The sequence below is a fragment of the Epinephelus moara genome, chromosome 15, assembly GCF_006386435.1.
Source record: "Epinephelus moara isolate mb chromosome 15, YSFRI_EMoa_1.0, whole genome shotgun sequence".
Taxonomy (NCBI): domain Eukaryota; kingdom Metazoa; phylum Chordata; class Actinopteri; order Perciformes; family Serranidae; genus Epinephelus; species Epinephelus moara.
The window spans coordinates 13,546,326-13,766,090 of record NC_065520.1 but is presented as its reverse complement, the minus strand read 5'-3'; the positions used below and the strand labels follow the sequence as shown (position 1 = coordinate 13,766,090).

Sequence of the window (219,765 nt, the reverse complement as noted above, 5' to 3'; positions counted from 1 at the left end):
GGAGCTTGCTGTTTCTGTAGGTACACATTTCCTGGGGACACCTGCACGTCTCGGCCACGCCCCCTCCATTGTGATTGGCTAAAGCGCAGCATCGTTCAAACTCAAAGCCCCGCCCTCCCCCCCTCTCTCGTCGTCTTTCACACAGGGCTGCCGACAGATTCTACAATGTAAATTGTAGAATCTGTTGATTCTACAATTAATTGAGAGATTAATACTCAAGTAATCCCTGTGTGCAAAAACCTGAGGTGTCCTAATGTTCTAAACACTCTGTTTCCGACAGTTTTTTCTACTCTGGCTTCCCTGGCTGCAAGTACACTGCTACATGTAGCTAGTTGCTAACATCATGCAAGCATGTGATCTTTGTTGCTGTTGTTTATTTCTCCCTGACTTTGGATCAGATTACTGCTTGAACACGTCTGCTTGTGTTTGGAAGCTTTTATTGGTGATTTTTCACATTAGAAAGCGACACTATTCTCCATTACAGTCATTCCTCGGCTGCAAATACACTGCTACATGTAGCTACGTGCTGTCATCAGGGAAACATGTTATCTTTTGCTTGTTGATGCAAATTTCGGACTGATTTTGGAACATATTCCTGCTGAGCAGTTGTGTTTAGAAGCTTTTATTGGTTATTTTTCACAGTAGAAAGTGCCTTTATTCTCCATTACAGTCATTCCCTGGCTGTACGTACACTGCTACATGTAGCTAGTTGCTAACATCACGGAAGCACGTAACTTTGTCGCTGATGTTGTTTATTTCTCTCTGACTGCAGATCAGATTACTGCTTGAACATGTCTGCTTGTGTTTGGAAGCTTTTATTGGTTATCTCTCAGATTAGAAAGTGCATCTATTCTCCATTACAGTCATTATTCGGCTGCAAATACACTGCTACATGTAGCTACGTGCTGTCATCAGGGAAACGTGTTGTCTTTTGATTGTTGATGCAAATTTCGGACTGATTTTTGGAACATACTCCTGCTGAGCAGTTGCGTCCAGGTGCGTTTAGAAGCTTTTATTGGTGATATTTCATGGTACAAAGTGCCGCTGTACTCCGTGGCTGCAATTATGAAGCAGAGACGCTGTGATTCGGAAAACCTGGAAACGCTGTCCACTGGCAGACTGGACTTTTTTCAGGAGGGGAACTTAAATAGACAGGCACTAAAATAAAGCCTTCTCAGCACAGACAGTATGAGGAAAATAAAGTGAACATAAAAGCAGAAACTTCAAATGCAAGTATAAACCTGAAAATGAGCGTGGTATGTCAATAACATGCATGAAGATGGCGACCATTCATTCCAGTTATCCCAACCAATGCAGGCCCCTGTGTTGCTGTAACACAGTGTTATTTCCAGCCTGAATGTCCACTAACCTTTGACTCATTAACTTATTTCCACAGTAACTTATCTCCTCCAGGCCACAGTGTTATGGATAGATAAGTACATCCAAATGTATCAATACTAACTTTAATGTCTGGCAGTTAGATATGACACTACAACAAACAAAACACTAAGCAGCCTCTCTTCATTCCTGCTTGAAACAGAGTTGTGGATATGGGTGGAGATGGATGTAGTTCCTCATCAGTGCACACATACTGTGTATGAACTTTTCAGATAATTCAATTGACTGCAAATAATGAGTGTTGAAATAATTGAATTCCGCGCTGAATTTCTCACCGTTTTTTGAAGTGTTGGAAATCCATTACCATGACAGCCCCAGTGAAGGTGCTTAATTTATTTGCCTCTTTAACCTCCAAACTAGACAAAAAGGAATACCGAAGACAAATCAAACCTAATTTATGCAAAGACCTGGCACAATGCTGTGGTAGATCATGAATACATCAGCGAGAAAAGGCTCTCAAACAAAGTTTGACAGAATGAAAGGGGGAGGTTTTACGAGTCCAAGGCTTGCACTTAGTGCGACAGCGCCTGTGCATTATGAAACACTCTCCCAAGTAGCTTCACTGCTATTTACCTCATCACTTTAAACGGCGAATAACGATGAGCAATTGCCAAAAGCATGTGTCACTCACAGGGTATAGATGAACTGAATATCGAGCAAAAGGGGAGTTAATGGCTTCACTCTGCGTCCACATAAGTGACAAAGTGCGTGGTGAGGGTCTGTGGCGGTGTGTGTGTTTGAGTGTGTCGTGTGCATGCATCTATTTGTGTCCGTCTATGTCTGTGATCTCTGTAGGGCGCGGTGGCGATGCTGTGCTTCCCTGCAGACTCAGTTTGGGATGCCGTCCAGAGCTCAGCTTCAGCACCAGCTCCCTCACACACACACAGTCACACCCGCCCACGCAGTTTCTCCTGCAAACACACATGCACTCTTACACCTGCCTACGCATTCTCTCTCGTGGATGCAGATACACAAGACACACATACACTTTTGCAAGCGTCTGTGGCGGTGCATAAGGCTCCAATTAGTTTTGACACGTCTGGGGTTTTTGGTTGCGGGGTTCAGTGCTAACATTATTCCTCTGGTCTGGGCAGGGCGTAACAGAAGTGTGCGTGTGTCTGTGTGTAGCAGTGTGTTTATCGATGCATATTTTTGCCAGTGTGTGTAGGCGATGCTTGTTGTGATTGTGTGAATTTAGTATGCATACGTGTGGGCAGGTGTGATTTTGTGCATGTGAACCCTTGGGTGCCTGGGGGGGGGGGGTTCAGTGGCTCGCTGCAGCTCTAACGTCAGGGTGTGGAGGCCAGCTCCATCTCACACGTGACTCTCATGGCTACAGAGCTGCTCCAGGGTGTCTCTGTGAATGTCAAACCTGCTATCTGACACTTGTGCTGCCGGGGTATGTGTATCACAAGCACAACACCTTAATTCATATCTTTGTGTTTATTAATGTGAAAATAAAAATTACACAGATGCCTATAGTGTCCGCAGACTTCATATCCTTTGTGGCAGCTTCAAATCAGTTGAAAGAAAATAATTGTAACAGTGCCAATAGTGTGTTTGATGCTCTGTAGGGTGTCTTTAATATCTGTCAGGAAGAAAAGAATAGCCAGGTTTTATTAGTTTTTGCTTTGATGAGACTTGAAGATTATTGGTTATTTACACTGGGAGCCAGGCTTGATTAAAAGTTCTCTCTGTTTGTCTGCCCACCTAACGCAGAAAAACAAAGCTCTCACTGTGGCTATATAGACTTAAACAGGTTCAGGAGCTACTTCAAATCCCTGTAGCACTGTGAGTGACACTCAGGGCTTTCAAGCCTTTGTGTTAACAGAAATAATGCATATCATGCCTTTATTCATTTGCATCCCAGCCCACGGGATGTGTTCCAGATACGTGCTTTACTAAGAATAGTGTAAGAAAAAGAATAATGTATTATTTTATAGATTTCAGAGCTCAGGCTTTGCTGCCTATACTGACTTTATGTGCTTTCGAAACATATTCACATATAATAAAAGCAAATATGAAGAAATAGAAGTAGCATGACTGTGGTGACCAAAAATCCCACAATAACCTTAAAGTATATTGTAATTAAAGAAAGAACACTAGATTTCTACACTTCCTCTTGGATCTGTTTTTAGTAGGGATGAATGGGAATATCGGTACATCGTCGGCATCGGCTGATATCGACTTTAAAATGAGCTATCAGAATCGGCCAACGTGCTTTTTCTTAATTTGCACAATGAATAAATATCACATAAACTGAAAAGTATTGTATTTCATGTCTCCATCTGCTGGTGGGCTATCATGATAAGAACATAATATGATGTTAATGCCACCACAGAAGAGACAGTTGTCAGTCAAATGAGTTGTTATATCGGCATATTTGATATCGGCAAAAAGATCCAATATCGTGCATCCCTAGTGTGGACCTTGAACTAATGACTACAGGGAAATCTGCACTTGTTGGGAACCACTGTATTTGGAGACTTGGATGTGGGAGGTGGGGTTCTGTTAATTTCTATGAAAGTTGCTCAGTGGCGCATGGAGCCAGAACCTCTGTTTCCACGGTATGAAATTACCTGGATGATTGGCACTGCTTCCGCTACATTGGGCCCATAGAGCAAGCACTCTAGACATGTCTGCCACCCGAGCCGCTTACTTCCGATTTCGCACTCCACTAACTTAAATAGGAATACAATGATTTAATCTTGTGGCTCTTCCTTATCAGATTGAATGGATTAAATTCTGATATTGAAATAAGTCATTTCATGAGGGTTATGATGCTAAAAAAAAATGCATCCTCTCTTTCCCAATTAAAGTCAATCATGTGACGAACCCTGGAAATTGCAGTGCCACTGTTTCGCCACTGTGAAATTGGTTTCAAAGCTTGGCGCGCTTCCTTGGGGCCTGGAATTTCCCAAAATGTGAAACCGTTCCTGGTTAATTGTTACATATTGACATATAGGATATCTGCAAAAAATCCAATAAAAAAAATCTAGCCAGTGATGAGTCTTTGGTCAATCACAGCTCATTTCAGAGAGCAGGTGTTCCCATTGGCTGTTCCACAAATGCCGATGTGAAAGCCTGATTCAATGTTGAAGAATCCCACAGAGAAAGTTGCTATTCCAGCATTGGCAACAACTGCCCACACTGCAAAGCAACTCGAAAAAAGAAGACGGACGAATCAAAGACAGTCTAAAAGAAAGTCTGGCAATTAAAAGAATAAAACATTTGTCAATATCGCCCATAGACTGTAAAAATAATGGACGAAGCCACCATGACGTCGCCCATTGGTTTGTGGACGGCCGTTTTGAGGCCTCAAGACATGCAAATGTATGCGAATTTTTGGACTGTATCGGTAAAAGTGTTAAAGAGATGGAGAGAAAATGTTGCTAATAGTTTAGCCTCTGCTAACCGGAGCCTAAGAGTGTCGGCTTCGGCTCAAAGTTCACATTTGTCTAGCTAACATTAGCTAGAGCTTGAATTACAGTGTGTCATCAGCCTCGTTCCCTTATTCCACAATTAAAGCGGAAAATAAGAAAACGACCGTTTTCACAGTTCAGACTATTCTCACATTAGATATATTACTATGTTGTAGGAAAGAGAATACAGGTATAATCAGTATCATTAGTGGTGGCTCTGTTTCCCAATAAATCATGCAGCTCAAACAGCATGAGCAATACCAGGACCCTGAAGTGCCACGTCTAAATTTAATGCAGTCGATATTATTGTTATTTATTCCACCTGTGCTCTTCCTGTTATGACAGCAGAAGAGCCAAAGCACATTGCACATCATCGCTCAGAGGCATCATGTTAGCTAAATGCAGCTTCACCGTCTTTGGTTATGATTCAATAATCTACGAATGAGTTTGATAAGTGAGTCATGTCAGGATATTGTGTGGTGACTTGTTGTCGTTTTGTACGTTTGACTCAGAACCTAAATTGCTGTTTGAGTACAGCACTTGAGTAATTAGACAGAGCTCATCACTGCGTGGACAGAGCTGTCTGGGATGGCCTTGCTAATCAGGCCACTGTGTCTCTGTCATTTCAGGAAGTAAAGGGGTTTTTCGGACGTCCTCTTGCTTCTAATTTAGCTTCACCTCCCTCTGCTCTCCTTCAAATCCACCACGTCGTGTCCTCTCCTTTTGTCTTCTTGGCCCTTCACTGTTATCTTGCCTTTCCCCTCTGTACTAATTTATATCACTTCACTCGGCCCACGTCTTTTTCACCGCTCCTCTCCTCACCTTTACTTTCCATCTTCCCCACAGTCTCTTTTCCAACTACCGTCGTCTCCCCTTCACTGTGTCGCTCCCTCCTGACCTCTCTCCTCTCTTCCTCCCACTCTCCTCGCAATAAGCACTGCAACGAGGATCCATATTGGATTATTGTGTTTGCCATTAGCCTCTGGGTTGACAGTGTAATTGCCTTCATCCACCAGGGTCTCTGTAAGCCCGACCCCGCCAGACCTGCATTTGCATTTCCACAGAGGATACTGGATGACCTGTCCATCAGAGAGCCACAGAGATTTAGTCATGATGGTGAGAATCAGAACATGAGCCCTCGCCTTTGTCCACCTTTCCACATCTCCGTGTCTGCACCGAACACTGGCAAGTCACTGTGTCCAAGGTGCAGGCAGGACCGAGACCTGAGAGTTAACAAGTCAGAATCTGTTAATCATCTTCCAGGACAATTTTTCTCCATAGCGCCAAGAGCTACCTGCTACCCCCGCCGGATAACCACAAACATTCCTCAATGCGTGGCTCTTATGATTTTATATGTTTCACACTTTCCAAGTATGAATATTTATGCTGCCTTCAAGCACTCAGTGTTTTCGAGTCTGTGTCAAAATCAATGCCCGCAAATCTGCCACGTCCTCAGGCGCACACACAACCTGTTCTTCATCAGGTTTATAATCAAAAGATGGCTGCCTTTCACTCAGTTGATCAGAGACTTGAAGTTTTCAGACTGTTAATGACCTTGTTTTTCTCTCTCTCTTTCTCTCCCTCCCCGTCTCTTTTGTATCCTCTTTGTTTTTCCTGCTCAGGGCCGCTGCACGCGAGAGAACTGCAAATACCTCCACCCGCCCGCTCACCTGAAGACCCAGCTGGAGATCAACGGGCGAAATAACCTGATCCAGCAGAAGACAGCGGCCGCCATGTTGGCTCAACAGATGCAGTTCATGATCCCTGGCACCACCATGCAACCTGTGGTTAGTCCTGGCCTCTGCTGCTGTGGGAAATGACTCACTGTGAAAATAGCAACTCTGTTGTTGTGCTACGCTGTAAAAAAAGACTGGATTTGTTCCTGTTAAAACATGGAAATTTTCTTTAAGTGTCATGGGCTTGGCATTAGGGCAGGGCGTCATTTAAAGAGATACAGGTACCTCATCCAATGGCCATAATGAAAATGGGGTGGTGTTGACATACTTTTGTTGGCAGCTCGGCCACCCAGCCACACGCACCCAGTGACAGGGCTAACTGTTAGCATCACACGGCTAACGTTACCTGCCTAATGACAAGAGTCGAGCTGTGTCGGTGTCTGTGTGAGTTTATTGGGGCCGTTTAGTGGCTCGGTGTCTTGTGTGACCCCTGCTGCTGTGTTAGCTCGTGCTAACCGGGCAAGCATTGAACTGATGGTTTCGCGGGAGGAAAGCGTTGATAAATGAGGTGAAAGAAAGTAAAACATCTGTCCTGTCAGCATGAGCTAAGTACCACAAGTAATACAAGTACCAACACCCAGATTTTCAGATTATATTTCAGGCTAAAAGATCATGTATTTGTCCTCACAGTAGTTATTGAGATGGCCTTGAGCAAAGCACAAACCTCTCCCAGCTCCTTTCTGCTCTGCAGTCAGGGGTAGACTGTGGTTGCGCTGGGCAGCTGCCAGGTGTGAGCGTGTTTTAACTGCATCAACGTAAGGCTGGGTGTTGCTGAAAAAGAACACGCTTGATCAGCAAAATATCTTCCCGGGATACATAGAGGTTAAAAAAAACCCTTCTTCTCTTGTTTCTACCCTCGCTACGTTCTCTCTGAAACCTATTCCTCTCTGTTTTCATGGCTCCCCCTCTCTACCTGTCTGTCTCACCCAGCACTCTGCACAGCTGTGCCCTCTGTTCGTTTGTCTCTAGTGTAGTGTTACCCTCCACTTAACGCCATCCCTCCCTACATCCATCATTTTACATCTCGTCCCCGACTAATTAAGAACACAAAAATAGCCGGAACAAGACAATAAAAACAGGCGGGAGATCTTAACGAGCAGTCATGACACTGACACTGACAACTTTCTCTCCATCTGCAGCAGACGTTCCCGGTCAGCCAGGGCCTGGGCTCCAGCGCGGGTCTGAGCTACACCCCCTACCTGACTCCCATGTCCCACAGCATGGGCCTGGTGCCCACAGACATCCTGCCCAGCTCGCCTGTCATCGTCCCCGGCAGCCCGCCTGTCTCCGTCACCGCCGGTTCCTCCTCCAACCAGAAACTGCTGCGTACCGACAAGCTGGAGGTGACCCGCCCGATCACACACAACAAAAGCATACACATGTGATGTAATGACTTTCTACATAACAAAAAACACTATAAAATACTATCTGTCTCCCTGGTTACCACAATAGTTGGCATAGCAACAACTAAAACACACACATACGCACATCTTTAACCTTTAAATGAACTTTCTGAATGCAGCTACTCATATAAATTGCCCTAGATTCAAAAGGATCAGCACATTTTCAGCAATCTGTTTCATAAGCAACTAATTAATGATCTGAATAAAGAGATTTTGAAGTCGCCTTTTGAATAAACTCCAAATAAGCAATTCAGGCTTGTAAAAATTAAAAGAAGTTTTGTGTAGCTGCGGTATTTATTTCTAAGATTCGAGCTCAAGGGCTGAAAGGCACATGAGATGTATCTTTTCATCTGAACAACACTATCAGATGGTTCTTTACCCCTGCGTTATCCTTGAGCACGAGTTAAGGAATGTGTGATTGTGGTATCCCTTTAAGAAATAATTTAAGAAACTAGATGTGGAGAAAAAAAAAAGGTGTAAGATTACAGTAATTTAAATTGGAAATCGCTCACTGGTACCTGCCAGACAGACACAGTTAGACCGGGACAATTACGACAACTTCATAATCTCCATCTGCCCCCTGGCAAACAGCGCTGAATGAGAATAGATTGGTGATTGAGGAGAGTTTTTTTTTCCTCCACTCCATTTTTAAAGATAAACAATCTCCCCAAGACCTGAAGGTGATGCGTAGGTGTGTGGCTGTATGTGTTTTTCTGCGGGAGTGCTATCACTTAGCAACTGAATGAAGTTGGCTCTAATGAAACAGTATCCCTGCGAGACATGTATACACTCCCACACATGAGCAGCATGTGTGTGCACACGTGTTAGTGTGTGTTGGTCAAAAGCTGGTCTGTCTTTTCCAGGGGGGGCAGGGGATCTTTAGAGGGAGATATCAGTGGTATACATCATCTGAAAGATTCATTTTAGCTGCTGCTCAGCATTGTGTCAAGTTTTTCTAGTCATAGATATGTAATGAACATTGTGCTTTGATTAGGTGCCAATTCAAATTTTAGAAGTTTAGAGTGTATAGAGGCTTGGAATATCGTGATGGAAGAATATGATGGCCATTCTCATGCGCAATAGGGCTGCAACTAACAATTATTTTCATTGTCGACTAATCTGTCGATTATTTCTTCGATTAGTCGACGAATCATTTTATCGAAAAATGTGTTAAAATGTTGAAAAATGTCGGTCTGTCTCTCCCAAACCCCAAAATTATGTCATCTAATGTCTTGTTTCGTACTCACACCAAAGGGTTTTAGTTCACCATCATGGGAGAGTGTGTAAAGCTGCCAATATTTGATCGTAACAAGCTGCAGTAAGAGTATTTTGGGGCACTTTTATAGTCCTTCTCTATGAAAAATGACTCAAACCGATTAGTCGACTACTAAAATAGTCACCGATTATTTTAATAGTCGATTAGTCATCGATTAGTCGACTAAACATTGCAGGCCTCATGCTCAGATATGTCTCATGAGTTGTTTTTGACCACCTGAGAACTGATAAAAATGGTCAGAAATCCCCCACAAAATACCACGTTAAGACACCAAGAACTTGAGGAACACCACGGAAAAATACATGCTGTGATTTGGCATCAAAAACTTTTGATATTTGGAGATTTCTTGAAGAACTGGACTTTTACGTGGTTGAATGGCGAGCCCCTCTGTTATGGAAACTGCTGACAAACCCCCCTGTTGTCAATATACCTATGAAAGCCATCCATCGTCTGAATGCTCGAGGTCTTTAGAAGGGCTGTAGTCAACTAAAGAAAATGTTCGGCAACTGAATTTCTACCACCTTTTCGACCAAATGATTGACTTACTATTTTTAGCCCATTAGCTAACGTTAAAGTTTCTTTATGCTTCTGCGTACACTTGATGCGACGTGCATGCAGTTGCTCCGCAGTTGCTGTGTGCCTATCATAGTTCTGCGTCCTGTTGGTCTATGTTGCTATGCAATTCCCCGCCAAAGCGCTTGGGGGGCGCGGTGTTCTTTTATATACCTACCTAGACTCTGTGACGTCTATGGTCGTTGCTTGTTCATTGGTCATTTCCGCACCAAACGCTCTTCAACTTGATCCAACCGATCACAATGGAGACTTTTGAAAATGGCAATGCTGTGGTACTGCAGCAGGAAGTGACACCTTGCGAAATGCCGGACATGATGTAGTTTGGAGGACCAATCGTAGCTCTTGCGGTCTGCGTTTCCTCGACGCGTGGTTACAATTTTTTGGAGGCGCACGTCGCATCTCTGCGTAAGTTGCAGAGGGATGCAGTGCTGTTGCAAAGTCCTCTGTGTCGTAGGTACGCAGAAGCATAAACCTTGCTTTAGTCATCGTTCTGCTCCAGCAAGGACTCCGGTGTGATCGCATCCTTTTCATAAGCTTTACAGTCTTTTTGTAAAACCTACTAAAATTAATCAACAGTGACAGAATCCGACACTGTCACCAGCCAGCCAATCACAGTTGAGAAGGGGCGGGACAAGCACAGCATAGACCAACCGTCACAGAGGACAGATACAAGCGCTGAGCAACAGCTGGCATTTTTCAGCTGGGGAAAGAAACGCTTTGGTGGACACTTAAAGTGACACCAGCGATTGTTCAACCTAGCATAACAACCAACCAATTGACCAACAGACGGACCCCAGTCTCCACTGTGTGGCTGTAAGCTTACTGAGTCTACAAGAGTCACAGCTTTCCAGTCATATCCAAATTTATGCAACTCCAAGCCTGTCTAGGGACCCAGTATGCAGAAATATTCAAATACAGTAGGTGATGTTAACACATTTGTACTGCATGAGAGAAATGGCACATTTGTTGCCCCAACAGCCTGGGACCAGCATAAAGTGAGCATGTCTGTAAAGCAGAGACATGTCGGTACCCATGGAAACTATTGTCACTATTTAGCCCAACTTGGGAGCGTTGTTTAGGCCGCTTCCGTCAAAGTTAGAATGATAAAACTCAGCCTGAATTTTTTTGTTATTTTGTACAAAGATATGTATCAGGATTCTCATTTTCAAAAAGAGTCACACACCAAAATGTCAAATACTTTTAAAAAAATCTAATACTGTCATCAGGATGTTGATGGCTGCTTGAGCTCCTGTTCTGGGTGGTTGATCATGCGCTGCAGTCAGAGGATGACAGGAAATACAAATAGAGTTGAACGCAGCCGATGATTATTAAGATGTTTCTGTTGTGTTATTGTTTCCTGACATTTTCTGGACGCTCAGATATTCACAGTGTGTCTGTGTGTATTTCTGTGCTCTCTCTTTTCGCATACATCGCTCTGTCTGTCCACATCTGTGTGCGTGTGTCCGCCTGCCTCTCCCGCTCCCAGGTGTGCCGCGAGTTCCAGCGGGGCAACTGCGCCCGCGGCGAGACCGACTGCCGCTTCGCCCACCCGAGCGACAGCCCCATGATCGACACCAGCGACAACACGGTCACCGTCTGCATGGACTACATCAAGAGCCGCTGCTCCCGCGAGAAGTGCAAGTACTTCCACCCCCCGGCCCACCTGCAGGCCAAGATTAAGGCCGCCCAACACCAGGCCAACCAGACGGCTGTGGCTGCGCAAGCTGCCGCCACAGCTGCAGCCATGGTGAGAGCGCAGCACCACAGCCTGCCTATTGTACCCTATGCCTACGGACACACACACACAGTTGTCCTTGTAGTAGCAAAACAAATCTCACAATTTCGAGTACATATAGAGCTTGTAAGGTCTGCACGGGACAATAAAGGTATTTTATGGCGCCTATACACAGTTTACCCTGAACTTTCTAACAAGAGCTTTCATTGTAACACCCAGGGAGGCTTTACAGGGCACAAACAAGTTATTATTGGAGCTTTTATAGTTGTGGAAGAGCAGGTACATACAGTATTATTCACACGTAAAATAGCAAGTCATATAAGCTGCCTGTTTTAACACAAAGCACAGATTGTGTAAAGTGGAGATCCAGGAATACACACTGTAACCGTCAGCTGATCGAACCCAGCCCGACAACAAGTGCTTTGTTAGTTTCTGTCCATCCCTCTTGAGCAACTTAAAAGCACACGTACTGTAGGCCCACTGATCGCTATCATGTCATCACGGCTTCTATGTAAACACGTGCTGCCGATGATGATGATGATGATGATGACACCCGCGGTAACATAAAATGTGGAGCGCTGCTTTATTGCTGTATAAAAACACACCCACCTCTGCTGGCTGATTCTAGTGGACTCCGGTGTACAATAGTCGTCCCAAAGTGAGGCCGTTGTATACAATAAACAGGGTTTAGCGAGACCTAAATGCACCGGTATAATGCCGCAAGAACAATCTGTTATTATCTCACCGCAGTCCGCTTTTATTTTCCAATGCCCTTGGTTCATACAGAGACAATGTGCTGGCTCACCCCCCCTTCCATCCCACCTCCCCCCCTCCTGCTCTCAATGATAAGTGCGGCTCTCTGCAGATCAGTGTAAATTGAATCGGGGATGGATGAGGATGTAGCCTCGCGGGTGGGGGGTTAACCCTCCTCTGCCTTTAGTCGGAAAAATCCCCCAACAGGCTGACGACAGACAGATGGAAATGCAGACACACAGACAGTGGGAAGGGTTTGGCAGTGTGTCTTTGGCTGTGCCCCACCCTCCCCCAGGCTCCTGAGCTGAGTGGCTTCTTTTTGAATGGTCTTTTTGGCTGCTGCACTCCTGCACACCTTGTCCTGCGCCAGTGTGCTGACTGACGCTCTCCTCCTCCATGGCATGGGCATGCTTTTACGCGTCGCACACACCTTTCTCTCATTGGCTGGCTCCATCGCTGCTTGCTCTCTTTGTCCTTCCTGCACACGTCCACAGCGTGAAGTCGACTGCGGGCGCAGGTTAGTTTTGTGCATTTCGTAGCAGGTGCATGGAAGCAGGGGAACCGGCAAGGGATTGACGCATGCATGAATAAAAAAAGAGCCTGAGACCTGATGTTGACCCTGAGACACACTGAGTACTTCAGCTTCCCCTTCAGGTACACAAAGCTTCATCAGACAAGAACCCGTGTTCTTCATTTATCAACTTTATGGCCCAATTCCCAATTTACAGCAGTTGAAGCTGCGCTAGAGGTGAGCAGGGTTAACTTTAGGACAATGACTTGTTTAGTCAGCACCTTTAATCCAATTTCCTTGTAGCCCTTAGCCTAAGCTGAAGCACTTTTATTGAAGCAGAGACCCATAAAACCTGTTTTGCTGCACTGCTGCAAATAGCTAATATCATTACCCATAACTCACGTTTTTTTTGTTTTTTTTTTGTTTTAAATCTAGCAAACAGTCTACTGTAGATAAGGTTACACACGAACTGATACAGTTACAGTAAGACAATCCTATTACTGAGATTATGTTGTTTTACTGTGCCACATTATGTGCTGCTTGCCACGCTGTAATCTCCTCCCTCATTGCCAGGCGAATGCAGTCATCTTTGCTTTTCATATCACTTTAATAGACCATCTTCCATTTGAACTAACCACGGTGATTAACGCTACGGCGCATCAGCTTGTCGCTCTCTAATAGGGACACATATTGTCACACGCCAGTAGGAAATCCACATACATGAAGCAAGAGGCTTGTGCATGGACCCCCTTTAAGTGCTGTGCTCATCACATCCATGTCATTTTTTTTTCTTCCCCTCTCAGCGTGACATTTATAATAAATTAAAAGATCTGTAAACACATATTTGTATGTAGGAGGAATGTAGGAATAAACAGAGCTCCACATTCTGTGATTTAACTTTAACTCACACGCCACCTCCCCATTGATCGCACTAACAAGCCACACGATGTAGTTTGAGGGTTTGTCACTTACGTCGAGCGCTAGACGTGAGATGACACCCGTACAAAGACAGGATGTTATCGCTAAACGACTTCTAGGATTGTGAGGACTACTTATTGTCGCTGCCACACGGGTGACAGCGTTTCAACAGCCTCTCGCAAGTCATAGTGTTTTTCCCAGCTCTTGCGGGCAGCTGTGAGGGCAGAGTTCAGTAATTCGAGGGGCTTTGACCACTCACATCCCAATCTGCCGTGGGTGTTTTAGGCCCAAAACAACTTCCAGGAGCACTGTAATTACTGTGTGTAGCACTTCTCTGAAATCTGTAGAGAACCTGTGTTCAGATCTCACACCAAGTGCCAGTATTTCTAGCCTCAGTTGTGTTTACTGCATTTTCTTCTTGCGTAGATATTAAACAAAAAAGTTGATTTACTTGTTGACAAGTAGCTGACGTTACTAAATGCTTTCCCAGTAGTTTTGAAATACATCATAGACTCTTGCTTTTTTTAACCAAAGGTTAATGTAGATGCTTTTTTTTTGCTTTTTGTACTAATTCAAAAAGTAGCAATGTTTCCTTTAAAGTAAACAAAACAGTTTTTTGTTTATGTGCATGCCTATTGTTTTGTATGTGGTATACTTGCATTCAGATTATTTTTGTTTTTGTTTTTTTCCTTCTCACCTATCCACAATGCAATGCTGTCCCCCATGACGCACCTCTGCTTGCTGTTACCTGTATGTTAATACGCTTGAATCCCATTGGCCCACTGCCATCATGTGCTCGCTGCCTGCTAATTAAAGACTCAGTCGACTGCCAAAGCAATGAAGCGACCCCTCGAGGCAACTGTAGACCTGGTACTTTGACCTTTCACCTTTTGCTTTGCATGTAGCTTCTTTAATTGTACTGTAGCCACTCACAAAATTTAAGTTGGCTCTTTTGTTTTTTGTGAAACCCTGTAAGACACTTTAAAGTATAAATATTTATCATTTATGATCGCCAGTGGCAACTCTAGACTGTACTGTACATTTATGAAACTACACTGTAATGTTAAAGTAATTCACACTGTTTGATTTAATGTGTTGTTGATGCCTTGCTATGGTGTAGTTTCTCATTGTCCTTGTGATAGTTACAGCAAGTTTCCATGTTTGCCTTGTTGTGCTGTGCATAGACAAATAACAGATTCACAAATATCAGTGTTGACTTGTGTAAGTACACAGATCAAATCTACTGTGCTTCTGTTGTGCGTGTGTGTGCGTGTGTGTTTTTGGTGGTGCAGGCGTTCCCCCACGGCGTCCTCCAGCCCCTACCAAAGAGACAAGCACTTGAGAAGAGCAACGGAGCGAGCTCCCTGTTCAACCCCAGTGTTTTGCACTACCAGCAGGCGCTGGCCAACGCACAGCTCCAGCAGCCAGCTTTCTTTCCCACAGGTAAGAGCTCCCGATCGATACACACGGCACACACACGCACTCTCAGGTATGCGGAGCATGCAGGCATACACACACAGACGCAGGTACACTCACTGAATGTGCTCGGCTAACCTTCTGTCCATCATAAATGTGTCTTTTTGGAGTTTTTAGTGATAAAGTGAGAGCGCTAGTTGTTGTTTATTTAGATTTTGCTGTTATTTATACCCCCTTTTGTGCCAGAAACAAAGAAATCTTCATTATAAGAAATAACTGTTTTAAAGTCAATTGGCCCTTCATTGCACTACATTTAAATTAGCACAAAGTCAGCCATGCATTTATTACCCAGCTGGCCGCCAACATCTTTAGCTGTTGATATGTGGTTGAATTTAGGTTGTGACCAAAATTAAGGCCTTGTTTACACGGATACCCATCTTGTATAAAAAAAATTCCGGGTTTACACGATCAGCTGTGAAAACGATATCACTGTTTCCACGAAAACGCAGAAACTGCAGCTTTTTGCTGCAATTAGCATGCCAGGCCAGAAGAACGTTGTGCGCACGCACAGTGATTTGCTATCCTCTTTGCGATAGTGATAAAAACAATGATAAACTACATTTTAACCTTATGTAGCATAGTTAGCTGCTATGCACTTACTAATATTGGACACAGCAGACGTCTTCGTGCGCCGATGTAGCTGTGATGTTGATGCAGCAGTGCTAAGTGCATTTGTAAGCTCGTAAGTAGTCCCTCAAGTGCTAACAAAACGTAAACAACCCGGCATGTATCCGCCATTGTCGTTGTGGTTCCTGGGCATCTAACGGGCATGTGCGAACTGGGTTGCAACGTCGTCGTTTTCCAAAATATCCGTCTATCCTGTTAACACGTCTCCGTAGGAACAAATATTTTTAAAAACTTTCGCTTTGAAAATCTCCTTTTTCGTCGAGAAAAACGCAGGTTACGTGTAAATGATAGGTGCAAACGCGAAGATAAATACCCGTTTTCAGAAATATCCGGAACCGTATAAACAGGACCTGAATGTCAGCACTGTCAGTGTGATGTAGGATACTCAGGAGTCGTCCAAACATGTCATGCCAACCTCATCTTGACGTAGAATAACAAAATTTAGTCATACGATATGAAAAAACAAGATTCACATTTAAACAAATCATGAGAATGTTATAGTTTTTCTTCACCCAGCACTCATTTTTACTGAAGAGAGCTTGAATGCATCATAATGTAACTCAACTCAGCCTCCAGTAGCTGTTCGTTCCAACCACTAGCCGCTAACTGCTACAAGCTAACGTTAACTAGCTCTCCTGCACATTTCAACTGGGATTTATTGTTGACAATGTAGCATCAATAGTGAGTTTAGTGCGTCCTTTTGTCCTGAAAGCGTCCTAGGGAAGATCTCTGCTTGTCCCAAACACATTTTCTATTAACCCAAGACGATGGGGTGTCGTTAATCTGCCGAATATCGGCTGATAAATCAGTGCATTCCTTTTCTTTTGAAAGGTATTAATTGCTCTGACGCATGTAAGGAGCCCTGCTGTGATGTGTGTGCTAATATCTCAACTGCTTCCCTAAACTTTGATCTGATGCCTGCCAATATAAACACATAATGGCAGCCAGGTTGAAGGGCAGTGCGCGCTTTGATCAGAGCAGTAAAAGACCAGTTGTTTCTAACACAAAGGCTCTGTAACTATGTTGAGGCACCAAAACTTTAGGCCTTTAAAAGGACATACTGATTTATAATTTTGAGCAAACGCAGCCTTTTTATTGTGTATTTAACGTTGATATTATGATATAATTTCCCCACATTAATTCAAGTCTGCTCCTCTATTCCTCTTCACTTCTTCCCCCCCACATTAAAAGCACTCTCTGTCAACTCCTCACAGAAGCTAACAGTAGCTTAAGCCCCCTCGGGTCACCCGCTAAATGAGTTAACCGCAGCTAAAGTATTAGCCTGTAGCCATGATGAGTCATAAGGATGAGACTCTCATCCCTCACTCATCTCTTTACCTGCTCCCTTTGTTTCCCCGGTGGTGTGAGATGCCTGACAGCCCCTCAGTCCTCCCTCCCTCCGTCTGTATCCGTGTGTGGGAAGTAGCCCTGGGTGAAAGTCGTGTTCGCAAATTATGTTGTTGCAGATCTGCTAAGTTTCAGATGGGTGGGGGTTCTCCACCCATCTGAAACTTAGCAGATCTGAGTGGAGGCCTGTGCATATTGTTGTACTGATGCTGCTCGGAGTTTTGTGGCCTAGAAGACTACAGGAAAGTATTGCGATGAGCTGCTTGTCGACCAGTAGAAAAATGTTTAACGTTAGCTGTTAGCTCGACAGTCATAAAATAAAACCCACCAAAACCATCTTAATCAGTCTTGTCAGTCGCCTACTCCTTTAACAATCACCAACTCCAACTCCATATCCCACAATGCACCTATAATCGCTAGTGTTTCCTCACTAATGCTGTCACTGCGTACGGGAGCTCCTCTGCTTGCTACTGTTACCTGCATTCACACCTGGCTGACAGCACCACTGTAGCAGTAGCATCTGAGTTTTGTTTTGTCTTGTCTAACCTTGTTGTTCTCCTCCCTCTTAATTAACCCATTTATTTCCACTCTCTCTCTCTCCCTCCCCCTCTCTCCCTCTCTCTCTCTCTCTGTCTCTCTCTCTCTGCATGAACACAACAGGGTCAGTCTTGTGCATGACTCCTGCTAGCAGTCTTGGTAGGTCCTGACCTTCCCTTTGCTCTCTCACACACACTGTTTGATGTATACGAGTGGGGAGGGCGGGTGGGAGGGGGGCGGTATCTGCAGCCCTTGCAGGTGAGACAAAAGGTCATCGCTGCGGCGGCGATGAAGCTTTAAAATGTGCTCGAGGTATTTGTCATGAAACTGATATGAAATATGTCCGATTTGTGTCACCTGAAAGAGTTGTGACTTCCTTGTCTCCCTGCTGACTTACTCGCTAATGACTGTGTGTTCATGATGAAAGTCGTAGATCAAATACTGCAGACTGATCTGTTCTTGAGCCGTAGGATAGCGACTGTCTGTTTGCTGTGCTTTGTTGATCAGGAAATTTAAATCAGGTTCCCAGAGAAGTTATTTCAGCCACACAGCTGGAGCGTTTGTCTCCGCTAAAAGGGGGATGGGAATCACAAAAAAAGTCCCAGTCGGCCACATTAATAAACAGGAACATGATGGTTTTAACATCGATCTATCAGAGATGCATGTTTCTGGCATGAAGTAGCCGCCTGGGTTTTTGCCATCTTCTTGCTGTTGTCAGCGCACATGAATAAGAAGAATCAGATTCCCATCCCCGCTGCCAAAAATGTCATCGATTCATTGTAATTGGTGTCTTGTGCCCCGCAACTTCTCTGGGAAAAAACAGCAAACTGATTTTCCGTATAAATTTCCTTACTTGTGATTGTAATCAGCTTCTCTCCTCTTGTTTTTTTGTTTTTGTTTTTTTTTCTCCCATGCTCTCTTTTTTTTTCTTTCTTTCTTCCTTTCTTCCTTTCTTTCTTTCTTTCTTTCTTTCTTTCTGTCCTCCTTGCTTTGCATTGTGAATGGTTGCATGCCATCTGCCGGTGTAACCCTAACGATGGCTTGCTGGCTCTCTGTAACATCCGCCACCACCACCATCAACAACAACTCCAACAACAACAACAAACGATACTGTCCACACACACACACACACACACACACACACACACACACACACACACACACACACTTCACAACTGTTGCCATGGTTACCATAATGCTCCACCTACCTGTCCATTGCTACCACCTCCTTCCCTCTCCCCCCCATTCCTCCTCCTCCTCCCTTTCCCACCCTGAAAACAAAGTCCCAATGATGTACAGTGCTACGCCTGCTACTGTCTCTGCAGCAACAACTCCTGCCACAAGTGTCCCCTACGCAGCAACAGCACCAGCCAATCAGGTTTGCTCCTTTTAAAGCTTTCTTTCATCAGTCCCCGGAGCTCTGAATAAGTACTGCCTTCTAATAGTGAGCTGCAATAACCTGCAGCTGAGCCTGAGCCCACGCCCAGCCCCTCCCCATCCATCCACCCGCCTGCACTGGGCGAGCTGAGTGGGTATTTTCCAGAGAATTCATAAGCGGAGGGGCTACCTGAGCCGGTGCCGGTGCTCATGCAAAACACCAGCCCCACGAGGCGCTCCCAAACAAGCACTTCTTCAGAGCTCCCACATTTGCAAAGTAGTAGTTGTGTTGTGTTGCACTACTTCCTGGTTTTGTTTTGCATGTTCTGTTTTTTAAGTTTTATTTTCCACTTTTCTCGTTGTTGTCAAATAAGCCTCTCCATCTGCAATAGGGGGCATCATCTGTACTGCTTGTGTGCTACGCAAACACACACATCCGAGCAAATACACACAGGCTATTTCTGCAGCACTGGTTCGTAACAGCTGCCGTGTTGTTGTTGTTTTTTCTGTTTCCACCCTTCCCAGTTTCACCTTTTTACCTTCTCCTGATCGCGGGGATAAAAGGGGGGAATTAATCATAAGAGGAAACAGTTACGGGGCGAGCTTGTCAGGGTGAGACAGACACGGGAGAAATGATCACAGAAGCTGTCTAAAAATGGCCTCTGATCGGCGGCTCTCCTGTTGCTGCGTGTCAGCAGGAGCCAGGGAAGCGGGGCCAGGTTTTTGAATGCCAGAGTGACGCATGTGTGCCCCATTTTAAACCTGGAAATTTCAGCACAATGCTGGCACTCTGGCTCCACGCAGCCGGTAATCATTTACTGGTAGTTCTGTATAGAGGTGCCTTGAGGACAAACAGATGAACAGATTAGACGTGTTCTGCAGGTAGGAATGTGGCGTTACTGGAAAAATAATCACGTCATTTACTGGATGCAATATTGTCCACATTATCACTGTTAGTCCTGACTAGTACCAGTTGCAGGGACCAGTACCCTAACCTCTTTGTGTACCACTTCTTCTCACTATTCTTTCTTTGGTCTTCCTATCTGGAATTAAAAAAGAGAGGCAGTGTAAAAAACACAATCACAGGTTCATTTTCAAATTAAAAGACATCTCTGAGATGTCCCCTCGATCATCAGCCGAGGATCCGGCCCCACCACCTTGTGCTTTATTGCCCCTCATAGGCCAGCAGTGCGTGCACTTCCTGTGAGTCACCGTCTCTTCCTGTAATTGGCATGCAGCAGCAGTAGCGGCAGGAAGCAGAGCTGCTCTTTAAAGATGCATGTGGGACAAGGAGCCGGAGAAACACTGACGTCAGCCCTTGCTGTCTGTCTCCGTCTGCCCCCCACCCTCGCCTCTCTTTCTCCCCCCCCCCCTCCCCGCCCTGCATAAAGATCCCTCCAGCTAGGACACGGTTAATACCTCTGATCACCAGCTGTACTGCAAACAGTACATGCCTCGGTCACTACAGTTGTCCCCATTGTGATATTTTTCACAGTAAACACCCAGATTATAATTTTTATTTTAAGTTTGTGCTAATGCTAGCTGGTTACCATCAGTTATTAGCATATCCTTTATTGTTACATGGCCTCTTTGAGACAATTTGGACAGAACTTAGTGAGAAGAATGAAATGATCATAGTGGTATTAACAAAGATTTGCCTTTGTCGTGTAATAACACCCCAATAAAATGAGACGAACACATGCAGAGAGGGAGAGGATGCTGTAGACGTGTCGAAAGGTTCAGAGTCTGGTCAATTCATGACCGTCTGAACTGTCACTGTGACACGACAAGCAGGAACCAATCACGTCATTCCATGTTCCAGCTCATAGAAACCATGTGCGAGCAGTGCTGGGGTCTCTGGCAACTGCGAGATGCTGGAGATTGTGAAGTCACAGCGCCCTCAGCTGTCTGAATACAGCATTACATCAAAGCTTTTCTATGTGAGCTGCCTGCTGAACTAATAGGGAGATAAGTTAGAATTAAATGGAATAGCTCTTCAGCTAGAGGAGCAGGGTTCAGTCTTTCACCTCCCTGTGGAGAGAACCTGTCGTTATTCTTATCACATTTATTAAAATGAACAGCCCAGGTCACTCAGATCCGAAGCAATTAGAAGAATAATCTGATATTAATCTGTACAAAAAAGTCACAACAGTTCAAACCTCCATCATAAGTCTGTAACGCACACTTTATCATATTTATTTATCATCTGCCAGTGTGAAACATGCTTACTGCAAAATAGGCCCTTGTTTTTACCCACCTGCGGTACCAGACGGGTGGGGTGTACCCTCCTATACGTGGCTGATCCCACCCATCTGGTAGCCAGTAATATCTGCACCGCACTGTGGAGCGGGCTCTCCTCTTTGCCCGTGCACATCACACACTCTCCACCTGTGGTGACCTTCTGTGATGTGTGATGTGACCAGTGGCTTCTGTCCTTCTCTGGCTGTCTATTGTATATTAACAAGCACCATGCTGCTTTGTACTGTGTTGGCTTGCTGCCAGTGGCAACACATGATGGCGGCCAGCAGCTCTTCTACCTGTCTCCTCCCCTACAGACAGTCTCTCTCTCTCTCTCTTCCTCTCCCTCTCTTTCTCTTTGTTGTGTGTTGGATTAGTCTTTATCTCCTATTGAGAGAATACACGCGGAGGTGTCCAGACCTGGGTCAAATGCTATTTGCAAATAATTAGAGGCTTTGCTCTCGTCCACATGAAACACCAGGCTACCCACCTGATGCTGATATGCCTCAGGATGCTTCAACAAAGTCCAAACAGTGCGTTGTCTGACCATGTCAAAAGGCAAAAGTGTTTTTATTTGGCCATGCACATAGGTGGTCTCCTCCTCACTGCATCATACAGTCTTCCTGACGTCTCTCCAAGACCCTTTAGGACTCGGACATACTTTCTGTGGACAGCTGTGGACTTGTACCAATCACTCAGACACACACACACATGGTCCAAGTCGTACTACAACTGAGGGTCCACGTCAGTCCGGCATTCGACGCATGCGCATATCCCCATCCAGGCTCCATTCCAGCTGGTGGCGGTAATGAACCATAGCATTGTTGGCCAACTGCCATTAAAATGGAGAGGAAGAAGCACATCAGGAGAAAAAATGGCCACAAATCAAAGCACAAGATGTAATGATAGATACATAGATAGGTTGGTTGGTTGGTTGGTAGGTAGGTAGGTAGGTAGATGGATAGATGGATAGATAGGTAGATAGATAAGTAGGTAGGTAGGTACTTAGGTAGATAGATAAGTAGGTAGGTAGGTAGGTAGGTAGGTAAGTAGAAAGGTAGGTAGATAGGTAGAAAGGTAGATAGATAGGTAGAAAGGTAGATAGGTAGATAGGTAGAAAGGTAGATAGGTAGGTAAGTAGAAAGGTAGGTAGGTAAGTAGATAGATAGGTAGGTAGGTAGGTAGGTAGAAAGGTAGATAGATAGGTAAGTAGAAAGGTAGATAGATAGGTAGGTAAGTAGAAAGGTAGATAGGTAGATAGAAAGGTAGATAGAAAGGTAGGTAAGTAGAAAGGTAGATAGATAGAAAGGTAGATAGAAAGGTAGGTAAGTATAAAGGTAGATAGGTAGAAAGGTAGGCAAGTAGAAAGGTAGATAGAAAGGTAGGTAAGTATAAAGGTAGATAGGTAGAAAGGTAGATAAGATAGAAAGGTAGGTAAGTATAAAGGTAGATAGGTAGAAAGGTAGATAGAAAGGTAGGTAAGTAGAAAGGTAGATAGGTAGGTAGGTAAGTAGAAAGGTAGATAGAAAGGTAGGTAAGTATAAAGGTAGATAGNGATGGATGGATAGATAGATAGATAGATAGATAGATAGATAGATAGATAGATAGATAGATAGATAGATAGATAGATAGATAGATGTCATGCGCACCCTCGAAAGTCGGACTTGGCCTCAGAGGAAGTTGTTTCTCTCTTTGGAGTGATTTGTGTTGGGAACATGATTCCGCAACAATCTGACCCAACTACAAAACCCAACTTGATATAACAGCTCCCGTAGCTCCTTTGTGAGAAAGTAGCTACCAGCTAGCCGAAGAATGAATCAAGGCCCGACCTGCACTACCAACAATGTATGTTCCCTTGTTGGTAGTTAGGTAGACCATCTTTCTAGACAAATCAATCAAATCAAATTAATTTTTCTCTGTGTGAAAAGGAATGGACTCAACGGGAACATCGGCAAGTTTGCGAACTCATATGCTAATTAAGACAAAAGCAAACAAACTGTAGGTTTGAAAATGCCTTAAGAGACGCTCGTATACTGGTTTCTTTCACGTCTCCAAACACCTGGCCAATCAGAGCCTGGATCTTAAAGTTATTAAAAGGTTGTTCGATGATCTGACAAGCACTTTGAAGCACATTGAGGCCTCAAGTAGGCAGAAATGGCAAATAGTGTTTGACCCAGATCACACCAAACACAATAAAGGCATCGATTCTATGTACTTAAGTTGTTACGTATATTCTTATATGACATTTTACATGTGAATAAACAGTTTCTCTCTTACAGGTCCACTAAATATATCTCTCCTTGTGCTACCTCCTTCCTCCTCTTGTTTCTACCTCCCTGTCTCCGTCCTGCAGATCATCCTGAAGTAAGTGTCAGGAAGGGAACGGAGTGTCACGAAGCTGCACTAGGAAACCCAAAACAGCCCCTGTGTAAATACTACCTTGCCTCTCCCGTAGAGGTCCAGCAACCTGCATGCTAAGAGTGTAACACTTCAATTTAACCGTAAGAACTGCAGTGCCGGTGTAACACACACATAAAAAAAAAAAAAAAGATATATACTGTATGTATTGCTAGAAAAAAAAATTAACATGAAAAAGTCAAAAATATTCTTATGTATAGTACTACATACATAGCAGACACACTATAGAGGTCATTTTAACAACTGTTCTCCCAAAGTACCGTGGATCCCCTCTCTTTCATATTTATTCTAAAAGAACGCTGCACAATGTTCATCCCTTTGGTTAGTCAAAAACAAGACGCTTGATTTGCACTATACGAGACATATAGTGCGTAATGTTCGAGTGGGAAACAGGAAGAGTCACAGAAAACCCCCGTGCACAACCACACCAACACCAACGCACTCGGCGCTTTCAAGAGTGTTCTTGTCGTTTGCTTTCCTCTCTACAAAGTTGAATGTCCTTGGGGCAGACAGGCTCATGTTTTCTTAATGTGACTGTCCCTGCGAGGGTACCTTCGTGACCCTCGTCTGCCCCAGATGCTGTTAAGATGCCATGACGAAGCTTATCCTCCCCTCCCCCCCTGCCAACTCATCATCTCCGGAAACATCTTGCCAAAGTTGAAGAGGTCGGTGGAATCAACCTGCCAGAAAGCAGAGCATTTTAACACCCTGATAAAATTCTTTTTTGTTTTTCTTGCCATTGCGAAAGCTGCTCACAACGCACCCTTTATTTGTTTCGGTGCTGGGTTCAGTTCTTTGTTGAGGAGGAGTGGTGGGATAGATTGTGCACGGATCTCTGTATGCAGGCAGTCGGGACTGGGGGACGACAGTGCCCGGTGTTGACGGAAGATAGTCGTGGCCATTACCGAAAAGCCTAAAGGCTCGGGTCTGTGCCAAGGGCTTAACAAAGCTTGAGGGATCGTTCCAGACATACCAAGCCTTGTGTGTGTGTGTGCATGTGTGTTCGTATCTGGATGGTCTGCCGGCAGACTGGGACTTGAAGTGAGGTCTAGCAGGTGATGGCAACACCAGGCCCGGTAGGAGAGGTTTTCGGGGGGTGGGTGAGGGGACTTAAGTGCTAAGACTAAACAAAAAAAAAAAAATCGGTGCATTTGACGACGCTCGTCAAGCAAAAGATGACTTGAACTTCGACTGGAGGGCTATCTGTGACCGTCGGTTGTCCTGTCCAACCCTACTATCACCGATAATCCTGTTCCATTTTAGAAAACTGTAGAAGTGCCTAAAAAATGCTCATCAACAACACGTTCATCCAGAGTGTATCACTAAAAGTCACAGACACAACACACCGGCTGTCGGAGGCGGCTTGGACTTTTTCGGGAAAGACATCACATCCAATCGTTGCCGGACACAGTTACCCGGTAACCGTTCATTAACATCACAAGTGACTTTATCGAAACAAAAGAAGTTAAAGAAACGACAAATCAAAAATAGCTTTGTAGAATGTTTGGTGACTTTCACGGTGTACCATCGTTTCTTACCATGGTTTGAGTAGTTTACATGAGGAACGTGAGTGCGAAAAAAATGTATTGTAAACTGTGTAATGTATGTAAAGTGTCTCTTATTTTGAGAGTTTATATTCATGGTTCTAGAAATGTATTCAAAGTTATTTAAAAATTTGTGTTGTGTCTGCTATCAAGGTATTTTTGAACCCCAAAACCCTCCACCATCTCCACCTCCACTTCCACCCAGAACAATCATTTGTCTTTTAGCCATTGTTTTATTCTTTTAGACCAACCCTCCCATTATTTTTAACTCATACTAAATCTTATTTCAAAAATTCTGATGTAATCTCATGGTGCTTGATTAACATCGACAATCCACAATCATACCTTTGGACGGAGTGCTCCACTCTGGTTTCATCCACTCTGATTGTCTCCACACGCATTATGATTTGTATGTAATATTTGTGGAAGGTGGTGAAAGTTTTATTTTGTTGTAATTTATCTTACGTTACTCTTGGTCAAAATTTTAGTCAAAAACAATGTTGTTAACTATTCTATTTTGAAATGAATGTAATTTATTGAGCTGTGCTACGTTCTGCACGGTTGGTCATTTCAAGGTCTAACCTGTCAGGTCAGCGAATGAGAAGTCGCACACATGTCTGAGGGGTGGGGCTTTAAAAGCCGGCCCACCAATAGGAAAAAGCTACTGGATCTTTCTTGCCTTCTCATCGATTATAAAGATCACGGTGTTGCAGTAATGAGCATAGTTATAGAGTTGCTTGTGTTGTTGGAAAAAAAAATGTTTATTGTATAGATGACATTTTACCAAAAAAAGAGACGAAAATTTCAAAAAAGATGTACTTTTCACTCTAGTATAATAGTATTTCATAACAATATTAAGTTGTTGCTGTGGCAACCAAATGTTGCAATTACTAAAGTTCGGTATTTTTGTAAATGACATTGTTAAGTTGATTTTTTGTTTGTTTTTGCTAGAACACTGTACACAAGGTAGATTGTAAAGAAGATATGAACATTTCTTATTCTTCACTGAGATTATGACAATGACCTAATATTTTCATTAGCAAATAACAGCCTGTATAGTGCTGTGACTGTAACACTTCAATAGATTTAAAGTCATCAATGTTACATAGATTATATATAAATATATATATATAAGAACTAAATAATCTATAAATTAATAAGTTCAGATGTACAACTCTTCCCCTGACAAAGGACCTTTAGGTTCCACACTGAGACATTTTATTCGAGGCGTATGTATCACTAGAGTTAAGGATTGCACTTTTCATATTGTTTAAAGATGTGATCTGTTTTTTAATTTCCTTCGAGGGTTTAGCTGCGCCCTGCTCGTACAGTCAATCTGTTCATCAATCAAAAAGCAGACACCACCGGTAAATAACTTCAATTCAACATGTTGCATGACAAAACGAGTTTTTCTTTTCTTACTAAACGATAACGTACTGAATGTTTCTAGTGAAAAAAAAAAGTCCCACGACGCCCTTGTGTATGGAATCCTCTTGAGATGTAATGTTTTTTTGAAATGTGTCGGCAATGATTGACTGATGGGAAAAAAAATATGTAAGCACTTTCTGAGCAGTTGGTCAACTGAGCAGACTCAGCTTATCCAAACACTTTGCCTTATCTTGAGTCCATCGTGCTTAAGGTTTTATGTTTTTAAGAGCTCTTATGAAATTTATTAAAGAGACCTAAAGGAGTCTCGTTTTTCAAACCCCTTCTCAGTTTCATTTCAAATATCTTTATATCAAAAATCATGTTTTCTGGGGTATTAATGCACACATCACAAGGCCAAAAGGGGGCGACTGCAACAGGAAGAACAGTCATAAATCCTTTCCTCTGGTCTCCAAAATCCGTAGTGAGATTTTCTTTTGTCCCATTGCCTTACAATGGAACTGCTCAGAGTGTGTAATTCGCAGCTTTAGCCACCAGAGGGCGCTACACTGGAGACCACAGGGTATGAATTGTGACTGCTTGTGCCATCATTGTTGCAGTGTGCCCCACCAACAAAGTAAAGATGTAAAGATGAATTGACAAGATGACCCTCATTGGATTTATAGTTTCAATGTAATCATTTTTAAATGTATTCTTTTTGCATATATTTTGTGCTATTTTATGTTTCTATAGTCAAATGTTTTTTTGGTTCCAGCAAGATAGTGTAAAATCTATTGAAAGAAAGAAATAAAGAAAATCAAAAGAACGTGGTGTCTGGATCTTATTTGTGTCACGTAAAGGTCCTGGTTGTGGAGTATAAAACTGAGCCATCAGGACCTTAACTGTGAGAACGCTGAGATTTCGATGGTCCCTATTTTCCCCTCTCAAAGATCCTCTTGGTCCCTGAAGTCCACTTTGGGAACCTCTGCCATATAAGTAAATAAACAGCAGATGAGAGCCTAATTTGAACAACGTTCCTGGTTGTGGCAGCTAATTGGCTCTGAGACTTAAGGGTCTAAACGATGCTTTCATTAAAGCAGGTCTGAGCCTCCGCAATTAAGTTTTTACCACAGATGTTGAAGATAATGATAAGACCTTGGACCAGGACAAGCAAACTCTTTCATTTGTTGTTCTCTGTGTCATTTCCTGTGAACTGCAGTGGAGCATTTTTTGAGTAAAGTAAAAGAAAAAAAAAAAAGTTATATGAGGGGTCAATGATGCCACTATGTTGGTGGCTATTGTGCAATTATTGTACAGGTAGAGCGGCTGGGAGACTGATGGACTTCTGTGACCTTCAAGGTGAGTGTCACACAACTGACAGAGACAGATATGTATAGTTGCAGCCCTTTGGACACACCCTAATAAACCATGCCTCCTAACTGTACATGACAAACCCACCAACACAACCGTTGTTAGAACCTTGTTACACCATGATGCTGAAGTGAATAAATGAGGCTAAACGTTGTATATCTACGTCATTTGCCATATACGTAACAAGATGTTAGCCTTACCCCAACCTTAACTGCCTCTTTTTTAACTTAAAACTTAATTGCTAGCTAAATGCCAACTTCGCATTTTCTCTAGGGTTTCCACTTCTGGGCGAAGGGGCGAAAGGTGCCGATCGTGCCCTAGCTGCAGCCATGCCTACTTTGCTGGTTATGTCAGGAGACTAGATGTGTTAGCCTTGCTACCTTGTCCACGTGTACTGTTTGCGGAGAAACGCTAGGGTCTAGGTACCATGTCTGAAGGGTTATTTTTGGTTCCAAAGGCACTGTACTGAAAGTGTTTGGTGTAAACAGGGCGTTAGAGGAGTGAAAACACACAGCTGTTCCTTGGAAATTTTACTTTTACTTCGAAAGAAAAACTCAGTAAAGCCTCTAATCAACCTAAAGCTTTACTTTTGCAGTTCTATTTAGATCTGACAAATTGTGCTCAGGATAAAAGACTGATCATAAGAAACAAATTGAGGACTTGCAGTGAGTCTACCGTCCCTCCAAAGTACGACGTAAAATATGACGTGATAACAGTCAGCATGGCCCAGACAAGAGCTAAAGTCTGGGACATGGGACTTGCTTTCAGCTCCAACCAACTATGGTTGCAGTGCTAAATTCTCAAATGTCTATCGTACCATGAAAATCTCAAACCATTACAACCCTACTACAAACAATCAACCACGATTTTTCCTTGTTTTTGCCCCTAAATTTAAGCAAGCCTTCCCAGTTTGGACGTCAATATGACGTCAGAGAGACTTTGGTCTCTTAAGCCTGACAGATGTTAAATTTCGTTCGGAATTAAGCTCAGGTTGACAATACGTTAAACGTCTAACTATGTTAGAATCTCGTGTGGATGTAAACATTAAGACGTTTTGCAGACATTGGGTTTTGTTCTTCATACGTTACGACTGAATGTCCTTACTCTACATCAAGATGATGTTGGCACAAGATGTTTGGAAGACACTGGATTTTGGTAACTTAACAACACAACTTAAAACCTACAGAATATCAACGTCAGCTGTTGTCAGTATTTATCGTCAAATTGAAATTGGCATAGACGTCCTTTTTTACTATGACAGTTTTATTGAACTTTAAACCTCTCAAAGCTATGAACAGGCATGTAACCAACTGTTAGCTGAACACAACCCTTTCCGTTAACGTCACATTGGTGGGAAGTGGTAGCTAGTTCCTTAAATACAGCAAGAAATATTTTACTGTTATTCAGATGGTAGCCGGAGTCACTGACTGAACTTTTTTTTTTAATTCTTTATTTAAAGAACAGAATGAGAAAACAATTCATTATACGGTTGAAAGTCAACAAATACAGCTATAACAGAGAGCCAGGGACAATACCACACTACACAAGATATTATAAGATATACAAATATCAATATGTACCTTAATGTTATCCAATGTCAAGTCTTTGATCATGTGACGAGATGATATGCATCATAAAACATGCACTGGGGCCCATCATAGCAACCTGACCTCACTGGTCTTGATAGCAGTTTCATGTAGTGTTCAACATCATTCAGAAAAACACCAATATGAGGTTTATTAATTGCCAAATTTGCATTTATGGATAAATACTTTGCCAGAATCATTAACAAGTTGATTATAAGAGGTTGGCATAGATGTCTTGACATTGAATTTTGGTCACATGATATTACAACTTAAATGTATTTTTTATTTTTTTTTAATTGAGATTTATAACAAATTTGGAGGGCACTGTGCAATATAGGTGCCAAATTAGATTTTTGTTATAATAGGGTATATGTGTTCAAGCTATGATTTGTATTGCGGGTTAATTTTACCAGTGTTATCTTTATAGATTTGTTGGTGTCTCCTCTGATGATGTAATTTTCAAAATAATAGCAGCTAATTTCACAGCTTATCAAAAATAAAAATGATTTACACTTTAATCTCCTGTTTATTTCCATCATGATAAGCCTGCTTCTCTTACATGTCTTTCTTGCCCTTCTGCTTCCCCTGTCTCCATGTGACACTAATCGCCCTCCATATCTTCCAGGAAATAGTAACATCCAGTGGATGCACCGACTCCAGACTCCAGAGGCGTGGATTCCCAGCACTGTAGCCTCCTTTAGGATAAATAGGCTCTTTGCCTTTAACTGTATTGTACCCCACTGTGCCGACAAATGTAGTGCTAACCTTCTGTTTTGTCGGCACAGAAAAAGATGTGCCGTCTCGTTGCTTCTAATAATAGCCAATCTTATTTTTACCACACCGACGCCTTATTGCATTATGGATGCCTCTGGAATGGTGTCCCTGCAAGATAGCGTGGGAATATCTCAGTAGAGGCTGTGGCTCTTCATCTCAGGGCTAAATGCTCCAGCATCCCGCCTATAGCTGCATCTCGTTTACCGCAGGCTGTTACTGTGTCATGGCTGTAGTGTGAGGAAACACTACTGTTCATGGGGATGCGTCTCAGTGATCCGCTGCTGTAAGACTTTATTCTCTGCATGCCGGATTCAAGTGTTGAGGGGCGCTATGCGGGAGTATAAGGTGGTGGTGCTCGGCAGCGGCGGGGTGGGGAAGTCCGCCCTCACCGTCCAGTTTGTCACCGGGACATTTATAGAGAAGTACGACCCGACCATTGAAGATTTCTACAGGAAGGAGATCGAGGTGGACTCCTCGCCGTCGGTGCTGGAGATCCTCGACACAGCCGGCACCGAGCAGTTCGCCTCCATGAGGGACCTTTACATCAGGAACGGCCAAGGCTTCATCCTGGTCTACAGTCTGGTCAACCAGCAAAGTTTTCAGGACATCAAGCCCATGAGAGACCAGATCATCAGGGTGAAACGGTGAGACACTTTTTCATATGAAGCACCTTTGTCTTGTTCATATATTCTGATGCAGTAGGAGGTTATTCATCCTGTTTTAGGCCCTAAAATTGTCACATCACTGGGACAACAAAAGAGGAGTCATTGATTTATAGTGAAATTAAATCAAATCCTGCTGGAGTACCCCCGGGAACCTCCCAAGGGCCTCTAAAATTCCCCATATTCCACATATAGAACCACAAAAAATGCATGCTTTCTTTTCACAATTAGGCCCAGGACTCATCCCAAACTTGCATCCTCTCATCCCCCTCCTCTTCCGCCCTGTCTGGATCCCCTCCGGCGCTGCGTGAGAAGCTGCGACCAGCTCATATGTTCTTCATAAAAGGCCCAGCTGTGGCTCACCTGTCATATATCAACCCGCTGAACTCTCGCTGGGTTTGATATTCTCTGTCTCTCACACATGACTAACTCTGGATGGCTTTGATCAGCGCAGGCCATTACTCAACAAACCCACTGAGCTCATCTCACGGCTGCGAGAGAGAGACAGGGAGAGAGAGTGGAAGGAAAACTGTGATGTTTCCTTGTGGTGGTGACATATTGGTGTTTTTGGCTTCGAGCGGCCCTTAATTTGTTTAATGACACTGACAGACTGCAGCTACGACTACAGTCTGTAAGTTAAGGATCTGGTTTTTAGTTAGAAAAAGCTTAACGTTATAAGGGCTTGAATAGATTATGTCTAATAGTTTCGATGCCATGTAAATAATTCATTTAACTTAATGCTGTTAAAGGAAAAAAACAGTCAATTTGGGACACTGGTGGCCTATGTACTCACAACCCCCCCACCCCCAGCTGGGGTGCAGTTGGGGCCCCATTGGTGCATATTATCCCTGTTTTGTTCAAAGTAAAGACAACTAAACAAATATAGGCCAGGGGCGTATAACTGGGGTGACCAATGGCACCTTCCCTACTTCCCACCCCTTGCTCGGACCACGCCCATCTTCACACTTGACCTTCATTTTGATCTCAGTTACACGGTCTAGGGTTGCAACGTCTAAGCATCTCAGAAATATCGCAGTTTCATGGTATCACGGTCTCACAGAATTTATATTATTATCAATCAGACTGAGCCTTAAAGGAATGAAAATGGAAGGGTCATATTTGGTTGAACAAACTAGGGCTGTAGTCAACCAAAGAAAATCTTGGTCGACTAAAGTTGCACATAATTTTCAACTAATCGATTAGTCGTGGGGGGAAAAAAAATCTGCACGTTATTTTTACTTGTGCAGTGGTGTGTCTGTGTCACTCTGCAGTTACACCTCCAGAACACTAGTTGGCGGTGGAGGACTGTGTTAAGTTTAGTTCAAATCAAACTTTATTTATATAGTTGATTCAAAACACACATTAAACACACATTAAACATGGCTTAATAGAGACAATTTCAAACANACTAAACACGTTTTCCAAGCAAATACAACATGCTAACGTTATTAGCGCCAGCCAATGGCATTTTACATGGTATACATTAGCCTAGCGACAAGCAGAGATTTCCTCTGCTCATATGAAGCCAAGATAAATCACACACAAGACTTAAAATGTTATTTTAGCGGAGGCTTTATTGTCTTCACAATTTATTGTTTCTTATCTGTGAATCCAATCAAATACAAGCTTTGTTTCCACTGAGGGAAATGGTTTCAGCTTACAGAAACAGACAGGAGGTCTGCATCACCGCGACGCTGAGCGTGAGGGTGGGCAAGTTCAACTTTCTGTCAACAACAACATTTTCAGAAGTAACTTAGCCTGCCCCCCCCCACACACAATAATGTATTAATCTGGCAAAGCTGTTGATGTAGCACTTTTCTCCTTAAGAAAGTAACACGGCGATTATTCGATTAATGAGAATTTGGTCAGACGAGAGCACAGCAACCAAATAATTGACTAGTCGACCAGGAGACTACAGCCCTAGTTCTGATGCTATTGCGGTGACGAAATCCGTCCACAGACGGACAGTCACACTAACACCCGACAAAGTACTTCAAACTGCTTCTGTGGTAGTTCCCGCTGCAGTTGGTATCACCAGGCCTGCTTCTTGCCATGACGACACACACAGACTCGTGATGTAAAAAGAATGCTAGGGTGGCAAAAATACTTAAAATGAAAATTAAAAAGTGGTGAACTTTAAGTATCAAAGAGGCCGTTATGTTGACATATATTTCATTGGCCATCGTATTCAAGTGATGACCAGTGAGGCCTAGTAGTCCGCTCTGGACCTGGCATTGCGGGGCTACCTACAGGGTGTCTGGAATAAAATCTGTTTGGCACAACGAGATAATCAAACACAACGACTGCTTCTCTCTCCATTTGTGAAAATTTTTTATCATCAGTTTTAGCACACTGGGACTTATTTGTGTAGTTATACGCAAGTAGTAGAAAGCTGAACCAGGCTGGGAGTCGGTCGGTAAACTGTGACGGACATTTCCAACAGTTTATAAGATGAGACCTGTCTGTTTATTCTAAAGGTGCAGCTAGGTGACGGTTAGCTAGACGGTTAGAGGCAAGGGGAAAACAGCTAGCCTGGCTCTGTCTTAGCTCTGAGTTTTTCTGCATCGGCTTTTGTCATTTCTGCGTTACTTTATAATGGAAATGTCTTTAACATCGTCCTTTGCTACTTTCACATTTTGTCTTGGGGGGGAAATCGTGTTAGTGTACAAACTAGGGGTGGGAATCACCAGAGGATCCATGATACGATATTATCACAATACTTAAGTTACGATACAATAATATGTTGCGATATGCTGAGTATTGCGATAAAATACATTGTGATAAATTGCGACTTACTACATTTTTTTAACAATGATATTTTGTATATCTGTTTTATCGAATAAGATAACGTTTTCAGTCTGTTCATCTCATTTCAGTCGTTTTGTTGCAGCAGCAAAATGTATCTAGTGGACTGAAAAAGCACTTGATTATATTATTCTGGCAGGCTACCTAAAGTTTAATATGTTTTTGTAATATTAATCATTTGTACAAAACAAATCAATACTTGGCACTGTGTGACGATAAGATATTGCCACACAAGAATATGGCCCCTTATACAAAATAGAAGTTGTGTTTTAATGGGGGTGCAGTAACCTTTCATGTCATCACAGTGAGGTTGCCAGGCAACCAGCTGAGACGCAAAGAGGTCCCCCATAGTACAAAACTACGAGAAAATGTACGAGGTTGTCCTTTAACCTGCAGGTTGGCTGTCAGTGTAAAAGGGTGTGTCTGTGTCTTTTTCTTGTCTCCATGCTGTGTTCCTCCTGTTACTTCTATCTCTTGTGCAATTCACAGCCTTTCATCTGTAAAATACGCTGCGACACATTTATTTATCTAACTGCACATTGTGTAATAATAATTCATAATTTAACCTGCACAGTTTGCTGCAGTGCTTTTCACCTCCATCCCTCTGGAGTGAATCGAATGCTCAGACGTCACAGGCCAAGTGAAGGCATGAGAGCGTCACAGCTGACGAGGCGCAGCGGGGACGAGTGCATGAGGGAACTCCTTTGAAATGAAAAATATAACGATGGATAAAAACTGTGCTGTGCTGCCTCCAGCCAGCCGCCACCCCGATGCGGCTGCCTACGCTGCACCAGCCACCGCTGTCCTCAAGTGTATATCTATAAATATTTCATACTTTTTACTTCACACTGCTCTGCGTTTGAAGTCGGGATTGTTGCTGCATGTTTTATTGCATTAGGCTATATTTTGTGTCTCATTTCGGAGCATGCAGTGGGACATTTTGAGCACAGAAAATACTTTGTGGGGACATCACATTTTGTGTAGCAATATTTGTCTCGGTGCAGACACATGCAATATTATTATCAGTTCATTTAAGGAAAGGCTGAGTTGGTCATTTAAACACATGCAGACACCCACCCATTGTCCGTCCCTATTAAAACACGCAACACAATCAGCTCCTGGTCTCCATTAGCTGTCTCCAGGAGATCAGCCTCCCTCCTCCCAAACTTCTCGCTGAGCCAGCAGCAACAACAAGCACCACGCAGAGATATAGTATGTGCCCACTCACCAGAACTTAATGGGATTGTGTTGGGTTGGAAGCCAAGAAGACATCAGGCCTCCATTAGGGAGTCATATAAACCAGAATGCTTATGCAGGGGGTGGGAGCTGCGGGGGGAGCATGGGAAAGAAGTGGGATCTCATATGTTACTGCTCTGTGAGGTGCAGGTGTCATGAGGCAGTGGTCTGCAGTCCACATATCACCTCAGTGCTGACTTGTATGCACGAGGATGTGCAGGGAGAAGCAGGAAATACAATTAGAGTAATAGTTCGACATTTTGGGAAATACACTTACTGCTGTCTTGCCAAGAGTTAAATGAGAAGATTGAAACCACTCTCGTGACTGTGCTTTAAATATTTAATCAGAGCTCGTGGCCAGTTAGCTTAGCATAAAGACTTTAAATGGCTAGCCTCATTCTGTGCAAAGGTAACAATGTCTGCTTCTACCCAGCTGGCCTCCAATTTTTGGTTTAATTTAGGTTGTGATGTTAGGTGACCAAAGTTCAATGTCAGGACGATGTCTAATGCCAATGTCAATTTGACGTAGAGTACTGACAACGGTTGACAATGTTTCATTGGTTTTAAGTCGTGTTTTAAAGTAACCAAAATCCAATGTCTTCCAAATGTCTCATGCCAACGTCATATTAACGTCCACACGTCAAACTCTAACGCCACTAGACATTCAAAATATCGTCAACTCAATTTTCGTTCTAGCCAAAATTTAACGTACGTCCATCGTGAGAGTCCAGTGTCTGCCGGTTGGATAGCACCTGTAAGGCTCGCTAATTTAACACATTATATCTCATTTGTTTAATCTGTACAAAAACTGAAGTGTAAAAACAATCGACCATTTTACAAGGTGTTTCCATTTTGTGTGCTAAGCTAAGCTAACCAGATTCTAGCTCCAGCTACGTACAGTATTTGTCTTGGCAAGAAAGTAAAGACAAAAGAGATACAGCATTGGAGGCGGGGCCCTGTTCATTTCTATGAAAGTTGCTCAGTGGTGCATGGAGCCAAAAAAGCTTGAGGAAGATTTTAGTCAATTTTATTTCCATTTGCAGTATTATATTTGGCGGCATGGCTCTGTCCTGGGGCCCCTCTGCTTTTCCTCAGGCCTAAGCAGAAAGCCTTTTTCACGCGCCTTGCGTGGAAAGCATAAGGCGGAGAGAGCACACCTGTCTGCCCTTCCACGTGCAAATGAGGAAAGCCTGAGGCAGAGAGGCAACCTCCCTGCCCTTCCATGCGCCTACATGGAAAGCCTAAGGCACGGAGAGCAGCAGCAACGATCCCCTGGGAACAGAACAGAGCATCATCAATGACAACTTCCTGTTTAGCCCTCTGCTAATGTGAATTGGGATGAAATTATGTAATCATGCAGCTCTTCTAGAGTTTAAATGTTATCTGACCAAATGGATCAAATCTCAGTAGTGAAGTAATTACGCATGGGTGATGCTCAAAAAATGTAAACACTGATTTACAGATGTCTCTGTCACAATGTAAGTCTATGGGAAAAAGTCTTAATGGGTCCCATGGCATCATCTGATGGACCCAGACGTCGTAATTCCACATTTGGCAACTATGTAAAATTAGCTTCAAAGTCTGGCGCTGCTCCTGGGGGATTGGTATTTCCCAAAATGTCAGCCTATTCCTTTCACATTGTTTGCAGTTCCCTCACTTTTCTCCTGTCCTAATGGTTTAACGTAATTTGTCACAGTCATTAAAATACCACTGAAATGTTAAAATGCTAGCTAAGATAAGTTAGCATGCTAACACTGCAGCTACCCACATGGTTAATACTTTCTTCCAATCGAAAGCCTGTTTAAGGGAATCTATATGAAACACTCTGCCATGATTAAATAATGTGCTTTTCATTACATATGTGTATAATTGATGCATATTTTAGCTAGAATGCACCGTCTCTGACACACTTCAACCTCTGTAGCCCTCAGCAGCTCACAGACTAACCAAATAAACCCAGTGTCAGTTGCTATCTGTGAAAACAACATCTGGGTGTAGCCCTCCTCACAATCTAATAATCTCCTGGCTCTCATGTGAGGGTTTATTGTAGTGTCGCCCAGGAGGAGGAGGCCCGTTCAAAGCGCTCGAGCTGCGTTGTCACACTGTGCTGATGCTGTGTCTAATAGCAGGAGGTAAACATCACGCGCCACTGAGTGGGAATAGGGTGGGGAGACCAAAACTACGTATCCCAGGGGGCACTCTGTGTGGGTACAGAGCAACTTCCTGACCTCAGGCTTTTAGTGTTTACCATCAGGATGGAAAGAGTTCTTAAAGCAGCCTGCCTGGTTTAAAATGAGTTAAGCAGAGCCACAAGTAAAGTGCTCGTTGATGGTGTAAAGTGTTTTTCACCATTCTTTGCCGTTTGTCACACTCAGAGCTGACGGTCCAGTCAGGGGAGACTGGGGTTTGCTGAAGATAGTAATATTAGAATTGTGTTACTTATAGAAATCAGCTATGTTTTGAGATGACTCGAAACATAATTTCATCATAAATTTGGGTCAAATGTATGTGGGGTTGGTTAGCACGAATACACAACATGGCTTTAATCACGGATCACCTTTGAAAACATCTGTGTATATTAAAGGGATAGTTTGTTTTTTTTGAAGTGGGATCTAATGAGGTACTTTTCCATGTTTTACATACAGTAGAATCCATTTGGCACGCCTCCAGTTTTGTGAAGCAGCCTGGAGTCTGACATGGAAGCTAAGCAATGTACTGCTGTGGATGGGGGCCAGCAGCAAAACGGATTTTAGCCACGTAGAAAAAGTTCCACTTACAAAAATAAATAACAGTTGACATGTACACTATACTGGGATTATTTTCTCCATTTTACCTTTTAATCAGACAGCCTATTCAGATGAGAAAGCTTCCCATCTGTGCTCCCGTCAAAGCCACCAGACCCCATTGAGAAAAACAGTAATTTAAGCTCACTGAAAACGGAAGTTGCTGGTGTACCGCTGCCTCGATCGGTCAGTTAGTTTTGTTATTATGTGACTTTGGTGACCCTTTTCAATGCCGAAGTCACTCAGTAACACAAACAAAATAATTGATCAAAGCAGTTGTAACACAGCAGCTCCTGTTTTTTTAGCGATGTTAAATCACTGCTTTTCTCAATGGAGTCTGGCTTTGAAGAGAGCGATATAGTGTCTTCATTTTCCTGTTGGAAATCACTTTCTGACATTAAGGTAAATATATCATAATAAACATCTGTGCAGCAGAATGTTTCCGAGCTTGCTAATCATCTTGTGACCCCTTTGGAAAAAATGTATTGCTTTGATTTATAGCTGGGATTCCCCTCATTTAGATTATGATCACTTGTAGTCATAACAGAACAGGAAGTGTGTGATTCCAGATTCTAAAGAAGTGAGTTTCCTCACACTTCCATTTGGGCTTTTTTTGCACACTTCTTTCTGTTTCACTTTGAGTCATCATCTTTGCTTTACTGTACAGAACAGCAGGAATAAACTCATTAGGACTTGTCTACTCCCATACTGCCTTTGCATCTGCAGTTAGGAAAATAAGATTATCTAGTGGAGCTGGGCTGCACCATTAAAGATGGAAATGAAGCTTGGGGTTTCATCATAAAAAAAGACTCTAAAGACCTCCTCCATCTGTTGTGCAGGCCCTCTCTTTGTCTGTTTATCACAGGAATGTTTGCGGTTGTGTTATTTTGTTTCCTCGCTTTCGTCCTCATGTAGCCGGGTTACAACATGAGCTGGAAGCTTTGTTCTCCAGCTGTAACACCCTCTGGGAGTTAACACAGTGTAGGCGCTATAGGTCCTGTGATTTTCTGGTCCGGTCCTACGAGCTGATACGGCACATGCGTTGGGCTGGCTGTCACAGTGAAGCCGCTCCAACTGCTAATTAACTGCAGATGCAGAGAGCAAAGAGGCGGCTGCAGGGTTGGAGGGCTTCACGTTGGAGATGGTTGACTGTTTTGTTGTAATTTGTATGTGCGTTTGCCTGTGCTGTGGGGCTTGTGAAAATGGCTAAGTGAAGTCACTGTAGCTATTTAGCACAGCAGGTAGCCTTAATAAGGCTGTTGTACCCCGAGGCTCAGTGGAAAATGTAGAGTCCATCTTTTTTTGTGAGTTATAAACACTGTTTCTCAGTGTGTGGGTGGGTTTGTGTGTTTGCCTCTTTCCCAATAGTTGGAATAACACCCTGCAGAGGCAAATGGCTGCAACTAGTTTCTGTGTGCTGTAAAGGTCAAATGTATATCAGCAAAAGTTCCTCCACATCCATTAATGAGGATGCAGCGGGGGCATTTCACAAATGGTTGTTCAGATGATGGTTTTAAAAGAAGTGGAGCTCAGCACTTTCCTGTGTGAAAGCCCCGAGGCTGAGAACACGGGCTCTCTCTGATAGTATCATTCTGAAAGAGTGTTTTTTGCAGCAATATTGTAGAAATCAATACAGATTTTAACATCCGTATCTCCGTATAATTTCATTAGCTGTCAGCCACCTGCTGGTGCCTGTTCCACAAATCCGACGTGACTCCTCTCCCACTGCATATTGAAAACAAAAAGCTGCATATTCATAGAGCTGGTAGTTTCAGCCAAGCAATCCAAACACATTCCAACTGTGCTGATAATTCCCATAGTGCACGGCTGCCAGCTCTTGTGTTGGATCAGGGACAAGTTAGCAATGTTTGTAATTTTCCCCTGCTTTGTATTCATACAGTATGTAGAGTAAAAGCACTTCAGGCAGCACATAAACGTTGGCAACAGTACCTCAAAAGCCACCATAGGCATGAGGACAGTCTTTATTCTTATCATGGCTATAATGGGAATACATCTGTCACAAAACAGGGTAAAAATATGTAATGTTATAGAACAAGCATTTTTTTTTTTCTCCATGTCATCAATCGACGCAAATTTTTATTTATATTATTAGCATAAGCTGCAGTTTTTGATATTGTAGCCTAAACTTTTCAACAAACAGTTGCCTATTTACACATCTGGCAAATGCGATACATCAACATTCATGCTGAGTCATGTTTCTGTCTACCTGACGAATCTAAGTCCAATATTTACTCTTCTTTTAGCTCTCTTTTGGTCTCCACCAACTCCTGAGGGAGCTATCCTGATCATTAGCTGGTCCGCTTTCTTCAAAAGCTGACTGTTAACTTCTATCTGCAGTCTCGTGCTTGGCAGGTAGCATACATTGAGTTTATTATTGATCGAGGTTGATGAGAGCCGTGAGACTCAACCAAAAGTTGCAGGCCATAAAATCAAAACAATGAGCTGAAAAAAGGTGTTTTAGAGCTGCTTAACACTGTTGGTTCGTCACTATGAGTGATCCTTTTCATATTACACATAGGCATTTGTTTGATAGTTTATATAAAATTTTGATTCATGCAGCTTTAAAATTTCAAAATAAAAGCGCTAATCATAAAGAATGGCTTTTGTAGGTGTTATATTATTAGCTTACTCACACATTAACATATAAATAGTATTTTATGTTGTTACAGGTTGAAGTTGAGCTAATTTTATGAAAACTTGAAACAGCTAGGTTTGTCCAAAGATATGTTCTGCTTTCTAGTGCCTGTAAAGCTCACTAATTTAACACGTTATTCACACGCTATATTTAACGGTAATTTGTTTAATCTGTCCATGTTAATGTTGCGCTAAGATATGCTAACTTAAATGGGAATAAAATTCTTTTTTATTTTATTGATTTTATGTACAGTCGTGATATATATCAGAATCAATGTAACACTTTTTATTGTTTAGAGCAGCTAATACAAGCTAAATAAAAGTAGCAGTGATGTTTATGGTTGCTAGCTAAAATAAGTTAGCATGTTAGCACTGCGACTACCCAAATGATTAATTCTTTCTTCCAGCATGAAGGCTGTAAATTAACAGTATTTTATGTCATAGCTTGTCGAAGTGGAGCTAATTTTATTGATTTTATGTGCAGTCAATATCAGAATCAATGTCAGAATCAGTTTAACACTTTTTATCATTCAGAGCAGCTAATACAAGTTAAATGGCTAGAAATAAGTTAGCACATTAGCACTGCAACTACCCAAATTCTTTCCTCCAGCACGAAGGCTGTAAATAAACAGTATTTTATGTTGTAGCTCGTTAAGGTGAAGCTAATTTTATTTATTTTATGTACAGTCAATATATATCAGAATCAATGTCAGAATCAATAGCTATGTTTCCATCCAAAAGTGATTCAAATCACTGGGAAATGCGCATTAAAAGAAATACGAATCCTGTGTGTTTCCATTAAATGTACAGACTTTGGTGAAAACTACGAACTCGCGTGAGTTTTCCGCAGAACCGGAAACAAAACAAGTCTCGCATTCTTCTTCTTCTACGTTTTCTGGCGGTTGGCAACCAGCTTGTAAATGCATTACCACCTTCCCGACCCGGAGTGTGGATATCACCATGGAGAGAGGTGCGCTACGTCAGACTTATGAACATAACTGTTTCCATCCCCCGTTTTGCGAATCAACATTTTTTCGAATCAACCAAAACCCGGCTAAAGCGAGCGTATTTTAGTTTGTGTGAATCAGGGGATTTTAATTCGAATTTTGGCGTTTCCATCATAATTTTCCGATGCGATACTTCTAGATGCGCATCTAAACAGGCTGATGGAAACATGTCTAATGTAACACTTTTTATTTTTTTAGAGCAGCTAATACAAGCTAAATAAAACTAGCAGTTATGTTAATGGTTACTAGCTAGAATAAGTTAGCACGTTAGCACTGCAACTACCCAAATTATTCTTTCTTCCAGCATGAACGCTGTAAATAAACAGTATGTTATGTTGTAGCTCATCAAGGTGGAGCTAATTTAGTTTAATCTTTATAAATACATCACATTTTACAAGCTAATTATGGATATAGGTTTTTAAAACCTCAAACACAGTGATGTTAAAAGGAAATTACTCTCTGAAATGTAGTAAAGCAGAAATATAAAGTAGCAGTTGACATCCAAAAGGTGATAGCATGTAAAAAAAAAGAAGATGGTCATATACCATAGCATGTAGTTAAGAATTATATTTTCGCTAAAGATAGTTGTGAGATATTGAGAGGGCCAGCTAGCACAATTCTGATGTTTAACCCCAAATACTGAGAGACATTCTCTTCAATAATACATGATATCAGCCTATATATATCCCCATGGGGCAACTTTTGTTCATGCTGTGTTGAGCAGTTTCAGTTTCTCCTCATCTGGCGAGGAGGGAGCGGTAGTTTGATGCTGCAACAAACAATCTCTACACAAACTCCCCACCCAACCCACCCCACCCCAGAGAAGCTGGCTCTCCCTGTGTCTTTGTAGTTATATATAGAGTTTCTCCTGCAAGGCTGTCAGATTGCATTTGTCTGCATGGTGCTCTCCTTGTTCACACTTCACACCCTCTAGACTCCGGCTCTCCAAACACACGGGCCATGCGAGATGCTTGTCCTGCTGAGGTCAGCTGCTGTTTGCATGTGTGTGTGTTGTACAGTGCGGCGGCTGCGAGGGAAAATGTCAAGCTGCAGGGAAGTCTTTGACATTTGAATTTTTTCCCCCTGCTGGACAGTCTCAAAGCCTGTTTGTCAACCAATTAGAAGAAATTGCTGACATTATTTGCAATCATTTCCCATTTGCAGTTTTCGAGAAGCCTTTCCTCTCTTGTGAATTCCTCTACGAGGTCAGAGGTCAAGCTCAGCTCAAGGACACTTCAGCAGGTCCAGCAGGTGCTCAAGTGTCCTCTGTAGCTCTCTCCACCCTACTGCCTGCACTCATTTCTCTCCAGCTCTCTGGCCCTTCTCAGCGAGACGTTTGCCAGCTCTTTTCCACGCCTCAGCTCTTCTCCCAGCTGAGCGGCGTGGCAGCAGGCCACCAATTTGTAGATAAGAGCTCATTTCTCAATAGCACCAGCAGATCAATACGACGGGCTCTGAATGCACTTAGGGATGACTGATGGTCGAGGCTATTAGGTGGTCTGTGCCATTACCTGTTGTGAGAATATATACCCTCTGTAATTGACATTCAGTAGTTATTTCATCAGAGAAAACATGAAGGGCGTCTAACTGAGATGAAATATCTCGTACCTGAACAAAGTAACTGTCTTTGTACTGTAACATTAGTGTGCTAACAAATATGTCAGACAACTCTTGCCAAAAATTATATGTGCATGCGTTTCTTTACCTTTATCCGCACTGGCTTGGTAAAGAATTGAAAAATCATTACCCTTCGAAGTCTTGTATTTTAGTCTACACCATCAAGTTGTGTGAAATGACCCTTTAAAGGATTACTTCTTCCACAGCGTGATAATTTGTATGTCAGTTTTTCACCCTGTTACATTGAATTTGTGAAGAAAACGTTGCTTTCCTCATGCGCCTCTGCAGTGAACGAAGAATCCAAAAACAAGACGAAAATTCTTGATGAATTGGAGTAAATGGGGGCCGCGTTAAACAACAGCAAACTATACCAAAACATGTGTTTATTAACTCTCACGAGACACGTGCAGTATAATCCCATCATCATTTATCCAGTCGTATGCTCAGTACTTCCCCAAAAAGGTGCATTTTGGCTAAAACGTAACTATTTTAAACGCTTCCACATACAAGTCGTGCGTGAAGGCAGTTGCGTGCATTTGAATCAAGCCCCCGCACAAAGCACCTTCAGTTCAGACTTTCTTTAACGTCCAAGTTAAGGTTTCCTTGAAAAAAATTGCTTGCACAAAACTTCTTTGATTGTTCGCCTTAAGGTGTCCTTAAAATGTTTACTTAAGGATTCAGGGTTTACGTAAGGAATTGCAAGGACAATAAGGTAAGGACAAAAACAAAACATACCAGACTTCATCTTAACCACAACATGGCTGAGGTTATGGAGATAAATGGGAAAAATTAAGGCATCACAAGAGGAGTGTTTAGCGATTGGGAGAACCCGATTGACATGCTTCATGACGAGCAACTGATGTTGCACTTAAGTGTCATACTTAAGGCGCAACTTAAGGTGCTTTGTGCAACTGGCCTCAGGCCTTGAAGCCACTTTGATAGTGTCCTTGTAGCTACAACTTCCGGGTCCAAACGTGATGCCATATGGCCCAAAAAGACTTTTCCCATAGACTTACAATGTGAAGGACACGTCTGTAAATCAATTGATGAATTGAGTGTCACAGCAGTTTGTAATTTGATCCATTCATTGCAAAAAAACATTTTAAAGGTCCAGAAGATCCGCACATTTAAATCGTTTCACCCCTTTCAGGTTAGCATTGGGCTAATCTGGAGGTTAGCCCAACGGATGGCAGAAGTCCCTAGTGCGCCTGCTCTATGGGCCCCACGATGCGGAAGATCCAATTTATTTTACCCCCAGGAAGTCAAACTTTTTTGGCTTTGTGCGCCGCTGAGCAACTTTCATAAGGCTGTGTCCAGTTCTCTTTACACATGCATGGTTTGAAGTCTGCTCGTGTATTAGCTAAAGTGCATGTTTCGGAAGTACTGAGCATACGACTGGATAAATGAGATTTGGATTATACTGCACGAGTTGTGTGAGAGTTCGTAAAGGGATGTTTTGATATAGTTTTGCTGTCGTTAAACATGGACCCCATTTACTCCAGTTCATCAAGAATATTCTCCACATTTGAATCCTTCGTTTACGATGGAGGCATGTAAGAAAAACAAAGTTCTCTTTCAGAATTCAACGTAACTCGGGGTGAGTAATTGATATACAAGTGATCATTTAGTGGGTGTAGCGCTCCTTTAAACTGAATATATTGCAGGTACAGTCTGTGTGTGATATTTTGCTGCAAAACTCTAATGCCGATACAACAATACGCTGCAGAGTTTTAAATGAAGAGACACACAAGAGGTAAAAATAAATATTAAGTAGAAAATAGTCATTTCTAAGGTACGGGGCCAATGTTCATGTCCCCCCATGTGAGAGCAGCACATTAGCTTTATTCAATTATTCAATAACCTAAACCATTACTCTCCCCAGCCTGGTTTCCTTGTATTGATGGATGGAAGCGGACTGGGATCGTCAGCCGCACGCTGGGGGAAGAAAGCTTTTGATTCGCTAAGACATGCTTAGTGCGTGATGGAAATGATGCAAAGAGCTGAAGTGAAGAGCTAACGATCTTAAACAAGAATCGAATGCCATTAAATGTACAGCTTGCACGCCACGCTAACGCATAATGTATCCAGGAATAAATAGAGCATCACAGCGTTCTAAAGAGGCAGTTATGTTTCTCCGTGATGACAGTTTTCTAATGGGACCCGCCTCAGACACCCAGGGAGTGACGGAGGCCTCCTGGGAAGCTGGAACTGAATGTTGCTCCATTGTGCATTGTTCAAAACCCTTATTGTTTCAGCATCTAACAAATACAGTATGTAGGCCAACAATGCACACACACACACACACAAGCCGTCACTTGAGTTTAGTCTCTCTTTCCCTCCCTTAGGTATCAGGAAGTTCCTGTCTGTAGCAAAACACACCCAGCAGGGGGAGAAGGCAGCAAATTGCAGATGTACTCTCCTCTGATATTACGTTCTGTCTCATTTCCAGGTATCAGCAGGTGCCGGTGGTGCTGGTGGGTAATAAGGTGGACCTGGAGGAGGAGAGGGAAGTGTCCCCCAGCGAGGGCCAAGCGCTGGCCGAGGACTGGGGCTGCCCCTTCATGGAGACGTCAGCCAAGAGCAAGACCATGGTGGACGAGCTGTTCGCCGAGATCGTGAGGCAGATGGATTTCTGCCCTCTGCCGGACCGGAGAGAGGCGTGCTGCCCCGCCTGCAGCGTACAGTAGCAGCCTGCCGGAGGGGTGATGGATGGGGGGCTGTCAGAAACTGGGATGCGAATGAATTCATGTGAGATAGATTGAGGATGGAGGGGGGTAAAGGAAAAATCCACTCTTTCTAGGCCTCTGATCAAGAGGCGTTCTGGGAAATGTAGGAAATCCCTAACTGAAGCAAAAGAAGAAAATTTAATTTCAGCATACATCACTCCTCGGACACAGGGTGGATTTTTCCCTTGAAAGAACACAACACTCAACCTCCCACGTTCATCACCGTCCTCCTGATCAACAGGAGCAAACAACGTTCTGGGTTTCCCAAAGGCAGCACGGTGCCAAAATCATCTTAAAAGCCATCGACAAAGAGGATCATAGTGCGAAGCGCTGTTTGGGAAACCAGCCATAGGTCAAAGCAGGGATGGCAGTGTGCTCCGCGGTTCTATCGGTCCTCTTTTCTTCTGCTTGTGTTTTAATTTTTTGCACTTTTGGGACTCTTGACAGTGCGAGACCAGTCACCAAGTATCTGAACGGATGTCAAGTAACACCACTGTGAAGGAGTCATACTGGGATTTCACAGCAGGCCCGCCTAACTACGAATGAATGAATAGATGGACGAATGTTCAAAAAAAAAAAAAAAAGGAAACCGCACCTTTGGGGAAATTCGTGACGAAGATCCCAAATGCTGACATGCTGTGGATGACGTGTGCATGAAGTCGTACTGTCAAACTGACATTGAGTACAATCAATCTCACCCAAAGAGACAGTATCAATCAATCAGTCATCGAAACATATGGACACTTATCTTTACACCTTACAGACGATACAAATGCCTTGTTACATTGTATGACGTGAACATCAGTGTCAGTGTATAGTTCATTTATCTTAAATCACATCAGATATGTTAGTGGTTCAATGTGAGAAACACTTATTTTCAACAAAAAATAAACCTTTATGCACAAATGTGTCAAGCGTGTTTATTGTTTGTGTGAATGTGGTGATCAAGAACGCTTATATGTGTCTTAATGTGCAAGAGCAGCTCCAACAAACTTCGACGCTCTATCTTCTTTTATTCTCACCTCCAGAGGTCGTTAGATTTGCACCCATTGTGAAAATAGCCTTTCAGCTTCGCTATTTAGCGGTAATCTGGCTCCATCTCGGCCTGTGTCGAGATGATTTATGATGTTTTGGTCCTGCGGCTGCGTTCCCTGGCCAGGCGTCCTGCCCCTGCTGCCGCCGCCATTAGTGCCAACACTTACTGCTGATTCTGGTCCTGAGAAATCCAACGAGCATTTGTCAAATTCTGAGTGCCATTAGAGTCCATTAGAGGATGAAATTGGGGACATGTGAGACTGTAGAGCCAAGATCATAACTTTGGATTGCATCCAATCAGCATGAGAGCAACAGTCTTTCAACACTTGGGGAGCAGACACTGAGGTAACTCGGAAATTAATTGTAGAGGGACGCCATAAATATAAAACTTTAGTACAAGTGCCCAAAGAGATGTCAGAGAAGTATTACACAGAGATATATTATGTTGTGAGGGGCTGTTGATAGAGAACACTTTTCTCTCCATATCATATCTACAGTGTCTTCTGCAGTGTTTCCTCCACATAAGCTAATTGACTTGACCACCAACAGCGACACCTGCTGCCATCAAGCGGAACAGCACTTCCTCCTCTAGGTCACACGGAACCTTTTTAGCCGCTGACTTCAGTTCCTACCCGGACGTCAATAATCGTTGCACACTACACAGGCATGGCGTCCTTCACTCAGAGGCACAAGTGACACATTTATCGTTCACGTCTTGGTATCTTTTTTATGATTTTAATTTTATGTAGCTGTTGGAATAGTCAACAAAATGGCGACCAGGACCGTGTGTCAAATTCTGCAGCGCCGTGAGTATCCGTTAGCTAACGTGCGCCAGCTAGCATTAGCATGCGAGCTAGCGAGGTTGAAATGACAGTTTGTAGCTTCATGGTGCTTTACTCTGAATAAACGTCGACATTTACATACTATAGGACAATAACTAACTTTAATAAATATGTTAATAATACATTAACGATAGTTCTGTTTCAATAGGTGTCACAGTTAGCTTTTCCAGTTAGCCAGCACACAATTAAAAGTGGCGTAGCCGTTATTAATCTAAGCTAATAGTGTACACCTGTGCTTTTCTGCTGAAATGACAAAATGGCCGCTGTTTAAACGGTTATTTTCAGCTTTGACACAACACAGGCGGTGTAGAAGTTTGTTACAAGTGATAAGATGTTTTATGGTATATCTACTTGTTTTTTTATTCCCAAAATAACATATATAATTTCAGTTAGCAAGCTGCTAATGTACATACTCAAAGCAGTGTAAACTTATTGTTTAACACTGCAATAGAATTATTTAAAAGCTTTAACTTGGCTGCATGTATGATAACGAGCATGACCTTATCCATGACAGTATGTGAAGCTGCAATGGCGAAACCAGACTGTAAGGGAGTGTTCGTTACTAATGAGGGGTGCTAAACAGGGTATGCATGTTTTGAATAATTTAAAAATGACTTGGGAGGGACTTTAGTTTTTATTTTGTCTCAGGGGAAGGATTTGCAACTTTAAATGGTTGTGCTTTATATTTATTGTAAATACCCTCTGAACCCCAAAACCTGTTGGTGGGCTTGAAAGGCCTGCTTTCTTTAAAAATCGTCTAAATTACAGCCTGAAACTGTAAAAACATAAGTGTAAAATAGTGATATGCCATCAAACTCACTTCATTCTACATGTCTCATTTATAATGTAACCCAAACTAAACTATTTGCACTGACCAGACCCTGTAAATACATCAAAACCTGCGCTCCTGCATGACTCACATTTAGGGTTATTGACAAATATGGTAATTTATAGCATAGGGAGAGTCATGCATTTTTTCCCAGTCACTCAGGGAGGCTCAAGAAAGAATATTAAAGATAAAGTTAAAATAAAATTAAAAAAACAAACAAAAAAAAAAAGTCACCTTCCTCCTTCTTTGATAAATACAGAACAGTCCCTAAATATCTTTAAAATGGCTTGCGAGGATGTTTGACATGAATTATTACGTTAAATTAAATACATATCCCAACTTTTATCCAATATGGGTCAAGCTCCAGGAGTTCTAGAGCAGCAGCTATGCAACTATTTGTAGTCCTCTTAAGATGGTTAAGACTGAAGTCATCCTTTCAGTTTTGGTGCGTTCATGAGCTTTATGTGGTCACGTGGAAACAACATGGACGCTCCAAAAAGATGTGTTGTATTTTATTGCTCAGAGCATTTTGTCCTACACTTGTTGCTGCACCACTACAACCTCGATAACTACTAAAATCTTGCTTTACCTGACTTTAATGCTAATTAATAACATTTCTAGCCAATCTATGTCGCTCTGTGTGGGCAGCAACAGAAGTTACAACCTGATATCTTATTATAAATTACATATGAGCAAAAATTGACACGCAAATTATCTTTCGCCCACCATAGTTCTACAAAAATGACGCCAACTTTCCAACCCATTCGAGAGCTCATTTTTCGTATTATTCTGACACCACATAAATGTCAGCCAAGTGCTTTCTGTCTCTGTCCAGACAACCCTGGTGACATCACTACCACACCAATGACATAAACAGTACGCTGCTGTATGTAGGAATCTCCAAGTGATGAGAGAATCCTCTGCTACTCTCTTGATTCTTCTATCCATCCTCTCCCCCTCCACAGGCTTTGCATCCGCTGCAGCGGCTGCGCGGCCGCCAGCTGCTGAGGTCCGCAGCCAGCGCAGTGCCCTCTTCTCCAGAGAGCAGGCGAGGCAGAGATCTCTCTACCCCCGCATTGAGAAGATAGAGGTGTCCATGCAGGGCCCGGGGCTGGACGGTACCCTGCTCATCATGAACAAAGGAATGTCCACTCCACTGAGCTGTGCTAGACGTAAGTACAAAGAAGTGTGTGATTCCCATGACTGTATGCAGCACAGTCCACAATCTGTAAGACACTAGACCTCTTAGCTTCATTTGCGCGTATTAATAATGTATTGCGACATGTTTTGTTATGAACAAATGCTAGTTTTGGACTCAGACGAACTCCCTGTGTTTCCCTCAGATCTGACGGAGCATCACGCGACCAACTCAGCTCTGGCTCTGGTGGACGGGGAGCCCTGGTCTCTCCACCAGCCCCTCACCCACTCCTGCTCACTCACCCTGCTCACATTTAAAGACAGCGATCCAACACTGGTCAACCAGGTACTCTTACAACAAGACAATCTTTTATTTAACAGGATTTCAGATTGTTTTGGATGTTTAGAATCTCCTGTATTTTCTTATTTAGAGAAGTGAGAAATCGAGGAAGGTTCAGGACTTTCATAAATGTTCAAGAAGACAAGACAGCGAGTACAGTTTCTCCCTATGTTTACTTCATATAGTCGTGTTGACAAGATTTCCTGGCTGTCCGATAAAAAGTCAGCACGTTTACATGCACACAGTAGTCAAGCTAAGCTCATAGCTCGGCTCATCAGTCAAGTCGGACTTCTCTTCTTGTCTGAGTGTACATCAACTGATCAAGTGATATGAAAAGGGTTTGGGACCTTCACCTCTTGTCTCCCCTCAGGCCTACTGGCGTTCCTGTGCTGCCTTGCTCGGCCAGGTGCTGGAGACCGCGTTCAAAGACGACTTTACTGTGGAGCTGCTGAGCACACCAGAAGTGCCAGGTAAAGACGTTTCTCTTCACTCATCACTGACCTGTAGAATTAGGAATCTCTGCGAGAGTTAGATGCAGTGTCCGTCTTTTCCTCCTCAGATGCATCTGTTATGTTTGAGTGATATTACTGAGGCTGATTAAACATAATTCCTGGCAGCTCATTTTCTTAGTGTTTGAAACAGACATGTTGGACTCTGATGAGAGGTCGTGTGATGCTGATTTGTTTCCATGTAGTCATTTCAGGAGCTTTCTGCTGCGATGTGGTGCTTGACCCTCAGCTGGATTCATGGATTCCCTCTGAGGTAAATCAGATGCCCTTTTTAGATAGGAGTTGTGCAAATTTGCAGGAAAGCCCAATCAGTCTTTTTTCAGCATTGGCAGTATAAAAACAAAATCAGGGAGTGAAGCAAAATGCCGTCTGCCTACTTTTGTTTATACAGAATGCAGAATACAGAATATTATAGGTCAGTGCTTCGGCGATTCTCTCATAAGTATCGTAAGTTCTTCACAGTCCCCGTCATCTGATGGTTAATGGNGTCTACCCTACGAGGCGGAAAATTGGGCACCTCGGATCAACTCGCCAATCCGGCTCTGTGTGTCTAAACGCTCGCAGCTTGCCGGCAAAACGGCCCAACATTCGCCGTCCAGGCTCAAAACCTACTTTTATTCATCAGCGTTTGAGTCCCCCAATGTGGGTTTCCCAGATGCGTACCTGTGTGTGTTGTGTCTGTAAATGTGTGAGCTGTGTGTTTAGCATTTTATTCCTTTTGTGCAGCACTTTGGTCGACGTGGGTCGTTTTTAGATGTGCTTTATAAATGAATTTGAGTTGAGGTGACAGTTGAAGTTTACAGAATTCAGTCAGAGAAAGCACACACATACACACAGGTGGTGTGTATGAATTGAAATGTATTGATAGTATATTTGTTGCTCATAGGTGGCAGCATTCGCTGTGTGCATGTGCATGTTTACAGCCATTTGTAACCATCTACATGACCAACCATTAGAGGTCAGCAGAAACTGACAATTTCCAGCTGATGTGAAGTCTCTCATTGAAGAGATATTCCATCCTTTGTTGACTCCTGAGACAGCTGTGTAAAGCTGGACTGTTGTTGACAGACAAAGAAACTTCTCAAATCACTCCTTCAGTCATGATGTCATCATTTGGCTGTAATGCAGTTGTTCTTTTAGTGTTGTTTTAACACCTTTTTTTAAACTCTCCCTAATGCTGTATTTAGCCTTTTGGCAGGAATGATAGTGTCAGAGAGTCTTGTTGGGTGCTGGAAGTATCTCACATAAATGAGTCTTTATTTAAATGTTTTGTGTGAGAAAGAGAGACGAGAGTGTGACTTTTTATTGTCACCTTTAAATGAAGTTTCTATTTGTGACCAGCAGTTGCAGGGGAGGAATGATTCACAGCTTTGGTTTGTTGGATTACTGAGCTCTTATCTGTTACTGTATCGGATCATTTGTGAGTATTTGTAATCTGATCTGGCTGCGTTTTTCTGCAGGAGACGTTGCGGTCTCTGACCCGAGGGGCCCAGCAGCTGATCCACCAGGACCTGGCCTGGGAGCCTCTGGAGGTGGCGCCCTCTGTGGCGCTGGAGGTCTTCTCACACAGCAGGTAGACTGATTTCTCATAGCTGGTTTTCAGCTGTTTTGTCCTTCTTTTCCTCGTGTCTTTGTTTCCTTTCCGTGCATTTCAGTATATTCAGGAACACGTGAGCTTTTCCTCTGTGTCTCCCAGGTTCAAACAGGAGGATGTGGAACAAAAGGCGGCGCAGAATCCCAAAGGCAAAGTGATGCTCCACAGGTGACTTTTCACACACACCATCATGTACTGCCGGCATGTTTCCAGTGTTGTCTGTCACATGGATCTTAAGAAAGGTGTATATTGTAGCTCCCATCATCATTCTTTGTTTGTAGATGTGGTGACCATGTGCTCTTGAGCGCGGGCCCCCTGGTGGCCAGGACAGGCCTGTGCTCCCAGTACGAGGTCACAGCCCTCCACAGCCTGGGAGAGGGACACTGGGGCCTCCACCGTCGAGCGCAGGGCCTCTCCCTTCCTCTGCAGCTGCAGGTGCGGACGTGTGTGGAGTTTGAGTCACGTTTTTTATGTGGAAACATATCATACTTACATTTCTCTGGCACTAAAATGTCAAATTCAAAGGAGGAAATCAGTTTAAAATGGCATCGACTGGCTCCGAGCTTCAGGCAGTCACAGGTTTTAATTACAGTGGCAGGAAAAAGTCAATTTAAAAGTGATTGTTTAGCAGTCTGTGGTGGTTTCCCTTTGAGATTCTTAATAAAACCGCCGGTGCCATGGAGCAGATTATACGTGGCATTTGATTGTTCTTCTTATATCAAAGCTTGTCCTTTGTGTGGCACAGTGAAAGCACTTTATCTGCATGTGCCTCATCGTCACATTGTCTCCCTCTGTGCAGGCTCACCACACAGTCTGGAGGAAACTGAGGCAGCGGGCAGAGAAACTGGTAAGAACAGCAGTTTATTTTTATTTTTTTACCTCACACAGGCGTCCAACAGCAGCGACTTCAAAGCCGAAGCACGGGGGCCAACTCGGGGAAGGAGGGCTGCTGGTGTTTTGGGGCAGTGGTCTGGTGTAGATGACGGATACTCGTCCAAATGACTGCTTGCTCCACATCGAGCCAGCTCGCTCCCTGGCTGCAGCCTTCCTTTCCGATCTCACAAAGTAGCCAGAGGTTAGGATTTAACACAGCTATTTTTACTGCTTCACATTCGTATTTTGGCAAAAACAGAGAGGAGACGCAACGTGGGCTGCAGTGTTGAGGAAAAAGCAGGTCTCATCCTCCCAATGAAGGACAAACTGCTGCTTTCTGAACTCCACATCAAAGACACAGACACTAACTCGAGATCCAAGGAGGAAGTATTTTTAAATCTCTCCAGGTTCAAGGCTCTCATTCTAGACGTTGAACATCGTGACACTCAGATTGATGCACAGTTGAATCAGCACTGTGTGAGCATAACCAAGTTCGACTCTAAAGGAGAAGCATCAATTCTTCAAATTCAAACTAGGCTACGAGTTAATTTTGGATGGAGCCATCTAGGCGAAATATATTTTGCTCCAGCCTTTCTGGCATCCTCTGTGCATCACTGATTGCGTAATGAGAGAAAAAAAAAAGACGTACTCATTAATAGACACGCTTGATTTGGCAACTGATGACATGCAGTGCTCCGTGGCCTACATTTTATTTTCACAGAGATTTGGTCATTCAGGGATTTGATATAGCACTTTATTAAAAACAAAAGCGTGGACGTCAGAGTTGGCTCGACATTAGAAGCGGAGGATATTGGGATCATGTCTTCCTGGAGTTTTTACAAGCGCAGGATTAGCATGCAGACGTGCTACAGCTACAGGACGTCACTTTATGGTCTAAGAGGACGTTGCTCCATAGCATCACCTGACACACTGATGTTTGCCGTGTTGTGTGTGCACATGATGTGTAAAGAGAGCATGCTGTCCTGTCCTCTGTGTCCCGTGTGTTAACAGAGAATCACTACCACTAATCAGTGCAGCAGCTATAAACTATAACAGGCCTCTGAAGGACATTTATACCGCAGTATCTTCAGTATATGACGACAAACCAAGGCTAATGTGCATGATATCCTTCTCGTAACAGCTCACACTGATAGGCAAAGATCATGGAGGACCACAGGGATGTTTTCATTCTTCTTATAAAACCAGATGTCAGCCTGTCTTGTCATGCAGGAAAAAAATATTAGCTATAGATGTCAAGCTGCGGACTGGAGGTGCTTCTGTACTGCGACGTATTGCCCAGTGAAACAGAATATTTGAGTGGTGTTCAGTTAAGAGAGGGACTTAAACCTTTGCATATTATTGGACTACTAAAAAGTGGGCGGGGTTAGAGTTTAGTGCGATACAGTGCTGCAGCAAACTGCAGGCTACACACACACACCTCCCTCACCCGACCTTTAATGCACCGCCATTTGTGTTTCCAAAACGTTTTGCTACGTTTTGTCGAGGTGGAACACGCCCCTGTCGATACATCAGGAGGAGGAGGGATAGAAGAATAAGGGCCTGTCCCAATACCCCCCCTTAGCCCTACCTACATTTGCGCGTTCCCGCGAGGGGTAGAGGTGTCCCAATTCCTTTTTGCGTGTAGGGGTAGGGGGCATAACGAGGGGTAGCGGGTATGAAACTAGCCCTTCGGAGCGAGGGATTTCAGATGCTGACTTGCCAGCGAGGGGTCGACGTTGCCATGGCTACCACTGAGCAAGAGACGGGGAAAAAAGTTCATACATAGCTAACGTTACCGTCGTCAGGTTGCTTGTTAGCTAACTAGCTAGCTAGCTCGCACTATCTGGCGTCTGTCATCTGTCCTGTTCTGCAAAATTGTCGGATTTTTCACATTACGATAACACGCCAGCTAGTATAACTATGCTGCCTCGTAATGTTAGCTGGTTAGTTAGCTAGCAGAAGTCCCCTGTCGTCTGTCGTTCATCAAACGAAGCATGATGTATACAGCAAACGCGATCGGTAGGATGAACTCAACCGGAGACTCCATTGTAGATGTCGGTTGGAAATGTAGATGGCTCGCAGCTTCCTGTTTAAAATAGTTACGTATGCGGGAACGTAATCGACGCAGTTACGTAGTGAGTGGTGTCCCAATTCCTAGGGAAAGATTTCAACCCCTACCCCTCGTTGCTTCATTTTGAGGGCTAAAGGGTAGTAGACAAGGGGGGATACTGAGATTGGGCCTAAATTCAACCTCTGCCACATTGTTTGGGAAAAGGAAAAAAAGATTTTTCACACTGATTTCCAAACACACATCTCGTCCTCTTTTTCTCCATATTTCTCTGTCAGTTATTACAACCCACAAATAGTGATGTGCCCCTCTCCTACTGAACAAAATGGGTCTTACTTTTGTGGTCTGACCATCATTTTACTAAAAAAATATGAGATTCATGACACGTGCACACTGGCTGATTTTGTTCTTACCACCATGTGTACGTTAGTCAATCAGAATCATTCTAAATTGACTGGCGTGTGCCCGCTATACAGGGAAATCTTTTTGCCCTGGAAGTTTACAATAGAGAAAGTGGTGAAGTTGTTTTCACACACACATTAAGGCCTGTGAACGTCTCCGCAGTCGGAAACTGCTGATAAGCCGCTCGTCATTCTCTGCATATGTTGGTCTCTGATGCGCTGTCTCATGAAGGCACGGGCTGTGAAAGCTTCCAGGAAGGTTAGATGTGCCATCTTGCTTGGAGGTAGATCTGACAATAGACATACCCTGCATGTCTATGAACAGGTTACAGATTAACCAGTTAGCGTCAAATGAACATATGTGCAGTAAAAACTGGGACAGTCCAATTTCATAGTTGCCAAGCTTGTGTTTCACCAGGCATTGTATTTGCAGGTGAAACAGAAAGTGAGGCCTGCTGAAATGTCACTAGTGAGTCCTCACTGCATACTGTAGGAAAACTGAGTGTGTGCAAAGTATGGCAAGCATCGTAGGTCAAAATTGAACCTTTTTAAGCTGTAATAATTTAACTGTTTGTCCTTGTTTTCTCTTTAGAAGAAGTTAGGAAGAGAGAAATGCCAGACTATTTTGAAATGGTTGAAAACAGTTCAGCTGGTTTCTATTAATATGTTGGCAAGAAATGTAGACACACTTTCCCCAAATTCGAATCTTCTTTGGCGTACAAGAAAATCTTTGAGTGCTTGAATTGGATTAAATGTGCTCTGGAAAATAACAGGAACACTTTCCCATCCAGTGCAGTGCTCTACAGTCGCTCTGCAACACGTCAACTTTGTGTGGGACAGAGATGTTGATTCAGCTTTATACGACAAGGCTGTTGTGTTATTATATGTTATATTGTTGATGTTATATTGTTGTTGTATTAAGTCATGTTTTTTGTCCTCTGTATGTGCCACCATACAGAAACAGGATTTTAAAAGCAGCGATGCGTGGGCGGCGTGTCTTCTGAGCCGGCTGCAGGCGGTAGGGAAGCATGTCCCCCGTCTGCCTCCAGCTGGCGCTCAAAACACAACCGCCCACGCCACAAACAGATGCCTCCACACCTCTCCAACATCTCTGTATATATGTTCTTTTAAAGGTTTTTACTTGTACTTGATCAAACCCTTACCAAAGACGAAAAAGAGGTCAGAGAGAGGATGTTAGCGCTAATAAAAATAATTGTTAAAGTAATCATGAACATATGTGACTTTGTTGCACAGGTTGAGGTCCCGCGACCTGAAGAAGCGACTCCACCTGCTCCTCCTGTATCAACTCCACCGTCCGACCAGCCAGTAACGACCTCTGCGTAACCTTCCACACACACATACACACCTTCACATGTATCTGATGTAATATTTGTTCAATAAATGTGTAAAAATACGAGACAAATCACTTCTACTTTTCTCATTGTTGCGCTGCAAAATGAAGGGGCTCATTTCCCCATGACCCCGTTATCATACTGTACAAAACCCAAGTGTTGCGTTCTGTTTATTAAAAGAAGGATTTTAACACTCCCGCGGGAAAGGTGCTTCACTTTATAGGTGCTGAGAAGAGTGAAAATGGGATTGCGTGGATGTGCGCCTATGTGTCAGCAGTTTGCCTAACAACAAACGCGGAGTGTGTGTGTGTGCATGTCTATTAGCTGAAGGTCAGGCAGCAGTGCAGCTGTTGTGTCTATCACTCGTCAAACAGGTGGCTCTCAATCCTCAGAGGGTGTGCGGAGTCAAGTGTGAGCAAGCCCTGACGATTGGAGCCATGAGGCACTTTGTTTTTCCTTTTTTTCCCCCATGATTCCAGGCGTTTTGACACATTAGACACAACACTCCAGGTTCATGCCAGAGATAGCCGCCTTCTCATGCAACCACATCCCTGCCACTGCACTTGATCGATGTTATGTAGCTTTGAATCACTATCTAAAACAGTTTGGTACCACCTTCCAATAAGACACCTATTATAGAGCTGTAAGCTGTATTTAATAGTATTTACTGATGCTTTACTAATCATATCGAAGCCCTTAATTAGTGCAACTTATTTGGTCATCAGGACTCTTGACAAAAAGTCTTGACATTGCAGGTGTCGTGCTAAAAGAGGATGTGTCTGCACTTTATTGTGACTTTTAATACTTATTATTCAATGGGAAAGAGTTGAGTAGAGCTGAAACAATTAACGGTTTTGTCCATTGACACACTTTTCCCAAATTTGAATCTTTGGCATACAAGAAAATCTTCTTTAGTGCTTGAATTGGATTAAATGTGCTCTGGAAAATAACAGGAACTCTTTAGCTGAAGCAATTAACATTTTTGTCCATTGACAAATTGTGAACATGCGACTATTTTGGTAATCGATTAATTTGTCATTTTTCAAGCAAAAATGCCCCAAATGGTAAAGAATTGCTTAGTGGTGTCTATTTTCTGACATATTTTAGACCATATATGTTGATCTAGAAATCTGCTAACTCATTGCCAAACTAATTGATAATTAAAATAATGGTGAGTGTGAAACGAAAATATCTCAATCGCCCACTCAACTCTAGACCAGCCTTCCCATTAAAATGGAAAAGATTAGCCTGCCTGTTCACCCACAGTGCAAGTTTCTAATCAATACATAGACTGTTGCGAAGGTGATTGATTCTGCTATTAACTGTCTTCTTCCTGAAGTCCTCCCTGCTGCCTTCTCACTAGCACTCATAGTAGCTTGGACATGAAATACTAGAGAGAACACTTTAGTTAACGGCAGCTCCCTTCTAAAATGTAACAGTTGTAGTGGTTGCTGGAAATTATTTAAGCTGTAAGTATACTTGTGCTGCTAGGGAAATGTTAATTATTGAGTCTAGACCGACCGATAATAGCCTTCGTCTCTGGACCTGACTTTTACATCACAGAGGAGAGGCTGTTTGATTATTTAAGAGACCCTTAAATCCGTTATAATAAGCACAGAAAACTGCTCTTTTACTCATAAATTCCTTGGATTCTGAAGAATAAGGCTGGAGGTAAAAATGCAAAAAGTCCGAAAATCTCAAGCAGCTCGCTTAGGGGATTGAGTGCCAACAGGATAAGCTTAAACACTCTCGGTAACCCCGTCTCATCAGGCTCTGGTTCGTCTCAATCCATGGCAACAGCAGAGTTGTTCTGCTCAGTTAATATCTCGTTCTCGGATGGAAAAGCTTTGTTCAGCTCCTGTTCTTGTTCAGAGCAACAAAGTGTCCGTGGTAGAATGGGCATGTGGGGTTCTTCCTTTTCATTAGGTTCTTCTGCTGCTTCTGCGTCTCGCTCGTTTTGTGATTGCGCGGCTTCAAGGTTTCCCATAAGGCCGTCTGCATTTAGCATCAACGTCCGTTTTTCGAGCCACTTTGACACGTGTTAGCAGATGGGACATGGGCCAAACTGAAACATCAAAGTATACATCAAATACATGTTTCCCATGATGTTTTTTTTGTCATCTTAGGCAGTTCTTATCACGCTACTGTTTGTTCAGGTGTTTGTCTTTCTGAAAAGTTTGGTTTTAATTAGTTATTTAAAGCGATAAAAAGGGGGTTTGACGTTAAGATTGACAGCCGTGCGTGCCTCGATACAGCGGTTCAACGTCCGATCACTCCTTATCCATCTTTATATACAGTTTATGGTTGAGACACAAATGTCTGCTCAACAACATTGTTGATTTTGTTACAAAGCACAACCCTGAATAAGCAGGGACGTCTCTGAAAAAGACGTCTGGATGGCAGCATATGTTGCTCCAAAACCTGTGGGTACATTTCAGCATTCATGGTGTCTTCACAGTTGTGCAGACGAGCTCGGGCCCAGTCTGTGATGTTTCCAGATGTTGCTCATAAATAGCGTTCGCTTTGCATGGTAGCATCCGAACAGTGGTACTGACAATGGTTTTCGTGTTCCCGAGCCCATGTAGTAATATCCTCTATACAATCACGTTGGTTTTTAATGCAGTGCAGTCAGATTTCTCCAGATTCTCTGAATCTTTTGATGATATTATGGATTGTAGACAGTAAAATCCTAAAATTTGAAGCAACTTTGCTTTAAGAAAAGTTGTTCTTAAACTGTTGGACTAGCTGCCGATGCATTTTTTCAGTGGCGTACCTCGTCCCGTCTTTTCTTGTTATTAACTGAGCCTTTGGAGGATGCCCCTTTCATAACCAGTAGTGTAGTGGAAGGTATACTCAGGTATACGTTGTATACCCACTTCTTTTTCTATCCAGTTACAGTATACCCATTGTAATGTATAGGAGAGTACGCCCACTTCCTCATCAGTAACCTACCTATCTACCTAGTAGCACACCCACCTCATCAATTACCACTACACCACTGTTCATAACCAATGATACTTAATATGTAACCAATGAGCTGTCTACTGTTTTAGGTGGTTTTTAGGATACTCCACAAGTTTCCTCATCTTTTGTTGCCCCTACCCTAACTTTTTGGAACATTTTGCAGGTAACAAATTCAGAATAAGTGTTATGAGTTTCAGTATAGGCTGGAAAGGTAGAAAAACAGATAACTGGTTGCTCTGTGTTGTGGAGTGTAGATCCAAAAATGTATCGGGTGCTCTTGGAAAAAAAAAAAGAGGGAACTCCAAAATACTGCAAACAGGAAAAGAATCCAGGCCCTCCAAACAAAAATGAGAATGAAGAAGGAAAGATTAGATTAAAAAGGCTTTAATATAATGGCCAAGTCATTAAAAAGCCAACATGTTTTTTAATCTAATCTTTCCTTCCTCATTCTCATTTTTGTTTGGAGGGCCTGGATTCTTTTCCAATAGGCTGGAAAGGATTTGCAGACTGCTGGCACCAGAACTGCTTGTGTCCTTGACTTCCTGGTGTCTTAAGACGATCCATAAACATAATCGTGGATTCTAACTCATCTATAAAGAATTCGTCAATTTTTTATTTAAGGAATAATTCAACATTTTGGGAAATACACAGACCCTGACCTCTTTTTATAAAGCTTTACCACCAATAACATGAAGAAAATGGTGCAGCTCCACCAGACTTTCCCCCTCCCCCAGCTGTACGTTACAGATCCCTGTCTGACATTCAAGCTCTTGCTTCAAGAAACATGATCTACAGGTAGCATTAAAAGCCCCTCTACGTTCACATCATCCACATTCTCACATTCTGCTTCTCAGTGACAGAGAACCTTTTAATCACAGTCTAACTGTATCAGTCCCCATCAAGAGACGGCTGAAGATTGAGCAAAGCCTCAGGTCGGAAAACTTAGCTGCTGTGCAGCTGTTGCTCCCACTCAAGCATCCTAGCACCGCCACCACTACCCCCACCCCAACACACACTGACAACGTGTGAGACACACCCAAGGACATATGCCTCGGACTTAGAGAGCACAGTCACACCACCAGCACCAATTGAGATGTTTGAATCAGTGCCCTGAATTCCTCGCTGCCGTGGTGCTTGAGAGATGTTTAGCAATGACTGCTGTGCCGGCGACGCCGCTGCTCAAACATGATTAAATTTGAATAGCGACTAAAACACTCTGGAATAATGCATTCCTAAAGATGAATTTATGATGAGTTTCTGTTTTTCATTTCTTGCTAAAGAGCTTGCAAAGTACGTGGTCAACAGTGAAGTCACCCCAGAGATTCCCTCGGTGCATTTCATATCAGAAGGACTGATTGGAGTCAGTGAAAGTGGTTGTCAAGGCAGTCTTAGCGTTGGCTTATCTAGTGTTCAGTCTTAACACGTGTTTAGTCGATAGTAATTCACTGGGGAGTCATTGATCTGCAGGACTTGGTCTGTTTTCTCTTTCTCTTATCTCGGCACTGAACAACTGCAACAATTACCCGTCACTAATCAGTGCTGAGCTCCTCACTAAAGACAGAAACTGATCATACTGCATTTCTCTTCTCAGACGGTGCTGGTAACCTCATTTATCTCTCACTTTTTATTAATGGATAGGTCATATTTCGTCCTCCATTTGATACAAGACTTAAACTCTTTCAGGTCTAAGGATCTAAGGCTAGATTTATTTTTGTCATATTCAAGATCATAGTAGTCTAAAAACTTCTGCTATATAAAAACAAAATCTCAAATTTGAAGGGCAGGGTGTTCAAGCTGAAATTTAAATTCTGGTTTAAGTGCTTACTATTTTATAGCTTTGTCACATGGATACTCTAAAACCTTCATACACTTCAGTACACAAAATATTAATGCAAGCTCTTTGTCAATCAATATTACAGTAACACATTCTAACAGGGAATCCTTTATAAAGTTGTAATCAGTGGCTGTTAAGTGTCATTAATTATTTGTAGAGCAGTATAATCAGCTTATGCACAACTGCTTTGGGTACAACGAATGTCAAACATTGTACTGTCTTTATTTCTGCAGCTTTTTAAAATTTCAGCAGTGATCCAAAATGAAGATCTGTGGAATTGTTGAATCAGAAAATTTATTCAATCATTAATACCTCAAGAAAAAGTTGAAGCATTTGTTGGAAAAGTCAATCAACAAAATGTGGGACATGTGGCCATAACATGGAAGGTTCAATGTGGAGCAGAGAGAGCCAAAATTGCCAACTTGTTAACAGTTAATCTTATTCTTGACGTCTCCCCCGATACCATTAACTTTGATTTGGTGCGGCTTCTGCAGTGATGCAGGCGCTGCGCCGGTCCATCGTGTCCATCTCCGTCCCAACCCTCACCTATGGTCATGAGCTCTGGGGAGTGACCAAAAGAATGAGGTCGCGGATACAGGCGGCCGAAATGAGTTTCCTCTGTGGGGTGTCTGGGCTCAGCCTTAGAGATAGGGTGAGGAGCTCGGACATCTGGAGGGAGCTCGGAGTAGAGCTGCTGCTCCTTCGCGTCGAAAGGGGTCAGTTGAGGTGGTTCGGGCATCTGATCAGGATGCCTCCTGGGTGCCTCCGTTTAGAGGTGTTTCAGGCACGTCCCACTGGTAGGAGGCCCCGGGGCAGACCCAGAACACGCTGGAGGGATTACATATCTTATCTGGCCTGGGAACGCCTTGGGATCCCCCAGGAGGAGCTGGAAAGCGTTGCTGGGGAGAGGGACGTCTGGGGTGCTTTGCTCGACCTGCTGCCCCCACAACCCGGCCCCGGATAAGCGGGTGAAAATGGATGAATGGATACAACACACAGTTGTTCCACACACGCACAAGAAGGTGGAGGAAGCAGTTACGGCATTCTGAGTTTTACAAGCAGCATCTACAGTCCTAAAATCTGTGGAGTTCTGGGGGGGCACTTGGTCGTCAAAACTTTGAGAACCCCTGATCTAAGATTTTTGTTTCAAAATTTAGCTGTTAAATTTCTAAAAATTTCTCCTGGGGTAAATTCCCCCCAGGCCCCCCTGGAGGGCTGGGTCCCCCCCAGTGTTAAATTGGTGGTTACGGCCCTGCTGTGGCAGCACTTTAATTTATCTGTGTATCAAATATATCAGTTAAAGGGGTTTTTCCAAAACCTGGATACCCAAAAGCTGTTTTTAATTGATGCCTTGTTATTTGTTAACTATTAATAAAGACATTAGTTCTAAGTTATAAACCCCTCAGACTGTAGAGGATGAAAGATCAACTCTAATATTTCCCTAACTTGTAGATCAGTCCCTAAATGATTAGAAAGAGGAGCTCAGTCTGTTTAAATGTGCCATCCCGTAGGCTGATATTTTAAAAAGCCATTATGTTCACGCCGGGTCCCGCTCAGACAAAGGTATGATGCGTGCCACACCTTGTTGCCATACCCAGTTGCCTCCCGTTATGTGGTCACTTGGTAGTGCAGTGCGCGTCTTGGACACGGCGCTGCGCTCTCGGCGCTCCGCCGCTCTGCTCGTCTGAAAGCACACCCCGCCCTCCCTCCACCTCCATCTCCACCTCAACCAGCGCCGAAACCGCACCACAGGAGGAGAGAAGACATTCATCCGCGCCTTTCATAGTAACCGAGCCGCGCCGTCCCCCAGCCAGACCTCTCACCCAGGACTCCAGCTTCTCTGACCGATCCGTCCCGGAGGTGCGCCCCGCTCATCCGCCCGCCTGCCAGCAGCTCCGCTCCGATTCGCTCCGTTCCGCTCCGCGCCGGGCCGGTCCGATCGCTTCCCCCTGGAGAACAGTTTATTCCCTGGAAGCTGGATGAATTATTGGAGAGTTGTGAACAAGTGCGAGAAGACAGCTGAGGCTCGGGATCTGCCTCATCGCGCCGTCCGGGGAAGACGAGACTCAGCCAGAGTTGTGGACGATAATGGAGGGGACGTCCCTGTATCTTCCGATTGTAATTTTACTGATGCAATGTAAGTGACAACTATTTATTCAGAAGAACTATCTGTGTGTGTTTTCCTACTTGTCCCCATGAGATAAACCATAGGAACAGATGAGTAAAGTGCTGGATAGCAGCTCCAGTGTGATTTAACTGCTCTGATCACTGTTTATTTATAATGATTTTAATCCTAACTGTCCATGGAGGTGCTGGGATCAATACTCTGCAAAAAAGTCATTTAATTTGGGCTCTAGTCCAGTGGCTCTTAACATTTTTCAGTCAGGGACCCCTAAATTGATCACATTAGGGTACATGGAGGTCCTTGAAGCAAAATCATATCAAAGAGAGGTCCTATGTGATAAGATGAGGCTTCAAGGACCTCCATCTGAAAAGATTTGGTAACCTATGATCCGTACTCACACTGGGAATTAAATATTGGAAATAAACTAATCCCCATTTTTCTGGTGGCCCCCGTAACTCCATAAACGACTCCTGGTTGAGAACCACTGCTCTAGACTCAAAAAGTTCTCATTGTTTTATGTATTTTTCCTCCTAAAAAGATCCATTTGGAATTTTTCGTGGCAGAATTTAAACATTTAAAGTTAGAATATGAACGACTATTCTTTGTTTCATGTTCTTCCGCAGTCCCCCTGTTTAGTTAAAGCCCCTCTGTGGCGAATATTCGCAGCCAGGCTGGCTTCCTACAAGTTGGCCCTTAAAGTTGCACTTGGCCGGGTGCCACCGATGGGTGTGGGCGGCATGGTGGTGGCGGGTGGGCACCCGTTCTTTGGCAGAAGAGGTGGCAGATCTGTGCATGAGGTCAGCGGTTGGATTACCACCAGGAACTTCAACCTGTTTTTGCTGGTGATGAGGTGTTTTCATGGCGGAGATGTCACCGGGAGAAAAGCTGTTTCTTTAAATTACAAAAAGGCACCTAACTTTCCCTGATGGAAAAAAAAAGGAAGCAGTGTATGTGTCTTTGGGCTCCAGGGGAGCAGTAGCAGTGTGAGATAGATGTGATGAGACAGTGAGAGTGAGTGACGCAGATTTTTACTCTGTGTTGTCCACATTTTGCCACCTGTCAGGCCACCAGGTCACGAGTTCACAGAGGTGTGTGTGTTTGTGTGTCCACTCCCGCTGTGGACAACCTGACAGCAATCACTCATCGTGTGGCACAGAGATGGACGTCAACAGTTTAACAGAGCAGCTTCAAATCTGCCTCGGCTCCACTGGACGCCTGTGGAGTGTATTGTTTAAAAAATCCAGGAGGAAATGTTTTGGGTGGGTCTCTGTGGCAGGCGACCCAACCTCCTCAACCTCACACACACACACACACACACTCACACACACCGTGTCTGCCTGAGACAGCTGTTGCTCACAGGGTTACAGTCATACAGAGGGGCTTTGTTCAAATGGAGAACACACACGCTCAGTCCTCCTTGTTTCTCTCCGTACCCCCACAGCCTTGAAACGTGTGTGCCAGTCATGTTATCTATATCACACAGCAGCCGGGCAGGATGTGTACCACGGCTCCATCTCCCTTCCTCTTTCATTTGTCCTGTTAATTTGAATAAGTGCCTTAATTATTACTGCGCCATGCTTTTGACCTCGGCACAGCCCTGGCAACACCCACCCCAGTCTCTGTAACACTCTGTACGGACCACGTAATGAGAGTAAAGCTGCGTGCCAAGGAGCGAGCGTGCCATCTTTCTATTTTTGCTCAGGCGAGAGGGTGGCTGTCCCTCTGCGAGTTTAAGCTGTCGCAGTGTTTGGTTGATGTTGATGCCATGCACGAGGTGTGTGTGTGCGCGTGTGTGTTTTTGTCTGTAGCTTGTCTGTGTTGACGCCTTTGTCTAGATGTTATTTGTGCTTCAGAGCCACAATGGGCCTATCACAGACGCATTTTAATTACCTTAGTGGCCATATCTGATGCCATGTTGGAGGACCATCAGAGACCTCCTGCTGTGAGGCACATGAAAGACTTTATTCTAAAAAAAAGTCTATATAAGCATATTCCAGCACCCATTTTCAGTTTGTGATTCATACTTGTTAAAAATCTACTTAAAGACAGACCGTGCAGGATTTTCCCCAAAAAACAATGTCATACAGATGTAATGTCTCTCAATCATCACTTATAACCAGCTAGGAGTGTGAGGTGGTGTGTTTATCTGCAGAGATCTGGGCTTTATAAAAAGGTAGCGATCAAGTGCTAGACTGTGACGACAGAATCTTGGGCAAATTTCTGGTGCCAATGATGGTCCAAATCTGGATGTTGACTGCAGCTGAATTTTAGGGTAAGGTTGTACATGAGCGAAATTAACATTGGCAAATATTTGCCTACTGTTAGGGGAGTATAAAATGATCGCAACTTTGGTGAACATTGACCAGCAGAGTCAGGGCCTCAACAAATAACAAAGAAGTTTCTTTTAAGATATTTTTTTTAGAGCTTTTGCCTTTATAGAAGAGCAGCTGGGGAGTGACAGGAAAGGGGCAGAATAATAGGAATTGAAACTTGGCCTCTGCAAAGGACACACTTTCTGTTGAGCAAGAGGTTGCTCCATTTGTTGCTCTGTTTAACCAGCCGATATTCTAAGATATGTGCCATGAAAAATACAAACTGCCCAGTATGATATATGCTGCCTGGCTGGCAGTGAGTCAGGAGACATGCGTAGAACGTAAGAAAACATACCAGTAACATCTGAATTTGCAGTATTTATTAGCAAGTTAGCTAATGTTAGCTAGCAAACTAGCTTTCCATGAAACTGCCCCCCAACAGTAGTTTCAATCAATGCATTTACTGGACAATACAGCCAAAAAACTCTGAGCAACACGTGGCTAAAAACAGAGACATGACACTGAAGATACATCCAAAGTTCAGTGGGTCAACTGTGTGTTTAAAAACCTCCTTCACTTGTGCGACTGAGGGTTCAAATTAGTGACATTTTAGGCTCCATCCACAATACTACACTTAAGTTTTAAGACACATGACTATTGATACATATAGCATCCACACTACGGCGTTTTGAACCCCCTAAATGGAGACCTTCGGAAACACTGCTGACCTTGTTTAAGTTTGAAAACTCTCGAGTTGCGTTCAAGTCAGGATGGATGACGCAGAAACCCTTGTTCACTTCCTGAACAGTCACATACGGTGACGGTTACGATGCATGCATTTACTGGACAATACAGCCAAAAAACTCTGAGCGACACGTGGCTAAACACAGAGACGTGACACTGAAGGGACATCCAGAGCTCAGTGGGTCAACTTCTAGACGTTAGCACACATTTGTCTCTAAACATGAATAACATTTCCTGTTGACTTTTTCGGACAGCAGGCCTTTTTATTTAGAAAGCTGCACCGTATGAACATTACCCACCATGCACTTGTGAAATGATCCGAACAGGCCATGTGTTCATTGTCTGCCTCGACGCCTTTGTAGTTAATTGAGGCCATTGAAGCTGACAGTGCTCATAGTAGTAGAGCACAGCGAAGCACGACACAGGGGCAGCAGGACCTCACATGCAGAGACTCTTTGCTCATTTTTTGATGTGTGTGCTTTCGTGTGCGTCGGTCAGCGCGGCGGTAAAGTGCGGGCATGTTGTCAGCCCTGCTACATCTCTTTTTTCTCAAAGAGACACCCTTCAAGGTGGCGGCAGGCCTGGTCTCACACTATGTGACAAGAGCTTCTCCCATTCACAGTCCCACTGTCTGAGAGGATCTCCCTCGCCTTCAATCCCACTCTCTCTTTTATTCATGCTTCTGCGGGTCTCTGCCCCCCCCTTCCGCCAACCTCCGCCCGCCTCACTCTCCTCCACTCCACTTCATTTGTATTCTATTCTTAGGGCCGCTCATCTCTCCTTTGTCGTCCCTCCTCGTCCCTTTTTAATCTCATTGTATCTCCCTCCTTCGTCATGTTCATCCTTTAGCGAGACAATGCTCCTCAGAGGGTGTCGAGGTGCGCGAGCCAAGGCTACGATGATAATCCTGTTACACTGCCGCAAGTCAACACATGGCAAAGCAAGAGGAAGAGGGAGCGACTGGAGGGAGAGTGTGCAGTTTTAATTCACTTAGCTCAAAGTTTGAGCAAGTGGAGCTGGTGTAAATTGAGCCAACTTCAGGAAAAGCTTTTAAAAAAAACTTGCGTTATGATGCATTTGGCAGACGCCATTATTATTGTATAGCCTGTTGTTTATTTAAAGGCTAATTTAAAAATAGCTGGAAATAAGAGCGAGAGAGACCTTTGGGTGTGCTCATGAGATCCAGTTTGTATGGTCATCCAACATGGCTGCCTTCCTGTTCTTTAACACACTTCCTGCCCTTTGTCTCAACTTGCCCTCTATTCTTCCACGTCACCCTGCCTCCACAGGAGAAAACTCCTGTAACTCAGTCCACTGACAATGGGCCCACACAGGAAGTTACTGACAAACAGGAAACTGGTCACGGTAATTCCAGTATATGTTTTGAAGTTGGGAGATCTGTATGCATCATGCCATTTGCAGAGACAATGGCAGGAAAAGTAAATGTGTGTGTGAGAGAGAGAGTGTGTTTTGTGGGGAGTTATTAAAGGTCCAGTGTGTAAGATTTAGGGGAATTAAGAGGCATCTAGTGATGAGGACTGCAGATCGCAACCAGCTGAAACTTCTCCTGGTTAGAATTCCTTCAGTGTTCTTTGTTCAGGAGGTTTTTACCAGGAGCCGAATTATCCACAGAAGTCTGGTCCTCTTTGAAACAAACAGACCCGGTGATTTAAAGAGGTAAAAATGCTGAATAAACCAGTTTCACGCACAAATCTAGGTTTCTCTAATGGTGTTTGGCATGTCACCTTTTCTCTTTGATAATTTAAGATCCAGATGTTGGGACGGTTTTAACAGGGAGGTGAATTATCCGCAGAAGTCTCTTCCTCTCTGAAACAAACAGACCGGGTGATTTAAAGCGGTAAAAATGCTGAATAAAGCAGTTTCATGCACAAATCAATGTTTCTCCGATGGTGTTTGGCATGTCAGAGACGGGATGCTAGCCAAGCACCTGCTTATTTGTGCTCACCTTTTCTCTCTGATAACTTAAGATCCAGACTTTCAGGTGATTTTTAGCAGGAGTCGAATTATCCACATAAGACTCTTCCTCTCAAACAAATGGACCCAGTGATTTAAACCGGTAAAAACATTTAATAAAGTAGTTTAATGTAACTTGTATATAAACGGCTCATTGTAATGTATATTATACAGTTAAATAAAACATACTACATTCCATTTCCTGCCAATATATCCCCCTAAATCCTACCTACACACTGGACCTTTAAGCTTTTTGCTTTCAAGAGTATGTGAAGGTGACGTCTTCACTACGACAAATTAAAAGTTTGTTAAAGGTTTTTCATAGCCCTTAATGTTCTGAGTCAGTACCCCTGAGGCCCATTCAACATTTATTATGTAATTTCAAAAATGCATGGCCTTCAGTCGAAAAATCTTTTCCCATTTTCTTAAGTTGCAGACCTTTGGGAGATGTTACTGGTGCAGCACCAGAGAGTGTTTCTAACCTGCTTTTCCCCTCAGGTAACCTTCACCCACGCTGAACCTGTATTTAACAACAGGACGACCAGACAATAATCTGTCCTGTAAACCAATCAGCACACAGGAAGGGTAGCTCCTGCTTCCTCTTCCTGTTTGGATGGGTTGTATCAGTGACATACAGACTGCAGGGGAAACAAACACGGGCAGCATGCCGTCCGCCTCTTCGCTAATGCCCCTCATACATCAGGTTAATCTGGACAAGCTTCTGGTGAGATGCTTGGTGACCTTGTCCTAACCTGCGCTTAAGTAAACATACGCTGCTTAAGCCTGCTGGATTAAAGCGGAAGAGGGAGTAATCCTGCCCTTACCTCGGATCTCCTGAAGACTGTGAGACAGTTGTGTCTGTCTCAGACAGTAGACCAAAGACAGCCATTAAGCATTCTCCTCTTGCAGTTGGCGGGCAATGTGGAGCACTTTACCCAATTCACCTTGCCCCCTAATGGATGACAAGCGATATTGCCTTCTGAAAATGCTCTCACCCCTCTTTTCTTTATCTCCCACTCTCCCTCCCCTCTTCCTCTCCACCGCCACCAGGTTCCCCCTCCGCTCCTGTCACCGTGTCGACCAACAAACACAAGGTGGAGGTGCAGGAGTTCTCAGGTGAGCCAGAAAAAGCAGCATATCTCCGGGCTGCCTCGTCTCACTGTCGAGTCATTTCTCCCCTGAGGAGTTGCTGCTTTATCAGATTCTCTCTGACAGAATAAACCATGTGGCTATTAATAGACCAAGCAGTTAAAAATGCCTCTGATTGAAGGCTTCACTTTTCTGCCATAAATATCTCATTGCCTCCCTTTTTACAGACGCGGTGCTGTCCTGCACGTTCCGCACAGAGAGAGACCCGAACCCACGCATCGAGTGGAAGAAAAAGGGGAAAGATGTTTCCTTTGTGTACTTTGATGGACACTTCAAAGGTGAGAAAGCCGCCTGTTGCTGTTTATCCCCAGAGTGACAAACAGGGCATTTGTTTTAATCAGCTTGCAGCACCAGCTGGAAGCGGTTTGCCTCGTAGGATGAGTAAGAAATACCACCTGGGCACTGTGAGATAGGAGTAACGGATCGACTGTAAGAGATATGTTAGCGCCGTCTGTGCCAAAGGTGTCAAAGTGTGAAATCTGAACCTGTCTCGTATCCTTGATTCCCCTCCTTTGTGGTTTAGGATGTGGATTTAATGGGTGAAATAAATAATAAATCATACAGTCGCTTTCACCCGGTCAGTCTCTTTTATAGGCAGCGCAGTTAGCCTTCTCAAATATGTCAAGTCTCCTTTACTTCACAGCTGAATTTGCTTTAAAAGGTGGCATGAATGAAGAGTTTCTGCTCTCACAGTGTCAACAAGTATCTTGTAAATTCATGAAAAGCCCTAGTCTTCCACCCACTGGCTGGATTATCCGATTAGGGGCCCCCAGGGCACCAAATTTGCTGTTTCATGCTTGCTGATACATGTAAATGTGTCCTGTGGCCTTAAAGTTCTTGTTTTACGACAGTGTGAACTGGGGCTTTAAGGATTCCTGGAGTCCTGAAGCCACTTTGCTCAGTTGGTAATCCTCCCTTACCTTAGCCTTTTGTTGAAAGGATTTACAGATGCATGATAGTCTGTCTGTTAGCAAGGCCATTTCCTGGAAAGCTGACTTGTTAGTATATGTCCATGTTGCTTGGTTAAAACCCAGCTACTGCAGGGCTCCATATTATATTGATATCAAGGTGTTTGGTCACAAATACTATGATGTTCGATTTTCTCCATGTCACCCAGCCTTGACTACAAGGGATGAACAAGTACACCATTATCTGTTTCTGTTCAGCCAACTAAATTATCTGTACTCGGGATGGCAGTTTTACGACGGAGTATTAGGGCCATATTGAAGAAAAAAAGATTTTGAGAATAAAGTCATAATATTACGAGAAAAAACTTCTAATATTACGAGAATAAAGTCGTAATATTACGAGAATAAAATCGTAATATTACGAGAATAAAGTCGTAACTGACAAAAAGTCGTAATATTACGAGAATAAAGTCGTAATATTACGAGAATAAAGTCGTAACTGACAAAAAGTCGTAATATTACGAGAATAGACGTAACTGACAAAAAGTCGTAATATTACGGGAATAAAGTCGTAACTGAGAAAAAGTCGTAATATTGCGACTTTATTCTCGTAATATTACGACTTTTTCTCAGTTACGACTTTATTCCCAAAAAAACTTGTAATATTACTGTATATTACAAATGTGTGTGTCTGTTTGTTGTTGGTTATTTCCTTAAAAACGACGACTTTATTCTCATAATATTACAACTTTATTCTCATAATATTACGAGTTTTTTCTTGTAATATTACGACTTTATTCTCAAAATCTCAGTACAGTTTGAACCGGAAGTGGGTGCGACTTAAACAGGAAGTGGGTGGAACCTAACCAAAAGTTGTTTCGTTAGACCTCTGAGCCTATTTTGGCCATTTTTGAATACTTTTGATTTTGCCTTCACCTATATGATCTGACAATTATTTTGTCACTTTAACTTACTTTTTTAGCGTATTGGGCCCAAAAATACACCAAAATCATCAAATCCAAATTAAAAAAATATGCTATTTATTACAATAGAAACCACAAACATGTTCAAATATAAACATATAAAGGTAAAACTGAAATATAGTAAAACTATATACAAATATTTCCCTTAAAAAACATGTATATTTATAGGCGTTTTTTTTTTTTTACCTTGTCAGCTGCAACTCTTCAGTACAAACTATGCCAAATTACACTCTTTCTTCTCCCAACTAAAACATTCTCGCCACTAGCTCCCGCTGCTAACTCCTGCAGTTGACTTCAGGTGCGGCGATTTTGGCCCCGTCCCCTATCCACATCAGACCTCTTTGGTATATTCATCACGTAGATTTCCATTTTGTAAAATGACAAAAAATTACCTTCCCATCCAAATTTTACGCATGGATAAATATTTTTGTACTATCAAATTAAAACTGTCATATCTCCAGTCAAACAAAAACTTGGAGGGAGTTTCAAACCAGCACTTTCAAGTGAAGTTGACAGCAGCCCTACAAGTGACCTAGTTTGTTTGTTACGGCGCTGTGAAAACGTCTTGTGATCTGATCCGATTAGAAGACTGTTAACAGGACAGTCTCAGGATTGATCTTCAGAGTACGGATATTGGCATGTTTTTCTCAGATGATATGAAAAGGACGTTATCCGACCCAATTACTCTGCTCAACCCTACGAACTACTGCAACACCAAGCACCTACTGTATAACTGCACTTAGAAGACGTAGAAGAAGGAGAATTATGCAACACTGTGATCTGAATGTGGCACACTAATGTAATGTATGGATTAAACCCATATGGACGTCGTGGCCATAGCCTGCAGCTAGACAAGACATTTCCTCTTTGGTCTTCCTGACCTTCTGTCCTTTCTTTCAGGTCCCTTTGAGGGCCGAGCTACCATTGACGGGGCCACTGTGACGCTGAGAGGCGTGACCCAGGAGGACGCTGGGGAGTACCGCTGTGAGATCAGTGCTCCTCATGACTCCGTCAACCTGGGCGAGACCAATGTAACGCTCAAAGTCCTGGGTACGACTGAAAGAGAATCCCTGATTACAGCTTAAAGGTTTAAGAGACTGGCTTGTTTTTCCAGGTTTCGATGATGTGTCTTTAACTCCTAACTTGTCCTGTCATCCAGTGCCCCCTCAAACCCCGTCCTGTGAAATCCCCAGCGGGGCGGTGACAGGCTCAGTGGTGCAGCTGCGTTGTAGGGACCGGCACAGCATCCCGCCTGCGACATACTCCTGGTACAAGGACAACCAGCAGATCAGCCCGCCACGCAATGCCAACGCCACCTATCTAATCAACTCACGCACAGGAGTACTGGTGAGCATGTGTGGGAAATAGTTCACTGTCTCCTTGCAGTATCATGTGCTTTTAAAACAAGAAAATGATGCTGTCAGTTTTTGTTGAGCGCTCCCTGGTTGGATAGTAGGTAGTGTTTTTTTGCTCAAGGACACTTCAGTAGAACAAATGCTTCAACTGAAAGCTGAAGCCATCACCATAAAGGTTTCCTCCCTCCCTCTCTGTCTCTCATGCAGGAGTTTAAAGCAGTAGCCAAAGAGGACACCGGTCGATACAGCTGCCTGGCTTCGAACGGAGTGGGACCGCCCAAGATGTGCGAGGGCAAGCACATGACGATAGGTGTGTGTGTTTTATGTGTGTGTTTCCACACTTCTTCCTGCCTCTTCAACACACCTTTCAGCACTGGAGAAAATCAGGGATGCAGTGGAGAGGAAAAGCCTCCTAAACTTAATCCACCCTGCTTCTAAAATCTGAAACCCCCTTTAGAAATGTACTTAAAATTCGAAGGGCTACTACTGTGTCCATTTTGGGACAAATTACAGGGTGTAAAATCATGCTGCTTTGCTTGGAAATCTCATCAGCTTGTTAATAAATTATATAATGTACTCTAGGTTAATGCAAGCAGCCATTTTATGCTTTTAATAAATTATGGGAAATGTTATTGGTGTACAGGAAAAGGCATTAGATGGGAGTTAAATTAAAATACGGTCTTCCTGTTTATGCTTGGAGACTTAATGGTTACCACTGTTAGGAGTTCACATATCTCCCAGTCTTTTTGACATATATGCTTCAATAAATTGAGATTGGGAATAGCAAAATCTATTCACCACGTATGGAGTCAAAATAGGGACAAAAGTACTGTCGCTGTGTTTGACCATATTTGAAAGTGCACAACATTTTGAATGAATACATTCAAATATCACGGATCAATCATGGAGCCAGGGTGGTGAGACATTTTGCTCCGAGTCTGTGGCTTCAACCAGATCTGCTTGGGAAACAGCTAGCAATATGAGCGCTAGCTAGCTGTAGCTTAGCTATGCTACATTGTGTTGGTTGTTTCTTAACGTTAGCTGATACAGTTTTCTGCAAACTAGCTGCGTGAGTCTGGATGAAGCTGATGTTATCCACTGAAGGCAGTGTTTTGCTACGTTAGCTAGAAATTTGTCCGTGTTAGCAAGCTAATTTTAGCTAATTAGCTAAAACTACCATATCACGATGTATTGCACGTCAGTGTTTTCTGCCAGCCATATATGGCCCCCAGTTAGGTGCCTAGTGGCCCCCATCCATTTTCTAATGTACAGTGAAAATAAATTAATTCACATTGGGAATTTTTGTTGGACTTTTAATGTACACTAGGAGCCAGAGTGCACAAAAAAACATCAAATTAAAGTTTGTATATCAAATAAAGTGCCAGGGAAGCCCATAAGGAGAGAGCAAATGGCCGCTTCACAGATAGACCCTCAGTTAGCAGCTGTAGTTACTCAAAATCAGCACTTGTGTAACAGCAGCAACAGAAAGTTTGCTAATCCCGCATGGAATTGGGGTGGTCAGGCATCTGATCCTCAGCTGGGGTTTGCGCAGACTGACTGCAAACTGCTACAGCCACCACCTAAAGGTCCATCTCCAGAGCTGCCATCTGCTCTCCTTCCTGTGAAGTACTGTTAGATTAGCTGCCAGGAGTGAGGCGGAGGGATCGTGGCGTGCGCTAGCTAGCTGATTCTTCTCATTTGTAGTCTGTTAAACAGTAAATTCATCACATTCAATGTGTCAAATGTGGGACAAAAGTAAACGTAGATTTATTTCAGCTCTTCTTTTTTTTTTTATCTACAAACAGATAAGTAACTGCAAACCTTTTTTGTAAAGGTAATGTTTGTGCAAATCTTTATGCACTCACAAATCTTTATCATCTGTTCACATATTGTCATGCACAGCTACAGACATTTTCAATCTCTTAGTCTAGTTTTTTGTTTTTGTTTTTAACACATTCAGACATTTGAATTAATTTGATCAAAACGTTCTTACACATTCACACATTTGAATGCACTCATACAAAATGTTTTCACACATTCAGATAAGGACGTACACAGCTACAGTACTTCAGTACTTTGACTGACATACCATAACTCAGTCTTTATTCCCCTCTCTCCTCCAGAGGACGTCAACGTCTCGGCCGTGGTGGCAGCTGTGGTGGTGGTCTGCCTGGTCATTGTGATCTGCGGATGCGGGGGACTCGTCTTACACCGCAACGGTTTCTTCAGCCGTGAGTTTGTCTCTTTAGTCGGATGTTTGCTGTTTTTTTCCTCCAATCAAATAACCACTTTGTCTACTTGCACAATCAGTACATCAATTAATAGCTTCTTTTTTTTTGTTGAGAAAACATAAACTCTGACATTCACTGTATTTTCTCTCCTCCTGACTCATCCATCAGCAGGACACAGAGGAAGGTAAGAGCTCTGTGATTGCATTACCATCGATGTGACCAAACACAGGCTAATACCCTACACACTTAAGACTGCGGGAGGCGGGGGAGGTTGCGTGGGTTGTTGTTGCACCGAGACTGCGTGTCTGTGTGCTGAGTCAGGACTGTATACAGTGACAGCTGTGGCCACGGCAGCGCCTGTGTTGCTGCTGGTCCCGTGATTGGCACCAGCAGATGTGAAAACCATGGGAAAAGGTTGTTTTTTACAGACATATATCTGTTGAGATCATGTCAAACTGTGTAGCAAGACGTCTAAAAATGCAGACATTCAAAGGGGGAGAAATAATCAGTGCAACATAATTATGGAATAATTACCGGCTGTTAATCAGCGAGGAGGAAAATATTGGCAGTAGAAAGAATTGCAAGCAATTAAACTGATTGGTTGGGTAATTTGAAATGGATTACTTAGATATTGAAGAGATTGAAGAATGAGACTGTGGCATGACAGAGGGATGTGAGTGCGTTTACACACACGACTGGGCGAAAGGACGTTTGGATGCTCGGTCAGAAACCACAGAGACCTAAATGCATGTCCTCGTGTGACTGGCCTAATTTGCTTGACTTTATGTTATTTGATTACTGGCTTGTTACCCCGCGTCGTTTGATGGAGAGTCATTGCGGAGCTCTCCTTGTAGCTGATGCGAAAGCTCTTTGTCTAGGTTAAAGTCTGATGCTTATCCCACTGAGCTAACTGGAGCTGTCAGTGTCAACTTCCTATTTATAGAACAGGCTTCTTCACAAAGACTCAAAGACAATGTGACACCATATCTGATGCACCAATAGTAAGCACAAGTTAACAAAGCAGGAATGCAGATCTCGGCTTCAGCTCTGCCTTTTAGAGGAAAAACAGTCAAGGGGTCCTGGTTACATGGACGAACGTTACATCATCCTAGACGCTGACCACAGTCCAATTTTAGCTCGTCCTTACAGTCGATGGTTGCTGCGAAAAGGAGGCGAATTTGGGCTGTTTGTCACTGAGATTTAAGATCCTCCAAACAAGACCTGACTCTAAATAAATGTTTATCAGCTGTCTGTGTACTCTGATGGTTGCATTACATATTCATAGCTCCCCAAGCTAGTGTCTGAAATGGATATGTGAAGGAACATTCTCGTTTACTTCTTGTATTTATTTTTGTCACTCATAACAACATCTTGTAAATAGATGAGAAAATTGTCACAGATGAAACAGATGTACACATATATAGCTTTATTTAATAAATACCCAGCAAAACAACCAATCAGAGCTGAGGTGTCTCTAATGCAGCTGTCAATCACTTCTTGTGAAACTAGACAGCGCTGATCAAAAAGAAGAATCAAGATTCTGTTACTCCATTATCCTCTTCTTGCCTTAATGTTTAAGAAACATATTTTAGTGTACTGTTTAGCTGTTTCCAGGTCACAAATAGGGGTGTAAATCATCGGTTTAATCCCGATTCGATATTTGCCAAAATTACAAAGTCTGCTACGATACGATTTCGAAACGATGTGATTCAGGGGGCTACGATCGATGTGAGATGATATTAAATGCCCATTTATCATAATGTGTTACAGAAGAAGCTGCCACCCCTTTCTTTTTTGCTTTTGGCCGCAAAAGATAATTTAATTCAATTGAAATTCTGCCAGAAATGATTACATATGCGTATTAGCTTAAGCATGTTTTACGTAGCACACATTAGCCTAGCAGCTAGCGGACTTTTTCTCTCTACTCATAGCTTAAAAATGTACATGTAACTTTATTATTTTTCGTATTCACCATTGTTTTAAGTCGCTGCATCTCCCGACAGAACAGCACAGTTGAATTTCAGCCTGCATGCACGTTTTTTCAGCCGAACATTGTTGAAACAGAGCAGCTAATGTTAGCGAAGCTAGCGGAGTGAGATGCTAATCCAGGCAGGTACGACACTGCTGATTTACTCTGAAGTAAATAACGTTATCCTCATCGTGACACAGAATTTGAAAATAAAGGCATAATAAGATGGCGGTATAGAATGAAATTTTCACCTTGCATCGATGACGTTGGATCTTTGATAACTGAATCGATATATCGACTCTTATGTTACGGCGAAAGAGTAACTAAAATATGTTTCTGAAAACATCTAAGGCGTAAAATAGGGAATACAGTAACCAAATCTTGATTCATATTTGATCAGCACTGCCTAGTTTGACGTTTAAAGACTGTGTTAGAGACTCCTCGGCTCTGATTGGTTGCTTCATTCAGGCACAGCAAATATGACAGAAAGTTATTTTTATGAAGTTACCAACTGAACCTTTTATGTCTTGCTCAATGACACTTCCACAGCTGTGATACAAACTTGAAAGAGAGTCGTAGGATTTAGACGCTGTATATCAGGGTATTGGATTGCTGCATGTGATTGGCTCACCACTTGACCTGCTCACCCCAGCATTTTGTTGAGCTCTGCTACATCACGATTGGCTGCATGTCTGTACAGGTTCATCGCGGTAACACTAGTTATGTGTGCTTATGACTTGTGCATATGATTCCTGTATCATAAGGTATACGCTCACCAGCCACTTTATTAGGTACACCTTCCTAGTTCTAGGTTGGACCCCTTTTGCCTTCAGAGCTGCCTTAATTCTTGGAGTCATAGATTCAACAAGGTGCTGGAAACATTCCTCAGAGATGTTGGTCCATATTGACATGATTGCATCACATAGTTGCTGCACATCCATGATGTGAAACTCCTGTTCCACCACATACCAAAGGTAGTAAGAGGCCGAAAGTGAGCCAAGAAAATCTCCCCCACACCATTACACCACCAGCACCAGCCTGAACCGTTGATACAAGGCAGAATGGATCCATGATGCCAAATTCTGACCCTACCATCTGAATGTGGCAGCAGAAATCCAGACTCATCACACCAGGCAATGTTTTTCCAATCTTCTATTGTCCAGTTTTGGTCTGTGTGAACTGTAGCCTCAGTTTCCTGTTGTTAGCTGACAGGAGTGGCACCTGGTGTGGTCTTCTGCTGCTGTAGCCCATCTGCTTCAAGGTTGGACGTGTTGTTGGTTCAGAGATGGTCTTCTGCAGACCTTGGTTGTAACCAGTGCTTATTTGACTTCCTGTTGCCTTTCTATCATCTTGAACCAGTCTGGCCATTCTCCTCTGACCTCTGACATCAACAAGGCATTTTCACCCAGAGAACTGCTGCTCACTGGATATTTTCTCTTCTTCGGACCATCCTCTGTAAACCCTAGAGATGGTTCAAGCACACACATTATGATACAGGACTCATATGTATGAATCATAGGCACGTTACCACCACTAGGGTTACCGCAAAACACCTGTCACATCAGTGATACTAATGAATCCCCTGCCCAATCACCGATCAAAGCATGGTGTGCAGTGTGACTCCAAAATGACCCCCCCCCCCCCCCATTGTTAACCCTTTTTAAAGCCACCACGCTGACCCCCACAGGTCATTTTGGATCTCCCAGTGTCATGGTGCAGCCCACATCAGCAGCCAAACCCTGCACAGAACTGAGGACACGTGAGTGTGACCCCTAGGCTGACAGATAGATATGGAAGCAACCAATGGCCGTAATAATTTCAATCGTATACACAACGAAGGAATACTTTGACACTGTGGTGAATGTGCTTGGGTGACTGTCCTGTCAGGCAACCAGCAGAGACTCCAAGAAGTCATTTTATCTGGCTATTAGTGAGGTGTTGGAAACTTAGATAAAGCCAAGCTAACAAACAGGATGTTTTGTAGTGAAACCTGAAAATCTGCAGTTTAGTGAGAGGGTTAATGTACAAAACTATTTCTCAGTCAGGTGCAGAGCCTTCTTAGAGTCTTTGCTGGGTGCCTGGCAGGACAGTAGCCAAAGCGTTTTTATCAAAATGTCAATTTATTACTTTAAATATTCAGCAGATAATAAAATTATTTTGGCCCCCTTTTGCTTCCATAGACAGACCAGACATTGATTGACATTGATCATCTTGTTCCAGTGCAGTGTTTTGTTGGGAAATCTTTGCTCCTGGCATTCATGTTGATGCCACTTGACATGCACCACCCCTCCCAAACTCTGTTGCACCATGCCACACTACAAACTCTGCTCAGGAATGGCCCGAGGAGCGTTGACATAGAGCTCAAGGCGTCAACCTGGCCTCCTATTCCCAAGATCCCAATCCGATCGGGCATCCCTGGGTCGTGCCGATACCCCAGAGGTCCTATGTCCATGCCTCAAAAGGTCAGTGCCAAATCCGATCCACAGTGAGGCCTCTTACCTGTCGAGGCATGGACACAGGACCTCTGGGGGTGTCCCTTTGAAGTCTGGTGGGAGATCCTTTGAATCCTGTGAGGTGGGGATACTGGCATGTCCCTTGGATGCTTGATCAAACTGGGATCTGGGGAGTTCGGAGGCCAAGTCAGTGCCTTGAGGTTTTTGTCACGTTCCTCTGGACCTGCTGGGGAGGCCGATGCCATAAGGGGGGTACTTGGTCTGCATGGGTGGTGCATGTTAAGTAGTATCCACACGAATGCCAGAACCAAAGGTTTCCCAGCAGAACAATGCACTGGAACAAGACAATCACTCTTGTGGTTTTAATGTAGTGGCTGATCAGTGTATACCAACTGTTTATCACAAATCCTGAACCACGCTTTTCTCTCGCCAGCTTAATATAATCCTGCTCAGCTGGTGAGAGTTAAGAGTCAGACTTTCCTTTTTACCCGGTGGGAGGTTTGCCATGTATGATGTGCATTATTTATGCAGGGCAAGATATGACTCAGGATACAGCTGTCTGCCTCGAGTTTCTTCTCTTCTTTGTGACTGTGTCAAACTGTCCAATGTGCTTACCCGTGTCTTTATCTTTCAGGTCCAATGTCAACTACATCCCTCCGCCCCAAGAAGTAAGTGTTTCTTTTTTCCCTTTGTCCTCTTCCTCCCCACATCTGTCCCCACGTTCCTCTCCCTCTCATGTTAAGCTCCGAGTGGTGACATGAGCAAAGCGCTGACTTAAGCATGAGCAGCTCGTACTTACCTAATCAATGTTGCTGTGTTTTTGATTGAAATCACGCCACCGTCACCTTGAGAGCCATAATTCTGAAACCGGAAAACAATTCAATGCTTAAAGCATTTGTTTTTTTCTCTCTCCCCCCTGCAGCCCCAGGATTTCAAACACACCCAGTCATTCATGCTCTGAGAAGCTGGCCTTCCTTTGAGAACACATCGCCCTCATGATAAGGTGCCAAACACTGGATTTATTATCTCTCTGGACTCTGAATGAGCTCTTCATCTTCCAGTACATGCTAATTTCAATCTTGTTCCTCTACCACTCCTTTTTGGATGGCAAGGCTTCTTCTTCCTCTTTCTTTGCATTGTGTGGGTCGCCTCAGTCATTGACGTTTTCTGCTCTTATGGGATTAAGTACAGTTTTGTGGCGTTCTGCTCCCCCCTGGTGGTCAGATGAAGAAATTCCAATTGATCTTTTCTGAATGATCCAGGGACCAGTGGAGCTTTCTACACACTTTGTTTCCTCCCTCTGCGGGCCAATTGTTTAAACTACCATTGCTTTTTGTTTTCTACCAAAGACTGACTGTTTAATTTAAGGGATTCATTTGTTTTAAAAGAGGGAATTCTGCTTAAAGCCATAGAGAAAGCATTGTTTTCAATCTACTCAAACGAAAATGCAGTTTACCTCAGCATCTGCCAATGTTTTGTCTTCTGTAACACTGGGGCCCCAAGCTTCCCACGGGCCCCGCAAGATCCCCATGATCTTAGTAACAACACGACACCAGACAAAGCCAGTCCAGGACAACAGGAAGCCACTTCAGCTGATTATATTGAGACCAACCCCGTTCCATCCTAATGTGCCTGCATGGTCTTTTTATATATAAACATACACATATACACATATATATATATATATATATACCTTGTGCCTTTTTAATTTGTCTGTCATATTTATCTAAGAATCTCACTTTTTTGTAAAGAACTTGCCTTACTTTTTTCTGTCTTTATATTTTTGTGCCACTGTTTGTCAACGTTTTATCAAAATGGAGTGTCTGTTTTTAGACAGTGTGTGAATGGGTTGTTCAGAGTTTTATTTGAATGGTGTATCAGTAATAAAAGGGTTTTCTATTCAAAGCCGTACTTGCCGTTATTACTGCGATCGCAAACAAGCAAAGTGCATTTACTTGCTGTACTTGAGGTAAATATACTGGAGTATTTCTATTTTCTGCTACTACTTAACTGATTTTGATTATTAATACAAAATATAACCAACATGATGTATTATTATTATCAGGGTTCCCAAGGTCATGGAAAACCTGGACAAGCCATAGAATTTCACAGTCACATTTTCCAGGCCTGGAAAAGTCACGGAATTCGAAGAAATCTTTGAAAGTTTTGAAAAAGTCACGGAATTCGAAGAAATCTTTGAAAGTTTTGAAAAAGTCACGGAATTCCAAGAAATCTTTGAAAGTTTCGGAAAGGTCATCGAATTTTGTTGTGTGTAATGAACTTGTTGCAGTAATCTTCTGTTGATAACCTTCCACGTGATGTAACATAGAAGCAAATTTATTTTCTGTAGCTTTCAATGTAAAATGCATCAATGTGTGATGTTTCGTTTATCATCATGTACGTTTCTTTGTTTTCTCCTAGTGTTCCATCTCTCCTTCCGGTATGCTAGTTCGCTGACGTTGAGTTTATGGGTCCTTAAAAGTCTTGAAGTTTCAAAATTTTGTATGATTATATTATTATAGCTTAAAGGGACAGTTAAACCCCAAATGAAATACACATTTTTCCTCTTACCTGTAGTGCTGTTTGTCAGTCTAGATAGTTTTGGTGTGAATTGTCAAGTATCGGAGGTATCGGCCGTAGAGATGTTGTCCTTTTCTCCAATATAATCGAACAAGAGGATGCTCAGCTTGTGGTGCTCAAAGCGCCACGAACATACATTTGAAAAACTCAACAGCAATGTCTCTTTCCAGAAATCATGACCCGGTTACTCAAGATAATCCACAGACCTTGGTGTGAACTATTTTCTTTCTGCCGAACACAGTGCAGAAGGAAGTGTGCATCTACTCATGGACGAGGTTTGTGACAGTGCAAAATGTAAACATTAATGGCGTCCTCCTTGGCTGAACTGTAACGTTAGCTTGCTCAGTGGTGCTAGGAGAGCTAGCAGTAGATGCACGCTTCCTTTGGTGAATGTAGATTGGTAGAAAGAAAATAGTTCCTTCATGAAACTGCTCACAACACAGGCAAGAGGAAAAAAGTTTAGTTTTGATTTTGGGGTGAACTGTCCCTTTAAGATAAACCCCAGGAAGAAATTAACTGACAGGTTCTTATTATTATGACTTCTGTCTGCTACTGAAGCCAATGAACTGTTTGGTTTTTGTGACATACTGCATTGGTATCGCCTTACTCCTTAAACTAACCATCTTCTTCATCTGCAAATCATCACATACATGCTGAAAGCCTCCTCTGTGCGCCCACAGAGGGAAACGCTGAGGCGCACTGGCTCGGCTTGCAGGACTATACATTAATCTTTCAAGTGCATTTGCTGCTGACAGGCATGTAGAATCGGAGACAGGTTGACAGACGGCTTCAGCTCGGTGCACGGGAGCAAGGGTTCAGTCCCCAAATTACAGTTTAATATTTAAGAGTGAACACAAGAAGTAAAATGCTTTGACTTCTTCGGGTCTCCACGCTTGATTTTTTTTAAAATTCTGCCAGTATGGACTAAGTGGGATTTGACCAAACCTGTGGTGGAAAGTACATTTACTCAGTAACTGTGCTTAGGTTTAAAGTGGAGGTACTTGTACTTAACTTATGCTTCACTTATTATCCCCAACATTTCAAAGGGAAATGTACCTTTGTTTCAACATTGATGGGAACACATGAAATAGGGGTTTGGGGGTCTTGTCTCTGCCAGAAAATTTTGAGCAACTTTCATGTTTTTACTGGGGGGGACTAATGCACATGTTCTAAATACTGAGGGGGACGTGCCCTGCGACCACACCGTGATTTACTGTCACTGTTTGTACACACTTTGTCACTATTTATACCATGTTACCCGACTTTCCAGTCTTAATTCGTGACTTCTTTTCTCCTAAATTACAATTTTAATCTCGTAATACTCTGTAGATTTACGACTTTATTCTCGTAGACCTATGACTTTATTCTTGTAGATCTATGACTTTATTCTCGTAGACCTATGACTTTATTCTCGTAGACCTATGACTTTATTCTTGTAGATTAACGATTTTATTCTCGTAGATTTATGACTTCATTCTCGTAGATTAATGATTTTATTCTCAGATTTATAACTTTATTCTCATAGATTTATAACTTTATTCTCGTAGCTCTATGACTTTATTCTCGTAGATCTATGACTATTCTCGTAGATCTGACTTTATTCTCGTAGATCTGACTTTATTCTCATAGACCTATGACTTTATTCTCGTAGATCTATGACTATTCTTGTAGACCTATGACTTTATTCTCGTAGATCTATGACTTTATTCTTGTAGATTAACGATTTTATTCTCGTATATTTATGACTTCATTCTCGTAGATTGATTTTATTCTCCGATTTATAACTTTATTCTCATAGACCTATGACTTTATTCTCGTAGATCTATGGCTTTATTCTTGTAGATTAATGATTTTATTCTCGTAGATTTATGACTTCATTCTCGTAGATTAATGATTTTATTCTCAGATTTATAATTTTATTCTCATAGATTTATAACTTTATTCTCGTAGATTAACGATTTTATTCTCATAGATCGATGACTTTATTCTCATAGATTAAGGATTTTATTCTCATAGATTTATAACTTTATTCTCATAGATTTATAACTTTATTCTCATAGATTAAGGATTTTATTCTTGTAGATTAACGATTTTATTCTCGTAGATTTATAACTTTATTTTCATAGATAACGATTTTATTCTCATAGATTAACTATTTTCTCAAAGATTTACGACATTATTCTCGTTGCTTAACGATTTTATTCTTTGATTTATGACTTTATTCTCATGGATTTATAAAAAAAATTTCTTAGATTAGCGACTTTATTCCCATAGATTAACGACTTTATTCTCGTAGGTTTACGACTTAATTCTTGTGGATTTACGACTGTATTCTTGTAGATTAATGACTTTATTCTTTTGTGGATTTATGACTTTTTTCTTGTAGATTTACCACTTAATAGGTAGGTATAGGCAGATAATAAATTATCTATGGATAAGCACCCCATATAACCCCACATCAAAAAACCTGAACCACCCCTTTTAAGTGAAAATTGCTAATACTTACTTTGAACGCATGACTTACACCTGTCACTGTGGTACTGCCACTTGTAATTAACAGATCTGAGTTAAGTCTTCACCACTTAAACCACACCAACAGAAATGGTAAGATCAAGGTTTGTTAACAGAACATCCAGGGCCTCCCGGCAGACTCCACATGCAGCCACGTGCTGTTTACTTGCTCCACGTTTAAGCTTCACTGCACAATCTCTAAAACTTTAGGCATCAGGTCAGATGGAAACGTAGCCTTTCTGACGCTATTTTTAGGTTTCAAATATTAATCCTGCAGAGGCTTACATGCATTTATGACCTTTTCATAATACTGAATGCTAAAGACTGATTTAGAGTGACAGCAATGTTCACATCTAGGTCAACCAATATTTGCCCGACTGGGATTTATCATTGATGAATTTCAGATACTTGCATATAAATTCACTGTAGTTCACCTTATGTTCCCTGAATGCCACAATCCAAGCAGACTGAACGCACATCGAGCCTTAAATGTTAACACCTGCAGCTATTCACAGTGCATGGCAGCAGCAGTGCAGTCATGGCAATTAACCACATATTTTTCCATAAAATCACGTGTGCATAGTGTTGACTTTAATTAATGTCTCTCTGTTGAACTCTGTTTCTGACAGAAAGGTCACTTGTTACTTAGTTTCCTTGCAGCACACAGGACAGCACTAGTTTCACCTTGTGCCTGCACAGTGGGGCCTACTGTCTTAATTAACACTAACTGGAGCTGAGCTGTTTGGCATCACCTGAGCTGGGCATAATTGGTCGAACAAATTACATGAGCAGTGTTGAGTATAAACCCTTGGATCAGTCACAGTAGATATGTCTCTCAGAGCACTGGGCTGTATCTGAAAATATTTTGACTGATCATTAACAGAGAATCATGGCTACAAACACAGCGATGTCTTGGTGGAAAATAACTGCTCTTTGTAGCACTATTTGGTGGAAAAAACAGCCAGGTTTGGTGCCTAAAAGCTGCAAAAAAACTGCAGCACTAACTCACTAAGAAACCAGTTTTGTTGTGTGTTGGTCTTGAACGCTGCTCTGCAGCGAGGCAGGTGTCTCGCCTCGGTGTCACACCATCCACCAACCCCTCATAAAAAGTCAAGAGTATATCTATGCCACTTTAGAAACATAAATATGATGCAAACTGAAATAACTGCCTAATTTTAGCATAAAAAATTGACACCTGTCATGGTTCAACCCACTATCTTTTTATTAAATACAACATATTTGTGACATGTAGGAGATTTACAACATGGAAAGCATTCACTTGGCGCCTTCATCAAGCTTGGGCTCTGGAAAATAAAGACACAAAAGAACAATTAGTGATAGTAGCTGGTGAGCTGAGACAAACTGCAGCTATACAACATGTTTCAACAACTTGAGATTTGAAATCCAGCAACTAGCCAGAGATCAAAAATAAAAGCTCCCAGAACCATTTTCAAACACAACAAGAAAATTGTCTCGTTTGATAAATGTCACCGTCAGTGTGCTATACATAGACACAGACAGAACCCCGAATCACAGCGCGTCTCTCTTGTGGCAGAGGGAATAAATATTTATGAGGAGGAACTGTTAAATGGTGCGAAAGCAGAGAAATCTTTGAAAGTAACGTCATTAAAAACAGTCATGCTGTTCTAAGCACATCTAATTGTCATTCCAGTGCTGTTGCTGATCTGAAGTCGGGGCTTTTCTGTGGCAGAGGACAGATCTGAATGCAAACGGTCTTGTTTGGATCAGTCTGGACTACAACAATTACGATATACTGTCTGGGTCAGTTTGTCCTTCGACGGCTCCTCTGCACATCAGGTCACTGGCCTGGAGAAAAATGACGTAACTAACAATGTGTTTTCTGAGCACATGGTCTCAGTGTAGATGTAATTTTAGCTGATTATACTGATGATAGGACACAATTAGGGCAGGAGACAAACACACAATGCAGACACAAGACCAAACTGACCTGAGAATTTAACATCAGGGAACTTGGTGAGGTCTCCTCCACCGTATAGCCTCTGCAGCTTGGATACTTCTTCAGACAGGTTCTTCTGATACGCAGGTCCTGCATCCACAATGCCACCTGAGGTCCTGGGAGAGATGATGTGGAGGAGATGCCATTTAACACAAAGTAAGCATGGGGGGAACTATTGATGTGATAAGTGTTGTGCATTATCTACTGACTTGCTCTTGGTGTTGTAGTCCCGGATCTTGTCCAGGAACAGCTTCTGGACCGGGTCGAGCTCCTTGGCCCGGTTGAAGAGCACAGCAGAGAGGCCGATGTTCCTGCGCAGGGTCAGGCTCACGGCGGAGCGCAGCAGGGAAGACAGCTGGAATAACCGGTGAAGTGCCATCTGACGGGACAACATGCCTCGGGTTATGTTATTATCAGGACATAAGGCTGTGATTCTGTATCATCCTGTCAAAAACGTGTTTTGAACGTGACACAGTCCGTCCCCACTCCGTTACACAGAAAAACTGGAGCAACTGAAGTTAGCATAAGCTAGCTCAACGTTATCTGAATGACATTGAGTTAGCTACATGCTAAACACGTCTGACAGTATAAGCAACGTCGGGAAAACTAATTTACATGTCGCCTTCCATTAGTTAAGTCACAACGACGCCATATAATGTCGCTTTCTATCTGTCTTACTGCGAAATGTTAACTTCATCCACCTAGCATAACAACTGCTAAGGCTTACATGCTAACGTAGCTTGTAGCTAACGCGACGCCGCTTTGGAACACTGCTCTTCTGTCGTCTATTGTGCCGCGCAGCTCGTGCTAACAAGGCACGCGCTCAATATATTAACGTTTGTTTATGAGTATGTGCAGTAATGACAGATATAATATGGTTCAGTGTTTGGCAGCGTGTCTTATAAACCGCAGTACTCACCTTGGGTTTGACACTTTAGAGTACAAGATCCAAATGTGGAGGACCGCGGTGGATTGTGGGAATGTTGTGATGAAGTGAGGCGTTCGCGGACGTCAAAATGGCGCCCGCTGTGCGCAGCGCTGCGCATATTTAAGTTGACCTCACATGACCACTGTAGCATCAGTGAATAAATGTTAAACTGCGGTATTGTGACAATTATGAAAGATAAATGCATTTTATTTTTTATTTATTTTGCCATTTTATTTCTTCTTCTTCTTCTTCTTCTTCTTCACAGATGGTGTACACTCAGTGTCACACTGGTATTTTATTAACCCCTGGAACACTGATTATATGTATAATAATAATAATCATTGTCATGATTATTATTATTAATTGTAATGAATTAATGATAATAATAAATAATAAACACATACACACGTAGCTTTACAAATATAGCTAATTTTATTTTTTTATGGCATGTTATTTGATAATTTACTACATTTTTACGACATAATATGATGAACTTGAAAAAGTATGTATATGTATAAGTAGTAGCCTATAGTATGTGTGAAGGCATAAACTTAAAGACTGTTATTTTCTTCACATTCTTTTGTAATGATATAAATATGTAATATTACGCTATATAAGTAGCATGCAAAAAAAGGCTGTGGTGGGAGGATTAATTTAATAGGTGTTGGGACCTAAACTTCCGGTGTTACAGATGAAATTAGTGTCACCGTGCAGGTGCACGTCCTGTATTTTTCCCTTTGTTTGACCACAGAGACGCCATTGGTATGTATATCTGTATACGTTTGACACTAGTGCAAATAAGAATGATTTACAACTAGCGTGCGAGCCGCGGCGTGTAGTTTCATTCATTCATTCATTCATTCATTCACCTAGTTTAAGACGCCGCTGCATATAGATATAGGAATTTCATTTCATTCACACAATATATGAATGTGGCGTTGATTTTAAAGTTGATTGTTTATTTACTGATTTATTGACTTGACTTCGGAAATTATATTTCAAAGGCTCTGTGTGTGTTTATGAAAACAAAGTCATCATTTATGATTGTTCATGGAAGTATTTGATTTATTGAGTGAGTAATTCGTTAATGGGCCTTATGATTATCACTTGCAAGTACTTGTTGATCTTGTTTGGAATTAAAAGAGTAAAAATTATTTCACGATTATTGCAAATATTATTTAAAAGGAATATGAATATTATCTAATAGCACTGCTATTTAAAAACACATTGAGTAAGTATGTGGTATGGCATGGAATTGATTATGTTAACAATAGTATTTGACATGTAAAATATATTTTGATTTAATCATTAATAATTTGATTAAAATTCAGTGGTGGTTTATGTTATTGAAGACATGAATGTGTTGATTAAACTGACTGACATGATTTATTTTCTGTCTTTGAGGTTATCAACCTAATGCTGATCGTTTCAATCTAGAAGAAACTGAGTGGAGTTGTCCTTCGTTTCAATCTAGAAGAAACTGAGTGGAGTTGTCCTGGGTCCTCTGTTGTTTTCTATGCCTGGTCGAGTTCAGGCAGGCATTGAGGCTGAAAACAATCATTAACTCGACAGTATATAATAAAAATGTGATTTAAAAAAAGGCATAGTATAGTATGTCATAAAAATGTGATAGAAAGTCAAAGTATAGTGTGTCATAAAAATGTGATAAAAAGTCATAGTATAGTGTGTCATTAAATGTGATTAAAAAGTCAAAGTATAGTGTGTCATAAAAATGTGATAAAAAAGCATAGTATAGTGTGTCATATCATTAAATGTGATAAGTCATAGTGTAGTGTGTCATTAAATGTGATAAGTCATAGTGTAGTGTGTCATAAAAATGTGATAACAAGTCATAGTATAGTGTTATGGTGTAAGACTAGAAATTCCTCATTGGAGGGGATATCTGGATATTGCTGGAGTTTCTTAAAGCGTCTGAGGTGGAACAGTATGCAAAACCCAGGTCAGGCCGCCAGTGACGTGGACACCATGGTACTTGAAGCTATCCACCCTCCACACTGAGGACCTGTTGACATTAAGGTCCCTGCTTCTTTCCAAAGTCAACTATCTAAGTCCAAACCAGATAACTGGTAAAGGTAAACTTTTTTTCTGGATTAGATTGATCACAGTCAACACTCAGAGAAAAGACAGAAAAGCTGTCTTATTATATGGCTCACAGTGTTAGAGAACTGTTCAGAGATTCTGATGTTGTGGGTTCAATACTAGTTGATGCTTGGTGAATTTTGCATGCCTTTGTCCAAATTAAGTGTGTGCTTTTTGTCTGTATATTTCCATGTACTGTGTGGACTGCCATGAAATGTAATACTGGTATTCATGTCCCCCTCAGGACAGGTCAAGATTGAAAACATCCTCATAATGATGATGTTGACAGATTAATAGAGTTTAAGCCTATGTATTGAAAGCAGAGAGCCAGCCTTCTGAACAGCTGTCTCCAAATAACCCCCCCTGCTAGGACACCTTAACAGCTGACTTGTGTCTCCAGTTCATTAGCTCAGTTGGGTAGAAGACAGGTTTGAAGGTCAGAGGATCAGGGTTCAAGTCTCAGGTGAACAGGCACTCCCTTTTGCAAGCTGATGTCTGAAGGAGAAAGTTGAAATGTCCAAGAAACACACACAAAGTCTCTCTGGCCTGGTAGCTCAAGCTGTTAGAGGACTGGTTGGAAGTCCTTAGGTTCAAAGTTTGATCCTAGTCCATGGCAGGTGGATTTTAAAGGCCACTGTCCAGAGGAGAGAATGAAAGGCTCCGTGAAACACAACAGAAGCATGAGGTGGAATAGCTCAGGCTGATAAAGCGCTGCTTGGCTATTCTTGGCTAAGTTCGGAAGTTCGATCCTTACCCAGGGTAGCTAAATTTTAAAGGCCACTGTCCAGAGGAGAGAGTTGAAAGCCCCGTGGCACACAGTGGAAGCATGAGTGGCAATAGCTCAGGCTGTTAAAGAGCTGCTTGGGTATTCTGAGATCTGAGTTTTGATCCTTATCCAGGGTGAGTGAATTTTAAAGGCTGCTGTCCAGAGGAGACAATGAATAACTCAGGGGAAGTGTGAGGTGGAATAGCTCAGGCTGTTAAAGCACTGCTTGGGTATTCTGAAATCAGAGGTTTGATCCTTATCCAGGGCAGGTGAATTTATAAAGTCCAACACCCAAATGAAAAGGTTAAATGCGCCCGGAGAAAAGGCCATATGTGTAGCAGCAGGATAGCTCTGTGGTTAAGGCAACTGACCTTAGTGCGGGAGACTGGGGTTCAAATCTGCTCAGGTTGATGGTTTGATCCTTATCCGGGGCAGGTGAATTTATAAAGTCCAACGCCCAAATAAAAAGGTTAAATGCGCCCGGAGAAAAGGCCATATGTGTAGCAGCAGGATAGCTCAGTGGTTAAGGCAACTGACCTTAGTGCGGGAGACGGGGGTTCAAATCTGATGCTACCATATGCACGTCATGGCACGGCATGGGGGAGCCAGGACGCCGGGAAAAGTGGGGATGTCATCATCCCCCACATTGAATAAATGATTAATGCACACTTCACTACAAAAACTTTAACAGTAACCTGTAACACTAATAAACTATTGTAATCTAGGTAGACAGGACGGCAGGAAAGGTTGGTAGCTAGGCCTTGGGCGTGAACGTGGCATGAAGGTGGCTCGGACTGGGGTGACAGGGAAGATGGCAGGATAGATAGATAGATAGAAACAAAGGAAGGTAGCTAGGCCTAGGATAGGAAAGGTAGGTTACTGTTGTTTTTTTTAAATTTAAAAAAAAATTTTTAACTTAATTTCCTTTAACTTTAAGTTGTTCAAGAAAGTTGTCTAAAAATGTTGTCTTTAACTTGTTTAATTAATGTTTAAGAAACATGTTTAAGAATGTTTAAGAAAGAAAATGTCTAAAAATGTTTAAGAAAGTTAAATTTAAGTTGTCTAAAAACAAAAGAAAATGTCTAAAAATGTTTAAGAAACACAGACTGCGTCTGTGTTTCTTAAACATTTTTAGACATTTTCTTTCTTAAACATTTTTAGACATTTTCTTTTGTTTTAACTTTAAGTTAAAATGTCTAAAACATTTTAAAAAAAACATTTTAAAAATGTTAACCTACCTTTCCTATTATACCCTCCTATCCTAGGCCTAGCTACCTTCCTTGCTATCTATGCATCCTGCCATCCCAGCCACCTTCCCTGTTACCCCAGTCCTAGCCACCTTCATGCCACATTCATGCCCAAGGCCTAGCTTTCCTGCCCTCCTGTTTGTCCTAGATGTAGATTACAATAGTTTATTAGTGTTACAGGTTACTGTTAAACTTTATAAAAGTTAATCATTTACTCAATGTGGGGGATGATGACATCCCCACTTTTCCCGGCGTCCTGGCTCCCCCATGCCGTGCCATGACGTGCATATGGTAGCATCAGATTTGATCCCCCGTCTCCCGCACTAAGGCCAGTAGTCTTAACCACTGAGCTATCCTGCTGCTACACATATCACCGTTTCTCCGGGCGCATTTAGCCTTTTTATTTGGGCGTTGGGCTTCATAAATTCACCTGCCCTGGATAAGGATCAAACTATCAACCTGAGCAGATTTGAACCCCAGTCTCCCGCACTAAGGCCAGTTGCCTTAACCACTGAGCTATCCTGCTGCTACACATATGGCCTTTTCACCGGGCGCATTTAGCCTTTTTATTTGGCCGTTGGACTTTATAAATTCACCTGCCCTGGATAAGGATCAAACTATCAACCTGAGCAGATTTGAACCCCAGTCTCCCACACTAAGGTCAGTTGCCTTAACCACTGAGCTATCCTGTCTACACGTATGGCCTTTTCTCCGGGCGCATTTAACCTTTTCATTTGGGCGTTGGACTTTATAAATTCACCGGCCCTGGATAAGGATCAAACCATCAACCTGAGGAGATTTGAACCCCAGTCTCCCACACTAAGGCAAGTATCCTTAACCACTGAGTTAAACGGCTGCTGTACATACACCTTTTCTCCGGGCGCAATTAACCTTTTCATTTGGGCACTGGACTTTAAAATTCACCTGCCCCAGATAGATAGATAGATAGATAGATAGATAGATAGATAGATAGATAGATAGATAGATACACATGGCCCTCCTCAACATAATGTAGAAACAGATTAAAAAAGAGCCATCAATGCACAGAAGCAAACTCTGATTTAAAGACATACCATACTATGAGTTTTTTCAACATACTGTATGCTTCACTGTGTGTCACAGAGCCTTCAACTCTCTCCTCTGGACAGCAGCCTTTCAAAAATTCACCTGCGCCAGATAAGGATCAAACTTTCATCCTCTGGATTCCCAAGTAGTACTGTAACAGCCTGAGCTATTCCAGCTCACACTTCTATTGTGTTTCATGGAGCCTTTCATTCTCTCCTCTGGACAGTGGCCTTTAAAATTCAGCTGCCCTGGACGAGAATCGAACATTAAACCTAAGGACTCCCAACCAGTCGTCTAACTGCCTGAGCCACCAGGCCAGAGATACTTTGTCTGTGTTCCTTACAACTTTTGACTTTCTCCTTCAGACATCAGATTGAGAATTGAACGCTGATCCTCTAACATTCAAACCAGTCCTTTACCTCACTGAACGAACGAATTGGAGACACTGGAGTGTGCCCCCTTGAAGATTCTCTCTTGCTTCCTTAGACAAGAATTACAAAAATAAACAAAGATAGTCCACCTATAACTAATTTTAAAAAATTCATAGTATATGTTGAAAAAGGTTGTTGAGGGCCATGTGTGTCTATCTATCTATCTATCTATCTATCTATCTATCTATCTATCGCCACTATATGATGACTTTTTTGCTTGTTTCCTGTCTGACACTGACCTCTGACCCCCTTATATGAAGGGAAGGAAAATAAAATGCATAATCATAAAGACTTTTCACATTATCATTATTTGTCTAATATGTAACACCAAAAATCGACAAATCATTAGAATAAAAAAAAAGATGCAGGAAGAAACCAGGTGTGCATCAAACATGATAAAAATAATAAAAATAAAAACACAGACACGGCAGCTGTATGTACATTCAAAACTTTATTATGGAATACAGTGTAGAAAGCGTTTTCCCAGTCAATGCAAATGGCCTGCACAATATTACACAGTGGAAAACAAAACCAATATATAACCCACAGAAAAAAAAGATAGAAAGAAAATCCTGCTTCCTCTTCTACTCTACTGCCCTCTGTTGGGCTTCTAATGAGCACACTCTGAAAACCAAGGACCCACCCCACTGCAGCCTCCATATCGACACCACTTCCTCACAGATCTTCCTCGCCATTAACAGAGTGAGAGGTCACACTGTATTTCTTTCAGTGTTTTGAGATGGTGACAAACCTTTAACATGAGCTGACTGTATGAAGATGAACGGGAGATTCTTGCCTTTTGATGCCGAGACTAATATTTCATCCCTGCCTGTCAGCTCTCTCAATGGTGAACGCCTATCATCTATACACAGGCGACGGTGCTCTGCCTCTGAGGAGTCAAGTGTGCGTTGATGGCAGAGAGGTGAGCAGCATGCCTGAAGGGAAGGGAAGGCGAGGGAGGGAGGGGAAGGGAGGTGCTGGGGAGTGAAAATCCATTATATATATACAGGCTGCCTGCCTGGCTGGCTGTCCATCCGGAACTGCAAGTCATTTCCTCTCTACCTCGCCCTCCTTCCTCCTCCTCCTCCTCCTCCTCTCAGCACTTCACTTGTTCTATCTGCAAAATGATTACCAAAAAAATATAGACGGCGTCGGCTCACGACTGGACGAAACACCAGACTGAAAATGACAAAACACATACACGCAGAGATAATCCTAACCCATCCCCCCGCGCCGGGTTCCCGCTCCCTCTAACCTTCACACCCACAACATGCCCTTTTCAGAACATCACATGAACTGAACAAAAAGTAAAATTAAAAAGGGGTATGATTTGTGAGAGCCCCTACATATAAGGATTTTAACACAATATATTTCAATGACTGAGAACAATATACAAACAGAGATGAAGCCAGCCCCCCTCCTGTAAGCTTCAGGAACGCAGCGTGGTTTAAAAATAATAAAAAGAAACAAGGAACACACTTAAATTCCAAAATCACAGATCTCTTCTTAAATGTGTATTTTACATGATATCAAAGCAGAGCCCGTTCATCTAGATTTATATATATTTTATCATCGTTTGAAGTCACGTGATCACGAGAAGATACTAAATGTACAATCTTGCTAGAATGACAATCTATACGTGAGAAAGGTTCTCGAGAGAGAGCAGCGTTAAGATCTTGGGTTCTTTTTTTTTTTCTTCTTGTTTTTCCAAATCCCATTGTCATTGTTGTCATGCACTACATAGGAACAGCTAAGACTTCAGCATTACTTCAGTAACATTACACGCAATTTAAAAAAAGGACTTTACATCGGTTGACTTGTTTGTTTGTTTTTTTTCTCCGTTTTCACTCTTTTTTGAAAAACAAAACTGGAAACGAAAAGAGAAAGAAAAAAAATCGGAAATAAAAACAGCTCGTTCAGAATACATAATTACTACCATCGTCATCGACATGTTCGTTATCACCAGCATCTCCAGATATCCTTAAGAGCCTTGTGTGACGTAGCACAGCCCAGCTGTCGTAAGAATGCGCAAAGAAAAGAGGATGGAGGGAGGGATGGAGGAGTGGGAGGAGGAGGAGGAGGAGGAGGAGGAGGAGGGGGTACTCCAGTGTAGACTGTAGAGTGCAGTAGTGGTGCAGTTTGTGGGGAAACACCGGGCTTCATTTAGAAAAATCAGGATTCAAGCTTGTATTTCATGACAAAAACAAACGTCCGCATGTTGAAGAATGATTTGAGATGATGATTCTGCGACCGATTTTTGTAAATGACGCCCAGGGTCAGTGTGCGCCTACAACCCCACTGATCAGTGGTCAGATATGCCTCACACAACTAAAACCGTCCCACGCCAAAAAACTATACACTGGCCCTGAATCAGCGTGGAGAGAAGGCGCTTCCCAAACAGTGGGTTCGTTTCGCTGCACTGGGCGGGGCCTTTTTTTCCCCCCCATACATCAGCAGGCCCAGATGGAGCAACGTATAAAAACGCCTTTCTTTAATTAAAAGGCGTCTCGCTCCGGTAAAGTGAACAAACGTGGTGCAAACTCGGCCGCGGTGTCCGCCCAGGCAGGAATGAAAGCTGGCTACAGTCGCTCCGTATGCTTGTGACTGACTATTTCAGTCAAAGATCTAAGCCACACTGCCTCCTGGAGACGTGGGACTAGACGAAGGGAACGGGAGGGGAGGAGAGGAGGGGAGGGGGGGGGGGGGGGGTGCTTGATGTGTGGGAGGAGATGTGTGTGTGTGTGTGTCTTTTTATGTGTGTGTGTGTTTACATGTGACATTTCAGTTCTGCATCTGCTCAAAGAACTTGTAGGTTGGGTTCTCGTAACCGTTCTGCTGCATCTTGGACAGGTGGCGCTCCTCGGGGGTGACGGCGGCGTCGACCTGGAGGGGAGCCAGGGAGAGGGTTACACACACGCTCATATGGTGAGGACAATCGACATTTTAAGGCCTTTTTAATGCTTCCTGGATGTGATGTTATTCAGAGTAATTCACAAAAAGGAAGCCACAGCTACGTGTTTTTTAATTTAGCTGCTAATGAAAGTTGTGAAGTGATAAATGAGGATAATTGGAAAAAGGAAACTCTACGTTCAAGTCTTTTTCAGACACTTACGTGCTCACCATCCCCCACACACACCACACTATAGAACAGCTTGCGCACACACACACACACACACACACACACACACACAGGTCAGCTGTTTCCCACCTCGATGACTCCGTGGTGGATGGAGGTGTACTGCTTCTTCCTCAGCATCACCAGGGTGATGACGATCACGGTTGCTATGACGACGCCGCCGACCATCAGCCCGATGATGGCGCCCTTGTTGGAGCCCACATCCTCGGCGAAGAAGACCTGTGGGAGTTGAAGGGCAGATTGCAGTCAGACGACCTGTCAGTGACACGACCAATCACACCTAACGTGATGGTTTTAATATAGCCGGGGCAGAGACGCTGTCTCTGAGCGCGCCGTAGAAACGATGCGTTGTTGCTGACGCTGCTGAGTAATGAGTGTAGTTTCGGCACAGCGGGGCTCAGAGTTAATTGTGCTTAGAGATGGTTTGCATGTTACCTCGCCCAGGGATCCTCTGAGCTCTACTTTTTATCTCCGAAGTGTCTGAATATTAGTGAAGGAGGAAACGCGTGTCATGTGTGTCCATTTTCATCTCCCCAAATCATTCTGCAGTGCCTGCTGTGTGTAATTACACCTGCTCCTCACATGTACTTCTTTATGTCTTTGTAAAAATGCATCATTACAGAGTCACATTTAGCCTGTACATAACTGCTGGGGGACAAAGAATATGGAAGCCCATTAGAGCCAGTGTGCTGAAGTCATTTTAATGAAAAACGTTCTCAAAATAATGACTTAAGATAATGAAAAATGTTCTTGACATAATAATTTGCTTGTCTCAAAATAAAACAAAAATAATGACGTAGTATCGTTTCCAATTATTTCGAGATGCAAAGTCATGAGAAAGTTATTCAGTATTTTGACATACATAACTTTTTACAGATAAAAGTAATTTTTTGAGATACTACGTCATTATTTTAATAAAGTTTTACCTTATTTTGGGAAAAGTTAATCATTATTTTTAGATACCAATTATTTTTATTTAATTTTTTTTTTTTTTATGAGATACCTGCTAATTATTTAGATGATTTCTATTTTTATTTTGAGATACTACATAATTATTCTAATAAAGTTTTTTATTATTTTGGTAAAGTGAATCATTATTTTGAGATACCTGCCAATTATTTTGATATATTTTGTATTTTTTTTTTATTTTGAGATACGTCATTATTTTGAGAGTTTTTTTTTTATTATTATTGAGATACTATGTCCCTATTTTGAGATATTAAGTAATTATTTCAATAAAGTAAATCGTTATTTTGAGATACCAGCTAATTATTTTTATCTTTATTTTTCTATTTTAATTTTTAGATACGTCATTATTCTGAGTTACTAAGTATTTATTTTGAGAAAGCTTTTCATTATTTTAAGATACAACGTCATTATTTTGAGTTTTTATTTATTATTATTGAGACACTATGTCACTATTTTAAGAAAGTTATTCGAGATACGTCATTTTTTTAAAAGATAAGTCATTCGTTTTTTAATTATTTTGGGAAATGTAAATCATTATTTTGAGATACCTGCTAATTATTTTGATATATTTTTTATTTCATTTTGAGATACTAAGTCATTCTTTTAAAAAAGTTATTTCGTATTTTGAGATATGCCTTTTTTTTTTATTATTTTAATAAAATTCCTCATTATTTTGGGAAAAGTAAATGATTACTTTGACATACCTGCTAATTATTATTATTTCTTTTTTTTTTTTGAGAAACTAAGACATCATTTTGAGATTCTAAGCAATAATTTTAATAAAGTTTTTAATTATTTGGGGAAAAGAAATCATTCTTTTGAGATACCAGCTACGTGTTTTTAATAATAATGATAATAATAATTTTTTTATTATTAATTTGAGATACGTCATTATTCTGAGTTACTAAGTATTTATTTTGAGAAAGATTTTCGTTATTTTAAGTAACAACATCAATATTTTGAGATACACAGTCATTATTTTAATAAAGTCTTCCCATTATTTTGGGAAAAGCAAATCATTATTTTGAGATACCTGCTAATTTTTTTTTTTTCTTTTCTTATTTTGAGATACACAGACATTATTTTGAGAACATTTTTTTAATTATTATTGAGATACTATGTCACTATTTTAGTAAAGTTATTTAGTATTTTGAGATACATTTTTAAAAGATCATCAAGTCATTATTTTGAAATACTTAAAATAATTATTTCAATTAAGTAAATCATTATTTTGAGATACCTGATGATTATTTTTATTCTGTATTATATTTATTTTGAGATACAACATCATTATTCTGAGTTACTAAGTATTTATTTTGAGAAGATTTTATTATTACTGAGATACTAAATCATTATTTTTGAGAACGTTTTCATCATTTTCAGATACAATTTTGAGAAAGTCTTTTTATTTTTAAATACTAACTTATCATTTTTGAGATCATATTTAATTATTTTGAGAAAATTCTCAATAAAATGATTTACAGGATCTTTTTTTCTTAACACTGGCGAAAATTGTCTTCCATACAATGCAAAGACGCTGTACATTAAGGACACATAGACATTACGGACTGGACTGTGGAATGGGCAATTTTATTTTCATTTAATTTGATTTTTAATTTCTATTTATGCAATTATTAAAACTTATTTTATTTTAACGTCTATTTTAACACCACTGTGTTGTTGTCGACAGCTGAATTTCTATTCTATCCTATCAGGTGCTTTTAAGTATAATTTCCTGGTGGAGACATTAATCCAGGCCGTCAGGTAATGTACAGAAAGCGCAGCACGACATGAAGCAACACTGATGCAGTATGACTCAGCTCCAACACAATACTAAGACACGTGATTAAAAAACACAAATGCCTCAGCCTCTCTGTCACAGATCAGGCTGCTTTGTGGAGCTCAGTTTTCAAGCAGAACCCAAAATAAATAGACGCAAACGGTGTCTTCAGAGGGGAGAAAAACAAGTCCTGATTATCTACCTGTGCTGACACCAGCGGGGATAATGGGACAGAAGCCTCGGCGCTAACTTCGCACCGCCACTAAACTGCAGATAATCTAACGGAAACACATCTTGACATCCCATCGCCGCTACCCATGCTTGTGTCAAACGCTGCGGCGAGTGGGGACTTAATTTCGGGCTGCTGAGCCTCTGTCTGAATAATCCTGCAGAGCGCTGATTGGGGTTACGACAAATATCAAATTAAGGCGTTGACTCAAGGAGGCAGCCTGACACACTGACTGCTCATTGTGAATGCAAGAAATGTGATATGTAATAAAATGTAGGGATTAAGAGATTAAAGTCTTTAGGTGAGAGGAATAAGGTGCACGGATTTGGGTTTGACTGAGGATGGATTGAGGTTTTTGTGCAGGTATTACAATACTGGATGAGATTAATGAATGAATGCACAATCGGGTTAGCGCATAATATGACCAGGAGTGTTCTTACACATATAGACGCAACTCTGATCAGAGGACAGTGGGTTTTACACAGTGTGACGCATGCATTATCGCGGTTGTCTCCATGGACACCTGTCTCCATGGTGACAACCTTGGGAGTTTACCATGAGGACAAAGCGGAGACACGGATCTGACAGTGTGTGTGTACTTATGGAAAAGAGAGGGCAGCGTGCCAGCTTGAGTGTGTCGGTAAATACATTTCACGTGTGTTGTATCTGCCGCTCTGGTTATTAATGAGTCTGTGTGTATAAATGGATCTGTGAATATCAAATGAGTCTGCGTGTGTGTGTTTGTTTACCAGTTTCTGGTGGTGAACTTCATATTCAGTGCTCTGTCTGTCCTCCGTCTCCATCCGCAGCTCGGGAATAGCCTCCATCTTCATTCCAGTCACTGGCAAGGGAAGGAAAAGTACTATCTATTATGGATGGTGACACTCAGCCGCTTTCTCCTGCTCACACACACATACACACACTTGCTGAGATCAAACTCACTCGCTAAAGCGGGAAGGACAGCCGAGTGTTGGGTGTAACGGCAGGATGAATTGAATGCAGCACGTATATAGGGCTGCGTATACAGTATGGTACACATAGTCCCTGCAGCTGCATCACAAATCTCCTGACAGCCACAGCTGGTGCTTTAATGGAGGTCAAGTGGAGCTTGCTGTGCGCAAATAATGGCTGAGGGAAGGAGAGACGGTGGAAAAATACTGTCCTGACTTTACTCTGAGCCTCGACTTCACAACTGTCCTGTGACGTACTTTAAGAGGTGACGTTGCCTCACCTGAACACACAGGTCGCGTTAGCCTGGAGGCTGCGAAAGGCAATGTAGATACATTCTCTACAGTGTGTGTTCCCATGGCAACCATTGCAAGCAAACCAGATGACATCATATACTGCTAAATGTTATGTTAGGACCACTTTTAAATCTGGCACCTTTTCTTTTAGGTATTAAATTAAAAGGGCTCTATGAAATTCTGAGCTAGCAGCTAGCAGCTAACAGTGCTAACTCCATAAATAGCACTAAACAACAGTGCTAACAGAGCTAACAATGTTAACCAAGGGAAAATGGAGGGTGGGTGCTATGCTTCTGCACTGCCACTGTCCCGTTATCAGTGCTAGCCACCATATGAGCCCATGTTTTAACTTTTCATTGGCGGTGGTTTGTCTCAACTTTCGCTAGCTTGACTAGCTGTAAATTTGAAATCCAAAAAAGGAAAAGTCTCGGAGGATAATAGAGAATCTATGGGCGCATTCACACTAGGATAGTCCGGGAGACTCGGTTTGATCGTGCGGGGAATGCCAAAAAAATTTCACACCTTCATTTGGTTCGGTTCACTTTCACACTGCACTTTTTAAAGTGGACCAAACCGCCTGGACAACGTCACGCAGTTACAACAGCTGCTTGTTTGAGGGCAGTATTGCCCGAAATGACCACTGACCAGGAAGAAAAAAAGTGCTTGGAAGAAGAAAACCTGGCTCATCGATTGGCCATCTTTGGTTCACTTCCTTTCTTTGGTTCGCTGGATAGTCTGTTTGCATTTCCCACTGTAAGCGAACCGCACCAGGGTTCACTTGCAAGTGAACCGAGAACCCCAGTTTTCAAGCAGACCAGGGTTCGCTTGTTTGGTGTTCGAATGAGCGTTCACACCACTCCAAACGAACCGAACTATCCGTGGAAGCGGACCAGGGCTCGTTTAAAGCGGACCAAATAGCGCCAGTGTGAATGCGTCCTAATAGTGCGTGGACAGAGTCGATCTGCGGAGTAGTTCTTCAGTGTTTCCAATACACGGGGCACAGGGGCACCTCACTCCAGCTCCCAGTCCATGCTCCATGCTTGAACTGGTAACCTCTGGTTCCCAATCCTAAGTGCCTAGGACTGAGCTACATTCCCACAACAAACAGATTACCACACACACAGAGGCAGTGCTCAGGATGCCATTACTCCACCATATCTTTACATAGCATGCAGTGATTTGCTGCTGTATTAATGCTCTGAATGTTGCACACAGAACCTTTAATGTCATTATTAATGATTAATAAATAACTGACTAATGCTTTATGGAGCAGTTATCAGCCACTTTTAAGAGCAATATGGGTTGCCAGATTGTGAAAAACACCTTTTGCTAAGGCTCTAGTCACTAATTAACGGGAGATGAGTCATCAATTTAGCAGTTAAACGTGCTAATAAAGTAATTTATCACTTCATTATGAGCCATCAGCTGAAGTTAGTAAGTCATCGGCAATTATGAACTGATGTTTTTCACAGCCTGGCAACTCAAGAGTTCTTATATGTGGTTTATAAGTGCTCTATAAAGCATCAGTGAAAGATTTATTCACGACTAATTCATCTTGATTTTTAAAATCACATTATTGGGATAACTTTTAGGACAATAGTACCAACCTGGCCGTGTGGGAATGCCTCTGTCGAGACTGGGGCGAGAGTCCACTGGCTCAACTACAGAGAGGAAAAAATTTATATTGTTTTGTAATACAACATTTTTCCATTCTTAACAATCCTACAAAGCCCAGTGATTCACTAAGTAAGTACCTTGGTTCTCAGTGTTGGGCTGGTTGAAGCTCTCAGGGTGGATGAATCCGACTCCCCCCATGCCCAGTGTGTCCTCCTGAGGCAACAGGTCGGTCTGGCCGTCTCCCAGCTCCTGGTCGGGCATCAGGGCGTCGTTGCCGTAGCTCACCCTCACGTCCGTCTGCAGGTTGGCCAGCTGCTGGGCCATCTCCGCCTGCTCCCTCTGCAGAAGCTCTGGATGGAGGAAGGAGAGGTTTATATTTAAGTTTATATATCTGCTTAAAGAAAATGTTTTCCCATGCAATGACCCCACAAATGTGTCTCGGCCTCCAAGAAATATTGTTATAGACCTGGTGCTTTTTCCTCTGTCTATGTTTGCTCCTCTGTGTGTGTGTGTGTGTGTGTGTGTGTGTGTTTTGTCGAGCAGTACAGACTGTGACAGTCTCCGAGACAGAGACACAGATGGCTGCGTGACGCACGCAACTCCAATAAACCCAAAAACCCACAGAAACCTAGTGAACGCAGGGGCGGGGAGTGAGGGAGGGGAAAGGGGATTTATCTTCCCGGCAAACAGTTTCATTTGACTCTGAACAGAAGAATTAGGCCAAATCGCTGCTATGCCCTTATCAACACAACAAAACACAACTGAATTTTTTTTGGAGGGGGCGGGGTAGAATTTGGAGCATTCAATCTCTCTGTTACATGTCGTACAATCAGGACAGGGCATTTTCTACTGTATCTTTCTCACGCCAGGGTCAGCTCAGTTTGAGTTACCAATAGTGCCAGATAAAGGTAATGTTTCAGTGTATTAAAGGGGTAGTTTGGATTTTTTTGAAGTGGAGTTGTATGAGGTATTTACCCTTAGCTGTGTATTACCTATAGTAGATGTCAGTCAGCACGCCCCCAGTTTGGAGAAGCAGGCTGGAGTCAAGACGCAGAAGCTAAGCAATGTGCTGCTGTGGATGGGGGCCAGCAACAAAACCAAATTCCATCTTTAAAAACCCACATCAGTTTAAGTGTATACCTTATTTAGAGTATTTCCACTGCTTTACCTTGATGTCAGACCCTGACTTCTGAAAGGAAAATGAAGCCATTACATTGTTCTCTTCACAGCCAGACTCCATTGAGAAAACCAGTAATTTAACATCACTGAACACAGGAGCTGCTGGTGTACCGCTGCCTCCAGTAGTTAGTTAGTTTGTGTTACTGGGTGACTTTCGGTTAGTTCGGATTCACCAAAGTCACACAATAACACAAAATAACTAACTGATCGAAGCAGCAGTCAACCAGCAGCTCCTGTGTTCAGGGAGCTAAAATGACTCTTTTTGTCAATGGAGTCTGGTGGCTTGACAAGATGCAAAGATGGAAAAGGTAAAGCAGTGAAAATACTCTCAATATAGCGCACACTTAAATTAATATAGATTTTAAAGGTTGGACTTTGTTTTTTTGGTTGGCTAAAATAGATTTTGCTGTTGCCCCCTCCACAGCTGTCAAATGCTTAACTTCCATGTTGGCACTCCTGCTGCTCAACAATCTACAGTACAACTTCAAAAAATCCAAACTCTCCCTTTAAGTTTCAAGATGTCAAACTCACCAACTTGGTCCTGGATGTCATCAGCCACACCTGGCACCTTGTAGAGAAGTCCCAGAGACTGGTTCATACGCTCCTCAATGACACGCAGGTGGGTGAGCACCTATTACAGATGTGCAAGTACATATAAAACTGCGTGAGCTTCTTGAGAAAAAAAAAAGCACAATATATTTAGTTAAAGTGACACTATGGCTTCATTTACGAGTAAAATGATGGTGCTACCTGAGGTCTGATCTGCGCAGCCTTCTTGGGATCCACCATGCGGACGTGTTCGAAGTGTTTGAGGGTGTGCTGCCTGTCCTTCTGCTCGGCACGCACGTACTTCTTCAACAGGCTGAAGACGTGGCGAGGCTACAAAGACGATGACAGATGGTTAAGAGCCTTAGGAAGGACAGGCTGATCAAAGACAAACCTTTGTTCTTGCAACCAAAATCAAAACTAAAGCTCAAAGGGTGTAAAACATAATGTTGTTGTTTTCTTTCAATTGTGTTCTACAAATCAGAATATCATAAAGGTAATCAGTACGAGATATGCCTTTAAATCATTTAAACTTTTAGGGAGTTGAGGAAAAACTGATTTTATAGACTGTATCCAGTGCATTTATCTGATTCTACAAAGCATACACTGTATAAAGGGCTTCATTTTTAGTGTAGTGATAAAACAGAAGCAAAGGACAAACAAAACAAAACACTAACAGGAGAATTATTCCTGTTTTACAGAAGGTCAGATTCAAGGAAAATATCTCACTTCAAATAAAAAAGGAGCAAGAAATATCTTGATGAATAGCCGAGAATCTTAAAAGCAACAACAAGGAGGAGGGAACAGGAACAGTAAGCTCTGCGAGAATCTTAAAAAGTACTGTAAATCACAGGGGAAGTGACTTTGATACTGATATCGCTGTCAATCATCTGCACCAGTGACAGGAAAGGAGATCGGCGCTACACATCGTACCTTGGGTGGGTCCTGCTGCAGTGCAGTCAGGTAGCTCTCCAGAGCCAGGCGGCGGCGGTCGTTGAGCAGAGCCTCCACCCGGGCCATGTGGGTCTCCACCAGCTGCTGCCTCTCACTGGCTGCCTCCTGCTCCAGGGCCTCCACCTTCTCCTGGAAACGCTGCCAACATTGCAACACATAGATAAAAAAGGACGCCAAAAACGTCAGGTGGTTATGTTATATCTCCGGTTTGTACATGTCTTACCTGGATGACGGCCTTCTTGTCAGCACGTGGGAGATTCTTAGCTTCCCTCTCTGCCTCCTCCCACTCTCTCATCACCTGAGTAGAAAAACAGAAACAAGAATTACCACCTTGCAGTTGTATGCCTCCGCAAACCAGTCTAGTTGCACTTACAATTTATATCCATGTCTGTGAAAACATGAAAGCTTCACACAAGCTTCACACAAGTGTCTCTCCTTCCGTCCCTGAGTTATGACGTTGAGTGAAGCCAGAGAGGTGTTTCAAGTACTTAAACATTTGTGACATTTCATATTTGTGTGAAATTTTGTCAGAAGTACCACATAAGTTCTTGATCTTGACCTTCACCCAACAAATTCTAATCATCCATCCATCTATTTTCACCTGCTTATCCGAAGCAGGGTTGTGGGGGCAGCAGGCTGAGCAAAGTATTCTAGACATGCCTCTCCCCAGCAACGCTTTCCAGCTCCTCCTTGGGGATCCCAAAGCGTTCTAGAGCCAGACGAGATATATAATCCTTCCAGCATGTTCTGACTCTACCTCAGGGCCTCCTACCAGTTGGACGTGCCCGGAACACCTCTAGCAGGAGGCGCCCAGGAAGCATCCTGATCAGATGTCCGAATCACCTCAACTGACCCCTTTTGACGCGAAGGAGCTCCCTCTGGATGTCAGAACTCCTTACCCTACCTCTTTGGCTGAGCCTAGCCATCCTTCTGAGGAAGCTGATTTCGGCTGCTTGTATTCATGATCTCATTCTTTCGGTCACTACCCAGAGCTCGTGACCATACGTGAGGGTTGGGACGTAGATGGACCAGTTAATCGAAAGCCAAACGGCCAATCCATCTCATGTGCCATTCTACCCTCACTCATGATCAAGACCCTGAGATACTTGAACTCCCTTGCTTGGGGCCGTAACTCTCTCCCAATTCTAATCAGTTCATTCTTAGGTCCAAGTGGACGTCTGTGCCAGATTTGACTGAATTCCCTCAAAGCGTTCTCGAGACACTGAGTTCACGAGAATGGGACATACAGACAGACAACCTGAAACCATAATGCCTCTGGCCACAACTATCGCCAGCACGGAGGCATAAAAACAAAACTACAATTGGTGAGAGTTATGGGGACAAAATGTGTTTTGTGAGGTCACAGACACCAAATTCTAATTACTTCATCCTTGAGCCCAAGGGGACGTTTGTGCTAAATTTAAAGCAATTCCCTCCAGGCATTCCTGAGATATCGCAGTCACAAGAATGGATGTACAGGTGTAGAGATGGGTGGTAGGACAACCTAAAAACATAACGCCTGCAGCCACGTCTGTTGTCAGCATGAGAGTATAAAAAGGTTAATGTAACTTGTCAATCCACTTTATCTTCCCATGTTCTGTCACAGTTTGATTTTACACCTGAGTGAAACATCTTGTTGCTCTTTGTTGCGTGGATCTGCTCTTTTCACGGCTGTCTAAATAGAAGAAACCCGACATTTTACGCGGCTATGAAAAGATAACATCTGGGCTGCAGAGGGTAAATACCAGATGCTTCCAGTCTATGTTAATAATCCCTTCAGATTGAGAATGTTGAAATGAGGGAGTTTCTGCTTTTTAAATCACGAGGGGATTTATGTGTTAGGTCAAAGTGCAGTATGATGAAGACACTGAAAGTCCCACAGACAGTTTCTGTTCCCTTTTCGGTCGTCCTCTCTGACTCAGAGGAAACTTAAATTCATGGCAGGCATTTACCATGGCAATGACCTCACAGTATCTGTAAGGATGAAGTCAACTGTGCGAAATCGGGTGACGCTGTGCCTGCAGCGACCCACACAAAACAAACTATATAAAAAGAAGGAAGAAAAACAATGCTTTTCGAGGCACAAGGTTGTCTTTAGTGTTCTTGTCTGGAGCTTTAAAAACTGTGGCATTGCCGTGGACCATCTGGATCCCTGCCGGAGCGCGAGCTGGTTGATTAAAGAATACAATTAAAGTTGAATTGGCTCGGTCAGCCTACCCAGAGGGGATTAATAAAACGCACCTATTCGTTTTTACTTGCCACACCTTTTCTCCTTCCATTTTCTATTCATAGAAAAATCTTTGCCTCTCCCTACTGCAAAGAAAATCCTGCTGCGCTCTGCCTGCTTGGCTACCGATACTCATTCACATGTACGCAGGGACTGCTGATCAGCTTTCAGTCTACTGAGTAAAGAAAAAGGTATTTATTCCCTTTGCTTTCTCCCTCTCTGTCAATACCTGGGACATCCTCTCACGGTGTTTGGCCTCCAGGCTCTCTTTGGCCTTCTGGAAGTGGGCATGTTCGTTCTCATCGGCAGGCGTCTCCAGGTAGTGGTCCACTGCGTCGGGAGAGCTGGGTGTGGCTGTGGGCACTGCATAAAGTGAAAGTAGAGGGAGAGGAAAAACAAGGACGCGGGAGGGTGAAAAGACTTTCGGTGAAGCATCTTTTTAATTGCACAGTTTTATTTGGTTGATCTGGGGACTGGCGGCGTTCCCTCAGCACACACAAACACAAAACACAGAGCCTGAAATGGGTTAATAGGGTTAGTGTGAGATTGGGAGAGAAAGGAAACAAGATAGTAGCTGGAAGCCAGCACCCTACGAAAGCAAACAAGCGAGCGCCTCAGATGACCCGTACTCTTTTGTAGGAGAGAAACAAAACCCCTCTCTCATTTATATAACTTCTTTCAGAGCGTGATGCGGCTCTCTTGCCAAAACACTGATGCTGGAATATCACCTGGGGGCTCGAAAGCACTGACTGCAGTTGGGTCGACTTCGAACAAGAAATATAAATGGACCACATATTGCGTGAAAGCTGGATTTAATCAGTGGAGAGTTGATTATCTTTCACAAGTGTGCTCTTAAAAGTGGTTGGTGGTACGTGTGTGAATATGTGTGTGTGTGCGAGCGTGAAGGTCGCACGTCATGTATAATTGGTTATGTCTGAGGCTAGCGCATGACTGCACCAGACACAGAAACAACAGAGATATTCACTTTGACCTGAGCCAAGTGTTTTGTTGGCCATTTAAAGGATCAGTTTTCCCAAATTACGATTTCTCACCTACCTATACTGGTATCATGCAGATAGTTTAGAGATGTCTGTCCCCACCCCAACACAATGGACGTGAATAGACTTTAGTTTGTGGTGCTAACAGCGACATCTACTTTCAGATTTAGCTCAATTAACTACAACTTGTGCCTTTGTTACTCTGGATAATCCACATAACACGGCGTCAACAGTTCATTGGGAATATCTATTTGGTAGAAAGTACTTCAAATTGAAACTGAGGGGTTTTTTTTGGAAATGAATGAACTGAACCTTTGAATACTACTACTACGTTTTATTCTTTGGGCTTTGGGAAAGTTATCAAGTATTTTCAATTTAAAGCGCTCAAGTCCGAATGAATGGAGTCACTGATGTTAAGTTGCAAGTCTTTTTTGGTTTTGCCAAGTCTAAACTCATCAAATTTGTCTCTTGAGTCTGACTCGAGTCCAAGTCATGTGACCCAAGTTTTTGATAAATGTCCAAATTACAGTTATGAGCAGTGGTGCCGAAGTATCTCGATCCTTTGCTTAAGCAAAACATAGAATACCTTGATCTTAATATACTCCAATACAAGTAAAGGTCCTGAGTTCATGTTACTTACGTATAAGGTAGAGACCTGAACTGAAGAAGCCTCTTGGATGAGAGGTGAAACGTCTTCAAGACAGTTGCCTACAATATCGTGGATGACTCATCACCAACACGGTAGAGAAGTATTATCAGAGGATATGCAGAAGCTTCTTAAAAGTGTTACATTATGATAGAATATTATACTATTCTGTTTTTATCACTAACTAATATATTAAAGAGCATTTTAGGTAGTTTGTCACTAGTTTTTATACTCGTCGTATCGTACTGCATCATATATTTTTTTTTTTTATGTAAAAGGACATAGTGTCAAATGCCCCCTAGAATTCAACCACCAAATTCTTATCAGTTCAGTGTTCAGTCGAGGTGGATGTTTGTGCCAAATTTGAGGAAATTCCCTAAAGGTGTTCTTGAGATACTGCGTTCGCGAAAATGCCATGGATGCAAGGTCAGTGACCTTGACCTTTAACCTATGACCACCGAAATCTAATTAGTTTATCACTGAGTCTAGGTGGATGTTTGTGCCAAATTTGAGGAAATTCCCTCATGTTTTATTTTTTTTTGAGGTATCGCGTTCATGAAAACGAGATGGATGCAAGGTCACAGTGACCTTGACCTTTTACCTATGACCACTAAAATGTAATTAGTTTATTGCTGAGTCCAAGTGGACGTTTGTGCCAAATTTTAGGAAGTTCCTGAAAGGCGTTCTTGAGATATCACGTTTAAAAGAATGGGATGGACGTATGTAAGGCCACAGCTAGCGCCTGTACATTATTGGTGCTTGAGTAAATGTACTTAGCTACGTTCCCCCACTAGTTATGAGACGCTACACTAGTTCATGATCATAATTATCCAAAATATCAATTCATTAGTGAGTGTTAATTGCTTTGGGAACAGCGAACGACTAAACAATAGAATGATTTTGGGCACAGCTTTGGGGTTTTTTGGAGGCAAACAGCTCTTGTTGTTGACCAAAATAGAGAATGCTCGTAAGTGCTGCGTGACTTTCCAAATCACGGCCTTTAGAAAGGGCGAAAGCTTTCATTAACTGAACAAACGCTCAGAAAATAAAGACAAAAGTGTCATTTGCTGTGTGATAATTACTCGGATTATTCCTGTAAATATCAAGCGCTTTATATTGACAAAAAGCTGCTATGTGACTAAATACTGGTTGCACTGACACTGACTGTTAATGGACCACCCATGCAAGTGGTGTGTGTGTGTCTGTGGGTTTGTGTGCTGCCGTGGGGGAAATAAGACACTGCAGCACTTTCTCACCTCCACTATGCTCAGCAGAGCAGAAATCCCACACCATAACACACTTGCACACACACTGGTTGCCCAAACAACACACACACACACACACACACAGTAGATAAAATTAGATCAAAATATAGGGAGATGGAGATAGCATGACTCCATTTTGCTGCAGGGCAGATCATGCACTGTGCGACTGAGACACACACACACACACACACACGTATCAAGCAAGGTCACTGAACCTTACACAACACTGGAATCAGCATCAGAGCCAAACACTTAAACCGCCTTCCGCTTCCCATCTATAACACACAACCCCTCTCTGCAGACACACACACACACACAGTCTCCTGGCAATGAAAAAAAAAAAAAAGCGCCAGATGAAAAATAGGTTTGCAATCCAAGACTGAGCAACTATTTGAAATCCAATCAATTCACTTTGTGACCGAATGATCACGTCTGGCTCAACAGGAAGTGGCGAGAAATACTCTGTCTTTTAAAGCCATTGTTATTAAGAAACTCTGATAGCCAAACATCGTAACAAGGTGCGAAAACCATCAAGCAATCGTCCTCATTTCCAGCATTGCCCCCCGATGATCTATCACCACAATGTGATATGGAAGGCAGGTATGCTCTGAGAGTGTGTAACGATGTATTGATGAGTTTTTCCTTACTGCTACCCAGGAAACGTTTCACATTTTCAAAAACAGCAGCGGGGTAATTTGACATCCGATTTAAGTGAATGTAATGAATTAACCAGAGCCTATTTCCTCAGTGGCGAGGATGGAATAATGTAAGCAAGCCTGCAACGTGTCAGGGACGTAAGGGGTAATGTGCGGCGAGGGGAGGATTATTGCTGAAAAAGTCCTGCCTGGATGACTTTACAGCTCGTGCTCGTGTTAAAGTAATATATAAGATGATGCCAGCGAAACGACTGTAATCATAGGAATTACAGTAGTTATCATTGATGCTGTGTCGGGGAACAGCACTGTAACTATAGCAATTTAAAGAAAAATCTACAGAATGTCATCCCGCCTCCAAAGCAAATTGTCCATGAAAATGAATCCTATGTATGTAAGCGTTGTTTGGCAGAATGTTTCACTGCTTAAAGGGTAACTTCAGTCATTTTTAACCTGGACCATTTCCCCCACATTGTTGTGTGTAAGTGAGTAATGGAGGCAACAATTTTTGAAATTGTTATAGAATTGAGCAAAAGCACTGCAGCCGAAGCTGCAAAACATGTTGCAATGTCACCAATTGGGGCATTTGTGCATCGTCAATTTACGTCCACTAAGTTTTTATGTCACGGACAGGCTGAGATTGTTGTTTAAAGTGTCTGATAATAATATGAAAAGGACCAGACAGAGGTTGACCTTGTAATTAAAGAGTAAGATCCTTTTTGTTTAACCAGAAAAGCGCACCAGTCATTAAAGCATGTATAGCGCATATATACACATCTGACTGGGTGAATGAGGGGTTTATTTCAACCAAACCAGAGTTGGTGATTGTTGGAACAGTGAAAAGATGATCCCAGACACATTTTATGAGTTCTGCTTTGTTTCTGTTGACTTTGAATAAAGTGTGTTTTACACTGAGTGCGTATACATGGACAGTTTAATTCCCTTTTCTTTCAGAATGAAAGTTCATTCCTATTAAAAGTGATCTTGTAAACACCTAATTCAGAATGAAAATGGCCAATGCGATTGAAAATTCATTCCGATGTAAGGGGCTGGAATATTCTGTTTCTAATTCCGAATTAAAGAATTTCTCGCACTTGTATACACTCATTCCTCTTTAAGTTCATTCGGGTCTTCCTGCGCATGCTTGTTTCCTTGCCCTTCTGGCGCGATGACGTATATAGCGCGCGCGACTCGTTGCACTAACCGGTTTCCATTCGCCAAAGCACGGTCTTCTGTCTCCCTTCTTCGACTTTCTACCTCCCTTCTCTTCCTCAACAGACGAAGCATTAGCAGAACAAGGTTGTTGTCGTACTGCTGCTTCAAGAATAGAAGCAAAACAAGCCAGAAAAAGGCACTAAGAACGGCGTCGTCAAGCATCTTGTTATCCGGAGCGAGGACTACAGTGTTTTCTTCCGGTAAACATAAACACGTAACATCCGCCCCGCCCCCTATCCAATCAGAAACCTTCCCTGCCCCAAACTTTGCACGGACCCGAATAAAGGCGATTAAAAGGCTTCCTCTATTTGATTCATTTCCTCTCTTTGATTCGCTGGATAGTCCGTTTGCATTTCCCACTGTAAGCAAACCGCACCAGGGTTCACTTGCACTTGAACTGAGACCCGCTAGTTTTCAAGCAGACTAGGGTTCGCTCATTTGATCTGCACCAGAGTTCGAATGAACGTTCATACCACTCCAAATGAACCAAACTATCCGTGGAAGCGGACCAGGGTTCATTTGAAGCGGACCAAATAGCTCCAGTGTTTTAAATAAAGGTCTATCTCTGTAGGGATCCCTTCCATAATGTTGTCAGACACCTAAAATAACAATCTGAGCCTGTCAGTGTCAAAAACAAGCTCTTCTGTTGGACGTGTATTGAAGATGCACAATTGCCCTTTGACATTACACTGCAGCCTGTTTTGCGGCTGCTGGCTGCAGTGGTTTTGCTTAATACTGGACCAATTTCAAAAATAGTTGTCTCCATTGGTCACTTAGAAACACACAAAAACAGGAAAATAGAGTCCAGTTTGAAAAATATGGAGAGCCCCTTTAACTTGATCTAGTATTCTGAAATACTAAACATCTTCACAGAGGATTTCGGAGAAGCCATACAGGATTTCTTTTTATCGCTGTAGCTTGAATTTAACTCCTGAAACACCTCTTCAGCTTTTAAGAGCTTTCGAAACAGAACAAGGGCCAATGTGGCTTAAAGTAAATGCTTCCCAAAACATCTTACACACTGAAAGAAGTGTTAAAATAAAGAGAAGAGTGAGCGACACACGGTCAGGTTGGTGGCTTCAAGAATCCACAGGGGATTACAGGAAAAGGTAAAGTCTGTTTTTAGTGCAAACACATTGATATTTTATATTTATTTACACACACAGACGGCGAGGAAAAGGTTAGCCAGGAATGGAGCCGACAGGTAGGCTACATCTAGAAGAGAAGCACACCAAGCGAGGAACTCTTGGGATAGACAGCGTGTAAAAATCAAGGGGTTAGAGACAAACAACTGGCGCTCAAACCAGTGAGCTGCTGGTCGGGGTTAGCTGCTGTCGGGGCAGGACTTACTGACGCTGCTGCAGACAGACAGGCAGTACTCCTCAGAGTCAAAGTTATTCCTGTTGCCTCCGCAGCCGCCGTAGATAAACTGAGCACAGCGGCCCTCCTGGCGGTCAAAGTACCAGCGGGGCAGCATGGCCCGGCACGGACCTGTCTCTGCATTGGCCCAGCACACATCTTGGAGGACACATATACACACTTATCATTTGTATGTTCTCTACCTCGACTTAAACTCAAGGATATATTGAAATAAAAGACTTGATGTCAGTAGCATGTGAAGAAAGCGAGGTGTAAGCGTTATTAATGCTACTCGGAATTGACTTGAGGACCAATTTAATACTAAAATGAAGAAACAAAGCTGGAACAAGCAGTTCTGATTCTAATGGAACGTGGCTAATGAAAGCTCTAATGTGACAAATGAGCACAATAAGAAAAAATGACAGCAGGAAATTAATTGTCGAGGAACATGAAGTTCAATTGTGTCTAGCAAAGCATAAAAAATGGAGGGATAAACACGTTTTGTATGTTGTGCTGCTAAGCTTGTTCCACATTAATCTAAATGAGAAGAAACCTGTCGCCTGGTTACTGTATTTAAGATGTAAGCATTTCTATAGCAGCCTTGAATGTAAGGTATTTCCAAGGCTTTTCAAGGACCTTCCTGATAATGACGACTATTTATAACAGGAGATGAAAAACGGCCACGTAAGAAATGCTCCTCACCCCTGACAACCTCCTCCACAGACTCGGTGGTGGTGGTCGTGGTGGTTGTCGTCATGGCAACGTTGGTGGTGGGCTCATCGGCGTCATCGCTGTCGTCGAGAGTGTCCACGATGTCATCGTCTCCCTCATCCTCCTCCTCCTCTTCTTCTTCCTCCGCCGCCTCTTCGTCCTCCTCTCCGTCTCCGTCCTGGTCGTTGTCCAGCACGTCCTCCTCCTCCTCCTCTTCCTCGTCATTTTCCTCCGCTACCTCCTCCTCTTCCTCGTCCTCCTCGACCACAGATGGCCTGGTTTCCTCTTGCTGCTCTGCTGGCTCTGGCTCCCGCACCATACTGGGAGGGAAGGAGGGATGAAGGGAGAGAGGAGAAGGAGAAAAATGAAGGTAGGGAGGACATATGGAGAGACAATTTGGGGAAGGAGGTGATGAGGAAATGAAGACAAGGAGGATGAATGTGAAGGATAGAAGGACAAATACTCTAAATTATAACCGACTGGCAGTTTGTGTCCAAGGAGAGAAATTTATCCTGGTGGCAATGTTAAAAGTGAAAGTGGCGGTATCTCTGATCATCTAGAGCGCTGATGTATTACTCCACTGCCGCCTTGCCCTCATTTATCTGCGTATGTGTGTGTGTGTACCTGGTGTCAGAGTAATCAGTCTCCGCTCCACCCCACCAGACATCGGAATCATCAGCGTCCTGCTCGGCGCTGTCGGCGTCACGCTCCGCCTCCGCGGGGCAGCACACAAACTCCACGCCTCTGAAGCGGTCGATGCCGCATGGCAACAGCATCCCGTAGTCGTGGAGATTCATGGTGCGGTCTCCACAGGACTAAAGGTGCAAAGTATGACGACACACACAGATAAAGAACAGATCAGTAGCTGCTCCTGGTAGTTGTTACAGTAGTGTGTGTCCATGTGTGTGTGTACTCACCTCCTTGGCGACAGTGTGCCAGTGCAAGTGGCTCTCGCACTGGTCCATGCGCTCCTGGTGCAGGAACTTGCACTTGTCAGGAACGAGCAGGGCGTCGCTCACAAACTCTCCCACTGCAGCAAAAACAATATGCATATTCATTATTCATACACAATGGGCAGCTGAAGACACATTTTCAACACTGATGACTCCCATAAAGCATAGCTGACTCCAACCCCTCAGTTGCTATGGCAACTTTTGTCTTGTAGTAACCAGAGCAAGATAGTGATCTTCTCTTTGTTTCTGGAAATGCCTTCACACACTGAAAGCACTGGAAACTGTGAATTGGTAAAAACAGATATGGGACTCACCCAGGCAGCGGTAGGGCACCACGATGTGCATATGACTGCGACACTGCTTGCGGCCCTTCTTGCACCAGTTCTGGATGCTGACTGGCTGGTTGGCCTCCACCACGTTGGTAATCTGGAGCTCTGGGTACACCTACACACACAGAAGCGGAGTAAAAAAAATATCTTGTATCAAATCTCAAAAACACAATCAATTTCTGATGAATAGTTAACATGCAAAGATTTATGTTAGTGGTTCATTTCATGTTGCGACCACTAGATGGCAGTGTTGTAATCTCTTTTCAGCATTGACTTTTCCGCTCTGATGTAACATGTTGCTAGCGTAAACACAAAAAATACAGGCCTATGAAACAGGCAGGGCTGTAAAGAGTGCACCGCTATGTGACTGTTTCCTAAAACCAGGTTTTAAAAATCGTAATATATGGCCTTGCTTACATTATCGCAATACATGGCAATGCATTTATTTTATGTATCGTATCGGCAGATTCTTGACAAGCCAATTGAGCATGTTGAATCTGCTTCGGTGAAGGCAGAGCCTGTTGAGGAGTGACATCATTCTGATTTGCAGTTCAGCTCAGCGCACGATTAGAGAAATTAAAGTGAGGAAAGTAAACAAACAGCTAACGTCAAGAGGGAGAGAGACCACAACAATCTTGTTCCATAAGGTAAGATTATGTCTCTTCAGCCGCAGAGCTCTCTAGTAGAAACATTTCCTGATGGTTTGCGCTATTGTTCACTGGATTGTGTTGTTCAAGTGCTAACTGGCATCAAGACGCTCATCCAGTTTCCCTGATTAAATGCCAATTACAGACGACTGCCATGCAAGTGTGGAGAGTTATTTCCTCCCACACATGCCTAGAATGTGCGTGCTGGTTGGCCATCGGCAGTCGTCTTTGCGGGGTGTTCATGTGTGACATTTTGGCCGAGACACAGGCAACCTGAGGCGATGAAACAGTTGATTTTCACTGCCACTAGTTCGGTTTGATGTGACTGGGCCTTTACACACAGCGGTATACATTATAGAGACATCATAACTAGAGATGGGCATTTTAAGTAACTTTCATATTCTAGCACTCACATTAAATTACTATAGAGTACTTGAGTACTTGCAATAAAAAAAATTCTAACTTCATAAATGGGCCAACAACAAGTGCAAATTTAAATTAATTTATTGAGCAATAAGGCTTCAGTTGTCGTAATTATCATCAGGTAGCACGAGAAAAATCAGCAAACCTTCTGTTGCTGCAGTTACATAGGTAGGACTCGGTGCTAAAGGACTGTCTCCGGAATCCGGAGCCGCTCTCCTCCTGGCCAGTTCAATATCTGTCCAATTAGCACAAGTTAACAGCAGTAACGGCTAACATCTGACAACAAGCCTTTTAACGATCCCAACAAACTCATACTGACACTGAAATAGCTTGGTAAACCTGTTGATAACGCACTATAATGGTCCTGCCCTACTGTGCTGTGACTGTCTGGTAGTCTTCAGGTCGAAGTCTCGCAATTAGAAGTGGTTAGAGTTACGGAAAGAGGTCATGGTTAGGGCTGGTAGTCGTCCATGCCATCACAGTAGGGTGGGACTCTCCAGGAAAAGCAGTGGGATCCATTATAATGCATTAAGAACCCTTAGGTAACGTCAATTAAATTGGGTACTCGAGTACTCACGCCCATCCCCATCAGGACAAAGCTGAAATAGGTGCTATTCTAAATAATAATTTTCCATCTTTGTTAGCTGCGTCTGCTCCCTTACTTTGGGAAATCTGCTGTTTTTCCAAGATATTTCAAATCTTTGCATTACTGCAGTGTTCCCCGACACTGCCTCTGCTTGGCAGACTCTGCCGTGTTTACCTCTGTGTTCCTCTCAGCCATGCATGACATCTGCCTCTGCACAATATTCTTAGTCGACGTGTCATCCCTCTCCAAATACATCTCCCCTCGTTCTTTATCACGACACCCCCCCTCCTCTCACGCCTCTCCAGATGCAAAGGAAAATAATAATAATTCCGTCACCTTTTTGGGTTCCTCTCACATTTGCAAGTCAGGGTAGGAAAAAAAATTCTATACTCTGGATATCTGTATTTTTCCTTTTGATATTTGAGGTTCAAAATGTTGAATATGTTTAAACCTGTGCCTGAGGCTGATTTGTTTGTTATCACAGGATTTGTTATCAGTGGTAACAAAGGGAAACTTATCTTCTTTCAGTCTGTCCTACAAGCTTTTTGGATAAATCTCATTATGCGTCACCTCTGCTTATCAGACAACTTCCTTTTATTATTTCCTCTTACACAGTGCCTTCATGCAGTGATAGCCTGCTGGAATATTCCCCAAACTACAAGACTACAGTTTTCAACAACACAGAGGTACACTGTGTTGTTGTATTTCTGCATTTGGTCTATGCTGCCTAATTAAAAGCCACCCAGAGCTTTTAAAGTAAAGTCACATGGACTTAAGCAGCTTGTTTACTGAGCTGAGTTTCGGCATCGTGTCATGCTGCCAAATTGGGATTTTAGTGAATAAAAACAAATCTGCTTGTCGTCTCTGTAACCCACTCGTGACGGACTTCTGCGCCCTTATGTCCTCTCAGACCAGCAAGCGCAAAACACCCTCATCTACCCTCTAATATCCAAAATACTTTGAGTTAGTTGTGTTCAGTTGGTTCAGATTATGAAGAGAACAGAAACTCATATGTTCATTTTATTGGTACCATCTACATTCATCTTTGTTGCCCAAAAAATACTTAAATAAAATGTAAATCCACAAGAAAACTAAAAATGAGACGACTCAATCTTGCTTGTTGTGAAGTCCCCCAAAAGTATTCTGCACTGCTTCCTGCTCCATCATTCTAATTTGCTCTAAGAGAGTCGTCTTAACGGCTAAAAAGTAAATTATTCGAGGCAAAAACCCGACTAAAATGTCACGACTATAAAAATTCATCATCTGGGCTTATTGCTCACTCCAAACAAAATAAACACTGGGTAATTATAGTTTAAGTATTCCATATATCATAGCGTACGTGGCCAAATGAGAGCCATTTTCAAGGCATGACAGGTACTGAAAATGATGATTACAAATGGCCTGGGAGGAAACGACCTCTTTAACCCTGCTGCTACCAAAAAGAAATTTTACCGTCACACTGCTATTATTTTTTCATGCTACCCTGACATTCTGGATCTATATCTGTCACCTTTTCCATACCCCTTTAGGGCTTTTACCACAGTGCATACAATAAAGATTCATATCAGCTTTAATGGGTGGATTAATATGATCATGTAATATCAGACTTAATTGATTCCACGGGGGAAATACACAATTGTACATATTAACTACAATCACAGCCTTGCGGGTTTAATACTCTGCAAACCAGTCGAGTTGCAGTTACAGTTTAAATCCATGTCTGTGAAAACATGGATGCTTCACACACATCTTCCCCCGGCAGCACAGATGAAAAAATGTCAGCACTTCATAATTTTATCCTATTTGTGAAATTTGTCATAATAAGCGTATGAATTCTTGAGTAATGGCTCAAGACATGTTTTGTGAGGTCACAGTGACCTTTGAGCTCAACCACCAAATTCTAATCCGCTAATTCTTGAGTCCAAGTGAGTGTTTGTGCCAAATATGAGGAAACTTGAGACATCACGTTTATGAGAATGAGACAGGTGAAAGGGCAAAGTGACCTTGACCTTTGACCACCAAAATCTAATCAGTTCATCCTTAACTCAAGGTGGACATTTGTGCCAAATTTGAAGAAATCTCCAAAAGATGAGATACTGCATTCACAAGAATGCGACAAATGAGGTCACAATAACCTTGACCTTTCACCTTTGACCACCAAATTGTAATAAGATCATCTTTGACTCAAGGTAGACATTTGTGCCAAATTTGAAGTAATCTCCACAAGATGGGATACCATGTTCACAAGAATGCGACAAATGAGGTCACAATAACCTTGACCTTTCACCTTTGACCACCAAATTGTAATAAGATCATCTTTGACTCAAGGTAGACATTTGTGCCAAATTTGAAGTAATCTCCAAAAGATGGGATACCATGTTCACAAGAATGCGACAAATGAGGTCACAATAACCTTGACCTTTCACCTTTGACCACCAAATTGTAATAAGATCATCCTTGACTCAAGGTGGACGTTTGTGTCAAATTTGAAGAAACCTCCACAAGATGAGATACCACGTTCACAAGAATGTGACAAATTAGGTCACAATAACCTTGTTCTTTCATTTCTGACAACCAAACTGTAATCAGTTCATCCTTGACTCAAGGTGGACGTTTGTGCCAAATTTTAAGTAATCTCCACAAGATGAGATACCACGTTCACAAGAATGCGACAAATTAGGTCACAATAACCTTGTTCTTTCACCTTTGACCACCAAATTGTAATAAGTTTATCCTTGATTCAAGGTGGACGTTTGTGCCAAATTTGAAGTAATCTCCAAAAGATGAGATACCATGTTCACAAGAATGCAACAAGTGGAGTCACAATAACATTGATGTTTCACCTTTGACCACCAAATTGTAATCAGTTCATCCTTGACTCAAGGTGGACGTTTGTGCCAAATTTTAAGTAATCTCCACAAGATGAGATACCACGTTCACAAGAATGCGACAAATTAGGTCACAGTAACCTTGTTCTTTCACCTTTGACCACCAAATTGTAATAAGTTTATCCTTGACTCAAGGTGGACGTTTGTGCCAAATTTGAAGTAATCTCCAAAAGATGAGATACCACGTTCACAAGAATGCAACAAGTGGAGTCACAATAACATTGATGTTTCACCTTTGACCACCAAATTGTAATCAGTTCATCCTTGACTCAAGGTGGACATTTGTGCCAAATTTGAAGTAATCTCCAAAAGATGAGATACCATGTTCACAAGAATGCGACAAATGAGGTCACAATAACCTTGACCTTTCACCTTTGACCACCAAATTGTAATAAGATCATCCTTGACTCAAGGTGGACGTTTGTGCCAAATTTGAAGTAGTCTCCACAAGATGAGATACCATGTTCACAAGAATGCGACAAATGAGGTCACAATAACCTTGTTCTTTCACCTCTGACCACCAAATTGTAATCAGTTCATCCTTAACTCAAGGTGGACGTTTGTGCCAAATTTGAAGTAATCTCCAAAAGATGAGATACCACGTTCACAAGAATGCTACAAATGGGGTCACAATAAAATTGACGTGTCACTTTTGATCATCAAATTGTAATCAGTTTATCCTCGTCTCAAAGTGGACGTTTGTGCCAAATTTGAGGAAATTCCCTCAAGGTGTTCTTGAGATGTCTTGTTCACAAGAATGAAGCGGATGGACTCAGACTAGAACCCACACCCTCCCCACACTTTACCTCCTGGCAGTACTGCAGGATGCCCTCCTTGGTGCTGATGCAGCTCTTGGTACCCGAGGGGTCCGGCTCCCACTTGCCGCTCTGCACGTTGATGTGCATGTTGAGTTTACCGCAAAACATGGCCACCTGGGGCTCTGCCAACAGACCCATGGAAACATCTGTGGGCACCTAGGGGTGGGGGGAGACAGGCGAGAGAGAGACAGAGAGAGAGATTTAATGAGATATACCACTCATGTTAAACTCCTTGAGCACTTGCGCTGAAAAATGCAAGATGAGTGCAATTAAATTTCATTACTCAGATAGAAGGGGGGGGAGAGGAGATTAGCGTGCGAGATGAAAAGTAAGATGAGGTGAGCTGGTTTAAGATGAGAGGAGCTGGGAGAGAGAGGAGGGAAAGAAGCAGAGGAGAGCCAAAGATGAGGCGTTAGGAGCAAATTTTCCTCTCCCAATTCCATTTTGGGTTTCATTTCTGCGTTCCTATAATCAAACTCTTAACCGTGGCAGTGCGAGCATCGTGCTCGGTGCCTCTGTGTTTATTTGCTACTGGCTGTTTTCAAGTGTTCAAAAGAGATCTTGCTGAAAAATGCTGGAAAAACAGAGCAAAAAAGTGATGGACATCAAAAATCAATAGCTTTTGAGGAATAAATTGCCTCAAACAACAGGCCTGGAGCAATCCAATACACCCTCTGTTTATGGTGTTCATGCACAGGCACACACACACCCACTCAGCTGCCCTTTGCAACACCATTTATGGGAAGAGTGTACATCTCTGTGCCCATGCTGGCTCTTTTTCGTGGACAGTATAGTGTTTATATAACCCTCTGTTGATTCATTTTGGTGCAGCACACAGTGAGCAGGTTGGCTAGAGGCAAGGGGAGTGTGTGTGAGCAAACATGTGTGACAGAGAAAGTCCGCCTTTGGCATGAATGTATTAATTTTTGCGTTAATTTCTGTGTTGGTTTGTGGCTCCGCGTGCGTGCGTGTGTGTGTGTGCCACTGCTGTCTGCCTGCATAAGGAGGTTTTGTGCTGAGGTTCCCTTAGGAGAGGAGGTGCAGACAAACCACTGAATGTCTGCATTGTACTGGCAAATGAGCTAGAACAAAATGGGAGGGAATACTGGGGGGGGAAGAGAAGGAGACAGAGGGAGGGAGGAGAGGGACTGTTGCCATTGTGTGCTCCCTAATCTTGTTAATGGTTTTGAAGGCTCTGGCAGGCAAACAAATGTTGTTTTGTGAGATGGATAGCATATTTTTCCTCCAGACTTGATTCTCTGTGAGCAGCCGGGGGCATAAAGTGCTCTTCCAATATGAGAATAGCTGATGGGGGCCATCGACTCAGATGAATTTGAAGCTGAAAACTCAAATCTTACGATCGATTTAGCAGGCACGCATCTGGTACATCGATGGGAAGATGAACTTTATTAGTGTTTATCAAATTTCATTTATACAATTGGACTGTATGTCTACACTTGGCAGAAGACGGAGACAGTGTTCTCTGGTTATTAGACATTTCACAGTGCATTTATTATTTTGTACAGCCTCCATGGGGCAAAGTGTAGGGGCTGGTGGAGGATGTGACGGGTGCAAAATTCGTAACATTCAGAAACTAAATTTACTGCAGAGATTTTAGAATGGTATCAACTGTACATTTGTGATAATCATCCTAACATAAAGATTCATATCGAAGCCATTAACCAGACAAGTAGACATCAAACTGCATTATAGGTAATACCTAACAGTACACGAGGTCAGAGTCCCTTTCTGTCGGTCAACTAAACTAAAATCCACCACAAAATAAATCCAAAACACGACATAATATTGAAGGTCTATTTGTAAGAGTGTGACGAGCAAAGGTTTTATACTCCTTCATTGGAACCATATCAGAGTTTCATGAGTTCAGAGTCATCATGTATTCTTAGTAACTGATATGAAGCCTTGGATCGCTCAATAATATGCGCTTCAAATGTGCACTTAAGTGTGTGATGATGCCTAATATCTAATAAATCCATTTAGTCTTTGTATGAATAAAGAGGAAAAAGTGTAGTGATGGGTTCTTGGAGGTCATGTTAATTTCATCAGCTGCTTTATTTTATTTCGTCGTAGTTCTGCATCAAATGTCCTTGTAAGTCTTTATCATATCAGTCACGTTTAATTGACTAAAAGTCTGGGCATTTTAGTCTTATCTTAGTAAAAAAGTATTTTAATACAGTTTTTAGTCAATGAAAACTGTCTCAGGGTTCCGACACACCAAGCCGACAGTCGGCCATCGGTCAATGTAGGGCCGTCGGTAAGCATCTGTTGCTCTAGTTTTTGCGGTGAATCTTGCATCGTTGGCAGTTGTCATCCCTTGTTGGCTGATTTTCGGCCGATTCAGCATGCTGTAATTGGCGGCGGAGCTGGCAGAGCCCATACATGTAGGTGAAAGCAAATACATGACTAAAGTCAAGATTGAAACAAACTTGTTATATAAAGGTAAGAGTTCTTTAGCAAAAATGGTTTGTACTTGTTTGCGTTATTGTAAAGATATAAAGATATTGTAAATATTATTCGTTCTTTCAGCATCAGGTCGTGTTGTTAATGTGCTAACTGGCTAACTAGCGTCTTGTATTCGTCCTGTTTGAATGAAAAATACAGACTACCGCCGCAGAATGTACGTGCTGGCTGGACAATGGTTGTAGTCTTTACGGTGTGTTCAAGTGCAACGTTCTGGCAAAGACACGGGTGACGTGAGACGATTCAGCATTTGCCAAAAGTTCTTGAGAAGTCTGGTGTCTATATGGTTATTCATTGTATATACATTACTGCTGATTAATTTTCAAAGATCTCATTGGGCTGATATTCTATCTAAGCACCAATAGTCAACCATACAATATGGTCGGCACACTCTGGTTAAAACATAGGCAACGTCACATTGCGCAACATTCGCCGAACTTTCTTGTGAAGTTTGAGGTGTCTGCGGTTATTACTGATACTTATTTTTCAAAACATTCTCATTGTGTAAATTCTGTGAAAGTACCAACAGTTAACCCTACAATATTGTCGGCGATGTTTAGGTCGAGATATGGGCGACGTGAGGCGACGCAACAGTTGAGCTTCGACACCACTAGTTCTATAATGTAGGTTTGGTTTGTCTGAGCCTTTAGTCTTTTTTAGTTATTAGATTATACTGAACATTTAGGTCAATCTAGTCAAGCCAAAACCAATACTTTGGTCGTTTTAGTCAAACTTACTTCACATAAGATTTTCATCTAATGTGATAAAAAACACTAGTTGAATGACTTAGACTGTAGGATTGTAGAAAGTGCCTGCTCTAATTTAAGGAATATCCAATATGGGCCTAAATATTACCTGTTTTTCCCCAAGCCCTGTTGACATCGTTAACTTTAACATTAGTAAGTTACTTTAGGTCTTCCTAACTGTGCTCATTGTGTGCCACCAGTATTATCCTTATATGGTGCGTGCAGCTCAGGAGTCTATAATATTTCGTCCTTTTGTCATAGAATTAAATAAATAAATACTCAGATTTTTGTAAAGTTTTGTCTTTTAGACTACATTTGGTTGTCTTTGTTCGTCGACTATATTGCATGTTCATATAGTCACAGTTAGTGTTTAATGATGTCTGTGTCATCTTGTCATCATCTCGTCATCGTCTCGTCATCGTCTCTATTTAATCATTGGAAAAAAGGTTGTTGAAGTACATATTTAGTCATAGTTTTAACTAAATAACCACTGCTTGGAGGCTCAGCCATTTACTGCAGTCAAATGAGGGTAAAAAGATAACACACACACAGATCAGCTTACGCTTCATCCATGTCAAACATACACCTCCAAAGTTCACATCCTTCCCAGGCCAACATGATGAGCCGCAAGCTGTGGCGGCAAGGAAATCAGTAAATCCCTCACACACACACACCCACAGTGCAATGTGTACAATCCCCACTTGCCCCCAGCTCTCCTCAGCTCCAACACATGGCAACTTAACACCGGGGGCCATCAGTCTTGACACTGGGCCATCTGCACCACACAGGGTTATTTAGAGGTTTGCCGCTCGATTCCCACACTGCCATCTGTGAGTGAGCAGCGCTAACGGGCCAACAGATCAAATCCTATCCTGCTCATTAATAGTTAAACCCAAGGCAAAGTGGGAGCAGAAAGTTTTCAAACAATCTTTAAAAAGTCGTGTGCATGAGTGCTATCTTTTAATTAACTCACTTTCTGGGTGCCCAGTTTCATTTTGACCTTATCTGCCCACCCTCTGGCCTCTCCTTGTCGCTTATTCAAAGAGATAAACCAACTTCCTCTTTGCTTGAGGCATAGGTAGGAAAGTCTGTGCCAACTGCTCGCTGACATTCAAATTCTTTGTGTCATCCTCTTTTGGCTGGCAAATCATATCCTCGCCAATCGCTCCCTCTTCTCCTTCCTGCCTCTCAGCCTCTCCACTGCTATCTATCCACCGCTCTGTCTTCTGCTGGAGGAGGACGCGGAGGAGGGGGGGGAGGGGGAATCAGCCAGGCCCTCGCTGCAAGCTTATAAATCAGAGTCCCAGGATGATGGCGAAGGCAGGAGCGAGGAGGAGAAAGTGAGAGAAAGAACAATAACCACAATGGCGAGAGACGGGGAGAGATTGGAGAGCAGATGAATTGGACAATAAGGCTTCGGGCCTCGAGCAGAAGGTCAGCGCTCTGCGAGACAGAAAGGATGTGGGGATGGAGGGCCGGAGACAGAGACGGAGACTGACGGAAATCGGGGAAGGCTTTAAAAGGAGAAGATGGGCAATTCTGCTGTCAGATAGAGGTAGTTTAGAGAAAAGGAATGAGAGCATCTTCTGTCATTTCGGTTCCGCGCTGGTTTGGTCAAACTTTTAAAAGATCCTCCAGGCAAACAGCTACACCACTTACGATACTGTGTACAGAAATAATCACTTCCCTTCTACATCTTGAAACAATTCCAGGAATCGTTTTGCAATTTGCAAAAAGATAAAAACGGTAAGAGTAAAGGATTTTCTGACAATGCTTTGGAAGCCAGAATCAATCCTGAGCGAGCAACAGATGGACTGAAAGAAAGGCAGACTGACAAATGGCGAGACACATCAGCAGCAATGTGTTAGACAAATGTATATTGTAGAAGGAGACACCAGGCTTCCCTCCTTTCCTTCCCTTCTCTGTCTTTATCCTCAGCTCTAGTTCACATTTCTGTCTGTCTGCCAGACGGTCATCCTGCAGGGAGGGGATGGAGCGGTAATCTGGGCACTGAGGATTAGGACGGCAGCCTGGTCAGGAGAAATATCCCCCTTTGGTCTCAATCTGGCATGATAGCCATCACCGGAACGGCGGGGAATAAGCCAGGGGAAAGGAGGCTGGCGCTCTATCAGATTGACCCCGAGACGATAGTTCAATTAAAGTCAGCACAAACCCCAGTCACATATTGCTTGGCGTGCTCCTTCGGCCCCAACACAAATTACAAGCAATGCAACTCAAGCACTGATCCATCCAAATAGTCTCCCAGCCTCTTGCCACTCTTGTTAATGATACTAGTCGATGAAAGACCTCTATAGTTTGACAAAAGCAAAGTTACAACAAATTCCACAATGAAGAGAATTGCAGCTGCTGCATTTTTGTGTGCTACAGAAAACAGGCCAACATCAAGTCAGTCTCGGAAAGAAAATACAGACGTAGCTGCTGGGCCTGCTGNATAGTTTGACAAAAGCAAAGTTACAACAAATTCCACAATGAAGAGAATTGCAGCTGCTGCATTTTTGTGTGCTATTTGCAGAAAACAGGCCAACATCAAGTCAGTCTCGGAAAGAAAATACAGACGTAGCTACTGGGCCTGCTGACCCATATGGGACCTCACAATTAAGTTGCATGTAGCAGCCCATGTCCAAGTTGTTCAAGCTTGACATGCGACGTTGGCTTATAAACTTTATAAAGCATGCAACATCCTCATAATAATTTGAGGATGAAATGGAATTTGTTCGACCCCGAGGGAATCACATAAAGGGAAGACAAACACTATAAAACACAAACAAACCAACAATCTGATAATGTAATGCAATAATGTACAAGTTTGGAGGAGTAAAGCGATTAAAGTCAGATTATTTGCTGCTGCAATTTGATAGAGTGGTTTGCTGTCCCAAGGAGGTTTATGATGACGATGACGAGCTCGCTGCAGCAGCTCACATAAACCGGCCACATGTGTGTGTGATTTTGTTCCTCCCGAATCACAGTTCCCATCTCAAACAGGTGACCCATTTCCACAGCTGGAAACCATGACCCAAATCACAACCAGGCAAACGCAACACAATCTTCGCTTCATCATCATGAGTCTGACTGTCACATGTTCTGCCTTACAGGGTTCTGGTTTATTATAAGGTCTGTGCACTCACTTATGGCTTAATAATGTGGTTTGGGCTGGAGCCAAAACCAAAAGTCTGTTAAATGATTAGTGGATTTTCTGACATCTTAAAGACAAGACTATTTATTTATTTTTAAATTAATGACTCAAGAAAATGTTCTGCATAGTAAAAACAGTTAAGACATCTGGCTAATTAGGGACAAAGTTTAGTACAGAATCCCTTAAGTGCCGAAAAGTGATGTGTTTTGATCTTCTGCATACCAGTTATTACCTTGTGTGCACAAGTTAATTGTCTTTTGGGAACAGGTTATTATCTTTTGGGAACAAGTAATTATCTTGTGGGTACAGGTTATTGCCTTTGGGAACAGGTTATTATATTTTGGGTACAGGTTATTATCTTTTGGGAACAAGTTATCTTGTGGGAACATGTCATTATCTTGTGTGCACACGTTGTCTTGTGGGAACAGGTTATTATCTTTTGAGAACAAGTTATTATCTTTTGGGAACAAGTTATCGTCTCCTTGGAAACAAGTTATTATCTTGTGTGCACAAGTTATCTTGTGGGAACAGGTCACAAGTTATCATCTTGTGGGAACAAGTTATGATCTTTTGGGAACACGTTATCATCTTGTGGGAACAAGTTATCTTTTGGGAACAGGTTATTATCTTTTGAGAACTAGCTATTATCTTTTGGGAACAGGTTGTTATCTTTTGGGAACAAGTTATTATCTTGTGGGAGCAGGTTACCATCTTGTGGGAACAAGTTATCATCTTGTGGGAACAAGTTATCATCTTGTGGGAACAAGTTATCTTGTGGGAACAGGTTGTTATCTTTTGGGAACAAGTTATTATCTTTTGGGAACAAGTTATCATCTTATGGGAACAAGTTATTATCTTTTGGGAACAAGTTATTATCTTTTGGGAACAAGTTATCATCTTATGGGAACAAGTTATTATCTTTTGGGAACAAGTTATCTTGTGGGAACAAGTTGTTATCTTGTGTGCGCAACTTATCTTGTGGGAACAAGTTACCATCTTGTGGGAACAAGTTCTCATCTTGTGGGAACAAGTTCTCATCTTGTGGGAACAAGTTATCTTGTGGGAACAAGTAATATATTTTGTGCACAAGTTATGTTGTGGGAACAGGTCATTATCTTTTGGGAACAACTTCTTATCTTGTGGGAACAAGTTATTGTGTCGTGCACACACATTATCTTGTATGCACAAAATAGAAAATACCACCTTTGGGAAATGTAGGCACTCTTTAGTTCAGCAAAGTCAAACTCAACCTTCTTTAAAATCACTCCTGAAAACCTACTTTTACAGGACGGCTTTTATACAGTTAGTTCATCGAGTTTCTATCTCTTTTATTACTTTAATTAATTATCATTACACACTGTTACTATGTTCTATGTTTTTTTAAATTTATGTTTTAGTTGTTTTTATCTTGTCATGTATACTATTTTATCTTGTTTTGTAAAGCACCTGGTAACAGTGTTTGGAAGAGTGCTGTATAAATAAAGTCTATAATTATAAATATTTATTATAATGGCTATTTGGTTTGTTTACAACCTGTCTGACTGCTCATGTTTCGTGCTTTATAATACTGCATTGTAGCGACCTCTGAGTTCCAAGATGGAAAAATTTGAATTCAGAAATTACTTTAGAGAGAACAATGTTATCATAACTGAAGGAAATAATGAATCCTTTACAAGCATGTCTCCCCATTGACTATTCTGACTTTTGGAGAAAACACAAATTAGCAGCTGATTCAAAGTATTCAGCCAGAAAAACCTTTTACAGTCTCAATTTCTGCCCCTCACCTCTCAAAGGCAAAACATTCACATCGATCAATGCGACCGCACAGAACTCCCCGTGTGTAGGACTCTGTGAGACATAATAACTCTTCTTCCCCCTTTATGGAAATTGCCTAACCATTCCCATCTCAAAGTCATTGTGTAAAGGGACTGTAAAATGTACTGCTATGTGTGAATGAGCCCGCTTATGGCTGGCGGATTCACAGATGTGATCAACGGCACTAAAAAGCAGAAAAAAAAAGGGCTGCAAAATGTTTATTACCCATTAAATGTAAATGGGGGGTTGTCAGAAAAAGAAATATTGCTTTGCATGCTTACAAACTGCAAATAAATCCATTCTTACACACCATGTATCTTCTCACTCACACAGAGGCTGAGACGCAGTTTAATGTAAGCACACACACACACACACACACACACACACGCATAACAATCTTTGAAGTGTCCCCATGGGCGCTGGTCCTGCGGTGCTATTAATTGTACAGTCTTATCTGAGTGGCCCAGGCCTGCCATGGGGAGCTGGGTGGAGGCGGCGGGGGGTAGGGAGGGGGGAGGGTGTCTTAGATCATCTCTCCTCCCGGGGGAGACTCCCTGGAGAGCAAGATGTGTCGCAGGAGCCTTGCGCACACACTCTCTCTCGCTCTGGCACACATCTTTTACAGGCATCTTTGGCGACGTCCGAGCTAACAAGACAAGGCTGGATTGTCCAGGCTGGGACGCTCTCAACCACATGCAAGATAATGTCAACTGGTGGAGATGGTTAACAATGGCTCCGACACACACTCACCATATAGGCGACAGGGAAGTGGCAGTAACACAATGCAAATAAAGTCTTTATTGTGCCTTTAAACATTTACGTTATGTGATGCCACTAACTTATACAGCCTTGTGTGATTAATCAGTCACTTGTGGTGGAATCCAGCACGAGCCCGTCTGTCTGTAGGTTGTTTACATGACGCATCGCCGTGTGGAATCTGTTTGCTTAGCCTGGGAGGATATGTGACGGCGGAATTAGATAAGACTGGCGAGGTGACAGAATTGCTCGTGCACGTCGGGATACACACACGGTCTGTAATCACCTTGGCAAGCGGGTCATGCTGTTACTTAAAACCCTGAGCTCGTCTTTGCCTGGACTTGGGAGTGTGGGTGCGACGCTGCCCCGCTCTGATGTGTGTAAAGCTATCCGCGCCTCATGTTTGGGGAGCAGATTTAGTGGGTTGTGTGTTTCGCTGATTACAGGGCGGACCCTCCCTTCCCTTCGCACTCCCTGCAGGACAAGAGTTCAACTACAGAGCAGATGTAAAACCAGACACGTCGCCGGGATCTGTACAGACACTCCGTCCTGAATGTGTGCGGGAAAAAATAAGACACTGGGTGTGGGATTGATCCTCTGAGCAGCGTTTGCAGGTGTAAATTGAGGTGAATCAGGTTATGATGAAACTCGAGCACCTCCAGAAACGGACTGCATCTCATCATTCAGGGGATAAATATCGATCTCCTCGATTATTAGGCTTAAAAGGTCAAACTGGCACCGTGACACGTCTCTGAAAAGTCAACCACGCCCATCTGGTGCAGACTCATCACGTCATGCCACGTCCTCCTTTTTTCTTACTCAGCAGTCCTCGTCTTCAAAACTTTTAAAGCCTGTGAGGAAGTTTGTTTGAGTCTTCATTCATATTCAACGCGATTAAGCCGTGTCTCGGGGGTTTCGACTGGAATTAGCATCTCAGACAAATCTCTTTAAAATCTGATTAGAGGTGTGTAAGAATAATAGTTCTGACTTCTGCCCACTTAATTTGTCTAGAGGTGATGGAGGGACTTTTGGTTTCCTTAGTAATAATCACCATGGAGACGGAGCCTGCTCTCAAACCCCGGGGAGCTGCCTGTTATAACCTCCTTCTGTCAGCGCTGTGGCAACCTGAGGCAACACCATTATCCAGTTCACCTGGGAGTGGGAATTTCATCACCAGGCTGGTTTGCTTTCGTAAGGAAGCATGTGTGTGTGTGAAGCTAGGTGTGCATGCAGGTGTTTTTGTGTGCTTTAAAAATCAACATTAGATCATCATGATGGCCGGCTCGTTCAGTAATGGCCTGCTAAACTGCTTCTGACCTCACTGGTATCCAGCTGGGAGTCGCCAATATACACAGATGGAGCTGTGACCGCCTGCGCAAACAAACACACGCACACACACACACACACGGTGATGTCAAGCTATGAATTTTGGCGACTCAGATCACACATCATGCAAATCTGCCCAAAAATATGTTAATAACGGTTGTTTTTGCTCTAAAGATGTGCCAATGTGTTGCATCATGAAATAGCTGTGCTCTGTGAACACGTGAAAACCTCAGTATAGCTTTACCTTAACTAAATCCTTTTTGCATCATGTTACGTCATCTTTTTTTTCAGATTCATAAAGCTGTGCGTACGCGAGATTCGGTTTTATAATTCTCAATCATCGTGGCGCTGGGCATGCGGACACAAGCCTCATTCCCACACCCACAGTTCACCATAAATGGATGTAGAAACACCCTTAGACAGCACTCGAGGCAAAATTATTTGGCAAAGATGCCGGAGAATGCTGGAAAGAATTTCAAGTCGGAGCAGAAAAGTGCTCTACATCATCTCCAATTTTTCCCCATTGTCCGGTCAGATGATTTGAGAGGCGGGCCTTCTGTGGTGGTCACGACAGTGGAGGAGAAACTGGTGGCAGCAGCTGCTGTATACCCAGAGCTATACGACTTTACAAACCACAATTACCATGATCTCAGTAGAAAACAGCAGGCGTGGAAGCATATACAACTATCACCGAGGAGAAGCTTCTGGACCAACTGGTGCTACTCCCCATGACCCAACCTCTTTTTAAGGGTCTCATGTACCCACACAGATCTGTTTCCCTGTGCCCAACAAACTATTTGCATGACAATCGTTTTTTATTTACTAGAGGCATTCAATTTAAAAAAAATAAATACTTGTGCCCCGTCACCGCTCATTAGACCTGCCAATGAGAAATATGATAAAGAACGACCAGTTTCACCAACTGTGTTGCATCAGCGAGCTCCTATCATACATGGCTGTGGATATTTGTAGCATCCTTACCAACAATTCGTCACATTTCTGCAAACCATCACCCCGGGAAAATCTTAGCTTACGTGACTTTTTTTCGACAATGCACATTTATTTCTTTCATATTTACAAGAGCTTCGACAATTAATTAGTTGTCAACTATTAAATTAATCACCAACTAATTTGATGAGAAAAAAAGGGCAATTTTTTTTGACTTTCTCACTTAAATGTGAATATTTTCTGGTTTCTTTACTCCTCTATGAAAATAAACTGAAAATCTTTGGGTTGTGGACAAAACATCTGAAGATGTCTTGGCTTTAGGACAAAGTGATCAACATTTTTCACCATTTTCTGACATTTCATAGACCAAACGAACAATTTGAGTAACCAAGAAAATAATCGACAATAAAAATAATTGTTAATTGCAGCCCTATTTACATTGCATTGTATGTTTTCTCACTTTTAAAATAAACCTTTCTTAAGGCATTCTCATTGTTAGTTAACATTTTTACTTTTCAGATCAATTTTAACAAATCATGCTATCAAATTCAGCTATTTCCAACAATTGCAAATGTCCCCAGTGTCCCCTACTGAAGCAACAACAGCACCGTCATGGCCCAAATCCAACCGTGTTGCCTTGCCCTACAGGAAGCAATCAAAACCCCTTTTTCATAATTTGCCATCTGCATCAGGATAATACACACGCTGAAAACACACTACACAAACAACTTAACTTAGCATATTTGCCCTAATGTGTTCACTTGCATCAATAGAGCTAAAGGCAACAATTTCCTGTCCTCAGACAACACTGCAGAATTTCATTTAAAGGAGGCTGAAAAAACGCCCCACAGAAGCCTGTAATATTAAGCATGTTTACAGCTGCATGAAAATCATTTCAGGGCTGACTGTGAGTTGAGGTAATTTCTCATCAGTGTTGCTGCTAGGAGTCATTGTGAATCAGTGCCCTGGGGTGCTGATGGGTGTGTATATCTGGAATCGTCATTAGTGGTTATAGCACCACCTCTACGCAGGTAAACTGGGAACACAGTATTTCGAAACGGAAAGCAATCACTGACGGAAAAGCACTGCCAAGTCATACTTTCCTGTACTTCCTACGACCTTAACTGAATTCTAACTAAATGCTGAAATTATCACTTTAAAATTATGATTAATACCAGCTTAACAAGAAGACAAAATTGTATTTCACAAATCCCAAAGGAAACTCTACAAACTGTCAATTAAAACATGAGGGATTTTCTAAACAAAGGCTTCCACACACACACACACACACACACACACATAGCTCTGCGCCATTCTTGTCCACTGCACAAACGCAGGAAGTCCATCTCTATCATGGAGACCAAACAGGAACCAGATCCAGAAATAGCAGGGCACAGTCAATAATACCCGTCCATTTTCTGACGCAAATCTCCACCTCGCCCCTCTCGTCTCGTTTGCGCCCACACACACACCCACGTACGCACACACATAGAACTTGGCATTTCAAACAAGTGTTCCAATTTCACACTTGGACTCCGAGAGGACTTGTCATCTACAATTGATGGTGTGTCGCCCGACTCAAAGAGGTACTAGTTTCATAAAGCCTCTGAACTGTGACTCTCGAGCTGAGGCCATGCAGCACATCAGCAACATACTGTATGGATGACACAGCGCTTCAGAGAGAAAGTGAGAGCGAGAAACTGTTCTGGTGGAAAATGGTAAAAAGGGGGGGAGGAATGGGTGTGAAGAACGACGGGAATAACACACAGCAGCCTAATTATAGTCCAAGTACCAGGCACCTGGGGAAGACTCAGTGCTATGGCAACCCTGAACACCCAGGACGGTGAGAGAAGTGAGAGGACGAGGGGATGAGATCATTCCTGAGTGGAGGAGTGTAACCCTTGAAAAACAAGGACCCTCATGGGTATTTTTGGGTGTTGATAGAGGTGGTGAAAGGGAAAGAACTTCATCATTAAACTGGAAAACTTTCTCAAAAAGATTCTTTAAAAATAAAGAGTCAGCAACCTGTGCAGGAATCAAAGATGTACTGGGGCAGAGCGATTTCTTGGTGTGAATCCATTTCATGAAGAAAATAAGAGTGCTGGAGAGACGAAAATGTGTTTGGATGGACGGAAACCAGTGGAGGAAAAAGAGCTGCCAGACAGGCCAGCATTACTGTCGACCCAGGAATTATTTATATGGTGGAAGAATTGGCGATAGTGTTGGTGAATAGCTTATGTTTGAATTTTCTTTTAATTTTAAAATTCAGTTCATAGACCAAAAAACAAAGGGGGGACAAAGGGACAGACGTCAAATACTCTTTTTCATTCCTGCACTTGCCAACCTTTTGGGGGGGTACATCAACAACATCTGGCACACATCTGGAGTTGGCAGTAGCCAGTGAAGACGTGCGATAGAAGTACGTGCTCTTTCCGTTTTTCTTCTGATCTGTAACTCCAGTGTTACAACAGCATTCCCACGCATTTTTACCAGTGAATTTTTAAAACTTTTAAAGATGTTTTACCCAATTTCATGACTTTATTGAAGTACTTTACAATGGATAGGTCCCAGGCATTTCCGATAAGCAAACTGCAAGTGGATGAGTTTCATGGTATCCCGGGATTACAGAGCTATTACTATAAGCCAAAATGACCCTTAAATGAACAAAACCAGAGGGTTTGTTTTTTAAATTTTATGCTTAAGAGGATAGGACATAAGCCCCTTTTATTATTTACCCGGGATTTTGAAAAACCTTTGCACGTTTCCAGCGAAATTACCCGGGGACTTTAAGACAAAAAAAGTACCTAGTAGGGGGGTAGGACTTTTCAGATTCCCTGGAATTCTTGAGGGACTTTCGACAAGCTTCACTTCATTTGTGTTTTGATCATTTGGAAAATGGAGCAAAGGAAGAGAAGCTACGAGAAGTGGACGGATGACGAGGTCCAGGCTCTTTTGAGTGTATTTGCCACAGAAGTTTCTTCAACCTTCACGAATTTGTTTCGGCACGTGCCCTATATTTAGCTCCGCTAGCTTGTCGGCTATTCTTCCATAGACTCAGTCGTTTCAAGTCATCGAATCAAAGTCCCGCTAAATTTCTTCTGCGGCAAATACACTCAACAGCGGGACTTTGATTCGATGACTTGAAACGACTGAGTCTATAGAAGAATAGCCGACAAGCTAGAAGAGCTAAATATAGGCCACGTGCCGAAACAAATTCGTGAAAGGTTGAAGAAACTTAAGCAAGATTATAAGAAGCTGAAGGACCACAACAGTCAGCAGTTTAATTTGTAGATCATGTCCAGATACATTCAATTTTTTGGCTGGTATTTTAGCCTCTTTATCGACTGTCGATAGGCAGGTAAGAAACATGAGGGAAGAAGGGGGCGGACATTTAAAACTGAACCTTGGATGTTGTGACTATACGACATGCTTCTCTGTCACTACACTAGCAGGACTCTGTCTGAGATGCCTTTTCTAACCCACTTTGTTGCATGCTTTTTTTAGGACAGCAGTACCACATGTGCCATATGCCTGTCTGGTTTCACAGAGTTATCTCCACACTGACTGAATCCACGGAGCCACTTCATATCACCGTTAATGCACTTGACTCGAAATAAATGTCAAATTCCCAGGCACAGAAGTGGGGGCGGGACCTCTGCTGGGCTCCTCTCTTATAACTGAAGGCTTAAAGGTGAGCTGGCACTTCTTTGGTTCATTACACCTCCAGTCTGGGATCCAGCAGAGAGGACACAAGCGGCCTCTTGGATCGGCTGCACCGTTAGGTCAAACACCTCTAAGTGCCTTGGGGGTTCCAGTCACGATGTGTGACGACGCATACACGTGTTATAACATCGTATTCTGATTCCAGCGTCATCCACTAGTCACATGGGCGTAAATCTACACATCCACACTGAAATTTATGGACTAACTCATCCATCACACACTGATAATGTTGCTTGTGTGTGACAAAATCCAAGATTAAAACCTGACCGTACTGGCCTTGGTCAGATTATTACAGCCTGGGTCAGAGCTCGGTGGAAGGTCAGTCACAAACCTCTACAGCACATCACAACCTTGACTGTGACGGAGGTGTGACCATAAAAGCACTGATGCCTTAACAAGAAATGGCAGCAACATGGTTTCCAGATGGAGGCTATGTGTGTGAACACTGTGTGTGCAGCTCCCTCACTGATGAGGTGAAAGCTGGATGTACTCGATGCTGCTGCTGAGTAATTGCGCAGGTCGGGCCGACTCGTTTCTCGGCTTATTATTCAGATTCTGTACCAACAGCTGCTTACTCAGCAGCAGCGAAATGAAAAGTGTGTCTTCGTGGCGCACTGCTGATATTTACAGATGGAAATAGCGGTCCAATGGTGATGAATGGTGCTGCCTGGTGAGAGACTCGCTCTAATACGAGAGGTGGGTGGGAGAATGGCGTGTTCCCTGATGACTACCGGGCAATAAAGCTAGGATTGTAACATGTTTGACCTATTAGAGCTAATTATGAGCCAGTAATAAAAAGGGAGAGGTGAGCAAGATGAAGTAGAGTGTGACACTTAAGCAGCATCTCCATCCAAGACCTTCGATTTAAATCAGAACGTTCTCCTGAAACAGCAAGAGAGGAATGCCAGCTTCTTATGCTATCAGATTCTTGTTGGATCTAATCAAACCTTCTGGCATTCGTCCACAGTATCTCATCGAGAGGCCAGGTTGCACTGCACAATGCAAGCCTTTTAGCTGTGCACTGGCCTGTTACCTCTGAAATCAGCACTACCAGATTCCTACCATGCTTTGAAAAGGGGGGATGCTACCTTTCAGTAACATTATGAGCGCACAGAAGACTCAGGGGTGTGAGAACGACAAAACGAGACTATAAAGAAAAGTCAAACACAGAGAGGAAGGCAAAGATTAACAGGTAAAGCCATCTTCATTGTTCCCCGACAGCTGATTTACACCGCGACCAGCTCCAAAAGACAAGCACATCAGCGTCAGCCCCGTTTCCAGAGACCATGACAACAGAAACAACAGTATCAAAAGGTCAGGAATTCTTTTCTCCAGGACAGACAGAGGGGGATGCTGCGGGGGGACATTAATTGGGAACGCTGCGGTGTCATTGTTGTTGTTGACACAACCAAGATGGACAATGTGTGCTGTTTGAACAAGGAATTCTAACAGCCAACTATTAGCACTACGGGTTGGACGTGAGGGATTAAAAACAGAGAACGAGAGAGAGACAAAAAAACAGGGAGTGCTGGAGACAAAGTCTTTTCAGGCCTTATTATGAAGAGGACATTCAGTCCTGCCACATGACAATATCCACTGTTTACTGAGATGAGGAAAGACAGGCACAGGGAGAGTATGACAACTAATATCACCACAGTGGCCGATATGACTGCTGCCTATTCTTCTTATTTCTATGGCTGCAGATATCGATTACTTTCATGATTTAATTTGGTTTTGTTTAAACGATTTATCATGTCATTAAAATGTGAAAACAAGTCAAGAACAGGACAAATACCCTTCATAATTTCTCATTTGGTCGACCAATACTCTTAAACCCAAAGATCAACGCTGTCTCCTGGAAATCATGTTTGTATGTTGCTAAACTACTTTCTTAACCTCCTGAGACCCGGACATTTGTTTGGATGGCAATTTTATTATCTCCTAGCTATTTGGGATCAGTAGGACCTGATAAGTCCAAAAAAATCTAAACTTTGTCAACGATAATAGAGTCCCTAAAATGTGACGATAATAGAGTTTCAATATCCTCAAACAAGATGATAATGAAGTCCCAATGTCTTTCAACAAGAGGATGATAAATTTCTTATGTCTTCAAATGAGTACTTTCTAGTTAAGTGACTTAGCTTGTTACTGTTGCTAAAATTGATGAAATTTGTTGCCATATCAAACTACAAATGTTATTTATCATAAATACACAAGTTTCAAGTTGGTCTATTGTGGTCTTACTGCCACTGGATGGCACGATAAAGTGTCCACGAACAAGGACAACAGGTTAAGTTAAGCAGAATGAAGTATAGGTCCAGTAATGTTCTTGTATATGGACACAGAATCTCAACGTTGTTGTGGGGACGTAATCACTGCCTGGATTATGTTCAGGGACGTTTTATTCAGGTAATGAAACACCACATTCATGTACTGCATAAGCTGTGAAAGGAGGTGGTTGGGGAGGATGGCAGGCGTACAAAGTGCCGGACCTTGATACCAGGACCCCGGGTTTCCCGTCTAGACTCTGATCTTAAGTTTAAGCAACAAGAGCACTTTGGTTAAGGTAAGGAAAAGATTGTGATTTCCGTTAAAGGCTAATAAATAAAGGTAGTAAAATTTAAAAAAATTTTGCTGATAACTTTTCAATTAACATTTTGCTGATATGTCCAGTAGAGGTGGGAATCACCAGAGGATCCACGATACGATTATCATGATGCTATATTATTGCAATTTTAAATATGCTGCAATTACGAGTTATTACTTTTTTCAACTGCAAATTATGTCCCTAAAGGAAAACTTTGTCAACATCTGTTCTATTTAATAAGATAAAGTTTTCAATCAGTTTACGTCACTTCAGCCATTTTTTTGCCACGGTAAATTGTATCTAGTGGACTGAAAAAGCAATTGATAAAGTTTAATTTGTATTCGTAATATTAATAATTTATATAATTTTAAAAAATCAATACTTGGCACTTATACTGTGATGATGTCGCTAATTTTTAAAATGCTTTTTTCCGCTTGAGGAAAGTTTTACAAATATAAAACCTCCATGGCTCAGGGTATTTTTTCGCTACAATACCAAGAGTGGCCACTGGGGAAAACTGCCTGCAAGCTGCGCGGCTTTCCTGGAAGCCTAGTTCAGTATCAACATTTTTGCGACTTTTATTTGCGTTAAGAGAAAACTCTAATTTGTTCTGAATTATATTTCCCTCAAAACATATTTTCAAACTAGTTATGTAATTTCTAGGTGACAGGGCCGATATTTAAGATATTTAATTCACAAATTACCCCATTTGAAGCATGTCTGCCAGTTTTACCTGCTCTAAATTTACTTGAAAGATTATTTAATTATCAATTTTTTTAAATGTTATCAGCTAAGCGATCACTCACTGCAACATTTCAGCACAACAGAACTTACAGTATTTGCACGGATAAATATCCAAATGGAGATCAAGTTACAAAAATGTTGGCAAATAGCTAAAAAACGTATCCATCGCAAATTCCAAAAATCCAAGTTGACGGCTTAAAATATCTTGTTTTGCCCCAGCAGTTTCAATTTCCTATCATAGATGTATAAGAAAACCAGAAAATATTCACATTTCATTTTCATTCATATTCGTGCTTGAAAGTAGGGGCAAGAATGAATACAATTTTATTGATACCAGTGCCAATATTGATTCTGCTGATCGGTGCAATTCCCAATCAGATCTATTCTTGATTCCTGCCCACACATTCTTACTTTAAGTTATTTTACAGACATTACAAGCAGCACTGCTCTGGATTTCCTTCCCCAATCATCAAAATAGTTGCTGTTGACCGACGTCTTATCTGACTTAACGTGTCAGCTCTAGATGTCACATTACAACATACTACATGTCCAGTACAGCCGTGCAGTTTGATAGCAGTGGGGAAGACACAACAAACACATCAGCAAACATCTGATATTTGGTGCCAGTCTGTCGGAATAAGAGCAAATGCTTTGAACGATTCACTGACATTAGCCTCAGCTGACCTGATCTCAGTGCGTCTATATGTCACTTCTGCTGCTGCTTTTATATCTTCAGGTGTACAGGAAGCCCTGGATTTAACACGAAGCTCAAACTCTTTCTCTGCAAAATGTTAATTACAGACTGAAGTGGAAGTGTAGGCGAAAGTGGCTACAATAAAAAAGTCAAATAAGAAAATGCACAGCAAGACGATATATATTAGTGTCAGGTGGATTTCCTCCTTCAAAGAATTGAAACTGCAGCGTGAGCAGCAGAGAAGGTGCCAGAGAGAAACACTGGCAGCGCCAACAGGCATAATGGCATTAAACTCACTAATAAGGGGAGAGGGCTGGTCCGCCCCAAGCTGAAAGACTGCAGTATGCACACAAACAGACTGCCTGCACCCATCCAACAGCCATTTCCCAAGGATTCACAAATACACAAAGGCTGGCATCCAACTCCCACGCTCCACACCGCGGGCCCGTCAGGAAAAAAGCAGCTTCCTCGAGCTGTGCGTGTGTGTGTGTGTGTGTTTGTATGGGGCAGTCACGGAGGCTATAAACAAGCCCTAACAAGATCAAAAACTTGCAACAGCTCATTTTCAGGTCTGATTTAATCTCGCTCGTGTTATTCCTTGAAAATTTAAACAACTTCCTCTATCTCATTTCATCACTCCGCCTTTGATATGTATAATGTAAATACAGGACTCCCTAAGTAAGCTAAGCAATGGATTACCAACAAAGCCACTGCTTTGCTTGATGAGCAGCCCGAACTGTTCGCTCCATGTCCACTGATTACAGGCTGGGAGCAGCAGGTCAGAAATGTCCAAGACAGCAGAGGCAAGCGGGCTGAATGGATTGTAGCAGCCATTGTTTGGCACTATCGATCTATTACAAGTAACACATTTATCATGTGTACAAGCTAGAATTGTTACGACCAGACATTCCTCAGACAACACTGAACTGCAGCTGCTTAACCACAATGAAACTAAGTGACTGAGTAATTTCTCTCACAATGACATCACAAGCTAAGTGTTAAAATCGCTTGTTAGAACAAGTGGAAGTTGCATGGGTATTTTCCATAGACAGATTTTACCTTGAGAAGGGGGGGACTAAAGCATTAGGGAGTGTACTCTACTAGTCAGAGTAGGGGTAGGGCTGGGGTGTGACGTCATGACCCTCCCCAAAAATACAAATATGTTTCCTTGAGCCTCCCAGAATGACTAGTGGAAAATGCATGACTTTTCGTACACCTTAAATTAGTCATTAGATTTTTAAAACGTACCCTTTGGTGTTTGAAATTTAAAGTAAAAAGTTGAAGATGAAACTTTGGAGCTGAGCAAGGAGCCTGGGTTTTTCACTCTCGTCATGCTAGCTTAGGTTAGCTTGTGCAGTTTATTTTTGGCCAAATTTTAAACAAGACGTAGAATAAAGTGATTTTGATGAAATATTACTAATTCAGGCTCAGATTTTAGTCACACATGATGTGTCAAAGGACCATAATAAATTTGAAAATCCAACAATATTTCGAATACAATATCACGATACACGACACAGTTTAAACGTGTTGCGATATGCTCAGAATTGCGATGAAACATACTATAATTTATTAGCCTACCTTTTTTTCAACTGCAAATTAAGTCCGCAATGGAAAACTTCGTCAACATCAACAGTGTTATCGAATAAAATTCAGTAGCTGGTCTGTTTATCTCTCATTTAGTCATTTTTATTGCAGCACAATGTACATAGAGGACTGAAAATGATAATTATATTACGCTAGTCGGCTACCTAATGTTTAATTTGTATTTGTAACGTTAATAATATAGCTAATAAAGAATCGATTACTTGGTGTCCGTGCAGCGATACGGCTTTGTCACAGAAAAACATCGCAATTTTTTCCCCCATCTCTAATAAATGGTATCATTCTGTAATTTAACCCTTGAAAGAAAGCATGCCTTCCTGTCTTTAAAAACCTGCGTTAAAAAATACAGTCATTTAAAGATGTATGCCCCTCCTTTAAGCCAAAATAAAAAACATGAGTCCCTTGCCAGTGCTTAAAACATTATTTCACTCTCCCCTCGTCATTTTGCACCACCCCTCACCTCTAATAGTAATGAACAGTCCCTTACAGGTATGTTTCATTTCTCTCTGCACACTCACATCACGACCTTAGTGTTAAAATCCCTTATTAAAACTGGTTATAAGAATCTAAGTTAGGGATATCCCCATGTTTAATAAGTTTCTGGGTAATTTCCAGACAAATTTTACATTGAAAATGAGGAAACTGAAGCACTGCTATTACTCACAGTTAAGGAAATTACACAACTGACGATGATAATATGACATTTTAACACATCTCTGGCTGTATTTGATTAAATAGCTGTGATTCTTTTAATTGCAGTGACATAAATGACATGTTAAAAATAGATATGTGTTGCAGTGTGTGCTCACAAAGCGATATTCTTGGCAAAGACGCTTGAAAAATGGATGAGTGGGGATTTTGTGAAAGCTCCACTGAGAGAGAGACATTATTAAAAATATAATTTAGGTTATTTAATGTCACTATAGTCACACCAAACTCAAAGATGGGTAAGAAAAGGAGCCTGAGAGGCAACAATGATAGCCAAAGCTCCTGTTGGCTTCCCAGTTTCCCCGACCCTCGATAAATGCTGCAGTGCACCGCCGCCATCTTACTTCTCTATTCTCTCCCATCTGACTGAAATATGAGGGAAAGCGATAATGATGTTTGTTTGAGGACCCTGTCATCTTCACGGGTTCATTTACTCTCCTCAAGCCACAATCTGGCGTCATGTCTTCATTATGAGGGAACAAGACGTCTTATTGAGTTATTTTCATTCCCCAAAAACACGCCCACTCCCTTAAAATCAGCCCTCGGGATATGGAAAATGAGACAATACGCTTTTCATCTATTCCCTGTAACTTAATGAGTTTAAATGAGATTAAATGAGCAGGAATGCCCATTAAATAAACGTTTAATAGAAAAAGCACACACAGTTGCGCAGTGTTATTGAAGGTACATCGTTTGACAACTTGTTTGTAGCATTAAAAAAAAAAAAAGAATGCAACTTGCTTCTCGGTTTAAACACAAAAGGAAACATTTTGGGTGCAGCTTTAAATCGAGGGTGACGGACACCCTCTCCATTGTCACACAGCCTCAATAAATCAGCCACCACAGGCTTAAAGGGACACTTTGCCTGGGAAAAAGGCACCACAGAGCATCGGAACACGGGTGTTTAAAATTAAATACGTGTCATTTGAGTGTATCTCACACTTCTAGGAAGACTTTCACAAATAAACAACGTTTAACAGTAATGAAATGTGTAAACGTTGGCGCTTTGCTGTGCAAAACAGTGAAGAGGCTTTGGTTTAGAAATACAAAGTATTTACAATCAGTGTCAAAATGGCGAAACTTTAGCACAAGACTTCCGGTTAAAACCTTCAACATAAAACAACAGGAAAATGACTTGCCTTATTTAATATAGTACACAACTTAAAGAGAGTGTAACTGCTCATTACTGAAATATTTTTGCTGTAACTGAAGTCATTTAATAAATTCCCTTGTCAATAACCATCCTCTTGAGCCGTTTTAAACATATTCTAAGCTTTAAGTCTGAAGGTACGGCATCCTAGCTTCCGGTCTCCTTGTAGCTAACTGCAGCTAACCTGACGCAGTTGACAGCAACAATATGGTGGGAATACTGCGAAACCTCGCACCAAAAAACGGATTTTCTTACCTCGGCAGCCAGAGCCGACGCCGCTACAACCAGCAGCAGTAAAGCTACTCGATCCCCCATGTCGCTTCGCTGACACGACGCTCCTAAAGGCAGCGTTTTCGCCAAACGGTTACACGTTTGCGTCGGGTGAGAAACTGAGTGTGTTCAGCGCCGGTGACTCCCGTTGTCTGATTGTGAGCGATACCGAGGCTGCACAGCTGCTCAGCGCCGGATCACCTGACCACAGCGGAGTGGGATTAACACACACACACACACACATACACACACACACTGGAAATGCGCGCACACAGTCTTTCAGTCACACACCTTATCTTTCTGACGCACGTGCACTCATTATCTCTTATGTACACTGTAAATCAGGGGCGTAGCACCAAATTATAGGCCCAGTGTATAAGAAGTCTCTGTGGCCCCCTGCCCTTTCGACGCCTTTCCAGTGCAGCTTTTGAAATTTTTTATTTTTTATTTTTTTTCATTCTCACCGCTTTCTTCGCTCTGTTTTTTGGAACCCTGTTTCCCATCAAAACAGGTGTGACATGTAACATACGTGTCGGCAGCTCTTTCAAAACAATATCAATGGCAAAACATGACAATAACTATCATTTACCATCCCTGTTATATGGCGGCTGATCTCGTCCTCTGCTCCTAGGGTAAGGAGCTCCGTTGTTTTCCCAGTTGGTGGACATTTATGGCCGCTGTGCTTATTCTTTGAGTTAGCTGCTAACTGCTACTTCTTCAATCTCCCACAGTGGGTTTCACACACATCACACGAAACATCACACCTGTCTTGCTAGCTTTCCCGTTTACAGACACGTATGGCGGCTTAAAGGCCAGACAACTCTGCCCCCCCATTCCGAGATCGTACCTTGTGAGAGTTGCAGCAATACATTCGTTTGAAGGTATACCCTGATATAAAAGTTGACGGTTATCATACCGTGTACATTCGCAACTGGACGGAGAATCTCCCCTTTATTTTAGTTGCTTTAAAAGGTGCGTCTTTTCGATTTCATGTTTCAATTAAAGTAATAAAACGTTTGTTCACCCGAAAAACTACCATTCCATTTTTATTCCTTCAAAGGAAATGGCCACTTTAGAATGAAAATACAGACTGTACTTACTGACCCTCATGCCGACAAGAAGTCCAGTGTAGTTTTTTAATCCACAAAACTTGTTTGGGGTATCGGAGGATAACAGCTAGCCGGAATAACAGCTACACTTAAAGCACATGGAACCCACATTTTGAAAATGTAATAAAACTCCGCTAATGCATTTCAAAAACGTCAGAACGGCTTGTCCGTCGTAATCCAAGTGCCCTGAAGCCGCAGCATGCAAAATTGACTTGAAAAGACGTAATTTACTTCACTTTTATAGCACCATTTCTCACCGTGGTCAGTTAGCCTGCCCTGCAGGAGTGCTGTGTTTACATGGCAACTCGCGCGAGACTAGCTGATGGCTAGTGGTGGTGCTAGTTCGAGACTCACGCAACTTGCCACGTAAACATGTTTATCGTTGTACCTCAGAGAGCTAATTTTAAGTTCAGCCCTTTGGCCAATATATTCAGCAAATTCTAATTTAGTTATAGCACTAGTTACCTAGAAATACAAAATTGCCCCCCTACAACGACAACACCTTTGGCCTTATGGGCATACGTTCCCCTTTTTATGTACGACATCCATTCTCTCAGCTAGCGCAATGCAGACGTGCATATTATTGATTACTCATGACGCCAGTGTTTATACTTTAAAAATGTTTTAATCACATCTTTAATTCACAACACAGCCACTTAAACAGTTAAGAAACACGTACAATAACCTGACACAAGTTTAGTTAAACCCCCTCCATCATTCACAGTCATCCATCACATGTATCAGTCAGAGCTCAGTGAGGTCACTTCACTTTCAGTTACACCCTTAATCAGCCAACAACTGCAAATTTTCAAGAATCTCACAAAGGCAAAAAAAAAGTACAATTTTCCAACTGAACATGACGTGACCCACAGTTCAGTTCCCCCTCACATCGTTTCAAGTAAGGCAGTAAAAAACAGCTCATTACCAACAACCCAGTCCTTTCAAGTTGCCATGACAGTCAGTATCATGATGCATTACGTTCAAGTCTTTGTGTCTACACATGACAGGTCCTCACCTGACTCGTTCAAAACAGCTTTAATCACCAACTTCCACCTCAATCGCTGACATAAATCAAGTTCTTAAAAAATAGGTAACTTTTCCATAAAAGCAGAGTCTACACGGTGTCCTGGAAAGACTCTTCCCTCCTCCAGTGATGAGGTTCCCCCTCCATGCTGACAAAAGTGGTCTTCACCTTCATCAAAGCGGCACGGTGTCTTTGATGTGCACAGCCAGCGACGGATAAGGACATTGGTTATTAGCGGGGAAAGAGTACCAGCTGCGGGGCTGCAGGGCTGCTAACATTTAAGGCTATTAGAATGTGGAGTGTTCTCACCAGCATTGTGTTAAATTCATTTCCCCATCATTTGGGCCAGACTCCAGCAGGACCGCGGTGACTTTTACATCTTGACTGCATATTGCTGACAATATTGCACTGGGTCAACCTTTTTTTAACTGTGGAAATTCTTCAGGGCCTCTTAAATTGTCTTGAACCCCATTAGAAGCCAGAGATGTGCAGCCACCTCCACGTCTGGAAGACCAGGCCATGAGAGTTTCCTTTGAGCTGGCCAGTAGGCAATGTGTGCTGCAGGGATTCACTTGCGGGTGCAGCCAGGGTAAGGAGGAGGTGGGGAGTAGTTGGCCGGCCGAGGCTGAGTTGGGGTGTAAGGTGGGGGATGCAGTGATGGAGGGTACATCTCATAGTCGTAGGTGTACGGAGGTGGAGGACCTGAGTTTGAGAAAGAAAATAAAGAAGTTCAGCAGTGAGGTCAAAAGCATTCAGTTCCTCCTGCCCCGACTTTACATGGCTTTGATGGTAAAGTTGCGCCCTCTAGTGGTTAAACCAGCAAACTACTCTCTGGAGTAAAAGAATTTAACTAGGAAGATCAAAAATGTGGCTGCAAACAGTCCTTTTGTTGACCACAATACGTCTGTCTCGCCAGGGGAACTTACATCATTCACTGAAACATCAAAGCAGGACACGAGACAAAAGATGAATGAGTTATAAAGACCCACTCCAGACTAAAGGGTTGCATCAACCTCATGTTTCATGGCACTATTATTAGGAATAACTCAGTCACACACGTTACAGGAGAAACCTTTATTTTAAAATTTTGTTACAAGAAACCTCTCGTAAAAAAGTTTATTATAACAAAATATTTTCATGTCATAACAAAAAACTTCTCGTGAAAAAAGTTTCTTATAACTAAATATTTTTGTTACAAGAAACTTTTCTCGTAAAAAACTTTCTTATAACAAAATATTTTCATGTTATCACGAAAAACGTCTTGTAAAAAGTTTCTTATTAGAGCAACATATTTTCATGTCATAACACAAAACTTCTCGTAAAAAAAGTTCAAATATTTTCATGTCATAACAAGAAACTTTTCTCGTAAAAAAAACCCGTTTATTATAACAAAATATTTTCATGTCATAACAAAAAACTTTTCATGTAAAAAAAAAGTTTATTATAACCAAATATTTTTGTTATAACAAAATATTTTCATGTTTTAACAGGAATCTTTTCTTATTAATATCATTATTTATCTTGTTATAATGTGAATCGTTCCATGTAATAACGTGACCCTGTATCACGTAACAATGTGAAACGCCTCACATTTGTTTGTGCTAACATATTGTAATAATGTGAAACTCATGTTTAAAAGAAGAAACTGTGTTGAGGGATGGCTAAATTGAGGAATGTGCCTTATCTACAGGACTTGATTAAGTTCTGCGACATGCTTATGTTCATGATTCATGTTAATGAGCACGGTAGATGATATTGCGATATGTGTGTGTACTGTAGGCCGTCACTAAAGCCCGAAAGATGACCGACGTGAAGGAAACATGGCGATATCTTTGGTCGTGGCTCTAAGATGGTGGTCCTTTGTCGCACAGTGAGAGACGTTCAAGGATGCCGTTGTCGCAGGCTTGCAATCAAAGACAGCCTGGGATCAATATTTGACAGTGTCAAACATCTGGGGTGACCACCTTACTGTGTGACTGCTGTTACCACCTATGTCTGCTAACCTGCCAACAGAGATGCAGCTTGAAATTATGCACTGGCATTAAACCCAAACAAACAGACAGACAGCAGCTCGCCATGGAGGCAAAACGTGCCCTTACTTATCTTTATAAAAGTTACCTACTGTAGCTTTAAGGCTATTATGTAATTAAAACTAGTGAATAATGTAAGAACTAATCACAGAGTCCAACTCACATGTGGTCGTGGAGCAGGAGAAGACAGAAAATGATTCATGTGGTTGCAGCTACAAACATATGTATTCATATTGTATGGCTGTGTGAGTTGGAGCACCATGTTTATGGAACATGATCGGAGCTGCAGGGCAGAGCGAGGAGCGCCGGCCCAGCGTAGCATGAAGACGAAACACAGAGGAGAATGCAACGTGATGAATAAATGATGAGCCCCAGAAAACCCAGCACATTCCCCAGGCCCGGAGAGTGTCACCGAGTCCAGACTCTGATGTACCTGTGAGTACAATGTGGGAACACTGTCGCCCGTTTGCTCCCTTTCAAGTAGGGACAGGGTGTCACAGACGTGAAGCGGTGAGAGGGGAAGGAAAGGAATCACGCTTACGGGAAATCTGGGTGTATTTGTGTGGCATAAATGCTCGAGCAGAGCTTACGGTCACGTCTGAGCCTTTACATTGTGAAAAGACTCAGCTCTCTCTTTGTGTGGCTGTCAGGAAGTGGATCCTGTAACTGTTTGCTTTTCATGTCTGGTCGCCTGAGGACAGCAGATGAGGTGTCACTGTGGCGTCTACGCTCTCATCATGTAGACACTGTTAAGGACGCTGGAACCACCGTCTGATTGGTCCTACAATGGAATACATAATTTAGTAATACTAAAAAGATCACTCTCTAATTAATAAGCCTGAACTTGATTTTGTGATTTTGTACGTCCTTTAAAAGTGCTTGTGATATGTTGGTTCCACTTCCTGATGAGTCACACTTATGAAGCGTTTGTTATGTTGTGACTAATGTTTTCCAAACATTATCATATCATTAATTAAAGCATAAAAATATCAGTAACAGTAAACTACTGAGGACAACTGAGGACAAGCAGCCGGTACCACTCTAACACTTCGCCTTTTGAGAGCCTTTTTACTTGTGCGGTGGTGTGTCTGTGTCACTCTGCAGTTACACCTCCAAAACACTAGTTGGCGGCGGAGGTTTCTGTGAAGTGTTGTAAAGTTTAGTTGATTCAAAACACACATTAAACACACATTAAACACGGCTTAATAGAGACAGTTTCAAACACAAGTACACAAATCAGCTTCACTATGTCTTTATCTGGACACATTTTCCCCACAAATACAACATGCTAACGTTATTAGCACAAGCCTATGGCATTTTACATTGTACAAATTAGCCTAGCAACTAACGATCTTTTCCTCTTTTCATATAAAACCAGGGACAACAGCAACATTTAACAACGGTAACGGCACATAATTCAGCTCCATTACAACTCATAAGATTCACTGACAAAACAACTGTCTTATACTAAACACGTTTTCCAAACAAATACAACATGCTAACGTTATTAGCGCCAGCCTATGGCATTTTACATTGTATAAATTAGCCTAGCGACGAGCAGAGATTTCCTCTGTTCATATGAAGCCAGGATAAATCACACACAAGACTTAAAATGCTATTTTGTGGAGGCTTTACTGTCTTCACAATTTATTGTTTCTTATCTCTGAAATAAAAGTAAATAAAAGCTTTGTTTCCACTGAGGGAAATGGTTTCAGCTTCATCGTCACTGCGACGCGTAGTTACAATTCTGGGGAGGTGCACGTCAGGCTACGGCGTAGGCGCTACGTTGACATGGAGCCTACGCCATAGCTACGGCATCGATTCAACGCATTTAAATTCCCTATAACCTTTAACATATTTGTTGGCACGCTTATTTAACAGTAACAGTGGCATCAACATTGTAATAACAATCTTTTTTATTGCAGTTGATTTCGTCCTCGCTCGGAGGGTAAGGAGCTAACGGACCTCATTGTCTCCTAAATTTGTGGACATTTGTTTTGTTTTTTTCATTTTTTATTTTTAAGATATTTTTTGCCTTTAATGGACAGGACAGTTAAGTGTGAAAGGGGGAGAGAGAGAGGGGATGACATGCAGCAAAGGGCCACAGGCTGGACTCGAACCCGGGCCGCTGCGGCAACAGCCTTGTACATGGGGCGCCTGCTCTACCACTAAACCACTGACGCCCCGAATTTGTGGACATTTTTGGCTGGTGTTCACCTTCTGTGAGTTAGCTGCTAACTGCTATCAGCTGCCTTTTAAATCACCCAGCGGTGTGTCGCACACATAACAAGTAGTCATAACTTCACACCTGGCCTGAAAAAAGGCCAATGGTCTTTAAAAACGTTAACAAATTCTTTATTAGCAGTAATGAATCATGTATTTGTGCATTAAAGTGAAGTGATAAGTCATTATTTACTTTTATTTTGTCCTTTGATCATACTTTAAAGAGTTTATAAGCTATAAAAATGCTTTATTAATAATTTACAATAATTAATAATAAAGTAATAAATTGTCCTGTAAAATCTGTTTCCTGTACCAGTGTGTGGTCTTGTGTGTGTCCCCTGTCAACCCACCTGGGTAGCCCTGGGTCACAGTGTTGATGTAGGAGGTGCTGAACACGCCGACCCGCGCGCCTCGCCCGTTCTTCATACACATACACACGCACAGGAACAAGGCTGCCACCGCCCCCATCAGAAACACCACGCCGAAAACGATACCGGAGATGGCAGTGCCCCTGCAACACACACACACACACACACACACACACACACACACACAGTAAGCCACCCAAGTGTGAGAGGAGGCAGCTGTCTCAAGCAGACATGCTACTTCTAAGTTGCTGCCATGGAGATGGAGCGCAGCATCTGATGTAACCCGGCTGTGTGATGTGAAGTGTGTGACAGAGCGTGTGAGCATTGGTGTGTGTGGTGTGTTCACTGCAGAGGAGTGTGTGAGTTGGCACTGTAAATTAGGAAAAAAAAACACTCATTAACAGGTTGGTTACATCTTCATAGTCAGCATTAGTCAGCATGTTAGAATCAGCACGCTGTTTTCAAAAGTCATTCAAGGTTCTGCACTGATTAGTACAAATATGCAATTTTACAAATACAGAGATCAATAAAACTTCTGTAAACAAAAAGGGTTTATCCTTAAGAGGACCTACTGTGCTCATTTTCAGGTTCATACTTGTGTTTAAAACCTTTACATGCTTTAATGTTCCAAAACACTTTATTTTCCTCATACTGTCTGTGCCTGAAAACCTGTATTCACCCAGGGAACGACTGTAACGGAGAAGTGCGGTACTTTCTACTGTGGAAAATCAACAATAAACGCTACTGAACACAACTGGACTTGTTCCAGCAGGAGTCTGATCTGGATCTGGGGGGAAATTTACAACAACAGACGAACAGGCCTTCAGACCTTTGCCTGTGCTGGCACGGATCTGGTCACCCAGCTTGTATGTTGTATGTCAAAGCATAAAACACGTCACTTCCTGTTGCCAGTGGGTGGCGCTGTGACTGCAACTCAATTTTGGCACGAACATGTCATGAGGTCGAGACTCTTACCATGTATGAGAAACTTTAGGCAGATTGGACGATATATGCCCAAGTTACAACAACTTCCTGTTTGATGGGAAAATGTGCAAAATGGCCGCCACGCCATGGCAACGCCATTTGAGAAACTGCACAATTTTCACCAGAAAGCTTCATCAAGGTCTTGAGGCTTCTTAAAGCAAATTTGAGGTGGATCTAGCCAACCTGCTCAGAGAAGTACAGCAAAGTATAAAACATGTCACTTCCTGTTGCCAGTAGGCGGCACTAGAACTAGAACTAACTATTGGCATGTAGATGTGTTCAGGTCAGGACTCTCAAACATGAAGTTTGGGGCAGAGTGGACCATGTACCTTGGACTTACAACCACTTCCTGTTTCATGGAGAAACACAGAAGTTCGACGACTTTCTACGGTCACACGGATTGACGACAATGTGAGCTGCTTATCGGCTAATACTGCATCGACCCTTTGACAGACCCAAGCACAACCATATGCGATAACACATCAAAATTTGCCACACAACCACCGCCACAATGTTCAGCAAAAACTCAAGCTTTTAACAACATTTAATGTCGAAGGTCTTTAGATGGTACAGACTAAATTTGAAGTCAATCGGATCAAATCTGTAGGAGACGTTCGTCAAAGTACGACCCCTGTAATTGGCCAAAACGCACCAAAATTACACATTTAATTCAAAATGGTTGACTTCCTGTTGGGTTTAGGGTATGGCTCCAAGAGACTTTTTTGTACATCTCGGGAGGTTACATGTGCCTACCAATTTTCATACATCAGGGTTAAACGTACTGCGGGGGCTGCTTCGTTAAAAATTTGTAGGGGGGCTACTGGGCCATTTTCTCAAATCTGAGCCCATAAAATACCAAAATTCTCAACAGTTCTGATGCATCTGCAAAGTTTCATGAGTATTCAAGAATCTTTAGGCCCTCAAAAATGTGATTCATTTGAAGGAAGAAGAAGAAAAAATTCCATTCATTTCAATGGAGTCCTCCAATGTTTACCTAGTTATTTGAAACTTTGGCCACATTTAATACGAACATCCTTCACTGTAACTCTTTATATAAGACACAAAATGCTGAGAAGCACAATAGGTCCCTTTAAAGGAAAGAGCAGTGTGAGAACTAGGTGAAAGTGTTAAAGCAGCTGTGCTAAATCAAAGCCAACACAGGTCAGAGGTCAGATCTTCTTCTGGCATGTTAAGAGACAGCTGGTATGTGAGTTAGCTGCTCTCTCTCTCATTTAAACATACTCCCAGAACCAGAGCTACACCAAATCTATATGTGTGTGTGTGCAGATAATCAGTGTATGGTCTTGTTGTGTCCGTGCGTCAACTCACGAGAGGACGTCCCCCACGTAGGCGTAGTAGGAGCAGCAGAACTGTGGCGTTCCATCGCAGCAGTACTCGATACAGCCTTCACACTGGGCTTCACTGCCGCCTGCAACACACACACACATCGACGTGTTCTTTAGGAGCTGCTAATGAAGGGTGTTAAATTTTGTGGAACCAGAAATCAGCAGCAGTTCCGAGCGCTGGTGGAAACAACAGAGAGGAAAGCCATTTGCACAGATAATGCTTGCGAGAAAGTCTTAAAGAAACACATTAAACCCTTTGGAGAAATAACTGAGAATAAAAAAAAAAATAAGTGAGCAGGGTTATAAGAAAAATAACTTAGGCAGAGGTATATTTCAAGTTGTTGATAAGTCTTAAGTGTCCACTTATAAGGAAAGAAGCCTTAAAAAGAAACGATTAAGTCTCGTCTTGTTATCTGCAATTTTTTTAACCTTTCCCGAGATGAAAAAAAATCACTGTAATGAAACCTTTCATGAATTAACCTCAAAGCGCACAACCTCAACCAGCAGCCTCTATTTATACCTTCAAAGGCAGGTTTAAAAGCGCAAAGACAGACGACTTATTATGCACTCAGAGAGCTGGAGAAGCACTTGTCGGTTTTAAAAGGGAGCAATCAATACCTGTGGAGCGTCGGGGGAAATAAGAATAAAAAAGATCTCTGTAATGAACGGGGACCTGGAGTTCTCGTCCAATAAACCCAGCCAATCCCGATAGCCCTTAATATTAAGATTTTAAAACATCAATTTTTGCATTTATTGAATACAGACTGCAGCTGCGGTTGCCATGTAACAGCTACGCCACATTTAACTCACTTAATAGTAGAATGCTTGATTTATTTGTCCGTGTCTGGGCGGACTGAGGCAGCAGATCAGCCCACATGGCGGACCAGCTGAATCAAACACTGTAGGCTGCAAACTGGCTGCTGCTGACAGACCAGTCTGTGACACAGCCCGAAAAATCTGCAATTCTTATTCATCACAATTGAGTTGTTTTCAGATGTGATGACATAAATAGCTGCAAAACTGGTTCAGTTCCGTTCTTCAGTCTCTATTACGAAATGCACAAGTGGGCACTGGCCCGTCTGTTGGTTAGTTTGTCGTGTGCTGTGATATTTTCAGTATCCATGATGGGATTTGGACGAACTTTGGTGGACCAATAAGGAATACGCTATTGGATTTTGCTGAGATAAAGACTTTAATCCATGGAATTTTTCTAACAAATAGAGTTAATCAGATTGAGGTATAAAGAGGCAGTCCAATTTTACACACAATGGTAAGTTTATTCCAAATCCAAAGTCCCTCCCCTCTGGAGGACCACACGTGGTACCATATTCGGAAGTATAAAGTAAAGATCAGGACATGCTTTTCCGATCTTTACTTTATTATTACTCAAACAATTAATTTCTGATCCTGTTTAGAGTTTTTGCTGATACTTGATATAGAACTCATTTGACCGATAATCTATAAAGATAGATACATTCACTTTTTTAGTGATCATTAAGTCTCTTCTTGATACCGATGACATGCCGATATTATCGTGCATCCCTGCATGGATGTAAAATAATACCTAGATACCAGACCCCAAGATGGTGCCTTTTCAGTCCAATGGAACTGCTCGCCGAGCACATACCACAAAAAGTCTCTACCTTCTGGGTGTAATACCGTTGTATGTAGGCCCCTGAATATGTGCAGTAGCGTTTCCCTGCTGGTCCTACCCTTGAGTTCCTGTTTTATAAACATAAAACATGCATGGATAAATATTTCCTAAGAGAAAGAGTCGATATTGACCTTGTTTGCAGTTACGGACATCTCGTTATGATGGTGGTTTCAGGGGGAAATGCTTTAAGGGCCACAGGAAAATTTTTCGTTGCAATACCACAAGTGGCCACTGGGGAAAATTGGAAGCAAGGCTGAGAGGTGTTCCTGGGGGCCTGACTCACAAAAGCAAAGGGTGTTGCTCGTTCTTTTGCTCTCCGGTTGATAAAAAGACCAGGAGTCACTAGATAAAAACATGGGGTAGGATAACCTTACATTTGTATGTGGAACATAGCGAAGTTAGCTATGACGTAGCTATCTGCTAGCTAGCTGGTGTTGATGACGTATACCGTGAGAGATTTTCGCCGAAAGTAATGGTTCTACAACCAACGTTCACCAAACTACGACTTTCTTGACTTGTAAAATTCATTCATTCATATTCTGTAACAGCTTATCCTGTTGGGGGTCGCGGGGGCTGACATTGGGCGAGAGGCGGGGTTCACCTAGGACAGGTCGACAAGACGATCGCAGGGCTGACACATAGAGACAGACAACCATTCACATTCACACCTACGGATAATTTAGAGTCACCAATTAACCTGCATGTCTTTGGCCTGTGGGAGGAAGTCGGAGTACCCAGAGAAAACCCACGCTGACATGGGGAGAACATACAAACTCCACACTTGAGGAAGCATTCTGAGTTAGTGGATGCCTGTCTATTTGCTGAGCAGAGCTGCATTATGGGAAGTGTAGGATCCTGTGTTTTGGGAGCTTAAGAGGGAATTAAAGTCAGGACCTCTGACACTCTTGTGAATCCCGAACATTTATGGAAGTACTCCATCCCTGATGTGCAACACAGAGCAGTTCAAGAGTTGGAGGTAAATGTGCCGAGAGACGCACAGTGTGAATGACGGACACAGGATCGTGAACCAGTGACTCAACAACTGAATTAATTATTCTTTGAGTGGGAGGTCATTAGAATGGGACGCGGCATGACTGACGCATGTTTGCGTGGGGGTCAAATGAAGATGATATAAGAGCCAACCTTTACCATCTCCTGCACTGACGCCACTCGTGATCACGATCATTCTACACACAGCTTGCTTATTCCTGCAGGATATATTACATGCTGTTTTGTGTATGTGATTAATGTGGTTTATTACCTCCACCACCACCTTCCCTCCCCGCTCTGCCATATTCAAAAGCATAGTACACACAGCTGTGCTTCTATGTACTCGTCTCAACCTGCTGCCACGACACGACTTTTTCATCTCAAGCCCCCCCTCCTCCTCCTCCTGAGCTACGATATTTGGGTTTTTCGCTGTTGTGCGGAAGGCTGGCAGTCTTTCACGAGCCAGAGCGCACACTTCAAATGAGGGACGCTGCAAAGAAAACAAGCTCTGTGCATGGAGATCTGCTTTCTCTCAGCGATCACTCACTCTCAGAATGATGTGTGCTGCCCTGGAGGCGTATATTCATGTTTGCAGGCTTGGGTTCACAGAGTAGAGGAGTCCTGCCTTTTAATTACAGCAGGAGGATGCTTTTCTCAAATAACTTGAGCACTGTTATTTAAAGCAGGGAAGCAGCTGCAAGTTTTTTGGCACTTAAGAAGACAGAAAATGTTCTTCTCTTCTGATTAAAGCAAGTTGTGAATTTTTTCTTTTGTGACAGAGGCCACAGTCAACCTACTTTTTTTTATTTTACACACTGCAGAAAAGCTGATATTTCCATGTAGATGCTAGATGAGGGGAAAGTATGGCGATATTATTGTGTGGCAATATCAGATCGTCACACAGAGTAGAAGTATTGATTAAAAAAAAAAAAAAATGAAAATAAAAAATAAAATAAGATAAAATTTAAAAAATCAAATAAAATCAAATANACTAATGAAATAAGATAAAATAAAATGAAAATAAAACAAATAAAATCAAGTAAAAAATAAAATAAGATAAAATTTAAAAAATAATAAATTAAGATAAAATAAAATGAAAATAAAACAAATAAAATCAAATAAAAATAAATAAATAAACTTAAATTAAAATCTTTAAAATCAACATCTTTAAAAACATAATATTTTTAAGTATCGTGATAACTAGGGTGATTCCCACCCCTTGTAAATGCCTCCACCAACAGACTCCTGGCGCGGTATGGGTGGTCCTCGGAGGTCCTGGCTCCTGTCTCTCCACACGCTGGGAGGCAATGGCACTATGTCCTTCACCCCCCCACCTCTTCTCATACACACACACACTCCTCTCCCCTGCCCCCCTCCACACAACTGCACCGCAGACCTGACTCAGATTAAAAGTTTCCCGCAGTTTGGGTTGCGCGTAATTTGGATGAAACGCAACTGAAGTGGTGCCCAACATGTGATCTGGATGAATTGTTTGTACACATTATAACTTTTAATGATTTTCTTTCCCAACACTTTCCCCAGAAGCTCATCCCTGAGTCTAGAGGAGTTACTAAAACATAAAAAGCTGCAACATGTGGACATGCATCTGTACGGAAAAAGCGCTTCAGTGTGTAAACTGACTGATCCAAAACTCACCAGTGAATAAACAAAGCAGCAGCGAGTTCCTCAACAACTTCCACCTCACCGCCTGCGTCCTCCTCCTCCTCCAGGGGCTTTCCATGACCCTTCTCTCCCGGTGCGCCCACTTTTATTCTCAGAATCAACAGCAGAAGATCACAAAGAGCGCTTGTTTCCAGTCACCTATTTGGCTCTTCCAGGAGCATTGTTGTGCCCTCCCCACCCCGCCACAAACACACACCAGCCCGGCTGCTCGTTCAGACTTCGGGCTGCTGAACTAGTTCCCCTTAAAAGTGCAGCGCTTGTTCCTCCACGTGTGCGCGTCCTGTGCGCCGCCGCTGCGTCCTGTTCCCACACCTCTGACTGCCCAGGGTTTTATTCCACTCCCCTCCTCTACCCTCCCCCCGTGTGTTCAAATTACCCTTTTAACACCAAGGAGAGAGAGAGAGAGAGAGAGAGAGAGAGAGAGCGAGAGCGAAATGAAGTCAGCCCCAAAGAGAAAAATATTACTTCCGGTATATATTTTCAGAGTAAGACTAACTGATCCGGCAGTGTGCGTAATTTTTAACTATTTTAGATGAACTGAAACTTTGCTAAATTATTTGTACTCTTCACGACATGCATTGAGAAAGACTATAGATTTTTTCCCATACTTATCTTTTACTTCTATAACTAATTCTAATCATATTAATATTATGTTTGTCTTGCTTTGGCCTTATTGCTTAAAAGTATGTAACTGTCCAACTGTCATGATGGTGATACTTCTTTTTAATGATTTGATTTTAAAAACATAATGTTCAGTGTAATCATTTCCAGCATTCCTTTACCCCATTGTCATTGTTATACAAATTAATTATTATAAAAAGAAACTGAAATATATTAAAGCTGGTTTAGGTGGTCGTAGTGGTGCAAACCTTATTAGCAGGGGCGTATTGTCAGGAGAGGCAAACCAGGCAAAATATGGGAAAAGGGCCCCCTGATTAGCGCCCCGCCTTGTGTCCAGAAATTAAAATCCAATCTGCGCCAATCAGCAGCCGTAAGCAGCCAATCAGGGACTGCATTGTAGTTGACGTAAAATGCAGGTTGCAGCTTGCAGAACAGTAATGGTGGCTACCAAAGCAACAAGCGCTAAGGGGTCATACACATGCCATGGCTTTAACTGGCTGGAAAATGCGCTACTTTCGTGCCTTTTTTGTGCCAGCTTTCAAGAGTGCAGCAGCAGGTTGCATCTTAGGTTGCTAAGCAATCTTAACAAGCACCGTATCATAAGTCGCGTTTCCATTACAGTTTTGCGCAAAATAAATGCGATATTTCTAAAGTTTCGACAAAGTACAAATGTGACTTGCAGGTGTTGCCATTAAAAGGAGTTTTGCGTATGAGCCGTAACGTCTCGTCCCGCGAGACTCCACTTTGTTTGTGGAAGTAAGATGGACGTTCCAAATCTCTTGCGAGCTGGAACAATCATCTCAGTTGCCACTGCTGCTGTTGCAGTAGTCTACAACCGAAGACGAAGAGAGCGAGTGGTATTCCAAAGGCAAAGTCCTCATGTGTGGCAGCCACCACGGATAAAGGATTTCTTCGGATAAAGGAATTGACAGAGGACTTGAATGTCCGGTGACGTATATTTGGGAAAAAAAGTGTTTCCATTACACTTTTGCGATATACTTCTATATCGACACGTCTGAAAAACCACCTTATGAGAGCGTAAAAACTTTTTCTCAATGAGTTTTTACAAAATGTAGGTGTTTCCATTACCAGTTTCTTATTGCGATATTTAGGTTTTGCGCATTTCTAGGGTTAATGGAAACGCACGAGCCTACTTACCAGAACTCCTGAGTGGAGAGTTAATCTTCTTCCAGGTGCTGTTAATAAGTGTGTGGGCATATTGTCTGTGGGAGAGATGTAAAGCTCTGGTTGCTCTGCACCAAAATGATCAACATTTCCATATTTATCAGGGACTGATATTTACTTTATAAAGGAACAATGTAACCATGTACAAGGCCGTTGCTGCAGCGCCTAGGGTTCGAGTCCAGCCAGTGGCCTTTTGCTTACCAGGCTGGCCCCTGATGGCCACTCACATTGGCACATTCGGCAGTAAACCCCCTTAAACCTCCCAGAAAGTACACAGTGCACAACCACTGTGCCAAAAACCCCAAAGTGAGCTCCCTAATGACAGCTGGATACTGTGAATTATTACATTTATAGCTACCTGTATTTGTAATTCATGCTACGTTAGGTTTAACAGTTAGCACAATGAAACTGGGCCTCAATGGGCTTCTTTGCCCGGGGCCCCCAAGAGTCTAGGTTCACTACTGCCTATTAGTGATAATCATATCAGGAAGTATTCTGTGCTTTTATTGTGAAGGCAGACCTACCTGTATCCGGTTCTGTTCTTATATATCTGTCAAGCTTGACGCAGAGAGTGGCAACCCGCCTGTGAATGGGTTTCTGTCACATCACGACCTCTACTGAGATGAAAGTGGAATTAAACTGTAATGTCCCCAAGGTAGCACAGCATGCCTCATCACACCTGTGTGACAACATACACGACTCAGGGCTATTTTCAACCACAACAACAGGAGCTGACCTACTTTTATTGTCAGGTTTAAATCTGTCTAGGAGCCACTGTGTCATAAGAGGGGGGCATGTGAAAACTGCATCCAATTAACACCTCTGCAGCACACAGATGTCATGTCAAGAACTCTCTGACAGACACATTAGACCAGGGATTCCCAACAATGGCGCCCCTGGAAATTTCTAATGGGGGCAACTGGAAATCTGGATTGTTGGCTGATATTTGATATGCAGATATATAACAGCTTATTGGGCTGATAACAGGAAAATGAAGGGGTACTTGAGTTAATCTGATAGGAGTGCAGTGGTATGTCTCAAAGGAAAAGTTTGGAACCACGGCAGTAGACCAAGGACGAACACCTGAGAAGCTAGGGTTGTAGTTTTCGCCAGGAACCCTCAAGCAGGTTCCAGTCATGCTTCAAGGTTGCTAGATTTTGGGATAGAGTCCATGTGCAACATGCAAGGCAAAGCTTTGATTTAGCACTGAAAGGATACTCTTGTACTTCTAGACAAAGGTTTCAGGGGCAGACCACCACCCCCACACACCTCCCGCTGTGCTTGGAATACTTTGGATGAAAAAAGCCACTTGTGTTAACTTGTAGGGACTTAAATACAGTCGTAAAACTGGCAATTAAAGAGCTAAATTACTGTTCTGTAAAGGGCCCTGGTAGGCTGTGAACATTAGCAACCATAAAAGTTCACCATCCAAAAGTCATGTACATTAAAGAATAGCATATGTCTTTGCTTTAAGTTACCCATTTAAGATGTTTTTCCAACCACATTTGTTTCTACAGACCAAATGAAGCTTTAGATCAAACTGGATTTAGATTCTGAAATATGAATGCCGTTTCTTTTGAAGTTTGAAAACTGGATCAAATTTGCCATGATTTAAACAAACTTTTATGGGCAGCCCAGGGTGGCAAAAGGATGAAGATAATTTAGTTCTCTGAAATGCCACCCACATTGAGCAGTGGTGATTCATAATGCCTTCCAGATGTTTCTTTCAAGACTTAATGATGTGACGCTGAGACACGGAAAAAACAGGCAGGTAAAAAAGTGGGCACGAGTCTCATTGCAGGCGTGCATATTAATGCTGGCATTTTCCTCCACCATTTTTCCTTGTCGACTGTAAAGTCAGAAAAAACGTGCGGCGTATATCATCGCCTACGCCAGTTGTTTAGGCTTACAGAGTCTGGTGACACATTATGCCATTACGCAGATTACAGAGACGGCCAATCTTCTTCTTAACCATCCATAATTACAGGATAATGATTTCCTTTGTGCTGCAGTGGGAGCCGACAAGGCGGGAGATCATCTTCCTCAGGGCCCAACAGGAAGTGCCACACAGGCGTCAGCTTTTGAGGTATTTTTTGTCCCAGCTGGATTCAGAAAGTTCAGGGGAGATGCCTGACCATGGAGAAGTTAAAAGGACAGTTCATGCCGAAGTCAAAAATACATATTTTCCCTCTTACCTGTAGCGCTGTTTATAAATCTATATAGTTTTGGTGTGAGTTGCAGAGTGTTGGAGATATCGGCCGTAGAGATGTCTGCCTTCTCTCCAATATAATGGAACTAGATGGCACTCGGCTTGTGCTGCTCAAAGCGCCAAAAATGCATTTGAAAAACAGCAATGTCTCTTTTCAGAAATCATGACTTGGTTACTCAAGATAATCCACAGACCTTGTTGGGAGCGTTCGGTAGAAGGAAAATAGTTCCTTCATGAAACTCCTCACGCCAAGGTCTGTGGATTATCTTAAGTAACTGGGTCATGATTTCTGGAGAGAGACATTGCCAACGCGTTCTCATCCCAACTCGTCAACACAGTCTCACACTGACCTCGTCACCTATCAACGTTTGGCCATGGACTTTCCGTGCTGACATATGACGTGTAAGGTACGCTGGGTGCGTTGGTTGTTGATGTTCTGGGACGACGTGCCAAATTCAGGCTATTACATGCATTGTCTGTTTCCAAAATACACTTCAAAGAACAGGGTTTGGCTTTACAATCTTACAGGAAGTGAACACCGACCTCCCGGGTGAAAGTCCTAGCTCGTTGGACCCACCCATCACCCCTCCCATCCACCCTACTCAGACTTCTGCCACCTTAACCTTCGTTTTTGTCTTGCTGCGTTTTACCCTGATGTCTCCGGATGCCGTTAAGCAATAATGGCGAGCGACTGCGTATCATGCCAATGTTAAAGTATGACTTTTTTTTGTCTGTGACGCTTGGAAGCACTAACCAAGTGCAGGATTTTAATGACCGGGTTGAACTTGTCAAATATCACTGCTTGCTCAGTGGACCTTCACGTCTACATATGATAGGCAAGGTATCCTCTTGTGTCTGATGTTCTAGGATGCTATGTCAATAGATTAAGGAGAATCAGTTTCTACTGATTAAGTTCATTTAGTCTTTTTCAGAATAAACTTATGTCAGTAAAACACCTTATATTTACCTTTATTTCCTTGTGCAACAAAAGCATGACGTTAGGTTTAGTTGGACACATACACTTCCCCTTCTGCCCACCCCATAGGGATTTTCTGGCTCCCTATGTTATGGTATTACTGGCGGTGTAGCAAAAGGTGCCTTTTTACATCGTTGTCCAACACCAAAAATCACTGACAAAGTGGTGGTGTACAGAATGAGAACAGGCTGACATTGCAGTTGAGCTTTATTAAATGTATTTTTGGTGCTTTGAGCACCACAGGCCGAGTGCCATCTAGTTCCATTATATTGGAGACAAAGCAGACATCTCTACAGCCGATATCTCCAACACGCTGCAACTCACAATAAACTAATTAAAAATTAATATTGAACAATGTTAGGTGAATCAAAGTATTAAAGGCAATAAACTCACAGGACACACACATCGTGGCTGCCGTACAAAAGAATGAACAAAGGCATGAGGCAGCATATAACCTCTCATTATCATAAGTGATAGCACCTGAGGGAGGTGGATCCACTCCAAACAGGTATGTTTGTTTTACCTTCCGTGCCTCAGGTGGGTCAGGTGATCTCATTCTTTAAACACTAGCTTTGATTAGAGCTAAGGTAAGGCAGTCGTTTAAACATCTGGTCGATCCAGCGTGACATCAAAGTACTCAGCTGATTCTCGAACAAACATTTAAAAACAGTTTTTAAAAAGGTTCAGAGAGTTGGATTAATGATAATAAGAGGACATTTCAGTTAGGTTGCACTGATGTGGGGGTTGGGGAGTGACAGGAAGTAGTTTCAAATTGTTGTGTTGGTATCCTGTGCAAGCATTTTTCCTCGTCATTGGATTTATAATGATATGAAACAGTCTACAAGACAACCAGGCCACCATGTAGCTTTAAAAATCTATTTTAGACTCAAGCAGCCAAGACCCCAGGGGCTCTACACGGTTATCAGGGGCCAACAAGTTCATTAAAGCCCTCTAGCAGTGTAATCGGGCCATGATTGGACTTCCTTTTTCCTGCAGTGTTTAGACACTGTGGAGGGACTGGGTGTCAAAATTGAATGACATGCTGAAATACTCCCATCTGGTGGACAAAATCTGAATTACAACAAAAATGTATTGACTTTGGATCGGTGCACCATATCATTACAAAACTATATGTGTTAATAGGCTGTCAAACAGTGCCAGGGCTGTAGAAATTAACCAGAATCCCTCATTTAATTTGAGTTTGTATATGCGTATCTATCCATGTGAGGACCAATATCAGTTATAACATTGTAGTAGGTCATTAATGCATTGTGGGGACATTCTGACAACACTTCACTGCTTCAAAGGACTGTTTGAGGGTTAAGACTTTTAAGGTTTTCAGGTTAGAATTAGGTTGGGGTGTCTATTTGCACTCGAGTGAGGATAGTCACATTGCAGCTATTTGGCTCTTCATACCAATCCCTACGATACAATAGTATGTATCCTACTGAGTGCTGCGATTAGCTGGCATTCGTCACGTTGACACATCGAGACAGTTAGGATTAGGGCGAAGAAGTCATTGTTTTGGCTAGTACTGACATTAAATACTTAATACACAGAGGAGAAATTCGACACACATGCACAAACAGGACCTATACATGCATTAAATTGAGAGATGTCAGAGGGAGGGGGCTGCCTTGGACAGGCATCCTGAGTAGTTGGGGGTTCAGTGCCTTAGCACCAAGGAGGCAAGCTGGCACCTCTCCAGCTGCCAGTCCATGCTCCATACTTGGTCGGGGAATTGAATCTGCGACTCTCCTGTTCCCAAGTCCCTATGGAGTGAGCTACTGCTGCCCCGAAAGAGGTGAATTTACAAGAAGTACAAAGTAAAAATTGTGACGACAATTGGAGAAAGTAAGATGTGATGGATGAATGGGTCAAGCACAGGAGTTTCACACAGAAGTCTGGGGTTGACTTATTATTTTCAGTTTTAGGATGTGTAAAGCTGCTGAATGCACACAGTGTACATAAACTTCAGCAGAATAACTGAATAGAACCATTTGTTAACGTCATATTTTGACGCCCAGGAATATACACCTGGGTGTAAATAGTCACATTGGCTACTTACACCCGGGGCGTAAACAGCATTGTTGGCTCCGGACACCTGGGTGCTAATAGCATCTGCTTTAAAATAAAATGTGTGAGTGTAAATCTGTGCACCTTCCAACACCAAACAGACAAACCACGCTGGAGACGTTAGCTTCACAAGTCAATGTGATACTTTATTCATGAACCTAGGACCATATATATATATATATTTATATATATATATATATATATATATATATACATAACACTGTATAAATACTCTATATATTCTACTCCCTTCTGTGATCTCAATAACAAATAAAAAATAATATTAAAAAAGCCACATGATTATATTTAACAGGCTGTACAAAAATAAATAATGTTTGGATATTCTGTACAAAAAAAAGATAGAAAAAAAGGAGCCTTCGCAGAAGGCAGGAGAGACTTACTTATGAAGTAGTAGCAGGAGACAAGTCCCTCTTTAGGTCTCCACACATGCACACACACATTCACACACACACTCAGACACTCCTCTTTGGTCTTTGAAGAGCTCCCTCATTGAAGGCTGTGTAGACGAGGGCAAGATATGGCAAAAGGACAAAGTACAGCGTACTGAGGCATTTAGAGACAACTGGGTGTTCTGATGTGCCGCTGGCAAAAACAAAGATGAAGTGCTACAGGTTTGTGATAAATAAACTGGCAAGTTTGAACATAAAGACTATGACTATTAGCTATCTTATTTTCCATACCTGATGGGGTGAGTAAGTAGAATATGAGCTATTCTCTTTCATTTCTTTATAAACTCTGTAATAACCTCCCCCACCCCAACCCTTTTGTGCCTGTCCAGCCCAGCTTGGACAAACATCATATACATGCATTAAAAAATTTGACACACACACCGTTTGACACTCACTCACGCACTCACACAAGCATGACATTGGCACGGTAAGCAGCATGCTCATTTTTGGAAATCAGGAATGTCCATGCTTTCTTCCTCTTGATGGGTTGCAAATGGGCCACTACTGTGCTGAGGCCAGGCAGGCAGTGAGCTGTAATCAGTCTTTATTGCTTCAAACAGGAGGCAGTGTCACTGTGGATCAGTGTCTGGCTCCAGAATAGATGGAGGGAATGGGCAAAAAATGGCCTTTATAGTCACAGTCATTGTGGACCCATTGTGGAAGTGTTAGACTACCTGGAACCCAAGAAAACCACTCATGCTCTGGATGTAAACATTCACCTGCCTCTTTAGTTTGTCCGTGGGAAAAAAGGAGGCAGTGATGGTCAGAGTTTTTATCTGAAAGCTGGGTGTATGTCAGGAGGTTAGATTGTGGGAGCACACCTTAACAGGCACTCTGATTGCACAGTTCCAGCAGGGGTCGCGGCCGGTCTTTGGGGTCACAGCTGTCATGGGTTAGCGTGCGCCCATCGTGGCCGATGCAGCGCAGTTGGCGTTTGCGGAAGCCTCGGCCGCAGGTCTTGGAGCACACCGACCATTCTCCGAGAAGCCAGGTGGGACAGGACTGGGTGGCACAGGACCGTGAGGCCAAGGGGCGCAGCTCCTCCGGGCAGTCTCTGGAGGGACGACCCTGGGGATCTAAACACACCACCTCTCTTTGCTGCATACCTCCCCCACAGGTCTGGGAGCATGGACCCCACTCCCTCAGGGTCCACTCGGCTCCACCCACCTCTCTGATGGCATTGATGGACTGGCGGCGGCCTCCGTTGCTGTTGGAGACTGAAGCAGCATTGTTGGGTCTCGGGGCAAAGTAGCTGTACTTAACCCTGGGCCTTGGAGCTTCACCCACAGACAGAACCTGGATGGTGAGGGGCTCGGGGAGTGGGCTGAAGCTCCGGAGGCGTTCCAGGCTGGCGGAGGAGCCACTGTATCGCAGCAGAGCCCCTCGCAGGGCAATGTCAGTCTCCATGGTCATCAGCTTGTAATCGCCATTTAAAAGATAGGTTCCATCCTGGCGACGCACTGCCAAGTAGCTGTTATCATGACGACCATTGCCTGGCGCACGCTGCTTAACGTCCAGGTGGGTGGCACCAGCAGGGATGGTCACAACATCCTGGTAACCAGGCCTGAAACATAGACAGACACAGGTCAGACCGAGCCATAAAACTATTATGATGTTTCAGTGTGTTTTATAAGGCACTATGTTTGTGTATGAAAAAACAAATCTGTTAGATATTTACCTGGCACGCTCCATAGACCCAGACACCTTCTTGCAGGTAGAGCCGTCTCCACCACAGACACCGCACTTATCAAAGCGCCGGTTAGAGCCGATGATACGATCACATCCAGCCTTGACACACTGGCCTTGAACACAAACTGAGGTGGAGTCTGGGCTGCAGGGTGTGCCGTCAGCCACCTGTGGGCAGCAGAGAGACACAAATGGAACTTTAGAGTAATGTCTAGTTAGACTGTTACATAAGTCAAGAGGTAGAAAGTAAAAGCAGCCTTGGGGCTGAGAGAAATTACAACAGCTGATCCTTCAACTTGCAGGTCTGCACAGGTAAGACAACTGATATGAGATGAACTAAGACCCTGAAAATGATGAAATGTCATTCTAAAACAGCATCAATCTGGCATCTTGCAACTCTCACCTTAGATTTGAGGACAAAGAAGTATCCAGTTCCCTTGGCACGGCACACCAGCTTGCAGCGGTCTTTGGGTGAAACTCCAGCATACTTGGGCACCCACTCGACACCCTCGCCTGAACCCAGCGACACTTGGGCTGACATGTCGTTGTGGGCCAGGCACTGCTCCTCACGGAATGACAGGCCTGAGAAAGAGACAGAGAGGGGTCAGATTTACTGCTTGTTCAGCCTGACCCACATGCTAACTTTCACACTAAGGTGGCAAGGTACATCAAAACATGACTTCTTCCTGAGAACAACTACAGCATATGGTGCAAAGTCATTTGATTTCAGTATAGTAAACTTTAAAAAAAAGTGTTGAACATTTCCCAGAGATGTCTTACCATTGGTATCGGGGCAGGCGTCCGTGTTACAGGAGCGGTACTGGATCCTCTTGCCTTCGCAGTATTTGCCACCATTCTTGGGTAAAGGGTTGTCACAGGAACGGAAGGAATACTGCACCCCTCCACCACAGGTCCGAGAGCAGTCGCCCCAGGGACCCCACACTCCCCAGCCACCATTGACAGGAGTCTGAAAGCACCAGAGACATGAGCATTACAGTTCTGAGCTGAGGTGGAGTTACATGACTGATTCAAAGCTGGGAGGCATGAGAGTGTTTTGCTGCATGCTAAGTGTAGTTAGATAAAATCTGGTTCCTACCTGGAGTACAGCAGCTTGGCTCTTAGTCAGACACTGTCCGGCCACGCAGTAGCTGTCATGCCCGCATGCCGTTCCATCAGCCCAGGGGAAGTTCTTCGTCTGGCATACCAGCAAACCATTGGATGTAGTCACAGTGCACCACAGAGCTGCGCATGTGGTACTCAGATCAGGGCAGTGCTGGGAGTCTTCGCCAAAGGTCAGCCGACACTGATGGTCTGCGTCATAGACGGTCCCAGGTAGGGGCTGAGGGAGCACCTGAGGTTTCACCGGCTTATCCAACAGGCACTGACCATGGCCGTTGTCCAGGAAGGTGGTGACCATGAGGGCAGAGCAGGGTGACCATGGCTGCTGCTGGTCCAGGTTTGACAGGGTGGAGGCCATCATGTGAGAGCCCCAGTGGGCACCGTTGACTCCGGAGCACAGCTGAGCATCATCATGAGGCATGTTGAAGACGTGGCCTGGAGGACAAAGAGTTCTTTGAGCACCTCAAGGAAATATGGTGTATTTCAAAGGTTTTTACACACAAGAACATGTTTTTTCTACTTACCCAGTTCATGTGCCACAGTAAATGCTGCTTGCAGCCCGTCATCCTCAATAATTGAGCAGCTTCTGTCAGGGTCGCACACGGTGCCAACATCTGCCATGCCCAGAGTGTCACAGGAGTGGGCGCCACACAGGTCCTAAAGAGGCAGACAGAGAGCAAATTAGATGTTTGAATAATGCTCTTCCTCTTTTTCTGTCTCAGATCCACCCTAACACACTTTCTCACTTTCCACTCCAACTTACCGTCCTGGTGAAGAGCACAGCGGTGTCATAGTGCTCAGGGTGGCGGTCACTGGCTGGGTTGTGCTGCCGCTGCCACTGGCAGAAGTTGCGGAGGGTCATGGCGGCGTTGGATGACACCTGAGGGCCTCGCTCCTCTTCGTACACCACCAGCAGCTTCACCACAGCAAGGCTGATGGAGTTGTGGATGCTGGGGTGGCGGTAGAGGCGGGATGCCACTGCCATGATGGTCAGCAGGTAGGGCTTGAGGCCAGCACCGTGGAACTCTGCCATGGACTGGTCGGCCACCAGCATGATCTCCAGGTAGCGAGGAGTGGACACAAAGCGTCTGGTCCTGTGGTGGGCTGAGGGGAGAGAAGACAGAGGTCAGACCAAAGGTCCACAGGTCATGTGAGCAGATATCAAGTTTCAGCCCTGATGTTACTGCACTAAAACTTTTTTTTTTCGTTTGTTGTTTTTAATAAAAGTGGTTCAGTTTGGTTGGAAGATTTTGCACACTGCAAAACTGTGCCAGCGTTCTAAACAGCAGCGACAAAGGCTCATTTTATTCAGAGGGATAGAGGCTCCAAAGAGAGCTCCGGATGTGCCTGGAGGAGCCTGGCTGCCGTGACTCAGCGTCACACCACCGGCGGCTCCTCCTCCTCAGGGTCCGCATTCCTAAAATGACCTTCTCTGGTGGAAAATTATGCGGAGGGAGAAAATCCTTTCTGAGGGAAAAGTGTCTGCCGGTGCGAGTTGTACCAGGAGGCGAGTTTACACGTCTCAGCACCGCCGGGCTCTGGCTGGCCCCAACCCCGCTGCTCCCCTCCCCTTCCTCCGTCACTCCTCCTCCTCTTTCCCCTTGGAGGAGTTTGCCCCCCTCTCTCCTCCCCTCCCTTCCTCATCTCTGGTAGACGGCGCTGTCAAAAAGGTAGCTGAGTCCACTGCGCATGCTGTGCACCCTGGCACAGGCACAACTCCAGCAGTTTGCGCTATATTCACTACAGCCTCTGACATATAGAAGTAGTAAGCAAAGAAATCACTCTCTCTGTGCTTTCTTTGGCCACTTGCACAAGTTGCTGGTCTTATATTATTATTATATTACTTATTTCAGCTTATTATTAAATTGTAATAATGTGTAAAAGTAGTATTTCTGCAGCTTACCTGTCTGGTCTGCGTCAGCGGCTCCGTGCTTGGTTTCTTTCTCCAGATTCTTTGGCACCCTCGCCTCGTCCTCGTTGACCCCGCACTTGGAGCTCCCCTCCTCAGCCAAAGCTGCCCGACCTCTCCGGCGGATCGTGTGGACATCCTCCTCTGTGCCCATGAAGTCACTGGAGTTGAGGGGCTGGATAAAATACTCTGCCCCCTGATAGTAGAATCCACCCCTGAGTCCGTGGCACAGGTTGAGCGCAGCGGCAGAGTGCTCCTCTCCGTTCACCGTGCCAGAGTAGAAACAACCAGGCTCGGCTCCGCTCTTGGGTTCCTGCGTTGGTTCGGACTCAGGAGTGCCCACAATGTGGAAGACAAAACCCGGCGCCAAGAAGGTCTGGTCAGGCTCTAGCTGCAGGACCAGCTCTTTGCCAAATACGTCCAACCGGTACTCCCTCATCTCCGCCTCCTTCTCCTTCTCCTCTGCGGAGAGAGTCCGCCACGGTTCGGTTTCACTCTCCGACCGGGCCGTCGGGTCTAATCTGACCGGCACCACGGTGCTCTCCTCCCAAGCGCTGTGCGCCGCGCCGACGCACAGAGCGGCGATCAAACCAACGGAAACGTGTAAAACCCACATCATATAACTGTGAAATCCGACAAGTGGAAAGACAAACTGATAACAAAGTGTCTACGAGGAAACAAATAAATCCTTTAAAAGGTTTTCCACTATAAGCTACAAACCCCAAGTCTTTGAACTTCCACAAAACTCTCCCCAAAATTACGCACACGCATAAAAATCTAAAAAAGGATCAAATCCAGTGCAAGACTCGTTTAAAGTTATGTGCAGGTCTGAATTGTTGCAAAAAAGTCCTTTCATTAAATGAAAATAAAAGCTGGATCTCTGTAGTAAATCCAACAGGTCTCTTTCTCTCCAAAACTCAGCAGATGTCTCAGTTTCTAGCTCTCTCTTTGAGTACGGGGGCAGGTTTTCTTTCTGCTGACCCGTTTCGTCTGTTCTCTGCTCTTGCCTTGCAGTCAGAACAGAGCAGGTCCCTCCTATATATCCCCCTGCCTCGGAACCACCCCTTTCCTGAGGGCCCTTTGATGTGAGAGCAGCCAAATCCCGTGCGCAACGAAAACGCACCAGCGACCTGGAGCGTTGCCATAATAATCAATCATTGTGGAGGATAGGGAGCTTTGGGCAGAGAAACTTTTTCTTCTTCAAACTCTGCTCGTCTGTCACAAGATGCATACAGTCATGATCAGTGAATATAATCACTAATGATATTTATCAGAGAGCCTAATAGAAGTACATGTACCATGATGATATGGGTGTCCAAAATACAATTTTAAAAACTTACTCTGGCACAGTTGCAGTGTTCTACTTTCTAATCACTGAGCTACATTATTACACTCATGCCTACTCCAATATAAATCAGGGTGACAGGCAGCAGTGGCTGATGTGGAGCAGTGTTGTAGTGTCAGTGCAACAGGAGAAGGGAGATGGCAGCAGGTCCGGAATGGTAACCATATCGTGCTGGCCAAGGCTCCGGGAGTCGTACTCACCTCCTCCGTGCCAAGCCGGCAGTGGTGCGCCGTGGCCGGGTTCGGCAGCTCTGCTCCCCGGGGAGAGGGAGCAGAGAGGGGCCGCTGAGGTCTTAAGGTGGAGCGCGTCTCCCACCGGGCTGCCTCTGCGCTCAAACCAAGGCAGGCAGAGCCCCTGTCCTCCGGCTTCTTCCCCCACCCGCCCGGACTGCTCCTTCTCTCCAACAGACAGGAAGAGTTTACGATGGAGTTTCATTAAAAATAACTGGCAAAGCAGAAATCATATCATCTACAGTGCATCCAGAGACACCACAAACACGCCACACTCCATTCACTAAAGTAAAATATTAATATATCTGAAGGATATCATGTAAAATCTCTGATAGAGAACAATAAAATAATTTTCAAAATGTAAGAATATCATGTTATAAAACAACAACACGTCATAAGTGTGGTGTTAATGATTTTTTTACAACACAAAACAATCTAGAAGCTCGTAGAAAGCTTTTTGGCACAGTTTCCACTTTGCTGTGTAACTTTTGACTCACTGGAGCAAACATCACTCATCAGCCTCCTGAGGGACAGATTATGGAAGTCCACCTTAAAAGTTACGGCTCAGAAAAAGTGAGTAGTTGTAGTTTGGTCATTTCCCAGTAGATGGTAGTCATGAATTAAGGAAATTCCCCAGACTGCTTCAGGGATTTTTCCATGACTTTATGGCGCAATACCAACTTCGGCCAGCAGGTGGCGCCTTAGCATCACATTTGGAAGCTTGTGAGACTGCATGCTGTGAGCCAGTGACCTCAGGGAGGCAGATCTGGCTCACTGATGGACCGTGTGGAGGATGCTGATCATGAAAATGCAGGTTTATATGTTCATCAGTTTGGATGTAATGGAATATGTAATATATATATGTCTGGAAGAGCACAAATGTAGAAACACAATTTGATCCCCATTTAAATCATCTTATTTTAGTATTTACCTGAGGCTTCATGGTGAAACTGGAGGATGTAAAACCTGCTCTTTTCTAATCTTAACCTCAGTTAATTTCCACCCTGACCCATACGTTTTATTTATTGTGGAACTGACGTGAAACTAAAACTAGAGAGAAACTGCAGCTGAAACATTTTGTGGGAACATATTTATGATGACTGTTAAAGTGACAATCAGTGTGATGTCAATAAAGGATGTTGGGTGTATCTGAAATGCTGATGAAGGCATGGTTCTGCTGCTGGAAATATATTTATATATCATGTTCGTTGACACTGATGCCCCCAAGGGGTGGCCGAAGGGGGCCATGGCTACCCTAATACAGTTTAGAAGACCTATCCCCAGTCACTGGGTGCGGTTACATGATGGCTTCTCATTCAGAATGAAATAAATCTGAATGAAGTCATTGGGAATTAAAGTCTTTCCAGGTAGTTTACATGGGAAATATTCATTCTGAATGAGGGTTTACACGGGAGATCAGTTTAATCGCCTTTATTCAGGTCCGCGCAAGGTTTGGGGCAGGGAAGGTTTCTGATTGGATAGGGGGCGGGCGGATGTTACGTGTTTACATTTACCGGAAGAAAACACTGTAGTCCTCGCTCCGGATAACAAGATGCTTGACGCCGCCGTTCTTAGTGCCTTTTTCAGGCTTGTTTTGCTTATATTCTTGAAGCAGCAGTACGACAACAACCTTGTTCTGCTAATGCTTCGTCTGTTGAGGAGGAGAAGGGAGGTAGAAGGTCGAAGAAGGGAGATAGAAGACCGTGCTGTGGCGAATGGAAACCGGTGAGTGCAACGAGTCCGACTGCTCTATCTCAGCCCGTTGCTATGCAGCCTGTTGCTATGCAGCCTGTTGCTATGCAGCCCGTTGCTATGCGCGCCATATACGTCATCACGCCAGAAGGGCAAGGGAACGAGCATGCGCAGAAAGACCGGAATGAACTTAAAGAGGAATGAGTGTATACATGTGCGAGAAATTCTTTCATTCGGAATGACAAACGGAATAAACCACCCCCTTTAATCGGATTGAATTTTCAATCGGAATGACCGTTTACATGACCACTTTTAATCGGAATGGCCTTTCATTCCGATTAAAAGTGGAATTAAACTGTCCAAGTGTTTTTGTTCCTGACAATCAATGTTCTCCTTCAAATTAAAGCTGTATATTTGTCTTTCATAGTCTGAGTGGGCGGAAGTTCGCTGCATAGATCAGCCTCTCATTGGGCGGAACGAGCCACCCGCTGAAGTTCTGCCCTACCACCTCCGGTTGTCATAGTCGACAAACGTCCTTTACTAACTTTTGCGGTGTTTGATCTTGCGGGGATGTAGCCATTTTTCTGCCATGGTTCACGTCCTGTAGGCGATATTTTTGTGGGCGTGTTACACCAAAACCTGTTTCCCCCAGGCAATATTTTTGCAAGCGCACCGTTGCTGTGGCACCGCCCAGAACGACTGTGATTAGTTGAAAGAAATAACAAAAACCGGGGCGTTTTTTTCTCCAATCTTAAAGTGAGAGTCGGCCCAGCCAGACCTTTCTTTTCTTGAGAAAGGTCTGGTGAGCGAGACTAGTCTTTTCAAGGAAAAGGACAACCATCTGGCCACCCCTATGAAAATTTCTGGGGACACCACTGTCCAGTGATACTTCTTCCACTTCACTACATTTCAGAGGGAAATGTTGTACATCTTACTCCACTGACATCTATAGCTACAACAATATAGCTATAGTTGCTATAATGAGAAACAACATGAAGTTGCTGATTGGACTCAAGTACATTTTTTTTTTTGCTTGTAATGGAATTTATCTACGTATATTGTCGAGTTATTTGGTTTTTTTGCCTCAATGCCTGCCTAAACTCGACCTGGCAAAGAGGACGACAGAGGACGCTGAACAACTCCGTTCATTTTTCCTTTTCTTTCCAGAGAAAGAAACAGTCAGTAATACGATGATAGCCTTAAAGAAAAGACCATACAATCATGTTAATTAAATCAGTCATCTGAAATCTCTTATGTTCATCACTTTAGTTAAATCAGTAAAGTTAAACCAATTGTAATCAACAATCAGACATTATCTGTGAACAAAATATACCCAATAATTAATTCTAACAATCAAATTCATGTTATACCAAATATTTATTAAATGTATTTATTACGATTGCCAATGATACTATTGCAAACCAAATATTTATACTCCTTTAAATAAGTTAAATCTATTTACCTATTTTAAACAATCATGAAATTCCTTTTAATCTCACTTTTAAACAGTTTTCTAAATATGGAGATTCTCTTTTATTACTTACACTTTTTTTTTTTAACAAGTCAATTCAAATCAAATCAGTAAATTATCAATCACTAAATTTAATCAAATTCCATCCAGCAAACAAACTCATAATTGAATCACGTCAACTTAAACTTTTAAATGTATATACACACCACTGAACTATAGATCCTGCTATCAAGCTGATCAAATTCAATTAATCAATAGAATTAAACTATCTTCAGCCACCAAACACAACTCAGACATAAACCACAAACACATGACATGCTCGGCTAAATAAGGTGAACAAACATTTCTAACCAAACCAAAAAACAACTTGCACCACAATGAATGAAACTATTAATGGATTGCTCACTTTCCCTAATAACCATCACATCTCACAAACATATATTTTACTTGTGCAGGTATCTAAGCATTGATGCGTCAAACATTTCCCTGGCTCGTCTCCCTGCAGGACACACTGTGCAGACAAAGGAGCTCACCTGTCCTAATCAAAGCCAGCCTCTCTCTCTCAGTGCATGCCAGGGACCTGAGCTGCCACACCTATTCAAATTAATTACCTCAACACTGCCCTCTTGTGCTACTCATTATCTGAATACCTCCTCCGCTGCTCCTTTTGGCAACAGGCCACACATTGACAATGGTCCTCCTGTCGTAACATATCGATGTCATAACAAAATTGACGACACAGACACAACGATATTTAAATATATATATTTTATGTACATATATTCATGTGGATGACTAGAAAAGAAACACTATATTCTTACAAAGGAATGGTTCTGCACAGTCATATTCCTAAGTTAAATAGTAATTTGATACAAAATTACTATAATAAATAAAACTCATCTCATTGTTTTTTTATTCACACATATCAGTTGTACAAACAATAAATTACAAGTTCAGTGCTGTGTTTCTGTCGTTCAGCGAGAGGGGTTTCCCCACCGGAAGAGTCAGAGTAGGTTGTGTGTGTGTGTGTGTGGTGTGTGTGTGATTGCTTCTGGAATACTGTAATGCGGTGTAACTGAAGGATTGTTTCCATGTGTATGTGTGTGTGTGTACATTTCTGTGTAAATATGGTTGAATACTAAGACATATATGAAAGATCTACTCATTGTACAAAAATGTCTACACGTGTAAATAAAAATGTGGAAGAGGAAATTGTGCGAGTGGTATGTTGCCCGGGGTCGTTTGTTTTCTCCTGCACAGGTGCCACATGGGTGAGGTTTGCTATAACGGAAAATATATCAGGTGCTGGAAATTTTAACACGATTACAGAAAGGTATTTTTGTAAAAATCCACTTGATATGTAATGAACATTGTCAACACTGTACAAATTAAAGCATGATATTGTGAGATTTTGGTGGAGGGTTTTAAAGAATGAGTTCACCGTAATTACAAATTTTAAAAAAGCACATTTCCACACTTTTTGTTTTTGTTGCGCTTCAAGGAATAATTTGACATTATTATTCATTTTCTTGAGAGTAAGACAAGAAGATTGATACCTCACACATATATGTTGAATATGAAGCTAGCACCAGTAGCCTGTTAGCTTAGCATTAAAAGTTGTTTTTATGCTACGATTTTTGTACAGATTAAACATGATGTGTTGATAAAGAGATGTTAGTAGATTATTCTTAATATTTGGGCAGATCCAGGCAAGCTGTATACCCTTGCTTCAAGTCTTTATGCTAAGCTATGCTATTTCCTGGTTCTAGCTTTATATTTAAAAGACAGACACGAGACTGGTGTCAATCTTCTCAACTATTTCAAGGCAAGAAAATGAATAAGCATATTTCCTAACATGTCAAACTATTTTTTTTAAAGTACAGCTCATCCCAAAATCAAAAATACATCTACTGTTAGCTCACCCAACACCACTGAGCTAGCTAACATTCAAGCTCAACTTAGGAGGACAGCAGTAAAGTTTACATCTCATACTCTCAGGAGCCTCTCGGCTACAAGTAGATGCACTCTTCCTTCTGCGTGGTGATATGGTTGGCGGGTGAAAATAGTTCCTACATATCAAATTACAGTTTGTGGATTATCTTGAGTAAAAGGGTCATGATTCCTGGAAAGAGACATTGTTGTAGAGTTTTTTTTAAAAAGGTATGTTTTTGGTGGCACATCAAGCCAAGTGCCATCTAATTCCATTAAATTGGAGAGAAGGCAGACGTCTCTACGGCCAATATCTCCAACACTTGGCAACTCACACCAAAAGCACTACAGGTAGAAGTAAAAATATGTATTTTTGATTTCAGGTGGAACTGTCCCTTTAAATCAATAGCAACATCACCATTCAAAATCAGTGTAGTGTTTCTTTAGCAGAAACGATTTCCAAAGAAATTCATAACCATGATATTTGTGGATTGTCATTTTTCAAAGCTGTGACCACCACAAAGGAAATTCCATTCATGTAATGGGGTAAAGGAACCAGATGGAAATCTCCAAGCTCAAATTTTTGTATTCTGGGTGATCTGACCCTTTAAAATCACCCATGTGTGGCACATTGTGAATTGCTGTAATGTGGCAAACACCACCCGTCAGGGTTGGAAACAGGTTAAAACAATCATCAGGATGTGGAGCAGAGAATGAGTGATGAGGGAAGAGCTGAATTGCAAAGGGACATAAATGACTGCATTAGTATCTCCCTTGCTGTCGTTGCGAGTATCCAGGGCACACATTGTCATATTAGCATTGCTCCTAAAAAGATAAACACACAAACAAAAACATGAGGGTGGTAAACCTCCCAGCACCAGCATAATGACTGATACACATTGAACTGAGAGTGAAGAAGCTTCAAGATGCACATGTTCACGGTACATAATGTATGTGCTCATAACACAGGCCTGGGTTCATGAATGTGGTAGCCCATAACATGCACACAAAGACAAACACACACACGCACACACTCAAACACACTCTACCCACATCAAAAATCAAGCATTGCCCCAAACCTGTGAGTCATCATTAACCTCCATAAATGTTAAGGAGTGTCGTGGTTAGTTTGCCCCTTTGCCAATTGAACTAAAGCTTGTCCTCCGTACGCTCCCTTTCCATCCCATCACACCGTGCTGCTGTTTCTAAGCTGTACAGGTGACTCGTGTCTTTGGGCTTGACTTTCTTCCCAAATTGTCGTTGCAGAGTGGAGAAACTTTTAACATAACCGTTAAGGACCTAATGCACTGTCCATTTGCCAAATGTCAGGGTTTACCCATTCATTCTTCGTCAGGAAGTCACCCTTCTACGTTAGGTTTTTCCCTTGCAGGAAGCACCATTTGGACGTTCTTGACATAATAGTCACCACTACGTGAAATAGTTTATGATAGTCTTCCCTTCTTGTGCTGCTTAACGGTTTTCAGCTGGACAGATCAGTCAAATAAAGGCCTCGTCCACCTGTACATGGATATATTTGAAAACGTAGCTTTTGGACTTTCGACCACATGCAAACTGTGTTTTAGGTCACTGACAACGAACCTTTTGTAAATCTCTGTGCAGGATGAAGGTGTACAGAAGCCCCAGAGTTTCTGGCTGGTATCATTAGAGCGTGCCCCATTGTCTTAGCTTTACGCTAACAGTTTTTTTCAGCTTTCCGACTGCCCAACATCTTCTTCTTAAAGATCTTCTTGCGTGGCTTGAAGGTTAGGGTTATATCGCCCCGCTTTGTTAGGCATGCCCTTGACAGCACTTCAGTTGTGTTTCTGAATTTTTTTCTGTGATTTTTTTGAGAACGAAGGAGGGACAAACCACGTTTTCGAAAATACCCGTGTCTATAAGGACTAGGCCAAAGACACAGAATGCTTATAGTCAGGACACATGGGTATCCCTGATCTAGGACCGTCATACGTATGTACATCTCTTGTAATATGGACAGTTCGGTCACTTTGTGGCTCATAACATTCTTAACGAGAAGAACACCGGTAGGCGATCAGAGGACGAGGAGAACAACAGTAATAATGCTTCAGAGATATATTCAAGTTGGTTAATGGAAAAGACATCCGGTACAATCTTTTTTTATATGGTTCATGGTGTCTTAGCAGTTGCTACAAAGTTGCTACAAAGATTGCCTACCATCCAGTGAGTATGTATTTTCAACATTCCACCCGAAACGAATGTTATGAGCTGTTTAGTGACTGACGTGTTCAAGGTATGGGAGTAATATGAGACGTAGTATGAGGGACGTGGGACACGGGTACGTTGGCTAAGTTGAATAACAAGTGCTTCCCATTGTTGAGGCTCTTGTCTCGGACACACTCATGACAAAAGACAAAGGAGTGTGAATTCCAATCCCCGCAGTGATTAGAGCACATGGAATAGCATAAAAAACACAACAGGCATGCCATTACAGGGCGACACACACGAAGCCTCCAGGGTTTGGAGACATAAGTAAAGACAATCAGTTACTGTCCATGTGGAAATGACATGCAATTTCAGTCCTTAGCTATGCCAGGGCGATACTTGTCACTATCATACGGACTCTGTCCTCCGTTCTACTTGTGCTCTGCATAGCTACTATGATTCTGGGACATCCCTCTGGCATATAGTCAGGTACATCCATGACAATCTGTCTCTGAGTCTCTCTGAGTGTATCTGGTTCAGGCGCTTTCAGCCAACATTCACAGTCCTGTTTAAGGTTCTTAAATTCATTGGTCCATAGTCCTACATCCAGCACTTGAGACCTTTATCAGATTTATCAAACAGATTAAACTTCTTCCTACGAATTGTTTCTCGTCTTACGAATCACTTTCCCTCTCTTGCCGCCTCAACATTTCTTCACCAGACAGTGTTTGAAGGCGGAGGGTCTGGCACTTAACGTGCAGCCCTTGGACAGTTTCCCATCCCGGTCCTTACACTGCACTGTCCGGCTCTGCCAGCCAGTGTCACAAGTCCTGGAGCAGGTCATCCAGGACCCTGTTACCCAGTGGGGCCCTGGGGTAGGAGTGGAGGGACCCGGAGCCGTTGGTGGCCCTGGGACCAAGACAGGCGGGACAGAAGAAGATGTAGTGGTGCTACTGGTGGTGGTGGTGGTGGTGGTGGCGGCCTTCGTCGTAGTTGTGGTAGTGCTCTGCACAGGGGTCAACTTTAGGTTGGGGATAAGTGGGGCTGACGGCTGCTGTGGGGCTGTCCGGCGGGGCATGAAGAAGCTATAACGAACATCCAAGGGCTTTTTAGCATCTGTCGCTAGAATCTGGACCACCAAGGCTTCATGGAGGGCCCCAGGACCCATGCTGTGAAGCCACTCATCTCTTTGGCTCCAGCCGCTGTAGTTAAGTACAGTACCGTTGAGTGGGATGATTGTCTCGGAGGTAGAGATCATAAACTTGCCATTTAGGAGGTACTCGTTGTTGGGCCGTCGGAGGGCCAGGTAGGCAGTGTAGCGGGTCTGGTCCTTGGCCTTGTGCTGACGGACCTTGATGTGGGTGGAGCCTGCAGGGATCTTCACCACGTCAGTGTAGCCCTTACTGTTTGGCAAGAGAGAAAGTAGAAGAGAGGTCAGATCAGTACGCAACACAGCGTGTTCTTTGTCATCAATGGCATCAAAACATACGGCATAGTAACACCAACACAACCGATTCAGCTAATTAAAATGAAGCCAACACAAGCGGCAAAACCTACACGGCCACTTGGGGCTGGCTCCAAAAGTGAGTCAATCCCCATAGAGACCCATGTTACAAATTTACAGCAGACATAAACACGTTTACAGCCTGGTGCAAAAAACAGTTTTGGTCTCTATAACTAATTTCCCTGTTCATGACAACTGTACGAGGGGTGGAATGTTTTTATAACTCACCTGTTCAAATGTTATTAAGCCTTGAAATAATTCATAATTAAGGGCGTGGTTGCTTTGAGTGACAGGTGGGTGGTTAGATAACGTAGCCATAACGTAACCCCAAGTTCACAGAGTATGGGTGTAGCTGTTGCGAAGGAAGTAGAAGGGGCTTCCTCCAACCACCATCAGCTCTTGTGAATAGGTTTATGATGCGAAATAGCGCATTTAATTTGCGTATTTTGTGTCATTTGCATTACGTCCATTGTGCTGCCTGACAGGAACTCGCGTCTAATTGCGTCTTTACATTGACCTTACATGTAATTCATTCACGCCAATTGTTTTATTTGCGCCCGGTGTGAGCACAACCTAAGAAAGACCCCATAAGGTGTCTGATAGTCAGATTTTCTTGTAAGCAAATTTTGTTTTAATGGTTTTAAGCCTTTTTTTTTGCTAAAATAAAAATAGCATCAGAATTATCAGAGTTAAGCATAGCTATAAATGCACTGTGCTAACCAAGCTAGCAGCTAGTGTCTAAAACCGGAGTCCACAAACCAATGGAAGACATCACAGTGGCTACATCCATTATTTTATACAGCCTATAGTTCTGAGATTTCATTTCGACCAATGCATTCCACCTTTATACACCAACTGTTTACCTGCTGTTCAAACGTGATTGTTCAACACTACTAGCACGACAAACAAAAACACCAAGATTTTGTCCCATTGTCTAAAGATTTGGTACACACTTGTAGAATCTGTTTATAGAGATTAGTGATCATGACATGGAGGAAACTACCCGTGCTCAACGGACAATTATGATACCAAGGCTTGTCAGGGATACTGTTGAAAAGTATGCAAGGGGGTGACTATCTTGGGAATATTGTGTAAAAGTACAAAACAATGGAAGTTGCCATGTTCTTCTCATTCAGCCAACATCACGAGACTCTCTTTTCCTTACCTCTTCTTGGTGAAGTTGCCCACGACGCGTATACATCCTGTGCTGTCGCCTCCACATATGCCACACTTGTCAAACTGGAGCTTGGAGCCAATGATGCCGTCGCAGCCCGTCCGCACACACTTCCCTTTCACGCAAACCGAGCTGCTGTAAGGACGACACTCTGTCCCGTCTACCACCTGGAGATAAACAGTCACAAAATTTACCACATTTATTCCCCCCTTGAACACATCACACCTTTTTTTCTTTTTAAAGCTAACTCACCCTCTGAGAGAACACCACATAGTATCCTGTTCCTTTTGCTCTGCAGGTCAGCTTGCACACATCTTTAGGGAGGACTCCTGCGTACTTAGGCACCCACTCAACATATGTCTTCACCCCTTTAGGATCTGTCTGGGGACCGTTGCGCACTTCACACTGCTCCTGCCGGAAACCCTTATCTGGAGAAAAGTTCAATATATTTACATGATATTTAAACAGTGTACGATTATGATCACTCATAAAATCTCAGGCTGTCACTCACTTGATGGAGGACATGGTGTGACGCTGCAGGACCGATAGATGGCTCTCTTCCCCGTGCAGTAGCGCCCGTTGTTCCGCGGCGGCGGGTTGTTGCACAGGCGCTGGGCGAACTGCACCCCGCCTCCGCAAGTTCTGGAGCACGCACCCCAAGGACCCCAGGAACTCCAGCTGCCGTGGTTGGACGCCTGGGAGAGGGTGGGGAGGAGAGGGAAGATGAAAGCGGAGTTAAGGGATGGAGGAAATGACAGCGGAGAGATCAGAGAGCAAGAGAGGGATGGAGAGAAAAGAAAAGAGGAGATGAGAAGGGACAATTAGTGCTTATCAGACGTGTTGGAAGTCAGAGCCGGCCGAGCCACGTGTCGCAGGGAAAACCCTTTGGAGAGAGATTTGTGATAAGGAAGAATGTGGTGCGGAAAAAGAAAAAGAGGAACGAGGCTATTCCTGTGTGATTAAGACAGCATGACTTGATCTGTAATGTAACAGCTCACATGCTTCTCCTGAGAACAGCCTGAATGGAATTCTTATACAACTTATTTTTTGTGTTTTTTCCAACCAGCACTTCATGAGTCATCTGTGATAAAAACGACTGGGTAAGTAGCGTTTAACATTTTATGAGACAAGGTTGATTTTATAACCCTGAAGTTCTGCTATTCTATTTAGCGCCACCGCCGAGTCTCTACTTCTTCCCACAGTAAAAGCTGCACAATCTGCAAACTGTAAGAAATATATAGAGAGGTTGAAAGATTCTGAAGTCTGAAACGGAGGGGCTTAACGTCGCTCGGAGCAGTAAACTGGTCGTCATACTAGCAAGGAAAATGAAGCGATTCAGGACTTAGGCCGGATCCACACGTACCGCCGTCTGCCAAGGATCGCGTCAGACCCGTCAAACGCCATGTGACGAGTAAACACAAAGCAAATATTCTCTCCCATTCTTTGTGACTTTCCCCCCCAAAACACACACACACACACACACACACACACATAGTCAGAGCCTGCCAAGAACAGATTCAGTCCTTTAAGTCGTTGAGGCCAAATTCAATTTAGATCTGTTTAAGTGAGGCCAAGGGAACAAATAGCACAGATCAGCAGTGGCACAAATAAAGCAGACCACACAATGAAGTCACATAGAGACATTTTTCCTTTTCAACTGTCTCTCTCCTTTTCTACTTCTGTCTTTTTCCTTCTTTTTACCGTATATTCCGTGTATTCTTGTTTATATTTGTCTCCCAGTGACAACTTTGTGCAAATGGGTGCTTAAAATATCAAGTTTTTGAACTATAAAAAGGCGTCTATTTTAGATTTTGGTCCTTTTTTAGTCGCCTACTGTCTCTCTTACCGAGTAGTGTCTCTTGCGGGTCTTGTCCACACACTTCCCCTGCAGGCAGATGCGTCCCTTCCCACAGGGCGTCCCCTCCACGGCCGGCAGCTTCTTGGTCAGACACACCATCTGTCCCTGGCGGATCACGGCGCACCACAGACGGGAGCATACGTCCATGCCGGGGCAGACGGTGTACTCTGGGCCGAAGGCGAGGCGACACTGGCGGACGGCGTCGTAGCTCTGACCTGGGAGCTCCTCGGAGCCCAGCAGGGGTTGGCGAGGGGAGTCTAGGAGACACTCAGCTGTGGCAGGAGAGAAACAGAAGGGGTTTCAACAGGGCTACACAACCTTCACACTCTTTTCTAGTGTACGAACATCTATTTTAGTCTGTTGACAAATTAGGCCTGTTTGACTTATCACTTAATAAAAGTGCTGGAGCAGCAGGAGATGCTGTCAGGCCTGCAGTTGCTACATAAATTACGCCTCAAGCGCTGAAGCTTTTTAACAAAATGCCAACCGACGATGCTTTATGGCTGCAATAAATGACACTTCTTGATGAAGCATGACTCATCCTGGTTTCCTGCCAGTGATCTGTCTTTGGCTGCACTGTAACTACACTCTTTAAGAAGTTAATAGGATTGTAAATAACAAAAGATTACAGCTTTGTTTGGTGGTAAACAGCTCGCAGTGATAGGCACTGTGGGAGAAAAAGCTCAAAAGTCAAATTCACATGGATGCAATTTGTAGGTGGAGGGAATAAAACTTCTGCTGGCTGGGAAAAGTTCTACAGAGCATGGAGCCTTTGTTATTTTCTCCCACGCTCACCGTTGCCGTCATCGAAGAAGTCCGTGATGGTGGCCGAGGTGCAGCGGCTCCAAGGTTTCGAGGCGTCGATGGAGGTGAGGATGGAAGACATGAGCCGCTTGTCGCTGTTCACTCCAAAGCGCTCCTCGCAGAACTTGGAGTCGTCGTGGGACAAGCCAAGCAGGTGACCTGAGAGAGGACGAGATGTACAGACTTGATGGGGGGAAAGAGGAGCCATTTGGAGTGACTTGTCACGGGTTTGCACATGCAGCAAGAATGAGAAAAGAAAACACGCTGAGCGCTCGGGAGTCAGGGGTATGACATCAGATAATACTCTTGTGATACTAATCAGCAAGATGGATGTGCTGACAGATGTGCATGTGCATGCCCTGGAGGGTTTATATCTGTATTTGTGTTGGTGTGTGTATCCATACCTACCTATCTCATGCGCCACAGTAAACGCAGCGTGAAGCCCGTCGTCCTCGATGACGGCGCAGCTTCTCTCTGGAGAGCAGATGGTGCCGACGTCTGCCATGCCCAGGGTGTCGCAGGAGTGGTGGCCACAGAGGTCCTGGACACAGGAAGTACGGCAACTTTACTTTAATCTGTAAAGACTGTGAAAAACCTGTTTATTTCAAAGAATTGACTTCATCCTGAAACCAGACCTCTACCAAAGCAGCACATTTAAGGCATCGACCAAAGTAACCCAATATTAAGTACTATTGAAACTCCCCCAGTGAAACGAGACCTGCATTCCATCCTTTCTTTACCCAGATTAGTGGCATGAGGAAGTTACCACAGACCCCAGTGCACACTATTGTGCATGAACAGTCTTGACACAAATAGAGACTTGCCAGCATACATATTACCCAGCAATCATCATCGCATATCTGACAAAAATATCAGAGAAAATCAGAAGTGAATTATTTGATTTAATAGTTTTATAGTATATAGACGTGACGTCTTTGACAGAGTTGGCAGTTCAGCGTGCCAAGACGCTAGCCAAACATTCGAAAGTATCGAGTCTGAGACGTCTGGTGGCATTTTACGCAACTGGATATCTTCAGTCACATGATGCGTATCGTATGAATAGAAAAATGTATTGAATCAAGGTCTCTATTGGTATCAGTATCACTTTAAAGGGGAAGTACGTCAATTTTCAAAATTCATAGGTTATTCTACGGCATAGACTTTGGTTGAAGACAGTCCAAAAATATTTGTAAGTATGGACAACTTGGAGACATGAAATAGGATACTTTTCAATGTATGTAATGTTCATTTGTCCATTGTGCAAATTAAGAAAAAGCATGTCGGATGATTCTGTTCATTTTAATGCCAATATCGGCCGATACCAACGACGTGCCGATATTGTCAGGCATCCCTAGTGCTGGTATTGTAGTTCTTTAAACAATACCCTGCACTAAAAATGCAAAACATTCTCGAAATAATTTTGAAATAATGACTTTGTATCCAGACACTAAGTCATTATTGTGCGATGCTAAGTTATCTAAAAATCGTAATGACTTACAGCTTCTTTTTTTCATCATAATGGCAGAAACGGCTTAAAAGTGCAACTTAACCAAATAAAACTATTTCAAAAATTACTAGTGAAATGCCAAATTTATAATTTTACTGGATGCTAGGGATGTTCCTGGCGACTAATTCCCCTATTGACGAAACGAAAATTTTAATTAAGGCTAGCTGACGAGTCTAAAAAACACTCCGAAAGCAGTCAAAATTTAGCACAGTTAATCGTTAAGTATTTGAAACATTGTCCCCAAAAAATTCAGAATTCATTTTCTAGATCAAAGTACTTCCAAACTGCACTGGTTTAAAACTCCAGTCTACTCAAGCGTTACCGCGGGGAGGGGGATTGCTGTCTGGCTCTGTAGCACCCACTAGTGGCGGGCGGCTGCATGACAGTTAAACAGCCTTGTACATGAACTCTGACATGCTAAATTGCTGGAGTGTCCCTTTAATTTTTCTCCCACTGTTTTCAATACCCGCTTCCTTCCTCTGCCTCCACCATCTCTGCGCCTCCCTCACGGGGTGGCACAGCACACAGTATCGATCTTTGTGTTGATTCCCACACATGTCCATTACGACGAGGCCTCGGGGTGACACTGCCTGGCCCCCGCCGAGCGCAGAGATCAATCAGTTGATCGTACCGTTGCATCAGAGCACAGACTCATGTGTGTACCCACTCACAACAAAGCAGCAAACCGTGCTTAAAATCTACATGTGCATTTGGCACAGACGCACAGGAACGTATGGACAAACATCCATGCATGTGCACATGTGCCAGCGGAGAGGATGAATCGTCTTGGTAAGCGGTGCTGACAGGCCTGCTGGGTCGTGTGTGAGAGGCTCTTTGGGGAGGGTGTTTACCCGCTCGCCGTCACTTTGGAACAAACTGCCTTGTGTTCTGCGCTCACACACATGACCGACCGGGTGGGACCACATCACACACACTCATCCAAGTACACATGCATGCACATAACTATACATGTAAATACACAGATACATATTCGCACATATGGAGCTCATATGAATGCAAGCACTCTAGGGAAACAGGAAGAGCTTTTGCCAGCTGACTGCTGGATACACAGAAGCAAACAAAAGAGCAAGTCACACACTGGCTGCATGCATGGAAGTCTCTTTTGACTTTTCAATGTGCACACAAGATCAAAAACTATAAAGGAAGCCTGTTTGTTTTGTATCAGGCAGTGAGAACGTATGGAGAAGTTTGTCTTCATATGTGTGTGTTTCTCTTTCCCCGTTTCCCACACTCTCTCACCCCGCCATTCTTTACACCTCCCTCCATTTCATTTATTTATTCATTCACCCCCTCCCAGGCTCCAGGGTTTTTGTTTCGATCTCTCCTCATGTACACACGGTGCTCAGCGTAGCAGCAATCATGCGGGTGAAACGTAGAGAAATGGGAATATCCCTGATCTACTGTACGCGTTATTTACTTCCACCCTCCGCCAACTCTCTCTCCCCAACTTTGTTTTCATCCACAGGCCTCCCACACAAGCATAGGGAGGGAAAGAGAAAAAAGTTTGGGAATCAGACGCTGGAGGGATGCCGGATATTAAAGAGAAGAACTGAGAGAACAAGGAGTTACAGAAATATTGGCAGAAATAACAGGAGAACAGGTGGCAAGCTGGTTGTGAAGGTCAGGAGGCGATCAGAGCTGTGTATGTGTGTGTGTGCATAACAAGACCACTTGCAATCTAAGCCAAGGCTTGTGTTAAACAAACAGCCAGCCAGACCCAGACACACACACACACACACACACTGAAATCCCTCTTGCAGAGTGAGTTTAGCTCGCTCTGTGTGATCAAAACACCCTGCAGGCTGATTTCAACAAACCTGCTAATCAAAAGCAATCCGCTCTGCATTAACGTCTGGACAGGTCACTAACGATTCGTCACCAGTGACTGACAGACTGTCAGATTATTGCATTTTAATGCTACTTCATACTTACACTGCATAAATATTGTACTTTTTAGCTACGCTAGCAACAGATCTCTTTGCGTTAAGATGATGAACATGGTAAACATCTTTTATCATCAGCATGCTAGCATTAGCATTTATCTTAAAGGGATAGTTTAGGGGTATAAACACCTATACGTGTTTGAACAATGTAAAAAAATCAATATCACTTTATTGAGAGTATTTCCTGTCCTGTCTATTGCCATCAGACAGCCTATTTCGACGGAGAAGCTGTTAACGGCTTCAGTTCGTCAAACCCACCAGACTCCATTGACAAAAACAGCAATTTTAGCTAGCTGAATTTGGGAGCTGATGTTCTACCCCTGCCTCGATTAGTTAGAGTTTGTGTTATTGTGCGACTTCAGTGAATCCTAACTAAACCTTTCAAACACCAAAGTCACCAAACAACACAATTAAAACAACTGATCGAGGCAGCAGTGCACCGGCAGCGCATGTGTTTAGCAATGTTAAATCGCTGTTTTTCTCAGTGGAGTCTGGCATAGAGTAGTGCAAATATAATAGCTTCAGTTCCTCGACAGAAATAGCTGACATTAAGGGAAAGCAGTGAAAATATTCTATATATAACACACGCTTAAACTGTTTGAAACTTTTTAGGTGGCTAAAATACGTTTTTTTGCTGGACCCCATCCACAGCAATAGATTGGTTAGCTTCTGTGTTGGACTCCAGCCTGCTTCTCCAAACTGGGGGCGTGCCGACTGACATCTACTGTATGTAATACACTGACGATGGATAAGTACCTCATATAACCCCATTTCTAAAATTCCAAACTGTGCCTTTAAGCACCACTTTGCCTGAGTGCAACAGCTATAGTTAGCAGCTAGTTACAGTTCAGGTTTAAGAATTTTATGAGGATTAATGGAAACATCTTTGAAAAGTGTTCTATGTTTGGCTGGACAAACAACCAACAATTCAGCCTTCTGGGCATCCAAATGTCAGAAGTTTTTATGCATCTATCAATCAACTTAGGACGGGCAGTTCTCTAATCTTGAGAGCTAGGAGACCTTGGCTGTTACAGGGAGATATACTGCGTGTCATCTATAGAGCAAAAGTGGTCCCAGTGTTGATCCCTGTGGAACACCACATTTAACCTTAGAACAGGAGGTTGCAACATTATCATACACAACAAGCCAGTCAGATATGAGCAGAACCAGCTTAAAGCCAGCAACTCAAAACTTGTAATGTTCTCAAGTTCACAGTTTTAGAGCTGGTAGATCTTTTCACAATAAGACATGTGAGACCAGAATAACACGAACACTAAAAGTAGGAACTGTTGAAGTGAATAAATAGCGTTCTTTTTCCCTGCATGGACGCATGAACCAGCCTAAGGTCAGAGCTCAAAGGAAACTTCAGACTGTGATTACAAACAGGAGTGCAGTTTAAAGTCACTGATGCATCACAGTGTGAGGAGGCCCATGTGTTGTTACTGGGGCGGACTGAACTCTCTGGCCAGTCGCGTATGTCGACAGACCCCGGGTCTGCTCGGGGTCGGGGGTTTGGGATCCAAGAGCTGTCAGCAGGTTGTCAACATATACCAGACGAAGTGCAGCACGTGTGAAATATCAAGAACAGTTAAAACAAACAGGGGGGCTCGCTGTGACGGGGGTTAGGGCTGGGAAATGTACACTTTAATGTACAGACACACACATAAACACACATGGAGGAGGAGGAGGAGGAGGAGGAGGAAGACAAGTGCACAGGAAAGGGAGGAGTCCAAACTATACACATGTGCACATTCCAACATTCAATGTAAGACACTAAATGACATAACTATGTGTTTAACACACGTGTGGAGGAAATGGATTGTGTTTAAGTAGGCACTATGTCTACATCAGTGTGTATCTTACATCAATCATCATTACATAAGGACCGTCTGAGTGTTTCTGCAAATCATTATGCTTTATCAAGTCAGTGAAATCATATATGGTGACACAGAGTTATCTGCAGCGCCGGATTATCAGACAATAAGTCCCTGGGCACAGATATGCAAGGGGCCCCGAACCTCTCCTACATAGGACCAAGACACATGCACGTTATATTTGTTTAGCCTCTATTTGTCTTGTTGTTTTGCATCTCTGTGAAGTCGCAATGCATCTTTTTGTGAATTTGTGTCTCTATTTAGTCATTTTGTGTCTCTTTATTGTCATTTTGTTACAGGTGTTTTGTGTCTCTGAGGTAATTATGTGAATCTTTGCAGTTGTTTTGTGTCTCTCTGTGTCATTTTTGTATCTCTTTGTAGTCAGTTTGTGTCTCTTTGTAGCATTTTGTGTCTCTTTGTAGTCACTTTGTCTCTTTGTATTTGTTTTGTATTTCTTAGTCAATTTTGTATCTCTCTGTAGTCACTGTCTCTTTGTAGTTGTTTTGTGTCTCTGTAGCATTTTGTGTCTCTTTGTAGTTGCTTTGTGTCGCTTTGTAGTTATTTTGTTGCTCTTCATAGTCACGTTGTCTGTATTCATTTTGTGTTTCTTTGTAGCCCTTTTATGTCTCTTTGTAGTCACTTTGTGTTGCTTTATAGTTGTTTTGTGTCTCTTTGTAGTCACCTTGTGTCTCTTTGTAGTGGTTTTGTGTCTCTTTGTAGTCACTTGGTGTCTTTTTGTAGTCACTTGGTGTCTCTTTGTAGTCATTTGGTGTGTTTGTAGTCACTTGGTGTCTCTTTGTTGTCACTTTGTGTCTTTTTGTTGTCACTTGGTGTCTCTTTGTGGTCACTTATCTCTTTGTAGTCATTTGGTGTCTCTTTGTAGTCACTTTGTGTCTTTTTGTTGTCACTTGGTGTCTCTTTGTAGTCATTTTGTGTCTCTTTGTAGTTGTTTTGTGTCTCTTTGTAGTCACTTTATGTCTGTTTGTAGCATTTTGTGTCTCTTTGTAGTCACTTTGTCTCTTTGTATTTGTTTTGTATTTCTTAGTCAATTTTGTATCTCTCTGTAGTCACTGTCTCTTTGTAGTTGTTTTGTGTCTCTGTAGCATTTTGTGTCTCTTTGTAGTTGCTTTGTGTCGCTTTGTAGTTATTTTGTTGCTCTTCATAGTCACGTTGTCTGTATTCATTTTGTGTTTCTTTGTAGCCCTTTTATGTCTCTTTGTAGTCACTTTGTGTTGCTTTATAGTTGTTTTGTGTCTCTTTGTAGTCACCTTGTGTCTCTTTGTAGTGGTTTTGTGTCTCTTTGTAGTCACTTGGTGTCTTTCTGTAGTCACTTGGTGTCTCTTTGTAGTCACTTGGTGTCTCTTTGTAGTCATTTGGTGTGTTTGTAGTCACTTGGTGTCTCTTTGTAATCACTTTGTATCTTTTTCTAGTCACTTGGTGTCTCTTTGTAGTCACTTTGTGTCTTTTTGTAGTCACTTGGTGTCTCTTTGTAGTCACTTTGTGTCTTTTTGTTATCACTTGGTGTCTCTTTGTAGTCACTTGTTGTCTCTTTGTAGTCATTTTGTGTCTTTGTTGTCACTTGGTGTCTCTTTGTAGTCACTTGTTATCTCTTTGTAGTCATTTTGTGTCTCTTTGTAGTCATTTTGTGTCTCTTTGGGGAAATGTTTGTCTTTGTGGTTGTTTTGTATCTCGTAGTTGTTTTGTGTCTCTTTGTAGTTGTTTTTTTAATCTATTTGAGGTCATTTTGTGAATCTTTCTAGTTGTTTTGTGTCTCTCAATTTATTTTGTGTCCTTTTTAGTCATTTTGTGTCTTTTTCAGTTGTTTTGTGTCTCTTTGAGGTATTTTTTGTCTCTTTAAGACTTGCTGTGTCTCTTTTTAATTGTTTTGTGTCTCTTTGATGAAATGTAGCCTCTTGGTAATCATTTTTTGTCTCTTTTTGAAGTTACTTTGTCTGTTTTTGCAGTTCATTTACATCTCTCTGTGGTCGTTTTGAATCTCTTCCTGGTCTGTACGTATTAATTTGAGTGACATTTTGCAGGTGAGGACCAGAGATTACAAATGTGACGATGGCCTGAACTCAACCCCGGTTAAAAGGGTCAACAGTTCAATATCACTGCCATCACAAGTACCTGCGAGCGGCGTCTATCCAAATATTTAAGCTATTGCTGCAAGAATCAAATGTCTCCACATCTCTGCATGTCTCTGTGGCCACCTTACAGTAGGGCTTTGTCCACTGTCTGAGCGCACAACAAGCGAACACAGCCATGCATAACATTTAATGTTCCCATATACACAGATACACTCGAGTCCCCTCAATGTGCTCGTTGTTTTGTTCTGCTGCTGGTATGTGTGGAGCTGGGTGACACTGCCGCACGGGTCAGCTCACTGCGGCTACGGGGTGTTGGAGTAATTGGACCCGACCACAAAGAGACGAGTTCCCTCCATCTCTGTGCTCTGCTGCTGCCCCCCCACCCCCCTCTCCCCTCTGGGAACAATGGGCTGGTCTGACTTCACAGTCACTAAGTCTTCAATGAGCTTCAGTTCGAGTTCAGCGGACTACAATAATCAGGTCCTACTTCACTGTTGCTCCAAATACACTGATGAAGAAGGTTACTTGTTTTCAAACATAAGCTATTAGTTGACACCTCTGACTGCCAGTACAGTGGAACATTAGGCAGAGCACATCTGAACTGAATCTACATGTTTGTCTTCTCTGCTAACTCTCCACTTGGGTTACAGCAAATGTTATTTTCCTGAGAACGTTCTGAAAACAAGTCACCACACCTCACATATCAAACTCCTTTCCTTCTTCTTTTTCAGCACGAAATGCAGCATGCAAGGTATGAGGTACCTGAGCCAAACTTCCTTACTGGCATTGTGTCAATGGAAACTGTAACAGCTCACTCCTGTTTGTGAAGTGATGATTCTGTGCAGCTTTGACACAGTGCAGGAACCACTCTGCAGAAGGTTCTCCTGAAAGAGACTCGCACACCTTCCTCTGTTACACCTGGGCTGTGTGGACACACTACACCTGGGAACAAGTCACAAGTCAGTCTCAGGTCTTTACACTCAGCTCCCAAGTCAAGACTGACAAAACGTGAGTCAGGTCATAAGTCAAGACTGACAAGACTCCAGTCAGGTCCCAAGACAAGACTGACAAGTCCCAAGTCAAGTCCCAAGTTGAGACTGGCAAGACACGAGTCAGGTCCTGAGTAAAGACCAACACATCCTGAGTCAAGTCCCAAGTCAAGACTCACAACAGTCAGATCCTAAATTAAGACTGACATGACTTGAGTCAGGTTGAATGACAAGTCCCAAGTCAAGACTGACAAGACTCGGTTCAGGTCCCAAGTCAAGACTGACAAGACTCAGGTCAGGTCCCTAGTCAAGACTGCCATGTCCCGAGGCAAGTCCCAAGTCAAGACTGACAAGACTCCAGTCAGGTCCCAAGACAAGAATCCAGTGAGGTCCTAAGCCAAGACTGACAAGTCCCAAGTCAAGACTGACAAGACTTAAATCAGATCGCAACTCAAGAATGACACATCCCAATTTAAGACTGACAAGATGTGTCAGGTCCCAAATCAAGACTCAGTCAGGACTCACACAACTCCAGTCAGGTCATAAGTCAAGACTGACAAGTCCCTAATCATATGCCAAGTCAAGACTGACAAGTCCCAAGTCAAGACTGACAAGACTGCAGTCAGGTCCTAAGTAAAGACTGACATGATTTGAGTCAGATCGAACAACAAGTCCCAAGTTGAGACTGACAAGAGACGAGTCAGGTCCCAAGTCATGACTGACATCTCCTGGTTTAAGTCCTAAGCCAAGGCTGACAAGTCCCAAGTCAGGTCCCAAGTCAAGACTGACAAGACGTGAGTCAGGTCCCAAGTCATGACTGACTTGTCCTGGTTTAAGTCATAAGTCAAGACTGACGAGACTCCAGTCAGGTCCCAAGACAAGACTTTAGTGAGGTCCTAAGTCAAGACTGACAAGACTTGAGTCAGGTCGCAACTCAAGAATGACACGTCCCAATTCAAGACTGACAAGATGTGAGTCAGGTCCCAAATCAAGACTGACAAGTCTCAAGTCGAGTCCCAAGTCAAGACTGACAAGTCCAAAATCCTAAACCTTGAGTTTCGAGTCCTAAACAAGTGATGGTGCACTTTTTACCATATATAATATATTAAATACAATTTAAAAAAAAAAAAAAAATTAATTTGTTTAACAAGTCGACTGAACTTTATCATTTAAATTAATGCTAACATATCATGGCACTATCAAAGAATATAGCACTATTAACCACACCACAGTTAGCTCATGGCACATTAGCTCGCTAACTGTTAGCCTCGACTTACTTATTTTTTGTTGACCACAGCACTGTTTTTGTACGCAAACAAACGATCATTGACATTTTATTTTCCAACTGACACTTAGTAACATAACATTAATTGCTTCAGGTTGTAAGTAAGTAAAGTCACGAGTCACTGGTGTAAAAGTCCAAGTCTGGTTGCAAGTCTTTTTTTAATTTAGTTGAGTCGAGTCTAAAGTCATCAAACCTCAGCCTGCTTCTGTCCCTCATAACGACCGACAAGCTAAAGTAACAGCAATTTAAACTCTCAGCCAAAACACAGACTGCCCTCTAACAGCCAAAGAGTTTAAAGGTCAAAGGTCAAGTGAGGCGGTGGCTGTTTTCTTAGGCTTATTAAGGTCTTGACCCAGTAGCTGCTTATTGTGCACACACATTTAGCTGCAGAAACCCAACAGATAGAGATCAGGGCCCTGTCTGTGCTGCGTTACAGGGCCACAGCCTCGGTGTGTGAGAGAGAGGGATCACCTGCTTCTTGTGCTGACAGGTAACATCTACAGTGTGACCTCCATGTTCAGGAGCGAAGCTGAGACGTGTGTGAGTGAGGGTCAGGAGACAGGTGTATGAATAATGGACGTGCTGCGACAGGTGATGGAGGCTGTATGGTCGTGTGTCTACATACAGTTTCAGAGAATCACGTGCAGACTCGGCTGACTCGTGCAGAGCTGCGCTAACATAGACTGCTTGGAGATGAAAAGGCATTTGAAATCAATGGAGAGACAGAGAGAGCGGACGGTTCTGGAAGGGTGAGCATGGGTATGTGAATAGGATCAAAGCCCCAGCCGTACAGAGAGAAGCCCACAGTGCCGCCTGTCATGTTTCATTAGCTTCCTGTCCCTCCCGTCCTGACGCTGCCTTAGAGGTATCTGGACAACTGTTTCCATGCCCGCTTGACCCTGCCAGCCGTGCCAAACCAAACCATGAGAGGATGGCACCGTCTTCTGCCTGAGCCTTTCAGCCTCACCCGTGCAGGTGTAGCAGCAATATGGGGTTAGTAAGAAGCCACGAGGCAGTTGGCACACAAGGACAGCGCCGCTTTGCCAGCTTGCTGACCTCAGGTATGCACTACCGGCCGCCCTGCCAACGCATGACGCCGCCAGCTTGCAGCAGATGCCAGGAGATCCGAGGCAACACCACTGGCGCTCGGGTTTTTCCGCCCAGGCCACGACAAGACCCTGCATGAGGAGAACACACCGCAACCCAAGGCGAGCTATCTCGACTCGTAACCACTGTGAAGCCACACCCGAGGAGGCGAAGAATGTAGATGTGCTGCTGCCCTGCGGCTCTCAGAAAGGGACGGTGAAAGAAGGGATAAATGAGTGTGGTCTCGGTGAGCGCAGGGCTTCTCACAGGGTGGATGTGTTTGTTTTTCTGACAGCTCCCAGCCCCAGCTGACAGACGCTGGAAAAGTAACTGGGGAAAAATGTGCAGACTGGAGTGATGAGAGAGAGAAAGAGAGAGAAAGAGAAGAGGGAGGGAGAGAGGACCTGGGGATGACTACCTAATTAACTGCAGTTTCAAGGGGAGTTTTTGGGATATTTCTGCAACGCATCCAGCAGCTGAGTTCAAACCTCCTACCATGAGAAGAATTTGCGCGCGCGGTGGCGGGCACACGCCTCAGATCACACAGACTTCGAGGCTTTTTGGGCTGTCAGGGGAGTGGGAGGGGGGAGCTGGAGATAGAAGAGCCTGCCTAGAAAAACACCAGGCGCAGGAAATACAGTTTTTATGGACTTTTGCAGACGCTGCGCTGCATTACGCACGAGAGATTCCGCAGAGAGAAAGCATAAATAAGAGGGGTGGATATAACCAGGACCATGTGGGGAGCAGGTTGCACTGTCCTCACTTGTAGCTGACTGTGGTGCAGATGGAGAGGTGACTTAAAGTTGGTTCACACAGAAAAACACCGCGCGCTGACTGTGAGGATATAAAAAGGTGACGTGTGTCAGATGTTTCCACTACAGAGTGTTTGGCTGTTTATAAGCTATTTGCAATAATCCACCCTCGGCTCAGTCTGCCAAGAGCTTAGCTGCAGCTGCCACCGCGTGCACCATCAAAATCAAAACAAACCGTGGCGTCACTGCGCCGCCTTGGCATCACACCGGGGCGCTAAGCCGCCTCTCCTCCGACCCGGCGCCTGCCAGGTGCGCGCAGCGGACAGGTGGAGGTGAAAGGGGAGGCGAGGGGAGTTTGTTTACCTGCCTGGTGAAGAGGATGGCGGCGTCATGGTGATGCTGGTGGTCGTCATCCAGCGGGTTCTGCTGGTTCTGCCACTTGCAGAAGCTCTTCAGCGTCGCCGCCGCGTTCTTGGTCACCTCGAGCCCCTTCTCCTTCTCCGTGACCACGGTCACTTTCACCACCGACAGCCGGATGGGGTTCTCGATGCTCGCGTGCCCGTACAGCTTGGAGGCGATGGAGGCCAGTGTGAGCAGGTAGTGGTTCAAGTCCTTGCCGTATTTCTTGGTCATGGTGTCGTCGGCCACCAGGAGCAGCTCCACGTGCCGGGCGCGTGAGACCGATCTTTTGCTCCGCGTGCCAGGCACCGGAGGAGCCGCTCTGGCGAGCCGGCTCCACCACGTTCTCCCGTGCGCGTCGTGGTCATCTGTGCCTTCCGCCGCGAGCCACTCTTTGTCCCGTCTCCCCCTCCCGCGACCTCCGTGCCGGCGTTTCCCCGCCGCGTGCCGGCGACCCCTGCGTCCATCGCGCGTCCCGCAGCTCTCGCGCCCCTCGCGCATGGCCTCGAAGCTGAAGCTCTCGCGCGTGAACACGTGGAGCGCGCTCTCCGCGTCCTTATCCTGCAGGGCGCGCACGTCGTGCTCGTGTCCCTTCGCCCTGATGATAGGCGTGATGGTGTAGCGCGCGTGGTCCACGGCGAAGAAGCCCTCCAGACCCCCGCCGCAGAGGTTGAAGACGGCCAGGGACTCCGGGTTGGAGTCCACCGTCCCGCGGTACGCGCACTCCCGCTGCAGAGGCGCGGGGCTGTCCCCCATCATCGCGAGCACATACTGGGGACTGAAGTGATGCGACAGCACCGACTCGTCCCGCTCCATGTCCAGCTGAAACCGGCTCCCATCCAGGTACACCAGGTAGCCCACCTTCCCTCCTCCGTGGTAAATCCGGTCAACGGTCCGCACCACCCCGTCTGTCCTCCGGGCAGGTGTGAGCAGCGACCCGTTCGCAGGTGGAAGATAGAAACCCTGGAAAGTAGAAAGCCCGGCTCCCAGCTCCAACTCCACGACGCACAGCAACAGTAGCCGAAACCAGAGCATGCCCTCCGCCACAGCTCCAAGGATCCGCACCATTGTTCACTCCAGCCCGAAAAACATCCAAGTATCCACTAAAACAACCCCGGAGTGGCCGCACAGACAACTTTGAGTATTTGTCCCTCCAAAAAGCGCATCCTCCCGCTGTCCAAATCCCCCATGAAAACACACACAGTAGTAACCAACAGGCGAGCAAACAAAACCATTGAGGACAGGAGGGAAAAAATGGACAGGAAAAAGAGCAGCAGAGAGGAACTGTGTGCAGGCTGGAGAGCACTGAGCTGAACTTGGAGAACAAAAACACAAAGTTTGCTCTTAATAGGACCCGGAGAGAAAAAGTCCTGCCCCCTTTGCGCTCAATCACCACTCCTCCACCCCCCCTCCTCTCTCTCTCTCCTCTCTCTCTCCTCTCCTCTCCCTCTCTTCCTCAAATCAGAGTAAAGTCAAGTGCTGGAGGACAGCAGAAACCTGAACAATGCTGTCACTGGAGTGTTTCCCATCGCCTCAGCAGAGGGAAAAAAAGAGCTTGGTTGACTTTTCAAGTCCGTAAAAATCATCTTGAGAACCAATCCCCTCTGGTTGTGAATAACTCCTAAAATCCACCCCTCTGATGTTTGTAAGACAAGACCCCTCCCAGCACCAACAGCATTTATCTCAACCATTAAACACCAGCCTGTTATTTTTACACTCTTCCCACTTTGCCTCCTTTAATAATTGAAGGCTGAAACTCCAACAGGACTTGACTGGAGAGTTTCAGCAAACTAGAGGGGCCGATAGATAATTTATGGCCCCGTCCAGAATAAGAGTTCTGGGGACATTTAAATGGCGTGTGGAGATGGAGGGAATCTGTGTGCATTCAGTAGGTGCTGTGGTCGGGTATGAGAAAGCGAAAAAAAAAAAGTGTGTGTGTGTGTTTGCAGGTGTGTGACTGGGCCTGGAACTGCCCTGGGAGCTGTCTTGATTATTTATTGTACCTTTAGGGAAGTGTGTGGTGGTGCCAGTGGGATGTCATGCTTGTGTGCGGGGAGGGATTTAGCCATGCATACCTCACCGCGTCTCGCACAAACACTCAGAGTGGCTTTAAAAGTCTTTAAAAGTTCCAACGCTGCTCATTTGCTGAGTCACCTTGCAGCTATTACCTCCGCACATTACGGTTTCAGCGCGTGCGGAAAGCGAGGCCTCCCCACGCAGGAGTGAGGGGCCGTGTCGGCTCGCCTAAAGCGCTAATCCAAAGCCCCTTCTACTAAATGTGTGCGGGGTGGGTAGTATGGCAGGGAGTGGGCGTTTTGGCGCATGCGTGGCCAAAAGCGGAACATGGTGTGCTGCCACCGTAAGCCTCGCTGCCCCCTTTCAAATCCCACCGTGGTACGATCCACGCACGTCCACACAGGAGTCATGACAGCTCCTCGTCAGAACGTTTGAGGGGCCTCGGGTGCTTTTGAGATCGCTGCTACGGCCCTGCAGTATCGAACATGAAGCCCTCATCCTGTATCGAGCGGAACCTCATGTCCAAATCAGCTGTTACGCAACACACTTCCCACCCCCACTACCCGTCTCTCTTTCCTCTCCGTCCTCGAGTCTTGTCTCCAACCCGTCCATCACCTCCACCCCCAGCTGCCGGCTGCGTCTCCTTTACACCAAACTGTCAAGCACTACCTGCAGTAAGGAGAGCTGTGTGTGTGAGAGGGTGTTTGATCAGGACCATCAACACACATACATGCTCGTGTGTTGAGTTTATCCCCGTGCATGCACACAGAAAGGATTGTGGGAAACGTATTGCAGCTGCAAACCAGTGGCACCGAGCCTGAGCAAAAATTAGGCAACTTTCCACAGCATCTGAAACGACACACACACACACACGCTTTGGCTCACATCCCTACAATGTCCTCCTCTCCCTCCCTCTTCCTCTCTCCTCTTTGATTCTCACACACTCAGCCCATTGGATCGTTTTTAATCCCCCCATCATCATCTGAAAGCGAGATGTATGCCAAAGCAACCATATGGACGTACACCGCCCCCACACACATTTACACAGTAACCCGGATCACACGTGCTGGATACAGTATCGAGCGTCACCAAAACAAGTTGTGTGTGTGAACCCGCGTGCCGAGCCACGTGTGCGCGGGGGTGGGGTGGAGGGGGGCGCGGCCCACTTCCTACGGTGGCTGGGAGGGGAGGGAATCCAATACGGTTAATTGACAGGCCGAGCCTTTTACATAACCGCCAGGCTCTATCTAAGTGGTGGTGTCAGAATCCCCCTGGTGCTGCAACTCTCCCTCCCTCTGCATGTCTCCATGACTCCCTCTCCTCCTCTGCACACACACGCCATCCCTCTCTCCCTCCGTCCTCTCTTGTTAAACCAGTTATTCCCATCAGGATGGCTCAGATGAAGGGAAACGGCAATCACGGCGCTTGTTCGTGTTTGTGTACGCTCACGTTTCCCTCTCTCTTTGTAGACACCAGGTATGTTCTTAGCATCTGTTACCATGGCGCAGAGGGAAGGAGCAGCATCTCCTGGGTGACAGAGTACAAACACACACCTGCACACACACACAGCTTCTCACTTGTATTTGCAAGAAATCAACCCAAACTTTTAAACATAGTGTTTATATATTCATTCAAAAAACAACAGAAAACAAAAGGCACATGTAAACACCTGTAAACAGAGATGATAACACACTCGGATCAATCTGAAATAACTGAACGCCTTCCATACGATAAGCAGATGGGTTTTAAATGAGTCTCGGAGGAGCGTTCAAATCAAAAACCTGATCCAGGTCTGAACAGAAACACAGAACTAGTTCTCATCAAAGAAGGAAACGCTGCTCGTCTCGCTGCTTTTCAGACAAGTTTTCCCAGCAAGGAGTACATTCTGTCCTGTACAGTAAGGTAATGATTTCACAAACCCCAGAGGCACTGGAGACCTCATGGTGATGACAACGGCACGAGCCTGTCGAAAGTAACTGTCAGTGATACATGAGAAAGATGAATTATGAACTAATGGGAAATATATGTCATTTGTAACTTGAATAAAACACAGTGCTGTCTTTCTGTCTTTTTGCATCAGAGCTGCAAGAACTAGATTAAACAACAGTCAATCAAAAGAAAATTAATGCCCAGCCATTTTGAGTCTTCTATAAAAAGGTCCAGTGTGAAGGATTGGGGGGATATATTGGCAGAAATACAATAAAGTAAGTGTATAATCACCTGAAAATAAGAATCAGCATTTTTGTTACCTTAGAATGAGTCGGTTATACCTACACAGGGAGCGGGTCGTTGTTTACGGAGATCGCCATGATCAGTGTTGGGCGCGCTACTGTAAAAATATTGCTTTTTCCAGTCACTACGGACTTGAAACACAAAAAGGACTCACTTTTTCGTTACTGTCGCGCTGCGCAGGCACGTCACAAAGCCGCAAGCTAGTTTGGAAAATGGAAACGCTCACATTCGCAGCTGGAATTATTCCCACTACTTTGATTTTGGCGGGTGGAAAGACGACAAGAACACAAACCCAACATTAGCAATGATGCACCACCATGTTCCTACAGTAGCCCAGAAGGGACGAATCAAACAAGCAGTGTTAGAAAAGCAGATTTTTTTTAACGTAGGACTGTTTTACTGAGTGTTTTTACCGGTTGAAATGACTGAATCGGTTTGTTTTGGAGAGGATGAGACCTCTGAGGATAATTCGGCTACCGGTAAAAACCTCCTGAACATCTGCATCTTAAGTTAGCAGAGAATAAAGGTGGGCATACATTAGTCGGTGCTAGGCTAACGGCTGGTCTCCGACATGTCAAACAGCACTGATTTGTAACCTGGAGTGGCTTTTATCAGTATTTTTTACCGGTTTAAATCACCTAGGGTCTCATTTATATGACAATACATAGGATGCATACCAAAAACGTACATATGGACAAAAGCCCAAAAATATTTGACGATTTCTACCATCTGTGTCACCAATTTCCCAAGTTTCTCCCATCAAGAATGTTTTTATCGATCACAACTTTGGCATGGAGGACGAAGGAAGGAGGAGAGGAAGAGACCTCTGCGGATACTTCAGCGCCCCGTGAAAACCTCCTAAAGAATGAACACTGCAAGAAATTATAAGTGGGAGAAGTTTCAGCTGGTTGCAATCTGCAACCTCACCACTAGATGCCACTAATTCCCCTTAATCGTACACACTGGACCTTAAAGCAAAAATGTGTGTGTGAGAACTGCCTGCTTTTCTTGTCATTTATGGTAGTGAATGAAAAGTCTTTGGGTTCTAGACTGTTTGGACAAAAGAAGCAATATGTAGACGTCACTTTGGGCTAAACAATGAATCGGTTAATCGTAAAGATAATCAGCACAATGGTCGATTATGAAAATATTAGTTAGTTGCAGCCCTGGTGAAGGATAAACAAACAAACATGAGAACATATTTCTGCAAAACCGGCTTGATTCGTCACATACTGCACTTTTCCTCAAAAAAATATAAACATATCTACACTGCTTCGATGTTTCTTTGTGTGCCACTTCAAAGTTCCACTGCACGTCACAGACGAAGACACTGTCGTGACCTCATCAGAACGAGTCACTCTGGAGTGGCAGCATTGTTTTCTTACTAAAACCTACTTTAACATTTTCAACACTTTGGGCTTTGAATAAAAATATATTTCAGTTCTGTCAACAGCAGCAGCAGCAGCAGCAGTATTTTAATATTGCATTGACACAAGCTGCTTCAGATACTATGATTGCATGTTTCCCAGCTTGATAAATGTTAGTTATTTTTGGTACAGTGCAAAGACGTTCTAGTAACGCCTTTTATTGAGCAGAGACTGCATTTCGAGTGCATTCGAGACAGTGACTAAAAAACAGTACAAACACAATCCTGCTTGCATTCTTGGATGGACGATGGAGAGAAGCAGTTACTGCACATTTCAATCATTTTGTCAATGATGAGGTGTAAACATGACGTCAAGTTGAGCACTCGACATATTGGCAGCAAAGAGTTGAGTTTTTCTAGTGCACCTGTTGCATCAGTGCCACCTGGTCTGAGTGTAAGGCAAGTTATGACCAGTCAAACTCCATGATGTGGTTATGGATCGCACTGCTTCTCTTGGCGAGACCCGCCCTGTGCTGCATTCAAGGGCGAGGATTAGTCAGCCATGCATGGTTGTGGAAGGGCTGGAGAGGCGGTATGTTTGAGGCTCCACATCCAGAGGTGTGTGGACGCTAGAGGACAGCTGACAGAGGGAGCTTGCAGAGCTACCGTCCTTCCTCTGGTTCTGGCTCTACCCTCGTGTGCTAATACCGCCTCTCCAATCACGGTAAAGCCTCCAGCGTGCTCCACTGACCCGAGCTGTGCCCTGCAGAGAGCCAGAGGGAGGGCAGGAGGTCGGCAGGCTTTGTTCCCACGGCCGAGGGCCCTCTGGTCGGCTTCCCTCCAGTGTCCACACACCCCTGGAAGTGGAGTTGTGGACTCTGTCATTTTTTCTAGGGATTTCATGCCCCTGCTCTGCGAATGTTTGTTTACTATGTTGCACTCTAGCCAATCACAGCAGGGGCGGGAGTTGCCAAGACAAGCAGTGGAATCCATAACAACGCAGTGATCACAGACGGGTGAAGCAGCTACAAAAAAAAGTCCAGACAAATCACCGTATAAACGCGTCTGACTCATAGAGTCATTGGAAGGTACCGGCACCCGAACAGAACAACACATTGTGCGGAGAGTCAAAGCCAAGCATGCAGTGACCTCTCATAGAGAGTAAAGTGGTCGGGCTAACTTCCTCAGTACATTAGTGTTGTTATCGGCTCCAGGGGCTGCGATTAAATGGTCCAAAAGACAGAGGAGTGTGTGCTGTTTTAGAATTATCAGCTCTGGTAGCCGGTGACGAGGGATGGGTACAGGGTCAACCAAGCTGTGCCCTCATACTTTAAGCTCTTGAGGTTGCACTTACACCTCCACCCAAAGGACGGTGCATTCAGGTGGCGATCTGTGTCGGATATCTGAGTTTACATTAAAGGCATACAGTTTGCCTTTGAGTTTGATGGTTAACTTAAGAACAATGTTCCATTTAAATGGTTTATAAACGCAGTAGCTTCCAGTTTTGTCCAAATAATCCTGTGGTGGCTTTTCATCGGTGTAGTTTAAGATTGCTATCAGACTAAAAATATCTAAACCTGGTGATCATGGGATAGCCTGAATGCTTCATCAAACAACTGCACTGTGTGCAATGGATTGTGGGATACTAAAGGCAACTAAACAAGACACATTTGAAGGATCTTTTGAACCGAAACAGTCCGCTGCAGTCCATTAAAACATACTGAGTCTACAAATATCCAGCTGTGTTGTCCCTAACCTCGACCCTCCCCTTCGCCACACCCGATTGGCTGACCAGCATCCAATGTTACATGTCCATTGACCGTCTTCAGGTCTTGGGATCCTTGATGGTGTCTGTGATCGGCTCCTTCTGCTTCTCTGTCAGTGGCAGTGCGGGGCTGTAGGGGAGCGCTGGGCTGTTGGTGGGGAAGTAGGGCGGGGGCAGTGAGTTACTGATGGGGGTGCACAGACGCTGGAAGCGCTGCGGGGGTAAAAAAAAAAGTCACAGTTAGTGGATTGTTTTAACATCATAACATGAAGTATTTTCTGGGTTAATGGAATATATCAGCAGCAGCACATGATGGTACATTAATGAAAGAGTGCTGGTATAACCTGTGACAGGGTCCCCGGGGTGGTGGCCAGGGCGTAGATGGCCCAGATGGGAAGTAAGGAGATGGAGGAGAGAGTAAGGAGCCAGCCGAGCGTGGTGGCCCAGGCTGGAGCGACCAAGCCTTTCCCCAGGTTCAGAGGAGACCAGCTCACCAGAGAAAACAGGAAGGTAGCCTGTGGGCACGAAGACGGAAGACTGACTTAGTTAGTCTTTGCAAATAGGAATCTGAATCAATATAAAGGATGTGATGGATGAATGGGTAAAGGACAGGACGTTCAGGCAGGAGACTTATCGCTTGACTTATTTTTGACCTACTGTGACCACCAGTGTGGTTAGTGGTTGACATTTGGTTAAATAACAGTTGTGACATTGGATAACCAGACTTCAATGTCAGAACGTCTAGTGCAAATGTCAATTTGACGGAGAATACTGATGATGGTACTCTCCTTTTTCATGTGCAGAAATGCAAAGTTATATAACATGGAAAGCCCACATGTGTCACAGGTGGCAGACTGATTGACAGGCACATGCATTTAAGTGTATACTGTTTCACAGCAAGAGGACACTAAACAGTGTGAGCGCAGGTCAGCAGGGAGGGGTCACTCACAGTGCACACGGCTGGGGTCAGGTATTTCCAGCACAGCTTGAAGAAAGGCAGGGGGTTGTAGCCGGTCATATCCTTGATGTTGGCACTGAAGCGCTCGGCTCCTGTGGACGAAACAAGAACAACTTCACCACGGGTGGTTGGGGTTTGGTTTGGCATCATGGTTTGGTTTTCGACTGGCTTGTTGTTTTTGGTGGCAGTGGCTAAGTTTGGTTGGAATTTTTTTGCCAGTATCCACCACTACAGAGGAAGTACTTGAAGAAGGTCTTGAAAGAGAAAACTTTAACTTGACATTTCATGTTTCTATGATGTAGCAACAGTGCCAGGAGAAGCAGTGATAGTCATAGTACAATGGCAGTTGTACATGGTGGTAGTAGCAGTACATAGTATCTATAAAGTTCAACTTAAAACAGGAAGTAGCTCTAAAAGGTCTAACACACATTTACTGAAGATAATTTCTGCAACAAACCACCATGAAGTATATATATGTATATACTAAATAAAACCGTAACCGGAATTTATGCCTCACAGTTGTAAACCTCTGCGCACCAGTTAAGTTCCAGTTATAGTTTACATCCATGTCTGTCTCACACACATCTTTTGACATAATTAGTCAATTACTTCTTGAGTTATGGCCAAAAACATGTTTTGTTAGTTCACAGTGACCGTTGACAATATAACTTCATCGTTGAGTCTAAGTGGACGTTGGTACCAAATGTGAAAAAAATTCCCTCAAGGTGTACTTAAGCTGTTGTGTTCACAAGAATGAGACAAAGTCACAGTGACCTTGACCTTTGACCACTAAAATCTAATCCATTCCTTCTTGAATCCAAGTGGACATCTGTGCCAAATTTGAGGAAACTCCTTCAAGGCCTTCTTGAGATATTGCGTTTACAAGAATAAGACAGATGCAAGGTCACAGTGACCTTGACCTTTGACCACCAAATCTGGATCAATTCATAGTTGAGTCTTAGTGGATGGTGGTGCTAAATGCGAAAAAAAAAGTCCCTCAAGGTGTACTTAAGCTATGGTGTTCACAAGAATGAGACAAAATCATAGGGACCTTGACCTTTGACCACCAAAATCGAATCAGTTCCTTCTCGTGTCCAAGTGAACATTGGCGCCAAAATTGAGGAAACTCCTTCAAAGCCTTCTTGAGATATTGTGTTTACAAGAATGAGACAGAAACAAGGTCACAGTGACCTTGACCTTTGACCACCAAATCTGGATCAGTTTATCATTCAGTCCAAGTGGACGTTGGTGCCAAATTTGAAAAAAAAAAAATCCCTCAAGATGTACTCAAGCTATAGTGTTAACAATAATGAGACAAAGTCCCAGTGACCTTGACCCTTCACCACCAAAATCTAATCAGTTTCCCCTCGAGTGCATGTGGAAATTTGTGCCAAATTTGAGAAAACTCCCCCAAGAACTTCTTGAGATATTGCATTCATGAGAATGAGAGAGAACCAAGGTCACAGTGACCTTGATCTTCGACCACCAAATCTGGATCAGTTCATCATTGACTCCAAGTGAACATTTGTGCCAAATCTGAAAAAATACCCTTAAGGTCACTATCACAAGAATGAGACACACAAGGTCACAGTGACCTTGACCTTTGACTGCCAAAATCTAATCAGTTCATTCTTGAGCCCAAGTGGACATTTGTGCCAAATTTGAAGAAATTCCCTTGAGATATTGTGTTCATGAAAATGTGATGGACGCACGGACTGAGGGACAACGTGAGAACACAATGCCTTCAGCTCGCTGTCACGGTGGCATAAAAATGATAAACTATTGTAGCCTGTTAATGCGAGTACTTGCCCCACTTGAATCTATTTTAGTGATGATGCTATGTCGCTGTATCTCAGCAATTTAGCTGGCAAATAAAATGTTATCACAACCTCTAAGAATGATGGTGAGGACTACAAAAAATAAGACACGTAAAAAAATGCTTAACAAGCTGCCATATGTAGTAGCACAGATCTCTTTTGCTACATTTAATACTGACTAACTAAAGTACGTTCATATGATGACATCTAATTCAGACTAATGCTGTGTTGAGATTGACATGGACACGTTACAAGGTCTGACCCAGTGCGTAAAGGGCGGTAAAAGTAAGTGTCCCTTTTCTAAAACAACTGAACCTGTGGAGCGAGCTGTAGCCAGCAGCAGAAGAGTGTTAGTGTTAGCGTATGTTAGAGTCCTTGAAACACTGTAAAATCCCACAGTCATTAAAGAGGCGGGGGGAAGGTCCACTGGAGTCCTGATCGCTGTGTTACCCAGTCCACTAAAAACCCCTTTCCCCACTCACCTCCTGCTGGGCCAGCCATAAAAACAGGCTGTCTTGCTATTCATATTCACCCACACACACACTAACACACACTCTCTACTCAACTCATGTGTGATCACCTGCAATGGCACGTTTTTATTTTACACGTCACAACTTTTCTGGGTCGTCACCAAACACACTGAGCAGTCTGGAGGCAGTAGCACCTCGCGTGTTGTCCTGATGTATATACGTGGCACGTTTCACTAATCTCACTTAAACAAACAATGTTCTGTAAATGCTCTTGAGCCCCAGGTCTGGCTGGGACAGGGGCTCCCTGGGGCCGCCAGACTGAGACTGAGAGGCGACAGGGCCCGGGGGCTGATTTAGGGCCAGGAGAAGACAGACAGGGGCCTGGCGAGGAGCCAGTCTCCTTACAACAGTGGGTAGCTGCAGCCATGTTAATATACTGTCTCCTGACTCCAAGTGGAATGCAGGAGGAGGGGAGGAAGTGGACCGTGTGTGTTAATCAGATTTTTAGGAACCACTTTCATTAGTGGAGTGATTAAAAAAGTGTTTAATTCCTGGCACTGTTCGGTCTGTATGTTTTCTGTGTGTACTGACAGCAGTCAGCCTCAGATTTATTTAGGCTTTTTCTAATTTGGCTGTTTCCTATTGTCAGACTAATGAGCTCTGCCAGAATTTAATTAAATTCAAACATGGAATGGGATGTTAAGATATTTTCCAGATATAAAATGTGCCTTAGATTAAAAAGGAGCCAAAGTGGACAGGAAAGGAAATTAAAAGAAAGGAAATGAAAGGGGGAGAGAAGGAAAGGAAATGGAATTAAGGAAAGGTTATGAAAGGAGAGGAGAGAGGAAAGAAAATGGAAAAGGAAGAAGAGGAGGGTTAAGTTAAAGGTAAGGAAAGGAGAAGGTGGAGAGGAAAAGCAAAGGAAGGAAATGAAAAGAAAGGACATTAAAGAGGAGTAAAGGAGAGGAGAGAAGGAATGTAAATGGAAATAAAGAAAGGATAATGACAGGAGAGGACTGAGGAAAGAAAAGGATGGAAGGAAAGAATGAGTGGAGAGGAGGAAAGGAAAGGGAAATGGAAATAAGCAAAGGTAAAGGCAGATGAGGAGAGAGGAAAGGAAAAGAGAGGAGAGAAGGAAAGGAAATGGAAAATCGAAAGGAGGATTCAAGAAGATGAAAGGAGAAAAGACGGGGAAATTGGAAGGGAAGGGACTTGATGGGACGGGACAGGAAAGGAAGGAAAGGGAAGGACAGGACAGGAAAGGAAAGGAAAGGAAAGGGGCAGGCCTTGACAAGACGGGATGGGATGGGACAGGAAAGGAAAGGATGGGAAAGGAAAGGTAAGAAAGAAAGGGAAGGAAAGGAAAGAAAGAAAGGGAAGGAAATGCAAATAAAGGAAATGTAGTGAAGGGAGAGGAGAGGAAAGAAAAGGATGACTGGGGAGGAAATTGAAGGAAAGGAGGAGAGAGTTGGAGAGGAGGGGCGGAAAGAAGATGAAATCACAGTTAAGTGTAGGAGAGAAGGAAAGGAACAGGAAATAAAAGTAAGGTCATGAAAGGAGATGATTGGGGGAAGAAGAGGAGAGGAAAGAATAAGAGTAGAGGAAATTACGAAATGGAAAAGGAAATGAGAGGACTGGCCTGGCGAGGAAAGGAAGGGAAAAAGGCGAGGAAGGAGCTGAGATGTGTACCGTAGACCCAGCCGATGGCCAGAGACTGGAAGATGGAGAGAAGCAGCAGGCTGGCGCCACTGCAGGAGAAGTGGTCGTAGATCTGGAACACGTAGAGACCGCCCTGCACCGTGGACAACACACACACACACACACACACACACACACACACACTCCATTATTCCATTTCTTTAAAAAACAAACATGGTGGAGATTGAAGCACACCTCACACACATCCATCCTGAGTGTGACTTACAGGCGTGACCATGACCAGTCCGACCAGGAAGCAGACGACGCAGACGAAGAGCAGCAGCAGCTCTCTGCGCTGGCCTCGCCGGATCAGGTGAGGATACAGGTCAGTCACTGACGTCATCAGGGCCTCCAGACTCACAAACTGGGTGTCGGAGGGGAGACGGGGTCAGCGTGTGTGTGTCACTTTCACAGCTCGTACAATACATCAATGCCAAGTGATTGATCAAAGTCCATGTGTGTGTGTGTGTGTGTGTGTGGCTACCTGTGTGTCCAGCCCCAGCATGATGATCATGAGGAAGAAGCAGACGGCCCACAGCTGGGGTACAGGCATCATAGCGACAGCTCTCGGGTAGGCGATGAAGGCGAGACCAGGCCCTGAGAGGACGAGCAAAAGATAAATACATGTTGTTCAAACAATATCTGTCACGTTTGGTGCAACTAGATGGATGTGTGAGCACTGCTTGGATGGAGATTGACGGTATTTTGTGGTGCACGTCGTCGCATCTCGTCAGTTAGAGTAGCACGTTCACTGGGGTATTGTATTTCACTGCCGATCAGAGCCGGAGCCGACGAACACCCGTGACCACTGCAGAGTCATTTGACCTGGGTGTGAATGCCGACTGTAACCTTTCCCACTAAAACTAAACGCCAGATGCTGGCGGATGTTGGACTTTAAGTTATTTACAGCCCTGTTTCCACCAAACACTTTCAGCATGGTACCTTTGGAATCAAAAGTAACCCTTCAGACATGGTACCTTGACGTAGACTAGTTCGGTTTAGCGTTTACACCGCAAACATTCTTAGATGAAGTTTGCAACTTGTTTATCGTCCACAGAACGAGGCTGCACGTCGACATTTTCAGAACAAAATAAATCAGGCTGCAGTGAGAGATGCAAAGGTGGAGGTGGAGATCATTTTGGGACTTGTAACTGTATTTAGTATTTCGTCTTTTACTACAGTATGGTGGCGAGACTCACTTACTGTACGTTCAAACCAGAAGCTTCCAAAGAGGCAAAGTCTCTCGCGGACGCCCAAGAAGCACGACTGTCACAAATATTTGTGGCAGCTTTGGTCGCTCTAGTCGCTCATCACGTGAATCATTGAAGGTTCGATCGTGCCCATCAATTTGAAGGAGCCACAAAGCTTGGTCAAGTTTGGTCAATGAAAACAGAAAACGTATGTCATCCCATTCAACATTCAAAATGGAAAAAAGTAAACCAAAAAAGTAAACCAAAAAAGTAAACACTAGAGTTACTATATTTGCCTATAGCGCATCAGACGGATTGTTATTTTGGTTATGACAGATGTACGATAATTTCCCTCAAAATACGATAATTTTGAGTCTCTGGTACGATAATCCTACATTTCCCACCTGGCAACGCTGCCGTCACTGCCCACATACTTCCATGCGCCCTTTACGTTGGCATGGATGTTAACCAATATATCCACCAGGAGGCAGCCCAGCGTCAAAAGTTTATGACAACAACAAACTCAAAAACAAACATGGCGACTGTGGAGGAGATATTGATAATGTACCTCCTGCATAAAAGACAAAAACAGAGGCAGCGTTGTAGGAGGCGGTGGTCGGTGAGGCCGTTAAATACATCGCGACTGGAGGACGGAGAATTCTTCTCTCTAGTACTGCCGATGAAAGAAATTGAATTGTTATTTCTTCTTCGTGTCTCACTAGAGCTACGTATCGGGCAGTGACAGCAACACTGCCCCCACGGTTCCCGGTGGTACTGCTCCGTTTGGCCCGTATCCGTAAGCTTTATGGAAACGTGCAGAAATACGGACGAAATGAACGCGGAGCACGGACAGAAGGCTCCGTCCGTATCCGGATCCGTATTTAACGTTGAGCATAAATGGGCCTTTAGTGGGTGCGAACGCAAGTAATCAACTTCTCGATATCCATTGTCAGAACAAGTGTGCATTAGGAACAAAAGTTACGTGGCTTGTTCTCTGGGACCCGCTTCATCGAAGCACGTCAGCATTCCGATTGGTTGTCGCCGAACCACATCAGAGCTCATTACCATAAGGTTGAACAAGTTTTAACTCCCCTCCGGAGCCGCTCTGGTCGCTGTTGGTTTGAACGTACAGTACGTTTTGTATCTCACTGACTCTCACACCCCACCTTGGCTGCCTATTGGGTGTGGTGCATGCATGACAATAGTGCATACTGTAGCGGTGCGTCCAAATCACATGACCGATTTAAGATGCCGTAGCAGCAAGACGCAGCCTCGCTGAGTCTCCGTTTTAACTTGTGACAAAAGTGCGAACTTCAAAGTATATACCAGTTTTAAATTGTGTTGATATGCTGAGTAAAACCAGACTTACGATAGATAATTTACGCCATGCTTTTTCCGGAATCAAACAAGGCAAGTTAAACAGTTTTTAAGGTGCGTGATGATTTTTGAGGATGATTTGCATTTAGCTTAAGAAATTAGCTTCATTTTGAGGATACCTCTCACCCCTGTTGTGATGTTTGCATGTTGCATCGGCTTAAAAACTACATACATTTGGTTTGGAGATACAAAAATATTGTTATTTATGGCAAAGGGAGGGTCATTTATTTTCTGCCCGTCACTCAGGGAGGCTCAAGGAAAAGTATTTGGAGCTCCAGGGAGGATCAAGATGAAAAACTTCTCCCTACTTCTGAGGAAAATCCAGTTCCCATCCCCACCCTGTCTCACCTGACTGGGCCACGCTAGCTATGTCCACGCCCTGCTCCTCAGCCATGAAGCCCAGCACGGAGAAGATGGCGAAACCTGCCAGGAAACTGGTGGCGCTGTTCAGGAGGCACAGTAGGAAGGAGTCCCTGGAGGGCAACACACACAGGACAATATTAATTAGGACATTATAACGAGACAGAATTTGAAGAGAGTGTTCACAACAGAATCCACTCAGGTCTTGGTCTTTGGCCTTGTATTGTGACGCTCTGGTCTGTTGCTGTGAGTACAAGCCAAGAGTTAAGTGCTTTGCTCTGTGTGTGTGTGTGTGTGTGTGTGTGTGAGTGTGTGGGAGTCCTAAAGTGTGGGAAACATGGCAGCGAGGGCTTTTCTTTAAGGTGTGGCGTATCAGTCTGTTTTCTCTCTCCATTCCAGCCATTCCTTCTGGAAGCCATCGACCGGCGGGAGCGCACATTTTACATTTCAGTGACTACGGGTTGTCTGCAGTGGAGTGGAAGGAGACGCTGTGCGGCTGGACCTGCTGTTGTGGGTTTGTGCGTGACAAAGTGTCTCACTTATAGCAGTCGTTGTTGTATTTGTTGTAACTGCCGAGGGCTGTGAGACTTCCCAAACAGATTCCGTATGAGAAAAATATCTGGGTACCTGCATCCATCCATACCTACGGAGAGAGAAATACGAAACACAAAATAAATCTGACTTTCCATATAATCTAAAACGAGGCAATAAAGTGTCTCTCACTAATTCTGTGTTGGTGTTTTTGTACCTGTGGGTCCGCCAGGCGGGTGTGGTTAGGTTTGAGGTAGTAGATGATGCCCTGGGTCGCTCCCGGCAGGGTGGCACCGCGCACCAGCAGCACAAACAGCATGACATATGGGAAGGTGGCCGTCAGGTACACCACCTAGAATGTACACAGCGAGGGCAGGGATGTGGTCAGGACGGCACGGAGACAGAGAAAACAGCAGGGACATGTCTGTGATGTATTCAAAGAGGGATCCCTGGAAAGTTGGAGTGTGCGCAGCTGTTGACAGATGATGGCAGCGACACGACAAACAAACCCAACAAAACTGCCGCCGTGCCCGGTTCCTTATTTCTCTTGCTAACCATATGAAAGAACAACATTTATGTTCTGGCTTTAGCTTTGCTGCCACTCAGTCGCAGACGCAGTGCAGCTGAAGAGCCCTTGACGAGGACACTGAGAGGCGACCAGTTTCATGGACACTGCTGTTTAGCTGACCTTGCTCACTCGGTGCTCAGAGGAGTCAGGTAAATAAAGAGAGGATTGAGCGACAGCAGGGTTTTCTTTAGATAGCCGAAGAGAGACAGGAAACATGAGGGAGACAGCAGGGAACTGAACCCGGGCCACTGCAAAAGAGGCCATCCTGACATAAAGGGTTGTAACAGTTCAACACTGTGAACCCCTTAGACTAAATCAAGAGAACTGGGTCTATCAGACTTCACACTGCTCTCTTAGCCACAAGCTAAGGAAGCTATTAGCCTGGAGCTAAGAAAGCATAAATAGTAGTAGTAGTAGTAAAAAAAGTAATAGTATAGAGAGAACTCTGTAGCTGCTGCTGTGTCTCACGTATGACGAAGAATGGATGAGGAGCGACTCGTTGAGGTGGAGAAATATCCCACGCTAAACGTCTCACAGTCCAGTCATTATAAAGACAATGGCTAAAAAGATGTTGCCTAGTGAGTCAGAGCTCTGGAGGATCAGCGAAGTTAAACTAGGGGCTCTTCACACTTGATTTCAAGCTTATGCCAAAAATGGAGGAAGTACAGATCTTTCAGTAAAAGTAGTAATAACTTTGCATGGTTGTGTGTTGACGAGCTGCAGCGTGATGCGTCCCAGTTGCCAGTGTGAGACAGGGGCTAAGTTAGCTCACTGTCAACTGTCAATGCAGTGTGAAAAGTCCTTATCTAAGGGACAATGATGCTATGGTTTTACACCTGCAGCGGTATGAAATTGTGTTTTCCGCTCACCTTTCCGGTCGACTTGACTCCCTTCCACACACAGAAGTAACAGACGAGCCAGATGATGGCCAGACACAGAGCCAGCTTCCAGCTGATTGGACCCAGCTCGTCTAAAGTGCTGGAGAGACGGAGCACCTCCCGCCTACAACACACACACACACACACACACACACACACACACACACTGCTGTCAATGCATGATCAATACCACAAAACAAGTGAGAAATCAAGGAGGCTACACTCACTCCCAGAACTCCATGACAGGGGAGGTGGCGTTCTCAGGCAGGCTGGTCTCATTGGCTGTTTGGTTGTGGTGGTCAAACAGGAAACACGCCGCTGCAGGAGAACGCACACAGACATCTTAAGGTTAGGGGTGGGCGATATAGCAAATTTATTTCATTATAGCAGCACTTTATTTAACGTAATTGTAATAGCAGTAAAGCCTTACTTAAAGGTGAACACAGTAGCCTCAAATTGCAATAGCTTCTGATTTCCTGTCTTCACCTACCAGTGTTCCACGTGTTGTTACAGTGAGACCACGGCAGCTCCGCCTCAAAGCTGTAGGACAGGTAGAAGAGCGCCCAGGCCAGGATGACAATGTAGTACACGCAGCCGTGCAGGATCATTACCTGGCTGGCGTAGCCCAGACCTGCACAGACACAAGACGCAGACAGACAGAGGTGAGGTGTGATGATTTACACAAGCTGATCCTATCATCAGCTGATGTACGGCAGGATTACACACCGATCAGTCACAGTTACACAAATATACGAGCTTCAAAGCATTCGTGCACAGATATTCTATTGTTACATCCAAGTCACTTGACTTTCAGATGAGAGCACCCATTTATTGACGCACTCGACTTGCAGCCCACATCTAGTGTATCTACATTAGGAGTGAATGATGGTCTTGTGAGGCCTTGGGTGGGTTAGAAAGTGTGGGCCGTCTGCCGAGACAAAAGGCTGTTTGTGGTATCTGTAATGAAATTCAGTCCTCGATCTGATGATGGCAAATCAAATGTGCAAACCAGTGAGGAATTCTCACAGAAGCATTTCTTTGTATGTCTACAAACACATGCGCCCAAGGAAGCGGCGCTACAGAAGAGTTTGTGCTCAACACATGGCCTTCACACGACAATCTGTCAACAGAATACTGGCAACCCTGCGTGCATGAGCAAACGTGTGTGTGCATCTGTATGCCATATGGACCGAGGGGCAAAGCAGCACATATTTGTCACTGAGCAGGGTATAACAATATGGAGCACACATATAATCTGTTTTTAATGTGTTTCCCAGGTGGTCCAGCTAGCATGCTACTGGCTTTAGCTGCACCTGTCCGTGAGAACGCTTTACAAGAGCTTTGAACCTGACAAGAAGGGATTTAACTGGGACATTTTGTCTCCAATAACCTCGCTGAGCCTCGTGAACGACTTTCCATTTCACATTTTCCCTTGAAGCACTGCTTTAAATCTCACCACATGGGGAGTGAAGTAGCTACCCTGCTGTAGCGTAATTAAGCAAACACTGTTCTCGATCTCTTAGGGCACATTCACACCAGGATTGTCCGGGGGAATTGGTTCAGTTGGTTCGGTTCTACTCTGGAAATCCAGAGTTCTCGCAAGAGCACAATTTGAATTTGCTCAGCAAGTCACTCTGGCAATCAGTAATGATGCTTATTACCCATGCTGTTGGAGCCGAGCTGCACCAATCACATTGGTGTATCTGATATAGGCGGGCCAGAGGCGAGCTAAACAGATGACGACAGCGCTGCGACGACGAAGTCCGGAATCAGTCAGTAAACATTGCAAGATGGCTACGGATGAACACCAGTTGTTTGAAACGGCTTTGGCCGCTACAATGAACGAGTTAGACTTGGCTTTTTCTCTAAAAGAGGAACAGAAGACGGCGCTCGAATCTTTCCTTTGCAAGAAGGACGTTTTTGCTGTTTTGCCGACCGGATACGGCAAGAGTCTAATCTACCAGTTAGCTCCGCTGGTAGCGCTCTGGATACGTCACCCTGTGTATTGTTCTGATTGGTTGTAGTTATCCAATTGCGTGCAGTGATATTTACAAATGCATGCTTGGAGTTGGGACATTTTCATTACTCATAGCCAGACCCTAAATCTTTCTAGATTTGGGTCTGGATTTCCAGGCTAGTTCGGTTCACTTTCACACTGCACTTTTTAAAGTGGACCAAACCACCTGGACAACGTCACGCAGTTACAACAGCTGCTCGCTTGGGGGTGGTATTGCCCAAAACGACCACTGACCACGAAGAAAAAAGCATGAGGAAGAAGAAAACCCGGCTCATTGATTGGCCAGGACCGAACGGTTGGTTCACTACCTCTCTTTGGTTCGCTGGATAGTCCGTTTGCATTTCCCACTGTAAGCAAACCGCACCACGGTTCACTTGCTAGTGAACAGAGACCCCCAGTTTTCAAGCGGACCAGGGTTTGCTTGTTTTGGTTCGAATGAGCGTTCATACCACTCCAAACGAACCAAACTATCCGTGGAAGCGGACCAGGGTTCGTTTAAATTGGACCAAACAGTGCTAGTGTGAATGCGTCCTAAAACTCCATGACAACTAGGGGTGGGGGGAAAAAACAATACAGCATAGCATCGCAATATTTCTGGGTGGCAATATCGTATCATCACACAGTGCCAAGTATCGAATTTTGTATTGTATAAATGATTAATAATACAAATTAAACTTCGGGTAGCCTACTCGAATATTGGACATTATTTACAATTGAAAACAGGTAATAAATCACAATATATTGCAACACGTTGAATATCACAATGACATTGTATCGTGACTCAAGTATCATGGAGCCCACCCTAATGATGACATCAGCATCCTCAGCTGATAATATAGTTTTAAACTAGATACAAAACTAGAAGGCATAAGGCGTCCATTGGTACTGGCCATGCCATGCTAGCTTGTTGGGAAGGGGGTCAAATAACGCTCTAAAATGAGGCAAAATTTTGGCAAAACTGACGGCCATTTTCAAGGTGTGCCTTGACCTCTCACCTTAAGATATCCGAATAAAATGGGCACTATGGGTACCCACGAGTCTCTGCTGTAAAGACATGCCGACTTTATGCTAGTGTCATGTAGTTTTGAGCAAGAACCATGTAGTTTTCTTGCATATGTGTGTTTTTTTAACCCACTGTGTTTAAATATTTCTGCATACTGGGGTTGCTAATAGGTCTTGGGATTGCATAAATTGGGTAGAAGAGATATGACTGAAAGCAACAGCACAGCCACTAAATGGACTCTGCAGCAAGCTTGTTTTTTTTTAACTTCATTGCTTATGTTTTTAAGTTGCATGCTGCATTTTTTGCCCAGGGTTCGGCCATGTCTGACCCCTTATACCCAAAAATAGCTGCCTTTTTAAAAAGAAAACAGGGCAGCGTGGATGTTGACTCACTGTTTGCATTCATATCATTTACCAGCAATTAGTCACTCTGCTGCACCTATGAATAAACACAGATGGGAGATTGATAGGTCAAAGTCCTCTATGGTGCCCTCAGTGTATGGGCGGTCCATCTTGATATCTACTGAAAACTGTAAACAGTGTGCAGGTCGACTTCCACACTGTACGCCTTAAAACTTTAATGCACCTCTACCATACAAATGTAATTCTTCAAACTGGCTTCTATTTAAAGGGTTTAAATGATTTATTTCTCTTACAAAGACCACATGGAGCAGGCACGTTCTGATTCACTGGTGTGTGTGTGAAGTTAACGCTTAACTTTGTTAGGAAGACCATAAAAACAAGACATGCAACCTCAAGTGTGTTTTCGTTGGCGGGCAGTGAGCGTGTTGCCTTCTGCATTCTTGGATTGTTTTGATACACAAGCAGAAATTGTGTATGAAGTGCACGTGCATGCAGCTGGCAGGGCGTGCTACAACTTCTGATTGCTGTCAGATTGTTAACACAGGGTTTTGAATTGGTGTGGACAAAGGAATGCTTTGAACGCTTGCGCCAAAGATTGAGGAAAAGAGACAAGGGAAGAGAGAGAAATTGTTGGCGAGGCTGCATCTATCCAATACAATCTAACAGATGAAGCGTGCAGCTAATGAATCACTTGACCATTAGCTCCGGGGTCGTAGGAGCCACACAACTATCAATAATATCATGACTCAGAGCCGCTGATGTCTGACAGGCCGAGCTCAATTTACTGCCAAGCCACACACTGGCAACACGAAGGAGATCATGTGTTTGTTTATTGGAAAGTTCATGTGTGTTTTTTGGGGTGACGAGACAAAACAAGAAAAAAACTGTGCCAGGACAGCAACATTTAAATTGGAAGCCAAGTCGACGTGGAGGCCATGCTTCTATTTGTTCCTGCAGCTCGCTTTGAAAGTGCTACAACAGACGAGAAATTTGTGAAGTTGAAATTAGGAATTATCGATATGATACCTCCTGGTCTCACTACCTAGCTGGATGGAGGAAGTAAATGGCCATCGCTAATAGGTTATATTCTCCTGAAATAGCACCATAAAACGGTGGCGTCAGCAGTCCCGGTAGCTGCGTTGTCTGAGTTGCCAGTTGCACCGGCCATGCAGGTTTTGTGTCGCTGGTGAAAAGTGTTTCCGTGCTGTTAAAATGCAAAGCGCCATCTCCGAGGTTAAGTAAACGTTAAAGGTTTGGTTCAGATTTAGCGAGAGGGAAGATACATGTTGAAAAGGGAAATAATCCCTGCATTAACCACATGCAATGCTGCAGCTTCAGATAGTCTACTGTTGTTGATAAGCCTACCTCCGAATAATGGGCAGATGGTCCTCCAGGCGCTGACGCCTCCCAGGCTGGTGTACTGCCCCAAGGAGGTCTCCAGGAGGAACAGGGGGATGCCGCACAGCACCAGGAACAACAGGTAGGGTACAAAGAACACACCTGGATACACGCACACACACACACAGGAGGTGCTATCCTTGTGAGGACTTTCACTGGTTACATTCAATCCACTATCTAGTTTTAATTAAGATTTAAACCCCACAACAAGCTAATTTTAACATTAACTCTAAATTAAAACCCCAGTCTCCAATCTGACCTGACAAAATAGTAAAAATAAGTTTTCTATCATATCATAGCTGTAAAAATCCAAAATAAATAAATCCCCAACTCTAACAGAAACCTAGAAAATGCCTAGTTTTAAAGAATGAGACGAAGATGGAAGAAAGAAACAGAGAGCCATGAGAGGGGGAATGAAGGAGAGACAAAGACAGGATTTACAGAATGATAATCTTCCACACTTAAAAGCTGAAACTTTCTCTCCTCTCTTCTATCACAACACTTCATTACCTCCTCCGTTCTTGTAGCAGAGGTACGGGAACCGCCACACGTTGCCCAGGCCGATGATCTGCCCCGCCACGGCCAGGAGGAACTCAGCCTTGCTCGCCCACTGTCCCCTGGCGTGCAGGCTGTCTTTGGTGGTGTCTTTCCCGTTGGGGAGGCTCCCTTGGTGGAACTTAGTCAGCAGCGGGTCGCCTTGCTGTGGAGGCAGCTGGTCGGCCATCACTGGTTCTGGCAGAGACACACACACGCCCCTGTGGAAGGAACACACACGACAAATTAAGGGAGCCAATATAAAAGGTTGTTCAAAAAAGAAGCAGCGAGCGAGGCTCACTCACATCGCCGCAGCCGGGATTGTATAACTTTGGGTGTAATTTTGGACAGTTGGTTTTGCTGCTGCACTTATCTGCGATGCGTGTCTCAAGGACAGACTCGTGTGGGTGTGTGTTCTTTATCTGCACTCTGCAGGACAGTCAAGGACTACAGCTGTCGATTTCGGCTTGTGCATCTGGCTGTGGACTCGTTCTCTCACAAAACTATGTCATAAAAATACAAATTTTTGTCCTGTAGACTTTTTTCATAGCCGCCATTTGGACAGTCTGACCTAAACCTGATGAATATTAACATTTGCAACACCCAGTTTAAAGTGTTTTAAAGAGTTATGTTTTAATAGGGAGCTTTGTGTGTTACTGTCTAACTCTGTGTCCACTTTTAAACTTTTAATATTGTCTCTTTGTGTGCCATCATTGAGGACTGTTTAATGTATTTAGATGTATGTGTGCTTTCTTATCTTTGAATCACAGAAGCAGGTGTTGGTATGCTATCCACACAGCTGTAGCAGGAGCTGCTGTTTCATTTTTGGGGAACTTCCGTTACATACATGTGAACGTGACATGACCTCAGTCTCCTTCTCCCTCTACACTGTCCCCTGCGGTGCCATGTGATTACATAATGTCGACACGCGACCAAAAGCCGCCTCTTTACACGCCACATTTCACTGACACACCACTGAAACATAGTAAAAGGTATTGTAGCAACACATGTGCTAATACAAAGGCTCCGCTCTCTCCATTGAAGGATACACATGTAACGGTTTCACGCGACAGTTGCGCTATCTGTGCGGGAATGAACACTAGAGGCGTGGTGAAGTCTAAAGATAAAGTAAAAACTCCGACGCCGAACAATAACCTTCGCTTGTGTCTTTTCAAAGGACAAATCGCAGAGAATTCGACATTCCGTTGCCTACCTCTGTGCTCCCTGCAGTTCTCTACACCGCGACCACCCCCGTGTCGGGGTGGGCAAATGGTTTGTCCCGGATGGGCAGCTCTGCTCTGTGTGGCGCAGCGACTCAATCCAAATGTATAGAGAGGACAACGGCTCGAGCCTGGCGCGTGCATGCTCACCAGCAATACACAAGTTATGAAATGAAGCATGAAAAAAACACAAGTTATGAAATCTGTGACGTTTGCAAAACAAATGAGTGTCGGTGTTACACAAGTGCAAGTGTAATAATTTAATAGTATAGCAGCTATGAACTACAATAGAATACAATACAAATACTGTATTATATATTATTATATATATATTATATATTAAATTGCATGGCTACTAATATATATGTTAGTAAAAGTGCAGGCTGGAAGAGTCCAGAAGTGGCATACCAGTAATAATATAAACCATAAATAACAACCTGAAAAATAAATAGTCCTTTTTCACACATAATAACCCAAAAATTTATATTTTCTATGGCCTCCCTTGGCCGTGATAACAGCTTGCTTTCTTGCTGGCATTGTTTTTATGTACTTTTCCACAAGCCCTTTTTAAATAGGAGTTGTGCAAATTTGCAGGAAAGCCCAATCAGTCTTTTTTCAGCATTGGCAGTATAAAAACAAAATCAGGGAGTGCAGCAAAATGCCGCCT

General features: G+C 43.3%; 10 protein-coding genes across 30 annotated transcripts in view; 4 read left to right on the top strand and 6 right to left on the bottom strand.

The window, feature by feature from the left end:
- mbnl2 (muscleblind-like splicing regulator 2) overlaps positions 1 to 27,493 on the top strand; it is a 61,676-nt gene extending 34,183 nt beyond the window's left edge. For 4 of the 14 annotated variants that reach the window (XM_050063058.1, XM_050063055.1, XM_050063056.1 and 1 more), the window contains exons 3-9: positions 6,443 to 6,607; positions 7,696 to 7,899; positions 11,295 to 11,555; positions 14,542 to 14,595; positions 15,018 to 15,168; positions 17,836 to 17,871; positions 23,681 to 27,493. In XM_050063058.1, the coding sequence (XP_049919015.1) occupies positions 6,443 to 6,607; positions 7,696 to 7,899; positions 11,295 to 11,555; positions 14,542 to 14,595; positions 15,018 to 15,168; positions 17,836 to 17,871; positions 23,681 to 23,805 (996 nt within the window). In that variant the 3' untranslated portion in view covers positions 23,806 to 27,493. Of the gene's footprint in view, positions 1 to 6,442; positions 6,608 to 7,695; positions 7,900 to 11,294; positions 11,556 to 14,541; positions 14,596 to 15,017; positions 15,169 to 17,835; positions 17,872 to 18,995; positions 19,091 to 23,680 lie in introns of all 14 variants that reach the window. The other 10 variants (XM_050063064.1, XM_050063060.1, XM_050063059.1 and 7 more) reach the window with 10 other exon arrangements.
- A 2,604-nt stretch (positions 27,494 to 30,097) lies between these two features.
- On the top strand, positions 30,098 to 46,774 carry LOC126402018 (ras-related protein Rap-2a-like). The gene is made up of 2 exons (XM_050063657.1): positions 30,098 to 31,029; positions 45,600 to 46,774. Exons 1-2 carry the CDS (start codon positions 30,716 to 30,718, stop codon positions 45,835 to 45,837), a joined length of 552 nt encoding a protein of 183 aa, XP_049919614.1. The 5' UTR covers positions 30,098 to 30,715; the 3' UTR covers positions 45,838 to 46,774.
- A 766-nt stretch (positions 46,775 to 47,540) lies between these two features.
- Positions 47,541 to 56,927, top strand: mrpl39 (mitochondrial ribosomal protein L39). The gene is made up of 10 exons (XM_050063421.1): positions 47,541 to 47,717; positions 49,548 to 49,754; positions 49,926 to 50,065; positions 50,430 to 50,529; positions 50,754 to 50,821; positions 52,029 to 52,141; positions 52,265 to 52,330; positions 52,444 to 52,597; positions 52,962 to 53,009; positions 56,759 to 56,927. Exons 1-10 carry the CDS (start codon positions 47,681 to 47,683, stop codon positions 56,846 to 56,848), a joined length of 1,023 nt encoding a protein of 340 aa, XP_049919378.1. The 5' UTR covers positions 47,541 to 47,680; the 3' UTR covers positions 56,849 to 56,927.
- A 6,350-nt stretch (positions 56,928 to 63,277) lies between these two features.
- Positions 63,278 to 81,754, top strand: jam2a (junctional adhesion molecule 2a). 4 transcript variants are annotated; one of them, XM_050063423.1, is made up of 11 exons: positions 63,278 to 63,791; positions 69,860 to 69,925; positions 70,126 to 70,236; positions 72,750 to 72,899; positions 73,009 to 73,196; positions 73,412 to 73,514; positions 75,328 to 75,435; positions 75,607 to 75,619; positions 79,092 to 79,163; positions 80,492 to 80,525; positions 80,780 to 81,754. In XM_050063423.1, the coding sequence occupies exons 1-11, from the start codon at positions 63,743 to 63,745 to the stop codon at positions 80,816 to 80,818; spliced, it is 933 nt and encodes a 310-aa protein (XP_049919380.1). In that variant the 5' UTR covers positions 63,278 to 63,742; the 3' UTR covers positions 80,819 to 81,754. The 4 variants fall into 4 exon arrangements, with proteins under 4 accessions (XP_049919380.1, XP_049919379.1, XP_049919383.1 ...); XM_050063422.1 differs by having other exon boundaries at positions 75,604 to 75,619; XM_050063426.1 differs by lacking the exon at positions 79,092 to 79,163 and having other exon boundaries at positions 63,280 to 63,791.
- A 4,392-nt stretch (positions 81,755 to 86,146) lies between these two features.
- Positions 86,147 to 87,952, bottom strand: atp5pf (ATP synthase peripheral stalk subunit F6). 2 transcript variants are annotated; one of them, XM_050063428.1, is made up of 4 exons: positions 87,846 to 87,952; positions 87,136 to 87,305; positions 86,918 to 87,042; positions 86,147 to 86,252 (listed from the first exon to the last, which is right to left on the bottom strand). In XM_050063428.1, the coding sequence occupies exons 2-4, from the start codon at positions 87,303 to 87,305 to the stop codon at positions 86,224 to 86,226; spliced, it is 324 nt and encodes a 107-aa protein (XP_049919385.1). In that variant the 5' UTR covers positions 87,846 to 87,952; the 3' UTR covers positions 86,147 to 86,223. The 2 variants fall into 2 exon arrangements, with proteins under 2 accessions (XP_049919385.1, XP_049919386.1); XM_050063429.1 differs by lacking the exon at positions 87,846 to 87,952 and having other exon boundaries at positions 87,136 to 87,322.
- A 5,943-nt stretch (positions 87,953 to 93,895) lies between these two features.
- Positions 93,896 to 143,778, bottom strand: appa (amyloid beta (A4) precursor protein a). Of its 3 annotated transcripts, none has more exons than XM_050063417.1 (17): positions 143,528 to 143,775; positions 120,824 to 120,991; positions 115,459 to 115,588; positions 115,109 to 115,221; positions 114,816 to 115,006; positions 114,183 to 114,511; positions 113,472 to 113,639; positions 107,574 to 107,707; positions 105,341 to 105,415; positions 105,097 to 105,246; positions 104,368 to 104,496; positions 104,149 to 104,248; positions 102,576 to 102,788; positions 102,429 to 102,482; positions 100,327 to 100,418; positions 96,672 to 96,818; positions 93,896 to 96,346 (listed from the first exon to the last, which is right to left on the bottom strand). In XM_050063417.1, the coding sequence occupies exons 1-17, from the start codon at positions 143,585 to 143,587 to the stop codon at positions 96,245 to 96,247; spliced, it is 2,355 nt and encodes a 784-aa protein (XP_049919374.1). In that variant the 5' UTR covers positions 143,588 to 143,775; the 3' UTR covers positions 93,896 to 96,244. The 3 variants fall into 3 exon arrangements, with proteins under 3 accessions (XP_049919374.1, XP_049919373.1, XP_049919375.1); XM_050063416.1 differs by having other exon boundaries at positions 105,097 to 105,255; positions 143,528 to 143,773; XM_050063418.1 differs by lacking the exon at positions 113,472 to 113,639 and having other exon boundaries at positions 105,097 to 105,255; positions 143,528 to 143,778.
- A 1,478-nt stretch (positions 143,779 to 145,256) lies between these two features.
- On the bottom strand, positions 145,257 to 157,271 carry cyyr1 (cysteine/tyrosine-rich 1). Its single transcript, XM_050063427.1, has 4 exons — positions 156,927 to 157,271; positions 152,610 to 152,709; positions 150,279 to 150,439; positions 145,257 to 146,377 (listed from the first exon to the last, which is right to left on the bottom strand). Exons 1-4 carry the CDS (start codon positions 157,009 to 157,011, stop codon positions 146,244 to 146,246), a joined length of 480 nt encoding a protein of 159 aa, XP_049919384.1. The 5' UTR covers positions 157,012 to 157,271; the 3' UTR covers positions 145,257 to 146,243.
- A 7,456-nt stretch (positions 157,272 to 164,727) lies between these two features.
- Positions 164,728 to 170,243, bottom strand: adamts1 (ADAM metallopeptidase with thrombospondin type 1 motif, 1). Its single transcript, XM_050063414.1, has 8 exons — positions 169,199 to 170,243; positions 168,059 to 168,399; positions 167,820 to 167,952; positions 167,273 to 167,730; positions 166,957 to 167,143; positions 166,580 to 166,758; positions 166,169 to 166,344; positions 164,728 to 166,054 (listed from the first exon to the last, which is right to left on the bottom strand). The coding sequence occupies exons 1-8, from the start codon at positions 169,821 to 169,823 to the stop codon at positions 165,313 to 165,315; spliced, it is 2,841 nt and encodes a 946-aa protein (XP_049919371.1). The 5' UTR covers positions 169,824 to 170,243; the 3' UTR covers positions 164,728 to 165,312.
- A 4,465-nt stretch (positions 170,244 to 174,708) lies between these two features.
- Positions 174,709 to 196,638, bottom strand: LOC126401874 (A disintegrin and metalloproteinase with thrombospondin motifs 5). Its single transcript, XM_050063413.1, has 8 exons — positions 195,303 to 196,638; positions 183,801 to 183,933; positions 183,384 to 183,551; positions 182,577 to 182,860; positions 181,242 to 181,425; positions 180,983 to 181,158; positions 180,722 to 180,897; positions 174,709 to 179,455 (listed from the first exon to the last, which is right to left on the bottom strand). Exons 1-8 carry the CDS (start codon positions 196,404 to 196,406, stop codon positions 178,756 to 178,758), a joined length of 2,925 nt encoding a protein of 974 aa, XP_049919370.1. The 5' UTR covers positions 196,407 to 196,638; the 3' UTR covers positions 174,709 to 178,755.
- Positions 196,639 to 198,958: 2,320 nt separating this feature from the next.
- Positions 198,959 to 219,256, bottom strand: LOC126401877 (sodium- and chloride-dependent GABA transporter 2-like). Of its 2 annotated transcripts, none has more exons than XM_050063420.1 (15): positions 219,092 to 219,256; positions 217,855 to 218,099; positions 217,312 to 217,446; positions 213,055 to 213,195; positions 212,792 to 212,882; positions 212,556 to 212,688; positions 211,336 to 211,470; positions 211,127 to 211,230; positions 210,576 to 210,700; positions 208,145 to 208,257; positions 207,887 to 208,024; positions 207,652 to 207,754; positions 203,667 to 203,767; positions 203,062 to 203,232; positions 198,959 to 202,930 (listed from the first exon to the last, which is right to left on the bottom strand). In XM_050063420.1, exons 2-15 carry the CDS (start codon positions 218,066 to 218,068, stop codon positions 202,778 to 202,780), a joined length of 1,857 nt encoding a protein of 618 aa, XP_049919377.1. In that variant the 5' UTR covers positions 218,069 to 218,099; positions 219,092 to 219,256; the 3' UTR covers positions 198,959 to 202,777. The 2 variants fall into 2 exon arrangements, with proteins under 2 accessions (XP_049919377.1, XP_049919376.1); XM_050063419.1 differs by lacking the exon at positions 219,092 to 219,256 and adding an exon at positions 218,184 to 219,063.
- Between the last annotated feature and the right edge of the window lie 509 nt (positions 219,257 to 219,765).

Excerpts from the sequence above, each read along its gene's own strand:
- mrpl39 (XM_050063421.1), top strand. The coding sequence starts at position 47,681 with ATGGCGACCAGGACCGTGTGTCAAATTCTGCAGCGCC. Across the intron at positions 50,066-50,429 it reads ATCCAACACTGGTCAACCAG|GCCTACTGGCGTTCCTGTGC; the intron begins GTACTCTTACAA and ends GTCTCCCCTCAG. Across the intron at positions 52,142-52,264 it reads GAGGTCTTCTCACACAGCAG|GTTCAAACAGGAGGATGTGG; the intron begins GTAGACTGATTT and ends TGTGTCTCCCAG.
- adamts1 (XM_050063414.1), bottom strand. The coding sequence starts at position 169,823 with ATGATGTGGGTTTTACACGTTTCCGTTGGTTTGATCGCCGCTCTGTGC. Across the intron at positions 167,953-168,058 it reads CTGTGCTCTTCACCAGGACG|GACCTGTGTGGCGCCCACTC; the intron begins GTAAGTTGGAGT and ends CTGCCTCTTTAG. Across the intron at positions 166,055-166,168 it reads GGGTCTATGGAGCGTGCCAG|GCCTGGTTACCAGGATGTTG; the intron begins GTAAATATCTAA and ends TCTATGTTTCAG.
- cyyr1 (XM_050063427.1), bottom strand. The coding sequence starts at position 157,011 with ATGGAAAGCCCCTGGAGGAGGAGGAGGACGCAGGCGGTGAGGTGGAAG. Across the intron at positions 152,710-156,926 it reads GCTGCTTTGTTTATTCACTG|GCGGCAGTGAAGCCCAGTGT; the intron begins GTGAGTTTTGGA and ends TGTGTGTTGCAG. Across the intron at positions 150,440-152,609 it reads TACGTGGGGGACGTCCTCTC|GGGCACTGCCATCTCCGGTA; the intron begins GTGAGTTGACGC and ends TGTGTGTTGCAG.
- LOC126401877 (XM_050063419.1), bottom strand. Across the intron at positions 210,701-211,126 it reads TACAACAACGACTGCTATAA|GGACTCCTTCCTACTGTGCC; the intron begins GTGAGACACTTT and ends GTTGCCCTCCAG. Across the intron at positions 203,233-203,666 it reads TGACCCCAGCCGTGTGCACT|GCTACCTTCCTGTTTTCTCT; the intron begins GTGAGTGACCCC and ends TCGTGCCCACAG.
- LOC126402018 (XM_050063657.1), top strand. The coding sequence starts at position 30,716 with ATGCGGGAGTATAAGGTGGTGGTGCTCGGCAGCGGCGGGGTGGGGAAG. Across the intron at positions 31,030-45,599 it reads CAGATCATCAGGGTGAAACG|GTATCAGCAGGTGCCGGTGG; the intron begins GTGAGACACTTT and ends TCTCATTTCCAG.
- LOC126401874 (XM_050063413.1), bottom strand. The coding sequence starts at position 196,406 with ATGGTGCGGATCCTTGGAGCTGTGGCGGAGGGCATGCTCTGGTTTCGG. Across the intron at positions 183,934-195,302 it reads CCATCCTCTTCACCAGGCAG|GACCTCTGTGGCCACCACTC; the intron begins GTAAACAAACTC and ends TCCTGTGTCCAG. Across the intron at positions 179,456-180,721 it reads GGCAACTTCACCAAGAAGAG|TAAGGGCTACACTGACGTGG; the intron begins GTAAGGAAAAGA and ends CTTGCCAAACAG.
- atp5pf (XM_050063429.1), bottom strand. The coding sequence starts at position 87,320 with ATGTTGTCCCGTCAGATGGCACTTCACCGGTTATTCCAGCTGTCTTCC. Across the intron at positions 87,043-87,135 it reads GACTACAACACCAAGAGCAA|GACCTCAGGTGGCATTGTGG; the intron begins GTCAGTAGATAA and ends CATCTCTCCCAG. Across the intron at positions 86,253-86,917 it reads CCCTGATGTTAAATTCTCAG|AGCCCAAGCTTGATGAAGGC; the intron begins GTCAGTTTGGTC and ends TTTATTTTCCAG.
- jam2a (XM_050063422.1), top strand. The coding sequence starts at position 63,743 with ATGGAGGGGACGTCCCTGTATCTTCCGATTGTAATTTTACTGATGCAA. Across the intron at positions 63,792-69,859 it reads TGTAATTTTACTGATGCAAT|GTTCCCCCTCCGCTCCTGTC; the intron begins GTAAGTGACAAC and ends CACCGCCACCAG. Across the intron at positions 73,197-73,411 it reads ACTCACGCACAGGAGTACTG|GAGTTTAAAGCAGTAGCCAA; the intron begins GTGAGCATGTGT and ends TCTCTCATGCAG.
- appa (XM_050063416.1), bottom strand. The coding sequence starts at position 143,587 with ATGGGGGATCGAGTAGCTTTACTGCTGCTGGTTGTAGCGGCGTCGGCT. Across the intron at positions 115,589-120,823 it reads TCCTGCAGTACTGCCAGGAG|GTGTACCCAGAGCTCCAGAT; the intron begins GTAAAGTGTGGG and ends CTGTGTGTGTAG. Across the intron at positions 113,640-114,182 it reads TGTGGAGGAGGTTGTCAGGG|ATGTGTGCTGGGCCAATGCA; the intron begins GTGAGGAGCATT and ends GTGTCCTCCAAG.